The 288,358-nt window shown below is 39.0% G+C and overlaps 1 pseudogene; it reads left to right on the top strand.

Moving 5' to 3' along the window:
- The first annotated feature begins 110,113 nt into the window (after nt 1–110,113).
- LOC116764023 lies at nt 110,114–255,295 on the top strand (annotated as a pseudogene).
- Nucleotides 255,296–288,358: the final 33,063 nt, after the last annotated feature.

Raw genomic sequence — 288,358 nt, 5'->3', positions numbered from 1 at the left:
GTGTGTGTGTGAAAGTACCCATTTTGCTGCATCTTAACAAGCATTATGTATTTTTGTTTTTTTCACTTTTTGCTAATGTATCAGAAGAAAAACATCTTGTTTGTACATTTTTACGATTTTATGAATGGAGCTTAATTTATTTGTGTAGTTCAGAAATTCTTTTAATTCTCTATTTCATGCCTTGCCAAAAATCATGTAACTAAAGAAAATTAAACCAGAATTTAAAAAACCCCTAGATTCTGGAATTTTAATCAACTAGGAAGGAATTCTTGACCCATAGATGCTATTTATACAGTATTATCATTTGGAGGCTACTTCCTTAATGTTATATTACTGTAATCAGGCGCCCGAATTTCTATCAACTGACTTAGCAGTCAGAGATCAAGCACCAGTATAGTTTTCTGTAATACAAAGAGAGTTTCTTTCTTCTGGGAAAGTGTGACTGATCCTGGTGAGGAGTGGTATGAAGGGGTGTTTGTTTGGGCTGCTGGTTTATGGCACTGAGAGCCATGGAGTTATTCAAGAGATATCATTCATCAGTGTGCTAAAGGAAATGTCTAGTTGCATTTCACCAGCCAATGCAATTGGGAGGGAGATGGTTTGTTCAAAGAGATCATAGTTTAAAAACTAAATGAAAAAGGGGAACAATCCACAGAATAATATCCTTAATTCTCTATTGATTATAAAAAAGAGAAATAAAGTAGCTCTTGATAGCAATTTTTAGTTTTATCTTCAATGAGTCACTGTTCCTTTCCTGAAGTTTGTGTAACTGTTTTGACTATTATCATTATCACAATTTAAAAAATTTTCTCCCTCCTCTATTTAACTCTGACCAGACTTACGAATCCATTCCTTTTTATATTTTTGTTTCTTACTTTATTTCTATCCCTTCCTCTGCCATGGTCCCTGACATTGAAATTGCTTTTCTTTTTCAAACTAGCTTTTTCTTTTTGCCCAATTCTTGGCTTATATTCTCTTTTACTAGGAATCTCTTAGGAACTTTTAGAATATTCTTTTGCAGAGATTATGTACATCTTTGAGTTAGTATGAAAGGGCAAAGGAAAGTAAAATATTGAGGAACAGTTTTGTTTGGTGAGGGCTTTGCCTTGCCCAGTTGTTTAGTGAGTGCTGGGCTGAAACCCCAGTTTGCGCCACGAGTAGGAAAACATCATGTGACCCACATCAGTCTTGAAGTCTAGTCTGTGTTGGGCTTAGCAGCTCCCAGCACCCCCAGACTTATGAGATCACCTGCAATCTCAGTCTATGCAGGACTAGGAACCACTTTGTCCCAGGGATTTCACCTGGACCCCTGGGACCAACTGATTGCTGCAAACCGCTCTTTTCAATTGGCCTTAGCTGTGCCCTAAATGCCGGCATCTTGGGTCATCTGCTATTTCTAGTCCTCTCCCTAGACTCTGCGTGTTCTCTCTGCCCATCCTTCTGTTATTGCTTCTTCCCAGCACGGTGCACTCTGCATACTCACTGAAGCCCCTGCTCCATAGTAAGCAAGCTCTCCCCTTAGTCTTCAACTCGCCATAGACTCCCTCACCTCTGAAATAAAATCAGATCTCCCCCAAATGTGCTGTTGCTTCCACTAGCACTCCTCACATGATCAGGGGAACAGCAGGGGGAAAGGTGGAATGAACCTAACTCCAATGCCTACTCAGTCTTACCTTACTGTAACAAATAGTCCTGTTTTAAGCCTTAGTCTCTTCAGATGCTAACCAATCTACCCTACTGGTCGTTGTCATTAACTGAATCTCTGGTCCATATATCCACCTTCACCAATAATACTGACCCCGGCTCAGTCATTTTTTCCCCCTAAGTCTCACAACTACTTTTGGTCTTTCAGGTCTACTTTGGAGTCCCTTTGAACCATCGGGAGATATAACCATGTTAGGCCAAAATGCACTGACTTTTTAAAAAGCAGTGAAATAAAATTTTCAACATACTAAAAATGGTAGTCTATATAATTTTTTTTTACAAATATTCAGGCCCTGCAGGAGAATGAACCACTCCACTCCTTTGAATTGAGAAGTGGCCAAGAAACTTTCTCTGGCCAATGAGACATGAATGGACCAATCGTGTTAATTCCATTCAAAAGCTTTAAAAACCAACGACTGGCTCACTGCGTTTTTCCTGCTTCTGTGGTTGCGGAGATATGATGAAAATGGGCAATAGACTATGGTTTTAAGCAGCTTATATTTTCTGGTTGTTGATTCTCTCAGCACAATTTAGCATGTACTGATGGATGTATTAAGAAACAGAGATTACCCTTCTCCCCAGCCCAGTGCCCCTCAAACAACACATTTTTTCTGTAAGGTCCTTTATTTTTTCCTCCAAGATGGTCTAAGCTGGTGAGTTTGTGTTTGTGTGTATGTTTCCCAATTTTTGAACATCCAAGCACATTTAAGTTCTTCAAGATAAAGGAGCATACAAAGAGAAGAGTTTTCCTTTTGTAGCTACGGTTTTCTATTACCTGCCTCAAATGGGAACCTTATTGAAACAAAAAAATTAACAATGATGCCATCCCATTATACCTTTTTTCAATTGGCCTTAGCTGTGCCCTAAATGCCAGCCTCTTGGGTCATCTGCTATTTCTAGTCCTCTCCCAAGAGGACTTGTTGTTATTTCAGGGACTGAGAAGGAGGTTTCCTCTAAAAAAATATTAAACCATTTCTGGAATGGTCAGAGTCTTCTCATACTTGGTTTGGAAATTAAAGTACCAGCTCCAAGCTTCAGAAACAATCCTGATAATACTGATCAACTCCATATCTTCCTAAGAAAATGAAGAAGTATCCACTATCCAAAAGAGCTCCTTGGCCTATAAATCATCATTTAAGAGTCTTTCTGAATAAGGGCTAATGTTTGGTATATAACATAGATTCTGACCTCTTCTTTAGTTTCCATTTCTTGTTTTTATGGTCCCAGAACTAGAAGGATATTCTTATTATTTTTTCTGTTTGGTTAACCCTCTTGAACATCACATCCTCTTTATTCTTGAGATATTATTCACTCTCTCTCTCAGGGGTGTATTGTTGGCTGCTCTCACTGCCTCCTGAGAAGAGATGATGTATTTCTTCCCAGCTTCAGTGACTTCAGCCATGGTGGCTGCTTTGCAGAGGGAATAAAGCACACTAGCTTATTATGTTTAAAATTTCATACCCATATATATAATCTTATGGATAATTTTCATCCAGAATTTTCACCTAAACCTCCTTAACCTCTCCAGTTCCAGCCATCTTCTTGCATGCCATTTCTGCCATTCACTCCCAACATCGTATTCTCTTTGACATAATTTGGAACCAATTTGTCTCTGAAATATTAGACCTAAATCCCCTACCCTGAGTTCAAACTACAATATTCTCAGCTCACTTCTCTCTTCCTCTCATCATACCAATATTTCAAAGCTCTAATACACTTATTCCGCCACTTCCTCAAATAAATATACCAGCTCTTTTCTGTCTGTGCTTCTTTTTCTGACCCCACAATCCAACACAACAATTAATTTTTCCTTGCCTCTTAAACCTTTAGCTCCCATGTGGGTTAATCAATCCCTGTAACTTGTGGGCTGCAGGCTGTTGAACACAGCTGGAGAAGTTCAAGTAACCACAGAGAAGCAGCACTGTATATTCCTATTTTCTGACCCATTTTCCTTAAAGGGTCATGGAGTAAATATTTTAGACTTACGGGGCCACACACCATTTTCTTTTATGTTATTGTTTTCTTTTTTGCATGATACTTTACAAATGTAAAATTCTTAGCTTGGGAGTTTATAAAAACAGGCCAATAACTGGAATTAGGAGCTAACCCCCACTCTTACCTCAGATTGACCCACGGCAGTGCTTAGCAGTTCTTGTCAAGAACCTCCATCTGCTCCCATTCTCCACAACAGCTTCTCTTAACTCTGCCTTGAAAGGTCCCTACACAGCCTTGCCTCTGTTTCAGCTCCCTAGCAGAAGTTACCATGCTGTTCGTGACCTGGCTTCTGCCTGTCTTTCTCATCACCTCCTCACACGCCTCTATGGCTACTGTCATATCAAAGTAATCCAGACCCTTCCCACTCCTGAAGTCCACCATGGACCCTCAGGTTTCAAATATCACTGTTACTGAACTCAGGTTCAGCTGCTCGTCACTCAAGAATCCAATTCTGAGAGACAAGTGTTGGGTAAAAGGAAAGATAGCTTTACTGAGGAAGCTGGCAATCCTGTGGAGAAGGTGGACTCATGTCCCAAAAAACAAACTCCCTTTTGCTGATCAGGGGGCAAGAGATTTTCAGGGGTGCACAGGCTGGGAAGGGTGCTGCATGCAGAACAGCTCAGTTAGCTCTGACAGTCATCCTGAAACCAGTCATTCAGTGATCTGAGTAGCATCATCTTGATTGTTTTCAGTACAGTTGATCTTCCAGGGCCAGTTTGTTCCCATTTCCTTAAGGCCAATTCTTGAAATTGTGGCAGCTTATGTCATGGCTACAGTCTGGTCATCATTGTAGCTAACTTCTACTGGTGGGGGGTTTCAGTATCTGCAAAACACCTCAAAGGATATCGCTCAGAATATTATCTATAGCCCTTAAGGAGAAACTAAAGGTCCTTGATTTTGCTTAATGGGTAAGCTATCATTTTTTCTTGTTTGATTGTTTTCCTTTGTTTCTGCATTTTCTCATTTTTCTGATTAAATTTATTCTTTGGCTAAAGTTTTTCTACAGACAAGAGGCAGGAGGAAGACATGGGGAGGTCTGTCCTGGGAAGGTCCCATAGAGTCCTGCTCCTTTACACCATGATAGCATAGAATGTTTCCCCACAGAAATATAGCAAAGTATAACCAGAAATATAAATAACTCCACAAATTCCTATTGAGGGATACTGCATGAGACACAACCATTGGCACACTCACTGGCAAAGAGAGGTTCTCAAGCCTCCCAGCCATTCAGATACAGTCACCTCTCAGCAACATTCCAGACTATTCCATGTCATGTTTGTGGCTGTTTGGAAGAGACCAAACTGTGAAGACTGGCTCCTGAGTGCCAGAGAATTTCTGTATTAACAGTTCTGGAAAAGATTTTTAGACTTTGCATATGAGGTTCTCCCTGCCTAAAGACTCTTCAGCTATCCTCACTACCTTTCTTTATATGGGTCGGCTTGACTTCTGGGATTAATGGATCAAAGCATACAAACATTAAAACATTTTGATATATATCCTTGAATTATTTGTCAGAAGTTTGTATTGACTTACATTCCCGTGTGCAAAAGTGTTCTTCCTGCCTAATGAAGGATACATTTTTAATATTGTATTTCAAAATAATGTTAACCACATTTTCAGAAGAAGCTTTAAACTATAAACTTGCATACACGTCAAGCTTTATTCTGTGAATGTTTGATATACTATAATTACAGTCCTAATCACTCCCATAATTCTTTACCCTGGTTTAGTCTATGGAGTTATTTCAGCTCTTTTGAAAAAATCTTCCTGGGGTGCTTGTAAAATTTGTTTTACTAGCCATGAGTGGCACCTGAATCTGTAGGTATTTATAAGTGATTGCTTCTTGCAGGTGTTCATCCCAGTGCAAATGAGTTTGGTTCTGAACAGATTTAAGCAGGCATTTGACAGCTTGGATGACTAGCACATTGTCATCTTCATAACACACCTAAAATGCAGAGTGCCAAAAATCACAAACAGGTTGGGTGTGGTTCAAGATCTGAGACCTTGTCCACCTTAGTTAATCTTGTAAATCATAGCAGCAGAAATATGCCAACTTTAATTAAAATTACAGCCCGTAAGGTAAAATACGATGATCTCATCTGCAGATATGTATTTTTATTTTAACCTTACACATTTGTGTGAAAATGCGTCTTTGTAAGACTCATGTGTAGTGTGGGATTGACAACTCATGGGACTGGAAACATCCCTGGGTGACAAAGAGTCTTCTTGGTATACCATTCAGAATTTCTTTCCCTGAACATTTTGAATTTTTGCTCTATGGCTGTAAAACTTGGGGAATTTTTATAGATGAAGAAGAAAATCCATTTTTGTTATATCATATATTGATGATAGACAGGAAAGGACAGTGAAGGGACAGAGTGCCAGTGATTCCTATCACATAGAACATTCTTTCCTGGAGGTGCTGGGGTTTAACAAAGAAGGACATTGGATCATAGTGTGTGTGCATATGTGTGTGTGTGTGCATATGTGTGTGTGTGTGTGTTTTAATATTCACAAGTTAGTAATATTAAAAAAAAAAGAACAAGGGCTTCAAAAGGTATGAGGCTCAATCTTTTTTTTAAATCTGGTTTTCAAAAATTTCTATAAAGTTGCAAAATATTTACTAGATCTTTTAATTCCCGGCACAGTAAGTCATCAACATATATGAGTACCTATTTTTAATTTCTTCTTAAATTTTTTCCACAAAGAGGGAGTGTAGGACTCCTGATCAGTTAAAGAACTGAGCAGGGAAACGACATACGCAAAATAAAAAGAGAAAAAGTTGGGGAAGGAGAATCAGAGAGTTTGCTTTTCTGGGACTCAAGGATGAAAAGTGTTGGCAAGATGGAGCAGAGAAGAATGGAGTGGAGAAGGGGATGCCTAATGCCACCATGTTACCTAATTGAACAATTGGACCTGGACTGGGATCCTAGCCTGGCCTGAGACTCCTTGTCTTGGCCAGGGAGGCTTTTTTTCCAGTCGGATTTGCACAATCAATAATGAAACTGATGCTGAGACTGGAACATCACAAGCTTTATTCAATGGCCAAAGAATGGAGAAGCGGGAACCTTTGTTTGCAAACCAGCTTCTCAACCCAATTTGGTCAGAGACATCAAATATATAGGAGGGTCTAGGCGAAAGGGAGGGATTTGGAAAGAGTGGGAGGAATGAATACTCATGAGTTATCTGAAAACAGGGGTGTGGTTTGTACCTGGAACTGACACAACTCTCCTTTTCAGTCTTTGTATAGGCTTTTCTGGTTGTTGTCATGACAATCATTCACTGTCATGGTGCTGATGGATGTGTCATTTAGAATGCTAATATATTACAATGAGCATATAATGAAGCTCAGTGTCTACTGGAAGTCAAATCTTCCACCATCTTGGGCCAAGTTGGTTCTAACCAGTTCTTGTTTTTTTCCCTTTACGGCTTCTTCCTGAAACTTAGGTAAGAGTAATTGATTTCTATTCTAGTGAGGGGCTGGGGTATGATTCTGGGGCAACAGCCTTGGTAACATTAATAAGTAAATTACTGATGGTCTGGCATTAGTATCTGGAGGAATGTACTTATTTTTAAACCATGAATATAAGAGCTGCAAGAGACCATGGTGGGTTTGTCATTCCCTCATTCATTTTTCTAGACAAGGAAATTGAAATCCACAGACTTGTCCAAGACCTCACAATGAGGCAGGGTTAAAGCAGAGTCCAGGAGGCAGATTTTTTTGTTTTTACTTCTGCAATCTCTCTTTGATGATTCAGAAAATATGTTCACTTGGTAGTTTGAATTCCAGAACATATGTGATTGCTGTTTAGAACATATGGAACATATGTGATTGATGTTTCTTTTAAACATATGTGATTGATGTTTTTTTAAAAAAGAGCTATAATTTACACATTCAGATGAGTTTTATCACTTCATAGAATCATGTTAAGAAATTTTACATTAATTCCAAAACTGATTTTTGAGCTGGGTAGCCTTGGACAAATTTCTCAGTCTTTCTAAACTTTCATTTTCTCATCTGTAAAATGAAGATAATATTGACCCTGCAAGGTTGTTATAAGGTTAGAGAGAATATATAAGCACTGCAGGTAATCAAGAAATAGTGACTAGTGATAAAAAACAAACAGAACACAGCTAATATTTATTGATATATACTACTGTTTATTACTTTACATGAAATACCTCATTTGATCACTTTTTGACTATTTTTATGAAGACTGCCATTTAAAAAATATGTAAGTATTGCTCAGTTTACCTTTTGGAATTTTTATATTTGAGTAATCTGAAGAGCCAGATCTCTAGACACCTCCCTTCTGCATGACCCTCATATAGGCAGAGCTGGGTCATCATAGGCCATGCCTCTAATCAGGATACTTTGTACTGTTTTATGTGGAGGTATATTAGATTCCCATTGCTCCCATAAATTACCAAAAATTAGTGGTTTAAAATAAATAAACAAATTTATTATCTTCCAGTTTGGGAGGTCAGAAGTCCTACACAGGTCTAACTGCTCTAAAATCAAAGGGTTTGCAGGGCTGTGTTCCCTCTGGAGGCTCTAGGGGAGAATCTGTTCCCATGCTTTTTCCAGCTTCTAGAGGCTGCCTGTGTTCCCTGGCTCATGGCCCCATTCCTCCATCTTCAAAGCCAACAACTTTAAGCCAAATCTGTCTCATGCTGCTGTACTGTATCTCTGGATCTCCCTCCTCTGCCTCCCTTTTCCAATTATAAGGACCCTTGAGATTACATTTAGCCTATCTATACAATCCAGAATGATTTTAGGTTCAGCAAACAACCTTAATTCAATCTGCAACCTTAATTTCCCTTTGCTATGTGACATAAAGTAGACACAGGTCCTGGGGACTGGGATGTGGACGTCTTTGTGGGAGCCATTATTCTACTTACCACAGGAGGCTGCATAAAGGGAAGTAGAAGCTGCTAGCTGGGAGTTGAATACTCTGACTTAACTGTATCTATGTTCTCCGTGGGGAAGAATTTGATAACACTGACATAACTTTCACCAGCCGTGTTTTGTCATCAGTGCTGCCTTGTAAAGATGAGATTTCTTTTTTGCCAGTAAAATAGTTTTTTGTTTTCTTTTTATTGTAGAATTCAAGGGCAGCAACTTCTTTAAAGTATGTTAGTATTACAATCCCCAGTATTTCTCAGCAACTTGCCCTTGATGAGAGAGTGTGGTAGGGAAAGGCATTCTTGGGAGGAAGGTATGGGGAATGAGCATGGACCATGCTTTTGCTGCATGCACCCCAATCCCAACTGCTGTGGCTAGAAGCACAGTGGGGGATGCAGACAAACTTGGGTTTGAATCCCAACTTCCCTTGTTAGCTAAGTGACCTTGGGCGAGGTGTTTAAATTTTATAAGCTGTGATGTGCTCATATGCAAAGTAAAGTAATACCAGTAAGCCTGTGCTCATACAGGCTTATTGATATTAGATGGAATAACGCACGCCAAGTGTTTAACATAGTAACTGACATATAATGCGGACTCCGTTAACATGAGTGGCTGTTGTTATTTTCACCTCTCTGAAGTTCAGTTCCCTTACCTGCAAGAAAGGGTTGGACCAGATGCTTTCTACAAGCCATCTAGTTCTAAACAGTCCATGATTCTAGATGGTTCTCTCTGTATGAAAGGACTGAAGAAATTAACTTTGTTTTGTTTTTGGAGAGTGAGGTGTGTACATTTTAACTAGGGGTTAATTATCTCTGATCTAAAGGTGATACATGTATTTAGGATTTTTATTTTTTTATTTTATTTTTGAGATGGACCTGATAAGGTATATATTTCAAAGATGTTATCCTTTTTATTTTAGGATTCAAACTTAATAGCATGTTTGGCCTTAGTATTCTGTTTGATTAAAAAAAATTCTACTATTTCTGTAGTTATATCGTTTTTCCCCACTTTATTATTTATTTACCTTCACTTTTTGTCTGCTTTATCATTTTGACTAGTGATTTGTCTAATTAGATTTTGTTTTCAAACCAGCTTTTGCTGATTCTCTCTGCATTTGTTGTTAAACATATTAATATCTGCTTTTATTTTTATTTTATTTCTTATAATTTGTATTTCTTCTTGTTACTCTCCTTCTAATTTCTTGAGTTGAATAGTTTAGTTATTGATTTTCACTCTTTTTCTAAAAAAAGTATATACAGTTAAGAGTATAAATTTTCTTCTGGGTATTGCTTTAGCTGTATCTCACAACTTTTGATATGTAAAATTTTCATTAATGTTTAATTGTAAATCTTATAAAATATATACATAAATAAAATTATTTATAAAATAAATTATAAAATATTATAAATATTTTGAAACCACCATTAGAATTAGAATCCATGAATTATTTAGCTTGTGTTTTTTTATTTCCAAAGATATAAGGTCATATTTTTGTCTTTGACTACTAGTCTTATTGCATTTATCCAGAGACTGTGGTATGAATGATAGAGATTCTCTGATATTTGTTGAGATCTGCTTTGTTTTCTAGCAAATGGTTAAATTTTGTAAATCTTCTATATGGGCTTGAGAAAAGTGTTTATTCTTTAATTGGTACATACAGTCTTATATGCAAAATCTGATACAACACATATAGATATTTTGTCTTTGATTTATCCATTAGTAAGGAAAGGTTATTAAAATCTCTCACTATTATTATGGCATTATCAATTTATTCTTGCCTTTCAATTGATTCTTACTTTATATATGTTGAGGCTATTCTGTTAGGTCCATACAAGGTTGTAATTTTTATATCTTCCTGGTAAATTGTTAATGTTTTCAATATATAATGACCTTCTGTATTTATTTCAAAACACATTTTGGACTTAGTTGCATTTTGCCTGCTATTAATATAATTACTAAAGTTTTGCTTTGTTTTTTTTGGGGAGGGTGGGGCAGGTATCTTTTTTCCCTTTACTTTCAACTCTGCTGTTTCTTTGTATTTTGAGTGTTTCTGTTTTAAACCTAGGTGAATTTCTTTGTTTATTCAGTCTTTGGTTTTATAATCAATTTGTTCTTACTGTCACTGAAAATCTTTTTCTTAATTGAGATATAATTTATGTATACTATTATATTAGTTTCAGGTGTACAAAATAGTGATTTACTATTTGTATATATTACAAAATGGTCACCACAATAAGTCTAGTTGACATCACCATTCACCATTTACCACACATTGTTACATATTTTGTTTTCCTGGGATGAGAACTTTTAAAGTTTATTCTCTTAGCAACTTTCAAATATACAATACAGTATTATTAACTGTAGTTATCATACTATACATTACAACTCAAGGATTGATTTATTTTGTAACTGAAGTTTGGACCCTTTGACTTCCTTTACCCAGTCCCCCCACCACCATTCCCCAGCAACCACTGATCTGTTGTCTATATCTATGAGTTTGTTTTGTTTTGTATTGTTTATTTAGATTCCACCACAAGATAGATCATGTGGTATTTGTCTTTCTCTGTCTGACTTATTTCACTTAGCATAATGCCCTCAGTGTCCATCCATGTTGTCATAAATGGCAAGATTTCCTTCTTTTTTATAGCTAAATAATATTCCATTGTAAATGAATAATTGAAGAATATACTTCTTTTATATTTGCTTTTATAAATGGCATTTGGGGATTTATTTCTTCCACATTATTTTATACTTCTCATGATTTTCTCTTTAGGGCTTTAAGGGTTAGATTAGAGCTTAGGTATGGAAATTATGGACATAGATGTGATCATAGAAGCCAGTGGAGTAGATTGACAGGAATCAGAGAAAAAAAGCTGAGAAATGAGAACAGTATTTAGAAGAAGGTTTAACAAGCACATGGAAAGAGCTTCACAAAGATACAGAGAAGTTCTGACCAGAGCAACAGGAAGAGGATCTGGAAAGGCAATGTCTCAGGGTTCAGTATCTGAAAAATTTTCCAGTAGGAATGCATGGTCAGTGATATCAGATGCTACAGGTTCTATGAAAGGCAATTAAATTTGGTGGTTAGAAGACTGTTGAAGACTTTAAAACACTTGTTTCAATGGAGTAGTAGGAACAGAAATTTTGTGGGCAAAGAAAAAGTGCGATATAGAATATAATTTTAGAGTAAAAGATTTATAAGGATAGGGACAAATTCGGCATGGGAGAAGATGCCCGTCAAGATGTAGGAGCAGTGATGCAATAGACCAGCGGTAACTGATGAATCAAAGTCTTCAAGAGAATAAAAATCTCTGCATTTTCTCTTGCTGTAGGTTTCTTTTCAAGAGTCCACTTAGAGACTGCACAGATTACATGCCTAATTATGAGTTGGAAGAAATGCAATATAAATGACGAGGGTGTCTCAATAGGCAGCACTGTTGAATCCATTAATTTGGGTACCATTGATCAAGCACTGTGAAGTTAATCCTGCAGTGTGGCTTAGGTCAGAGCATACATTAATAAACGCACTTGCGCTTGACCTATAAAATGAATGATCAACATGTCCCACTGGGCTGTGAAACCAGTGAGCTCTCTGAAGAATCATCACTATCGCTAAGCCATTTTAAAGGGCTGGTTTTAGATTATCATTAGGAGAAATATCTCTGAATGCCTTTCCTAATGAAAACCAAGTGCCTAATTTCTACTAAAACAGACTCAGGGCAATTATTAAAGTTTTTGATCTCAAAGTGAAAATAAAGTAATTTTACTTTACCTACACCTTTTGTTTCCTTTCCTTTGGGAAGTGACTGCAATTACCAATTTATTTAGCAAATATTTATTGAACAATGGTAAGAGTGCAACACTCATCCTAAATGACACGAGCTTATCAAATCATTTAGGCAGAGCTATTTACGTTTTATTGAGAAAAATAATACTTAACTAGGATGTACTTCCTCTAGGCTTCTTAAGTAAAGTACTGTTTTAAGGTAAGAATAGTTATCCACACTGCTGAGAGCTGTAACTGCTTAGGCAAAGCTCTATTCATCTCCTCCCCTCCTAGAACTCTAAAAATTGGATATTGAGTAAAACATCATGTTAAAAGGTGGCTGCCCTTTAAGGCAACTGATTTCAAACAAGAGGATTTCTTTTTGTAAAGAAAATCCTTTTTTAGGCTCTTTGGTTACGAAAAGTGAGTGACACCCCGAACTAACCTAGATTGGGGAAAGTGCTTTACATAATGAAGCAAAGAGAATTTGGCAATTGTCTCCTGGTTACTCAAGAAGTTGTTTTAGGGTTTGAGCAGTATTCAGAGATGAGGAGGGATGGAATTAAAGGGTCTTTTAGTAGGAAGATAACATGGCCCAAGTTTAGGACTGAAGGGGGAAAGAGGGTTGGTAAGAGGGTTGGCAGAATGGCTGAATATTTTTATGATATAAAAGATTCCACTTGAAGGTGGTTTTTGATCTGTGATGTAATCTAATTTCCTTTTATAATCCTCAACAAAAGCCAGTTTTACACAACAGCTCTTATTTAATGACGCTTTTGGTAAAGAAGGAAGAGGAGGTCTGTTGGTTTGCACCTCACAGGCCTACAAGGCCTTTGCTTGTCCAGCTTCAAGACCAGGAAAGAGTCCAGAGTCAGCAACAGAGACATCAGTGGTTTGGTTTAATGGATGGGGGATCTTACACGTCTGAAGCAAGGTCCTGGAGGGACACCCCACTACGTGTGGTGGATGGTAGAGCAGGACATCGTGGCAGTCTTGGCTGCTGCGGGCAGGGGGAGGTTACCAGTTATAGGGGAAATTGACATCAGGTTGGCTCATCGGTTACCAGGGAAACCAGCAGAGGGGCACGCCCCTCACCACTCCTTTGACAAGCATAGCAGAGATGTTCTAATCTAAAGCTAGACCAATCATTAGCTGGGACCTGGGGCAAGTATGTAGGCATGTCAGTCAAGTGAGTAGGGTATAGGTAAATCAGGCACTGGTTGAGCAGGGGATGTACAGAGTGCAAGAGAACAGCCATCTTGGATGGTCTGACCATACAAACTCTCCTGTGCTTGTGAGGAGTGGGGGTGGGGGAAGATTTCACCCGGAAGTGAGATGGCAAAGGGTGATTTCGATTTCAGAAGGACCTGAATAGAGGAAGCCCTCGGGGAACCTGTGGAAGTACTGTGGAGGAGCTAGTCTCCTCACAGAAAGCAAAATGGTGACAGAGTGATTTTATTTATAAAAACATGGTTTCTGATTGCTGAATGCCAGGGAACTTATACCTGAAACACTGATAGCAATGTCACCTAGTCATGAGAATCTATTCACTGCAGGAAGCCCAGGAAAAAAAAGACCTTGAAACTTCTAGGATTTGAGTTGGAAATAACAGACTTTCCAAAAAGGGAAATGAACACACTGTATTCCAACATAAATGTCATTCCAATATCAACATTTTCCTGTCTAATTGGCACTTCTTTTTCAAGCCGTATTCAGCTGTAGGAAAACTTATTAGGTCAAATCATATTCTATGCAGTAAGAATAGTTGCATTCTTTTGAGAACTTTAGTGGCTTGTGGCCAAAAGATCAGACTATATCTTAGCATTAGCTTTGCATTCTCAATAGCTTTCAACAAAGGGTTCTATGCAGAATGTAACCTCAGTTATTGGGGTTACCATTGGCTGAACATATTAATAATGGCTTCCAATGCAAATTATTTTTATTTTGTACTTTTCTTGTGTATGTCATGTTATAATAATCCATGTAACTCTACAAGTGAAAACTTGTAGATGTCATGGTGCGTCAGATAAAGCTTGAGGGGAGAATAGCAGAATAGCGAAGAGGTTAATAGCACAGACTCTGGAGTCAAACTGGGTGGCTTAATATCCTGGCTCTGTCTTTCACTTTCTGTGACTCAGGATAAATGAATCATCCTTCCTGCGCCTCAGTATCTTTACTATAAAATAAGAGGATTAAATAAGTTACCTATTTAGAAGAGTGCCTGACATATGACAAGTGCTTAATAAATGCTAGCTTCCATAGGAGGGGATTCTTGATGCCATACAAAGAAGTCATCTATCCACTTAACGTCTGTGGCATGGCTAGCATGTGCCAGGTTCTGTTAGTCTGTGGAGATATAAAAAGGAAACACTACCACTTTCCTCTAAGACTTCAAGAACCTAGGGCTGAGAATACTCACCCTTCTTTTCTGTGACTTTCTAAGCAATGAGAAATAGCCAGGAGAAGATGAACTGGGATCCATACTTTTTACTTGGAAGCCCATTCTTCCAAAGAGCAGGGACCCTGGTAGAGAAAGATGGGAATGGAGCATCTCAAAGTCCACCTATCAATCCCTTGTAGACTTTGCTGCAGAGGGAAGAAGCCTTCCTTCTCCTCAGGGAGGAAGACCCTGCCAAGGTGGGCTTGCTTCATGCAGATAGGAGTAGATAAGGAAATAGATTCCATGTCCCCTGGCGAACAAACAGGCCTGAGAGAGCATGGAATGGGCATCTTTCCCAGTTTGAATCAAAATAACTCCACCCAATTGTGAGTGGGACTTGGCTTAATTTCACCATCATATAAATGATTACTCTTCCAGTCTCACTAACGTGCATATGTGTGCAGTTTTAAATGTTCGAGAGAATGGATTTTGTATTAAAGCCATCTTCATTCATGTTTATTAATGGTGAGGCTGTAGAAATAGGACTGGTGTTTGTTTCATTTATTTAGCACTTGTGACAAGATGGCTCTGGGCCTGGCCAGTGTGAGGGCATTACTTTATTGATTAAATAATGTGATGAAAGGAAACGGTGCTTATGTGTTGAGAGATTATTGCCAGAGACACTTGGCCAACAAAGTGCTGAAAGGAGAGCTGTGTGACACTTTCACTCTGAGTATGTAATTAGCAGTGAGCTGGAACCGAAATGCAGTATCCTGGGGAAAGTTCCAGTCAATACTGCCATCCAAAGAAGTCATCTAGGTTTGCAGTTTGGAAGGCATAAAGAGTCATACATTTTTGTTTCCCAATTTAGCTCATTGCTTTTACTCTCAAATAGTAAAAATAAACATTTGATACCACAGTGATATAAAATAATATATTTGAAATGGTGAAAAACGCCTAATTTTATAGAAAAGGGCCATAATTCTAATCTCAGGAGTCATACATAAAAAAGTGAAAGAAAAATCAAGCAATGAATTTATTACATTACTTTATTGCAGCTCTAAAGAAAGTCTACAGTTCTCAGAAATGTTACAGGGTCTATGTGAAATGGAAGTGTTTGTTCATGCATTTATGGGAGAGCCTAACGTGACATTGTCCTTTGGCCTGTGGAATAATTTGAAGCATAGATATTTTGCCAAGAAAGATGGGGATTTTTAGAACCCAAGGCATCAGTAGATGTACTCTGAGTGATGGCATCAGGATTTACTCTCTGCCTCATGCACAGAGTCTAATGGAAGGGAGTGCATGGGGCACTTGTGGCTTCGTTTGACACCTTGAGCTCCTTTATTCCACCATGTTTAATCCACCAATACTTCAGAGTATTGCTTCTAGCTTTCTGTTCTTCATTCTTTATGTTGGTTTGCTTGTCTGCCTGAATTCTCTCTCTCTCACACACACTTTCTCTCCCTTAGTAAGAGTAAATAGTTAAGGTAAGGACTCTGGAGGCTGTCTTCCTGGCTTCAAGTCCTGATTCTGTGACTTACTAGCTAGATGACCTTGGGAAATTACTTGACATTTCTGTGCCTCAGTTTTCTCATTTGTAAAATAGTAATAATAGAGGTATTCATCACATAGGGTTGTTATAAGGATAAAATGTTTCAAATATTTAAAGTACTTAAATCATTTTTGACACATAATAAATGTTATCATACTTTGTATGTTTTTGTAATAAATACACTGGTTTGGTTCCCATGGGCTCAAAGATGTTCATTGGCTCCCTAAGACCTTAAAAATGATGTAAGGGATTAAAGGTGCTCTCTTATTCAGCTACAACCTATCTTTTAAAGCTTTATCACAATATGCTCCAACCAATCCATATTCTAACCATTTGGGTCTATTCACCACAATCTGAATTTGCCATATACTTTCCTACTTCTCCAAACTACTCACTAAGCCGGAAGTGGCCTCATTTCTTCTTGTTTTCTGCCACTCAAAAGCTAAACACCAGTGTTTTGATCACTTATCTTAAGAAACTGAACACTGTAAATACACTAAAAGTTTCCTTTGTAGACCACTCCCATTCCATATGGTTGTGGAAGCTGCATAATGGCTCCCCTCTCCAAAATGTCAACATCCTAATCCCTGGAATCAGTGAATATTACTTTATATGGCAAAGATTTTGCAGATAAGATTAATTTAAGGAACTTGAGATAGGGAGATTATTTCAGATTATTTATGTGGGCCCAAATGCAATCACAACTATACTTCAATAAAAATTAAATAAAACAAGTGTTACGATAAAGTGAAAGGGAGACTTCACACAGACAGAAGAGGAGAAGGCAGTGTGACCGTGGAGGTAGAGATTGGAGTGATGCAGCCACACGTCAAGGAAACAAGCAGTGCCAATAGTGGGAAGAGGCAAGGAACAGGTTCTCCTCTAATCTCCAGAGGGAGTGTGGTCCTGCCTATGCCTTGATTTTAGCCCTGTAAGACTGATTTTGGACTTTTGGCTTCCAGAACTATGAGAGAGTACACCTGTGTTGTTTTAAGTCACCAACTTTGTGCTAATTTGCTACAACAGCTATAGGAAATGAAGATGATGTTATTGTGGTCTGGTATTTTATTTCCAACATTTTTCTTCATTTATTTTTATATTTACATAGCGTAAAATTCACTGTTTTTGGTGTATAGTTCTGTGAATTTTGACAAGTGTATAGACTCATGTAATCACTACCACAATCAACATATAGAACTTTTGAGAAAGAAAACAAAGCTGAAGGCACCATACTTCTTGATTTCAAACTATATTGCAAAGCTGTAGTAGTCAAACCAGTATGGTATTGGCATAAAAACAGGCACATAGTTCAATGGAACAGAATAGAGAGCCCAGAAATAAACCCATGCATATTTAATTAAGTTATGGAAAAGGAGCAAAAAATATACACTGGGGAAAAGATACTCTCTTTAATAAACGGTGCTGGGAAAACAGTATATTCTCATGCAAAAGAATGAAACTGGGCCCCTATCATGCACCATACACAAAAATCAACTCAAAATGGATTAAAGATTTGAACATAAAACCTGAAATCATAAAACTCCTATAAGAAAACATGTGGGGTAAGCTGTGGGATAAAGAAAAAAATGTTATTTTGGCCAGATCAAATTCTGGTTTTTTCCCCAGATTCAATCTCTCTGCACTTTTTTGCCCTGTTCTGTGTCCTTGGGAGACTAACCCATATGATTGAATCATGTAGGCTCCCTGGCCCTCTGGCTTCCGTTGGGGTTAGGTTAATGGAAGGCACCAGTAGGATAATGAAAAACAAAAAAAGAAATAGGTTAGAGCAGAGCTTGTCAAACTTTAATATGCATACAAATTACCTGGGGATCTTTTTGAAACGCAAATTCTGATTCACTAGGTCTGACTGAGGTGGAGTCTATAATTCTGCATTCCTACCAAACTCCTGGGTGATTTCTACTGATGCTATGAAGACCACTCTCTCTGTAAGTGGCAGGGTCTAGGGTATTTTTTCTTTCTCTCTTTCCAGGTCCCTCCATTCTGGCACTGGCTGCATCCACCCCTCTTTGACAGTGGTTCTCTACTTTGGTTATACATTAGAATTACCTATGAGGTTTTTGAAAACCTAATGCCCTGGCTACATCCAGATACATTAAATCACAATCTCTGGGGATGGGACCCAGGTGTCAGTAATTCTTAAAACTCCAACGTGCATCCACAGTTGGGAACAATGGATGGATCTTTGCCTAGATCCTCTTCCATGGCTACAACTCTTCAAAGGTTATGATAACCTTATTTCCCCCACTACTTGCCCCTTCAGCTCTAGAAGCCCCTTCAGGCTTCTAGTTGTTGGTAGTTACTGAGTGTTTCAGCATCACTCAGAGTTCCCTAATTGCCCACACCTCCATAAATAGTCCCTTTAATGAATTATCTTTAAGTTCCCAGCTCTTTCCTGCTAAAACTCTAGTTGATATATCAAGATAAGAAATTTGATTTTTATTTTGTAGGTAATTGGGAAACCAATGTAATCTTAGGAATAGTGAGTGTCAAGTTCAGAACTACTCAATAGTTACTGCTTCCAAATGAAACTTTTCATTTTGTATACTTTAAATTTACAAGTACTGAATTTAGCATAAGGTGCCAAGCTCAAACATTTTTATACATAACAGTACTGCTAAAAGTATGACTGAAGCTAACATCAAATTTTTGAAATTAGATTAAAAGAGTAATAGAAAAGTTTGTTAGAAAACAAACTTATGGTTACCAAAGGGGAAAGGTGGGGGAGGGAGAGATAAATTAGGAGTTTGGGATTAACATATACACACTACTATACATAAAATAATCAACAAGGACTTACTGTATAGCACAGGGAACTCTACTCGATATTCTGTTATGACCTATATGGGAAGAGAATCTGAAAAAGAATAGATAAATGTATATGTATGACTGAATCACTTTGCTGTACACCTAAAACTAACACAACATTGTGAATCAACTCTGCTTCAATATGAAATAAAATTTTTTAAAAAATAAATGATTTTTTTCTGTGAAAAAAGAGTAACATAACATTAGTACAGTTTCTAATTACTATTGTTCTTTAGCTCTGATATAGCCATAACTTAATCTGTAGTTTAGATTGATTTTTTCCTCATTAGGATTTTCTTGAACATGTGCCTCTGCTTAAAAGCTGACCCCAGTAACCATACTCTTGGTGTCTTGTTTTTCCTCAGGAGGCATTGGCAGTTCCATCATTTTGTGACGCACTTATAGTATCATCACTTGAAAAAATGAGTCTGAGTTTATTCTTTTCTTCTTAAGTACTACCCATTTCCTTAGAATTCACATTTCACAAACTCCCTGGATATTCTTACTAAATTGCCATTTTAAGAGGCTCTCCATTTCATTTTCTCAACTCCCTGCCAATAATCCTGTCTTTAATCCTAGCAAAGGACTTTCCCTACAAAAGACCCCTAAAATATCATCATCCCTAGGAGAAAATTATTCTCTAATCTTCCCTTCAATTTCTTCTCGTAAACATTGAGCCTCTGACACTCTACCCAGAGAGTACTAAGTCTTTTGTCTCTTCTTCCATATGAATGGGCTTTTGCGATCAGACTTGAGTATAATCTTGAACTCAAGTGAACAAATGATCCCTCTCTGCTGTTGTATCACAACTCTGTAGTGGAAAAAAAAAGAAAAGGCTTATAATTTGTTTTCACTGCTGAGAAGAGGGTAAGAGTTTGTTGCTACTAATCCTACTTCAGGGGCACTGCCCTATTTTTAAGATAGATATAAAAAAATCAACTAGAGTAAGTGGTTTTTGAATGAAGCAAAGTGCTTTGTAGCCCCAGCTGGAGATTAAGATGCCCTCACCCAGCCTGTTTGGGAATATTCTCTTCCTCACTGCGACTTCGTCCTTCTTTTTCATAAGAAGGAAAGAAGAGGATCAGTTAGAAATTTGGCTAAAACATGATGGCAAATAGTCATGTTGGCAAGTAACTTCTCTTTCGTGTAATAGAATACTTTGGTTTGAAAAAGTTTCAGGAAATATTTCACTGGAGCCTTCCAGAAAAAAAGAAATATGTAAAAGACGCTCTTGCCCATGCTGTTTCGGAACCAATTATTCCTAAAGTATCTGCTTGCTGCTATATAGATACAGTCTCGGAGACTGAACATTTTAAACCATCGAAGTGCACTGTGTAAGAAAATGAGCTTCTTAGGCTTTAGTGGACTTTTAAATATATGAATTTTTTGTATGCTAATTCAAATGTTAAAAAGATAAGAGAACTGATCTGAATGTCTTTATTCTTATACTCATAAACCAAATTCTACACATTAGCTCAGAAATAATGAACTTTTAACCAATTATAAACACCTCTGTTGTAATTATTTAGACTGAAGAACTACGGATTGCACCCAGGCATGCAGTTATTGAATGTTTTTGTAAGGTTTTTTTTGTTTTTTTGTTTTTTTCCTATAGTGTCTTCCTTTTTTTTTTCTTTTTAAAAAATTAGGAAAGTTTTAGGTGTTTTGGGATACTCTTGTAGCTATTCTGGGGCAACAGGTGAATTGATTAGTTACAAGGTAATGGATCACGTGGTTCACTAGTTTGTCCTTTAGATTCTATGGTGCAGGTCCAGATTTCTAAGAGAACAGTGAAAATATACTCGCACTAACCACCCCTGCTAAAGGAAGGCTGCAAAGGCAGCACAGATCCCAAGCGACCATCCATACACATCCATTGGCTTCAGAATTATGTTTGCTCTCTTAATTATATTTTGCTAAAGACCAATAGTAAAGGCAGTTTGCCAAGGAAAGACTAAGGAGCTCTTTCAGAATAAAGGAGAAGACACCTGGATGCAGTGCATGATCTATGATTTTTTTGGTCATAAAAACATTATGGGGATACTTAGTAAAATCTGAATCAAATCTATAAATTAGATAATAGTATTGTATTAATGTTAATTTTCTGATTTTGATAATTGCATATAGTTTTGTGGGAAGATGTCCTTTATTATGTATACACATATGGTATTTAGGGCTCAAGGAGGATCACATATGTAACTTATTCTCAGATGATTCAGAAAACATTTGTGTGCATACACACACATCACATATATGTACACATAAGGCATATACATATGTGTGTGTACCTGGACATGTGTCTGTATGCACCCACAACAGAGATAAAGCAAATGTGGTAAAGCACTAACATTTGCGGAATGTGGATGAACGTTATGCAAGAATTCTTTGAGCCAATCTTGCAGTTCTTTTCTGTGAGTCTGAAATTATATCAAAATAAGAAATTAAAAGAATAAAAAAACAATTTGTTTTTGACAGGGGAACAGATTGCCCAGAAGCAAAAAGATAGCAAGAAAAACTCAACCTAAACATGCGAAACTGCAGGTCCTGTTAAAACTTAGTAAAACATTATTAGTCTATATATTTTCACATGAATGGTTTTTAAAACCACAACCAACTCTGTCTGACTTATTTCACTTAGCATAATACCCTCCAAGTCCATCCATGTTGCTGCAAATGGCAAAATTTCATTCTTTTCTATGGCTGAGTAGTATTCCATTGTGTGTGTGTGTGTGTGTGTGTGTGTGTGTATATATGTGCCACATCATCTTTAACCATTCTTCTGTTGATGGACACTTGGGTTGCTTCCATATCTTGGCTATTATAAATAGGGCTGCTATGAATATTGGAGTGCATGTATCTTTTCGAATTAGTGTTTTTGTTTTTTTCGGTTACATACCCAGGAGTGGAATTGCTGGATCATATGGTAGTTCTATTTTTAGTTTTTTGAGCAACCTCCATATTGTTTTCCATAGTGACTGCACCAATTTACATTCCCACCAACAGTATACAAGGGCACCCTTTTCTCCACATCTTTGCCAACGTTTGTTATTTGTGTTCTTTTTGATGAGAGCCATTCTGAATGGTGTGAGGTGACATCTCACTGTGGTTTTGATTTGCATTTACCTGATGGTTAGCAATGTTGAACATCTTTTCACGTGCTTGTTTGTCATCTGCATTTTTCCTTGGAAAAATGTCTATTCAGTTCTGCCCATGGTATCACTTATATGTGGAATCTAAAATATACAACAGACTAGTGAATATAACACAAAAAGAAGCAGACTCACAGATATAGAGAACAAACTAGTGGTTACCAGTGGGGAAAGGGAAGGGCGGGGAGGGGCAGTATGAAGGTGGGGGTAAAGAGGTACAAACTATTATGTATAAAATAATCTGCACGGATATATTGTACAACACAGGGAATATAGCCAATATTTTATAATACCTATAAATGAAGTATAACCTTTTAAAAAAAAAACAACTAAATTTTCACTTAGGAAATGATGTTAAATAATTAGAACAGATCCAGCCAGAAAGTAGTAACATTTTACCTTGTAGTTGTTGGCAAATGCCAACTTGCCCTCATTGTACTAAATAGGAGGGTATTCATTTATTTTCATGAGCACTAATATTTTTCAGATGTTTGTTTTATTAGCCTACCTAGTTTTCTTCTTCCTGGTAGTGAAAACATCAGGTTCTGTTAATTTAAGAGCAAACAGAAATATATACTGGATTCTTTATAAATATGTTTCCTTGTTCTTAAATTTGCTCATTTTTATGAAACATTAAATTTGTTAGATAATGGGGAATGGTTCTACTTTATATTTTGCCAAATCTTTCTTTCTAAACATTTTTTATCATTACATCAGAACTACTTACTCAGTATATATTTTTCACAAGATACCACCTTCCTTGTCCACAGACCCGTGTGGTTCAGGGCAGGCAACCTCACCTCTACTTCCAGAGAGTAGCGCTTTCCTAATCCCATCATGGTGGTCCCATTTCCCTTGCCAGTGACTGGTTTAGGAATCCACGTGAAGCTTATTTTTAGCTTTAGCGCTAAAGAAAAGTGCTGATTAGGATATAAAGAGCATTTAATTCACTCCTGAGAAAGAGACCTTTCATTTCATCACTGTGGAGTCTGGATATGACACCTGGAACTGTGCAGCTTTGTAAAGGCAAATCTGGTGAGGGATGGGAGGGTAGGAAGATGGGAAGACTCTGCATCCTCATTGGCAGTGATGAGCTACTGAACCAAGCAGCCCTATGGAATTGCCCTTGGACTTTCAGATATTGCAGACCCTTATGACAGAGACTCTGTGTTACTTAAAGGCAAATACATTCTAATCAATTATCATATAGTCTGGAAGTTTTCTGCAAATATTTTTTTAATTCCATGATTTATTATTAAAAAGCCAATTAAAAGAAGAAAAACAAACAAGCAAAAGGCCAATCATTCATCAAGCCAACCAGATGATATAGGCTTTTATATTTCATCTAAACAAACCATAGAAATGAAGATTCCTTGAGTCATAGTTACAATCTCATTCATCTTCTGAGATATATAATAACATTTTAGAAAGACAAATTTGTGATAAAGAAGATAAAGGAATTCTGGCTATAAAGTGGAAGTAATAGTATTTACTTCATAAAAGTGATAGGATTAAATGAGTTGCCATCCTTAAAGCTCATGAAGCAATGGTTGGCAGGTAGTGAATTTACATTGACTATTAACCACAGCAGTGATAATAGTAATAATTCCTTTTTATGGATTTTCTTGCCAAAAAAACTTACCATCTCAATTTTGAATTGTTTTCATACTAAGTAATAGACTCTTTGAGAAGCAAATGAACACTACCAACAAATTAAACTTCACAAGAGTTTCAGGGGATAAATATTATAACTCTCAGTTTTTAGATGAAAAACTTGAAAACTTGAATCATATTGATGGAACTTTCTATACATTACCTGCAAGTACATGCTTGGTCACCATACTCCTATCAATTCAAACATTTAAAAATTTTCGAAGGACAGCACAGTGTAGTGCAGCATTTATCACATAGTAGCTCATGCAACACTACTAGTTGGTGAGACCAGTCGAGTGGAGTTGCCACAGAATTTTCAAGAATTGAACTATAATAGAACAGGATGAATAAAATCAGAGTAAATTGCATGTATAAAGGTAAATATTGTTTCATGAAACTTTGCTTTAGTAATGTATGTGTGTGTCGGGTTATATTACAAAATGTATCTCTCACTGAGTTTTGGTCATTGGTACAATGGAGAAACATAGGCAAGACAAGCTTGACTTCAGATACCTAACTCATTGGCTTGTTGTATGGAAAAGAGCATGGAACTATGCCTACGACATAATAGGCACTCAAAACAATGTCCCTTCTTTCCTGCCTCTGTCCACAGGCTCCCTCCTCTCTTTCCCCAGTGGGCTTGAACTTAGGAAACTGACATGAGCAAACAAAAGTGTCTTCAGATGAACAGATATGACTGTTTTCTGTATTGTACATTTACCCAAGCTAGACACACTAGGAGCACATTGAGTGATCTGGGTCCTGAGGCAAGGAACATCAGTTTTATTTAAACTACCACAAATAGTGTCTCCTGTGTTCTTCACAGTTAAGAAATCACTCTGCTCTTATTCTTAAAATAACAGGTATTTGGTTAGAACTGTTTGACTGTTTCCAGTTTGGTTACCTCAGCACAATGATGTGCCATCCATTAGAAACGGGAGCGAGGACAGTGGGCCACCCTTGTGCGCTGAGCAGTCGGACTGACGCAGCGCTCAGATGCCACTGGGCCACGTGCGCCAAGGCCACTCTTAGGTCCACAGTCCCCTCCCATCAGAGGGGAGTGAGAGGATCACGTATTATCACACAGTGACCATCCCTTGTTCCACAGAGAGCCCACATCACTGCAGGAAGACATCCTTTGTCTTCCCTCATGGTTTTGTTTGCTATTACTCACCTTAACTCCTTATTTGCTGTGTGGGGTGTTCCCGTGAATCCCAGGGAGAAGGAAAAAAACACTATTATTTGGTTTCACTGACACAATATTGAGCAAAAACAGAGACTGATTCTCCTCCCTTCCCCTTCTTTTCTTTTTCTCTTCCTCCTACTTTTCTTTTCTTCTTCTTTAATAAAACATCAATTTTTGTGCCAGAACTTAGTGAAACTGCTGAGTTAGTCAAGTCAGTAAATCGAACTGGTCCCTTTTACCTCTTGGAAATATGAAAGGATCCTTCTGCCTCTGAGCTGGCACCCATGGCGGGATCAAGTGCTACTGTTAACGGGAAGGCAGGAAAGTACATTATCACTTCAGGGCTGTCATTACCAGAGGGTTTCACTGTGAACTATAGCATTCAGGGAAAGCAGGCAGGAGGGAAAAGTAGGCGGGGGGGGGGGGGGGGGGGGGGGGCTGGGACAGATGGTGAAGGAGGGAGGGAAAAAAAGCAAGTTTTTTTTTTAAGAGGCTGACAAGAATGGTGGTGATATTGGGTTGAAGAATTCATTTTGAATGTAGAACCTAGTACTGCTTTCATTTAAAAGGTGATTAAGACAGCCACTTCCTTCCATTATCCTGTGGGTACATATTTGGCAAAGCACAGGCTCAGACACACCCTATGGCTTAAGTTAATCAATTCATATGCATCTTAAACTTGTCAAGACAAGATCTCCTATTTAGTTATAAACCTAAGGATGTATATTTTGTGCCAGTGAAATCCTAAAGAGATCAGTTCATTTTATTTTTTCTTGCTGCTTGTAGAAGAAACCCATTTTAAGACTTTTTTCCCCCTCTTTAGTATACATTTTTAAATTTGTTTCAGTAAATAACATCTAATAACCTAAACTACAGCAACAAAATGGCTGAAGATATGAGTGTGCTTTAGACTTTTTAACTTAGTTCACAATACAGTTGTCAAGTGCTGGATCTAAGTAGTGCTATCAGCATCTTCTAAGGGGAGAATTTTGCTGCAGGCAAAGGAGAAAAGTTCAGTATCTTGGGGTTTGCATTCTTCACTTCTTTCTATCCAGGTTGCTTAGCACAGACACTGAGCTGTTAACTGAGAGGAGTTATAATCATTTTTATCTGTTTCTTTGAAGTCTGTTTTATGTCTGGATTCTGTTGGACAGCATATTGAATAAGCAGGTCCCTAATGAGTTCAAAGTCAGCTAGTTAGTTCCTGGATGTGTAGCAGGCCCTTGTTAATCTGGTTATGTGTCACAGGTTACTCATTTTCCCTGTTCCTACCCTCCACCCTACCTACACTTAGGTTTCTAATTTTATCAGAAAGGCAGAACATTCCACCTTTTAGCAACAGAGAAATCATTATTGTTATTTCTTAAAGCCAACAGTGGTAAGAGTAATTCTAAGTAAAGTATTATAGAAAAAGCAAACAGTATGGAATAGGTATTCTCCTGTTCCTTACAGGACCATCTGTTTTCCGAACAAAAAAAATCTAGTGTTTCTCTGAGTTATTTTTTAAAGGGCTTAAGCAATCATTCAGATAATCAGACTCCATTGCTGTGAAATTTCATCAAAGTGTACTCAATCCTTGAACTCATATCTGGGCCCATTTTGCCAATCAGATAAAACTTCCTAGGCTTTTTCCTAGAGGCATGAGGGTTCACTTGATCTTATTGCATTGCAAAAGATTTTGTGCTACAAACCATTTTTCATAAATGCTATTTGTTGTGTTAGGAGAACTCCAGACAGGCTCCTTCTTAGAATAGGTTTGGGGAGGGGGGAAACGGCTTGCTCTGCTTTGTCACTTGGGATGAAATGAAAATTCTTAGAAATTTTTACAAGTCAGTTGTGGACCAAATGAAGAGGCAAAAAATGATACAGGGACAATTAGCGTTAGCATCTTAGTAAGTAAAAGTGTTATTTCTCATGAACAGACCAACAGTTGTTTAAAAAAAAAAAAGGAAAAAGAAAATAACCCCAAAGAAATCCGTGATTTGGAAGCACTGAATTAATTTGTCTTAAGATTATTGCTTGCTTTTTTACTTTTCTCTTTTTCCTTTCTTTTACTTATTTGTTTTGGCCTAGAGGTTGACGCCAACCGACTCCTTTCTTTTGCATTTGTAAAGGTCAGCCACCCAACGCACACCACACCAGCACAAACAGCCTTTGCATCAAAAAAGCACTAGGTGGTGCCCATTTTCTTTGCCGGTGAAAGTGCTGGATTTCCCCAAGGGAGTCACTCCAGGAAAGTTCATCAGCCCCCATCCCCATCTAGTGCCTTCCCCTCCTCTAACAGATGACCAGGAGCATGTTGTCACATTCTGTCATTTTCCTAAAGCATCCTGGGGCTTGCCTGTTTTACGACACAGCTTTGGTTTGGGGAGACAGTGTTTTTAAGTGTGAAGGTAGGAGTGGAGGGTTGGTGGTAGCAAAAAGCTTGGAATATTCCCTTGGAAAATGAAACATAAGAGGAATGAATAAAGGCGGTAACCCTGCCATCTGTGTCTCTAAGGAGTCATGGTATAATATCTTTGCCAAGGTTTCCCTCCTGCCAGATCACCCGGGCAATGCAGTCTATGTGTTAGTTTAATTTTTTCCCATTTTTTGACCCATAATCAAGCTATAAAAATAATAAAAGGAAACAAAGGTGAGTCTTAAATTTCAATTTGCATTCTCATGAAAATAATTCTTAGTCAAGTGAAGTCTGGCCGAACTGGAGATTTTGCATGCCCGTGTTCATCCCCGTATCTACTGTTTGAAGAGGTAGCTTTAGACCCCTGGGTTTATTCCTTAAAAATAAAAATCTTATTAGGCACGCTTAACAGATTGTTGTTTAGTGTGCAAGAAAAGCAAATAACCGGCTAAGAAGATGTTTACTTCAGGATAATTTTATCCAGGCGATAGGGTCAGGAGATTTGTTTTAGAATTTAGAGGCATTTAGAAAGTTTTTGTTCTGCCAGCAGCCCTTGGGCATGATCATACTCTCGCCACAAAATGAAAAGAAGAAATCTACCGATTTTTTTCTGGCAGAAATAAGTAAAATTATTATCTATGACCAATTCTCTGAAATTTGGTCTAATGGGGTTTATTTATTCTTAAAGAAGGCAAGAAAATAGTTTTTGAATGTCAAAAAGGAGACTTGTAGGAAAATCTGAATTCTGTGTCCCATTTGGTGAACCATACTCCAAAATAAAGGGAAAATAAAGACTGTTAGTAGTTTTAAAAAGTTAAACTGAGAGAAAAGCTTTATTATGAAACTGCGAGAATGATTTCTGTGCTAGCTGCCCAGTCATATGTCATGACATGTGGCAGGTTGACTGCTCATTAATTCTATTTATATCAGTATGATAATCCACCCCACTGAGTACACATGTGTTAAAATATTCATAAATTATGTTTATTGTGAACAAATATACATTAAGTGCCAAAAGAAGACCATTATTTAAATACAAAACTAGTCAACAAGCATAGCCTTTTTACTATCTGTCCAGTACATTATGTTTCATCAAATTCACATTAATTGCCTCTCCTTCCAGTGTCTCATAGGGGATGTTTATCTTTTGTTTTAAAACCGTGCAAAAGAAATAGATTTCACTGAAAGGAACAGACTCGGAAAACAAAAGATGTTATGTTATCTCAGACCAATAATAACATCGACTGGAAAAAAACATCTAAAGAGAAATGCACTTCTGGCCTCCAAAATTGTTAAAAACATGTCATTTGAACCCTAATACAGACTTGAACCGAATTTGAGGGTGTTTCATGAAATCACAGACCAACATAAATAAATCAGATAATTTCTTGATAAAAGTTGCAAATAACAATTTTAAGATCATGCATATTTTGACAATAAATGTATAAAGAATGGTTAAGAAAATCTAGAACTTTGGGAATTGAAACCAATAATTAAAATATACTGCAGCACACTGTGTTTTAGGACTTATTTCTTCCAAATGAAACAATCCTGAACCACTCTATTTTGAGTGATTTCAGGAAGTTGAAAAAGTTGAAGTGATTATTCTTTTTACAAGCTGCCTGTGCAGTTACAGACCACAGTTGAAAAGTTTGAATTCCTTGTCAAATCCAAAGTGGTTTTAGTTAAAATATATTGCCTAACTTACCCAATTCATCATATTCTGAATTAATGCCATGAAAACATCTGGTTTATTAATTATTAGGACCACACTTCAGGGATAACTAAAATCACGGTCACTTTAGAAAGTGAACTGTGTGTAATACTGTCTAGGAAACTGTTACACATTTTTGAAACTTTAATTATACTTAAAGGGACACCTTTTTTTTTCCTTTTCTGGAGAGAAATGACAAATGATGAGTAAAATGAAGTAGGAAATTCTGATTTTATTTCATTGTTACGGTATGCTTCATTTAAAGAGAGCAGGGAAGGCCACAACAATGAAAACACAATACTTTTCTCATGTTGCCAGTACTTTACTAGAAGAGTGAAGCCATCACCCTTGGCTTATATGTTAAGTAACATATAATTCAGGTAAGAATTTCATTTCTTTTTTTTTTTAATTTCAGCTTTATTAAAGTATACTTGACAAATAAAATTGTAAGATATTTAAAGTGCACATCATGGAGATTTGATATATGTATATATGGTGAAAGGATTCCCCCATCCAGTTAATTAACATGTCTATCACCTCACATATTTGTTTTTGTGTGTGTGTGTGTGTGTGTGTCTGTGTATGTCTGTGTGTAAGAACATTTAAGTTCTACTTGCTTAGCAAATTTGAGTTAAACATGTAGTATTATCAACTATGGTCACCATGTTTTACATGAGACCCATGGACCGTATTCATCTTATAGCAGAAAGTTTGTAACCTTTTACCAATCTCTCCCTATTTCCTCCATCCCCCCACTGCCCCCAGACCCTGGCAACCACTTTTCAACTCTCTGTTTCTGTGCGTTTGACTTTTTAAAATATTGCACGTAGAGGTCAGTTTTTCTATGTAGGGATACCTCACAGAATGTTTTACTTTCCACTGGCCCTTGGAAGAAAAATTTCTGTACTTGTACACCATTTAAGGTAAAGGAGTCTATCTTAAGGAAAAAATTCAAAATGTGGAAAAAGCTATATGCATAAAAGTTGTCTTTATAATGTTATTTATGATAACAAACATTGGAAGGTGTTTTAATATCTAACAATGGAAGTGTGGTTAGACAAATGATAACATTCATTTGATAAAATATTATGCAATCAATAAAAGTTTGGGGCATATAGTAGTACGGGAAAAGTGTAATAAAAAAGTGAAAAATGTCAGGCTACGAGATTACGGTATAATACGATTATAATGATTTTCAGACGTGCAAATAATAAAACACTAAAAGAGGATGCACAGTAATGTTAATCATCGCGTTAAGGAACGAAACTGATTTTTCGCCCTCTTTTCAAAATTCTGCTATGCTCTCTTACTAAGGATAATTTAAAATGCATTTTAAAATTTCAAAGAAATTATTTTAAAGAAATCAGTAGTCAATTTACATTTTTTTTTTTTCTTGAGATGCCACAAATAATCACCACAGATTTTTGAGGAGAAAAAATTAGACAACTCCCACTTCCAAAAATGCAAACTTTGAAACTCGTATCCAGTGTGTGGTTTTTAGCAGTCAAACCTAATTTGCTTTTTACTGAATCAGAGCGCACATATATTTTGGTAGATAAGAATTCCCTCTTTTATTATTATTTTTTTATTTCCCTGCTCATTAAATTCAGCTCCAGACCACAGCATTTTCATCTATCAGTTCTCAAAAACCCTGAGCAGCCATTTCAGAAAAAAACAAAACAAAATAACACATATCCCAACACTACACAACTCTCTCATGAAGCTCTCTGCAGAGTTCAGGATGTACTTTCGTGTGAATCTTGGCCTTTGTACAGCACTGCTGCACAGTCATTTTCATCTGAGATTTGAACATATTGGAAGAACTAGAGCCTTCCTTTCTTTTATCCTGTCATTTCCCCCCCTGGAAGTGACGGGCATATGGCAGGCACCCTCCCTGGATTCTCAAACAACAGGAGGGACCTGATTTCAATTCCTACATCCTGTCATCAGTGACTCTCGGGATAGTTTGTTCTTGCAAGGCTAAAGATGTGATTCGAATTTGCCATACGGATAGAGCTTAATGCGATGCCATTTTTACCACTGGAGCCCTCAATCAGTTAATTAAACATGATCTAAATCACCGCGTGTATTTGTAAAGTAAGATTAATATGGCAAAGTCAAAATAAATGAGGAGTCCTCCCTGTCCTAGGAGTGTGAATCACCGATTCGAAGATTACACTTTTGGAAACTCGATACTTTGGAGCAGGCTTTGTTGGTTTAATCCCTCAGACTGCTTTGTGCAACTTGAAACCCAGAGCTGTCATCTTTAGCCAAAATTTCAGCCATAACTTCCTCAGCTTTCACCCCATTATTGAAATCAGCGTTCACAATACTTAACAAAGATCAAACCTTTCAGCGGACCACAGGGCAGCCTCTTACCACCTGGGACACCAGAAACATGTTTAATAAATATTTCATTTTGTTTGAACATGAAGGCTTTCCTCGGTTCCCCATTTTTTTCTTTCCTGGGGAGCTAAGGGCTACCCCCAAGCTGCACATTCCATCACTGTGGCCAGTTAGGTTTATAGCCTTAATAAAAGGATTTTCCCCTTTCACGTGCTAGGGAGCCTTGTTAAACCAGAGCAATTATAGAAACACAAGATAGGTGCTCTGCAAAGATCAAAGCTCACCTAAAGACAGCTCTGTAGGAATTTGGAGCTCTCTTTGAAAAGCGCTCAGTTTACAAAGTATAGAGGTATTAAACCCCAGGAATTAAAAAAAAAAAAAAAAGCCTAGTTTCAAATACTGTTAAAAGTCTGACAGTAGTTAATATGGGATCTCCTTCAACCACTCCTTGTGTATTATTCCTAATATCTCTTCACGGTGTATCTATAATAGCTCCAAAGGAACTGTTATGCTCAGAAGACATACGCATATGATGGATCCTTAATACCAAATATGTTACTAAACTCTGTAGGTACATTTTAATCTCAATATCCTAGCTCAGCGGGAAGGGTGAGAAAATGGCCTGTAAATTTCTTTAGGGGGAAAAAATGCAGTATGCCTGGCTTTTGCTCTTTGAGGCTCACTTTGTGGGATCCCTAGAAGCTGTACCAGGTGACAACAGCACCTGTGCTTTGAGGCAAGAGCACAACTCACCCAACTGCAAATGGGTATTGATGTATCCAGCCTTAGGCATTGTAATGTTTCCTCAACCTCTCTAGATTGTATCAGTCTCCCTGAAAAACACACACACACACACACAACGCACACATCATGCTAGTAGATTCCATTTCAGATTAACATCGATAAACCCTGAGTGGTTTAAACTCTACTCTGTGGCTATGGGGGCTTTCAGGTGACAAAGGGTTTGAGGATTCCCTTCTCCAGTCGGCTGTGTGTAAGCCAAATGACTTCTTTTGTGTGCAGAGACACACAAAACAGAGCAGCGTAAATGAGCTTAACCTGGGATTTTGAGTTCTGTGCTTCAGTTTCAGAAAGAGTTATTTAAAAGGCAGCAACTTGAGGACACGGGGGCGGGGGAGGGGTGGACCTGGGACGAAGTGAGAGTAGCATCGACATATATAGACTACCGAATGCAAAATAGCTAGTGGGAAGCAGCCGCATAGCACAGGGAGATCAGCTCGGTGCTTTGCGATGACCTAGAGACGTGGTATAGGGAGGGTGGGAGGGAGGCTCAAGAGGGAGGAGATATGGGGATATATGTATACATATAGCTGACTCACTTTGTTGTACAACAGAAACTAAAAAGTATTGTGAAGCAATTATACTCCAATAAAGATCTAAAAAAAAAAAAAGAAAAGCTAGTGAGTTGGGAATATTTGTTTTTTTTTAAAAAAAGGCAGCTTTTGCCAGGAACATTTTGTTATTGATTTAGAGGACACCATTTGGGGGGTTTGGTGTCCAGTAGTCTTAGCTTTGAAAAATGCATAGATCAATACATATCCCTTGTTTTATATCAGCATTTCCATTTTGAAGAAAACATTTTAATGATAAAAATAAGACTGCTTGTATGTGCTAGGCTCTAGGCTAAGCAGGTCACACTGAACATCTTATTTAGTCTTCATGACAACCCTATGAGGTGGGTTCTATTATATATTTATTTTATAGACGAGGAGACCAAGGCACAGAGCTGTTGTGTAATTTGCCAAAATCACACAGCTCGTAAGAGGCAAGGTTGTGATTCTGATCTGGGCTACATAACTCCAGAAGCCAAGCTTTTATAGCCTCTGCCTATCTGATTTGAAGTGTATTGTGTGTTGCGACCTAAAGTTTCTATTTTATAGTTGCTTTTTATTTAGCAGTAACTTTTAGGATTTGAAATTAAAGTTAAAACAGAAGTTTCTTTTTATTTTTCCCCTGATTAACTTTCTGCTTTTAATTTTGGTGTTAAGTGAATAACGTAGCTTTAAGCTTTTTGTTTCTCATACTTTGTTTTCAGAAATGCCAAACACCAAAAATAAGTTGAGAGAGTTTCATGATAGTAAACAACTTTTTTTGCCTTGGAATCACCATTTCATAATTCATCCAAGAAAATGTCATTATTGAAAGCAAAAACATTCAATAATCTTGTTTGCCTTCCCTTTAAATACAGCTTTTCCTTAGACTAGAGCAAGATTCTGGTATTTTATCTAATGGTGAAGAAGATTGTTTCAGATTTGGAAGTATTCTGTTGCAGTGTTAGTCAGATAGGTTTGAATTAGAATCTTAGATTCACCAATATATGCTTCTGTAATCTTGAGTAGCTAGTTAAGTACTCAGGGTCAGCAGATTATCACTGGTAAAATGAGAAAAAGTAATGCCAATCATATATTGCTGCTATGAGAACTAAAACGAATAACGTGTATATAACACTTAGCAGAGGGTGTGACCTAAAGAAATACTACCCTCTTGTCTCCTCCTTTTGATTGCATTTATAATAGACTCGATTGAAAATGTCCCCCATTCTCCCTTAGAAAGCCTTTGAAAGTCCTGCTTTCAGAATCTGGCACTTTATCAGCTAATAATTCTGAGGTCCTGATCAAGCTCGAGTGTTTGTAGCACAGGAAGCCCTTTAACCGCTCCCGCTGGGCCCCAAACTCTGAACAAGGAGAAACTTACCCTTGTCAGAGCTTTTCTTGATCATTGGATATCAAGGGGACTTGAAATAAGGTACAGTTTCAGTTTTTAGATTATGAATACTGTGGATTTTAAGAATTTTCTAGCTGTCTTCTGTGGATTGTCAGATCTCATTTGAACAAATATCTCAACCTGCTCCTTGGCAACCACATATGTCATCCTGCCCTTTGAGACCTTGTCACCCACTGCTCCAAGACAAGTCACTTCCTCCTGAGGCTACGGGGACCTGGCCTGCGTGTTCAAATAGCCTCTAGCTTCTTGCTGGTATGCAATAAATATTAATAATTATTCAATCAATCAATATGACACGTTTCATAAGCACTAAATTTTTCACAGTATAAAAACACAGCTGACATTTTATCGAAATTTAAGACTTTTCGAGGGGTCATATTTATCTTTGATCTGAGTATATGTCTATAGAAACATATATGCATGCCAGTATCCTCTTAAAAGGGACTGTTAATGTCAAAAAATGTTTATTCTGTCTCTCGATATATCCAGGGTCTTTGCTTTCTTCACTTTTCATAATCTTCCTTTGTCTGCGTGTAATATTCTCATTGTCTTTAGAGGCATTCAACATGCAGCTTGCCTGTAAGATCAAGCCTCTTTGAAGATGTCATTTTAGTGAACTCTGGAAAGTTGTCTGTCACTGAGTACTGCATCAAGATAATTCTGCTATGACCTCTTACCCAAAGGTTTGTCTGCTCTCCCAGAGTCTGCCTACATAGAAACACTCGCTATTTAGTCAGAACATTTGCTTTCCTTCTGAGGTTGCAAAGAGAAATACATGGCACCCAGTTAAATTGAGTTTCTTCAGATAAACCATGAATAATTTTTAGGATAAGATGTCTCGTGCAATATTTGGGACATACTTACACTACAAGATTATTCATGGTTTATCAAAATTCAATTTAATTGGACTTCCTGTATTTCATCTGACAACTCTATTTCTTCCACCTCATTAGTGAATAAAGTAAACTCAGCGCGCCTTCCATCAACTCTTATGGGACCCAATACTATGCCATTTGGTGGTGGTGGAAGGGGGGTTTGCTTTTGCATAAACACTGGGAGAGCTTTGAACCAGAGATGGAGAACTAAGTTAGAAGAGATGGTTTTGATAATCTGGAAGGGCTAAGTATATTAGGCTACGAAGCCACAGACTGTAATTAAATTTTCTGATTTGCTTTACTCATTTTGTGTAAAGGCAAAAGTGAAAATGACTTCATTAAAATAGTATAGGAAAGCAGACTACCTTTGCATATGTTATTCATTTATTCATTATTTATTCTTTCATTCATTTGACAAATATTTATTGAAGGCCTACTATGTGTCGGAAGCTGCGTGACAGTTATAAGAATATTTCTATATTTATATTATAGTTAAGTTCAGGTCCAAGGGTACTGTGTGTACCTGGAATTGAATAGCAATGGCTGTAGATGCCTAAATCATGCTTCTTTCCGTCTAATCAAACATCAATAATAGACATCAAGAGTACTCGTGATAACTAATGATGCATATTTTATTGGAAGTCTTTTCATTTCACCTTTAAAGATAGCTGTATACTTAGAAGATTATGTTATATCAATACCTATATTTTTATATCTATAGCTGCATCTTTGAAAAGAAACTGTTTTCCCATAGCACTGAGTTAAATTATGATTCATCCTATATTTTTAGAATCAGAAGGTCAAAATATTGTTCAGGTATATTGCTTCATCTTTCAGACATCAAAATGACTCTTATCAATTGTCCTTAATTTTTAAGTCATTTTTACCCATTTTGAGGTTATGGGGAATTTTACATGTATTTGATTAGATTCAGTCAAATAGGCTGTGCAGCTTTTACTATGCCTTGTAATTTTTTTCATTACAATAAAAAGCCTTTTAAATCACTGCTACTTAGAATTATATTGAAAATACTTGTGATACTTTTACATACAGTGAGTTTAATGCCAGGATGTGAAAGCAAATTGATTGTAGGCAATTCTGTGCTTGAGCACCCCAGAGTAAAAAGAATTACACTAGTAACCCTGGGGACCTCCTGCTCTCAGAAAGGCTCTGTGTACTCATACATCCACTGGCAGGTGAAAAAAAGAAGGGATTGCTTCATTCTGATCCGAAATTTTATAAACACATTTTAAATCAGGGAAATAATTTTTGAGGGGGAAAAAGCACCTCAAGAGACACATATGCTTAATGTTTTTAATTTAGTAAAATGAGCTGCAAGGAAAGTGTGACATCTTTGCAATAAGCATTCGAACATCTTTTAACGGTGACTTAAAGGCAGACAACTTGCCATCTGGAGGGTGTGTTGGGTGTGGAGGGACTTAGATGTATCAGCAGAGAAAACCCTCAAGGACTTTTTACGTTTGACACGCTGGTCGGAGTGAGAAGGACTTGGGGCATTTTTTTTTTTTTTTTTCTTTGCGGTACGCGGGCCTCTCACTGTTGTGGCCTCTCCCATTGCGGAGCACAGGCTCCGGACACACAGGCTCAGCGGCCATGGTTCACGGGCCCAGCCGTTCCGCGGCATGTGGGATCTTTCCGGACCGGGGCACGAACCTGTGTCCCCTGCATCGGCAGGCGGACTCTCAACCACTGAGCCACCAGGGAAGCCCAGAGAAGTACTTGGGGCTTTAACCAGAGTCTCTGAAGACGCAGACCTCAGTCAGCTTGAGCAGCAACTGACGTATTTTAGGAGTGAATTTAGACTGTCATGCAAGCATTAGAGAGAATGAGTTAATATTTGGTGGAGGGGCCCTTGGTTGAGATTATGATCCCTGATGAGTCATTCTTGATTCTCCTTTCTTGGATCTTCAAGGTGAAAGACACCAAGGAGTTCTTGGCTTTTCAGTGAAAGCAAAACCCAGATGTGTCAGGTTTGATTTTAGCAGGCAGCCTAGCTGCATATACTTATTCCCTTCTCTTCCCAAGCTGAGCTGGGGCAGATATTAAGGGAGGGGGTGAAGGGGGGAAATAAAGAGATAGATGCGTCTGTCGATATGGGCCATTTGTACCTGGAGGGGCCAAAAGGGAAAATATAAACAGACTAGTGGGCCTGGCGATGATATGGTTCTAAATGAAAATGAGGCCTTTTATAGAAAAACACATTTCTACATGGCCTTGAAAACTTCTAAAAGATACCTCATGGGACCAAAGCCTCTAACCACCAGTTCCCTTGAAGAGAGTGGCTCATCCAACACCTTCCCTCTGGGCTCTCATGCTTGTCCAGGCACAGCTCCACCATGTGTGCCATCCACATCAGGTGACAGTGATGGACTTCTCTTTGGAGAGGCCATCCATGCAGAGGGGTATAAGAGGGCAGACCGCAGAACCCACTGCCTACCTTCGAATCCCAGCTCTGTCATTAATTAGCTGTGCAACTTTAGGCAAATTATAGAACCTCTCTGTGCCTCTGCTTCTTCATCTGTAAGATGGGAAGGATAAAGTCCTTGGTTACGACCACCATATGCATCTTCTCTAGTAGGCTGTGAGACTTCATGCTGAGACTGCTTGTTATTTTTACAGTCTTAGGTAGTTAGAAAATGAAAGTGTGTGAATGTAGAGAGACAATGAGAGCATTTTTCACCTGTGTGTTTATCGGAATAATTGTCCCTGACCACAGTGAGGACCTGGCCAACAACAAACACACAAAATCATTTAAGTCCTTTTAGTAAAGTATCGTGTAGAAATAGTCTTCAAAGGTGGATTCTGAGGGATCACCTGGCTCAATGTTTTCCTTTTATAGACAACTGTAGCCCGGCAAAGTGAGTCCTGTAGCCAAGTATTGGTAGTGCCAGGACTAACTTTCACATCCCTTGTCATCCTGTGCCATGCGCATTCCGTGACACCATGCTAACTTTCAGTCTTTATTACAAAACAGATTCAATCCAGCCATTATTAGGAGGCCCTTCTTACGATTTTCCATCTGAAAAATATCCCTTCTTTTAAGTCTCCTGAACCATTCTCTAGATTATTCATCTGTGTATCCTGAAAACTGTCTGCCAAAATGGTAGGGTTCATTTGCCAGCACCAGTCCCCTCCAAGAGATAACGCCAATCATCATACCACTGGTTAGTTACAACAGGCCTTGCCGGCCTTTCTCAAAGAGGATTGTTCAAATGCGTTGCCCATGGGCCACACCTCACATGTCTATCATCCATCATTCTCAACATCAATTCTATTCTTCCACCTGTCAGGGATAGTCACTTGACCTCAAACACACCTTGTTCTTTCTACCATGATAGCTTTGGTCATGTTGTGTCTCTTACCTGGAATGGCCTTTCTCCTCCTACCCATCCATCTTACCAGGTCCTGCTCAGTTTTACCTCTCCCATAGAGCCTTTATTAAATATCCCAGCTCGCAGCTAGTTAGTCGAAGCAGGTAAGGGTTAATGTTACACTCTGTTTTGATAAATATCCATGGTATCTCAGCATCCTTTTATGAATATTGCTGAAGCTAGCCCTCTGGTCTTTTAGGCCAGAGCTGAGTATGTTTCTACATGCAGTCTGACCATCTGCACTGTGGACTAATGCAACATCTTGTTGTCTGGTCTTCCTGAGAATGCATTATATAGATTGCAGGTCATTTAGAATGCAGCTGCCGGGGTCGTGACTCACACAGAGATTAATCATTACGCCTGGGTTAGCTTCATTACTTTGACTACCCATTACATCTTACTGAGATTATAAAATGTTGCTTTTAACTTACACGGCCTATACCAGCATCCACTTATCTCTGAGACATGCATTTATACTGTTTTCTTTGGTATTATCAGGTCACTGAAAATTGCTAGTATTTCCCATAAGCTTTGACTTCAAAAATTAAGTCATGCTGAAGCTGGCTGCCACCAGATTGAGTAGCATGTCTAGAAAAGAAAGTATATCATGTGTTTTATTATAAATGATATAAAATTTTACCGTGCACATCTAAAGGGGTGGGATGAAAATTTTAATAAAGGAACCGAGATTTTTCTCAAATGTTCCTTTAAACTAGTAACATCTTCACAAGAAAATGAAAGATTGTCTTGTAACTGGAGAGGTACTAATTAAAATACTGCCAAACTGGTGCAAGCCATCTGTATTTTCTGTGGCATTATTACATTCCCTTCATCATGTGATTCAGCTCAATCCTGAAAAAAGAAAAAGATTCTAAAGAAAAATATTGCTACTGCTTCCAATACACAGTGAGCGTAAATGGAAAAATTAAGAAAGAAGATATTTACTAACAAAAATTGCTGTATAAATTCAGCTAACAGAAATGAAAAAGAATTGCAAATAGAGATGGACTCAGTTAATTTCCCCAAATCTGTATTCATGTAAGGTCTTCCCAGGAGCAAAAAGGAAAAAAGGCAAAAGTAAAAAAATTAGGGAAGGACGATTGTGGAAGCAACATAGCTCAGCACACTTCTCCAATTGTATTCCCTGATGATTGTATTTTAAGGAACTTAAAATTAAATCTTAAAATATATGTGACAGATGTGTGGACCTGAAGGGGAAATGGAAAATTATAGATATTGTGAATGCTTATATCTAAGAGCAAAAGTTGTATATTAGAATTTCAATCCTTGCATGAAATTTTGAATATGTTATTTTCTTAGTGAGAACTTAAACTTACTTGTGGTTCTTGGTACAGGTAGTGAGGATGAACTTGTTACTGATTCATCTCAAAAATTTGATGAGGTCTCATAAAACATGACTGGCAAGCAAATATAGAATTACCAATAATAATAAAAATATAGAACAAATTGATTCTATGCCATGTATTATTTTAAGCACTTTACATACAGTAACTTGTTTAATGCTCACCATACTTCTGTGAGGTTGGTATTATTGTTATCTTCATTTTACAGATGAAGAATCTGAGGCCAAGAGTTCAAGAAACTTGACCAGTCACATAGCTAGTAAGTGCTGGCACCAGGATTCAAACTCAGCTGGTCTGGCTCCTGAATTCATGTTTATAACTGTTAATGCCATACTACATCTTGGAGTTAATGAGCATCTTTTGGTTGCATCAAAAATTATCCAAGATGTATATTATCAAAGTAGCAATTTGAAGGAAAGCAGAACAGGAGACAATGGATTTGATGATTTATTATTATTGATTAGGATCCAGGGTTCAAATGTATTCTATGGAAAAACAAGGTCTATCTTTTAGTCTAGATGAATTTGTGATAGTAGGTAAATGTGAGGTGACTTAATTTGATGGAGAATGGAGGGCTTTCTGAGCAAGGAGTCTGGTACACCATCTAGAATATAGTCTGAAGACATTCCTGCAATCTCTCCCGTATACCCCCTACTCCTAGAATAGCGTCAAAGAATAGAATAATTATTTTGAACTAGAACACAGGCAACATTAGAGAGCATTTGTTCATGTGGATAAAGTTTAAGTCTTGACTATTTCAAATGAGCAGAACTTGCAGTTGTTAACCAAAGATCAGCCACCATAAAAGAAGTAATGACATAGAAAGAAAAAAAAGCATGCAAATTCTTATCCTAGTTTTGGAATTAATGTGTCCCAAGTATTCAATAATATCAGACCTTCTTTATTGTTTCTTGGAAACAGAGGCAAGAACTGTATGCACCAGTGCCTTAAAATCTACAGAAGAATCACTCACTGTTTCTTTTCTTCTAAAGTCTTTATTGAATTTGTTACAATATTGTTTCTGTTTTAGTTTTTTGGCCACGAGGCATGTGGGATCTTAGCTCCTGGACCAGGGATCAAACCCACATCCCTTGCATTGGAAGGTGAAGTCTTAACCACTGGACCGCCAGGAAAGTCCAGTCATTCACTGTTTTTGATTGTTATTAGGAAAACTAACACATTTATCTAGCAGTGAGAAGGGTTCTCCTGCGTTGTTCTTTTCTGTACCATTGGATTGTAATTTCCTTTGACTGGGGACATTTCCTTTTTAATTTTTTCACCTTGTCTTGAATAGAGCTTTTCATGCAGGAGAACTTTAATTTGTGTTAACATGCTAAATGTAAAAAACTGGGGTTTGGTCCAGTTTACCAAACAGATATGGGTGCTTCTTATGTAACAGGAGCTGTGCTAGTTGTGGGGACATGAATGACTTAGCTGTGGGCCCCACCCTTGAGGGATGTAATCTTGTTGAGTTTGCTGTGAAGCATTTACCTATAAGAATCATTGGTTTAGGGGCTGTCAATCATTTCACAGATTTCCTCTCCATTGTCCTATGCCTGCCGGAATCAGCTTGTTTTTCTCACCCTTAGCCACTAAATCTTGTGAACTGGTGAAAACTTATCTGCCATTCATCATTTGGGGACTTGGCAAGTGCCATTTTGAAAAACAAACAAACAAAAACCCCTGCAAATCAAAAAACCCCACACTCTTAAAAAACACAAAACAAAGCAATAAAACATCACAACACCTTAGAATAATTTTTGATATCAATTTATAAAAATTGATATGAAAACGAACTCTTGGCATTAATTTTTCTTTCCAAAGAAGGGGAAAGACCTTAGTAAAGCAAGCTACAACACTGCTGACATACTGGCTGAAGAATTTGTATTGTTTTGCCAAATGGAAACAGAGCTTAGAGCTCTCATTCTTCTTTCTATGTTCCTGGTTTATATCCCAAATGGAACACATTTGGTCTAATAAGCAATTTAAGCATTTTAGTTTGCTGTTCTGTGATGTCTCTGTCCTGTTTTTTTTTTTTTAATAAAAATTACTACATGAAATTTGACTTGAATATGTTTTCCATGGCAGGATTTATAATTATTCACATCACTCTACAGGAGGAAATAATGCATTAATAACACAGTTATATGAAAGTCATAATACAAGTCAGTAAATGTGCTGGGGCACAGTTCTTCATGGTCTAGCCCAGAGGTTGACAAACTAGTCCCAAATATGGCCTATTGCCTGCTTTTGTAAATAAAGTTTTGTTGAAACATAGCTACAAACATTCACTTACATACTGTTAGGTGTACTTTTGTACAACTATGACAGAGTTGAGTAGATACAAAAGCGATTGTATAGCCCACAAAGGCTAAAAGATTTACTATCTGGCCATTTATAGAAAAAATTTGCCAATCTCTGGTATAAACTATCCTCTACATAGACTTGTTCTGGGCAAAAAAAAAAAAAAAAACAAGTTTAAAATTAGCAGGCTTTCAATCTATTTTTTGAATAACTTGCATAAATTAAAATGAAAGTTAAGACTTTTCTTTGAACGGATTTACTGATTTCAGTGATGCAGACACTAAGATCATATTCAGATTTATGCAATAGACACAAGTTGAACACTTTTAACTTGTAAGTAATAGACTGAGATATATGGGACTCAAAAGATGACTAAAAACAGCCCTAAAATTTGCTCATAATCTGGGAGTAGCAATGGTAGACACACCCAAGTAACTATCACAGGTCTAGTGCAATTAGCTGTATTTGGAGAATGAAAAAAATATTGAGAGGGAGAAGAAATGTTGGAAGAATTTTATTAACTAGATGTTAGAAATCTGAAGGATTCTGCCAGCAGAGTTGAGGAGATAAGTTGTTTCAAATAGAAAAAAGAGTGTGCAAATACATGGAAACAGGGTATGAATAAGATGTTCAGGGTATGAGAAACCATATTTTAGAAAGAAGAGTTAATTTTGATGGAATATTTATTCTGAATTTTAAAAAAATCATTGTAGGAACTAATGTTTTCACAGTGGGTTTAGAAGGGATGTAAGACACGGTACTCTCCATGGTGAAGCTTAAATTTGAATTATAGGTTCAAAACTAAAGCCCATAGCAATTTAAAACCAAAAAGAAGTATAAGCCTTGTATATTGAAAACTATGAAACATTGTTGAAAGAAATTAAAGAGGACCTGAGTAAATGGGAAGGCATCCATGTATATGGATTATAAGACTTATTAATAACACAACAATACTCCCCAAACTGATCTACAGATTCAATTCCTATCAAAATTCCAGTTTGCTTTTTTGAAGAAATTGGTGGACTGATCTTAAAATTCATATGGAAATATAAGAAACCCATGATAGCCAAAAAAATCTTGAAAAATACAAAGTTGGAGGACTCACACTTGCAATTGAAAAACCTAGTGCAAAGCTTACAATAATAAAGACTGTGTGGTATAAGAATGAACATATAGATCAATCAAACATATAGATCCAAGGATGACAAGACAATTTAATGTGAGAAAAATAGTCTTTTTACTCCGCAGCGGGAGAGGCCACGGCAGTGAGAGGCCCGCGTACCGCAAAAAAAAAAAAAAAAAAAAAAAAGAATTTTTAACAAATGGTACTGGCACAACTGTATCCACAAGCAAAAAAATGAACCTGGACCCCGACCTCACACCATATATAATAATTAGTTCAAAATAAATCGAGACCTAAATGTAACAGCTAAAACTATAAAACTCTTAGAAAAATATAGGTATAAATATTTGTGACCCTGGATTAGGCCATTGTTTCTTAGACAAAACACTAAAAGCATAAGCAACCAAAGAAAAAATGGATAAATTGCACTTCTCAAATTAAAAACTTTTCAAAGTACACTATCAAGAAATTGAAAATACAACCCACAGAATGGGAGAAAATATTTGTAAATCATATACCTGATAAGGGTTTAGTATACTGAATACATAAAGAACCCTTACAGCTGAACAATAAAAAAATGTAAGCCAATTTAAAAATGGGCAAAGGATTTGAATAAACATTTCTCCAAGGTGTTATGCAAATGTCCAAATAAGCATATTGAAAGATGCTCAACAGGATTAGTCATTAAGGAAATGAAAATCAAAACCACAATGAAATACTACTTCATACCCACTAAAACAGCTTTAAGAAGAAAGACGTGAATATGTGTTGGCAGTATGTGAAGAAATTGGAACCTTCATACATTGCTGGTGGGAACGTAAAATGGTGCAGCCTCTTTGGAAAACAGTTTTGGTAGTTCCTGAGAAGCTTAAACATGGAGTTACCATATAATCCATCAATTCCACCCCTAGGTAAATGCCATAAGTAATTGAAATGTGTTCATACAAAATCTTGTATGTGAACGTTCATAGCAGCATTATTCATATTAGACAAAAAGTGGAAACAACCCACTGATGAATGGATAAACAAAGTATGTTATTTCTGTACAATGGACTATTATTCAGCCATAAAAAAGTAATGAAGTACTGATTCATATTATAACAAAGATGAACCTTGAAACCATTCTGCCAAGTAAAGGAAGGCAGACACAAGAGGGGACCATTCCTTTCATATGAAATGTCCCGAATAGGCAAATCCCTAGAAGCAGAAAGTAGTTTAGTGGTTTTTAGGGGCTAGAAGGAGCGAGGAATGGGGAGTGACTGCTAATAGGTCTGAAGTTTCTTTTTGGAATGATGGAAATGTTCTGGAATTAAATAGTGATGATGGTTGCACAACTTTGTGAATATAGTAAAAAGCATTAATAGCACACTTTAAGAGGATGAATTATTTGAATCTCAAAAAAAGCAAAACAAACAAGAAAATGAAAGCCTATGAAGCAATTAGCTAACTGTGTGAGTGTGAGTCAATGGGAAATGGGAGTTAAGACAAGAGAAAACTCCTATGTGCTAAAGGGGCTGGAAGGCTGAGAAGGATGGATAAGATAGCCTTGACTGTGGTATGCTGGAAACAATGGAAAATCGGTTTGGAAATGAAGTTGTGTTACGTCATTTGGAGACCTTAGGAGTCAATTAGAAAAGTGTTATGAAGGGCTGCAGATGGAGAGAGAGGGAATCATTGTAGGTTCAAGAGGTTGAAAGTAGAAGAAGAAAGAAAAGCTACAAAAGAGTCAGAGATAAAAATGTAGAATTAAAAGTGACAAAAATCCTTTAATTGGACAAGGCCAATTTAAATAATCAAATATATTCTACAATTATATATATATATATACACACACACACAAAACTTGTAATATATGTGATCTCATATAATAACGTTGGCTGCACTAAATTCAGACACATCCTGATAATTAATTCTTTTGTTCGAATTAGAAACATAAATTCTACTCTTCTAGCTATTCAAGAACTATTCGAAAATTTTAAAAAATTACAGATGTTGAAGCTCGCTGCAAAGAAGTGTATAGTTTTAAAAAGCTTAAAAGTTACGCATATTTGTAATTATAAATGTGTAGAGGTAATATTGGAACATTAGTCTAAATCCTTAATGAATGAGACAGGGGTGATCCTGGGAGATAGGAGACAACGGGTTTATGAGGAACTTTAACTTTCTTTGTTTTCAGTAATGGTTGTACTTTTACAGCCCAAATGCATCTATCTACTGCTTATATGGTTAAAAAATTAAAAATACAAATAAAATTTGTACTGGACTGTAACATAGGTCTTTAATTTACCAGGAAAAATGATCGTTCTTTTCTATAACCTAGATCTCCCATACTTCTAAAAACAATTAAGAGTCATATACATTTCTGATGTCAAATCATTAAGTGTATGTAGCCAAAGTCATCTTCATAAAGTAGTGCTTTGGCCAATAGGCATCTTTAGATGACTGTTTCTTTGTAGATCTTCAGTCTCTAATATGGTATCTAAATGTCCCCAATGGTCATGATGATGATGACAGTGATGATGATAGCTAACAATGACTAAACTCTGACTGTATCCCAGATGCTTGTTTAGGTGCTTTACAGGTAGTAACTCATTAAATTCTCACTACCACCCTATCAGGTATGCACTACTATTATTCCCATATGAGGAATGAGGAAACTGAAGCACTGAGAGATTAAGTAACTTACCAAGCCCACATGTCCATAAAGAGGTAGATCTGGGATTCATGTGGTCCCACAATTCCAGCGTACAAGTCTCACTATGATGCTCTCCTGGCTCAAACCTACCTTTCCAGCCTCATCTTTCACTCACCTCCAGTCTTTCTATCTCCCAGACACACACTGTGACTTAGCCACTTGGTGCTCTTTGCCAATATGCCCTGTATTTCTGAGGAATATGGGCTTTTGTACAATCCTGGGACACACAACTTGGAGATTCCCAGAACAGAGTGGATCTGCAGCTTGTGTCTCTGTCCATGTCATTTCCTTTAATTTCCATATTGTTTCAAGGCTCAGCTCAAATGCTGTTTCTTCCATCAGACAATTCATTTAAAAGCTCTCTGAGCAGAGTTTTATATGTATGTATATAGAACTTAGAAGTTCCGTTTTAGCTAATACGTGTAATCAAAAGTTAGCAAAATTGAGTTTCGTGTGTGTTACATGTTTGAATAATAATAGTAATAATAATAAAGCTCATAATAATAGTTGTAATAGGTGACATTTATGTGGCACTTATCATGTGCCAGTACTTTATTTTGTTTGATATTCAAACACATGTTTGAGGTTGGCACGATTAAATCTCCTTTTTATAGGAAAACCTCAAGCTTGCATAGGTTAGAATATGTTGTCCAGGCTCACAGAGGTAGTCAGAGTCCAAGTCAGGACCTGAAGTCCAGTCAGCCTGATTCCAGAGCCCCAGCTCCTTGTTACTAATGCTGATTTTCAATTCTATGCAATGAAGCATTAGGAAGGCAGTACTTTGTAGTGGGATTAATGTAGGGTTGGGTCTTGGATAACAAGGTTTTCAGTCCTGGAAGTCCTGTTGGATTGTCCTTCAACATCTTCAGGTTTCATTTGTCCAATGTGCTGAGGGTGGGAGTAGTGGATCAATAAATACTCAAGGTCTCCTCCAGTTTTAGTCAGTGATTCTCAGAAGAAGCAAAGCCTCTTTGACGTTCACCAAGCGTTACATATGGCATGTGTCAAGAGCTGTGAAAATTTTATTTAATCCACTGTGTTTATTTTCTTCAACATAAAGGTGAAATATTTTTACATTTTCCCAATGCATTTCTCAGTAATAACATAGCCAGTAAAAATATTTTTGTTCGTGTAGAGCAGTGCTATTCTATCTTAGCCAAAGAAAAAGCACACTATTATATACTGGTGGAAGGAAAAAAAGCCTCATTTGTTATCAAGAAGGAGCAGAAATATAGCAATTATTATACTGCCCTTTCCCTAATTTGACTTAAATTAGTGACTTTTAAGTTATCAGAGGTTATGAAATATACAGTATGTGCACATAGGAGACAAAAATATTGCTTGCTAGTACCTACGTTTATGACGTTAATCTATCTCTCAATGATCTAATATAAAATAAACCATTTGAAAGCAATTTCATTGAAATACTTTCAGAAATGTTGAAATGAAAATATTAATCTTTTGGAAGTGTCTTGTTGGATGGGTTTTCTTTATCCCAGGAAGATGGGTTAGGGAAGGCTGAGAATAAAGAAACAGACAAGAAGATACAAAACCAAGAGGTAAAAATATCAGCCACACACCAAGACTGCTGTTTCCTTCCTCCTTTCTTCCCTCCCTCTCTTTTTCCCTGTCTTCTTCCTTTCTTCCTTACGTCCCATCTTCTACAAATATCATGGCGATCCTATGCTAAACAAGATATTGTGCCAGGTACATACAGAAGGGAAACAAAGCAAGACCCAATCCCATGGAGTCTGGGCACCAGGGATTTTCCATAGAGGTGGGTCAGGTTCCTTGGAGGGGGTCCGAGTGTGATGATAGGCTGAAGGGTCATACTTAGTCCACTCATGGGTACTCACCTATTTGACAGGTCCTTTTTAATTTTTTCCCCCCTTTTGTGCAGTGCCATTCCTGCATATTACCATATTTTCTTACTCAGTGTACTTTCTACTTAACAATAAATAAATAAGCTAATTTTAGTCTTTTAAGATAATTGAAATACTATAAATGTATGTAATTAAAGCCACTCTAAAAAAATATAATTGGGGCCGGGAGTTGGATGCATTTTTCTCTTTCTGATATACAGGTGTATTTCACAGCTCCCTATGTAGTTCCTTCACAATAGGAGCAAAGGACAGTTCTACCTCAGATGTGATGAAAACTGTTCAATGACTTATCACTTCACTTAAAATAAAATCCCATTTGCTCTCTAAGTTCCAGGGTGATCTGGCTTTTCTCTACCTCTGCTTTATCTTGTCTCCTTTCTGTACCTTGAGTACACCATGGTCTTTTCCAATTCACCTTCTCAAACCTCAGTGTTGATTTTCTGTGCTGCCATTCTGTTACCATCTTTATCTTGTTTGTCTGCCTACTTATTTCTCGTCTGTCTTCTCCACAAAATGTGAGCTTCATGAGGAACTTTATCTCTCTTGTTTGCTACTACATCCACAGGGCCTGGCATAAGTGCCTGGGACATATTTACTGAATACGGGAGTGAATGAACAAATGAACGGGCATGCTCATTTGAAACACAGAAAAAACAGAATGCCTTGTCTTTCAGAAGATGGATAACATGTTAAGTATATGAATTTGAGAAGACACATCTTGGGTTCAAATCCCAGCTTTATCAGTTACAAATGTGTGACCTTGGGGAAAATTACTTAATCTCTCTGTGTCTCACTTTCTAGAGAATGGAGGTTATACTGGTACCTACCTCAAGGTTTGTTGTGATTATTAAACAAAGCAATACATGTAAAATACTTTGATCAGTAAACGCTAAAGGATGGTCAGGAAGTCTCAATATTCAAGAATTTGAGAAATGCTATCAACCACTAGGATTCTAATGCCAATGAAAGTTTGGAGGTAGGGTGTCCTGTTACTCTTTGCTTGATCTAGTGTGTGTATGAACCTGAGAGCTAGCAGTCACAGGTGGAGCTGGGAGAACCACATGGTGGCCCAGCACATACCAAATGCTCATGGCCCTCTTTTTTTTTTTTTTTTTTTTGCGGTACGCGGGCCTCTCACTGTTGTGGCCTCTCCTGTTACGGAGCACAGACTCCGGACGCGCAGGCTCAGCGGCCATGGCTCACGGGCCCAGCCACTCCACGGCATGTGAGATCTTCCCGGACTGGGGCACGAACCCGTGTCCCCCGCATCGGCAGGCGGACTCTCAACTACTGCGCCACCAGGGAAGCCCCTATGGCCCTCTTTTAGTTATACTGACAGAAATGATGGAAGGCCATTCACACATAGGTGCAGTGTGGAGCTGGCTGTCACTGACAGTATTTCACTAACAGTTCAGGGGAAAACAACAGTGAGATAAGTCAGCTAATATCTGCCCAACTGCCAGCCTCCACAGCATCAGGGCTTGCTAGGGAGAAATGACAAAACATTGACATTTTTTAGACTCAACACTGGAATTTGACTCTGAATCAAAGTTTGTAACAGACTGAGAGTGATTCACCAGTTCACCTTTACAGATAGATGAGCAGTCCCTTGTTTCCTTGGAAACTCGCACCTGAGCATATGTGGTTCTGAATGCACATGCTTATGTTTTACATCAAGCAGATACAGGATAAATTTCTCACGAGAGATTCAATATGTTGTCTTAAACAAAAAAACCAAGACTAGGAGAGAATTGCCATATTAAAATCAGATACTACACATGGGGTTGGCTCTCACAATAATTCCAAGTAAGAGAGAAAAGCACTCTTATAATCGGGCCCTTTTGGGGTTAGCAATTTCCTTCATTTGCATCATTTATTTTTTTGAATTGAAAAGTTGAATATACTTCTTCAAATATCCCTTTGAATACATTTAGAATGTCTGATGTTTACACCACTTACTCTTTGGAGATCTTCACGAGCTAAAATCAAGCACTAAGTCCCTATTTCTGCATAGTGGCATGTAAAGAACTAGACAGATTAATCCTTGTCCTGGCACATTGATGACATACATGAGGTAATGTTAGCCTTTTTGAAGGAAGTCATAAATACGTGATGATATTTCATTGCTGAGATGCTCCCAGTGCTGCCTCCAGCTTGGGATCTCAGAATGCTCTGGAACTTGACATTTGCCCATAGCACATTTAAATTAGCCAGACTCATCAAGAAAAAAAGGGAGAAGACTCAAACCAATAGAATTAGAAACGAAAAAGGAGAAGTAACAACTGACATTGCTGAAATACAAAGGATCATGAGAGATTACAACAAGAAACTATACGCCAATAAAATGGACAACCTGGAAGAAATGGACAAGTTCTTAGAAAAGCACAACCTTCCAAGACTGAGCCAGGAAGAAATAGAAAATATAAACAGACCAATCACAAGCACTGAAATTGAGACTGTGATTAAAAATCTTCCAACAAACAAAAGCCCAGGACCAGATGGCTTCACAGGTGAATTCTATCAAACATTTAGAGAAGAGCTAACACCCATCCTTCTCAAACTCTTCCAAAATATAGCAGAGGGAGGAACACTCCCAAACTCATTCTATGAGGCCACCATCACCCTGATACCAAAACCAGACAAAGATGTCACAAAGAAAGAAAACTACAGGCCAATATCACTGATGAACATAGATGCAAAAATCCTCAACAAAATACTAGCAAACAGAATCCAACAACACATTAAAAGGATCATGCAACATGATCAAGTGGGGTTTATTCCAGGAATGCAAGGAGTCTTCAATATACACAAATCAATCAATGTGATACACCATACTAACAAACTGAAGGAGAAAAACCATATGATTATCTCAATAGATGCAGAGAAAGCTTTCCACAAAATTCGAAACCCATTTATGATAAAAACCCTCCAGAAAGTAGGCATACAGGGAATTAACCTCAACATAATAAAGGCCATATATGACAAACCCACAGCCAACATCGTCCTCAGTGCTGAAAAATTGAAACCACTTCCACTAAGATCAGGAACAAGACAAGTTTGCCCACTCTCATCACTATTATTCAACATAGTTTTGGAAGTTTTAGTCACAGCAATCAGAGAAGGAAAAGAAATAAAAGGAATCCAAATTGGAAAAGAAGAAGTAAAGCTGTCACTATTTGCAGATGACTCGATACTATACATAGAGAATCCTAAAGATGCTACCAGAAAACTACTAGAGCTAATTAATGAATTTAGTAAAGTAGCAGGATACAAAATTAATGCACAGAAATCTCTTGCATTCCTATATACTAATGATGAAAAATCTGAAAGCGAAATTAAGGAAACACTCCCATTTACCATTTCAACAAAAAGAATAAAACACCTAGAATAAACCTACCTAGGGAGACAAAAGACCTGTATGCAGAGAACTATGAGACACTGATGAAAGAAATTAAAGATGATACCAACAGATGGAAAGATAAACCATGTTCTTGGATTGGAAGAATCAACATTGTGAAAATGACTCTACTACCCAAAGCAATCTACAGATTCGATGCAATTCCGATCAAACTACCACTGGCATTTTTCACAGAACTAGAACAAAAAATTTCACAATTTGTATGGAAACACAAAAGACCCAAATAGCCAAAGCAATCTTGAGAAAGAAATGGAGCTGGAGGAATCAGGCTCTTGGACTTCAGACTATACTACAAAGCAACAGTAATCAAGACAGTATGGTACTGACACAAAAACAGAAATATAGATCAATGGAACAAGATAGAAAGCTCAGAGATAAACCCACACACATATGGTCACCTTATCTTTGATAAAGGAGGCAAGAATATACAATGGAGAAAAGACAGTCTCTTCAATAAGTGGTGCTGGGAAAACTGGATAGCTACATGTAAAAGAATGAAATTAGAATACTCCCTAACACCATACACAAAAATAAACTCAAAATGGATTAAAGACCTAAATGTAAGGCCAGACACTATCAAACTCTTAGAGGAAAACATAGGCAGAACAATCTATGACATAAATCACAGCAAGATCCTTTTTGACCCACCTCCTAGAGAAATGGAAATAAAAACAAAAATAAACAAATGGGACCTAATGAAACTTAAAAGCTTTTGAACAGCAAAGGAAACCGTAAACAAGATGAAAAGACACCTCTCAGAATGAGAGAAAATATTTGCCAATGAAGCAGCTGACAAAGGATTAATCTCCAAAATTTACGAGCAGCTCAATATCAAAAAAACAAACAACCCAGTCCAAAAATGGGCAGAAGACCTAAATAGACATTTCTCCAAAGAAGACATACAGATTGCCAACAAACACACGAAAGGATGCTCAACATCACTAATCATTAGAGAAATGCAAATCAAAACTACAATGAGGTATCATCTCACACTGGTCAGAATGGCCATCATCAAAAAATTTACGAAGAATAAATGCTGCAGAGGCTGTGAAGAAAAGGGAACCCTCTTGCACTGTTGGTGGGAATGTAATTTGATACAGCCACTATGGAGAACAGTATGGAGGTTCCTGAAAAAACTACAAATAGAACTACCATATGACCCAGCAATCCCACTACTGAGCATATACCCTGAGAAAACCATAATTCAAAAAGAGTCATGTACCACAATGTTCATTGGAGCTCTATTTACAATAGCCAGGACATGGAAGCAATCTAAGTGTCCATCGACAGATGAATGGATAAAGAAGATGTGACACATATATACAATGGAATATTACTCAGCCGTAAAAAGAAACTAAATTGAGTTATTTGTAGTAGTTGGATGGACCTAGAGTCTGTCATACAGAGTGAAGTAAGTCAGAAAGAGAAAAACAAATACTGTATGCAAACACACATAAATGGAATCTAAAAAAAAAAAAAGGTTCTGAAGAACCTTGGGGCAGGACAGGAATAAAGATGCAAATGTAGAGAATGGACTTGAGGACACAGGGAGGGGGAAGGGTAAGCTGGGACGAAGTGAGGAAGTGGCATGGACATATACACACTACCAAATGTAAAATAGATAGCTCGTGGGAAGCAGCTGCATCTCACAGGGAGATCAGTTAGGTGCATTGTGACCATCTAGGGAGGAGAGACTCGAGAGGAGATATAGGGATATATGTATATGTATAGCTGATTCACTTTGTTATAAAGCAGAAAGTAACACACCATTGTAAAGCAATTATACTCCAATAAAGATGTTAAAATAAATAAATAAATAAGAATAAAATGCCTGCTACTTTCTACTACTACTAACAGCTCCTTTTGTGTCAGGCACCATGCTGGACTCTCTATATACTTCCTTTCAAATTCTCATGTTTTGTAAATGAGGAAATGGATGCTCTGAGAAGTTAATTTGCCTGCGGTCACCATTTTTAAGTGGTGAGATCAGAAGTAGAACACAGGTCTATCTGAATTCAAAACCTGGGCTTGTTACTGTAAACCTACTTTATCTACTATGATATAGCAGAGTAGAAGGATGTAGTGCTTGGTTTAATCAGTTTTCTGGTTAATAAAATGTTACAGATATATCATTCATAATTTATTCACAGTTCAAATATTAGAATAGGGCAAGTAAGTAGCAAGGTAATAGGGATCAACTCAGGGTGGGGGAAAAGAACTAATTTTACAAGAGTAAGAGTCAGAGCCACCACAAAATAGTATGGGTGTCATGTGAAGTCATACGCCCCCTTTCTTGTAATTAGAGACTAGAGACCATATGTAAAGCATAGAGCTGAAGAGCCTTCTGCTTTTTCATGAAAGATGATCTTGAAACTCCCTAACAGTTCTGAGACTATGAATCTGGACAACAGAGACCCACAGAGAGTAAGAGTTAATCTTTGCTGAATCAGAAGGTACTTCAAGGCTTTTCAGTGTTTCATGGACATCACTGTGACCATCTATCATGAGTCCTGAGATGAGAGGAAATATTGGATTTCTGGCTAAAAAAAGATCATGTCAAATAAGCCTTTTTATTTTTAATTTTTTTAAGCTTTTGCCAGGACCTAAAGTTCCTTCTAGATCAGAAGTCTGAAAACTTTCTTTTAAAGGGCCAGTTAGTACATATTTAATTATTTAAGCTTTATGGACCATATGGTCTCTGTCCCAACTACTTGACTCTGCCTTTATAGGGCGAAAGTGGTCATAGACGATATGTAATGAGCATGATGAGAAGTTTTATTTATAAAACCATTTGGTGACCTAGATTTGTAATTTTCCAGCCCCTGCCCTAGATTAAACACACCAAAATTGTTCTCCATATTTCCTTATCTAGTGGCTAGACAAAAGTCCAGATCCCAAAACCTAATCACAATGGTTTAAGATCACCTAAGCGTCTTTTTCTCTTGATTTACATCAGAGATAATGCAATCAAAGATAACACAATATGTCAGTTGGTTTCTTAGCAAACGACAGCCAACAGAATAAGTGTATTTGGAAATATTCCCAACATTAAAAAGAAATACTTGGTAAAAAGAAAAAAGGTCTCAGAACAGCCTTTGGGAAAATAACGAGGGCCGTCAATAATGCTAAGATAATCTCTAAGGATTTACTTGACACGTAGCCAATGTTCAATAGGATGACTGTGGCCAAAAATTATTTGTGAAAGTAACTATAAATGAATTTAGAGAAAATCGTAATTTTCCCCTTTAGTTATTTAAGTGGTAAGAAGCCCATCAAAATAATGACCAATGTTACAATCTGCTTTTGTTCCATGGAAATGATGTTCAAATAATACATTGCCTGAGCACCACTACATAATTACCTAGGCACTATAGTGACAGATAGTTTAGAAATATTGAAGCAGTTATTGATAAAGCACATGGAAAATGTGAATATTCTTCAAGTTTCTGACAGCAGAGGTAGACACTAGACTCCTTGGTTTAGATGGAGAGCTCGTAACTTTCTTTCAATCGCTCGACGCTTTCTCTGGATTCTGCTCATTTAGGGTCCACTGAGCACGCATTCGAAACAGTTGGGGTATTTCTGTGGGGCATCATTCTTCCCCTGGATCTAGAATATTGTCATCCACTCTCTTTTTTCTTTTTGAAGAAAGAAAGCCTACCATTGACTCACTTGTGATTTAAAAATACATAACATATGAAGAAGGCCTGTTCACAACTCCCAGGCAGTTCTACAGAGAGGAGGTTTTGGGGTAGGGACATCTCAACACTCTTCTCTAAAAAAAAAAAAAAAAAAAAAAAATCTGCTTTAATTGAGTCAAAATATTTAATGAAGTAGCCAGGTGTCAAGACAGCCACAATTTTCATATTAATAAGCATTCCTCTACATGGAATTTCTCTGACTGTGGTTCCATTTGGCAGTCTTAACAGAGAAATGGGTGATTACTTTCTGGACTGAGTGCATGGGGGCTTTGCCTCCTGACAACCTGTCCAGACAGATTTACTGGTTTAGTCTTGGACTGTTCCTTTCTGTGATTACTTTGAAAAATATTTACCCCCAAACAGTTAAGTTTGTGATCCTGCGTGTTCAAAATTCCTTGTGTCTGTCTCCTAATGAGAGAAAAGCCAAGCTGACAGACCCGGGTGGGTGAGGCTCTAAATAATCCCTTAATTTTTTTCTGTTAATCTTTCAAGTGCAACAAATCTGAAATTATTCAAATCACAGTGTTGTACCTGAAAGCTTGTTAGTTAACTAAGACTAACAAAGTTAGTCTTATTTAGTTAACAAAGTAGCAAAAACATATTACTATATGTATGAATAATATGTGATATGATATTATAATATATATACATATTACATAAGAATTAGGTGGCTTATCTTAGTCTGAGAGAAAAACTCCAAAATATTATTGCTTAACGAATTTCTCCATAAACTTTTTTCCTTTTACAGTCTATCTCTGGACTACCCACCTATCTCTGTTTCATCTTCCTACTTAGGTTCAGCTCTTCAGTAACTAAAAATCCACCAACCCTGCAGTTTATTCTGTAATAAACTATGATTCCTTCTGTTGTTAGTTTTACATTAGAAAGAGAGCTAATGCATGTGAGATACTGTGTAAAGTGTTTGCTTGAATTTTTTCATCTAACAACAGTCTTGAGAGTAGATATTATCATTGTTATTTTAAAGATGAGGAAACTAAATATTAGGGAGTAAAATTGATTAAGGATGTACACTTAATGAATGATATAACTGGTATTCAAACCTAAGGCAGTTTGATACGAAAACTCAAATTCTAATGTGTCTTTCACAAGCTATTATTGGAATTCATGAATTTAGAAATTACAGATGAGAATTATATCTTAATACTTGTATATGTTATATATAAATATTATATATATGTATCATATATTGTATTACATATATACTACGTATTATATTATAATATATATAATATGTTATATATCCATGTCCTATTGTATATATGTATAGGTCTATCTATAACATATGTATTATATGCATGTATTATATGCATACACACGTACATATATATTTCATTTGCATATAAATAAAATTTCCCAACTCATTGCAAATGTTATATAGAATTTACATGGTCACTTACATGTTTTCTGCATTTCTACAAAGGAATCTGCAACGAAAGCCATTAAATAGGATGCAATTTGTAAGCCTTTCATTAAATAATGATTCTCAGCTGGATTTCTGAAAAGGGAATATTAATGTCACCATATGTAACTAGCATTGCAAAAAATTAGTGTTTCTGATTTAGTCTTGAATCAATCATTTTAAGCTATGCATAAATGTATCTTTGCTGATACATTTCTGTCCCAGACAACTTAGCACAAATTGTAGGCTGAAAGCAGCCATGTCCAGAGTATAATTTTTTGTGAAATACCACTAATATTTCAAGTTTCTTGGGTTTGGAAGGAAATGATCAAATCCACATGTAGAAAGTCAAAATGCTGCCCCTCGAAGTCCAGTGGCTAAATACTATTCCCTAACGTGGATGATCTTGGCATGGTTAGGGAGCAAGTCAAGTTTCCAGTGCCAACCCCAAGCTAAGCTTCTGGACGTGGGAGCTGGAATGAGTTGGGATGTGGGTTCTGTGATTAAAATCTCTAAAGTCCTAATCTAGTTGCCAAGGTTTAAAAATGCTTTGAGGCATTTTGGGGTTTTCTTGGAAACTGTGTTATCAGGCAAGTTCTACAGCATTTTCTCCAAGTTTGAAGCATTGAAATATGCTATTGTCCATGCTTATTTTATTAGTCAAAAGAAGCTGTTTTAATAACAAAGATTAAGTCATCAGCCAATGACAATCAGAGTCTTAGCTAAGAGAAATCAAGAGAGGAGAACAAGCAGAAGAATTCTAAACAGAACTAGATAAGACATGTCTCCTGGTGAAGAAAATGTGCTAAGAAGCTTTGCTTGGGAAGGCATACAGATTTGTGGCCACTGCAATGTCTGAAATGTTCACTTTGGGTGGAACCTGCAGCACGATTGTATTTGATTGTTTATCTTAATTTTCTTTTATTCTATGATATCTCCCCTCCCCCACTTTTAACCTGAGTAACCAGTTATTTTTTATTCAGAGGAATGGATTTGGTTGATTGCTTCCTCATGGTGTCATTTAACTGGTTTCTCTATTACTTGTATTTCCTGTACACTAATGAGATCTAGACATTAGATTAGATTATGAATCAAATTTGTGGTCAGAAAGAATTCATAGGCATTGCTGTGTCATTCTTATTGCATCATATCCATAAGCATATAATATCTGGTTGATCAATCAGTGTCTACCAGGTAACATCAGCCCGACCCATCCATTATAATATTTCCCATTAACATTTTACCAGATGCTTTTGGCAGCAATGGATGAAGGCTACGTGTTGTTTTGTTTTTTTTTTAATTTTTATTGGAGTATAGTTGCTTTACAATGTTGGGTTAGCTTCTACTGCACAGCAAAATGAATCAGCCATGCATGTACAGATAATCCCCTCCCTTTTGGATTTCCCTCCCATTCAGGTCACCACAGTGCATTAAGTAGAGTTCCCTGTGCTATACAGTATGTTCCCATCAGTTGTCTATTTTATACATAGTATCAATAGTGTATATATGTTAATCCCAAACTCCCATTTCCTCCCACCCCACCCCTTTCCCCCTTGGTATCCACACATATTTCTCTACGTCTGTGTCTCTATTTCTGCTTGGCAAACCTTGATCCTTTATTTCCTTAGGGAGTACAAAAATCTTTTTGAATGAGACTTTTCCAGCTAAAAGGAGAAAGTAAGGTGGATCACCACCCCTGAGAAATAACCGAGGGCCCCAGACAGGGACAGTAGAACAGTACATAGCAACTGAATAAAATAATTCAAATGGACAAGCTTGTAAAATATTTTCAGCATCCTCAGGTATATTTTATAAACATGTTTACCAGTGCTAAACAATAAGAAAATCTCCGGTCTGGTGGATAAGCCAAAGCCTCAAAATAAAATAACTCAATCAAAATAAAGGCTGAAGTACAGGATGGCCTTCATCTTTACGCTTCTTCCTGTTTCTTCTATTGATATCCTGGTAGTTTCAGTCTCATTCAAACCTCAAGTAAACTCCGAGGAAAGTAACGAGGCGACTGCTGTATTTATTTTTATGAATGTTGCACACATAATGCTTTGAGGGTAAATGTTTAGTTGAAACCAAACAAACTGTAGAGGCCAAATTGTCTTGTCGTTTCTTCGCATATTTATCTCATAACAGCAGCCACCAATATAGGTGGTTTGAATGTCTTCAAAAGTAAACAGCTACCACCAAAAATAAAACAAAGCAAAATAGAGTGAGGATCTGTTTTCTATCCATCCTCCCTCTGCCTTTTCTCAACTGGGGTTCCTCATCTCTACCATAGAAAACAGAAAATGGTTTGAGTAACTATTTTCTCAATTATCCCAAGGATGGTTGATAGCTAATAACATTCTGGATGCATAGGGGAGAGGGGAATTTATTACTTAAAATGGATGCGTAAGGCATTAGGCCTTAATTCTCTTGTGGGATCTCGATGGTGAGAGGCTGCTTTGTTAGCCTGAAAGATCCTTGAAAACATTTCTCGCTCACCTTTGCCTGCACCATGTTTCCCAGCTCAGCACCTTGCCCATAGTGAGCGATCAAAAAACATTGGACATTCATTAACTAAGTGCTTGATTAGGCCTAGATACATGGCCTGGGTGGCCTTACTCCCCAAAACTTGCTCTTTTGCAAGAAACATAAAAATAGTGCCAAAATTTCCTATTGCTCTACTTTCCAAACATTTCCATTCCCCCTTCTTTTAAAATTTTCTTTATAGAACGCATTATTGTCCAGAAGACTATATTTTTACTATTTCTGTCTATCCCACTCCAGTAGAATATAATTATTTTTTTTATTTTGTTCACTACCTCCCCCCTTCCTCCCCCACTGTGTCTAGATCAGTACCTGGCATATAATATTCAAGGAACCAATGAATATTCAGGGTCTTCTATGAAATGTATGAACGACGTGCTTTCTACACATTTCTTTAACTCCATATTTGTGTATGTTGCCCAAATATTCCCAGGTTCTGTTTTTATCTTAAATAACTAAATAAAATAACTCAAACTTATTTTCCATGTAACTGTAGGAAACCCTGCCCCTGAATTACTTTGCTAATTCTTGGTAGGCGCTTAGAGGTCCCATTCATTGTCTGTCACTCCCCGTCTTGGGCTGCTACCCCAAAACTGCTCTGTTGTTGCTACTTGCTCCCCAGACAGCGCCAGTGGAGGCTCTGGCCTTTGTCCTTCCTCTCTCCTGCCTGAGTGTAGACACAGCCTCTATCTCTAGTCCCCACACGGCAGAAGAGTCACATTAGGTTGCCACGGTTAAGCAACTTTGCTGACGATTTGGAGATATCACAAGAGACACACAACACAGACAGCTCTGGAACAAACACTGCTAGGCCTGGTCACGATCCATCACAGATGATCTCCTGGTGGCCGTTTCTCTGCTTAGACCTAGGTCTTCCGTCCTGTGTCTGGGACTCGTGCTCTCACCATGCCAGAGTCTCCTTTCCCCTTTTCTCTTCTTGTCTATACACTTAGCTCCTCCCCACAGCCTGGACTACTTTCCCTTTACACTGTTTGCTGCGTCCCATTGCTGATGGCTTTACTTCTAGACTAGGCTTTAAACCTTGCCTTTGAAAACCAAAAGAGCCCATTAAAGAGTTTTCCCAGATAAAAGCAAATTATTCCCCTATTTGATGTATTTTGCTGGTACTTTTAGAGTGTGCCAAAATGTTCTTGTTTTGCCCTGGGTTTCCTTTGGAGAATAGAGCCTGAGACAGACTTTTGTTTTTGGAAGTGGTTCTAAGGAACAAGAAATAGGACTGTGAGGGTAAAATAATTCAAGGGTGCATTAAGCAAGCCACCAGCGTAGTTAACAAGTTTGATCCTGCTGGCACAATCTAAGGAGCTGTGCAGACATGTTCCAGAATTGTCCCAAAGAATGAAAGGGGAAAGGCTTTAGCCATTTCTGACACTTCCAAGGCCCATAGAGGATATTTGCATGTGTGTCAACCTAGTGTCACAGTGTCAGAGGACCTCTAGGGTATATGCCACATAGCTGAGGGAGACACTGCATTTTATCCCTGTGTAAGAGTGGCTGCCACCCCTGTGGCTGAGGTAAAGGATGTGCTGAAAGCATAGAGGGTGGTACCCCAAACTGTTAAGTATAAAATCCAACACCAGGCAGAGACTCAGAATTATTGGGTTTGTAATCCCTCTGTGCTCCATTACTGACTGTGTGAACTTGGACAAATTCCTTCTCTGAGCTTACGTTTCCTCAAAAACTGAGGATGATTGAAGTTTGGAGATAATTTAACTAAAACACAAAACAGTAGAATCAAGCAGATAATAGGCACCCCAAATGGAGTAACTATTATTATAATATATAAACTTAATTTTAAAGTATTGGCTATTGAGTGACTACCCAAATTGAACTCAGGAAATAATAAACGATTTCTGCAGTAGTAGACAATCACATTTCCGTGGGAGGAGGTGCTGTTCCTCACGGTGGGAGGTAGGTTCCTACATTGCCATTATTTTTTCAACCAGAGACTTAAGTGAAGTGTAGATGCTCTGTTGCCTTGAAAGCATGGGGGCAGATGCACTGCAAACATGGCCACGTCCTTAGGCATCCCTGATATGCAGTAACCTCCTGCAACGTTAGTGCCATAATGAACACGTACACTTTGGGCTATGAAGAAAGGAAGGTTGAGTAGCAATGTGGTAATGATCCTTCCTAAAGGTGAAAATCTACCCAGGAAAGCCAACCACCACCCAAGGCTGGAAGCTTTTTCACTTCAGAGCAACACGGTTGCCATACTCTCTCATGGATACGTGTGAACATTTTAGCGATGGAGACAAGGGATTTGGCTGAAGTCCTTCCAGAAAGCAACAAATGTAATGAAACCATCTCTGAAGTCTGTTTAGATGTGTCCAGAAACAAAGCTCATGAAGAGATACCCAGGCAAATTCAGATTTATTCTTCAAAATGTTATCATAGGGCTTCCCTGGTGGCTCAGTGGTTGAGAGTCCGCCTGCCGATGCAGGGGACGCGGGTTCGTGCCCCGGTCCGGGAAGATCCCACATGCCACGGAGCGGCTGGGCCTGTGAGCCACGGCCGCTGAGCCTGCGCGTCCAGAGCCTGTGCTCCGCAGTGGGAGAGGCCACAACAGTGAGAGGCCTGCATACGGCAAAAAAAAAAAAAAAAAAAATGTTATCATAAACAGAGCTGCCAAGTCAAGGTGAGGCACATCGCCAAATGTTGCAAACAGTTGTCTCTTGTCAGAAATTCCAGGAAAGTAGCAAAATGATAAAAAAAAAAAACAACCATTATAAAAGAAAAGAAAATAGTCTCTAAGAATCATTGTGTATTAAAAATACTGGAAATTAATTTTGCTGCAGTAACTAAAAACACCACTAATTCAGACTCCTATTGCCTATGAATGTAAAACAAAATTTAAAAAAAACCCCAAGAATCAGCATTTGTAAATGTGCTTAGGTTTGCCTGAAATTACACGCTTTACCAAACAGGACAGTTCATACTGTTGTCAATGATTGGTCACAGCAAGATGCCTGTGGCCATTTCTGTCATTAGGTAAAAACACTGTGTTAAAAGCTCTTTGGGTGATTCTGGAGCCAACTGAGTTATTTGGGATTCAGCTGGGCTAGTTTATGTCATTATGTAATTCTTTTTCCTGTGATGCTTTATTTCTTTATTTAAGGAGGTATGTGTCCAATGCATTGACACACATTAGCACCATATATTTGTTTATTTATTTATATATAAGTATATATATTATATATATATAATTTATATATTTGTTAGTATATTTATTAGTTTTAAAGTTCTTTCATATTTGTCAATCTCCTGTTGACATGTTTTGATATTACAATTTGAAGTGTGTTTGTGTGTGAGTGCATATGTGCATGTGTGTACGTCTCTGGTTGAACATATAAGTAGAAAAATACCAAGAGGTCATCTCATCTACAAGGTATTATTTCGGTGGAATCTGGCAGACTTCTTTTCTGCCTTTAATGGTCTTCTTCAACCGCTAATGCCCAGAATTCCATTTGTGGTGATTCATCTGGCTTGTGTTAGTCCTCTGGAATTCTTCTAAGAGAGGTGATATCTGAAGTCACATCAGACATTGAGTGTCTGTGAGCCAGTTTGTTAGAAATGTTTAGTTTGAAGGATGTGAGTAGCTTGTGAGGGCACTGGGCACCTAGAGGGCAGGGGTAGAATTACCATCGAAGGATGGTGGGTGGTAAAGGACACAAAAAGGAGAAACTGAAAGAGTGCAGGACCTGCCATCCCCCACGTGGGCCCTCTACCTGACGCTAATGGGATGCAAATTAGAAACTATGAAATTGATGAAGCTTTCATATTTCCTCACGTAAAGTATGTCCTACCCTCAACAGCTAGTCTGTTATCATAGCCATAGAGAAAAGGCGAAGGCAAATAGCACTCTTGGAAGGATGATGAGATAGAGCAGGAGGGAAGCCCCTCTGGTTCTCAGAGACTGTGGAGAGGAGGACAGAGGTTGGTAGGGGCTAGTCTGAGTTTCCGAAAGAAGGCTGGGGCAGAGTGCCAGGTAGGGCACCAGCTGGCTTGCCAGCACGAGAGGATGGGTATCCTTAGAACATTGAATATGAAATATGTTAGAATCAGCCAGCACCCACCAAGCACCGAACGAGACCCTGTAGCAGACAGCAGACCAAGGGCCAGATGGAGAGCCACCATGAGGCACCACACTCCCACACCAGTTAGGGAAGGGGATAGGCGTGGGAAGAAATAGCAGTCACAGGAGGTTGAACTGTTCACCTTAGAAGAACTGGGGTGGGGCAGTGGAGGAAGTTTAGGTCAGCTGTAGAAAATAAAGATGTTACAATTTTCCAGAACACCTGAATAATTTTATGACAGCTACAACAATTTTCAAAGAAAATATGTATTTTGAGGGAGCTTGTTCATGCCCTCGTCTAGGGGTTCTAACGGGGAGGATTTTTCCATATCTTTATTCTAGGAGAAAATTATTATGCTTTCCTATCTTTCTTTTTTTTTAAAAAGTAATTTAACATCCTTATTGGAGTATAATGGCTTTACAATGGTGTGTTAGCTTCTGCTTTATAACAAAGTGAATCAGCTATACATATCCATATATCCCCGTATCTCTTCCCTCTTGCATCTCCCTCCCACCCTCCCTATCCCACCCCTCTAGGTGGTCACAAAGCACCGAGCTGATCTCCCTGGGCTATGCGGCTGCTTCCCACTAGCTATCTAGTTTACGTTTGGTAGTGTATATATGTCCATGCCACTCTCTCACTTCATCCCAGCTTACCCTTCTTAATGGGCAGAAATAATAAATCAAACTAATGTGATCAGGTTCCGTCCTCCTCAGGAGTTGTAATTTTATAAGATCAGATGAGAAGCTCTTGTTCATGGTGAGTATAAAGTAGCTTTCGTGGCTATATCTGATTATCAGATCCAAATTGTTAAATTTTATTAAAATAATGAATACCTCTCAAGAAAATACTGCCAGAAACTCGAGAAACTTACGGTTCTTTGGGACTCCTAATTCTGATTACTAAGCAGTCCTCTAATGCAGTGTTTTTGGGTTGCTGCATAGTTTCTAGGTAAAAGCAAGATGGCTGAGATCTTCTGAATAGGCCCTTTGATGGAGGACTCAGGCTCCCTTTCTTTAATGGCTGTGACTTGGGTGTATGGTAGTGGGTGGCAGTAAAAGTTATTCGAGATGTCACATTATACAAAATAATAATGACTTTTTAAAAAGGTGTGAATTGAAATGAAAAGGCTGCAACTCTGAAGTTTCAAGGCAAACTATGCAATATAAATAATCAAAATATCATTTGGCTTCGGTGTGAGCCCTAATTCTAAACAGCTTACACATTTTCAAGTCAGAGTTACAGGAAAAACATTGATAGCTAAATAAACAGAGTGAGTACATGATTAATGTTTAAAATAGTAAACACTTCACATTTGTAGCATTCCTTTAACAGATTGGGTTGGGAGACCTTGTTTTCATTCCTGCTTTGCAATCTGTGTTTTATTTATTTATTCTTTTTATGTTGAATTCCTCTATTTTAATTTACCTTTCATCTTAATTTACTCTAGGGGGCAAAGTGAAAATGTCTAAAATAAGTTAAAAATCTAAAACAATTAGAAAATTTAAGACTGAGCAATAATCAACTCTAAGAACATAACTGCCTTTTTCAGCAGGATGAATTGTGGGCAATAAAAAGATAACATTAGAAGCTATTTTCTTTAGACTTTTAAAGACTCATAAAGCTACATTTTATATTTCTAACAAAGAAATAAAATTATCCGGGAAAGTTTGGAGGCTAAGAAGAGGTGGGGTCTTTTTTGCTTATTAAGAGTTATATATAAATGTAAGGATAGTGAGGGGCTCTGAGGAGGGACTTCACCTCACGGACCCCAACAGCCCTGGACAAGATGTGTGCATATGGTGTGATATCCAGTGTATGGATGGTCCAGGTGTACCCATTCTGCGCATCTCACTGGCTTCTTTTGTTCCGTGATATGCTTTCCTGGGACACAACCAAGATGTACTGTTGTATTGCACATCATCCTTTCTGGTCGAAGATTTACTTTGGGAGATCGTTTAGAAAATATCTGTTCACGATCAAGCATTTCATCATTTTCCTATGTGATGCCATTATTTCTGTATAAATAAAGTCAATTTTAATTATAATTATTAGAACTCAACAGCCTATTAAAAAAACAGGTCCGGGCTTCCCTGGTGACGCAGTGGTTGAGAGTCCGCCTGCCGATGCAGGGGACACGGGTTTGTGCCCCGGTTCGGGAAGAACCCACATGCCGCGGAGCGGCTGGGCCCGTGAGCCATGGCCGCCGAGCCTGCGCGTCCGGAGCCTGTGCTCCGCAGCGGGAGAGGCCACAATAGTGAGAGGCCCGCGTAGCGCAAACAAACAAACAAACAGACAAACAAAACAGGTCCACTTAGCCACAAACAGAGCTACTCTGAGTCTGTCATTTTCCACTAGTGCAGTATCCACAGAGGAGCGTCTGGGCTTGGGGCTAACTGTCCTTGGTGGGGAGTCCTTGGGGTGCCTCCAGAGGGTGCTTCAGAATTAATTTGCACAGGAAACTATCAAGAAGCTACATGGACTGGCTGCACTGTGTGTTTGGATCTAGTGTCACTGACTTCAGTCCTTTCAGGTTGTGGTTGTCCTTTCATGCTGCCATGTTCTAAAAACCCTAGCTATCTGCATGAAACAGAACGTGTAATGGAAATTTATGAATTTTTGCACTCATCATCCAAAGGATATTGTGTCTGATATTGTGTTTAGACAACTTGAAAAGCCACTTATGCACAGATTCTAAAATGCGGCACTCAAAGTGGGTATTTTACAGAATTGGTCTGAAAGGCACACCCACCCTCCCCTCCTCTCACCCTCTTATGAGCATTTGTTGAGCCCTTAATTTAGGCATGTGTTTGGGGGACTACAAGCATGAATAATTTGTTGGGGGGGAAATTTACAGTCCAGGGTGAGTCCAGACAAGTAAAGGCCAAGCTATAAAGAACAAGGCAGAATGGAATGAAATAAAAGTTATTGAATAAGGTATGGACATGTTGACATAGGACTAATCTAGGAAAAATTCTTCTAGAAAGATGCATTTCGAAGGATGTATATGTAGGATTTCAATATATATAAAAAGAGGGAAAGGTATGTAAGTTAAGTTGGGGGAATATGGCACATTTGAAATGTAGAGAGGGGAAGGGGTCATAGTGGAAAACCGACTTGAAATGTGATTAGGGAGCAGATTGTTGAAGAACACAAAATTCACTTAACAAACACTTTCCTCAGGCTGATGACGTGCCAGGCACTCATAACAACTTAATGAAGTCCGAGCTAATATGATCCTCATTTTACAGATGAGAAATCGGAGGCTCAGAGAGAGGTTAACTCACGATGTGAGGTCCACAGCCAGCACGTGCCAGAGCTGGGCTTCACACTCAGGCTTTCCAGCTCCAGTGTCTGTGCTCGCATTGCCAAGATATGAGTCTTGGGACTTTGTACCATGGTCTTTATTCGATGTAGAGTCTTTGGCAGCTTTTGAAGAGGTTAATGATCTCATATAGGTGGTAGGAAGATCATTCTAGCAACAGAATGACAGCTATATTAGAAATTACTAACACCAGCACAAGGATCTTAAGCAGAAGGGGGTTTATACTTGCTGAAGCCTATTGTGTTCAACGCAGTGTGCTGGGTGTTTTTTTGTACATACATTGCATTTCCCCACCTTTTGCCTTGGGTAAAAAGAAATCCTGTTAAGGAGAATAACTCCTATGTTGCCAACTCTTACGCCTAACCGCTGTTTCAGGACCTCATCCCTTCCCCTCCCCCACTGCTTCAGTCTTCAAGTACTTCGGAGATTTCTGGGAAATCTTTCACATGTGCTTTGGAAAAAAAACTGGTGATCTGCTAGTCAAGTGTTGTTCAACAGAATTGTCTACAATGAGGGATCTGTTACTGAGACTGAGGAACTCAATTTTAATTCATTTTGATTTAAATAGCCACGCATGGCTGTCGGTACCATATTGGACAGTGCAGCACACGTTGGTGTTTCCTGGGCACATTTGCTGGTTCCCGCTTCTCCCACTGGGTATTTTTGGGGGAATGCTCTTTCTCCGAGGATGGCCCCTACCTCCACTGGGGACATCCCATTCTCCTACACCACTGCTTCTTCCGGGGACCGCTGACAACTCTCACCATAAGCCACTGCTTCCACCAGGCAAGGCCACTGCTACTGACACTTCCCCACAGTGCCACTCTGGAATTGAGGAAAACAGATCTCCACAAAGTACAGATTGCGCCTCAGCATGTTGTAGAAATTTTAGAGAAACAGCCCTTTGATTTTTACTTTTAGTTATTTGTAGCTCTCACTTAAGATCATAGAATGACAAACACCAATATGTTAGCATTATTCCTCTCAATTAACTTCAAGGTTTGTTTTCAAGATTTTTCTTCTTGCCTGACCCCCTCTTCTTCTGGGATGACAGTTTCCTTTCAACAAGCTCTATGGTAGGTAAGACATCAGCAAGTTCAAATCTTTGGCAAATCAGAGTGCCAGTTTAGGTGCAAATTACACAGGCTACCTCATTTAACTTGTACAGGAAAAATACCAACCCTAGTAGACAGGAAAGAAAATTGAGACCCAGTGAGTTTAAATAATTTTCCCAAGGTCACCCAGCTTGTAGATGGTTGAAACAGGACTGAAATCTAGATCTAATTCAAATCAAGACTAGCGTCTGTCTATTTGTAACAAGCTGTTCCTCTGTGGTGAGCCCACCACAAAGGGGAGAAGAGAATTTATAATTACAGGAAAGATTCATGTGTATAACATACTGGTTTGAAATTTAAGTACAATGAAAAATTTTTTTTAATGTGTATTTAAGAATAACTAGCGGGCTTCCCTGGTGGCGCAGTGGTTGAGAGTCTGCCTGCTGATGCAGGGGACACGGGTTCGTGCCCCGGTCCAGGAAGATCCCACATGCTGCAGAGCGGCTGGGCCCGTGAGCCATGGCCGCTGAGCCTGCGCGTCTGGAGCTTGTGCTCTGCAACGGGAGAGGCCACAACAGTGAGAGGCCCGCGTACCGCAAAAAAAAAAAAAAAGAATAACTAGCAAATCTCGAACAGTAGGTGGGTGCATAATTACAAATCATTGTTTTCAAGTGTGCTGCTCTTTGAATTGAGATTTCATGTTTCAAACCAGTTTGGCATGTACATGTCATAAAGTGCTAAATCAGATATCAAAACCACACAGTGGGTGATATTTGGAATGACCACAACCAAGTCACTCCTTAGAACTAGCTAGGAGTCACCAAGGAATTTGTGCCTGGATTGCACACCTTGCTTCTACAATGTACACATATCTTAAGATGCTAAATTCTTTGGAACTGCTATGCTATTATTGTAGAGATTTGTATAGGGTCAGCATTGTGTCTACAACTAAATCAGGAACACAATTGTTTCTATAAAGCAATGACTAAGACTGGAAGATAATAGACAGTCAGCAAAACCAAAATACTACTCCCCCTTCCCACCAGGGGCCTGTGTTTTAAATATTTAAAACAACAGCACCTGATACTTTGCAGACTTAACTTTAAGTATTCTTTCTCCTTGGAGTTAAGAGCAGGGGAAATACCCCCGGGTATCAGAACTAGTGTTTTTGACATGAGGTTGAAATTCTTTTGCTGGAAAGGAAAAGAAATCTTTCTCTCTCTTTCTCATAAAAATCCTTCTTCCACTTCTATTCTCTATTAAGCAATTTTTAGTTATTTTACACAATAATAACCTTGTGAAGTTTGAAATTCAACTGGGAAGATGTAGCTCATAGAAGGCAAATCATTTGTTGTATCCGTTCCACCAAGATGTATTAAGACTGATCGTATCACCCATTATCTTGTTCTCTTTATGTTTTCATCACATATTCCAAACATACTATTTTTTGGTAAGTAACAACTTTCAGATGCTTTGAAAAATAATGTAACACCCCACACGTGATTTCTCACCATGCTATTTTGTGTATTTTTCTGTATGCATTTTAAGTTATAAGTCATGGAGCATCGCACCATTATCTAAGCTGGGTCCTGCAGTGCTAGGGGGTAGAAGCAAACACCTTCTGCCTAATCAAATCTTATTTAATAAATGATAGCACCTTAGGCCACCCCTTTGGTGGGAAGGCTTTTTATTTGACGTGAGGACGAAAGAACATCCTAGCGTCACCTCGGGCACATTTACTTCTCCCTTCCAAGCCTAGCGGGACTGGGTCTTCTGCCCTGGCGTGGGAGGTCTAAAACTGAATTTCCAGAAATCAAATTGAAGGTTCACTGTTCCTTGTCCTCCCAGGTGAGCTCCTGGGCTTCATGCTCGCACTTCTAAAGCAAGCAAACTTTAAGCTAATTACGTGCTAGTGGATTCTCCCTTGCTGAATTTTGGCAGGTCACATCTGTAAATTATGAAAAATAAATGTGAAATATGCAGATGTCTTTTGTTTGAAGCAGATGTTTGGTCCTTCCTGCCAGAATCCAATCAGCTGTTCCCCTGGGGGCCTTCCCTCCCAAACATTATCCCAAAGCAGCTTGGAAACATGAAGGGGTGATCAGAATAGCGCTTCACAGTCCTGTGGGGAAGCTTCTGGACTTAGAGGCCTTTGTTAAGGAGAATTAAAAATAGAAATGTCCCAATCCACAGGAATCAGATTGTTCTGGTATAAGGCACTGGATGCAGAACACTTTTCTCTGATGGTGCTTGATAGAACTGGGAAGCAGGTGGGCTCAGTGTTGCCATGACATTCTCTGGGGCCTGCTTTTCACTCCGCCACCTTGATGATTTCCAGCAATACCCTGGGCAGTTACAGTCACAGAATTGCTGCCAGTGCTACTCATACCATGGCCCAGTATCTCCTCACTCATAATTTCTACCTGAGACGATAGGTTTGATAATTCAAAAGTAAGCGGATGTTTGATGACTATGTACCTAATTGATTGAGTTTACACAACAGTCCAGAATAATTCCTTGAAAAGACCCTCTTTTGATGTATAGCTACATGACAGGAAAATCAAATTGTTTAGGGCCACAGATTCTGCTTTGAGAGTGAAATCTCTCTGTTTGCGGATTCAGTGATTCTATCCTACTGGGATCTAATTTTACTATGAAATCTGGGTAAGGAAGATTTAGTAAGAGTAAAATATTGGCATAGGTATTATATCTTTTTTAAACAAATAGCTCTGTAGCAGCATTAGTATAGGTTTTGCATGATCACAGCCATCAATCAGCTTTCACTCTCATGAGGTCTGTTAAGTAAACATGGAGGCCAGTTTTAGGATCCTCTAGGCTCCATGGAGGAAAACCCTGTAGAGCTGGTCAGTGTTGAGGTTGAATGTGGTGGGTGTCTCAAATGACCACTTCGATCCAAAAGGCCCAGATGTGCATTAATTCTAGGCTCTGCTGACAACTAGCATGTGACTTTGGACAAGTCATTTAGGTACTCCTAGACTCTATTTCCTCGTCTATGGTAACATTGACCACAGAGAACTTGTTTAATGAGACAATGTAAGTCCAATACTTAGATACACAGCATACGGTCCTGAAACATAGCAAAACTCAGCAATGGCGAGCTAATGCTGTAATTTTCCTATTCACTTTCTACCACTTCTCAATGAGGATTTATTTTATGTGTGTTCACATGTACGTATCTGCATATTTATTTACTTTTACTAACGCACATCTTTTGTACCACAGATGAACATATTTCCCCTGCTTCTGTTCACAGCAGAGGTTGGAAACCCCTTGCCAACATATTCTGTTCCATTATAGATACCTTATATGATGCTCAAAATCTCCCCTTTTCTTTCTTTTTGAGTAGTAAATTCTGTTTTTAATTGAAGCATAGTTGATTTACAATGTTGTGTTAGTTTCAGCTGTACAGCAAAGTGACTTAGTTATACATACATGTATTTTTCAGATTCTTTACCATTACAGATTATTACAAGTGTACATAGTTTCCCTGTGCTACGCAATAGGTTATCTATTCTGTATATAGTAGTGTGTACATGTTAATCCCAGACTCCTAATTTATCCCTCCTCCCACCACCTTTCCCCTTTGGTAACCACAAGTTTGTTTTCTATGTCTGTGAGTCTATTTCTGTTTTGTAAATATGTTCATTTGTATCATTTTTAAAGATTCTTTAACTTTCTTTTATGAGTCTCATCTCCAACAATGTTGCTCTTTTCTGAATCCGTTTCAAAATTCCAAGTTCTTTAACTGCAAAATGTCATAGTCTTCTCAAGGTCTGATTTGTAACGAGAGACTTTATGCATAGCTAATATTTATTGTGTACCCACTACAAACCAGGCACCCAAAATACTGAGTGCGAATAAGACAGACAAGGGCCTCTCTTGGATGGAGTCTGCCTTCTCGTAAGGTAAATTATGAAATACCTTGCAGTCTCTGTACGTGAGCTCCCGTTTATGCTCTCCAGAATCATGTACTGAGGGTTTTGTTTTAGCAGCAGCATTATAGAACAGAGTAAAAATATTGATCAAATGGTAGATGATTATTTTCTTCTTGACATCAAGTGAAATTAATCAGTTACTCTGGCAAGATACAGACACAACCTTACTAAGCATTTATTTTGCAAAGCACTTTGTTATCTGTACTGGAAAAATATATCTTCTGAATCTATTCATCAGGTCACTTAAACGAAATGAATATGAGGGAAGAATAAAATAAAAAAGAAATAAAAGATAGATATGGGCTGGATCCTAGGGCTGTTAATAGTAACTTGATGGTATAAAATCTACAGACTGAAAATAATAATAACTTATGGTGTTAAAAACAGTATTTTCTTGTAATTCACATAAAAGAGGATTGGTAATAGTGCTCATCTATACTGTTGTTTGGGGATTAAACAAGATACATATGCAAGCTTTTGTAAACATGAAGTAGGGTGCAATTATTAGGTGACATATTGCCAACTCCACCAAGTACATAGGTAGATTTTCCTATTCTTCTTTGACATCAAGGAAACTGAGTCTCGGAGAAATAGGCCAACCCACCTAAACCCACACAGACCATATACTGCAGAGCTTAAATGTGAGACTAGGTCTCCTGCCTCCAAATTGAACATTTTCCCACTGTATCTCTCTAACTCTCAAATGATTTATGAATAATTAAAAAGCTACGCAACAAGACTGTATTAATGAAATATAGACTTGATAATAAGCATCTGAGAAAAATAAAGAAAACAAGCATAATCAGAAAGGCTTCCTGAGAGAGGCAATGTGTTTTGAAGGAGATGGAACTGGGTTAAAGCATGTATTGTATATATTGTATGCGTTGTAGCCTTCCTAATCCCCCTTTGGCTTCTGGCTCCCTTTCTGATTTAGGTTTAATAATTCAAGATAATTTTTCCAACTTGGAAGATAATTTATACCTACGTTCTATCATTTTTTGTTCCACAAGGACCAGTTTTCATGCCTGAGGAGGTGTACCCCTGGCCACGGGGCAGCCTCACGTGAAACAGAGTTGGGTACACAACAGAGAACAGATGTCAACAGCTTTCCTCATCCACCATTCAGAAGGGCATTCCAAAGAATGACCCCGAGCTAAAACGTACTAGGAACCATGACCAACCCCTTGAGAAAGTCAAAGTTCAATTTCCTGGCCATTTTATATTGGAATTTTTCTTGGAAAAGTAGAAAGTTCTAAAAAAGACTGATAATAATAATAATAATATAATAATTCTTTGTAGATCTACATCCAGAGTTAAAGGGAATGTATTTTAAAGACATCACTAAAGCATTTATCTAACTTTAACAGCCTCATCAAAGAACATTATTTTTTAAAAAGAAGCCTCATAAAGATGTATGAATATATAGACTTATGATTATTCAAAAAAAATTGTACAAATCAAAATAAATTTGCCAGAGCAATTTAAAATAATTAACCTTTGACAAACCTCCCTCGCTGGTAATGGAATAGTAACTATATGAATAAAAGATAAGTCGTGACATTCAATGAATTACAATATTCATCCCATAAATTACTTGATATAATAGCTCTATAGTCTACATTTTTATAACACTAAAATGTCCCGAACACTAAAGAACCCATTCATTTCCCATGTGTGGTTTGCAGATAGCTTGGGTAATTTCTTTTGCCTTCTTCAGAATATCCTTTAATTAAGTCTTTGCTCTTATTTTCCTCCCCAGATATACCCTGCGTCAGCCTGTCAACCATTTCTGCAGTACAGACACACCTGCAAGAATTGAGGCTTGCGCTCACGGCTAGAGTGGCTCAGGAAGATGAGTGAGTGTGAACCTGATTTGTATTTATTTGCTGGGTGGGATGGTTGAGGGGCCGGCGTGGCCATCTGGCTGATCGCCACATTTAAGGCTCTGCTGGTCCAGTAACTCCTGAAAACTGTGGGCCCTTTGGACAAGCTGCTGCTTCTCTCCACGTTTCTGTCTCCACTTCCCTGAGATAAAAGACTGGCACTAATACCCACCAGGGGAATGGAGGCCATCTTTGACCACATATAGATGAGAAGAGACCACAGTGGGAAATATCAGTGCTTAATAATGATAACTAGGAGTGTTTGTTGACAAATACAAGCCTCAGGATGACAGAAGGGCTGCAAAATACAGAGATCTGTGGTCCAAAGTGTGTTGCAATTTTAAACAAAGAATGGAAATCTATGGCAAGAGGATGCCTCCTGAAAAATGGATGATTCTCTCCCTACCCATTTAACCCATTAAGTGTAAGATCTGCTAATCATCTAGGGGTGACCAGTTGGCTTTTTCCAACTCTTCCAAGCCATTTGCTAGAGAAGAATGAACATAGTGGGCCATGAAGGCAGCACAAGCTTCCAATTCAATGTGTGTCCATCCCCAGTGTCTTTCTCATGCATTTTACATGTGTAAATGTGTCTATGCTAATGTATCATTTAAAATTTCCTTATCCTTGATCTCTTAATCATGGTCTGAATTTAGTTATATCATAAAAATAGATACCATTTATTGAGCAGTTATTATACATCAGATATTGGGTCAAGTCCAATACCTGATAATATCTAAATATATCCAAATACATTTCTTACTTAATTCTTTCTGCAACGCATGAAGCAAGTTCCAGTTTTATTCCCATTTTGCATTAAGGAAATTGACACTTAGAGTTCCCAGTGATTTGTTAATTTAACTTTACACGTTTAACTGTTATGCTATACTTCTCCAGATAAACCACGCTCTCTGGCTACCCACACTCAGAATCCCTTTACAGAAAGGGCCAGCTTTGTTTTCCGACTTTGGTGTTATCAGGCCAGTGTTGCAGCTGTAGGTGATGGCAGGTACAACTCCAGAACTGGCCCTCATCTGGCTCCCTTTTTATCCCAAAGTCACAGACACAGGTGCGTAGGGCTTGTGCTAATTCCAGACCTCTAAGTAGATGCTGATGCTACAGAACCACTCCTGAGGGAAGGGTGCACAATGCCTGCTGCTGTGCTGTCTTTTGGTCAAGATACTGATTTGAACCAAAAAATGCCTTCTTTTTGTGAAAAGTCAGATGGACGAAAATAAAGGACGTATGGAGAATAAAAAGAGAGGTCACTAAATTCACAGCCCAATCTTTCGTTCCTTAGTTGGAGGGACGTAATGGAATCTATATAGTTGGCCATACATTTTTTTTCTATTAAGGAAATAAGGAGCGATATTTTATCTTCTTCGAAATTGTTTTCTCTTCTTCTTTAGAGTTTCAGAGCCAGGAAAGCAAGATTCATTGGATGATCATAGATACATAGATGAGGATGGAGGGCATAGAAATCTGGTAAAGGGACCACCCATTGACCTGTCAGTTATAGATGATTTTCATGGGCCAGCTATTAACATTCCATGGAAAGGGCACTGCAGATGTCCCCGAAGGAAACACTACACTTGCTCAGTTGTCTCTTTTTACTGTTGAGAAAGGTGAAGCTCAGAGAAGTTAAGACCTTTGTCTAGCTTTGCACAGCAAGTTAATAGCTGAATTAAAGCCTGCCCTTCTCTCTTCAGCATTCATTCAACACATATTATTAAACATTTACTCTGGACCAGGAACTGAGTAAATTAAATTTGTTATTTACTTCAAACTTTAATTTTAGGAAAGAAAAAAACTGTATCTTAAAACTGTAAAGGAAGTTCTCTTTCCTTATTCACCTGTAACGTATCTGTTCTTTTCCCTGGCTTCTTACGTTGAATTTTTCCACATTAGTAATCTATAGAACATGATTCTAAGCCTAGGCTAGAAAGAGCATTTTAGGTTGCAGTGATTTAAAAAAGTGAATATTTAATGAAAAGTTCCCCAAATTTTTATGAGAAGGTGCCCTTTTGTATTTCATGGTGTTGTTTTGTTTGTTTTAAAGAAGGTTGAGCGGGGCCCAAAGTGAAACTCCTACTGAAGTGAATTTCCATCTTTTCAGTATGACCCACAGTAAGAAATACATTATAGCCTAGCATCTGTGTGTGTATCTGTATATACATATATATATATATTTGAAACATGAAAAGTTTCTTGAAATAATACCCATGTATGACATAATAAAAACAACAAATGTGACTTTATTAATATTTAAATACTACAAGATGTGTCACACAGCCCATTCTCCCCTATTTCTTTTTCTTTCTTTTAAAAATTTTTTAAAGTGCTAAACAAAGCTCAATAAATTAACCAAAGCAATTTGGGCAAATGTTTCAATTCCCGATTTAATTTTGCTTGTAAAAATACAAAAAGGTCAGGTGGCTGGTGAATTTTGTCTGGCTCGGCCCTTGATCTCAGATGGAGTCATTTGCCATTCAAATGCTAAGGGTACAATGGGAAATCTGCCCCCAATTTCTCTTTAGCTTTTAGAGTTCCTGAAATCTAATCCTGTGAGCAACCTTGAGCCTTGCCTCAACCTCTCTGAACTTTCATCACATATGTTAAATAAGGGGGTAGGTCTACATGACTCTCCTGATCCCTTCCAACTTCAAAGGTCTGTAATTCCACGATATTTTTTATTTGAAACCTGGATACCAGTGAAAACAAAGTCACCTCAAATGTATTCTAGGCATAAAGTAAGAATTTCTAGAACCACAAATGCATTCCAGTTGAAGTTCCTCTAAAATGTTGACAGATGTGAAGAGAGCATTATCGAAGGCTTAGTTTTACATTTGCATTCAGATCTGTTGTTTCAATGGGGGCATTTGTATAAAATAAAAATGTGTTACTGCTGTTCTTGGAATTCGTCTGGTTCTACAGTGTATTTAATTAGCGAAAGCACTGGGTACTTATGTGCACTCTGGTTTTTGGGAGGCTTACACATTGCTGGCTTTAGGGCATCCCAGGGAGAGAGAGGTCCAGTTTTTTTACTGTCATAGTACGGCTACAGTGTCTCTAGTTGTGCGATGGAATGGCAGTGGCAGCTTTGCCATCTTCGATGCATATTATATGCATTCTTCAGAGGCATGGGATGGTATTTCAGCTAAGTTTAGTAAGAGTGATCTGGGTAATGGCCTGAAGTGAAGCTACCTTTATTCGTTATGTAGCTCAATTGCCAAAAAGGTGAACTCTTTTTATGGCTCTGTGAACATATGAGTGCTCAGATTAGTAAAATAAGGGAATCAACAGAGAGATAGCATTTACGGAGCTCATATGGATTTGGTATAGAGAGTTCAGCAGTCAGAGAGGGTTTAGGAAATCTTTATCCTCTCAGTCCAAAAGCAACTGAACTGAAGTTTTTCGTCAAATCGATTTTATAGAGAATAAAGCCAATGTATTCATTTACAGTGCCATATGGTCTGGAATATTTATGTGAACATGATCTGTGTGTACTCTCACCAGTAGCAGCCTGCAGGAGAACCCAAATGATAGCTAGCAGGTTGCTGGGTGATGCTGGAATTCCAACCAGGTTACATGAGCGGAGTATTTAATGCCATAGGTCCGAGGCAGTCTGTGTGTCCACCTCAGAAAGAGGAATTGAAATGCTCCTAGCCTGTTGGCTAAGCCTGCTTTCTTCTAAACAGCAATTGGATGCTGGGAAGAGTACCGTCTATCTTTCAATGTTGCTGTGAAGGACAGAGATTATACACACCTAGCACAGCATCTGGTGCATTATAAAAGCATTAATAAAATGATAGTTATTTTAACCTTTGTGCCAGGGCTTTTGCGTCTAAGTACTCTTCTTCCCTTTTGAATGATATTTTCTTTCTTTCTTCGATGACACAGGTGAGAATAATGACTGTGGAAATTGGCAGAAATTATAGAAATTTAGAAAATTCTGGAATGCAGCAAAAAAGCTAAAAGAATAAGTACAATCTACACAGACAAAAAACCTTTTGTTGATATTCTGGTATATCATCTTCCTTAAAATGTGGCTCCGTTTGAAATATAATTCTTTAAAATGGAAGGGCGGAACTTATTTGATGCCAGTAAAAATGACTCTATGTTCACCCTTTGTTTGGACCCTGACCTAGTTCGTCTGCCCCACAGAAAAGTTATTCATAATTCAATTGTGCCTTCTCCATCTCTGGCTAATGAAAAGAAATAATGGGAAATAAAATCTCTGGATCAGGTCTTCAAATAACAGATAAGTCACTAGCAGGCCAGAAGTGATCTGTGGGGAAAAAATGCTGGTATTGTTATTTGCGATGTGATTCTTGGTAGCTTGAATCTCAGATCCATAGAACGAGGTTGGAGGTGGGGAAGGAATCGGAGGAGAGTAGAAAGAGGTGGGGGAGGGTGGAAAGAGGTGGGGAAGGGAAAAGAGGACACGCGAGGTGTTTAGCTTTCATTTGCCAACGTGATACCTGCTGCTTTGTTTATGGATTTGATGCTATTCATACAGTCTTTGCAATATTAATTTTTAATTTACGATGCTCATTAGGAGACACTTAAAACAGAACGATTATCATTTATCTTGATATATTATTTACTAGGACTGACTGTCATGGTTAGGGGCCCGTGATTAGTGAGAGGGGGATCCAGAAGAACTTCTCAGACGTGCCGGGGGGTAAAAGGATAGGAGCTTAGGAAGCAGTCCTCAAAACCCAAGATCCAAAATTCTGATGTCAAAGTGAAAGCCACATCATCCTAATCAAGACTCAGGAGGCCCCCTCCTAGACAAGCCTGGAACGGTACTTAATGAACCTGCAGGATCGTATTAATGAGACTCTCTGTTAGGCCACCAGCTCATCAATTATTCATCCAGCTGCATTCCTGATACTTCGCTATCTTCCTCCTCTTTTTGCGTTGGTGAGATTACTTTTTTTAACCCTCCGTTTCCTTACCTGGAATGTACACAAAGCCTTCTGTTCTCTAGTTCCCTATGCTTCTGCTCGAACACCATCTCTTCTCAGGACTCAGCCAGGATCTCACACATGACGATGGAAATCTGCTAGAGGGGAGTCTAACTTCTGAATCTCAGGGAGTCAGGGCACGCCTGACTTTCTGCTTCCCTAATACTCAGAGCCTAGTTTTGACAGTGTGCTCATCACATTATGCTATAATTATCTATTTGTGTGTGACTTTTCCCCCACTGGACTGTGAATTCCTAGAGAACAAAGCTTAAGTTTTATTTATTTTTGTATTTTCATTCCCAACGTAATGCCTGACACAAAACAGACACTTATTAAATGAGTGAATGAACGGGTAAATGAATGAACGGATGGATGAATTAGGAGTTCTCACTCATGCCTAATGTTCAGCCCCGTCTATTTATAGTCAGGCAGACTGTTAGATGGAGGCCTGAGCACAGCCTGCATGTTTCACGGGAAAATAAACAAAACCAAACAAAACAGAATTGTGTATTTCCAATCTGAGTCCTGGAGGTGAAGATGTGTCTGCAGGCAAAGTGCCCAAGTTTGTCTGGTACTCGGTTTTACATATGCCTATTTATTTATTTTTTAAGAAATAGCTTATTAAATTTGGACGTGACTCTAGGAACAGATTGTGTTTCACTAGGATGGACTGTCAAGGTCTAGAAGACTAGACAATTGGGAGGAGGCTTTCAATAAGCTTTCAGGAGAAAGACCAATGAGATTGGGAGGGAGGTTTGGAGGCGGACAGAAGCCAAGCTCTGGGACTTATCCCCAGAGTCTGTTACTTGGTTCACTCACGCAAAGTCAACAGGAAAACCGAGGAAGCCAGTTTCCATTCCTCAGGAAGTGGTTGGCGGCTGTGATGCTGACCAAAGTCATTGCCTTATGTAGTGAGAACAATGGGAGAGGACTGTAAATTCTTCCCTTTTGTCCTAGACGTAGGATGATGGACAGAAGGGGTGGTACTACTCTAAAGGCAGATTGACAAAACAAGGAAAGGCGGAGATGGATGTGAGGAAATGTTGTGACATTCCATCCCCTAGCGATAGCCTCAACCAGTTATAACTGTTCAAAATACCCAGGCCAGCTTGTAGCTAAGACCCTGCCTCCCTACCTAAGCCACACTCTCTGCCATGTGTCTGCACTCTGCCACCAAAGGAACCTTCCCAAACACCACTTTCATCATGTCACAGCTCCCTGGAGAATCTGCAATGGCTTTCTGCTGCAAAACCAAACCAAAACACAAAAACACAAATACTAGATAAAAGAGAAAGGATCCAGATTCTCTGAAAGAGTAAAAATGAATGAGAAGACATTTCTTGCCTCAGCTTTGGCTGTAAAGCCAAAGGCAAGCAGTGACTTTGGTCAGATGGATTTTAATTTGTTACATATCAACTAGTCACAATACTACAGAGTCATATTTAGAGAAATAGTGTCTGGAAATTCTCTCCGTAGACCTCTAAGTTGGCTCTTCTTATCAGTGTGTCAGGCTGAGAATAAATTATAAATGTGCTCAAGCTTTGTTCTTCTTCTTCTTTGGGGGACCTGGTTGGGCTGGGGTTGCTGAGACCCTCAGACTTGTTGCCCTGGATAAGAGAAGGCTTATCCATTTATCCTTATTCCATAGATACAGTGATGGACATTTTCCATCTTCATTTAACATGGCTGAAATCTGAATGTGTTTCCACACCAATATTTCACAAATGCTTTTGGCCCGATGACTGTGATGAGGTAGTTGTCATGGTCTGACTAAACTTGGTAGCAGCTGTTCATATTGTCCTAATTTCCATTGAGCGATGTACATTTTTGTACCGCTTGCACTGGGTTGAGTTTCCCTTAAAGGGTCTTCAATAAAGTACATTGATTCAGCCTGGGAGTAAAAAAGCTATTGTGTGCACAGAAAGGCATGGAAATAGAAAAGTAGATGTAAATGTTGATGAAGCAAAATATGTCGTAGGAGAGATGAACCATCAATGCTTTCTGAGTCTGAGGAAAGGAAGATCCCTGATGCTCGTCAATAGACATAGCCCATCAGAAGCCAAGCTAGACAATTACAGGTGGGAGAGATTACTTTTTCATTTTTAGTGGTGTCTAAAATAATGGTGTCTCTTTCAGTGGCTAGACTTTAGCTTCTAACCATTTTCTGTGTGTGCCATGGTATGAACCAAATGGAAAGCATAGCTTTAAGCTCCTGGATTTTTCTTTCTTTCTCATTCAAGCTTTCTCATTAAAGAAATAATTTCAGTTCAACTGAAAAACTTTAAAATTATTAGAATGGAGGTGTTACTTGTATTTAAAAAGAGCAGACCCGGGATTAATTTACTCTTTGTTGTATATTAACTTCCATCTATACAATTTCAGCTTAGCTTTACATACTAAAGATAGGATTGAACTGTGGGTCCGTGAAGCACTTCAAGTTCAGGCATTTACATAAGCAATGGGTACTGGATCCAGCATTGTCGTTCCACTGGGGGCAGTGGGAAGCACTCGGGGGGAATGGGACCTTTCTGTGATATTTACAATATATTACACACTCCACACTGACTGCATGTGATTAAAAAGGATACAACCTTTCTTATTTGGGGAGGCAAAATTTGACACTGGCTTCCAACTACCCCGACCCCTTTCTGAAAACAAAGTGGGTCCTTCTGAAAATACAACTTTCCGATGCAAATCAGAAAATCAAATAATTATATGTAAAAAAGAACTTGAAGTTATGTAGCTCAATTCGTTCATTTTACAAGTGAGTCATCTAAAGCCCAAATGAAACGGGCACTTGGAATCTCACAGCTGGTTCGTGGCAGTGATTAGGCCTCCTGGCCCTGGCTGGGTGTACTGCCACTGTCGCATACATGTGTCTTGCAAGGAAAATGTTCACATAAACAACATGAGGAACTTTTTGTGTGTGTTGGTTACGTGTAAAACTTTATTCGATTCAATTCTTCTAAATCTTGGTCTTCTCTGAACTGATGAACATTTATTAAGATTTGTCACTGGTTAGGGACTCCATCATGGGTTTAAAAGAAGACTCTTCTGTCCCAGAAGTTTTTACTTCTAAGTGATTATAAACGTGGTGATTTTTACCCTTCACCCTCTAAGCCTGTTTCTGTTTTTCCAATGAAAAAAGTCAGCCTGGAAAAATGCTACAATCTCTCTTGGAATTAAAAATGCATCAACACGACTCTAACCAAGAAGACAGAGGTAGGAGGGGAGGTAAGCGAAAGTCATTTCCTCTCCTCCCTGCTCTATTCCCTCCAATGCAATTGACAATATATTTTACAGAGGCCTGTTAACCCGATAAATACATTCTGGATGGAATGATGCACCTTACTGATTTTAGGATATGACATTTAAGGGATTATGGAAAAGAGCAGAGAGGGCTTGTCAATATATCATAGACTACAACAAATAGAGGTCAACCTTGCCTTTTTCTTTTTTTAAATGTTTGACTTCAAATGAGGCTTCATAAGGAAAATTGAAAGGAATTTACTTACAGTGTTTGGTCTGTGCGTGTACATTTGTGTCTGTGGCATAACGTGCGTGTATACACACAAACATACACACCTATGAATTTAACATGGCATAGATTTTTATTCCCCCTTTAGGGATCTTAAAGTCTAAGAAGACCATTGTCTGGTAGCCCCACCAAAGCCTGGGTTAAGCATCTCTCTTCCCTAGATAGAACCTTACATCTTCTTGGATAGTTGTTCTAAAAAATACTTTCATCTTGGTCGTGTAGTTTATCCAGGGCAAGTGTCAAGTATTTTTTCAGATAAAAAGATGAAAGGAAAAAAGAACTTAAGAAGAAAAACACAAAGAAGATGAGAGAGAGCTGAAAAGAAGAAACTCTCTTCACTGGAATCAGATAGAGGGGGCATGATATAATGGTCTTTCCAAACCACATCTGAAAGCCTGGTGCCTGAACAGGTGACACATGATGGATATGGCACTGAAACCTATGGCCTGAATCACTATAATATAATCGCTATAATCAGCATCTATCTATCTATTTGTCTACCCATTTATCTATAACAAATCTTCCTCTAAACCATCTATCCAGAAAGGTTATTAGAACGAATAACCGATTCTGTAAAAACGATTACGTGCAAATTTCCATTCAAAATAGAAGTACCTTATTTTTCTCAACTCTATAACGTGAGAAGCTTTGTTATTTTTTTTCTTAAAAATATTTTGTTGTTTTAAAAATCTTCGAGAAAATACTTTAAAGCGTATGGGAAGCAGGGCTGAGCAGTGGGGTGAACAGGGGAGAAGGGGTGAGGGGGGGTGACTTTCAATCCCTAACAGGGATTTATAAGGTAACTTACAGAACCATCGCCGGGTGGGCAGTCCTGGGTCTGCGGGTTCTAAACTGTATGTGTGTGTTTGGAGGAGAGAGAGGGGCTAAGCTCATTGCTGTCATTTCCTCCAGCTTTAACATTCTGTGGTTCATTTGCTTATCTTGCATAATGGGACCTTTCTGGAATGTTTATCATGAATGAAGGTAGGAAAGAACCATTAGATCATAAGAACAAGTGTGAGTTAAAGAAAAAGAATGTGAAATTTATTTCCATTGAAAATCCTACTCTGGCCTCCATTACCAGCACATACACTTGCTAAGAAATCAAATTTGTCAACTCTGATTTCCAACTGCTAGCAGAGCATCATATATTTTCAAAATGCCATTTGTAATCTTTCTACCTCAATATGGTGAAGCATCAAGTTGAATGTCCGCCCAGGCTTTCTTCTCTTAGCCTTCACATCTTAGCCATTTAAAGAACACTGGTTTTGAGAAACAGAGTTACTCTTTCCTCTTGATTTTTTTTCTCACAAAATTCAGTTTCCTGGGAAGCTTCTAGAGGGAAAATTCAATCATGAGATGTACCATAGAAGAGGGCACCATGCTACTTTTAATATTAACCCCTTTTAATCGGAGGGAGGTCATTGAACTTTTCTGATTTTTGCCTAGGGAAAACTTTCCCCTTATTTTTTAACATATCCTTTGGTCTGGTTGGCCAGTAATTAACTTTGTCCCCTTTTTCATTTATTTTCCTGTCTCCTCGTTGTAGCATCTTCTCCCCGGAGTCCCAGGTTAGAAGTTTTCCCTTTTGTGAAAGCATGACAGGTGCCTAATTGAATGATGAATGTCCCTTTATTACTCTGTAATTGAACTGCCAGCTTTTTGATTGGTTTGTAGAGATGCTCACCCCCCTCCCACAATCAGGCACTGCGGGGGGCTTGGTTGTTGGCAGTCTGGTCCTACACTCCATCTGTCTAATCCCATCTAGCCCCCACTTGCTTTTGGGGAGGGGTGGTGATAGAGGTAGGGAGTGGGGGGGAGGGGAGTCATAATAAATTATGCTAATTCGATGTGGCTCTGACAATGAGAATATCGTATTGTTCCGTGCATCTTGGGGGTAAATGCTTCAAGACATTTTGTCGTCATGGGTGCCTAGCCTGACAGGCCCAGGATGAAGATTAATGGGCCTCACCTGAGTGACAGAACAGGGGATTGTAGGGAAGAGAGGGTCATTCATCATAATCTGACAGATGTCATTCAATCTGACAGCAGCTCCACCATCACTTGGCTAGCAGTTCCATTTTTCTGCCAGTTAAGCAAGGAGTTTAATAACATCTCCAGAATTAAAACTCATTCTTTGCAGTAGGTCTGACAGCTGAAAATAAGAAAATCAATTCTTCACATGTTGTAGCACAGTTAACTGACTGGGACTTTGACTCTAATTTAGTCTTTGGGCTGCATTTCAAGCAAAGAGCTTTTTGTAAGACATCATCTATTAAAATTTATCCATAGTGCTAACTTCGGTGGTGTTGTTATTGTGGGCTCATTAGAGATGCAGGCTTTCATACCAAGTGTCCTTTCGCTCACTGCATGCTGAAACACATCCCCGTGATAGCTGGGTCTCTCCTGCTTCAGCCTCATTAGCAATGTTTACTGCTTCTCTCTTCATTAATATTGATCCCCTCCCCAACTACCAGCAACGACGAGACAGACACTAATTTGAAACATTTGGTATCATTAAACTGTTTGGATTTCAGGTTTCAGGGATCTTGGAAGTCAGAGAAGATGGTGCAAACATAAGAAGGGGAGGTTAAACTTGGTGCTATAGGGTTACTCTGATGGACGATGACACTCTAGTTGGTGAGTGTGGCTGACCACAAAACACGGCTCTGGATTCCTTTCCTCCCTCTTCTCATCTGGAGGAGGAGTCTATTTCTCCACCTCCGTGAATCTGGGCTGTCCCAGCCTGTCACTGGTTTTGACCAATAGAATGTGGCAGAAGTGACACTGTGTAACTTCAGAGGCTGGGGCTAAAGAGATCTACATCTTCTACGTTCACTCCTTGTGGAAGCTAGCTACCATGTAAGATATCAGTCCACCATGCCCAAGCTAGTAGCTACGTGGAGAAGAGATTATTATACAGAAAATGCACTGAGACACCAGGCATATGAGTGAAGAGTTCTTAGGTTCTCCAGCCCATCTCAGCTACCAGCTGGATGCAGCCACTTGGTAGGCATCTTGGACATTCTAACCCCAGCTATATGGACACCATAGGGAACAGAACTGCCCTACTGACCCACAGAATTATGAGCAAATAAAATGATTGTACTTTAAAGTCATTAAATTTGGAGATAGTTTGTTATATAGCAATGGATAACTGAAACCGTGAAGGCAAGGCACCAAAATTGCAGCCCTTTAGATTTCTGAGTAATAATATTGGAAAGAACTGTGACAAAAATGTGATGTGAGGGGATAGCTATTTGTTTAAAGAGAAGTTCTAGAAAGGGACATGTTACAAACACACAGAGGGCATGCAGTAACCATTTGGGATTTTCGAAATCCACAAATCACGGGTATTTATTCCAGCGTCTGAAGCTTGAGAAGAAGAGTTTAATTATAAGGGGCAATCGCATTTTGAGTAGGAACTTGAGCCCATGGTTAATTCCAGGGAAAGAAACAAAAGTAAAGATCACTGTGGCATTTTTTTACTATAATAATTTATAGAAGAGAACTTTTCCTTTCCTTAAGAATAACCTTCAATTACAAACATTTAAAAGTTGATACTTTGGGCTGGTGATACAGTATCTTTGAAACCAGTAAGAATTACTTGCCTGAAGAGTCTTAAAAAAGAGGCTACTGTGGTGAATACTGTTGCTGTGACCTCAGGTGGGCTGTCTGGCTTGACCTTACCTTCTTAAGAATTCCTGCTGTCCTTAATTTCAAATTGCCCTGCAAACTCACATGCCTGTTCAGAGTCAGTATCTCCTGATCCCCATATTCTTGTACTCTAACCTGGTGATTTAAAGCCATCTCCTTAACATCTGCTATCTTTTTTTTTTTTTTTTGGTCTATTTCAGGTTTTGCTACTCCATTTCAACAGATACCATAAAGGAACCCTGCCCTGATACCCCACACTTCATAAAAATAGTGGCACCTCTAAGGTTCTTTATGTCCTCCCTCTGAGCCTGAGAAGAAATAATTACAAAAATAAACTTTGGCCGCTAGATGATCAGTTCATTCTAGAGCATCTAGGTGACGCTCCAATATAAAGTATGCTCTATTAATTAATAGCTCTTAAGCTAGCAGAGGGCCTGGCACTTAGCAAGTGCTCAAGAAATGATTGTGAATAGATATTAGCAAGCCAGTCCATAATTATCAGCTGCTGACTGCCTATTGCAGGTAGGAGTTTACATAATATGGAAAAGGCATAGTTACTAACTTCTAAAGACGTAGTTGAGATAAGAAAGGCAGTTTTGTATATGTATCGATCGTAATTGAGAAGTAGAAAGATTGGTTGATTTTAATCCGTGGCCCTGAATCTGTGGATTTCTTTGACTGCAACTCAGTACCAGACTCTACTATCCAAATGATGTTTTGGAGATGATAGAACTTTGGATGAAGAGTTAGAAGGCTTGGATGCTAGTCACTTAGACTCTGTCGCTTACGAGGTAACTTTGGGCAAGTCACTTCACACCTCTAAATATCAATTTTCTTACTTTTAGAACTGAATTAATCTCTAGCCCATCCGCCTAATGTTGGTTTATGAGGAGCAGTTTACATGATGTGTAACATATTAAAGCAGCCAAAGCTTAGGTTAACCCTATTCCCACCAAGCCCCCCAGCCCTGCTGTCCCCAAACCAGCTGAAACTTATTTAAATATTTTTATATTGTGATTGTAACTCCACACATTATATTTTTTAAAAACTTTAAAATAGTCATCTAGGGGCTTCTGAAGTGTGTAAGCAATTATATGAAATTTTGTTTTGTCTCTCGTCCCAACAAACCTTCTACATCGACACCTATTCTGTGGCATCTTTATATATGGCCCAAATGTTTCTCAGTGATAAGAAACAAAAATGTTTCCTTGGGTTTTGTAAATGATACAGCATAATGCTTGTGGAAGCAGAATCTGTACCAAGGGAGTCATCATTTCTTGGGAATAGAAGATGAAGAAGAAGGGAATTGAGGAAGCATGAAAAAAAGGAGAAAAGAAAAAGAACAGGCACCTCATCATCAAAGGTGGAGGTCCTAGAGGGTAGGATTCATGAAATCTGGCAGTTTTGAGCAAAACTCAAAACCTGGGTATGACAAATATGAATGCTAAAACCACAAGGGCTCTGATGGCCTTCTTTTTGCTGGGTGGAAGAAGGGTAGATAACTAACCCACCATAACGATCCAAAAAGGCCAACAGCACTGGCACGACAGCTCCTGCTTTGGAATATGACATGGAGTTTCCACTCAGGGAAGCTCCAGGCAGAGAAGCAACATTCCAGTGGGTAGGTCTGATGTCAGGGAGGTGGATTCCATCTGACTTACAGCTGCACCAAAGGCTGACTTTGGCAGCAATTCCTGGGCTATAATTTTATAAACAGTCTTTTCTTTCCAGACTTCCAATGTGAATTTGGACCTCAGCACAGATTCCATCTCACATCTTTATTTTGTGTCATCACATTCTAATCCGATGACAAAAAGTTGGTCTGAGATTTCAGTGTATTACTATATTAGTGCAATTTATGTCCTGTGTGGAAGCTGATGATGTGTAAAGACTATATTGTGGACTTGCCTGGATTCTAATCCAGCACCTAAAAGGATAGTGTTGCTTTGGTGGATCACAATGGCACTTTATTATGAAATCCAATGGTTAGTTTGTGGTGCTGGCTTGCCAGTAGACGCTGATAGCAATATTAATTACATTTCCCTAAAAGTGAGCCAGAGCTCTGCAATTCACCTTTGAACAATCATCATTGTAATTTAGCATCTAATTGTGCCATTTCTGCTAAATATTGTTTACAGAAATATTTAAAAATTTATACACTATCTTAAACAGGCAAGATATATAGAACAGAGTAGATCCAGCCCAGCCAAGTAGACAATGGCTTGATTCTCCCTGCTTAGTAAGAGATGTAGTACTGGATGGGAAACCAATCAGCCAAGCACATTCCCATTCCAAGTCTCCTTCAGTTGTTTTATTAAAAGACATTTCCACAACTTGAAAGCAGTGTGGTCTCCTAGCACATCCATCCCTAGCACATCTACTTCAGAAGAAGTAGACTGAAATAGATAAGCTCAGGAAGAATAGAAAGTAAATTAATTTCCATTTTCACAAGCCTGAGTCTGCTCATTTTCAGAGAAGACAAATCATGCAGAAAATAGTGCCAAATTACTCATGGTTTAATGACAATTTCACAGACAAGACAACTGGTCTCCCAAGTTGTTCTGCTCAGGACTAGGTCTGGATAGAGGTGCTTCGGACCTAGATCAGGGCATCAGGATGAGGGTATCATGCCTCAGGGACCAGTCTCACTCCTTTCCTCTTGGCTGGGTGTGTTGATCTAAATGAAATGCTCTTCCCTGGGCAACTGCTGGGTTCCTCTGCCACGCTCCATGGGTTTTGTCATGTCTCCTCGTGGCTGGCCTTTTTATCCTTGCTGAGATCAAAGAGATCAAATTATGTCGTGTGGTATTACATGAAGTAAATTCTTGGTGAACTTGACTATTTGCAAGGTAGTCTCTTGTTATTTTTGCTGGATCAACAGATATTTTTCGAGTCATGTGCCCTTTGGAGGTGTGAGTATATGGGGTCAGGGAAGAACTATTTACTAACTGTTGGACTATTTTAAGGCTGTTTTAAAAGGAAGAGGAGTGGATGTTTAGGCTTTTAGTCCTAATGTTTAATAGACAGATGCTGAGTTATTGGGCTATTCCTTTCCTTGGTATTTGGGATATGAAGTCAGTTGAATATCTGCAGAAGTATGGGATAATAGCATGCTTTCTACAAGTGTATATGAATTTTCTTACCTGATTGGGCTTGCTTTCGTAAATTGTTTTTTATTTCCTTCATTAGATGGAAATTGGCTTGTAAAGCTCCAGACCAGCATTGTCCAAGAGAAATGTAACATGAGCCATATAGATAATTTAAAATTTTCTAGTACCCATATTAAAAAAGTAAAGAGGGAGAGTGAAAATAATTTTAATAATACATTTTATTTAATCCAATACATCCATTATATAATTTCAACATTTAATCATACAAAAATTACCGAGATATTTTACATTTTTTTCCCTATTGTTTCTTTGAAATCCATTGTGTTCAGTACATCTCAATTCAGACTAGCTAGTGACTACTGTACTAGTCAGCCCAAATCTAGACCAAACATGATTGCCCCAACTGTTTTCACAGTATATTTGTAATACTAATATATGTCTCTAAGATTTTGTAGTATTCAGAAACAATATAGCCTGCAGACACTTTATATTTTATCTCAACACATTCAGTTTATCAAGACACAAAATAAGTGTGTATAAAGCTGGTTGCCAGCAGGATTTCTTTCTAGTCACCTTTTTCTCCTTTTTAAAACAAGGATGTCAGTAATCTACAGCGAAACTGTAAATCTTAGACCATTATTCCTCCCTTCAGTGACATGACAGAAATGTGTACCAAAGAAGAAGAAAAAATTACAATTGTGAAACATACTTTTTCTTATTTCAGTTAAAAGTATACCATTTTTTACTTTTTAAAAAATATTTTTGAAATATAGTTGATTTACAATGTTGTGTTAGTTTCAGGTGTACAGTAAAGTGATTTAGTTATACATATATATATATATAAATATGAATGTCCTCTTTTTTACTTTCTCTTCCATTATAGGTTATTGCAGGATATTTAGTATAGTTCCATATGCTATACAGTAGGTCCTTGTTGGTTATCTATTTTATATATAGTAGTGTTTATATTTTAATCCCAAATTCCTAATTTATTCCACTTCCCCCTCCCCTTTGGTAACCATAAGTTTGTTTTCTATGTCTGTGAGTCTATTTCTGTTTTGTAAATAAATTCATTTGTATCCTTTTTTTAGATTCCATATATAAGTGATATATGATATTTGTCTTTGTCTGACTTACTTCACTTAGTATGATAATCTCTAAGTCCATCCATGTTGCTGCAAATGACATTATTTCATTCCTTTTTATTGCTGAGTAATATTCCATTGTGTGTATGTGTATGTGTATATGTATATATATATATACATATATATATGTATGTATGCATATATATGCACATACCACATCTTTATCTACTCATCTGTTGATGGATGTTTAGGTTGCTTCCATGTCTTGGCTACTGTACATAGTGCTGCAATGAACATTGGGGTGCATGTATCTTTTCGAATTACGGTTTTCTCCTGATGTATGCAGGATCATATACAAGCCTACCATTTTGTAAATTAAACAAAGCAGCTTGATAAGTAAACTCTATGTCAAAATTCAGGTCGATAGAGATACCTTGGCTTAGAAAAAATTCTAGAGGCAGAAAAGTAAGAGGATGCTGATGGGGACTCAAGGCGGGGTACCGCTCATATGCATAGAGGTAAGTGCTCATCAGAGCTGCAGTTGAAACCAGAGATGAACTGACCCCACTCAGAGACAGTTCTACCCCATGATAAGTCCACTCTGCCCTCAACTCTTTAGAAGACTTAAGACTGTCCCCTCTGCTGTAGCTGATCCCAGCTCATGAGTGATACTCACTACCTCCCTCCTCCCCTACTCACTCTAGGTTTTCCCTGCTCTCAGCCAAGTGGTTAGCTGGCTTGCTGGAGGTGCCACGTCTTCCTCTCTGAAGGGTCTAGCCCTCGGTCACCTTACCTTTGTCAGGTTATTGTTGCTACAATTGCCCTTTCACTCTTCTCCCAGTCATGATGGCAGCTGTGAGTCTTCCAAGCTCCATACGCACTCCTTACTGCCCACATTATGAAGCAGCAACTCCAGCTCCTCATGAGGAATCTGGTCAATGACCTTTGCCATTAGGATAACACCTTTTTTTTTTTTTTGCTGTACACGGGCCTCGGCATGTGGAATCTTCCCGGACCGGGGCACGAACCCGTGTCCCCTGCATCGGCAGGCAGACTCTCGACCACTGCGCCACCAGGGAAGCCCAGGGCAATACCTTTTGTTGCCTGCTGGATCACTGGCCTGAGGAGCCCAATATGACCAGGCAGTAATCATAGCTTTAAGTTTGGACAGCTCCTTCCTGTGTCCCCATGTGAAAACAGTCCTCAAAGTCCCACCTCACCCCTGCTAGGACCCAGTGCCTCTAATTCAACAGAACCTCAAGTGGTGGCAATAGAACATACAAATTCAAGTAGGTGGGTCCCTGGGAGATCAAGGGCCTGTGTATTCTAGCTACTAGGGGCACAGCACTATTTGTCACGTGTAGGTTTTTGTATTTACTTCATCCTGGGAAAAGAGCACCCTGACCCTGTAGGTTGTGAACCCTGACCCAGCACCCTGGTGGAGACCTTAATAGGGCATTCCAATGTTGTATCAGTTTAGCAGTTTCCTCTGATGCCATATATGGCGGCTCCAGTGGACTCTGTGCTCCCATGTTCATGTGCCCATTGTCATATCTCCTTTACTAGATAATGACAGGAACTGATAAAATACTCACCCAATAAATGCAAAATCATGATTTTGGTTAGTGAATGAAGATGCATACTATTTGAAAAGGTTATAATATGAGACTTTGATCTTTTCAGGGTGATCAGGAAGTCTTCCCTGAGGAGGTGATAATTGAGCTACCACTTAGAGGATCTTTAGAAGTTAACTAGGTGGAGAAGAGTGGGAACAATGGTGAGCACTGTAGGCTCAAGAAAGTGGAATAAGGTCTCCTGACTTTGAGTAGAATTTGGGGGCATGTGGTGTGAGAAAAGAATGGAGAGAGGGGAGGCAGGCCATGAAAGGGCTCTGTGGGTCAAATGAAGGAGTTTTTTTTTTTCACCCTAAGTGCAATGGAAAACCATTGAAACACAGTGTACGTTAGGGCTTGCATGTGTGAAGTAGGGGGATGAGGATAGAGAGAGAATCAATTTTGTAAATCAACTTTACAAAGGCCACCCTGGATGCTATATGGGGAAGGCATCAAAGTGGACCAGAGGGAAAATACAAGTAGATCTGTTAGGAGGCCACTGAGTGGTCCAGGTGAGAGCTGTTGGCGGCCTGGCCCTTAGGAAGCTCTCAGTACATCACAGTTGCTGGAGCTGTCGTTATTGCTGTTCCATATGGTAGAGGACAGGCTTGTGAAATATCATCTGCATTTGGATGAAGTGCAGATACAGAGTCAACTGAGAGGAGAAAACTTGTTTGAGGAAAGGCAGCAAGGTTTGTCTTGGGCGCTGATGATGGGATAGTTATGTAGCTGTTTGTCACCTTGTCTGCCCCTTCACAGTATCTCTTTTTCTGCTGGGTCCACTCCACCTCAGCTTCTAACACCCTAGGCCACACTCATGACATTCTTTGGTCTGGTTCCAAAGTGGGCTAAGTTGAGTTAGAGTTGAAACACAAGATCTGGGGGGAGGAGAGGGAGAGAGACAAGGTCCCATACCCCCATTGCTGGGGCTGGCCTTGCTGATCGTGGGTAAGGATCATACTGGTGGTCTGCAAAGTTAAAACTAGTTGCATAACTCATTGTTAGCCAATTGTTTTAAAAATAACTTTAAAAAACTAAACTTATTTTCCTCCTCAAATTGGTGTGGATGGATAGAGTACTAGGTCAAAATGCAAAGAGAAGGCAGTGATAAAACATGGGGCTCCCAGCTCTGCTCCTTCCTACCTTAGGGGTCTCGAGCAAGCACTGAACTTCAGGGAACTTCAGTTTCTTTGCAACCGGAGATGATGTTAGTTCTTTCCTGATAGGGTTGTCACGGAGATGAAATGAGGTAATGCTCACTTCTCACCAGGCCCGGCACATGGTAAGCCTGGAAGGCTGTTAGCCAAAGCTACTACAATAGATAAATTTGCATTACACGCAAATTACAAAACATCACACGCATTACATATATGTTTTAAATAGTTCCAGTTGCTTAGGTGTTTAACCTGTGAATCTTTCCAGTACAAGAATCATTCACATGCTTAGATCTCTCAAATTATTTTACATGCCCACTATTGAAATTCAGCAGATATATATCAACTCGAGTATATCTTAGAATAGGATCTTCATTTTGCTCCAATTGATTTTATCTTTTTGATTCAGGAAAAAATATACATTTTTATTGTTTGAAATTAATCAAAACTGTGTTTGTTCAAATGTGTCCAACTCCCTGAGTGGTTCTCAGTAGGATTATCTCAACTGGGAGATATAAAATCAGTGTAACTCTACCTTCCTCCACTTTATCTAATATGCCTAAACCTAGCAACTCAGGGGAGTGTTGTTCCTGCTAGGTGGGTAGAACGACAACTGCTTTAGCTCCTGGCAAATACAGACATCTCTTTCAGGAAGAATGGAAATTGGGTAAAATAAATCACTTACCCATAATGACATTTACAGATATTATTAGCTTTTTTTGAAATGTAGTCCGTTTAGGGCTCAGACAAAAGATAGAGTATGTACTAGAGAAAGCACAAGTTTAGGAATCTGGAGTACCAGTTCCTGTCCTTACTAGCTGTGTGACCTTGTGCAAGTCTCCTTCTCACATTTTCTTCTATGAGATGAGGTTAAAATAATCCTCCATCTGTTGTGACGGCTGGTTTTATTATTACTGTCAGATATTATGTATATTACCCACTCCTCTCCCTGAAGGAAAGGTTTTCTCGACGTCCTAAGATTCTCATATGTGTATATATCAAAGGGCACAGAATTGGTGATATCAACAATGATAAGATCTATTTATCTCATACCTGCTGTAAAATCAATGGTGAGATTTACATATATGTATGCATATACATAAAATATTTCTATACTCTAACCAAGAATATATGAGAGAGAAAAAATGGAAAGAGTTTATCAAAGGACAAATACTTTGTAACATACTAAGTTCTTCAACACCAAAAATTTATTAAAACGAAGCAAGCTTTTCTTTCCATGCAGGCTATAAATAATTCCCCTTCAGAGTGCGTTTGCTGAGCATTAGGAATCTTTCCCTTTGCTTTGGGGAAAAAGAAATCTTTCATAATACGATAAGATCTTCACCTTTTTTAAGTTCTTCCAAAATAGTTCAAATTTTCATTTCACTTTGTGATTCTGAGAAGCAACGATCCTATTACTCAGAGGAGCTTCTCGTCAGTAACTTATCTCAAAGTCTCCCTCTCTCCTGGGAGACATGCCTCTGTTATTCTCAGAAGCTCTGTCGTTGAACTCTCTTCTCTTGGCCAAGGGTGTAAATCAAGGAGCCAGTTCAATTTGGAATTTAGGCCTTAGCCTTTGTTGCTGTAAGAAACAGCCTGGATTATTTACAACCATGGGTGTCCAGGTTTTCATCGCTACAGATGGCTGGGTGCTTGAGAGCATTCACCTTTCAGATATCCAGAATACAAGCTGTTGATCCTCTGTGGATTGTAAATTTCTGGAGTTGGGCTTCACGGCTCTTGTCGGTGAGGCAAGTTTTATGACCACCATTACATTACTCCTCTGAAATGCTGGGAAGCTGCGAGTCTCCTTCCTATTAGAAGCCTTGCCTCGACTTTCATACCAATAAAGTTGTTCTTAGACTAGAGTTCATTCTAATAAGCATCTTGAGAATTGCACCTGAAATAAGAAATATCTCCCCTTGTCTGCCCTAAGCCTTGGAATTTCAAGCAACCTACATTCTTTGAATGTAAGACAAGGCTTCCAGCCTAACAGCTTTTTTATCACTTTCCATCAAGTGGAAAAGCCTCCAGGTAGATTAGGCTGAGTGTGTAAGAAGCTTACAAGGTAGCAGATGTCAAGCCTCAGTAAAGGTCATTCTATTAGGACAATTCTCTCTCTGGGCACAGATTTCCTCCTGGACTAGTGGAGACTTGGGAAGGAGGACTTGGTATTCTGTCACAGACCATTGGAATGCTTAAGGGGAAGGGTTATGAGTGACAGATGTGCACATAGTTTAAGGATCTAAGCTTCAAAGGGGCAGCATGTAAAAGGACAATGGAATATAAATGGGCAAATGTTACTTGAGAAATCTTTTCAAGTCAGACACACCAAGCATTACTGGAATGTGACGGTGTCATGGTTTCTGGATAAAGAATCTTTCTCTTATACAGAAACACACATTTCTTCATCTGAAAATGGAAGTTAGAAGCCCACATGTGGTTCTGTCTGAGGAAGAAAAAGTTAGAAAAGTTCTCCACCATCTCACCAGGATTAAAGCATAAAGCGCTTACCTAGTTGAATGCACAGTAAGTTGCTGAAGGGATGCAAAGCAAATGTGCTTAAGTGGGGGGAAAATCGGCTTTAATAAACTCTTCCTAAGAGCCAGGCTCCACATTATGGAGAATTGTCTGAGGGATGTAAAAACTTCACATAGGATGTTCGCTTGATGCTTTGGCTCAGTTGAGTCGAGTGACTTTGGCCAAGTTGTGGCTGTGTCACTCACTCACTGGTGGGCTCTTGGAGTAACGTGATTAATCCTGCCACTTACCAGTGACTCTGCTTCACAAGCACAAGTGCCAACATCACACTGATGGATGGAGGTGAAGCAGGGTACATTTCTCAAGTTGCTTTCATCAATTGGCATCTGGTTGCATAGCACTCTGTTCTCCTGGTCCCAATTTTTCCAAGAAGTCTAGCCTTCCAGCAGACAACCCAATTACTCTCAAGTACAAATGGGTTCTTCATAAAAGCATCTGACTACTTTATTGCCTAGATCTTAACGTTTGTGACCAAATTTCCAGTCTTCCTATAGAATAACTTCTTGTTAAAAAGTATCCAAAAAAGGGGAGACATCATAGACTTCTGAGTCAAACTATTTCCTTCCACACACCTGAGTCATGGGTGAAGGTTTTACCAATTTCCTTTCTAAGATTTTCCCTAGGCTCCCATCTAAGAGTTTAGTGCCAGATGGATGGAAAGAAGGGATGTGATTCAGAACTCATTTGTATTTTTTTAATATTGGAGATAATCTTATTGTCAGGGATTTCCATTCACTATCCCTGAATAGAAATCTGGTAATTTCTTATGAAGTGGTGGTGGTGGGAGAATGTCTTCACGTGGCAGTACAAAACCTGCTGCAATCTTGCAAGCCCTGGGAGCGTCTTGCTTTAAAAGAGTTCTTGTCACTGGGAGTGCTCGCTGGAGCCGAGCCAGTTCCCGGGGGAAGGCTGGTGTCTTCTACTTGCAGAGCTGGCTGTCGGGTTGGTCCTGCATGTTTGTAATTAACTACGATGTCTGGATGTTGATGGAGTGAGTCTGGCCAATGGTTCCCCCTCTTTGGAGGGGTTTCTTGGCTAGCTCTCCTGTGTCAGAAATGCCAAGTTGGGAGTTGCCTGGAGACTCCAGAGATGCAGATTCATTTGGCTGAGCTCCAGTTGCGAAGCCAAGTGTCGAGAAAGCACATCAGACTTAACCTGAATTGTAATCAGTGGGCTTCTCCAGCCATTTGGCTCTTCTGCTTTCCAATGTTATGTTTAATGTTTTAAAGCATATTTAGTAAACACATCACTAGCAATTGTCAGGCCTTAGTCTCTCCCCGCTCTTTCCTTAATGATTTTCCCTTTTCCTTTGGGTTAGCGTGGTAGGCTGGTTTTCTGATTGTGCGTGTGTGTACGCGCACGCGCGTGTACCTTTATGCATGTATGTTTCAGGCTAGACAGATTGGGAGATTTGTTTTTACTAGTTCAGTAGCTTGTTTATAGCATCTACTCCTTATGGACCAGATACTCTGAATTCCTCACTTTTCTCACCATATTTGGCTCGCTCTCCTCTCTTGAGAAAATCAAGCTTAGGGCGCACATCAATTGCAACAAATTTCGAATTTATAGACTCATGCAAGGTCTACTCTTTTTTTCCTGAATTAAGTTCAAAAAACACGATTCCTCTGTATTTTAGTCCACGTAGAAAACAGCCACACTTTGCCAACTGGGAAGTGGTTCCTCAAGTCTTTCTCGTTAATACTTTGAATGTCCGTTTGGGATGAAGTTGGGGTCCTTGGTCTTCGCAGTCCTTGCCTCTCTCTTTCTCCTTATCTCTACCACTCCTCCCTACATATGTCATTTCCTGAAGTCATTTTCTAGCTTCTCATAGATCCCTAAATATATTATATTGCTTCATGCCTATTTGCCTTCACACATGTATTAATTTCTATAGATGCTGTAACAAATGAAAGGAAACTTGGTGGTTTAAACAGCAGAAATGTATTCTCTCACAATTCTGGAAGCCAGAAGTCTGAAATCAAGGCTCAGCATGTTCACGCTCCCTCTTGAGGCTCTTGGGGGAGAATCTGTTCCAGGCCTCCTCCAGTTTTTGGTGGCTGCCAGCATTCCTTGGCTTGTGACCACATCCCTCTAATCTCTGCCTCTATGATCCCATTGCCTTCTCCTCTTCCATCAGTGTCAGATCTTCCTCGGTCCCCCTTTTAAAAGGACATTTGTGATTTAGCACCTTTAGTACATTTAGCATTTAGCACTGACCCAGATAATCCAGGATAACCTTCCCATCTCAAGATCCTTAACTTAATCATATCTGCAAAAACCGTTTTTCTATATAACATTTACAGGTTCTAGGGATTAGGACCTGGGTCTCTTTGGGGGGCTATTATTCTACCATACCCACTCCTGGAACAATCTTCCACCCTTTGTCCCCTGGTCAGTTCTTCTTAGACTACCTCTGATAGAGGGTCTTCTTTTATTTTTTGAATAAATTCAAAATTTGAATTTGTTGTTGAGTACCAATATTTTTTCAAAATATTGTTGAATACCAATTTGTTGAATACCAATATTTTTTCAAAATCACATGCTTGGACTTCACAGCAATACCAAATTGCTATAACAACTCCCAAACTCTTATTCTTATCTCATTCCAGAGCAGTAACAAACAGTGTGAAGCTTGAAGACTGCCACTAGTCCAGAGACCATACTTTGAGTAGCACTGATGGAAAAGATTCTTGCTCATTCAAGTGCCCCTTTTCCCAGGAACATTTTCCAGCTCACCATTCAGGACTTGAGTTTAATAGCCTTGCCTTCTGCTCTTGTAGTTCCTAGGATACTTTATTCTGTTCTTCATCACCTAGTTCTTCACTATTTGCTTGATCCTCTAGCTTTAAGCCCCTTAAATGTAAGAACCATACTGTGGTGGATCTTGAGCCTAGCATAGATCTTGATGTATAGTAGATGCTCAATAAACATATTTTTTCAATTTATCAAATGAATGAGTGAGACACACATGGAGTCTGGAGGTTGTATCCAAGATAAACAGAAAAAGGACTTATTTTGGGAAAAAAACAAGGCTAAAGAAATGGAAACGAGTCTAGAATGGTTTAGTAGATTGCAAAAATGGTTATAAGTTCTTCCTATCAGGAAGAGAAATCTATTTCCTTACCCTTTAAATTCGGGCTGGCCTGATGACTTGATTTGACCAACAGAATGTGGAGAACTGATATATGAGCTCTAAACTAACATTCAGAGGCTTCACTGCTTCTGTTCCCCTCTGCCACCATATAAACAAGGCTGGCTTAGCCCCCTGGAGAATGAGAGACCTTGCAAAGAGAGACACCAGCCATCCATCTGAGTCCCCCAGATATGTGCACAAGCCCAGTCAAGCACAGGTGAGCCCAGATCAGTTCTGAAGAACCACCTGGCTAATCCGAGCACAAATTGATAATACACAGAACCATGAGCTAAATAAAATGATTGTTTTTTTAAGCTAGGAAGGATGGTGGTTTGTTATATAGCAAAAGCTAAGTGACTCAGAGAGGAATGAAGAATGGTGTGTGAAAGTTAGCGAACAGTTGTCTTCTAAATGCACCCAGAGCAGAATAGAGATGGGTTCAAACTGTGACAGGGAGGATTAAGATAGAAAGTACTTTTTCTTTGCAGATGGTGAGTCATTAGAAAACTAACATAGCCAGCAAAAGGGCCTACCAGTTATAATTTGGGTCTCTGGCCATAGAGCAGAAGGGCAATAACTGATCCACATGAAACTTAAGCCTGAGACCTGTCGTCTTCAGAAACAGAGTCAACAGGCAACAGTTGATAATAGTGCAGTTCAGCTCAACTGTATAAAAACTGACACTGAGTTTCATGGAAATTTGCAAATAGTACTAAAAAGGAAAGAGTTGACAAATATAGCTTTCAACTTGGATAATTCCAATTGAATTTGTGCTTCTCCCTCCTCAGGACTCATTTGGTCATCCTCTTATTCATCCCTTCCACAAATACGTGCTATACACCTCCCATCTGCTGGGCACAGGGATGGGTGCCAGAGAGTCAGTGGTGAATAGAGCAGACACAAACCTCACAGATCTTACAGTTTGTCAGGAAAGACAACCCAAGGGTCAGCTATTAAACTCTGACACTTAGACGTTTTCGCTTTTATCAGATTCATCAAGCATACCTTTTTGTCTCTGTGATGCCTGCAATCATGTATAACCAGCCTCCTCAAGTCCTTGGCATCTGTACCTTTCAGCACGATGCTTTACATTGCTTCATGACCAGTCTGAAATCAACCTGTTTGAAATTAGGCATCACTAAGTTATTGATGTGGATCATGACTGAATCAGGGAAAGTGGAGTCAGAAGGTGTGAGAAAAGAAGTAACACATTAGGTGGAGGCTTTTCCCGGCATACAGGTGAGCCTATTTTTTCCAGGCTACGGTACACATTTTTAGCTCCTGTTATAAAACATCTGAGGCCTGGAGATCACAAATCAGATATATTGCATCCAACGTTAAAAACATCTCATAATTTACCACAGTAAATCAATCAGTGTTTTCCTAGAAATATTGGAACTGAAACAAGAGTTGAGTGAAAACAGAAAAATCTCTAGAGGTTTAGTTGGCTTAAAGGTATTTCTTGAAATATTGAATCCCAGGGGCTAAAACACTGTATTAGAGAGATCCTTGAAAGATGTTTTTCCAAGTGATGGAAAAATGACTTCCAGAAAGTAGTTTATTGCTTGGTGGAAGGAACTCATTAGTCAGATCACAGGACAGCCAGCTCTCAATTACCTGGGGGCCAATTATTCCAGATCTGTGCCTCTTTGATCCTTGTGTCCATTTCACCACACCACGGTCCTTTTAGATGGGCTACCATCTAAAGGATTGCTGAGGAAGGCAGAAGACATGTAACTCAAATCAGCTAAAAATTAGCTACGCTGCTTCTTTAAACTGCTTTGTGAGAGACTGCCCTCATCTTTCTAACATGGTGGTCTTGTGTCCTTGTGGATTTTATTTATCCCACTATCTTTGCCCATATTTACAGTGGTAGATAATCAAGAATAGGTGACCAGAATAGAGTTTTTCATTTCTCCCATTAGTTTTGCTTATATCTTTTAATTTTTTTAACATCTTTATTGGAGTATAATTGCTTTACAATGGTGTGTTAGTTTCTGCTCTATAACAAAGTGAACCAGCTATACATATACATATACATATATCTTCATATCTCCTCCCTCTTGCATCTTCCTCCCACCCTCCCTCTCCCACCCCTCTAGGTGGTCACGAAGCACCGAGCTGATCTCCCTGTGCTATGCGGCTGCTTCCCACTAGCTATCTGTTTTACATTTGGTAGAGTATATATGTCCGTGCCACTCTCTCACTTTGTCCCAGCTTACCCTTCAATTTTTAACATAACACTCCCTTCCCATGAAAGAGTTCTCCCTCCAAAAAATTCTCAGCAAGGTAGAAAGTATAGAAAGACTATAGAACTGGTTTCCAGGAAACAGACTTCTACTCTTGGCCCAGAGATTATCTAACTTCTCAGTTCTCAGTTTCCTTATCTAAAACATAGACACAAGCAAGAGGGAGGAGATATGGGGATGTATGTATATGTATAGCTGATTCACTTTGTAATAAAACAGAAACAAACACACCAATGTAAAGCAATTACACTCCAATAAAGATGTTAAAGAAAAATCGACACAAAATAGTTTATTCTAGTCCTGTGGTGGGGAGGAGGGTGTTATGCTAATCAACCAGAGGACGGTAATTTAGAGAAGTTAAGCTCTGTGTAATGTAAGACATCATTTACTTTTGAAACTCTTGGTATTGTGCTCTTTTGGAAACTACTCCTGAAACAGCTCTCACTTCTGGCTGAGGGATGAGGTGAGGTTGTGGAGCGCTGGCTGTGGGCTCTTTTGGTCCACGTTGGAAGCTGCATCTCCCTTACCATTGAAGTCTTTCTTCTTCTTTGGCCTCACATCTTTCTTTTCCCAGGCTGGCAGTTACCTACTTGCTGTCTCCTCAGAAACTCCAGTTGGTCTAACTTCCTAATTTACAGGCATTGGCATTAAACTTGGGAATCATAAGATCATTTCTTCAAAGTCACAATATTCAGTGTGCCTGCAGCATACTTCAGGATTCGCAATCTCAAGAACATCTCATTAAATATCACTGCTGTATGAATCCCAGAACCTTGGAAGCCTTTTCTTTAACAAGAGCACACTGTTGAGAAATCGAATACTTGAATTCCTTTAAAATCACTCTCCTTTGATGAATAAAGACCCCTAGACAAGACCTCTTGCTCTGTTCTTTAAAAGGCGAAGGGAAGACACACACATACACACCCGCAAATCCATGCGTACACACACCGGAAACAGGAAATGCTCCGTTATTGACTAAAACTGATCAGGTCAAACTACTACATTAAATAAATAAATAAATAAGTAGATCACATATTTCTTAATGGCTCTACATGAAGTACACTCTACCTTTTAAAAACATAGAGGATGTTGACACAGAGGCCAGAAGGACTCCCCAGAGAGGCCACAAGGTATAAGGGACCAAAGTCCTGGGAACCTTTGTTACAGACTTGTGTGCGACTAGGGTAAACCAGTTAACCCTCTGAATCTCAGTAAATGAGGTCTGAGCTCGGTAATATTCATGACATTCCTTCCAACTTGAGCATTGGATGTTGATACCAAGAGCAATTCTAGTGTACTACACTGTTTGGGTTCCTCCATGTGGCTTAGGATATAGGGTAACTTCTTTCTTCCTCCCTTCCACCCCTCTTCCTTTCCCCCCTTCCTCCTGGTAACAATAACCCCCTGAGTGTCTATGATGAGCTTGCAAGTTGCTATGAGTGGTAGGTAATACGGCAGTGACAAAGACAGACAAGGTCCCTGCCCTCATGCAGCTTTCATCAGGGAACCTAGAGAATAAACGATGTGTCTAGTAGTCTTTGAAGACTTTGTGAGTCTCTGCCAGGATGTTGGCTGCTGTCTTGGAAAGCTGAAGGTGATAGACTGTCTTAGCAAAAGCAAAGATAGGTCCCTGCCTGGTAATTTAGGCAGGGTTTTAGCTTCTAATTTGTGTTGTCTAACAGGAGAAAGTTGATGTTTCTAAACTGGAGCCTGGAAGGCAAAGGGTAGGGCATGCTCTAACGGGTTACCTGTCACCCAACCCTCCGGTCCCACGATCTCTTTTCTAATCTCTGTTAGAGGGGCAGAGTGAGAGATCAGGTGTCCTTGTGACCGGGTCACATAGCAATTGGAGACACATTTCCTGTTTGTTAGGAGAGGGCACTGCACGCCCCGCCCCCCCCACACCCTTACTCCCCCTAACCACAGGGGTCTCCATGGTAACAGATGATGAGCCGGAGAGAAGACTTAAACAACTGCAGAGTTATGAAAAATTCCTCATGAAAAGAGCCTTTGTCTCCTTTGTTGATATTCAGAAGAGGGTGGGGATAAGATGGTTCTAGACACGGTTTGGAGAAATCTCCTGGAAAATCGATGTGAAACTCATGATAATCTTCTGCCAAATGAAACTGGCCCAGATTCTTTGATTCAGATGCCATGCAGCATGTCCAGGAGTCATTACAACTCTGCTGATCCTCGTGAGAAGAGTTGGCATTCTACAGCTTCGCTTGTCACGCAAAGAAAGGGATCGTCATAAATATCAAGTGGATATTTGGTAGGGATAGTCATGTCCCTCATTTCATAATTCAGGAGACATGCTAGTGAAGCAAGGCCTTCTGTGAGGATTAAGTGAGTTAGCAGTGTACAAGCTTAGCACAATACATGATCGTGAATCGTAGGAGTTGATAGATATGTCGATTGTAGATACATTCCTGTATCATCCGATACCACAAAAAAAATGCTCGAGTGATTTAATATGCTGGAAATAAATAGGCTTTATTTTATGTGTGTGTTTTAAATTGAAACTGCATATTTATTTCATTTTATGATATTAGCCAGGTACTCACATTTCAAAATACCATTGTTTCCTCCGCTTGTTACGAAGCCAGAAATTCATCACTGGAGATTTGATTGTTTGAGAATGGAAATTTTCCTGTTTTCAAATTTTGGTGCAGGGAATTCTTTGGAGAGGGAAAACCTCTCAACTTTCTTCAGACGAACACCTAATGAAATAGTTGGGAAGAACAAACCAAATGATTCCTGAAAACAGACTTTGAATACAACTGTGATCCAAGAAGGAAAATGGAAACTGTTTTCTCCTGGGAGACTGCCATATATAAGAACTATGTTAGGCATCCTCACCTGATCTTTCGTTTAAGTCATATAGCATCCCTGCAAATAAACGTGGTTATATTTTAATAAACATAATAAATAAAAGAATATTTCAATAAATGAGGGTATTATAACTCAGAGATCTCAAGTCCTAATCTTTAGTATTCTATGGTTAGGTGCTAGAATTTATTTATTTATTTACTTTAACATCTTTATTGGAGTATAATTGCTTTACAATGGTGTGTTAGTTTCTGCTTTATAACAAAGTGAATCAGTTATACATATACATATGTCCCCATATCTCTTCCCTCTTGCATCTCCCTCCCTCCCACCCTCCCTATCCCACCCCTCTAGGTGGTCACAAAGCACCGAGCTGATCTCCCTGTGCTATGTGGCTGCTTCCCACTAGCTATCTATTTTACATTTGGTAGTGTATATATATATATGTCCATGCCACTCTCTCACTTTGTCCCAGCTTGCCCTTTTCCCTCCCCATGTCCTCAAGTCCATCCTCTAGTAGGTCTGCGTCTTTATTCCCGTCTTACCCCTAGGTTCTTCGTGACCTTTTTTTTTTTTTTAAGAGTCCATATATATGTGTTAGCATACGGTATTTGTTTTTCTCTTTCTGACTTACTTCACTCTGTATGACAGACTCTAGGTCCATCCACCTCACTACAAATAACTCAATTTCGTTTCTTTTTATGGCTGAGTAATATTCCATTGTATATATGTGCCACATCTTCTTTATCCATTCATCTGTTGATGGAATTTACAATCAAGTTTGCCTAATTTCAAAGTTGAATCTCTTCTTAAACTGTTCCAGGTAGGGGGAAGGGTAGTGTAAGAAAAGGGGTTAGGTTGGAGTAGGAAAGCTCTAAAGGCAAAACTGGCATTTGCTTAGGACAAGTCTTGGCATAAAAACAGAAATAAATAAGCAAAAGAATATGCTTCTCTTAGTCTGCTTTGGCTGCCATAACAAAATACCATAGACTGGTTGCTTAAACAACAGACATTTATTTTCTCCCAGTTCTAGAGGCTAGAAGTTCAAGATCAGGGTGATGGCATGATCAGTTTCTGGTGTTGCTTCTCTTCTTGGCTTGTAGGTGGATGCCATCTGTCTGCGTGGTCATCTGAACTGTGTGCAATTGGAGAGAGGGAGAGAGAGAAAGAGACAAAGAGAGATAGAGCAAGCTCCCTGGTTTCTCTTCTTATAAGAACACTAATCCTATAGGATGAAGGCCCCATCCTTATAAACTCATTTAACCTTTATTACCTCCTTATAGGCCCTATCTCCAAACACAGTCACTTTGGGGCTTCAACATATGAATTTGGAGGGGGCACAATTCAGTCCATAGCAATACTTTTATCTGACTTAATGCTGTCTCTGTCCACCTTATTTTTATATTCCAAATGATTAATATGGTCCCCATAATAAAATGCAATTACTTATTTTGGATGAAATTTAAAAATGAATGAATGAATAAAAGCAATTGAAGGGCCTTTCTTTCCATGAGGCTATAAAAATTGATGCTAAGGTATAATAGGATTGTAAAAAAAAGAACTTTCAGCAGTTTAATTTTCTTTAAAAACTTCCCAAGAGTTCCCATTAAATAACTTACTAGATATTTGGTCTTTATCCAGAATAGGGTTTCTCCACAGAGACACTATTGACATCGTGGACCAGACCCTTCTTTATTGTGAGGGCTATACAGTGCATTGTCAGATGTTTAGCAGCATCCCTGGCCTCTACCCACGAGATGCCATTAGTGCCCCTTGCCCCAATCATGACAATAAAAATTGTCTCCAGACATTGCCAATTATCCCCAGGTGGGGTGGGGTGGGGGTGGCAAGTTCATTTGAGAACCATTGATCTAGAGTCTAGATTCTAGACTATAAAGTGTTATGGACCTTAGAAAGGCTTCCCAATTCTAAAACAAAGAATCTGCTTTAGCTTCTTTGGATGTATGACCCCTTGAGTCTTTTCTGCTTTCTCAAGCTATGGCCTTTTTCTTGACTTCCCTTGCCTCTTACCTTAGCCTGTGCATCATGTACACTCACACAGATTTCCTACCCCATCCCCATCTCCCTTCACTACTTGTCCTTCTGTTGTTTCTCTCTTGATAATTCCTAGTCATAGGAAGTGTCCACCCTCTGCTCCTGTTTTCAATTAGGTAAAGGTCAATTGAATAAGGTGCAAATTTGGCATCTTAGGTATACTTTTCCCTGCTTCTGCTATAAAGGTATACTCCCCGTTTCAGCAAAGCAGTAACTTGCAGCTTGTTTCTAAACTTTCGAATGAATTCTCCACTCTCAGATGACTTAGTCACATGAAGCTCACCTATAACTTTATTTAAAAGATCAAGACTCTCTGGTTTGACTGCTCTTGACATCTGTCTCCTCATTAGGGACCTTCTCTTTCTTTATTTGCTCTGAAGGAAAATCCATCCTCCACTTCAGGGCACTCTTGCTCTTCTTTCTTGTTAACTCCTTCATAGTTTGGCCTCCTCTCCAAGTTTTCTTGTCCTCGCTTGCATCTTCAGTGTTTCCCATTCTACTTGGCCTATTTTCTGTTCCTGAAAACTTGCTTAGATTTCTCCACCTTAAATTAAAAATCAGAAATCCCTCTCCCTATTCCAGTGGTTCTCAATCAGGAGAGATTTAACCCCCAGTGAACATTAACAATCTCCTGAGACACTTTTGGTTGTCACAGGTGAGGAGATGGGTGCCACTGGTATCTAGTGGGTAGAAACCAAGAATGATGCAAAACATTCTAAAAAAACACAGGATACTCTCCCCCCACCTCCAGCACCCCTTGTCCCCACAAACAAAGACTTATTTGGTTCCAGACGTCAACAGTTACTCAGGTTGATGGTGTTCAACCCTACAGTTCTCAGAGATGCTGCATCACTTCTGCTCTCTATTTTATTTTGTAGCTTTTTAGAAGATTCAGGCACATCTGCCGCTCTGCTTGCTCACTGCTCAATCACACGCACTTAGTCCTTAATCCACTGCAATCTAACTTCCTCCCATTAGTCATCAAATCATCAAATCAAATGACTTCAGTCCTCCGTTAGCTTCCTAAGCCTCTCCGCATGGAGTGATGCTACTGAAACTGAGCAGGACCCTGTGGGGCTCCTGGGCACGGAAGTCTTATGGTGTCCCTCATTTCTTGTTTGTAGGGAATAGACTCCAGCCTCCATGACCTTCCCTGAGTCCCAAAGGGCAGATTCAAACAGTTGCTAATCAGGGAAGGGAGGGGGATGCAGAGACAAGGGAGGAGCAGTCCAGAAACAAGAGTGCAGACTTGGGGCAGGGTCCTGGTCTGCCTCAAGGGAAACACATAACAATGTCTTTGAGTTCTTCTGTAGAACTAAAACCCCCAACAAATGGGAGATAAACTACTTGATGAAGTATTCTTCATTCCAGAGAGAAGATCACAGTTTGATCACCTCAAGAACCACAGCTCATCGGGAGAGCATCTGAGGCCAGATTAAAGGAATGTAGGCTCTGCACACATCTGATGCTTATCAGCAACCCCACCCTTGGACCATTGCTAGAAAACTCCGCACCAAATTCCCCCAGATTGGAACAAAACAGTTTTTGAGGGCATGAGCCCGCTGTGTCCCCCTTTGCCTGGCAAAGCAACAAAGCTATCCTTTTCTACTTCACCCAAAACTCTGTTGCCGAGGTTTGATTTGGTACTGGTGTACAGAGGCAGAGTTTTTGGCATCACTACCATCCCAGCCGTAGCTTGGGAAGTGAGGGAAGGATCAAGGGGTCAGGCATCGCAGTGAGGCTGAAGCAGATTCTCTGTTTGGAACTGAGAAGTTTTCTAAGATCTACGATACACTGTAGTCTAAAATCTGGATCAATGGCTGGCTGCAGTCTAGAATCTAGATCAGGGGCTCTCAAGGGAATTTGCTAACCTTAACTCCCACCTGGGGACACTTGGCAATGTCCAGAGACAATTTTTATTATGATTGGGACAGGGAGGTGCTGCTGGTATCTAATAGGTGGAAGCATCCTATAATCCTCTTTCTTTTCTCTCATTCTTTGGCCTCTTTCCTTGACTCTGCCTTGTCTTTATCTACCTCCAACCTGACTGATCTATTTCCATGAATTCTGCAGTCTCCTCTTCCTCCTTCTCTTTGTCTTATCTAGCCTGCTGGTTTGTAAACTCATCAAGAGCATTTTAATCATCCTAGACACCTGGAATACCTGGCAGTGTGTCTTGTTTAGAGGGTGGCTCACTAAATACTTGTTTGCTTAAATTAGGATTAAAGCATACATATGTCTATGTGTAAAACAAAGCAAAACAAACAGCCCTCAAGCCTCAGAAAAAAACCTTGAGCAAAATTTTCTATATCACGTGGCATATCCTATCTAAATTTTTCCATGATGGTAAAACAGACATGTGGGAAGCCTCATTGAGAGGGCATAGGGGCTTGAGTTTAAGGAGCTGTGTCCTCACTACATCCAGTATCATTCTTGGGCACATTTCCTCATCTGTAAAATCAAAGACCATAGAGCGAATGAGTATCAAGATTCTTTCTAACTCCAAATTTTTATGATCCTAAATATTAGGGGGTTCATAAAATTGAATCTCTAATAAAACTTTTTTTAATTTATCAGGTTTTTAAGTAAAATGACATTACTGAGTTGACCTAATTCATTAATATGCATCTATAGTTTTATGGATCAAACATGGTGTTTAAACATATGTATGTATATATTTACAAGAAATAGATGTGTGCGTGTGTGTGTGAGAGAGAGAGAGAGAGAGAGAAGGAGAAAGGGTATGTGTGTGTATTTTTAACTTTCCATTATGTAGAATTCAGTAAATCTAGGTTTTATTCCTAGATCAAATGTTCCAGGAGAGTTCTAAGTGAGTTAAAAGAAGTTAATCATAAAAACATAGGTTCAGCCTTAACAATGGTGTCATAAATAATGACAATGTCATAAGAGGGAATTTAAAAAGCAATCAGAAATTACCTGCTTTTTTTCCCCCCACAAAATGCATGTTAAATTAACCAGTAAGCTTTGTTACGGTACATACCTGATGATGATTTTACATTATCTAGTGTTTTAAAAAATGGTTCCAAAATCCTAGATTTATAACCCTGCAGAAGTCCCCACACTGTTGCAATGCTGTCTTCAATTCAACCACTTCATATTGAAATTTCACACACAATAATTGGCTGACCTTCACAGCTATGGCAGAAACTAATTAAAGCTGTAAGGCTGTGCTAGCAGTGCTTTTGTGTGAAATGTGAAGTTTGGTGATAATGAAATACGGGGTGCAGATGTTATTGTCTTAGATAGACTGTGCCCTTGGTTCACACTAATGAAGAGCAGCAATTATTAAACAAAAAGTATTTTTTACCCATTAATTATTTTGTGTTGTGATAGTAGAAATAAAAACACAGTGGCATCTTCCTACCAGCATCTCCCCAAAGTAATTTTATGGAACTTTATCTGCTGACCTCTATCATTAGCCATTCGGTTTCCACTTTCTTCTCCTACTGATCTTAAACCTTTGGGAGCCTCCAACAAGGACCTGGCTGAGTTCAGAAAGCAAAGGGTAAAGGGCGAGCTAAAAATGGTTACCCATAAAGATTGTTAGACAGCTGAAGGATTAAATAAATGAAGCTTTTTGGAAATAACTTTCTACTTCAAACAGAGATGTCAGTAGAAATATGATGCGCTCCACACTGTTGGTGTCTGATAGACAAAGGTCACTGCTGCTATTGAGGTACAAGTAGAGAAATAAAGCAGGCCTGAGCTCTGGTTTTTGGTTCTTAGGGGCTGAGTTTCTATTAATAGGTCGGTGTGACTTGCTGGACCTCCACTCGGTCAAGTATAACAAATCACAGATTTGCAACAATTGAAGAAAAACACTAGAAAAAGACAAGGCACATTGTATAGTGAAGTCTTACCTTTTCATGGGCTAATGATTGAGGCTGCTTCTCTTTATCCCTCTCCCCGTTGACTACAGGCCACTTAGTTCTCATTAACAGGGCAGAGATGGGAGGGACACGAGTTACCCACAAATTGGCCAATTTCCCTATTGGGGAAAGGAGATGGAACTTATTGGCCAAAATAAAATGTAATAATTACTTGTGTAATTTTCTCTGTCGTCCGTGTCCCATAGTATCCATATCCTACTACATGGGCATCTTAAGGCCTTATCTACGAGGTATTGGCCACTAAACCCCAGCAATGATGAGGGTAGGAAGTGGCAGAAGAAGCACAGGAGGAGGTGGACATCACTGGATCATGCCACCTCAGACTGGGCAGAGAAAAAAAGGTTAGTGCTTGGGAGGAAGAGGATTGATGGTCATGAAAATATTATATAGCTGAAGACGTAGTGGTGGGAGGGGATATCTTTACAACACATTAGGGCTCCATTTTCTTGATGGTTGCACCACTTGTCAATACATTTGGTCTTGATGTAACAGAATATTCTCAGGGACTATGAGTGGATTTGAGGAGTAATTAATATAGGTAGTGATGGGCAAAATGACTGTTGAGGCTACGTGTTGCTTCATTTGGGGGAAAGGTTAAGAATTTCATTTGAATAAAGGATACCCATATATGTTAGGTGGAAACATAGGCTTGTTCTGTTGTTGTAAAGAAGTTCAGTCGTGTGCAGAAGGGTACATCTAGAAGCTGAGTAGCCAAAGGGGAAGACTGTGTCAGTTATTAGACTGTTGGCTCTCAGCTTCCAATCCACCCTTCCTTTTCCTGCTTTTGATAATGGAACATTTCTCCTTTGCCAGCTTGCACAATGTTAAAATAGCAGAGGGCACTGCAGGGACACTAGAAAGTGTTTTTCTTCCTGGTACCAGTGTGTTCTCTGCTTGTTCCTGCATTGTTAAGATGGACAGGAGCTCACAGGGCATCAAAGGCGTTCTGCACCAGCAAGTTTCATCAGCATTACCCCTTTGTGCAGCTTCTCCCAGCACCCAAGAGGGCAGCTTTGCATTGAGTTCCAACACTGCAGCAAGTTTCTCCACCGGGCAGTGGTCGGTGATCACTCAATCTCCAAGGGGGACCAACTCTAAGCCTCTGAAGGAGGAGGGGCTTCACTGGGTCCCCTGCCTCAGCCCTAGAGGTAGCAGACTGCTCCTTATATTTGCTGTTTCTGTAAATCTTACCTTACTCCTTGTATGTTATCTCCTCTGCAGTTAATCATCTTTTTCATTAAGCTTTTCTTGCTCAAATGATTGTGTGATTTCTGTCTTCTGATTGGAACCTGGCTGATTCAGTGATCCTCCCATCTTCAACCCAACAATTTATACAAGAAGTAAACGAATTCCTTTATTATCATGACTGATTGAATTAACTGTAAAAAGGGTGCTGGACAAGGAGGGATTTGCAATAGTAGAAGTAGTAGAATATAGTAAAATATAATTGGAGCAATTATCAGCTTTCAAAAGATGCAATCATGAATTACAAAAGATTATAATCCCATGTAATTTTCAGTATAAAGAACAAAGCAAGAATGTACCCAAACCTTAACTTTACCCTGTACCAAATAAAGGAGTGATTAGAAAGACTGAAAATGCAAAAAGGTGATAATGTAGGCATGTTGTCCCATGTCAAAATAACAGAGTATCCATTTGGAGATTCCAAAAGTCCTCTCATGTTAAACACTTTGGACCAAAAAAAGCAACTGCTTTGGAGTGGTCCTGGCTTACAATGTAGACAGAAAGTTTAGATTGTCTTAACCTCAGGAACTTGTTTTGCTCCTATCATATTTATCCAGAATACATCTACAATTCATTTATGTCTGGCAGACTCCATTACATTGCTAAACTGTATAGACACAAGATCCCCTCCACTGCCCTCTCTTCATAGCATAAGCATCATTTTCCTGAGCAAATGTACCATTACACACAAGAGGATCAATACTAGAGTGGATGCAGTTAAATAGAGCAGTAAAGAGGCCTAGCTGGGCACATTAACGAGAGACAAGGCAGGGCAATGGAAGCCTGCCCTTCCCCAAGGAGAGAAATTGCCCCATAGGATATCAAACCGTGTTTCTCCTCAGGCTGCTTGGCACATGGACCTATTGATTTCAGGAGTGGAGCGTGTGATGGTAGAGGCTGCCCATGGGAATGGCCTCTGGGGACAGCAATTTGGGCAGAAAAAGAAGAGAGTAATAACTTGTTCAGTGAAAAATAAATGGGCTCCAGTGCTTCTGACCAGGTGTCTTGTCTGATACTTCTATGCTAGGAGTGCCCCTTTGACTTCAAAAAAAAAATAATAATAATAATGTCAAACTTTGTTTTGAGCCAGAGCCCTGGGGAGAGCTAAACCTGGGTTGCTGCAAAGAACAGCTTTTTAACCAGAGGCTGAGCAAAGTGCTGCTAATAAAACATCAGATGGTTTCTTTCCAATGAGTCTGGCTTCTGAATGATGAGTGTTTGACATCTGTCTGCTTTTAGCAAAGTTTCAACTGTGAGGTCCTGTTTGTATTGGAATCTTATTTGCCCCCATGAAGCAAATGTTGAGAATTAGTGACTGTGAAGTGGGTCCTTGTGAGTGTCTCTAGGTTACTCAAGGAAAGCAGCTTGTACTCCTATGTTCTACTGTTAGGAGCATGAGTAAATCGCTAACCTACTCAACTAGTGCTATAAAGTATATTGCTGGATGTCTCGTTAAAGCAGTAGTTCTTAACCAGGGTTGCTTTTTGTATGAGCACTGCCTCTGGATATGTGGGCTGAGTAGGTCCTGGGTGGGGGAATTAGGCATCTATATTTTGAAGTAATGTCCCAACTGGTTTTGATGCAGCTGCTTCAGGAACTGTTATTTAGTAATCACTACACTTAACGATACATATTTTTCAAAGACCAAGGTGACGTGATGAGATAAAAAGTTGAAAGTAGAAAAATTGGTGCTCTTGGGACCTTACGGCAAGTTAGAAGGAGACCTGGCCATTTGGAGAGGTCTGTAATTAAGCTAGAAAAATCAAGACGGAAGAGTTTAGACTGGATGTGGTATGGGCAGCAGAGTTTTGGGGTAACATCTGGCACAGAATGAGTTCAGTATTCCCAGCACTACATTCTGAATCTTCAGGGAATACACTCTCATTGTGTCCTCTATCAATGACACCCTTTGGAGTGCAGTCGGATACTCTGTTCAATAATCAACAAATCAGAAGCACCATCGATGTGGTTCAATTTGCATACTTCATCATCGTGGTCACCAGGCTAGGGTGAGGTGAACACTGTTGACCAAAAGGGATCTGTGACTAAAGGAATAGGCTGCAAAGGTGCTGAGGCTGATGAGGAACTGAGAGAACAGTCTGTCTATATCACTCTGTAGTTTGAAGCATAAGAGCTAATTTGCTATCCTTAGTTCCAAATCAGGAAGAATCTGCTTATGAAATGTTCTGGAAGAATATCTTTGATTTCTCCATATGGGGATTCATTTATACCAGTTTATCCATGCTCTTTTACTAAGAATCCATTAAAAATAATAGTGCAAAGTTGAGAGACAGGGGATGGATGTCAGTACAACCCATAGCCAAGCAACAGGACAGAGATTACTGGTCCACCTTGGAATCACACACGTGATGTTGATAACTTAGCACTGCCCCCTAAACAACCAACATATATTACAGTCATGTTCACACATGCAAAATATTTATTGGCTCACTCTAAGGATAATGTATGTTTTGTGCAGACTCGTGAAAATATGAAATATACCACAATACACATCAAGGATCTGAACAATGTTTTTGTAGTTACACATCCCACACCTCCTGCCAGGCAGTCTTTAGCAGTTAAAACATTTTACACCAAGTTGATTAGATTTATTTAGTCATGTTGATTGAAACCTAGGTCAAAACTTACCTCCTCAATTATCCAGTTGAACCATAGTGTATTACTGTTTGTTAACATGTGTATTCTCGGGTACATCTCAGGCCAAATATAGTTTCCAAGCAAAAACAACCCACATTAGTCAAAACCTGATATATTGTGATTCCTGGATTCAAAGTGATCCTTTGAAGTGACGATTCTCAATTTTTTGTTTTGTTTTATTTTGCTGTATTATTTTCATCCTCAGATCTTTTTAGGAGAAAAAGATAAACCTCCAAACAGTAAATGTACACATCGTTTGTAAGAAACATCCTGCTCTTAGGAATGTTAAAGTATTAAAAAGTATAAAAAAAGTATTAAAAAGTATAAAAAAGTATTAAAAAACAAACAAACAAAAACAAACAAACTCCCCCAAATCAGATATCTTAAAGCTGAAGAAAATACAAACTCATACCTAGGTGCTTCTTGCTATGCCTTGGCATTATATTATAAAGAGGCCTAGGATATTTTGAGGTATAAGTTGTTGTTGACTAAGTGCAAGAAATTCTAATAATTCAACATCAATATAATTCCATTTTTAAAAGAAGAAGGTCTAGAGAATTGTTTAGGATACACACGTCCAAAGGAGGTCTTACCTTGACCTCATACATGTTCACTGAAGATCTGAAACTTTCTTGGGCAAATTTGCGGGACATGTGGATGCACGTAGAGGAGTCTGTGCATTAGGAATGGAGGCATCTCTTAGGAAAAACTGAATGTTAAGGCATAGAAGTTTTATCCAATGGCACCAGGCTTGGGAGAGAAAAGATAGCCTCCAGACCAGCCCACGTGGATTTATACTTAAATTCTGGGCAGAAGGGACTGTGAGCAAATAAAAACAAAATAAAAATAAATTCAGAAGGATCTGCTTTTTGGCAAATCTAAGGAGCTACTGCTTATATAAGAGAGTATAGCACAAGAGGGCTAGAAGTTCTGACAAAGTTAAAGCACATTCAAGTGCAAATACCAGGGCCTAAGCAAGAGCAGAATAAACTGCAGCTCCCACAAAAATCTGCGGAAGCCCTCGTGCATCATCTGTGTCACAGGCAGCAACAAAGACGGAGACCTACTTGTGATACCAACCGGGGTCCTTGGACTCTTTAATCAGTAGAAATTATAAGAGGCCAGATGAGAAACTCAGGCAAGGCTTTATTGGGACTAGCGGTGCAGCATGAGTGGACAAAAACAAGTAACGGGTTCCCTTGCTCTCTCCCTGAGGTGGGGTGGGGGGAGCCGGTTCCTTAAATGGGGTGAGTGTAGGGGCAGATCAGTGGGGCTGGAGGTGTGGCTTAGGTACTCTGCCCACACCTTTGCGGTGCTGTGTGCAGGGATCATGCTTTTGCTCCTGGCACCTCAGAAGTAGCAGTTGAGTTTTGGCCTTTTTGCATCTTATTGTTCATAATTGCCCTGACTGCATGTGTGTAGTCATTTTTAGTCCCTTATAGTTTCTTAGCATTCTGTTCCAGGTGCAAGCGCTCCAGTAAAGGGTCCCAGGTCTCAGCCTGTCTCACTTGGAGGGCATCAGTGGCATTATACTGGCGTCGTAATAGGGAAGAACAAATCTGACTCCATATTAGATCTGTTTCTTTCATTTAACCTTTGTATTCTCCTGCTTTTGCTTTGAATTAAGAATGTTGCCTGTAGTCTGAAATATACAGGATAGCCCATTCTCCAGGCTCTGACCTTTAAGGGGTATAACACTTTTCCATTCATACAGAGATAAAAAGTTGCAGAACAGAGAATAACATGTGTCTTGCTGGAGGTTTACAGGAGCACTGGGACCCGACCTATGTGGACAGCTCCAAGAGCAAAGGATTCCAACACCAAAAAGTTTGCAGCATCCAACCACAACCCTCTGTCACCTTGCCTTTAAAAATGTTTTGCTGAAACCCTTTGGGGAGTTTGGGGTTTTTGGAGGATGAGCCACCGGTTCTCCTTGCGTGGCCCTGCAGTAAACCTTTCTCTGCTCCAAGCTCTGATGTTTTGGTATTGTTTGGTCTCACTGTGCGTCAGGCACATGAACTTGTTTTTGGCAACAGCATCATAAGACCTTCAGTGGGCACTGATGGTGGAGTCTTAACAGCAATGGCCTGCCACTTGAAGGCAACCAAAGGAGGCATTTTCAGAGAGGTCCAAAACAGAAGAGGAGGAGAATGTTGGCTGTCAGTTGATAACCGAGAGCTCGTAAGAGAGACCCTCAGGAGCCTTCCCAAAATTGCGTGTGTGGCAGAGAGGGGGTGGATGAGAAATGTGACTTCAACATACACCTGGATTTCTTTCACTGCTGAGTGGGGACAGAGTCCACAAAAAACATTTTGTTATGATTTTAAACTTAATTTTAACAGAGCGATCTCATAAGGGAAACCCAGGTTATACTTGTAAGAGTATAGGAAAGACATATTGCATGTTCTAAATGAACTTCCATTTTAATAGCTCACTTTAAATAATTCCATGTAATCAGTGCCCTATATTTTAAAATAATCATACAGAGTATAATAAGTTATTAGGCTGTTAAATATAGATGATTTAATCCTGAGTATTATAGAAATATATTATTTTCCTATTGTCTGTTCCTATTATTAATCAAGCAAATTAAGTTAGTGAAGTGGTTCCAGTAGAATGTGGTAATTTATTATGTACACCAGTGTTAAAAATTATAAAATTAAACTCTCTGTGGCAACTGTATTCCCCAAATCCAACATGTAGATGTTTATAAGTCTAAAAGACTAACTATCCAAATAAAGAATTTACTGCTTAGTAGGAGTTTTTAAATAGCTCTATTTGTTATGATTCAAAATATATTGCAATAAAATGGTTAAACGAAACTTAAAAAATTATGTACACTCACATGCATGTTCACACACTGTGCATTGTTTTTCTGTCCATGAGATGCAGTATTAACAATTCACCTCTTGATGTATTGTAAGATGCATCTTGTGTTTCAGACTGGGTTCCCTCTCCCTTTTCCTGTGCCATTCATAGTAATAGAAAAAACAGTTGACAATAAAAATCAAAGAAATGTAAACAAGTAATTATGTTTATTTCATAGATGCTGCTTTTTATTTAGAGTCTCAAAATTATATTTAAAGGAAGAAACATGCTAAAATCCCAACGGGGACAGCCCATAATTGTCCAGTAGTTTCATGAGGTTTTTGAGTTAATCTCTCCTGACTTTCTAGTCTGGAAAACTCCAACACTTGTGTGTTACTTGGAGTGTCAGGTCACTGCATGTTGCCATGAAAGACAAGAAAAAAGAGAAAGTCATGTTCACTCATTCTCAATGGTTTTAACTTTTTAGGGCTAATTTTTGTTAACCCACGTGTTACCCTGTGAAGTACTCTGGGCTCCAAATGAGTCAGTGAAGATGGAAGTGGTAGGTGTATGAATGTCACTCTGAAAAAAAAAAAAAGCACTTGTGTTCCCAACTGGCTAATGCAGACACACACAAAAAGGTTTCCTTTATGTGTTATTGTAATTAAATAAACACAATGCGACAAAACCTCCAATTTACATGAACTCCAAAGGTGCCAGAAGTTGTATTCAGTAAACCTATAGTGAAGTAACAAGGTAACATAAAATTGCTACTCAAAAACTGGAATGCTTTTATAATGGAATGAAATACAGGGGAGATATTTTTATGAAAATTATTTTGAAGGACTTTTCTTCACAGTCCTTGAATTGTAGTACCACAGTATCCAAAAAGGCCCTTTTAATTATAACTCTCAAATTCTGTCATCCTTTTTAAAAATTATTATTAGAATGCCAGTCTGCTGACCTTCAACTTCCACTGAATGTAATCTATACATTTTGGCCATGCCTAGGAGGCATCTGAAGCAAAAGCTTGAGGATTTAAGAAATGAAGCTTGAAAAAGTTTCTCCTTTCCTGTAAATTAGAAACTGGAAGTTGTGTCTTTCAAAGTATTTCAGTTTATTAAATAACTAAACCCACTCTTTGTTTCTACTCACGGTCCCTACTCAGACCAGAGTGACTTTGTCTGCGAGGGAGGTTTCAGCTCTGAGGTCAGTGGGGACTTGCATTGAAACAGAAGGTCTGATTAGATTGAGTAACTCCACCGAGACGTAGGCACAATGCAATCCAGGCTTAGAAATGTCCTCATTGAGCAGGACTTCCGAAGCTCGCAAATGTTGCCAAATTTAATTTAATTTTGAATATTTTAGGAATGTTGCAAAAACTTAGGGTTGGCAAAGTTACAACTAAAAATCCCAGAAGGAAAATGCAAGGTGTTGAGGCTGTGGATTTGCAGAAGGTATTTTTCTAAACATGACCACAGTCTTCCTATGAGTTTTGTGCGTCCGCTAAACACACACGTGAATGTCGATGTCCATGCCTTCACCCACGTGGAGGAGACTTTTTATCGATGTGACCGTGTTGGTATAAGGAACAGCTTGTAACCTTGCATGGGCCCTGCACTTGGGGTTCCAATTCTGCTGATTTACCTCCATAAACTTAACTACTTTCAAACACTTCATAGCTGAAATGCACAAACCCGTTTACTTCAAGCACATCGACAGTCTGAAAGTCAAGTCACAGGATGTTCAGAAAGCTCTACTGTGAAGCTGAATTTTGGTAATTGACACCAATAACACAACAGCATTAAAACAGCCATATTTTTAGCGTGGATAAGCGAGTCTTCTTGTAAATTTGCTGAAGGAAAGCATGGAGGTGGCAGAAGAATCATGCCACAACTGTAACAGCTAATAAATCTTTATTTAAGCAGAGACCTCTAAAATTTAATTAGGCATACGAAGGCAGAGATCATTCTGAGGGTAAAAATCTGCCAGTTCTCACAAGAAAAGACACCTTGCTTTATGGGAAAAAACTTCAAGTTCAAATTTACTCTCCTGGTACTTTGTCAATAGAAAGGCTTTCTGTAGAAGAAAAAATATCTGACTTAAAAAAAGAAAAAGACAGAGGCAGACAGGAGGCATTCCTGGCACACCCTAGAAGGGAGAGAGAATGGCCCGTTTGTGAACTCTGTGTGTGTGTGTGTGATTTAGCTAATTCATGTAGATGCCTCTCTTTTCTTTCTCTGTCTTCCTCTTCCTGGGTCATGTACGGATAGTCAGGATCTATGGCAGATTTGGTAGTACCCATGATGTAAAATTGGCGGTCACCTTGTAATTCAAGACTATTCATTGCCATGCTCCCTCACCGCTCCCAACCTAAAAATGTCTCCTGTGATCACATCACAAAGCACAGCTACAGTAAGGTAATACCCCTCCTTCCCAAATTAAAAACTTAAGTATCTAAATTACAATTTGCCTTTGAGCCCTTTATAGATTATAATGGCTCAGTATCTAACATGGCTCCTTGTTAAAATGTTGAGACCACTGGGGCTGGTTTCATTCTAATTCCAGATTCTTTGACTTGAAGTGTATATTTCCTTAGTTCCTTCTTGGGAGAAGGGCTTCGATTAGTACAGCACAGAAGGATTTCCTTGGAAAAGAAAACAACAAGCTTTAAACATTGATTATATTCTCTGAGCAAATTTTCTCCTTCTGTCAGTGTGGAATTTGGTAGACCTTGTGGAGGAAGATATTTAAGTTACAGCATCCACGTTCATGGAACAGGATCTAGTTCTGAAGATGAGACGTAAACATTTGAAGCAGGCAGCACCATTTCAATTGTACAAGGTATAGCCCAAGGCAGTACGTACATATGCATCACAGCACTCAGATAAATAACTCCAGTTTTTGTCCGTGGGCCAACCCCAGTCCTTGAACCAACAAAGCTGTTTTTGTTGTTGTTTGTATGTTTTTCATTTCTCAGGAGTCCTTCATCAAAGAACAGGATAATATATTTTAACAAAATTAGCTTTAGGAATGCAACCTTTGTTTTTAACTTTTGCTGCTTTGAGATGCACAAATGAAGCCAAACGGACATCATGAAAACAAAGCTAGTTTATGATAGGATGTCATATATATTTCTTCTGCTACCATGTGATCCATCCTGAAGATGTTCTGCTGCTTGCATGGTGTTCCTCCAAATCACTTATTTTATGCTAAGAAGATAATAGTGGTGACTCACTTCAAATGTCAACAAGCATCATACGTAATGAATTCAGATTCGAGCTCCTGTTGCCCAATTAAATAGTTCTTTCAGCAGATCAAATGCCATTCAGGCCTTTTTCTGCACTTTTCTTTATGCTACTTTAAAAGTCATCCTGCTGTTGTTTTTAAAAAATAAGTAAAGTAGGTGACATCTTTTGTGAAAGATGTTAGAGCTAGTCTTAAATGGCAACATAATGAAATTTAAGGAAAATAGGGCTATGATGTAAGGAGAAATGCAGTTAGTTGTCCTTCGTGAGATTCTCAAGTGGGTAACCCTACACTAGATGCCTATAACAAGAGCTCAGAGACCGTGGGGCTGCATCTGAAAGGCAGTGCTCAGTGGACTGGGAATTAGGTGCCTGGCTTGGCCCTGCTTCTTTGTGCTGACTGGTGGATATGAGCAAGTTCTTGGATCTTACCTTTTTAGTCAAAAATATTTGAGGGGTTGACCAGATGAACCCTGAGCTTCCTTTCAGCTCAAAAATTCTATGAGATAGTCCAACTCAATCAAGAGGCTACTGTATAATGCTTAATACAAAATTCGAGTCTAGTTTCCATTAACGTGAGAAATTGAAAATTTTGTCAGACTACAAAAATGTTTTGGTCTTCCCAGAACTTCCGTTAGGCTGGAGTCTGCAGTCTTCGAGACCTAGCAATAGGCTTGTAGGCTAATTGGGAAATGATAAGAGATTTATTGGGAATATTTGGGGGTTTCTGAATCATTGCAGGCAGTAGAACAATCCTTTCACAGAAAGCTTCTCTTCAGTGTACTCCTTCATGAGGAGGGAGAGTTGGATGGTTTTGTGGCCAGTTACGATTGCCTTGTCAGTTCAGGGCTTTGTGGAGTAGCCTTTACCTTCAGTATCTGTGTACTCTGATCCACAGTTTCCTTACATGTGAAATGGACAATGCCTACTTTAGAAGGTGGTTCTGAAGATTGACCATAGAGTGAAAATTATCTTGTATGTCAGTTATATACTGATATATAGCAAATCATGCCAAACCTTAGTAACTTAACACAACCACCATGTTATTTCTCATGATCACATGGGTCTGGAATTTGGGCATGGGGGTCTGCTCACCTCTGTTCTTCGTGATGTTGGCCAGTGGCTCAGTGCTCGTCCATGTGGCCTCTCCCTCCACGTGTTTTCTCATCCTCCACATGTCCTCTCTTCCTCTTCCACATGGTCTCTCTACCCAGTGGGATAGGCTGGACTTCTTAGCATGACAGTGGGATTCCAAGAGTGAAAGCTGATCTCGGCATGGAAGTCCCAGAAAGCCATCTCTTCTACTTTCTATTGGTCAAAGCAAGTCACCAGTGCAACTCAGCTTCAAGGAATGGGGAAATAGACTCTACCGCTTTATGGGAGTAACAGCAAAATGACTTTGCAATTGGCATGGACCAGGAAGGTTTGATTCACTGTAGGCCATTTTAAACCATCAACCACATCTCAAATAAAGCTCGGCACATAGTGGGTACTAGATGAATGTACTACATCTTACATGTGGCAACTTTCATCAACATTCAACCTTATTAGATAGGCAGCACAAATTAACTCTGCGAGTTGAGGAAACTAAGAAGAAATGGTGTGTTAGTTGCCCAAATTCATACAGTCAATAAGTGATCATTTAGGACTTGAACAGAGTTTTTCTGACTCCAATTTCTTTATTCTTTCTACTATAAATAAGTGCTGATAGATTGGAAAGAAAATGAAATATGGAAGGTGATCAGTGAAAATGCCAGGGCCAGGGAATCTTACTTGGCTTTGCTATTTTAGAAAACTGCACCTCTTTGTTTGTGAGCCAAAGGTTGGTTGAAAACAATGAAAGAAGAATATTTTCTTGACTGCGTTTTTTAGGTACCTTTCTCCAAAATTTAATTACATCTGGAGCAATTTTAAAACAGAGCTCTAGACATATATTTTTCAGTACATGATTTCTTGGAAATATATCCAAACTTTCACATAGTTTCAGCTTCAACTACAAAGCAGACTTAGTAGACAGAGGGAAAAATGTAAAGATATGATCTGAGTCAGGCATGATCTGATATCTGTGCCTATAATGGTCTCCTGAATTCAATTTGTGTTCATTCTTTTCCTCCTTCAAGTTTGGTATTAAAACTGTGACTATTTTCAGCAAGAATGTAAAATGAAAAACGAGGGAAAAGTATTGATATTTTTAGAGTGTTCATTATAGCACAAGCCATTATATCACGCTTATATAATACTTAACATCAATATATGAAACTCTTTGTGTAAAAGCTTCATGCAAAGATTTTTCTTCTTTGCATTATAGTTGTTATTATTGCCGTTATTGTGATTGAGTCCCTTGTTGAACTCTGAATTCTATTTGAACCTGAACGGTAAATCAAAACTGTGGGCTATTTGATAATCCCCATGAATATGACTGAGAAGTTTTCATGAAAGCCCTACAGACTGAACCCCATTTGAACTTAGAATAGTTCTCATTCCAGTAGAAAGAAGCAGATGTCCCAAACCAAACACACTTGGTTTAATATATTTTACATTGGTTTTAATGGACAGATGTTTTGACTATGACATGGCAAGACAAAGGATTTGAAATGGTGGATTGGAAAGATTTTGTTCATAAAAGTAATTGCTCTTACATTACAAAGTGAAGGATTTACATGTGGAAAATGTCAGCCTGTTGCAGCATCTCGTGATGGATCGTGTTACTGCAAGCCATGGAGTTCACTAGAAAGAACCAACTTACTTCTGAGGGGTCCTTTTAATAGGCATCACATACAGAATGGCAGGGAGGGGGAACCTCAAATCTAGAGTCATTCTAGTTATGTCACTGATCCTTGATTATACATTTTCAGGATTATCTGTGACTTTTATTTCCCATCAGAATTTGGCTTCTGTCTATATTGTTTTATGAGCTAAAAGCAATTCTTAAATGCTAGGCACTGTTCAAAGAGCTTTATGGGTATAAATTACCTATTTTATTCTCATAAGAACTCCTACGAACAGGTAAGAAAAATGATGTACAGAGAAGGTCAAGGTCACACTGCTAGTAAATGACATAGACAGAATATCTCAGTCTAGCTGCAGAGTCCATGCTCTCACCTCACACTCTGCTCTCTTTTCTGTTATTTAACGTGGTAGGAGCTATGTCTAATTATTTGTGTGGCTCAGAAATTTCTTAAGAGAGACTGATTCAGATAAGTGAATCTATTACCCCAGAACTTCAAATGCTACTTCCTAACTTATTTAGAAGACAGTTCACCAGCAAACTTATTTCAAAATTGGGAAGTCAAAAGAGTCTTCCAGCCCATAAAATAGTCACAAAGCCCTTACACTGATTCCATGTGCTTTACCCCTTGTACTCTCCTTCCTAATGCTTATTTTTGACATATAAGAGATGAGAAGGAAAGGGAGAGAAAATTTGGAAAGTATAAACCTATTTGTACTACTTCACGGCATAATCAAAAATTTCATGATGATGGCTCTGAATTGTTAACAAAAGCTTAATTGATGTTCATTACCTTTATTTAGAAGGAAGGGGGATTGATGATGTATGTTGAAAGGTCTTTCCTCAAAAATGTTCAGATTTTTAGACTTTGTTGGCTCTATGAGCTAAGCTTCTATAATGAGAGATCCTATTTGTGGGATACCACGTTCCCAGCAGTGCCAGCTAACTAAGTAAAAAACCCATCATTATGGAAAGAACACTGGGTGAGTCGGAGACACTCTCCCACTAGCTTGCTGATAAATGATCTGGGCAGGTCATTTATCCTGTGTCTCAAATTGCTTATATGCTTCCCTCAAAGAGTTACTGTAAGGATTAAATGAAATAATGTATATGAAAGTGCCTAGTACAGAGTGTGTTCTCAGTAAACATTTGTTAAAGAAAAAAGGAGCATTGCATTCCAGTGTCAAACGTAAATTATTTTTGAATTATGCCTTCGATATTGTTTGTGCAATAATACACATGTAGAAATATGGATAAAGGAACAGAAGTGATTGTCTTGGGATGCTTCAATAATTATATTACCTTCCCTTTGATTTATCCAATTTTTTTTTTTTTTTATCTTTCACCTACTTTGAAGAATATAACTCTTCAAAGCCAGAATGCTTCTTTTGATAAAACCCAGATGCGTAGGGCAAGATGCACTTCCATTTAAGAGATTCATTCAGGGACCAAAGGGTCCAGGAACTCTCTTCTCTTGTAATTCCACCACATGTCCAGTTTGGTTTCACTTGACAAGCAGGGACGGAGAGCAGACCTTTCTTCATGTGTATACGTGTGACAAGAGAATGACAGGGAAAGGATAAAGCAGGTCATCAGCCTCTTGCAAGCACAACCCCAGGCCCTAATCGTGACAATCAATGTAAATGACTGTATTTTGTTGTCTGAAACAATTTATAACATGATGGGGTTGGAGGCAGAAGGTAGGGAGGTTTTAGGCTACAGACCTCTTTTCTGATTTGTTTTGTTTTGTTTTTTAATCTACAAACGCATATGTCTCCTCCCTCTTTGGGCCCCTTCCGAATCCTCCCGGTTAGTTTTCCACTGCAGCACCATATTCCTTATCGGGACCTCCCCACCACTGTGCCACCAGGGAAGCCCGACCTGGGGTATTTTTAAGACTTTTAATATGTATATTGGCCTATGTGCAATACTGAACACTCTGGGATATGGAGCAGTCACAGTTTCTTTTGGTTAACAATGTTGGCAAATGTGACTCCAAAGCTGTAGGACAATGAAACCCACCGAGTTCAAAACAGAAGGCTGGGGCAGTGGTTGAGGGTCCGCCTGCCGATGCAGGGGACACGGGTTCTTGCCCCCGTCCGGGAGGATCCCACATGCCGCGGAGCGGCTGGGCCCGTGAGCCATGGCCGCTGAGCCTGCGCGTCCGGAGCCTGTGCTCCTCAACGGGAGAGACCCGCGTACGGCAAAAAAAAAAAAAAAAGAGAAGGCTGGCTTGCAATGTTCCTTGGCTGTTTCTTTTCTTTTTTTTTTTTAAACTCATTCTCTCATTCTATTACAGTAGCATAGTTTTACAAGTCCTGGGTTAGAGGTCAAATCTTAGCCCCACCACTTGCAAGCTGTGTGAGTCTAAGTTTTCCAAGCCTCAATTTTTTTCACCTCTAAGATGGAGATAATAATGTTTACCTCTTAGGGTTGTTAAGAGGATCAAAGGAGATAAAACACATAAAAGTATTTAGAATTATAATCTTTATCTGCCTGACACAGAATAATCACTCAAATAATGTTTTCTATTATTTGATTCATTCAGGTTATTTTAACAGCTTTATGAGGTAAAATTGATGCACAAAAAATTACGTGTATTTAATGTACATATTTTGATGAGTTTGGACATATGCCTACACCTATGATACCACCACCACAATCAAGGTGATAGCTCGTTACTCAGGTTTTATCTCTTTGTTGAAGCTGTATAAAAATTTTCTTGTCTCACTATTTTTCTCTTCTTTGAAGTACTTCATTTTTGACAATCTTTATCTTACTATTTAACTTTCGCTTATATTCCATTGTGTATTATTAGTTTAATGTGGTTTTTCTAATCACATAACATACTTTAGGTTAACGGCAGTCTCTTTCATTTATTTTGTATCCTCCACAGCTCAGTGTACAATACTGAACACAAGAAAGACCCATAAATCTCTCTTGGGTGTTTGATTAATTAATTGTAAAGAAGTATTTAAGAACAAATAGGGCTGATTTGACTTGAAGTTCAAGCAAAATGGAAAGAGGAAGTGGCTCAAATAAGAAAGGGGTTGGAATCACCAGAAAGCAAGGGTTGGAGAAGGGAAATCACTCAGTTTGCTGACCACTGAATGTCTTTTGGCAGAATTTCGTGGAAAGGCTGACATGCTTCTTCAGCTGTGTGAGGGGGGCAGGGTTACTTGAATTCACAGTGAGAGCCTCCTACATCTGGGATAGGCTTATCTCTTTGCTTGGTGTCTGCCCTCCGCCCCCCCCCACCTCCGCCTCCCCCACTCCCTCTCCTGTAATCCCTACCACCTCAGTAAACTCTGCATAGGACAATACTGAGACTGCATCCTGGGAGCAGTAATTGAAACATGGGTCATCAAGAAAAAAATAGACTCAGAGTGTGGGATTTGGGGAAACCAGTTGTTTGTGTACTTGTGTACTGCATTCTCACTCTCAGGCTATTCTGCTGACGAAAAGGAAAGTAAAATCTCAAGTCAGTCCTTACCTTCATGGTCAACCTCATCTCTCCTCTCATTTGCTTAAGGCATCGAGCAGGACTGACTTCAGCTGGAAATAGCATGAAGATGATTCTAGACCACAATATAGGACTCAAACAACTGGAGGATTTAGCCAAATCCTAATATGTTTACCCCCTTCTGACAGAGAGAATTATGTTTATGTCTGAGGCTGTGGTATGATGTGGACTTCAAGAGTTCTGACACTTTAACACACCATGCAAGGTTAGAAACCCATTCGTCCCTTATTCATTTGCTGGTGAAGATATCTGGGTTTTCACTTCACACCAGTAAATGCAGGAAGAGGTACCATTTTAACATTTTGTCTTTATCTGTGCGTTCCATGTAAACAGAAGTTGTCTCTCTGGCCGTCTAGTGGCTGTATATAAAGCCCCTGTTTACTTAATCCGAATGTCCGTTTCTTTTCTGCGTGGTCTGCAAACTAAATGCAGTGAAAGAGTGTGTCAGAATTAGAACTGTGTGAGCCTGAAAAAGACATTTGAGTCACTGAGTCACTAAAAGCACCCTCTGTTTACACGTTTCTGCCGTTTCTGTCTATAACCGTAGCTGTGTTACAGCTCAGAACACTAATCCCTTTTTATTTGTATTTTACTTTATTTTATTTTGTATTAAAGGCGTTTTTAAGCCATGTCTTCCAAATGTGTCTGAGGTTTCATAACTGTCTTAATAGTGTATACACATTATAGTGACGGCAGTGAATTTCCTCAATCTGGATTTTGTTAGCAGTGACTACAAGAATAGTTTGTAGGACAATTAAAATGTGTTAATCTGTGTATGAAAACTTGATCCAGTTAAAAATTGGTTTCCCGTCCACTTATATTTTGCCAAAGTTTCCTACGTCATGGAGCTGGGGTTTTCTTGAGAGGGGCATAAAGGGGGTTGTGAGGAGAGGGCTGGAGAGAGCTTGGAAATTAGGCTAGATTTTAGGCCTCTGGGCTGATGTCCTCTTAACATGGCCCACGTTCTGCTGCGGCAGAAAATGGTGCACTGAAGGGTTGGCAATGGGGCTTGAGCAAGCTCACTTTTCACGCTCAACAAAGCCTAACGTCATTTCCCTATACAATCTGAGTTATGTGTGTGCTTTTAATAAACCGATCTTCACAAAAAATAAATAGATTTGTTCTGCTTAAACTGGCATCCAGAGGGCTTGGGGGGAAAAAAATGTCTTTAACACCTCCTGGGGATTGGAAGGGAACTTCACACGCCAGCTTCACGTGGGGAACGTGGGATAACAATTTGACAGGAAAGGGGTGGATCCCTTCTAAGGCCCTGGAAGGAGACTTGACCCTGAGCAGAGTGGCTTGAGTCTCAAGGCCTGAGCTTCCCGCCCAGCAGGGGGTAGCCAAGCTCCGGCAACTGGGAAGGAATTCCACTCACAGGACCCTCTCGTCAGCCAGCAGCGCAGCCCCGGGACTCTAGAAGCTGGCGCTACTTGCCCGGGCTTCGGTTATTTACTCCAAAAGGGGCTGCTCACCCGGGGCCTTCGCCCCAGAGCTCGGACCCCAGCGACAGGTTCTGGCAAACAGGATCCCAGTAAAGGGGTGAGAGGGTGCCTTGAGCTGCCCGAGGCTTGGGATGAAAATTGGTGGATGGGGAGGCAGGTTTTTTTCCTTCTGACTCTTTCTCCTTCTCTCCCAGAGGGCAGAAGCCCAGAGCTCCCTGAGGAAGGATGGAGAGAGACCAAGCAGTCGGGTCAGAGTGTGTGTGTGTGTGTGTGTGTGTGTGTGTGAGAGAGTGTGTGAATACATGGGCTGGGGGTGGGGTGTGTGGGGTGTGTGTATGTGAGTGTGTGAATACATATGTTGGGTGTGTCTGTGTATGTGGTGTGGAGGGAGCCTATGGACAGAATCCCCGTAACCTCCCCTGAGAAAACCTGAGGTCCGGCAGGTGAGGCCAGGGATGGCTGGTGAAGACGCGTGGCCTGGGTGGAGGAGAATCAGTGATAAACTGCTGGGCAGCTGGGGAGAGAGACTCGCCAAGCTGAACTTGCCCGTAGGGAGGAGGAGGGAGGCGGGAGGGTGACAAGGTCACTACAGAAAAAATATTTTGAAGGAAGCCCGTGTTCCTCACTGTCTGCGTTAGAAGGAGCTGCAGCCTGCAGTACTGCTGGCTCCAGGCGAGAACATTCCAGCCCTGGGTCTCCCCAGCCTGCTTCACGTTGTTGCTTCCTGCTCAGGCCATTTTCAGTTGATGCTGCTTTTCTTTGTTCTGTTTTCTCCCAGTGCAATGAACCCTTACATTATGGGCTTCTGTTGTAGTTCTAACCTCTAATACACAACCATTACATCCTAGCTCGTCTTCTAAATTACTCTAAAATCCAATTATAAACGCCCCTCTCCTTCAAGAGCACACAACTTGCCACATTACTGAAATGCTGGGCTGCTCTTTTGTTTTCCTAAATTAATAATAACCACCATTTTCCGTCTGCTCTTAGCATGGGAGTCTTTTATATCACCACACAGCTTTCCAAAATGCATATTATGATTCTTTTTGCATCTTTGCTGGGTTACAAAAGAGCTAAGGATGATTTTCCATATATTCATAAAAGATCTGTCAGTTGGTTTTTAGTACCGAAGCATTTGAAACTCTGCAATCCTTAAAAGAGAAAGCATTTTCAAATTTATCAGTTAAAATTGCACTATTGCTCTGTTTTGTGACAGTGAAACGCAAGTCCACCACTTTAAAGGTTTTAAGAGGTTAGAATGGATTTTGTTTGTTAACATTTTTATGGACTGAAAACCCTTAGTCCTACTAAGGTTTCAAAAGCACAAGTGATTTTTTCAATCCAACACACATTGTGAGTTTCTAGAATCTACGGGAGGGAAGTGACTATCTTAAAGACAGATTCAACTTCTGTTTATTATAGAATGTTTCAGTAAAAGTGAGCATGCCAAGAACATTTTCAGGAAAACTTTACCTAGAGTATCCTCAATTACTTTTTCTCATGGAGGGGCAATTGTGATTTCTAATAGAAAATTGTTCTTAAGGAAAATATGGTAAATTCAGATCTGATATTACAAGAAGAAATCTGACTTATTTTCGTGTTTATAATCACAGGCATGTAATTGAACTGTAACTGCTTTTTTTTTACTTGCAAATTCTTACTTTTAGTCTTGGGAAGAAAGTACATTGGACATACCTAAGCCATCTGATTATATAACAACAAAATAGGCTTGATGTGCAATTATTAAAAATATGTGTGTGGCTAGTCAACCACTATACTTTTCACTTCACAAGCTTGAGCAACGTTCAATGGAGGTTTTCAATGTAAAGTCTGTACTTGTGAATCCTTTCTTATGCTCAGTCTTTAGCTGCTTAGGATAAAATATTATAAAGTCTTGGGGAGATTAGAAAAGTTCTAAAATGCATGTTAAATTTCAATCAAACATTTAAATAATAACATCTCTAGTTAGATAGTTGGTATATTTGTTGTGCCCTGAAGTTAAATCTTTATCCCCTTAAATAGTAAATACATGAAAGGCTGCTTACTCTTCTTTAATAAATTGACTCTAGTTAGGCGTTTTCAGAGGCCAAGGTGAAAGCCAAGGGAGAATTCAACAGGGTGCAACTGGTGGGGCACCACTTGGAATTTATAGGCTAAGTGAGATGAACCAGAAGGACATGCTAATCACTAAATAACATCATCAAATACAGAATATAGGAACCTGACTGCTGTCATGAGCAAAACGCGGGGAAAATGGAGATCAGGGAAAAGAAAATCATAAACTTATGTAAAAAACACAAACATTACAGTTTTTTTAGTCATATTAATTATATATTGTGTATACAATAATTATACATATGCAAATATTTATTATATATTGTATGTTTTTTTAATTGTCTTGAACAAATAAATGCCATAATCTTAATTTAATTATGATGGAAGCATCATACTGTCACTTAACATTTTAACAGTACTAGTAAAGTTTCTTTCCTTCCTTCCTTCCTTCCTTCCTTCCTTCCTGTTTTTCTATCTTTTAGAATTTTCCAGTAAAAATAAAACATAGACAAGTTTATTTTTCCCTTATACTTCTAAATTCTGAATATTATCTTCTAGTTTCAGTGTAGCCTAAACACCATCTACTCGTTTTGTTGGACAGAATCTAGTACAACTTACAATTTCTTTAACGTTCATATATTTTAAGCATTGACATTATCTATTTTTTGCTTAGAAATATATGTACTGAAGCATTCTACTAATATGTTCTTTAAGTCTCTCTGAACTTTTCTTGCATTCCTAATTTTTAATGAGTCTTAAACCATCTGGACAAAGCAGATTCAATTCAAACAATTCAGGTATCTGGGTAACCCTTGTAAAAATGATTTTTTAAATATCAAGAGTGCATTTCCTAGCATGTATGACTACTGAGTAGCAAACTTAAAAAGAAACATTTAAATTTATAATTTTATTATTTTGCATGCATCGTAGGTTTTCATTTTTTTAATTTTAAATGAAGATTGGGGGACTTGTTGTCAGGTTAATACATGACAGTCTCTAAGCTCTTTAAAATAATCTGTTATTTATACTTTAAACAAATCAAAAGTGACTGTAATTTGTGACATTTAAAAAATAGTATCTAGAAGATAAACCATATTTTCCTAATTTATAAGCCACCTCTAGCAGGTCTTTGAGGTTTTGTGTCGATTTGGAGATAGACCAGGCCTTGGGCTGCAGGAGCACCATTTGGGGTGATGTAGCAGTAAATTACTCTGCAGGACCCCAGGGGCCCAGAAGGGTTAATGCAGCTTCCAGCAAAACGGAACACCTGGCCAGTAACTCAGGCAGGAGGACGGCCTGATTGAATCTGTCACAAGCATGTCTCAATTGTGATTTTTTAAAGAGCGCGATGCAACAGTGCAGCCGAACTTTTCCCCTCTTCCTTCCCATCCTCTGTTTCTAGGGGACTGAGCATTGGTGTCCCTCCCTGCAGTGTTGCAGCACTGGGAGATTATGGTCTTAAAAGTGAAAGCCTATAATTTAAAGTAATAATTCCACCTTTAAAATGGAGATTGAAATACAGTAATATAAAATACATAAGGCATCAAGATGGAGCAAATGTCTTCTCCCATTAGATTTCTCTATTTACAAGGTGGACAGTAATATGAAGTGTATTTTCCATGAGATTGTGTAGCTTCTCCATGCAAAACTGAGCAAGTGTTTTCCGCTAGACCCAAATTTCTTTCAATGCCTACTAAATGAAATTTCCTGGCCCTAAAATAAGATCAAATACAATAAAATTTAAAAGCCCAGAAAAGGAGCCTCCAATTTTCTAAGATGTGAAATATTTCTTAGAAAACAGTATCTTGAAAAGTTGGAGGTAAATGAACATACAAATTTTATTTCCCTATGCCAATAGTTTACCAAAATATATAAAATGCTAAGTGTAGAAAGGATGCCCATTGATTTCGGAAACAAAGGAACTCAAGACATTCAGCAAACCCAAAATATCTTCTCCCCTGCCTTTTATAACCGTGTTTATGTCTTTATTTCTATAACACTTCAAAGCTTTTTCAGGTTGCTGTGTACTGATTTGAAAACACCAGTTTTGAATACTAAATAACAGTGAAATGAAAAATTTTCTATGAATCAATTTTTCAGCCACATGAGAAAAAAATACTATATAGAAAATGACTCTGCTTCATAGGGAAGGAAATGTCATGGGCCTCTGAATTGGGGGGGAAAAAAATCTCTGCAGTGGCACCTATTCGAAATTACACTCAGAATAAGCATCTTTTCTTTTTTCCCTTGAAATAAAGTTCAAGGTAACATTTAAATGAATAATTATTTACCATTTTGTTACATGCTGGCATGTATGGCAGGAATCATCTATTAGTACAAATGCTTTTTCTGCTTAGAATGGCTCATTAGTTTCTTTGTAGGCTGCACTGGTTTTAAGATTCAAATTCAAAATCTCCTCTGATTTTGCTGTTCCATTTCTGGCAGCTGGCCAGCGGCAAATATGCATAATATTTCACTGTTAGACCTTGCAAACATTATATCCTGCTGTGCTAAAGAAAACATTGTGTTTCTTACCACATGAAAATAATCCATCACTTTTCAATCAGCACACACACAAAAAGCTCTACCTGTTTTTTCCATCAGACTCAAGAAAAATTAATGGCCCCAATGTGAAAGGTGGACCCTCCATACATGATCCATTGAAGTACAAACTAATCAAAATATATCTAGCATCTGATTTGCTAAGCAAGATGGAACAAAAGAGGTGTGATGAAAAAATAGATCCTTATAAGACCCATACAAACTTGTTCTATCAGTACTAACCTTATTTATTTTAAATGTGGGAAGACAGAAATATAAGATCATGAAGTGGATCTGTTGAATTCAATCAATTCAAATAGATACTCTGTATTTATCTGGAAAAAATGGCTATAGACACCTACTGTGGAATGGAGGAAATTTTATAATAAAAAAGGGTTTTGAAAACTAAAGAATGACAAATTATAAGTACTCCCCAAGTTGGTAACTAGACCACATAATATATTAAAGTTTTCTTTGAGAGTAAAAATATCAGGGCTCATGCCTTTAAAAATAATTTCATGCCTTTAGCAATGCTGATGTTATAGCTAGTTTTGAGTGAGGCATGAGGACTTTTCTCTCTAAGGCCATATGACTTTTGCTACAATATTCTAATCAGCAAGAGAGCAGCCATCTCAAAGGAGTGTTAATTAAAAAACAATCCATTTTAAAACTTTTAAACAGTTCCACTGGAATTTCTTGGATTTCTTTGCTACCACTGGGTTTTTGTTAGATTTTTTTCAATCTTTCTCTCTTTCATTGTCACTCTCTTTTGGTATGACCTTATCTTATAGTTTAATATATTAATAAAAGTATATTAAGAAAAATGCAATATAATGCTAATACTAAGAAGGTATGCATACTGGTACATACTTTTACACATAAAGTATTTTTTCTTTCGTATTCTTCTTATAACTTTGCGTTTAAAATACCACTGATGGGGAGGAAGGAAGAAATTTTCCTCTACCCTTCTAGGTTCTTCTGGCTGGTCCAAGAATTAAATTGACATGAGACCAGTTAACAGGAGAAAATCAAACAAAAGTTTAATAACATGTATATATAGAAGATACACAGGAAAACTGAGGAACTTGCCAAAATGTCTGAAGCCCTCACCTTAAATGCCATCTTCAGCTCAAGACAAAAGAGGATGTTGGGGATAGTGGTTTGGGACTTCAAAGGAGAGGAAGGCAATTCACATGGAGACAGAAAAGCAAATGTTTGGTAAACAAATGTTTGCTTGGCTATACAGAGACAGCGGGACACAGAGTGGACTCTGCTCTCTAGACTCTGTCGAGTTTCCTCCACCACACTTAGCCCATATTCTCTGAAGGTATCTCTGGTGATAGCTCAATTCTGGGAACAGGCTCTTTATCAAATTGTATAGGCAGCTAAGGGAAAAGTAAAAAGAGAAAAAAAAAAAAAGACTTCCTGAGTCTTCCATTTCTTGAAAGTAATCAGCCTAAATTATTCCACATGCCAAGGAGATACATTTTGGGGTGACAAATTTTGCCAACGTATAATCCTGGCTTCTGCAATCCAGAAGCTGAGTTGGTAGATTGCTTTATGCCTCATTGAGTCTGTCTCTTACTCCTGACAAAAGATAGTTCAGTTAACTCTTTTCAGGAGGCAGTGATGCAGGTGGGATCACAAAGTTAGGCTTATAAGGTACAAGCAATCAGGTATTTGATAAGAGGTATTTCTATGGAGGCAAAGGAAAACAAAGGTTAATGGTTGGAGTAAACTAGAAACCCAGTGTCTGAGTCCTGAGAGCTCCCAGTCAAGAATATTTCTGGGTGTCAGGTTCAAAGCATCTTCAGATGGACTGAGGGCAAGTAGTGACAATCTGATGAATTTTCCTGGTCTGTAGTTTGAGTATCTCTGATGATGTCATCAAGTGATCAGGTAAACTTTCTGAGTGGCTCACACAGCAACGGGCATGAGGATTCTGTAAACATGGGCTATTGGAGTGATGTCTCAAGTTTGTAACAAGTTGTTCACCTTCCATTTGGAGGGCTTCAGGAAAAGAGCAGCGTTAGTTCCATATGATCCCAAGTCAAAAGTAGGAGAAAAACTGGAAATGTTAGTTTGGAGAGTCGTAGCCAAATATTTGAAGAAACCCATAAGAATTCAGGATCCAGTCCAGTTCACAGGTGGAAAAAAAAACCTTCAAAGACAATTAACAGAACTAGAATCTAATATCCACAACTGTGTATAATAGTTTCTATTGAAACATAATTTTTCTCTCAAAAATCATCCTCATTTTTATCAAAAATAGCCAAAATAAGGCTAACTTGTTCACAAAATAAGTCTAGTTTCCATAAAATTAGCTTGATTATTTACATAAGTCCAGCAAGAATAGCGATTGACAATATAGGCTCTTTTAAGTCTGCTTTGCTAGAACTTTTCATAAGGAATCTCCAGATTGAATTTTTAAATGCCTCTTGAGACCAAGAAGCCAAGCCAAAAAAGTACCATCAGACTTGCTTATAATATCTTTAGATTTGGGTGAACACCTCTCTTCTTGAGGGCCCCAAAATATCCTGAGGTTCCTGAACCTGCCAGGAAGTGGCCTTCCTTACTCACCTGGTAAGGCTGCTGGAAACCCTGTAAGCAAGGCACCAGTCTGTTTTTCCAAGGGGCTTCATGGCTCCATAAAGTCAGTCTTAGATCCTTACAGCTACCTGGTCATATCTGATTTGATACACCTTCTCAAATATGATATTCTAATCAAAGCCTTGGTAATATAACTGATATTTCCAATTGTGTCCGGTTACAAGGAGAACAGATTCTTAGCGAACTACTGTAAAACTATATTGCCATGAAAATAAGAAGACTCTCTAAGGGTTTCCAAATTCTGGAGTGATTAGGTAGGGAGAAAATGGTAAATTGTTCAATACTGATACAAAGATATAATTTAAGAAATTGCTATAAATCATAATTAGCTTAAGATAAAAGCTTTCCTTATACCTGGAAAGAAAAGATTAAAGAGCCAGTAATATTTCAGACACAAAATCATAAGAATTATAATTATGTTCATCAGTTCATTCATTTCAATGTAATTAATTCCTGTTGATCTTGATCTTTTGTTAGCAGCTTTATGAAGCCATCAGGTTTTCCATTAGAGTTCTGTAATTTCTTATTCAGTTCAGTGGTATGTTCTGAAAGTTAGCAGAAACCTGTATTTGTCAAAAAGTCTTTTCTATGAATGTTTTTGAAGATGAAGCATTTTTGTAAAAAATCTGATTTATTATAGTGAAATTGACAAAGAAATTGACAAAGATAACCTGAATTATGACTAGTAACATTTTATCAGGAAACGTCAGATTTTTAGGAATTTTATATAAATTTTAGAACACATAAACATAATATTTATTAATAATAATTTATAATAACAATTATATCCATGCAATATAACCTAAGGCTTATCACCACTTACTTCACAATGCTTCCCATATAAATTAACATACCAAATAAGCCTAATTAGTTTAATGTATCTCTTTGAGATGTTTTATGGGTCTCCTGAAAAATCTCAAAGTTAGCTAGAAGGACTTCGTTTAGAATTTCATTTGGGGAAGTCTGTCAGATATCAAATGGTATAAAAAATTCTTGATCAGGATGAGGCCTTCAAGATGGCAGAGGAGTAAGATGTGGAGATCACCTTCCTCCCCACAAATACATTAAAAATACATCTACATGTGGAACAACTCCTACAGAACTCCTACTGAACACTGGCAGAAGACCTCAGAATTCCCAAAAGGGTCTTGGTGCTCTGGCCAGGTGTCAGGCCTGAGCCTCTGAGGTGGGAGAGCCAAGTTCAGGACATTGGTCTACCAGAGACCTCCTGGCCCCAAGTAAAATCAAATGGCAAAAGCTTACCAGAGATCTCCATGTTAATGCTAAGACCCAGCTCCACTCAATGACCGGCAAGATAGAGTGCTGAACACCCTATGCCAAACAACTAGCAAGACAGGAACCCATTTAGCAGAGAGGCTGCCTAAAATCATAATAAGTTCACAGGCACCCCAAAACACACCACCAGACATGGTCCTGCCCACCAGAAAGACAAGATCCAGCCTCATCCACTAGAACATAGGCACCAGTCCCCTCCACCAGGAAGCCTACACAACCCACTGAACCAACCTTATCCACTGGGAGCAGACACCAAAAACGACAGGAATGACAAACCTGCAGCCTGAGAAAAGGAGACCCCAAACACAGTAAGTTAAGCAAAATGAGAAGGCAGAGAAATACACAGCAGATGAAGGAGCAATGTAAAAATCCACCAGACCTAACAAATGAAGAGGAAATAGGCAGTCTACCTGAAAAAGAATTCAGAGCTATGAGAGTAAAGATGATCCAAAATCTTGGAAATAGACTGGAGAAAATACAAGAAATGTTTAACAAAGACCTAGAAGAACTAAAGAGAAACAAACCATGATGAATGACACAATAAGTGAAATTAAAACTGCTCTAGAAGGAATCAATAGTGGAATAACTGAGGCAGAAGAATGGATAAGTGACCTAGAAGATAAAATAGTGGAAATAACTATTGCAGAGCAGAATAAAGAAAAAAATAATGAAAAGAATTAAGGACACAGACCTCTGGGACAGCATTAAACTCACCAACATTCTAATTATAGGGGTCCCAGAAGAAGGAGAGAAAAAGAAAGGGACTGAGAAAATATTTGAAGAGTTTACAGTTGAAAACTTCCCTAATATGGGTAAGGAAATCATCAATCAAGTCCAGGAAGAGCAGAGAGTCCATACAGGATAAGTCCAAGGAGAAACACGCCAATGTTTCTCCTTGGATTTATCAAATGACAATGAAAACACGATGACCCAAGACCTATGGGATGCAGCAAAAGCAGTTCTAAGAGGGAAGTTTATAGCAATACAATCCTACCTCAAGAAACAAGAAACATCTCAAATAAACAACCTAACCTTACACCTAAAGCAATTAGAGAAAGAAGAACAAAACCCCCCCAAAGTTAGCAGAAGGAAAGAAATCATAAAGATCAGATCAGAAATAAATGAAAAGAAATGAAGGAAATGATAGCAAAGATCAATAAAACTAAAAGCTGGTTCTTTGAGAAGTTAAACAAAATTAATAAACCATTAGCCAGATTCATCAAGAAAAAAAGGGAGAAGACTCAAGTCAATAGAATTAGAAATGTAAAAGGAGAAGTAATGACTGACACTTCAGAAATACAAAGGATCATGAGAGATTACTAAAAGCAACTATATGCCTATAAAGTGGACAACCTAGAAGAAATGAACAAATTCTTAGAAAAGCACAACCTTCCGAGATTGAACCAGGAAAATATAGAAAATATGAACAGACCAATCACAAGCACTGAAATTGAAACTGTGAGTAAAAATCTTCCAACAAACAAAAGCCCAGGACCAGATGGCTTCACAGCCAAATTTTATCAAACATTTTAGAGAAGAGTTAACACCTATCCGTCGCAAACTCTTCCAAAATGTAGCAGAGGGAGGAAAACTCCCAAATTCATTCTAGGAGGCCACCATCACCCTGATACCAAAACCAGACAAAGATGTCACAAAGAAAGAAAACTAGAGGCCAATATCACTGATGAACAGAGATGCAAATATTCCTTAAAAAAATACTAGCAAACAATTGTAAACTGTTATACCACTATTTTTGATTGGCAAACATATACATTTCATAATTTATACACGCGTATTTACTTATAGCATAATTTTTAAATGTGGTACAGGATTTGTTTATTAATAGGCCCAAACCTCTTTAGTTTTTGTATAATAAGAAAAATGCAGGTAAACTTAGACTTGTTTAGCAATTAATGTTCCAGTATTTTATCTTATTTGAAAATGATATAGATATTCAATGAATTTCCATCATTTAAATTAGGAAAACTCTAAAGTTTCAAGTTACCAAAAGATTTTGGAAGATATTTTTAAGTCTTATCCCACTCGCATCTATTTAAATCACTTGTTCCCAACAACTGTTTTGATTACCCATGAAAACTTCATGGGATATGAGACAAAGTCAGCCATCATCCCAAGCTATTTTTCTTGCTGATCAGTTTCGTAGCAGAGATAACATGAACTTTTCTGACTTTTGGTAAACCTAAGTAGAGTACAAATTTTATATTTCATGCTGATAACTCTAAAGACTCACCTATTTTAATGAAACCAACAGCTTTAAATTTACTAAAGATTAATCCTAGATCACATGAACTTGAAAATATTATGGTTAGGTTCTACTATATATTTGAGAATTTTTATATAAGTACTTGTTCATTTTAGCCAATTAAACATAGCTCTTCATATAAATTAATTTTTGCAATACCATATGAAGGTAGAAAAATACCATATCTATAGTATACACAGAGACATACAGACAGACACAATCAGAGATCTCATAGCTTTCTTTTTAAAATTTTAGTCGTGAATCAGGTATAACAATACAAATCTCACTGATTTATAAATAACAGTTAGTTTAAGTTAAGTTTATTTGCTTAGGTGGGTAAAGTCTTTTACTATTCATGGAGAAGACTTTTAAGATCTACATTGGGGGACCTTGAAGATGGCGGAAGAGTAAGACGCGGAGATCGCCTTCCTCCCCACGGATACACCAGAAATACATCCACACGTGGAACAACTCCTACAGAACTCCTACTGAAGGCTGGCAGAAGACCTCAGACCTCCCAAAAGGCAAGAAACTCCCCACGTAACTGGGTAGGGCAAAAGAAAAAACAGAGACAAAAGAATAAGGACGGCACCTGCACCAGTGGGAGGGAGCTGTGAAGGAGGAAAAGTTTCCACACACTAGGAAGCCCCTCCGCGGGCGGAGACTGCGGGAGGCAGAGGGGGTTGTTTCGGGACCGCGGAGTAGTGCACAGCGACGGGTGCGGAGGGCAAAGCGGGGAGATTCCTGCACAGACGATCGGTGCCGACCAGCACTCACCAACCCGAGAGGCTTGCTGCTCACCCACCGGGGCGGGCGGGGCTGCGAGCTGAGGCTCGGGTTTTGGTTTTGGACGGAGCTCAGGGAGAGGACTGGGGTTGGCGGCTTGAACATAGCCTGAAGGGGTTAGTGCACCACGACTAGCCGGGAGGGAGTTCGGGGAAAAGCCTGCACCGGCCGAAGAGGCAAGAGACTTTTTCTTCCCTCTTTGTCTCCTGGTGCGCGAGGAGAGGGGTTTAAGAGCGCTGCTTAAAGGAACTCCAGAGACGGGCGCGAGCCGCGGCTGAAAGCGCAAACCCCAGAGACGGGCGCGAGCCGCGGCTGAGGGCGCGAGCCCCCGAGACGGGCGCAAGCCGCGGCTGAAAGCGCAAACCCCAGAGACGGGCGCGAGCCGCGGCTAAAACCGCGGACCCCAGAGACGGGCGGGAGACGCTAAGGCTGCTGCTGCCGCCACCAAGGGGCCTGTGTGCGAGCACAGGTCACTCTCCACACCCCTCTTCCGCGGAGCCTGTGCAGCCCGCCACTGCCAGGTTCCCGGGATCCAGGGACAACTTCCCCGGGAGTACGCACGGCGGGTCTCAGGCTGGTGCAACGTCACGCCGGCCTCTGCCGCAACGTCACGCTGCCTCTGCAGCTGCAGGCCCGCCCCGCACGTAGTGCCCCTCCTACCCCCATCCCCCAACCCCCGGCCTGAGTGAGCCGGAGGCCCCGAATCAGCGGCTCCTTTAACCCCGTCCTGGCTGAGCGAAAAAACAGACGCCCTCCAGCGACCTACACGCAGAGGCAGGGCCAAATCCAAAGCTGAGCTCCTGTGAGCTGTGAAAACAAAGAAGAGAAAGGGAAATCTCTCCCAGCAGCCACAGAAGCAGCGGATTAAAGCTCCACAATCAACTTGATATACCCTGCATCTGTGGAATACCTGAATAGACAAGGAATGATCCCAAATTGAAGAGGTGGAATTTAGGAGCGAAATCTATGATTTTTTTCCCTTTTCCTCTTTTTGTGAAGGTGTACGTGTATGCTCCTGTGTGACATCTAGTCTGTATACTCTAGCTTCCACCATTTGTCCTAGGGCTCTATCCGTCCATGACTTTTTTAAAAAAATTCTTTTTCTTAATAATTAAGTTTAATTGTAATAACTTTATTATACTTTACCTTCGTTCTTTCTTTCTTTCCTTCCTTCCCTCCCTCCTTTAGACAACGAATCACCCCAAATTGAGGAGGTGGTCTCAGGGAGCAGGATTTATGATTTTTCCCCCTTTACCTCTTTTTGTGAAGGTGTATGTGTATGCTTCTGTGTAAGATTTTCTCTGTATAGCTTTGCTTCCAACATTTGTCCTAAGGTTCTATCCGTCCCTTTTTTTTTTTCTAAATATTTTTTAATTCAATAACTATATTATACTTTATTTTATTTTTACTGTATCATCTTTCTTTCTGTCTTTTTTTCCTTCTTTCCCTCCTTCCTTCCTTCCTCCCTCCCTCCCTCCCTCCCTTTCTTTCCTTCTTTGCTTCTTTCTTCCTTCCTTCCTTTCCTCCTTTCCTTCTTTCTTTCCTCATACTTCTACTAATTCTCTCTACTTTTTCTCCCTTTTATTCTGAGCCGTGTGGATGAAAGGCTCTTGGTGCTCCAGCCAGGAGTCAGGGCTCTGCCTCTGAGGTAGGAGAGCCAACTTCAGGTCACTGGTCAACAAGAGACCTCCCAGCTCCACATAATATTAAACAGCGGAAATCTCCCAGAGACCTCCATCTTAACACCAGCACCCAGCTTCACTCAACGACCAGCAAGCCACAGTGCTGGACAACCTATGCCAAACAACTAGCAAAACAGGAACACAACCCCACCCATTAGCAGAGAGGCTGCCTAAAATCATAATAAGGCCACAGACACCCCAAAACACACCACCAGACGTGAACCTGCCCACTAGAGAGACAAGATCCAGCCTCATCCAGCACAACACAGGCACTAGTCCCCTCCACCAGGAAGCCTACACAACCCACTGAAACAACCTTAGCCACTGGAGACAGACATCAAAAACAACGGGAACTACGAAAGTGCAGCCTGCAAAAAGGAGACCCCAAACACAGTAAGATAAGCAAAATGAGAAGACAGAAAAACACACAGCAGATGAAGGAGCAAGATAAAAACCCACCAGACCTAACAAATGAAGAGGAAATAGGCAATCTACCTGAAAAAGAATTCAGAATAATGATAGTAAGGATGATCCGAAATCTTGGAAGTAGAATGGACAAAATGCAAGAAACAGTTAACAAGGACCTACAAGAACTAAAGATGAAACAAGCAACGATGAACAATGCAATAAATGAAATTAAAATCACTCTAGATAGGATCAATAGCAGAATAACTGAGGCAGAAGAACGGATAAGTGACCTGGAAGATAAAGTAGTGGAAATAACTACTGCAGAGCAGAATAAAGAAAAAAGAATGAAAAGAACTGAGGACAGTCTCAGAGACCTCTGGGACAACATGAAACGCACCAACATTCGAATTATAGGGGTTCCAGAAGAAGAAGAAAGAAAGAAAGGGACTGAGAAAATATTTGAAGAGATTATAGTTGAAAACTTCCCTAATATGGGAAAGGAAATAGTTAATCAAGTCCAGGAAGCACAGAGGGTCCCATACAGGATAAATACAAGGAGAAACACGCCAAGACACATATTAATCAAACTGTCAAAAATTAAATACAAAGAAAGCATATTAAAAGCAGCAAGGGAAAAACAACAAATAACACACAAGGGAATCCCCATAAGGTTAACAGCGGACCTCTCAGCAGAAACCCTACAAGCCAGAAGGGAGTGGCAGGACATACTGAAAGTGATGAAGGAGAATAGCCTGAAACCAAGACTACTCTACCCAGCAAGGATCTCATTCACATTTGATGGAGAAATTAAAACCTTTACAGACAAGCAAAAGCTGAGAGAGTTCAGCACCACCAAACCAGCTTTACAACAAATGCTAAAGGAACTTCTCTAGACACGAAACACAAGAGAAGGAAATGACCTATAGTAGCGAACCCAAAACAATATATAAAATGGAAATAGGAACATACATATCGATAATTACCTTAAATGTAAATGGACTAAATGCTCCCACCAAAAGACACAGATTGGCTGAATGGATACAAAAACAAGACCCTTATATATGCTGTCTACAAGAGACCCACTTCAGAACTAGAGACACATACAGACTGAAAGTAAGGGGATGGAAAAAGATATTCCATGCAAATGGAAACCAAAAGAAAGCTGGAGTAGCAATTCTCATATCAGACAAAATAGACTTTAAAATAAGGACTATTAAAAGGGACAAAGAAGGACACTACATAATGATCAAGGGATCGATCCAAGAAGAAGATATAACAATTGTAAATATTTATGCACCCAACATAGGAGCACCTCAATACATAAGGCAAATACTAACAACCATAAAAGGGGAGATCAACAGTAACACATTCATAGTAGGGGACTTTAACACCCCACTTTCACCCATGGACAGATCATCCAAAATGAAAATAAATAAGGAAACACAAGCTTTAAATGATACATTAAACAAGATGGACTTAATTGATATTTATAGGACACTCCATCCAAAAACAACAGAATACACATTTTTCTCAAGTGCTCATGGAACATTCTCCAGGATAGATCATATCTTGGGTCACAAATCAAGCCTTGGTAAATTTAAGAAAACTGAAATTGTATCAAGTATCTTTTCCGACCACAACGCCATGAGACTAGATATCAATTACAGGAAAAGATCTGTAAAAAATACAAACACATGGAGGCTAAACAATACACTACTTAATAATGAAGTGATCACTGAAGAAATCAAAGAGGAAATAAAAAAATACCTAGAAACAAATGACAATGGAGACACAACGACCCAAAACCTATGGGATGCAGCAAAAGCAGTTCTAAGGGGGAAGTTTATAGCAATACAAGCCCACCTTAAGAAGCAGGAAACATCTCGAATAAACAACCTAACCTTGCACCTCAAGCAATTAGAGAAAGAAGAACAAAAAAACCCCAAAGCTAGCAGAAGGAAAGAAATCATAAAAATCAGATCAGAAATAAATGAAAAAGAAATGAAGGAAACAATAGCAAAGATCAATAAAACTAAAAGCTGGTTCTTTGAGAAGATAAACAAAATAGATAAACCACTAGCCAGACTCATCAAGAAAAAAAGGGAGAAGACTCAAATCAATAGAATTAGAAATGAAAAAGGAGAAGTAACAACTGACACTGCAGAAATAAAAAAAATCATGAGAGATTACTACAAGCAACTCTATGCCAATAAAATGGACAATCTGGAAGAAATGGACAAATTTTTAGAAATGCACAACCTGCCAAGACTGAATCAGGAAGAAATAGAAAATATTAACAGACCAATCACAAGCACTGAAATTGAAACTGTGATTAAAAACCTTCCAACAAACAAAAGCCCAGGACCAGATGGCTTCACAGGTGAATTCTATCAAACGTTTAGAGAAGAGCTAACACCTATCCTTCTCAAACTCTTCCAAAATATAGCAGAGGGAGGAACACTCCCAAATTCCTTCTACGAAGCCACCATCACCTTGATACCAAAACCAGACAAGGATGTCACAAAGAAAGAAAACTACAGGCCAATATCACTGATGAACATAGATGCAAAAATCCTCAACAAAATACTAGCAAACAGAATCCAACAGCACATTAAAAGGGTCATACACCATGATCAAGTGGGGTTTATTCCAGGAATGCAAGGATTCTTCAATATACGCAAATCTATCAATGTGATAAACTATATTAACAAATTGAAGGAGAAAAACCATATGATCATCTCAATAGATGCAGAGAAAGCTTTCGACAAAATTCAACACCCATTTATGATAAAAACCCTCCAGAAAGTAGGCATAGAGGGAACTTTCCTAAACATAATAAAAGCCATATATGACAAGCCCACAGCAAACATCATCCTCAATGGTGAAAAACTGAAAGCATTTCCACTAAAATCAGGAACAAGACAAGGTTGCCCACTCTCACCACTCTTATTCAACATAGTTTTGGAAGTTTTAGCCACAGCAATCAGAGAAGAAAAGGAAATAAAAGGAATCCAAATTGGAAAAGAAGAAGTAAAGCTGTCACTGTTTGCAGATGACATGATACTATACATAGAGAATCCTAAAGATGCTACCAGAAAACTACTAGAGCTAATCAATGAATTTGGTAAAGTAGCAGGATACAAAATTAATGCACAGAAATCTCTGGCATTCCTATATACTAATGATGAAAAATCTGAAAGTGAAATCAAGAAAACACTCCCATTTACCATTGCAACAAAAAGAATAAAATATCTAGGAATAAACCTACCTAAGGATACGAAAGACCTGTATGCAGAAAATTATAAGACACTGATGAAAGAAATTAAAGATGATACAAATAGATGGAGAGATATACCATGTTCTTGGATGGGAAGAATCAACATTGTGAAAATGACTCTACTACCCAAAGCAATCTACAGATTCAATGCAATCCCTATCAAACTACCACTGGCATTTTTCACAGAACTAGAACAAAAAATTTTGCAATTTGTATGGAAACACAAAAGACCCCGAATAGCCAAAGCAATCTTTAGAACGAAAAAAGGAGCTGGAGGAATAAGGCTCCCTGACTTCAGACTATATTACAAAGCAACAGTAATCAAGACAGTATGGTACTGGCACAAAAACAGAAAGATAGATCAGTGGAACAGGATAGAAAGCCCAGAGATAAACCCACGCACATATGGACACCTTATCTTTGATAAAGGAGGCAGGAATGTACAGTGGAGAAAGGACAGCCTCTTCAATAAATGGTGCTGGGAAAACTGGACAGGTACATGTAAAAGTATGAGATTAGATCACTCCCTAACACCATACACAAAAATAAGCTCAAAATGGATTAAAGACCTAAATGTAAGGCCAGAAACTATCAAACTCTTAGAAGAAAACATAGGAAGAACACTCTATGACATAAATCACAGCAAGATCCTTTCTGACCCACCTCCTAGAGTAATGGAAATAAAAACAAAAATAAACAAATGGGACCTAATGAAACTTCAAAGCTTTTGCACAGCAAAGGAAACCATAACCAAGACCAAAAGACAACCCTCAGAATGGGAGAAAACATTTGCAAATGAAGCAACTGACAAAGGATTAATCTCCAAAATTTACAAGCAGCTCATGCAGCTCAATAACAAAAATACAAACAACCCCATCCAAAAATGGGCAGAAGACCTAAATAGACATTTCTCCAAAGAAGATATACAGAATGCCAACAAACACATGAAAGAATGCTCAACATCATTAATCATTAGAGAAATGCAAATCAAAACTACAATGAGATATCATCTCACACCAGTCAGAATGGCCATCATCAAAAAATCAAGAAACAATAAATGCTGGAGAGGGTGTGGAGAAAAGGGGACACTCTTGCACTGCTGGTGGGAATGTGAATTGGTTCAGCCACTGTGGAGAACAGTATGGAGGTTCCTTAAAAAACTACAAATAGAATTACCATATGACCCAGCAATCCCACTACTTGGCATATACCCTGAGAAAACCAAAATTCAAAGAGAGTCATGTACCAAAATGTTCATTGCAGCTCTATTTACAATAGCCAGGACATGGAAACAGCCTAAGCGCCCATCATCGGATGAATGGATAAAGAAGATGTGGCACATATACACAATGGAATATTACTCAGCCTTAAAAAGAAATGAAATTGAGCTATTTGTAATGAGATGGATAGACCTAGAATCTGTCATACAGAGTGAAGTAAGTCAGAAAGAAAAAGACAAATACCGTATGCTAACACATATATATGGAATTTAAGGGAAAAAAATGTCATGAAGAACCTAGGGGTAAGATAGGAATAAAGACGCAGACCTACTGGAGAACGGACTTAAGGATATGGGGAGGGGGAAGGGTGAGTTTTGACAGGGCGAGAGAGAGTCATGGACATATACACACTAACAAACGTAGTAAGGTAGATAGCTGGGGGGAAGCAGCCGCAAGGCACAGGGATATTAGCTCGGTGCTTTGTGACAGCCTGGAAGGGTGGGAAGGGGAGAGTGGGAGGGAGGGAGACGCAAGAGGGAAGACATATGGGAACATATGTATATGTATAGCTGATTCACTTTGTTGTGAATCAGAAACTAACACACCATTGTAAAGCAATTATACCCCAAAAAACATTTTTAAAAAAAAAAAAAAAAAAAAAAAAAAAAAAAAAAGATCTACATTTGCCTTAGACAAGTAATATTTAAGGAGGCTGTTAATTAGATTTTGGGTGAGGAAGCCTTTCCAGCAGTTTATATTTTTAAAAGGCCACTTGCCCTCTTTTTTTTTTTCTTTCCTTTGGTTTCAGGCTTTAACAGTTGAATTAAATGGGCTCAGTTTCAGATGACTGTGGGCTGTGTTTACATCTCTGATTTTGTAGAGATTTGCAAGCCAAAGACAATTGCTTCTGTTAGCCCTTGAATATTGGCTTCCAGCTTTTACCTTACACTGTGTGGTCTCAGGCAACCATATTTGCTCCCTTTAGCATGTTCAATTAACATTGCCTGCAGGGTGGATTTACATGCCCTGTTTTACAGTACCAGGTAAGGGGAAAGGTCCCCAGTGAGATACAGTGTCCATCCCTACAGTGCATTCAGTAAAAGAGATGTAACCACTTTACATAAAACCTGTTCACCAATGTTTCTACAAACTTTCACCTCAGTTCCATCAACTCTTAAACCTCTAACCATAGTCTCCACTAGGATCCCATCAACAAGACTTGGTCTTAGTATTTCTCCAAAGAAGACATATAGATGGCCAACAGGCACAGGAAAAGATGCTCAACATCGCTAATCATTAGAGAAATGTGAATCAAAACTACAATGAGGTATCACCTCACACCAGTCAGAATGGCCATCATAAAAAGTCTACAAATAATAAGTACTGAAGAGGGTCTGGAGAAAAGGGAGCCTCCTACACAGTTGGAGTGAGGCTCGTTTATCTAATAAGCTCCAGAGTATGGCACATGACATGATCCATGTGCCAGACCTTTACAGTATGATAGAAGTTGGAAAATTGAGTTGGGAGATAAGTGACACATGATTTACATGGTTGTCCATAAAAGATGATTTTATGGAAAAATTAATCAGATTCCTTGCTTTGCCCAGTGCATCTCCTCACTGGCCTGACCCAATTTCTCAAATTTTTTTCCCATTACAGAGTTATTTAAGCTGTAATTAATAAGGTTCAATACATGATTCAATAAGTCCTTCTCTTTCTTGGTTTAGAATATAATATTTGGGCACCATCTATGATAAGGATTGGAAAACTACTATAGGCATGCCAAATTTGTCTGGTACCCTTTTTAAAAATTTATTTAATTTATTTATTTTTGGCTGTGTTGGGTCTTCGTTGCTGCGCTAGGGCTTTCTTTAGTTGCAGTGAGCAGGGGCTACTCTTCGTTGCGGTGCACGGGCTTCTCATTGTGGTGGCTTCTCTTGCTGCGGACCGTGGGCTCTAGGTGCGCAGCCTTCAGTAGTTGTGGCTTATGGGCTCCAGAGCACAGGCTCAGTAGTTGTGGGGCACGGTCTTATTTGCTCCGCAGCACGTGGCATCTTCTCGGACTGGGGCTTGAACCCGTGTCCCCTACATTGGCAGACGGATTCTTAACGACTGTGCCACCAGGGAAGCCCTCTGGTGCCTTTTTTTTTTAAATAAATAAAGTATCATTGAACACTACCATGTCCGTTTATTTGTATGTGGTCAATGCCTGCTTTCCTGCTACAATGGCAGAATTGAGTAGTTGTCATAGAGACCACAAAGCCTAAAATACTTAATATTTGGAACTTCAAGAAAAAATTTGATGACTCTTGACCCATGACAATCCACAACCTTCCAGTCTTTGTCTTCTGCAATGGGCCTAGACATATTGTCATAATTAGATGTAGTAAAAGAAAAGGATGAAAATCTTTTATTAATTTTGAGATTTTCCACAGAAATTTGTTTCTCCTTCCTTCTGTAACTTAACGTACCTCATTCTCTCTGCTGCTATGTTGTTTACTCATACATTTGTTTTGTTCTTCTGTCCAATAAAGTTTTTATATAGACTTAATTAGCTCCCAAGGAGTTATAGAGACGATCAGAGGAAAGAACAATCATTTTATATTTGACCACAAGGAAGTCTGCATGGAGAAGTCGAGATTTAAGTTTGTTATTATAAAAAAAAAAAAGTAGACATTTAATTGCAAGAAGCAGAGAGAGGTAGAGGGAATGACTAAAGAGATTGAAGTTTAAACACTCAAAAGGTATTCAGTAAGTATAAACTAGATTGGAGGGTTCATATAGACTAAGGGAAAATAGGACTAGACTTCAGAGGACCTTGAGGGCTGGTCTAAGAATTTGACAAAGTTCTTCAGTCCTTGCTGCTCCAGTGCAATCTCCAAACCAGCATCAGGATGCCCTGGAACCTTGTTAGAAATGCAGATTTTCTGCCCAATTGACAAAAGGGCCTGGGTGCCTTGGCTCAGCCCCTCACCGGAGACCCAAGAAATCTTACACAGGAATGGGTAAAAGGGCTAGGGGATGGAGAGAAGTTTCTGGGACTCCTTGATGTGAGAATTCCATGAGCTGTGGTACCAAAACCCATTGGTGGAACCCTGACATGGGTTACAATCAGATTGAGAAAACATAAAAGTACCAGGGTTAACAGGACTATAACTTTTGGAAAGTTTGAGAGGATGTTATGTGAAGAGGTTACGTCAATGTTGCCTCTGTGTTTTATGGGAATGGATGTTACGTCCGGCCAGGAATGCTTCCCCTACCCAGTATTGTAAGACCAAGTCTTTTTTTTTTAAAGTTATTTTAAAAATATATTCTATTTATTTAATTTTTTAACTGAAGTATAATTGATTTACAATGTTGTGTTAGTTTCAGGAGTACAGCAAAGTGATCAAGTTATACATATGTCAATAAAATGGTATGATGACTATTTTATAATCTTAGCAGTTGGTGGGAAGGTTCCTCTTGTGGGTATCATTGAGCATGTTTGGGAGAAGCTTTTGATAAGTCACTTGAGTGCAGAAGATTGCAAAGGCAAGCTCAAATAACAACGTGGGGATTAAAATGTTTTCTAAGGGTGGAGAGACATATTAACTGCGTGGCCTTTTGTTTTTGTCTGTGAGTATACAGGTTTGGGGTTGAAGTGAGTTGCTCTGTAAAACAAAGGTGACAGGAGCCAGCATTGTTTGAAAGAAAAGTAGAAACAAAAAACCCTCAGTTGCAGTAGGGGACACAGTGCCTTGAAGGAAGGCAAGTGTCACCTGATCTGGGGGGGGTGATATAAAGTACTTTGTCTGACTCCCTGAAATATCATCAGCTATCTCCCCTGCTTACTCTGATTTCTTTTTCTTATTGCATTTTATTTAGGAGTAGGGAGTGGAGTGGGAAAAGAACCAGAGGGATGCCAAAGGTGACTCTGTGTTGATGTGGTAGAAAAAATGGCAAGGGAATGAGAGGTCACCTGACTTCAAGGTTATATCAATATCTGAAGAGAAGATTAGGGCTTCCCCAACACTTCTGTTATCAATTTTTCACATTTAATTTTCTAGTCCTGTCCTTTTAAGACAGGGTTTTCAAATTCCTCTCTGCACTGAAATCACTAGTCTCTGGCACTACTCTCAGAAATTCTTATTTAGTTGGTCTGGAGGGAGACCCAGACATTAAAAAGTTTTTCAAGATCCCATGTGAACCTGAAATACGCAACGAAGATTGAGAACTAAAGTAGAGAATATAAACGTATCCAAATAGTGCATGTAGTGTGAAAAAGCATATACAGGTAAGATTTCTTTTTCTTCTCTCTCTTAACATTCCCTTCCTTCCTTCCTTCCTTCCTGCCTGCCTGCCTGCCTTTCTTCCTTCCTTCCTTCCCTCCCTCCCTCCTTCCTTCTTTCTCTTTCTTTCTTTTTTCTTTCTTTCTTTCTTTTTCTTTCTTTCTATCTTTATCTCTCTTTCCCTCTTTATTTCATCACTGAGATAATTTTAAACTATTGTTCTGATAGTTTTTATTATGTAAGCACTCAATACCTGTGTTGAATTCCTAACAAAGAGAATAACATTAAACTAATCAATCAGTACAGACAGATGCATCTACATTATTATAATCTACATAGTTCCTGATTATTAAAGAGCATCCATGGATAATATAAATTTAGTAGTAATATATTATAAATATATGTACATCTGATTTGACAGTTATATGAATATATATCAGTGAAAGTAAGCTACGTGAAGAAGGGATCCATTGGTAATAAAGGATTCATTAATGGATTGGCTCACTGAAATCAGTCTACGATTAATTGACTTTGTTCTGCTAAGGCATTGGTCAGGGGATGATAGGTAAGGCATTAAAGTTGGATTCTCCAGAAAAATCTCTCTTCATAGGCTCTTCTCAAATTGGAGGAAAAAATTAGAAAAATAATCTAAGTCCTTAATTTAGCATGAAATTACTGGCTAGTTATTCAAAAGAACCAAAACAGTTAAGAGTTTACCACAAGCATATTTATACAGCTATATTTCTATTACTATGGTTGTTTATTAAAGACAGGTCTTCTCAGTATACTTAATCATGTCTATATGTACATAAGGGCATTGGTTTTTTTGAGCCCGTCTCTTTACATAAGATTAAGCCTTTAATAGAAAAAAGTTTGAATCTCATCTGAGATTAATACATTATGCTGGGACTATTTCAGAGACAAATCCATTCCAATCAGTAGTCCCATTAGCACAGATATTATGCTCAAAAATTTTCAGCTGATTTGTTTATTTATTTAATTTCTTTATTAAAGCTTTATTAAGGTATAATCTATATTCAACAATCTGTATATATTTAAAGTCTGCGATTTGATAAGTTTCCATATGTATACACCCCTGAAGCCATCACCTCATTCAAGATAATGAATACCTGCATCACCTCTGAAAGTTTCCTCATGCCCCTTTGTTATCTCTTTTGCCCTCCTACTCCTCTGCAGCAACGACTGTATGTCATAGTTTTGTCTGGCTTCTTTCACTGAGCATAATTATTTTGAGATTCATCTCTGTTGCTGCATGTATCCATAGTACATTCTCCCCTCTTGCTGAGAAGTATTCCACTGTAGGAGGAATGCACAACAATTTGTTTATTTGTTTTCCTCTTGAGGGACATTTTGGTTTCCAAGTTTTGGCTATCGCAAAGAACCTTCTACGAATATTTTTTATATGTCTTTGTATGGACATATGCTTCCATTTGTCAGGTTATGCCTCTGAGTAGAACGCTGGATGTGTAGTAGTTGCATGTTTAACTTTTGAAGAACGCACAGACTGTTTTCCAGAGAGGTACCATTTTACACCTTTAAAATGTAATATACATTACAGTACATTGCGTGAGAATTTCAGTTCCTCCACATCTTCAACCACACTTCATATGGTCAGTATTTCTCATGTTCTCCATTCTAATGAGTGTGTAGTTATATGTCAGTGGAACTTCAGGTAAATTATCTTAAAGATTTCCTTGCTAGGGAAATGGGAAGGTAACCACATACATTTAGTTTTCTTTTGCTTTCTGCCCCGTGCTAGATATTTCAAATGGAGCATCTATTTCAAAATCTTTCTCTCTGCCCTACCATGGTCAAAAAAGTTCATTTGCCTTTCCCCTTTGACTCTTGGAGACAACTGTGTGCCCTTAAAGAGTTAAAACAAGAATTAGAACTGCCCTGGAGGCAAAGTACAATTTGGCCTATGTAATCAATCATATCTGCTTCACTGAACTGTAATGACTCTGTGTACGAGAAACATCTTCAGAGTCACAGACTTGTTTCCATGAAGTCCTTAACATTTGGGGGGATAGAAAGCATCTTCTACATTTAGCTCCTACCTGGCTCAGTCATATCTGCTCTTCTCTTCTTGGGCATGTAGTGAATTGTACTGGTGTGCAGTTATGGCAGCATATCAAAATATAAGGATAAGTAGATCAGAAGATCACCTAACCTGTTTCTGTAAATACTATCATTAATAATTCAAGCTAAGGAAAGGGATCACTTGCGTAATATCCAATGTCACAACAGCCATTTACAAATAGTGAATAGTGGCAGCTGCCCTGGGTTGCATCAAGATTCATTCCCCCCAAATCAAGTAAATAAATGACTTGGATATAGAGACATGACCTTGAGGAACAATTTCCAAGAGACACAAAGGAAAACAATTTACTAGTGTCAGCATTAGGAAAAGTAGCTGTAATGTTGTAAAGACTCACCCAATAATAATAGTGGCCAGTAAAGCTATTACTAATCCCAAGCACATACAGCTTTATAGGGGAAGTCACTTTATAATCCAGTTTTCTGGTTTCTGTTTTCATTGAAGTTCAGATACCAACCTAGGATTTTACTTAGCTACTGAGGAGCTGCGATTAAGCCTTTTAAGATACGTGAGTTTCTTTGTGCACATTTCCCATAAGTCATTCCAGACTAGTCTCATACTACATGAAGGAGGAATGGGGAAAATCTCTGGCCAACCTTCACACTTCAGAACATTATTCCTGAATTAGATGTGATATAGCGCACATCATGCCCGCTAAGAGACTAATCTGCTTCTAATCTAAGTGTCTAATTTTGACCAAGATGATGGTTGTGGTGCGAGTGATGATGACGTTGATGATGAGGATGAAGTTAATGATGATGACGGTAACGATAATCCTAATAGTAACGGCGGCTAGCACTTTCAGAGAACTTACTCCGGACCAGCACTCAGCTAAGTGCATTGCACGCACTGTCTCATTGAATCTTTGCAAAACCCTGCCAAGTCGGTACTATTATTACCACCCTTTTACAGAGAAGTTAGTGAAATAAATTACATGGACTGTATACCACTCTGTAAGCTCTCTCCATTCTAGTCTTGTCTTCCTGTTACTACCAAAAAATGGGACTTTGCTCTTATAGCTGTTATTAGCAGAAAAATTGGGGGACAGACAATGTACAGTTTGGTTGGAGGAAGAGCTTGATAATGTTCAACCTGGGTAACAATCAGTTAATGGATATAGATATCAGGAATGAGGGAGAGGGCTCCCCAAGCAGCAGATCAGTATGCAGCAGCCCAGCGTGTTTATTAATCATCGGGCACAATTAAAATGCCATTTCATCCCTCTAATTAAAACAAGTAGTTCCCTGAGGCTAGCACCTGAACTAATGAAGCCTGGTTGCCTCAGGATCTCACTCAGAGAAGGGAATTAAACAATGGAGGAGCAGTATGTTTACCAAGTTGCCCAGACAACGTCAAACTGTATATGACATCATGAGGTAATGGACCAGTTGAGACGGGGATTTTAAAGAGCTAGAGATGCTTCTGTTTCTGAGCAAGGGCTGGGTTTAAATTTTGAAATGATTCCAGCTTTTGAATTCATCAGATCCCATCTTTTGTCATCTTGTATATGTGACAATTAAGTCTGAATTACCTTCCTTCTTGGTATGTGGAATGGGAGTCTTGATGATCAGAGGAAAGAGTGCCAGGGGTTGTATGTTGCCATCTAGGTATTTGGGGGACTGCAGGGATTTCTGGAATTGGTTGATTCTGCAAATCAAAGGGAATATAGACAGATCATGGAATCATAATCTAAAACCCTGGAAAGATGAATGGGCCAGAAGAAGGAAAACCTAAGATTCAATCCAAGCATTGTCACCTCAACTCAACGACCCTGAACAAGGCACTAATTTCTTTACTGTAAAATGAGAGGACTGGGACAGGTGATTATCAAAGATTCTTCTAGCTCTAAAATTATATGGCTTTGGAAGAATTTGTGATAAACAAAGAATCTCAAAGGGTTTTCATCGTGTCTAATGCCCTTACAAATTTGGCTGAATCAAAGCTTGCTTATTCTTCTCTTCTAGTTTCTGTTTAATTTACTATGCATCTTTTGTGTCTGGTATTAGATCTTGCATAGAGCAATTGTTCAATTAAATATCTGTAGAAGACACAAATCAGGGTAAATCCACAGATCACAGGAACTTAGTGGTTTCAGTGCTCTGCTCCTAAATATTCGGTACCACAAAGAGCCGCCTTACATAGGGTTCTGTATGACTCATCTGGGGAATGGCAACTCTGAGGATTATGAGAGTTGCTTCCATTCCAGCCAACCTGCCAATTCAGTTTCCTACAATTCTGTTCTTGAAGGTTATGGTCCATGTTGCCTTTATTTGCAGTAGGCAAAAAGTCAGGGTTCATGCTTCTTCTGCTTTATCTGTTACCCTTTTGGTCCTTACAGTTTCCTGGTGTCCCAGAAAAATATCCATGCCTAGAAGTTTGAAGAACGTAAACGTATTTGTTCTTTTACTTTTTTATGGGCCACGGAGCTCTGTGAGACTCTGATAGATCTTACGGAACCTCTCACCAGAAAAATGCAAAAACAATTTTGCAAACAATTATAGTATAAGTCCACTGACTTCCTAAAATTTATCTATGGAACTTATATTAAAAATCCTATTGTAAACAATCACATAGGAATTTTCAATAGTTCAATAGGAGGCCTGTGTCTAACTAACCGCCTCTCTTGATTCCCTCCAGAAACTGAATTAAGGTAGCCATCTAACATATGAGTTGGTATTTTTTTGGTAGAGAGAGAACCAGTAATGCCAATGCTTGCCAATGATGAGTTGTCTTTTACAGTGTGACTAGCAGGCCCCAGAATAAGATATCGTGATTTCAGTTATTACCTCTTCTACTTTCTTTACTTGTAACCAGGCAGCTGGCATCCGTGTCTTTATTTTAAACAAAATAAAAAGACAACAACGAGGGGGTAGGAGCCATACTAGTAGAAAACAAGTCAATTATCGAAAAATGTTAGGGCCTTAATTTTCTCATACTATCTATCCTGTTCTTAGGGCCTGGAGGAAATTGGTAGCTGGAAATTATAAACTCTGATGTTATGATCTAAGAATCTAAGAGTTTAATCTTTCTGATTTGGGGCAATTATTCATATGTTGACCCTAAATTTTTCTTTCAAAACAAACTTAGTCTCTCTTGTACGTCATAGTAGGAAATATAATTTTGGTCAATAAGATATCCAGAAACTAGCAGAAATCAGCCAATAAGTCAAATTAAGTGGCATGATAATTGGGTTTCCTAAGCATTTTTGAGTATTCAAACAAGTTAATCAACCATAAAACACAAACTCATCAGAATCCAAGGTCTTATTCAATTAACTTCTGGCCTCAGATACTTAAGTGTTTTTTTTTTTTTCCTCTTTCTCTCAAACCATTATGTCATATTTCGCCAAGACAGAAAGGATTTCTGGGGTGGGAAATTCCAAAGATGGAATGAGAGCCAATTCTTTTAAAGTATATCATTTTACCCATATTATTATTTTTAGTAAAAATGAAAACGAAAGTTTTCTTCTTGCCCAGAAGGGAGATAAAATCTTGAACTTACAAGTCCAAGCAGAGAGACTTGTATAGATTTTTGTTTGAAGTGACCCTCCTATTCTTATATGATATTTACTCAAAACATTGGATAAACCAGAAAACTTGGGAGGCAAAATAACCTATTAATATAATACCACCAACACATGGTTTTTTTGCCTAGATGCTTTGTTTTAAATTGATTTACAACTTTTTAACATCTATTCTTGAGAGTAAGGTCACAGATTCATAGTCAAACTAGGCAAGTGTAAACCTTTTACTGGGTCCCAAATCATAGCTGTAGCTTTAGCTTTCTGAACCTGAGGCTTTTGAAAGGAAGCTTGAGCCCGTATGCTTGCCAAACTACTGTGGTAGAGTTAAAAGAGCAGAGCAGCTTCCTTTTCTGGTCAGACAAAACAGGTTAATATCCCATATGTCACATATTTATCTATGTGATGCTAAGTTGTTTAATCTATGTGATTTATAGTTTCTAACTGTATTTGAGAGGAAAACATTTCTTTCATAAGTTCTATGGTAGGCACACCCACAAAAAATCAGTCCTTCCACCATTCCCTGGATCATCACCACGTTTGGGTAGTGTCACTATAACTTCAAGGGTAGTAGGAAAGACGCAGATGGAGTAGGAAATAATCAGAGATCAGGAAACACAGTGCCTCAAAATTTTGGTCGGTTACCTGAGGGTAAAGATGTAAGTAACTGGCTTTCAGATGTGAGAATGGACCACTGGTCAAGAACACAAGTAGTTCGGTCTATAGTCAGGATTGGCAAAGGGTAATCCAGGGGGCTGAATACAGTGAGTGAAGTATCAGAGCATCATCTGGCCAACCAGGGAAGGGACAAAGGAATCAAATTTTCATCATTTCTTTGCTCAAAACTACATACTGAGAGCTTGCGGTTTCTGGTACTGGAGTAGCTCATTGTCTAGTTGGGGAGACAGACAACATACACACAATAATTATAATACAGTATAATAAGTGCTAAGTGATTATTAACACAGTCCTTTGGGAATAAAGAAGTAGAGCAATTAACATTGGACGAGTCGAGAAATCTTGGTTCACTAAATGTTTGTGGAATGAGGAAGGAATATTTGATGTGGGTACTAAAAGATGAGTAGAAGTTCGTCAAGGTGAAGATGCAGGATAAGAACATTCTGGTTTGAGGGAAATAGAATGGATCTATCCTGAAATCATGAAGGTCTGATATACAAAGAGGATAATCAAAATTCAGTGGAGTCAAGGAGGTTGCATAGGGAGGGAAATGTGCTCAGTTTGGGGCGTCTTCAGATGCCGATTCTACTTTTACTGTGTAAGCAAATGGAGAGCCATCAGAGATTTACTAAAGTGGTGAATGACATGACAGTTTTGTTTTTTAAGGGAAATAATTCTAACAGCAGTTTGAGGATGGACTTAGACTGAGAGTAGTCAAGTCACAAAAATATCAGGAAGTTCATTGATTTAACAAATACTTTAATAATTGTTAAGGGATGGAGACTAGTCATATTAAGCATGTACATCTCTAAATACCTTGAATTTTATAGCACTTCCAGTTTACAGAATATTCTTATGTCCAGTATTTCATTTATTCTCTAAAGAGCTCTTGTGAGGTAGGTATTATTCGTAGGATTATTCACATTTCATAGAAGAAGAAAGTGAAACTTTGAGAAGATGAAAGATTTACCCATCTTCCAGTTACTAAGTGAATGTTAGGTTTAAATCAGGTATTCGCTCTTCAAGGTTAATGTTTTTTGCCTACCATGCAGATGCTCAGTAGTCAACTACATTTTCAGCTGAGCGTGGACATCATATTGTTGCAAAAATAGGGGCAATAATTAACCTTCCTGAATCAACACACCTTGGGTAGTTCCTCCCACCTTAACTCGGGACTTAGCTGTTTGACTTCCTTTGGCCAATGGGGCAATACAAACATTACCGAACTGGAGACTTGAAAAAATATGTGTGCAATGGGGCTTTCCATCTCTTGCTGCTCTTTGGAACCCTGACCCTGCCACGTGGAGAAGCCTTGGCTTCCCTTCTGTGTAAGAAACATGTGTCCCAATCATCCCTGCTGCCCTAGCTGACTTCAAGGCAACCACAACACGTAAGAGTAAGGCCACTGTAGGTTATCCAGCCTCAGCCGAGCCAACCCAGCCCAGAAGACCCACCAGGTGACTCACAGTTTATTGTTATAAGGAGTTAACTTTTGGAGCTTTTATGCAGCAAGTGCTAATCAGTAGTCTAGTATAGGGTATTTCTGTAAATACTCTTTGATACTTATAGATATCTTGGCAAAGCAACAAAACAGTAGAGCTTTTTGTATCAATTACAGCAATGATTTTCATACTTTATCATATAAGAGTTACCTGGACAACTTGTTAAAAAACTCAGACTTGGGATCACTGCAGATCTATTAAGTTAGTATTTCTGTTGCAAAAGCATAGAAGGTTGCATTTTTAACAAGCTACCCTGTGATTCTTACGTTCACTAAAATTTAAAATAAACTAGCATATTATTTCCCTTATGTTCTCAAATACTGTCACATAAGTATCTTTTAATTGTTTGACAAGTTACAAGAAATTAACTTTTAAACTGCTATAAAGTAACAGGAATCTCTGAAAGTTCTTTTTTTTTTACTTTTTTATTTTTACATAGTGTCATTCTCTGTAGAGTGTCTACGGATTTATTGTATAAGAAGAAACCAAGCACTTAAATAATATAGATAGTGACTGAACATCAAATGTTACTAAAAACTGGCAACATGTGTAAGTTCAATATTTACTTTCATACTAAGGTTAAGTTACCAGTAGAAAAGAGGAAAGAAAAGGGAAAAAAATGAAGAGGGAAATGGTAGGTATGAATGCTCCGCAAGAGAAGGGGAAAGTTAATCGTTGAGGTGTATATAGTTTCCCAAAGTAGAGGGCAGACAGAGAGAAATAGAGGGGAGAAGTGTCGACAAGAAAAATGGGATAGATGTGTTAAGACTTGACCCCCATATAATGTAAGATGAACACCCACTGTAGCCATCTCAGGTTTCTCCTGTGAGTTTATACAGTATCATAGAGACAGCAAGATTCATGAAACATAAAAAACAATGCCTGCTAAAGTACCGGTGTCTCCTAACCAACGGAAAGGGGAGCTAAGGGCCAACTCCCAGTAAATGAGGGGATCCAGTTACACCATGAGCTCAATTAAGAGAAAATCAACCAGCTCGTTATTATGCACAAGGACATTCATTCTTCTGAGCGAGGAGGATGATTCCAACTTGAATAGGAAAGCCACAGACCACCAATCAGGGTATCTCAGGTTTGACCTATTCAAGTATATTCCAAATTATCCAATTAGCTGGATGGCCAATAAGTTCCTTGTAGCAGTTATATTGGCTCTGATGATACCACAATCAGTTGTCTTAATCAAGCCTTTGAAAATAAAAATGATGGGCTGAATATACTCATAACTAGGACTGAGAAATCAAAGCCACCAGGTCACTGCTGTTGGGTCACTCAGCATTCTGTTCTGGCAACTGCTCTCAGAAGACTGTGTGAATTTTACTTGGTTTGGATTAGCACCCACCCACCCATCCTCAGGCTATACACCTATTTCATAATCTTCCAGCCTCCCTTGAAGGGGCACCATTGCTACTTGGGTGACCCTTATAGCCCTTTTCCTGGTCCTGAATCCACTGGACTTCTTGAGCCATATCTTAGTAGCCTGGATTCGTATCCTACCTGTTTGCTACCCGCCAGCCTATGACTAAACTGCAGAGGTTGGAAAATGAGGGCCCCTCCTCACCCCAGGCTTTTCTGATGACGACAGAGTACCTCATATTTGTTGGACGCAATACTTGTTTGAGGGCAGGGACAGTTCATCGCTGTAGCTCCAGAATACGTCCCTGACACATAGTATATATTTACAAATGCGTGATGAATAAGTCAGTAAATAAACGGGAAAAAATTAAATTAGTCATAACACTGCTCCAACAGAGGTAGGGCATAGCATTTAAAATAAGTCTGACCGGGCTTCCCTGGTGATGCAGTGGTTGAGCGTCCGCCTGCCGATGCATGGGACACGGGTTCGTGCCCCGGTCCGGGAAGATCCCACATGCCGTGGAGCGGCTGGGCCCGTGGGCCATGGCCGCTGAGCCTGCGCGTCTGGAGCCTGTGCTCCACAATGGGAGAGGCCACAGCAGTGAGGGGCCTGCGTACCGCAAAAAAAAAAAGTCTGACCACAGGAACCTGTCAGTCTTACTCATTTTCTGCAGAACCTCTTATGATGTCTCAAACAGCATTTATCTTCAAGAATAATAATTTTGAATGAATGAATATCAGTGGTGCTTTTTTTCCCTTTCTGGTGGAAATCATGTAAATGGTCTGAGTTCCAGATATGGGTTAAGGCCAGGGTAGAGATAAAGGAACAGCCACAAACAATTCAGCCTTCACTGGAACTTGGAGTCAGAGATTGTAAAATTATAAACCCCCTGGAAATCAAGGTAGCCTTGGGGAAATCAATGGCCTTTCTACTGCATAAGGAATGGGGGATGGAATCAGTCCTGTCAAGAGGTTAACAAACAGGGGCACTACAGTGGCCAACTGGGTTACCCAATTAAGATAACAGTAATTGCCACAACAAAGTGCAACACTGTAGAAACAAATGGTTGAACAATTAACTGTGGGGATGTTGAGGAAAGATCCAAAGAGTTTACATTTAGGCTGTTCTTTTTAAACATTACTGGTGAATATGGATGCAAAAGTTCAAGAAATGCTTCCTGTGCTGGTTTGGGTTCCTCTGAGATAAGCATTCAAGTATGAGTGGTTTCTTTGGGAGGTGGTCCTAGGAAACCTGGTTAGGACAGTGGGGAAGTGAGCCGGAGAAGGGAAGGAAGCTAGTAAAAGTGATGTATCAAGTCAGTTACCCAACAACAACTGGAGGTCAGACTCCTGAAAAACTGGTGGACAATATAGTACATTCCTCAGAGTCATTCCAACTGAAGTGTCGAGAAGCTGGGACATTTTTCACCAACTCCGTGCCATTGGTTAAAGGCCTGCTTTTAGGGACATTAACTCTTCCCCCGTCCTGCAGGTAGGTCGAGCGTGCTTCTGGGCAGAAAAGATCCCTGAACAGATGATCATGTCGTCCGCTATGGCCTCTGATTACAATGCGATCAAACTGAAGTCAGTTCAGCATCAGCGTAACTTGATTCTGTTTTTGCCTTTGTAACTGCTTCCCTTTCCCTGTCCTCTAACCAGGGCTCTATAATAGCAAAGCACAGTTTAAAAGAAGGCATTGTCCCTGTTTGTTCTTGCACAACTAAGACCTGAAGCAGAGTTGGACGACTTCCACAGAGTGGGGTGGTTGGATTTCACACACCAGGCCAACTGGCAAAGTTTCCTTGAGGCAACACCTTCACTGATGCCCCCTGCATCTTCCTTCTTCCCACCACCTGTACAGAAGAACAGACACCAGAGAGTTCAATTCTCTAGACCCTTGGGTCCTTGGTTTATTCTCTTTGGAGTCTTCTGCCATTTCTGAAACTTCTTCTATATCCTGGACTCTAATTTCTCTGCCCAATTTGCTGGAAGCAATGTCATTACATTGTGAACTACTTAAGTTCAAAGTCTGATTTCTTAGTATCACTTTGCATTCTTTCTTGCCTCTAGCATTGCACCTGGGACATAAAATGTGCATACAAATATTGTTGGGTGGTTAGACAGATAAATGATGAATGAGTGAAGAAGTAAGTGAATGATTGATCCTTGTCTCCTGTAATATTCTGTTGACTAGCATTGGGTGTCGGTTTGCATCACCATCCTGATCCTCGCTCAATTTTTCAAGTAATTCAACTTTTCCCCAAATAAGGTGCCTTCTCTTTCCAAAGACGTTCGAAGGTGTTACTGTTCAGGAAACTGGCGTTGGCAGAACTGTGTCTTGAACCCCAACTTCCACCCTTCTCCTTTCCACATCTCACCCTCCCAGCTCTTCATTTGTTCATTTGCTTTCCCTTCCCCTTTGGTACACAGGTCCTTTCAGGGAGGCAGGGCACTCATTCACAATAAGCTTTAGTAAACTATTATGATAACCACTTTAGGAATATTTTCATTTAAAAAGATGATGCTAGGATTTACTTAAAATATGCTATTGCCAAGTTCTCAAATAAGCAGGACATCTACTTTAGAGCTAGACCCCTGACTATGCCCTAATTCTGCTGTATCATCACCTCCCTCCCTCTTCCACTGGCAAAGATGGGACACAGCGATATTGCTTTCCTGCCCTATCAACTGAGAGTAAATTATATTTTTCAATGACTGTTACCTATCTTATTCCCACATTTCCTAACAAGAAAACCTAACAAGGACCTAGTTTGGTGATTTCAACACTCAAGCTAAAATCTTGAGTAAAAAATAATGTATTAATGAAATCTGCACATTTAAATTGAAAAGCAAATTCCAGTGAAAGCTGAGAAATGATGCAGAGGAATATTAAGAAGTAAGATATTGGATCAGGAAAAAGAATAAAAGTTAGATGGAAATAAAATAAAAGTTAGAAGATATATGTACATATATATGTGTGTGTGTATATATATGTATATATAGAGAGAGAGTTTATCTTCTAAAACCACCATAAACAAAACAAATATATTCTTTTAGAAGAAAATCTAGAAGGCAGTATATGGAGCAATATTGGAAAAGATTTTACAAGAGCATGGAGCAGGAATTGCCTTTAAAGGGCGCATGGCCTAGGATGGTCACATAGAGCAATAAAACATCCATTTGGTAGGGAACTTGGGAAATCTATTTTTTCCCTGTCCCAACCCTTCCAGTCTCATCTCTTTGTCCTTCACACACACACACACACACACACACACACACGTGCATTTCCTGCAGGGAAAGAATTTTTTTAAGGGTTGGGCATTTTTTGATCAACTTGTATTTTTACCAGTTACTGCTACTGTTGGAAAAAAAAATGTTTTCTACGTTTACACTAGCTATAGTCTTTAGAAGTAAAGTCTAGGGAATTTGATTCAATATAGAACAAGTCAAAATTAAATTTCTCAAATGAACTAAGAATGCTACCAAACATACTACATTTTCTTGAATCTTCCCCTTTCTATATAAGCCAGTCTTTCTCAAACTTTTTCATCTCAAGACCCCTTACACTCTTAAAATTACAGAGAACCCTGAGGATCTTTGATTTATGTGGGCTATAGCTGTCAATATTTACCATATTAGAAATAAAAACTGAGAAAATTTTAAAATTTATGTTATTTTACTTAAAATAGCAATAAACAGTATATCACATAACATATTTTATGAAAAATAATTACATTTCCCAAATGAAATAATTAATGGCATTGTTTCACACTTTTACAAATCTCTTCAATATTTGGCTTAATAGAAGACCACTGAATTCTCATATCAGCTTCAATAGTCAGTCTGATGAATATGTTGTCTTTGTTGAAATATACGAAGAAAATCCAGCCTTGCACAGATATGTAGCTGGAAGAGAAAGGATGATGCAGAGCCTCTGAAAGAGTCTTAAGGAACCCAGGACCGGGGTCTTGATTTCAAACTTTGAGAGTCCTACTCTAGGTCAAAGATTAACTATAACACTCAGAGTCTATATGTGCTGAGATGAACACTCTTAGTTAATAAATAAATCACATTTTTTTATCTCCAATTTGCATGGAATAAACCTTTGATAGCATGGAAAGATTTGAGTGCTTGGGATATGCAGTGAGGTACTAAGAACACTAGCAGATAGATGTAACATAAACAATTTAACAAAGACACAATTGCATGAGGTCAGACCAGAGAGAATTTTCAAAAATCAGCTACAACTAGAAAAAGCTCTTGGTTTTACCAGCTTACCAGCTTGTTTGCATATATTTTACAAAGTCACTTGCATCATTACCAATAGAAGTGCAAGCATACCATTTCCAATGTTGAGTGCTTCATTTTAGTTAACGCCAATATGGAGGCTACAAAATCTGAAGGTCACCCAAGTATAATCTCTGGAACGTAAACCACCAAAACTTGAAGACTGAGTTGTGTCACTGAAGGAAGTCCAAAAGCACACAATAACACTATTCTGTAGAATTATAAGCTCAAAGAAACACTTTAAAATTGTTCCAAGTCAGACCGTTGGGTCACCTTTCAGACTGAATTGGCCAATAAGTTTGGCAAATATTTTTACTGCTCTGATAAGTAGTTTTAATGACTTGACCAAATAGTTGTTTTGGCATTCACTATAATATTACCAAAGTATTCAACATGAAATTCTGATTATGTAACTACTTTGTTTGCTCAGATTTCTTCTAAAGATTTCACTTCTGCTGTGGTCCAAAAATCACATAGAGGGATTTTTTTTTTTTAATGCAGAATCCCAGTGCCCACCTCAGGCTACTGAACTAGAATTTGGGGGGAAGTCGGTTCTGGAAATACATATTTTAATTTTCTCCCCAAGTGAGTCTTCTGGTGTTCAACTTACAGATGAAACTCTAGTCTTTGTAGGATTAAGTACAACATTCTTTATGATCAGTCTCTAAACTTCCTAGCTTAATTTAATATCGCTCAACTCATAGACTATCCACACCAACTACTTATAATTCCCCACATGTGCCCCATTTTCTTTTATCTCTTTGCCTTTGGCCCAGCTGCTTCCTTGGCAATGTCTTCACCTGCAGTCTTGTGTCTATTTGGCCAACTCGTATTCCTCTTTCAAAAATCACGTCAGTATCACTGTGAAGTCTTCCCTGACTTACCCAAGGAGTGAGGCTTCCTCTTTTTGTGCACTGCACCTCAACTCAGCCTTATATAATTTATCCCATTGTAGAATAAGTGTCCATTTTCTTAACTACATCTCTGTTGAAATGTTAGCTCTTCAGCAGCATAAGCTATAATTTTTTCACCCACAGATCCCAAACACTTGGCCTAGTGGCTAGAACTCTGTTCATGCTAAGTAAAAATGTTTGATAATGAACACAGTACTTCCTAGAAAATATAATGATAAGGTGAAAATTCTGAGAGCATGCTTTCAATTTTTTTTTTTTAATTTTCTTTAGTTGTAGAGGCAGAAAGTTAAAAACACAAGGAGAGAGAGAGAGAAGTCATTGTATACAAAATCGGCTAATATAAACCAGCTTTATACAACTAACACTGGAAAAATAGGGGAGTGCCACACAACTTTGAGGCAGAAAGCCTCATTAGTATGCAATGGAATAAACAACGGATTCCAAATTTAACTCAAAACAGTAACAAATCAAAGCAGTAAGGTGAAAAGTGATGGTATCAGCAACAGCAGTGGCTATTAGCATGTGTACCTGCTGTGAGACAAAGCGACACAGGGAGATGCTTGGGGGAAAATTCCGATGTTAGACCAAAAGCAAAGATGTAATTTTGAAATGGGTGAGAGATGAAGCATAGGTTCCGGATATTTTAACGTTTTTGCAAGGTCAGGATGGAAAACTGAACTGCCCAGGAAGACAAATGAACTCCAGGTAGTATTTTTAAAGGCAAGTTGGTCAGTATCTTCTGAGGATTTCTAATGGAGTGGGCTACTGTTTGACTGCTCCTCTTGGTTTTGTTGCTATCTGGTGATTCAGGAGAGCTAAGGTAATAGAATTACCCCTGGAGATTCTTTTGACAAAAGAGTTAATAAAATGTAGATTGTGGTTCTAATAAATATTGGGACATTAAATTATTGGCTATTTGTTACCAGTAAGGTTTGGCTTTAAATAACATGGTGAAATATTTGTAAAATATTCAATTTTCCAGTACCCCCCACACACTAAAATCAGTTCAAACTCATGTTCCAGCAAAACAAACAAACAAACAAACAAAAAAATGAACAAGCTTAATAATGGCAAAGCCTCTTAAATAACCCAGGTAGACATATTTGCAGCTCACATTGGGTTGGTGGAAGCTCTTTCTGAATTCTGGCAAAAAAAAAAAAAAATGTTTAGCATATAGCCAGGAATAACAATAGCTAACATTTATTAAGGATTTACTGTGTGCCAAGTTCAGTAGTATTCTTATGATCCCCAGATGAATAACTGAAAGAAAGTGAAAGCATTGAAAAGGCAGCAGCATGTCCCACATCCAAGAGTCATGAGAAAATAAAGCATGTTCATTTGAGAAATGAGTCTGATCTACTTTCATATAACTTGGAAACATGATTTCCCCATAAATGCCATTTCTTTGGCTGTTACTTCCATATAAGAGTCGGGCTGGGCACTGAGGAAAACAGTATGGAGGTTCCTCAAAAAACTAAAAATAGAGTTTCATATGATCCAGCAGTCCCACTCCTGGGTATATATCTGGAGAAAACTATAATTTAAAAAGATACTTGCATCCCTATGTTCACAGCAACACTATTTATAATAGCCAAGACATGGAAACAACCTAAATGTCCATTGACAGATGAATGGATAAAGAAGATGTTGTACATACATACATACAATGGAATATTGCTCAGCCATAAAAAAAAGAATGAAATAATGCCATTTGCAGAAACATGGATGGACCTAGAGACCATCATACTAAGTGAAGTCAGACTGAGAAAGACAAATACCGTATGATATCACTTATATGTGGAATCTAATAAAATGAACTTATCTATGAAACAGAAACAGATTCACAGACATAGAGAACAGACTAGTGGTTGCCAAGGAGGGGGGGTGGGTGGGAGTGGGAAGGATTGGTAGCTTGAGATTAGCAGATCCAAATTATTATATAAAGGATAAACAACAAGGTCCTGCTGTATAGCACAGGGAACTGTATTCAGTACCCTGTGACAAACCATAATAGAAAAGAATATGAAAAAGAATGTATATATTATGTATAGCTGAATCACTCGGCTGTACAGCAGAAATTAACACAACCTTGTAAATCAACTATACTTCAATAAGATAATTTTTTTTTAAATGTCAGGCTGGGGCTTATGTCTGATATCTACAGCATCGCTTCCTTTCACCAGCTGTTCACTAGTCCCTAGTGATGCCTTTTGTCCATCCTGAACAGATAGGTTCAAAACCTACTGAGATAGATTACTTTCTTTCAGTTCTTCACTCCTCCCGTCTGGCTGCTAATCTGATCTTCACCTCACCTCCTTGCCCCTCGCTGCCGCTGCTTTGATCCTGGAGCCCTTTCACCCTGGCCACTTCGCAACAACCACAGTAACAACAATAACACAACAGATTGGCTAGAATGCGTGGTTCGGTTCCAGGCAGTTTTCAAAGAACAAAACATAAACAAATAGGTAATGAACTGAGTCTCTTCGTGCTGATTAAACTTAGCCGTCAGGGATTTCCTACATGCGAACCACAGTGCTAGAAAATAAAGTACAGGAGCAGAACATAAATATCCAAAAAATTACTTAATGAATACTGTGAAGAAGCTGAGACATCAGCTGAACTAGGAGAAAGCATTGCTGATTGCAAATCATTAGACTGCTACTCAGCCGAGCAAATTATTATATAAGCCATAACTCACAGCGGGGAGTACCTGCAGTGCCCAGCTCCTGCAGTTACACCCCGAAGGGGCCGAGGTTTCAGAGGTGAGATGTATTGCCTGACGAAGGTCCACCTGTGGTTAAGCAATGCACGTACACGTGTGTGTGTGTGTGTGCATGTATGTGTATATTTCTGTGTATACTTATAAATATTATACTTATCCCTTAGTAAAAGAACATTTACATGGCTCATTGAAAGCAAAGTTGAATATTGTTACTTAAACAGCACTATTCAAATTGCTAATAGCAGATTTCTGCTTTCATTGATGATATTTAATTTTAGAAGTAAGAGCTCAGAGCCTTGGGTATACACTTAGGGAATCTAACACTCAATAAGAAAATTGCTAACCTAAATAAATCAATGAGAGGAGAAGAATCTCCCTTTTATTTAAAATGTGAAAGTTCTGTTTCTATTTGAGATTCACCGCATGTTATGACTCCTATCAGGGGTTCAACTCTTTGCAGGGAATGGGTGTGTTCTCTGCTACAACCAAATAGTGAGTAGATGTGAAAGGGACCCAGGGATTCAGGAATGCACATCTCTTGTCTGGATCTGCAACTCACAAGTATGTATGATGTGGGGCGTAGAGCTTGTGTTGCCCTTGGACCTCATTCCCCAGGCATATATGATGGTGATGTTAGGACCAAAGGGAGATGTGTGTAAGATGAGAGAGGAGTTACCAGTGGACTGAATATATCAAGGCATACAGGATGGCATTTAATTAAAACAAAACAAAAAAATCTCAAAAAGCAATTCTACATTCCTCTTCGGAAAGAGGGTTCCACAAAGCCAACTGCCATGTATATTAGATCCTACCAAGGAGAGGGAAGACAGGCTCCCCATACCTTTTGGGACTGAACATAGGAGAGGTTTAAACAGGGACTTGGAAGAAGCTGACGAGACATATTTGGATGTCTGACAGAGCCCGTCTTTTTACACATTTTTTGCCAGATGAAGGACATCAGAGCAGATGCTTCAGTGTCAGTCACTTACAGGACATGTGCTTGGCAGAAAATCGTGGCTGGCAGATGCTGGCTGGAGCTATTAATTGACAACAGCCTACACTGATCGAGTGTTCACTATATGCTGGGCGCTGTGATTGATGATTTATAAGGAACATCTCATTTAACCTATTTACTTTTTAATTGAAGTATAGTTGATTTACAATGTTGTGTTAATTTCTGCTGTACAGCAAAGTGATTCAGTTATACATATATATATACATTCCTTTTTATATTCTTTTCCATTATGGTTTATCACAGGATATTGAATATAGTTCCCTGTGCTATAGTGTAGGACTTTGTTGTTTTTCCATTCTTCATTTAATCTATATAACAACACTATGAAGTAGTTTCCATTATTATTTTTATTTTTAGGAAGGAAAATTAATCCAGCAAACTGCTAGAGCTGGGGTTCTCAGTTTGGTAGTACAGCTGACCCCCATAAGCAAAAAACTGCCCTGCCTCCTGGATTAGTGTGTGGCTATGATCTTTTGGGGGGTAGAATGATACTATCCCTTGTTAGTCTATGGCACGATCTTTCAGGCTTCCCCTACTATCTACTTTATGCTTATAGTCACAGTATTATTATCTCCTACATATGCCCTGGTGTCTCCCACCCATTGTTATTATTTTTACTGATTTCACAGCTCTAGCTGCACAACGGGGTAATATGTGGGCACTCAGTTGCCTCTGGCCAAGGGACTTAGTATATGGGGGCATAGTGACAAAATGCTCTGGGAAGATCATTCAGAAGAGAAAAAGCTATGGAATTGTGTAAAAAGATTTGCTGCCTAGGAAACAAGAGACAAGGGGATGGACAAAAGCCAGGGATTTGTTCTCAGATAAGCAAAGCAGATAGGCAGCCTGTTGAAAGGGGGGAGGTGTAAGTTCCCATTATAGTTTCAAAAAGTGTTAGATCTGTCTGATAAGCCTTGTGCTACATATTACTTTAACCATCATCACATCATCTATTATTGAAATCCAGTAAGTACTAGTCTCTCCTCTTCCCTTAAGATAGGGTAATACACTCTTTTAAGCCAATTTGAATCAAATACACACACACACACACACACACACACACACACACACTCTACATCTCCACTGAAGGAAAGACAGTAATACAACATATTCAAGTCACTCCGTATATCAATGTAACTTACATTCAGACAGGAAAAAAAAACACTTGTGAAAGCAACATTCTTTAAGGGGTCTGGGGACTTTACAGAGTTGGACCTGCTTGTCCCCAGCTCCTCTACACTGTGTCCCAGAGTTTCCCAATGGATCGAATTCCACTAGCTCACAGAGGAAGCTGGCTGATAACCCAGCTTGGATTGGCTCCCTTCGTTTTCTCAATTCCCCACTCCTTGATTGGGTTTCCTGTGATCATTTCCAAAATAAACTACTTACATTCAAATTCTTGTTCTGGGGTCTGCCTCTGGGATACCAATTTGAAAGAACATCAGAGACACGTACTTGAAATATGTCGATATGTAAGTGGATAATGAAAGCATGGATATCAAGGAGATCACCTACAGATAGAATATGAAGGAAGAAGAGAAGAAAGTAAAGAATCTTTCTTGAAGAGCACCAACATTTAAGGGTCAGGAAGTAGATACATCAGCAGAAGGAGAGTCAGAGGGAGTTGCAGAGAGAAAGGAGGAAAAACCAGGGGAAGGGTTTCAAGGGAAGATTTTTTTAAGACCAAAAGAGACTTTTGAAATTGCTTAAATGTTGATAGAAAGAATGTGGTAGAAAAGAAGAGTTTGAAATGCAGGTAAGTGAAAGGATGAATATAGTCAGTCACTGCGGTCAGATTCCCAAGGGAGTAAGATAAAATTGGATCCAGATCTCAAGTAGAGTGAATAAGTCTGTAATGGACTTGGTGGGTTTGGTCATGGAAAACAGAGGAAATTTCTATCCGATGTTTTGGATAATTGGGTATTTGGGAACAAGAAGATAATAAATTGACTTTCCCTCCTAGCTTTATCTGAACATTTTACAAAATAAAGATCATTGGCTTGACCAAAACTCAGAACAAAATGAATTTCGTTTTTTTCCTGCTAGACTACTCTGTCATTTAAAAGAACAAATTAGATGGACATGGAATTTGAGGAGAAGGTTTGTTTTATTTAATATTAAATTAAACTCCCTTTCTCTGTTCATCAAATTGAATTGGAATAAGGGTCTCTAATTACGGATTCCCAAATAGGGAAATTGTTTAGTCATTCTAACAGGTTTCATGTCCAATGTGGGTATAGAAAATTTCAGATGAATCTTACTGAATTATATTATTTTAAAATATTTACCTGAAGCCTAAAATATTTTGATTGGAACTTTTTTTTTTGGTCCAACTAAAAATGACATCTGATCTATATGATTGTAATGGATGTTCTTGCAGCCCTAATAGAACTCTTGATCTCTGGTCACTACTGAAACTAAAATTACTGTGAATACACAATGATTATTTACCTCTTAGTTCCAGATTTTTCTTAAATATCCAAATCTTTCTGTTAACGTTACATTCCTTTCTATTACACAGACTCAATCTATGTTGAGCAGGATAACTGTAGGGCTACTTAAACTCTGGTCCATTAGCCATGGTCCATTAGCATCCACATCATGGTGCTAGGGGTTAATACGATCCTGGCTGGGGGATTAGATTAAAAATTAAATTTTTAAATGTAGTATGAAGCACTAAAAATTGTTAGAAGCATTAAAAATATAAGTTCCTCTATATGGGTTAGAAGACGATGGCCTTTACTTTGATCCTTGGGCCTGCTAGGCAGTAGCAAAATATATGCAAGGAGAAGAAAGTGTGATCATGGTCTCTGTCTCTAAGATACTTGTAATTAACTCCAAATAGCCTCTCCATAATAAAAAGATGGGCCTTAATTATTCTAGTATAAGCACTGCAATATTATAAAGATTGAAGATCTATCAATACAATCAAATGTATAAAAGGAAACTATTTGAAGTGGCCTGAAATTTCACATAGAAATCTATTTCTTTATTATTTCATCAACGGAGTTTAGTAAAATCAGATGGCAGAACATTGTAATAATTCATTTATTGAAACAAATGGATTTTGGAAACGTTTCTTCTCTCATGTGTCATGTGTATGTGAGAGAGAGAGAGAGAGAGAGAGAGAGAGAGAGAGATTGAGATTGAGAGATTGAGAAGATTATAAAAGCAAAAGGGAGGAGGTAGGTGGGGAGGAAATCTGAATTGTTTAAACTGTATAAAAATGCTAGAATAAAATGAACATTCAAAACTCCGGTTGAATTTAATCTTTTGTTCAACTCATTTGCCAAGAAAGTCTGTCTTCAAATGGTTCATATTGCAGAATATGATGACACCAATCACCTATCCTAGAGTCTACATTTGTTATAAAGACTATTGCAGCTTGATGATAGATGAGGAAATTTACTTCTATCGTCTGCATGGGAGTGAAGTGCCAATAATTTAAGACTTTCAGTGATACAGTACTAACTTTATATTCTAAGCAATCACAACCTGTATTTATCCACCTGCTGTTTTTATGGCTTAGAAATCACACTATCAGTTTGCGATGGTAATTTATTATATTTATATTATAGAAGAAGATTTTCAAATTATAGACTTGCATTGAATTAGGGAAGGAATTAAAATACTTTGCCCCACTCCTGTTGATTAATAAAAATAGTCCATTCGATAGATGGAGTGTTCTCAAGGAAATGGGACTCCTGGTCATCTTTAGAGTTTTCATTTGGGAACAAAATCTGTGGGAACATATTTAAGTTTTAGACAAGAGAAGCATGGAAATCAGTTTTTAGTAAGTAGAGAAGGGTAGTACCTACAACTCTTTGAAGGATTTTATCATGTGTAATATCTTCTCATTGGATTTTTCAAAATAATGTTTGCTAACTACCGTTAAAACAATATTTCTCTTACTTTAGGCATTTGACAGCTATCTGTATAATTTCAGCCAGGCCGTGTTACATATATACTATTATTTGCCTGATTTTTCTTCGTATACACCCACTTTATAATTATTTATTGTAGAAGCCAATGCTACTAGTGATATACCTCCTACACTTGGGAAAACACCGCATTAAAACATAATTTGCAGCTAAACTCATTGGCACTGTTCTGTCCCCATTTTGCCAGAATTTGATAAGACCTAAAAATGTTTTGCTTCTTTTTTTCTCAATATCTCAGTGATGGCTGATTTCAACTGAATACTATTTGAAATTGTATTTGAATCATTCTACCATCAGTAATATGGATCCATCCATAGCTAAACTATATGTTGCTAATAAATTTCTCTCCATCTTCCTTTAATTTAAATAGTTTTTTATAATTTTGTTGAACTCTATGTCCAATTGCCAGATATACTTAAATGTCTGTGAACATACATCTTTCTCTTTCAGTGATATTACTTACATAAAAAAAAATAGACGGCACACTTCACAGTTTTTTTTTTAAATACCCCCATGTAAGTGGATATAAGGGTGTTCACTGTAAAATTATTTCAACTTTTCTGTATTTTTGAAAATTTTAATAAAAAAAAAACATTGGGGAAAAAACCCAACTTCTACTCCATGAGAACCGAAAACATGCACCTTTGAATTTGTTTTTAGTGGTTAAAAGCGAGTGAAATATGCAGTAGCTAAATGAGAATATTACCAAATTTTCTTCATATAGGTTGTGGGTCCTTAAAGTCTTGGTTTAAGGAAGGTCAGAAACACCTACGGATGGTTATGAATTCCTTGAGGTACTGACAGTTATCCATAAGTGAATATATTTGCTTCGTTTCCTCTATCAATAGCTGAAGGTAAGGAACTTCAAATATTAAACTCCCTTTTTTCCTTTTTTCTTTTGATATTTGTGCAGGATATTTATTATAGTGTTAGTCACATTGAACAAAAATGGAAGACAAATTTATTTATTTTATTTTTTGGTATTTTTTAAATTGTTATGTATTTCACAGTTGATAACATCACCATTTTATTTTATTTTATTTGAATTATACTTGATTTATGATATTATATTAGTTTCAGGTATACAGCATAGTGATTCAGTATTTTTACAGATTATATTCCATTAAAGGTTATTATAAAATAAAGGCTATAATTCCCTGCATTGTACCATGTATTCTTGTTGGTTATCTATTTTATACATAGTAGATCATATCTCTTAATCCCATACTCCTCTCTTGCTCCTCCCCAGCTCCCTCTCCCACTGGAAACCACTAGTTTGTTTTCTACATATGTGAGTCTGTTTCTGTTTCACTATATACATTTGTCTGTTTTATCTTTTAGATTCCACATATAAGTGATATCATACAGCATTTGTCTTATTTTAACATTTCACTAAGCATTTCACTAAGCTAGGTCCATCCACATTGCTGCAAATGGCAGAATTTCATTGTTTATGGCTGAGTAATATTCCATTGTTATATGTGTGTGTGTGTATATATATGTGTGTGTGTGTGTGTGTGTGTGTGTGTGTGTGTGTGTCTATATATATATATATATCACCATTATATATGTATGTATATATATACCACATATATGTATTGGGTTGGCCAAGAGGTTTGTTCAGTTCTTTCTGTAAGATGGCTCTAGTAGCACTTAGTTGTCTTTAACTTCATTGGAAACAATTTTGATAGATTGTATGTGATAGCTGTCATATCAGTGTGCATTTTTAAAAAAGACATAAAAATTGGTGAATTTTTGTGTAGCCATTTTAATATCGAAGATGGAAGGAAAAAGCAACGTCTTCGGCATATTATGCTTTGTTATTTCAAGGAAGGTAAAAACGCGACTGAAACGCAAGAAAATGATTTGTGCAGTGTATGGAGAAGGTGCTGTGACTGATCGAACATGTCAAAAGTGGTTTGCGAAGTTTTGTGCTGGAGATTTCTCGCTGGGCAATGATCCATGGTCGGGTAGACCAGTTGAAGTTGATACCGATCAAATTGAGACATTAATTGAGAACAATCAACGTTATACCACATGGGAGACAGCCGACATACTCAGAATATCCAAATCAAGTGTTGAAAATCATTTGCACCAGCTTGGTTATGTTCATCACTTTGATGTTTGGGTTCCACATAAGTTAAGTGAAAAAAACCTTTTTGACTGTATTTCCACATGCTATTCTCAACTTAAACGTAATGAAAACATTCCGTTTTTAAAACAAATTGTGACAGGCGATGAAAAGTGCATACTGTACAATAATGTGGAACAGAAGAGATCGTGGGGCAAGAGAAATGAACCACCACCAACCACACCAAAGGCCAGTCTTCATCCAAAGAAGGTGATGTTTTGTATACGGTGGGATTGGTAGGGAGTCCTCTATTATGAGCTCCTTCCGGAAAACCAAACAATTAATTCCAACAAGTACTGCTCCCAATTAGACCTGATTGCAGCACATGATGAAAAGCGTCCAGAATTAGTGAACAGAAAACACATAAGCTTCCATCAGGATAACGCAAGACCTCATGTTTCTTTGCTGACCAGGCAAACTGTTACAGCTTGTCTGGGAAGTTCTGATTCATCCGCTGTATTCACCAGACATGGCACCTTTGGATTTCCATTTATTTAGGTCTTTACAAAATTCTCTTAATGGAAAAAAATTTCAATTCCCTGGAAGACTGTAAAAGGCACCTGGACCAGTTCTTTGCTCAAAAAGATAAAAAGTTTTGCGAAGGTGGAATTATGAAGTTGCCTGAAAAAAGGCAGAAGGTAGTGGAACAAAAGGGTGAATACGTTGTTCAATAAAGTTCTTGGTGAAAATGAAAGATGTGTCTTTATTTTTACTTAAAAACCGAAGGCACTTTTTGGCCAACCCAATATCTATATGTATATATACATACCACATCTTCTTTATCCATTTCTCTGTTGATGGATACTTGGGTTGATTACACATCTTGGCTATTGTAAAGAGTGCTGCTATGAATGCTGAGGTACATGTATCTTTTCAAATTAATGTTTTGTTTTGTTTCAGATATATACTCAGGACTTGAATTGCTGGATCATATGGTAGTTGTATTTTTAGTTTTATGAGGAACCTCCACACTGTTTTTCCATAGTGGCTATATCAATTTACATTCCCACCAACAGTGTACTAGGGCTCCCTTTTTCTCCATTTGTCATCTGTGGTCTTTTTGATAATGGCCATTCTGATAGGTTTGAGGTGATATCTTATTGCGGTTTTGGTTTGAGTTTCTTTGATGACTAGCTATGTTGAACATCTTTTCATGTGCCTGATGACCGTCTGTGTATGCTCTTTGGAAAAATATCTATTCAGTTCTTCTGCACATTTTTAAAAATCAGGTTGTTTTTTATTTGTATATTTTTTATATTGAGATGTATGAGTTGTTTATATATTTTTGGATATTAACACCTTTTCAGTCATATCATTTGCAAATATTTTCCCAGATTCAGTAGGTTGTCTTTTCATTTTGTCGATGGTTTCCTTTGCTGTGAAAAAGCTTTTAAGTTTAATTAGGTCCCATTTGTTTATTTTTGCTTTTGTTTTCTTTGCCTCAGCAGATTGATCCAAAAAACCATAAATTGGTACAATTTATGTCAAAGAGGGTACTGCCTGTTTTATCCAAGGAGTTTTATGGGTTTTGATCTTACATTTAGGTCTTTTGAGTTTATTTTGTATATGGTGTGAGGAAATGTCCTAATGTCATTTTTTTACATGTGGCTGTCCAGTTTTCCCAGCACCACTTATTGAAGAGATTGTCTTTCCTTCATTGTATATTTGTGCCTTCTTTGTCATAGATCAATTGGCCATAGGTGTGTGGGTTTATTTCTGGGCTGTGCATTCTGTTCTATTGATCTGTGTGTCTGATTTTGTGCCAGTACCGTGCTGTTTTGATTACTGTAGCTTTGTAATACAGTCTGAAGACAGGAAGTGTGATACCTTCAGGTTTGTTCTTTTTTTCTCAAGATTGCTTTGGGAATTTGGGGGGTTTTGTAGTTCCATATAAATTTTAGGAATTTTTCTTCTAGTTCTGTGAAAAACATCACGGGTATTTTGCTAGGGATCGCATTAAATCTGTAGATTGCTTTGCGTAGTATGGTCATTTTAACGATACTAATTCCTCCAATCCAAGAGCTTGAAAGGTATCTTTGGAAAGGGATATCCTTCCATTTCTTTGTATCATCTTCAATTTCATTCATCAGTGTTTTACAGTTTTCAGAGTATAGATCTTTTACCTCCTCAGTTAATTTTATTCCTAGATATTTTATTCTTTCTGAAGCAATTTTTAAATGGGATAGTTTTCTTGATTTCTCTTTCTGATAGTTCATTATTAGTGTATAGAAAAGCAACATATTTCTGTATATTCTGTATATATAATTTTGAATCCTGCAACTTTACTGAATTCATTTATTAGTTTGAATCGTTTTCTGGTGGAGACTTTAGGGTTTTCTATATATAGTATCATGTCATCTGCAAATAGTGACAGCTTTACTTCTGCTGTTCTAATTTGCATGCCTTTTTTTTTTTTTCTTGACTGATTGATGTGGCTAGGACTTCCAATACTGTGTTATTTAGAAGTGGCAAGAGTGGGCATCCTTGTCTTGTTCCTGATTTTAGAAGAATAGCTTTCCACCATTAAGTATGATGTTAGATGTGGACTTGTCATAAATGACTTTTATTATGTTGAGATATGTTCTCTCTATACCCAACTTTGATGAGAGTTTTTATCATGAATGGATGTTGAGTTTTCTCAAATTCTTTTTCTGCATCAATTGAGATGATCACGTAATTTTTATCCTTCCTTTTGTTAATGTGGTATATCACATTGATTAATGTGTGAATATTGAAATATCCTTGCATCTCCTGGAATAAATCCTGCTTGATCATGGTGTATAATACTTTTTATATATTGATGGATTTAGTTTGCTAATGCTCTGTTAAGGACTTTATTCCCTATATATTCAACAAAGTATTGGCCTGTGATTTTCTTTTTCTTTTTCTTTCTTTCTTCTATTTTTGGTATTATCTTTCTCTGGTTTTGGTATCAGGATAATGTTGGCCTCATAGAATGAATTTAGGAGTGTTTCATCCTCTTAGATTTTTTGGAATAGTTTCAGAAGAAAAGTTATTAGTTCTCCATTTATGTTTGGTAAATTCCTCTGTGAAGCCTATCAGGGGCTGTGTCTGATCCCAAGTTGCTGGAGCAGAAGCCCCCAGAGTCAGGCCAGAATCTGTTCCCTCGAAGTGTGTGTTTCACCCTCTCCCAGCGCTGGGACCTTTTCCCCAGAGTAGGGGAGTGGTGAAGCAAGGTGGGCCTATCTATACAGGCTTTCAGCTCATGTTGGCTACAGACAGAGGTCCAAACTGTCTCCAATGTGCTGTCTATGCAGGTGCCCACAGTTGTTTCCCTTGCTCTGCTCAGAAGCAGTCTTAGGTGCAAATCACCTTTCTCCCTCAGAGCCAATCAGTGCCCCAACCCTCCACTGCCCCTGCCTTGCTGTGGAGCTACACCACAGGGCAGGTAACGCCCACATGGCCTCTTGGAGTATATCAGACAGCTGTGATGGACCAGCTGCCGTCAGAGTTCTGGGCTCCTTCTGATGCACTGCTTGAGTGAGCACCAACAATGGCCAGGTCTGCCCCACTCAGAGGCTGTCCTGGGACCTAGTCACCTCTGCATCCCCTGGCTGAGCTTTCTCCCCAGTTGTGGCAGCCCTAAATCCAGTTCCACACTGTGATGTGGAGTGAGTGGGGCAGTAGTGTTCACTTGGCTCGGGCTGGGGCACACATCAAGGCAGTCATGGGAAACCTAGCAGCCGCCAGAGCAGACTTCCCTCTGCCCTCTCCACACTGCCTGGGGGAAAGCCAGCATGTGTTCCTCTTGAGCAGGCTTCCCATAGCCCTCCTGTTTGTCCCAGTGGTCCTCCAACCAGCCAAGGGGATTCATCTCCCCTTTGTAGGACCCCTGGACTAGGGCACCCAGTCTCGAACTGCTCACTCCCTAGGGTAGGTCTCCACCTGTATTTTCCCTTTTCCTCTAAGTCGTCTCCCAGGGGCACAGGTCCAGACCTGATTGCTTCACTTCCCTTCCTACCTGATTACATGTGTATCTTTCTCACAGCCTGGTTGTACAGGTGTCTTTCTGCCAGTTTCCTGTTAGTTTTCAATGAGATTGCTCCACGTGTAAATGTATTTTTGATGTGTTCATTGGGGGAGCTGAGCTCTGCATCCTCCTACTCTGTCATCTTGATCAATTCCTTGCTATCAAGGAATCAGATTTGAGCTAGCCTGCTGTATCCTGCTCAGCCACCTTGCAATCATCTTTTTTTTCTTTTTAAAATCTATGGTCCATATTTTTGTTATAACAAAATTTTCCCGATTTTATTATTGGAAAGATACAAAAGGTAATATTCAGATATAGGAGAATATGGACTTTAACTAGTATATAAGCGTTAGCAGTTCATCCCTCTCTGTTCCTTCTGTCTCAATTTACTTGACATATCCTCACAAGGAAATATTTTAGTCAGTTTATTACCTGATAAATTTTTACCGTAATTTCTAGTGGTAAAGGTTCACCCAAACTCATATACAACTGTATATGGGGAACATTTAAAAATCTTTGTGGTGATTTTTTGGAGACATTTTTAGTATGATATGGAATATTCTAATACATAGCAAGCAGTTTCCTGAATACAGAATAATACATATGACAGTTCTGTGGTGTGAAGAGTCCTCATTATCTTTCAACAAATAATAGTGAGTCATCAAATAAAAATTAATGACTTTAGTGAAGAATCATTGGAATTCACTGTTGTTAAAGAAAGACAGATGAATTGATTGATGCACGTGGTAGCATGCCCTGAAATATGACTACACTAGGGCTTTAGTCTTCTCGACTGATATGCAAGCTGTAATAAAGCTTTACTGTTATTCAATACCAGCAATGGCATTAACAATACAATTTGAGTTGCTTGGTGGAGAACAAACCAAAACAAAGATAACTGAATATTGTTTAATTTCAAGTTTTAAGACCTTAACTTCATTCAACTCGGTCACGTCAAATTCCTAGAGTGAGAAAAGCAACTGAACGAAGGGAAAGAAGCAGAATGTGTGAAATATATTCACAGGCATTTTTATACTCACAACAGCTTTTCAGAAACTGAGATCTCACTTAATTATTTGCAACAGGGCAAGCACAGAACATTCTCTGACAAGTATTTTAAGTCTAGTACTAAAAAAGCCTATTTAGACAGGCAGGTCATGCAGCATCCTTTAAAATTTATTTCATGTTTTTTTCATTATAATGATTAATCACAAGTGCTATGGTTAAAACAAACAAACAAAAAAAAACAACACCTGCTCTTTGTAATACCCAGTACCTTAAACCAGCATTGTGTAGTATATATAAGTAAAGATTGCAGATGTTTGCTGGGACAGCACATCCTTCCTCACCCCTGAAACTTCTAATCCTTGACTCCTGGTGTAAAATGATCCACTGTCCACCTGGCACACGGATTGCACCATATCTTGAATTTTAAAGTTTCATGGAATTAGCTTAACCCACAAAGGTTCTCAAATGTTTGAACTTCAGCTGACATCCTTGAGGATGGATGGTTTTAAGGAAGTATGGTCATGGTCAACCCCAGAACACACTGAATTTGTCTGTACCTAAGCCATTTGTCTCCAGATTTTTGTTTTTAATTGAGAAAGTCCAAACCATAAAATCTACAACCTGAAGGTGTTGTATTTGTTTACCACAGTTATTTTTACTCCCAAACAGTATAGTTCAACATGCACAAATAACTTTGTTTAATGTATACCTTCTTTTTTAAAATATTCTGTCCCATTATGGCTTATCACAGGATACTGAATATAGTTCCTTGGGCTATACAGTAAGACCTCGTTGTTTACCATTCGCTATATAATAGTTTGCATCTGCTAATCTCAAACTCCCAATCCACCCCTCCCCCAACATGCACAAATAACTTGGTACTCATTAAGTCAAATGAATTTTGAAGGAAATAAAAAGCAATATGGCTTATGATGTGCACTGATAAATGCCATTGATAACCCTTAAAATCCTTATGCCCACTTGAGGACAACATTACAACATATTCCAGAATTGTTTACAGCTTTTACAAATAACCAGGGAAGGTGGTTATTAACCAACTGCATTATAAAAGTATAGATGGAAAATGAGGAAGTTTTGCAAGACTGAGAATAGTTACCATAGAATTCTAGACTCATAGAACTAACAGGAATATAATAGAAATAATAATAATGCCTGGCTCTTCATCTCTTTGTCCAATCCACAAACATTTATTAAGCATCTACTGTATGCCAGATGTTGATGATAAAAAGATATGCTTAAGAGCACAGGGTTGAGGAGGAGAGATACGTACACAAAGACACAATAAAACAGGGAAATTGACAGGAGCTTTGCAGACACAGACAAGAATACAAATCTGTTTGAGGGCTCCTTCCTCCAAGGTCTATTTATTTCTTTCTCTTCGTCACATCTAAAGAGTACGTGTCATCTACTTAATTTTTATATGATTATAATTCGTTGACAAAGGCATTGGATAGGAGCTTGCTATTTATGGTAAAGAAAGACAAAAACTTCTCATCGTGTGGTAATTCACATTAAAACATATGCATTTGGGCTTCCTGGGTGGCGCAGTGGTTGAGAGTCCGCCTGCCGATGCAGGGGACGTGGGTTCGTGCCCCGGTCTGGGAGGATCCCACATGCCGCGGAGCGGCTGCCCCCGTGAGCCATGGCCGCTGAGCCTGTGCGTCCGGAGCCTGTTGCTCCGCGGCGGGGAGGCCACAACAGTGAGAGGCCCGCATACCGCAAAAAAAAAAAAAAAAAAAAAAAAACATATGCATTTGACAATTTTTAGTAGGAAATTCTTGACCAGGAATGTATTAAGGATAAAAGCATATGTACTCTCTCTAATTAACTAGATGATTGTTTTGAGTTAGACTGTTGTCCTCAATCATGGCTGCACATTAGATTCATCTGCAGAACTTAAGAAAAAAGAAAAAACAGTGGTTCTCATCCCAGAGAGTCTGATTTAATTGGTTTGAGATGGACTGAGAGAATCATTATTTTTACATAGTTCTGCAGTTGATTTTGTTCTGCCAAGAGCTGAGAGACTTTGGTTTAGAGTAATAGTTTTTCTCAACCCATTCTCAACTTGATTTGAGTAAATCCTTACACTTTCCAGTACCACATTAGTGGGACACACTGCTTATTTACTAAGATACTCAAGATACACAGCCTGAATTAACCACCTCTGCTGTTTCTGGCACCTCAGAAGAGCTGGTATTCTCCCTGTTCTACTGTCTTTTCCTTGAACAGCCTGTCATAATTCTTCCAGTTTCTAGTGTACTTGCCTTATTCTTAGCAAGTTGCCTCATCTAGTTTTTAGATGCCTTTTGATTGGGAACTGCCTGCAATTTTCTCCTCTTTTTTTTGGAAAATAATGTGATTTTTATTATAAATTATGTGTTTTTATAGAAAATTTATAAACTATAAGCCACAAAATTAAGAACAAAGATTTTCCCCAGTACTACAAGAATAGGCAACACTACAGTGGCACATATTTTCTTTTTTCTGTGTTAATAGACATAGTAACACTTTATTTATAAATTAAGAATCCTACTGTATCAAAATATCTTTTGTAATCAATGCTTCACCTAAAAAATCTTATCTTGAAGTATTTCAATATTTCTAAATTATCTGGTAGATTGTAATTTTTAATAGTTGCTTGGCATTCCATTGACTATATAATAACATATTTTTAAACAGTCTCCTATTTGGGGCATTGAATTGGTGTCATTTTTTCTTTTTACTTGAAAGAGTCTACAGTTGGATTTTGGGTTTTGATGCCAGGTTCGAATCTTTGGAGATTTTAATCCGTTCATGCCAATTTTAGTATTTTGCAATTTTAGTCTGCTTTTATGTCATTTCCTCTTTTCTCCCTCTTTTTAAGAAGCTATCTTCCCTGATTTCCTTTTCCGTCTCCCTCATTAATTAGATAACTGGATGCTTTCTTAAGAACCAATTTTGTCTATTTTCCAAAGTTTTAGGAAATATAACCAGATCATCTTGGATGAATTCTTATCTATAAGTTTTAAAAGAACTTCATAAACAGTGATTCTACAGCCATCCATAAATTTTCGTTTCATGTCTGTACTTGAATTATGGGAGGAACTGGGAAACATTACATTGCTAGAGTCTTAAAAATGTTAGAAAAAGAAATCCATATAGGAGGTGTCTGCCCCCTAGTTTTTTCCTTTTTTTCCTCTACATATGTGAATATAGCATTTAAAAATGTTTTTATTTTATATTGGACTATAGTTGATTTACAGTGTTGTGTTAGTTTCAGATGTACAGCAAATTGTACACCTGAACTGTGTGTATAGGTATACATATACACATATGTATTCTTTTTCAGATTCTTTTCCCATATAGGTTATTACAGATTATTGAGTAGGTTTCCCTGTGCTACACAGTAGATTCTTGTTGATTATCTATTTTTATATATAGTAGTGTGTATATGTTAATTCCAACCTTCTAATTTATCTCCCCCCCACACCATAGTTCTTCTATTCAGGAGATCTCATTCCCTGAGTATGGTATATAGTATTTTATGTTTTCTTCCTCCTGTCTCCCAATTGCAAGATAATTATTCTTAATTTGTTTTATTGCATGACAACATGTCTGAGTAAAAATTAATATCCCAGTTTTAACTGTTTCTTATCAATAACATACATCCTTCCCCATCAATTTTACTCTTACTACTGGAGGCTCTGCAGTTGGGTATGTACTTCTATCTTATCAAAATGTAACATACTGGCCCACTTCTTTATCATATTTGAAGCTTACTGTGTTCTGGGGTGTTCTCACTGCCATGTTCACTAGATGCCTTTCCTTTAGTGTAAATTAAGTCACTGAATTCAGTTATATTCATTTCCTGGCAGAGAGAGGCAATTAAACTGTGTGGGTCCAAAGCTGGTAATGACTTCACAATTTTAAAGCAACCACAGACCATGGTTTCCATATAAATGATCACAGTAGACCAACATGGCTTCTCATGTAAAAGCCTGTACCCAAAAATGTACAGCAAAACTCTTGTAGCTGACTGCATCTTTTTAGCTTATGTCTCTTGACATTGGAATCCTCTTTGTTAAATTTACGAGCAAGGTTCCTCTTCATTGGAGCACTACAGAGTATTTTAATGCTAACCGCATATTGATTCATCTAATTTCATACTTGAATAGTCATAATTTATCAAAGTTATAGAGTTTTAGATATTCAGTTTGTGTTGTTTACTTGTTTTTGTGGTTGGATTCGTTTCCTCTTTTTGAATGGAATTTCTAACTAAAATCTCAGTTCATATGTCCTGACACTGCCACAGGACACTCTGTGTGCAACAGCTTTGGGTGGTTTTGATTTAATCAAGAGGAAGATGAGAGTGGGTGTCCATTTCCTTCAACTCCTCAGTTCTTTCGCCATCCATTAAGATGTGTGGTTACTCAGGACACTGCATTAATGATAGCTGTCAAAATAATATTCTGTGGGTTACAGGTCAAGAAAAATATGTAAAAGACTTCAGGGTGAACTGATGATAAAGTAATTAATTCATTTAGTCATTTAAATGCTAGACTAGCCTGGCCTTGGTGGGATCAGGAGTTAGTGGGAGCAAGGAGAATAAATGCGGACATCTCCAACTAGTTTACTCTTGTTAAAAGGAAGAAAAAAAGATGATAATAGCATTACCCAACAAGCACGCTAGAGGCAATTTTCTTAATTACAGTGGTGACCCAGCAGCGTACACAGAGTGGTCTTGGCATGAAAGCTTTCACTTTCAAATATTAACCCTTCTTGGTACTGTATGTCTAATTAAGATAATTCCTGGAAGTGCTGCCAGCGTCAGCAGTTTTCTGTTTCTGTCGGTGTTTATAAGCCATTTGTGAAAGAACTGAACTGGGCTCCTGGCACAGAGTCCAAAGTGAGTTACTCTAAGTAACTTTTTTGAATGAATCTAAGAGAAAAGTTCACAACATTCTGTTTTATTAGATTAGTTAGTTAATAGCACAGTACACAAATTCCTGAGAGAGAGATGAATTGTTGTCTTGGTCCTGTAAAATCTTCTGGAACAGCCAAAACCATGCCACATGATCCATACAAAAAATACATCATTTGATTTTAAATATAAAATTGGCATTTATAGTCTTGCAGTTCAATTGTTGGGTATAATGAATTATAATATTCTTATTTATAGTGTATAAAAGTACTAGAGGGCTTCCCTGGTGGCGTAGTGGTTGAGAGTCCACCTGCCGATGCAGGGGACACAGGTTCGTGCCCCGGTCCGGGAAGATCCCACAAGCCTTGGAGCGGCTGGGCCCGTGAGCCATGGCCGCTGAGCCTGCGCGTCCGGAGCCTGTGCTCCGCAATAGGAGAGGCCACAACAGTGAGAGGCCCGCGTACCGCAAAAAAAAAAAAAAAAAAAAAGTACTAGAGCAATTGTAGTAAATTATACAAGGAAGAATCATTGAAATCTCATTCTAACATCGGAGAAACACTGGGTTGATGTAAGTTTTAACAGATGTATTCTTTAAATACATTTCTGTATCACTGCAGGGCTCCAGGAAGGAACCTTTGACATTCCTCATAGAAGCACTGTAGTTGATTCATGGGTACTTGAAGAATTGCTTTTGAAAAGAGAACTGTGATGTGTAATGTCTCTCCAAAGTATGTTTTTCTGATTTCTCTACATGGAAATGTGAAATTTGGCCTCTGAGAGAACTCGTGGTTCATGTAAATAGTAGGCACATCAAGAATCAAACAAAAGAGAAACTGAATACTGTTTGACAAATCTGAGTTCCTGAGTGTTCTAGAGTGGGGAGGTATGCATTAACTACTCTATGGACCATAGCCAAGTCCTCACGTTACTTGACTTTGGTTAGAAAGAGGGATAAAATTTTCCCACGGGTTGATTTAGAGAGACTAGACCTATTCTGTTTTATAAATTTTTCTTTTATAAATTTATTTATTTTTTATTTACTTATTTTTGGCCGCGTTGGGTCTTCACTGCTGTGCGCGGGCTTTCTCTAGTTGCTGGGAGCAGGGGCTACTCTTGATTGTGGTGTGCGGGCTTCTCACTGTGGTGGCTTCTCTTGTTGCGGAGCACAGGCTGTAGGCTTGCGGGCTTCAGTAGTTGTGGCTCTAGAGCACAGGCTCAGTAGTTGTAGCACACGGGCTTAGTTGCTCGCGGCATGTGGGATCTTCCTGGAGCAGGGATTGAACCCGTGTTCCCTGCGTTGGCAGGCAGATTCTTAACCACTGAGCCACCAGGGAAGTCCCTATAAATTTTTACTATGGTTTCTTTAGATCTCTATTATCTTATAGTGATGATATTACACTACATTGAGTGCAAGCCTATTTTCAAACTCTTGTTCAGTTTATCAGTTTTTTCAAACTTACTTAACATGCCAAATATATCAGCAAATTTTTTTTTTACAGTCTATGTTATGAGAATATGAGATAATGCAAAAATACATCAATTATTCTGTTGAAATGAATTTCTAGGCCAAATTGGAGCTACTTCTGCTTATGGGTGCCAAGTTGGCAAACTGAGCCTTAGATAACTTATATGTCCCTGTAAATGCTCCTCTGGACCAGAAATGCAACATATCCAGTCAGCCAATCTCCAAATGTCAAGCCAACTCTGGGCTCTGTACTTATTTCTTTGTCCCTTCTCACCCCAAACAAGGTTGACTAGGTGGCCCCAGCCAATGAGATATTTTGTTTCTCTACCTTATTCTTTGTTCTTATCCTAGAAAAGCTTCCTGACTTCTGTCCTTTTTTTCAATTCTCAGGCGAGTCTCCACTTCATGAAGTGTTAAGTAAAGTTTGTTTGTATCACCTAAGTTGTCTTCCTTAATAATTTGAAATGATTCTTTGTTGTTTTATGTACAGAAAATGCCTACTGTAAAACAATGTTTTCAGCTTCATAAAAATGATTTTCCTTTGGTAATTTTTTCCATGCGGCACTAAGACTCAAGTATTGTCCTATGAGTCTCTCTTTGAGAATTCCTTCTTTCAAGAGATTACTTGATGCCTCTGGCTCTCTAGTAACTTTTGCAAATGACATTAGAGCCATGGGAGACCTGCATTGGCTCTTAATTGTATAAGGTTCCCAGAAGCCAGGAATGGCTACAGATTTTGGTAATTGAAAATAATGAGAACTTTCCCCTTAGTGTAAATATTCTCACTTACAAAAATCCCCAAATAAATAAATTATAACTAATAAAAGAATAAGTTCTTTATAGTTTTTAAGACTATGATTTTTGTCCATATTCTAGAAAAATCTTGGTAGTGTAGACAGTTTACATTACACAGGTGGGAAAAAATCAATAGTACATTTATTTTTTTTGAAATCCAAATAAAATAAATAGCACGGTTGTTAACGACACTTAGCCATAACTTTTAAAAACCAGTCAGTAGTAAGACGTGCTTCTACCTTCCTTTTTTTTCCCATTTCTTATTGATGTGGGAAGTATTACAGTATCTTATAGCATCAGAATTCCAAAGGGAAAAAAAATCTACATTTCTCTTAGTAGAGGTGAGAAGGAGAAGGCTAAGCAGATGTGATTATAATTATCATTTTAAAAATGAATACTATAATAATGGGTTAAGTACAAAAACAAGGTCAAATGTCTCCAAAGATGATAATCCAAATTAATTTAGGGCCTCTGTGGACTATTTGAACAGTAGCAAAAATAAAATCTTATTTCCATTTCATAAGATATAGGGTGATTTAAATCACATGGACAGAGTGTTTCAGTGAAATGTAACGATCTCAGGGGGATGAAATTTTAGTGGAATGGGATGGAATGTGAGAAAGGGTCAAATGTAAGAATGAGGGAATAGGAAATGACTTAGAAACATTAAAAAATGTAGCTAGTAACGAATTTGTAGTTAGTAGCAAAAGTCATTTCTCTTCTTCAATTATTTATTCTTCTATTCATTTCTTCAGTTAGAATTTACAGAGCGGGGGACCTTGAAGATGGCGGAAGAGTAAGACGCGGAGATCGCCTACCTCCCCACGGATACACCAGAAATACATCTACACGTGGAACAACTCCTACAGAACACCTACTGAAGGCTGGCAGAAGACCTCAGACCTCCCAAAAGGCAAGAAACTCCCCACGTACTTGGGCAGGGCAAAAGAAAAAAAGAAAAAACAGAGACAAAAGAATAAGGACAGCACCTGCACCAGTGGGAGGGAGCTGTGAAGGAGGAAAAGTTTCCACACGCTAGGAAGCCCCTCCGCGGGCGGAGACTGCGGGAGGCGGAGGGGGGAGCTTCGGGACCGCGGAGTAGTGCACAGCGACGGGTGCGGAGGACAAAGTGGGGAGATTTCCGCACACAGGATCGGTGCCGACCGGCACTCACCAACCCGAGAGGCTTGTCTGCTCACCCGCCGGGGCGGGGGGGGGGGGGGCTCGGGTTTTGGTTTTGGACAGAGCGCAGGGAGAGGACTGGGGTTGGCGGCTTGAACATAACCTGAAGGGGTTAGTGCACCACGACTAGCCGGGAGGGAGTTCGGGGAAAAGCCTGCACCTGCCGAAGAGGCAAGAGACTTTTTCTTCCCTCTTTGTTTCCTGGTGCGCGAGGAGAGGGGTTTAAGAGCGCTGCTTAAAGGAGCTCCAGAGACGGGCGCGAGCTGCGGCTAAAAGCGCGAACCCCAGAGACGGGCGCGAGCCATGGCTAAAACCGCGGACCCCAGAGACGGGCGGGAGACACTAAGGCTGCTGCTGCCGCCACCAAGGGGCCTGTGTGCGAGCACAGGTCACTCTCCACACCCCTCTTCCACGGAGCCTGTGCAGCCCGCCACTGCCAGGTTCCCTGGGAGTACGCACGGCGGGCCTCAGGCTGGTGCAACGTCACGCCGGGCTCTGCCGCCGCAGGCCCGCCCCGCACGCAGTGCCCCTCCTTCCCGCCCCCCAACCCCCGGCCTGAGTGAGCCGGAGCCCCCGAATCAGCGGCTCCTTTAACCCCGTCCTGTCAGAGCAAAAAACAGACGCCCTCCAGCGACCTACACGCAGAGGCAGGGCCAAATCCAAAGCTGAGCTCCTCTGAGCTGTGAGAAGAGGAGAAAGGGAAATCTCTCCCAGCAGCCTCAGAAGCAACGGATTAAAGCTCCCACAATCGGGCTTCCCTGGTGGCGCAGTGGTTAGGAGTCCGCCTGCCGATGCAGGGGACACGGGTTCGTGCCCCGGTCCGGGAAGATCCCACGTGCCGCTGAGCGGCTGGGCCCGTGAGCCGTGGCCGCTGAGCCTGTGCGTCCAGAGCCTGTGCTCCGCAACGGGAGAGGCCACAGCAGTGAGAGGCCCGCGTACCGCAAAAAAAAAAAAAACAAAGCTCCACAATCAACTTGATATACCCTGCATCTGTGGAATACCTGAATAGACAAGGAATGCTCCCAAATTGAAGAGGTGGACTTCAGGAGCGAGATCTATGATTTTTTTCCCTTTTCCTCTTTTTGTGAATGTGTACGTGTATGCTTCTGTGTGAGATCTTATCTGTATACTCTTGCTTCCACCATTTGTCCTAGGGCTCTATCCGTCCATGGTTCTTTTAAAAATTTTTTTTTCTTAATAATTAATTTTAATTGTAATAACTTTATTATACTTTACCTTCGTTCTTTCTTTCTTTCCTTCCTTCCTTCCCTCCTTTAGACAACGAATCACCCCAAATTGAGGAGGTGGTCTCTGAGAGCAAGATTTATGATTTTTCCCCCTTTACCTCTTTTTGTGAACATGTATGTGTATGCTTCTGTGTAAGATTTTCTCTGTATAGCTTTGCTTCCAACATTTGTCCTAAGGTTCTATCCGTCCCTTTTTTTTTTTTTCCTAAATATTTTCTAATTCAATAACTATATTATACTTTATTTTATTTTTACTGTATCTTCTTTCTTTCTGTCTTTTTTCCTTCTTTCCCTCCTTCCTTCCTTCCTCCCTCCCTTTCTTTCCTTCTTTGCTTCTTTCTTCCTTCCTTCCTTTCCTCCTTTCCCTCTTTCTTTCTTCATACTTCTACTAATTCTCTCTACTTTTTCTCCCTTTTATTCTGAGCCGTGTGGATGAAAGGCTCTTGGTGCTCCAGCCCAGGAGTCACGGCTCTGCCTCTGAGGTAGGAGAGCCAACTTCAGGACACTGGTCAACAAGAGACCTCCCAGCTCCACATAATATTAAACGGTGGAAATCTCCCAGAGACCTCCATCTTAACACCAGCACCCAGCTTCACTCAACGACCAGCAAGCCACAGTGCTGGACAACCTATGCCAAACAACTAGCAAAACAGGAACACAACCCCACCCATTAGCAGAGAGGCTGCCTAAAATCATAATAAGGCCACAGACACCCCAAAACACACCACCAGACGTGAACCTACCCACTAGAGAGACAAGATCCAGCCTCATCCAGCACAACACAGGCACTAGTCCCCTCCACCAGGAAGCCTACACAACCCACTGAAACAACCTTAGCCACTGGAGACAGACATTAAAAACAACGGGAACTACGAAAGTGCAGCCTGCAAAAAGGAGACCCCAAACACAGTAAGATAAGCAAAATGAGAAGACAGAAAAACACACAGCAGATGAAGGAGCAAGATAAAAACCCACCAGACCTAACAAATGAAGAGGAAATAGGCAATCTACCTGAAAAACAATTCAGAATCATGGTAGTAAGGATGATCCAAAATCTTGGAAGTAGAATGGACAAAATGCAAGAAACAGTTAACAAGGACCTAGAAGAAATAAAGATGAAACAAGCAACGATGAACAATGCAATAAATGAAATTAAAAGTACCCTAGATGGGATCAATAGCAGAATAACTGAGGCAGAAGAACGGATAAGTGACCTGGAAGATAAAATAGTGGAAATAACTACTGCAGAGCAGAATAAAGAAAAAAGAATGAAAAGAACTGAGGACAGTCTCAGAGACCTCTGGGACAACATTAAACGCACCAACATTCGAATTATAGGGGTTCCAGAAGAAGAAGAGAAAAAGAAAGGGACTGAGAAAATATTTGAAGAGATTATAGTTGAAAACTTCCCTAATATGGGAAAGGAAATAGTTAATCAAGTCCAGGAAGCACAGAGAGTCCCATACAGGATAAATCCAAGGAGAAATACGCCAAGACACATATTAATCAAACTGTCAAAAATTAAATACAAAGAAAGCATATTAAAAGCAGCAAGGGAAAAACAACAAATAACACACAAGGGAATCCCCATAAGGTTAACAGCTGATCTCTCAGCAGAAACCCTACAAGCCAGAAGGGAGTGGCAGGACATACTGAAAGTGATGAAGGAGAAAAACCTGCAACCAAGACTACTCTACCCAGCAAGGATCTCATTCAGATTTGATGGAGAAATTAAAACCTTTACAGACAAGCAAAAGCTGAGAGAGTTCAGCACCACCAAACCAGCTTTACAACAAATGTTAAAGGAACTTCCCTAGACAAGAAACACAAGAGAAGGAAAAGACCTATAGTAACGAACCCAAAACAATATAGAAAATGGGAATAGGAACATACATATCGATAATTACCTTAAATGTAAATGGACTAAATGCTCCCACCAAAAGACACAGATTGGCTGAATGGATACAAAAACAAGACCCGTATATATGCTGTCTACAAGAGACCCACTTCAGACCTAGAGACACATACAGACTGAAAGTAAGGGGATGGAAAAAGATATTCCATGCAAATGGAAACCAAAAGAAAGCTGGAGTAGCAATTCTCATATCAGACAAAATAGACTTTAAAATAAGGACTATTAAAAGAGACAAAGAAGGACACTACATAATGATCAAGGGATCGATCCAAGAAGAAGATATAACAATTGTAAATATTTATGCACCCAACATAGGAGCACCTCAATACATAAGGCAAATACTAACAGCCATAAAAGGGGATATCGACAGTAACACATTCATAGTAGGGGACTTTAACACCCCACTTTCACCCATGGACAGATCATCCAAAATGAAAATAAATAAGGAAACACAAGCTTTAAATGATACATTAAACAAGATGGACTTAATTGATATTTATAGGACACTCCATCCAAAAACAACAGAATACACATTTTTCTCAAGTGCTCATGGAACATTCTCCAGGATAGATCATATCTTGGGTCACAAATCAAGCCTTGGTAAATTTAAGAAAACTGAAATTGTATCAAGTATCTTTTCCGACCACAACGCCATGAGACTAGATATCAATTACAGGAAAAGATCGGTAAAAAATACAAACACATGGAGGCTAAACAATACACTACTTAATAATGAAGTGATCACTGAAGAAATCAAAGAGGAAATAAAAAAATACCTAGAAACAAATGACAATGGAGACACAACGACCCAAAACCTATGGGATGCAGCAAAAGCAGTTCTAAGGGGGAAGTTTATAGCAATACAAGCCCACCTTAAGAAGCAGGAAACATCTCGAATAAACAACCTAACCTTGCACCTCAAGCAATTAGAGAAAGAAGAACAAAAAAACCCCAAAGCTAGCAGAAGGAAAGAAATCATAAAAATCAGATCAGAAATAAATGAAAAAGAAATGAAGGAAACGATAGCAAAGATCAATAAAACTAAAAGCTGGTTCTTTGAGAAGATAAACAAAATAGATAAACCACTAGCCAGACTCATCATGAAATAAAGGGAGAAGACTCAAATCAATAGAATTAGAAATGAAAAAGAAGTAACAACTGACACTGCAGAAATAAAAAAAAATCATGAGAGATTACTACAAGCAACTCTATGCCAATAAAATGGACAATCTGGAAGAAATGGACAAATTCTTAGAAATGCACAACCTGCCAAGACTGAATCAGGAAGAAATAGAAAATATGAACAGACCAATCACAAGCACTGAAATGGAAACTGTGATTAAAAATCTTCCAACAAACAAAAGCCCAGGACCAGATGGCTTCACAGGTGAATTCTATCAAACGTTTAGAGAAGAGCTAACACCTATCCTTCTCGAACTCTTCCAAAATATAGCAGAGGGAGGAACACTCCCTAATTCCTTCTACGAGGCCACCATCACCTTGATACCAAAACCAGACAAGGATGTCACAAAGAAAGAAAACTACAGGCCAATATCACTGATGAACATAGATGCAAAAATCCTCAACAAAATACTAGCAAACAGAATCCAACAGCACATTAAAAGGATCATACACCATGATCAAGTGGGGTTTATTCCAGGAATGCAAGGATTCTTCAATATACGCAAATCTATCAATGTGATAAACCATATTAACAAATTGAAGGAGAAAAACCATATGATCATCTCAATAGATGCAGAGAAAGCTTTCGACAAAATTCAACACCCATTTATGATAAAAACCCTCCAGAAAGTAGGCATAGAGGGAACTTTCCTCAACATAATAAAGGCCATATATGACAAGCCCACAGCAAACATCATCCTCAATGGTGAAAAACTGAAAGCATTTCCACTAAGATCAGGAACAAGACAAGGTTGCCCACTCTCACCACTCTTTTTTTTTTTTTTTTTCTCACCACTCTTATTCAACATAGTTTTGGAAGTTTTAGCCACAGCAATCAGAGAAGAAAAGGAAATAAAAGGAATCCAAATCGGAAAAGAAGAAGTAAAACTGTCACTGTTTGCAGATGACATGATACTATACATAGAGAATCCTAAAGATGCTCCCAGAAAACTACTAGAGCTAATCAATGAATTTGGTAGAGTAGCAGGATACAAAATTAATGCACAGAAATCGCTGGCATTCCTATATACTAATGATGAAAAATCTGAAAGTGAAATCAAGAAAACACTCCCATTTACGATTGCAACAAAAAGAATAAAATATCTAGGAATAAACCTACCTAAGGAGACGAAAGACCTGTATGCAGAAAATTATAAGACACTGATGAAAGAAATTAAAGATGATACAAATAGATGGAGAGATATACCATGTTCTTGGATGGGAAGAATCAACATTGTGAAAATGACTCTACTACCCAAAGCAATCTACAGATTCAGTGCAATCCCTATCAAACTACCACTGGCAGTTTTCACAGAACTAGAACAAAAAATTTCACAATTTGTATGGAAACACAAAAGACCCCGAATAGCCAAAGCAATCTTGAGAACGAAAAAAGGAGCTGGAGGAATCAGGCTCCCTGACTTCAGACTATACTACAAAGCTACAGTAATCAAGACAGTATGGTACTGGCACAAAAACAGATAGATCAATGGAACAGGATAGAAAGCCCAGAGATAAACCCACACACATATGGACACCTTATCTTTGATAAAGGAGGCGGGAATGTACAGTGGAGAAAGGACAGCCTCTTCAATAAATGGTGCTGGGAAAACTGGACAGGTACATGTAAAAGTATGAGATTAGATCACTCCCTAACACCATACACAAAAATAAGCTCAAAATGGATTAAAGACCTAAATGTAAGGCCAGAAACTATCAAACTCTTAGAGGAAAACATAGGAAGAACACTCTATGACATAAATCACAGCAAGATCCTTTCTGACCCACCTCCTAGAGTAATGGAAATAAAAACAAAAATAAACAAATGCGACTTAATGAAACTTCAAAGCTTTTGCACAGCAAAGGAGACCATAATCAAGACCAAAAGACAACCCTCAGAATGGGAGAGAATATTTGCAAATGAAGCAACTGACAAAGGATTAATCTCCAAAATTTACAAGCAGCTCATGCAGCTCAATAACAAAAAAACAAACAACCCAATCCAAAAATGGGCAGAAGACCTAAATAGACATTTCTCCACAGAAGATATACAGAATGCCAACAAACACATGAAAGAATGCTCAACATCATTAATCATTAGAGAAATGCAAATCAAAACTACAATGAGATATCATTTCACACCAGTCAGAATGGCCATCATCAAAAAATCTAGAAACAATAAATGCTGGAGAGGGTGTGGAGAAAAGGGAACACTCTTGCACTGCTGGTGGGAATGTGAATTGGTTCAGCCACTGTGGAGAACAGTATGGAGGTTCCTTAAAAAACTACAAATAGAATTACCATATGACCCAGCAATCCCACTACTGGGCATATACCCTGAGAAAACCAAAATTCAAAAAGGGTCATGTACCAAAATGTTCATTGCAGCTCTATTTACAATAGCCCGGAGATGGAAACAACCTAAGTGCCCATCATCGGATGAATGGATAAAGAAGATGTGGCACATATACACAATGGAATATTACTCAGCCTTAAAAAGAAATGAAATTGAGCTATTTGTAATGAGATGGATAGACCTAGAGTCTGTCATACAGAGTGAAGTAAGTCAGAAAGAAAAAGACAAATACTGTATGCTAACACATATATATGGAATTTAAGGGGAAAAAAATGTCATGAAGAACCTAGGGGTAAGACAGGAATAAAGACGCAGACCTACTGGAGAACGGACTTGAGGATATGGGGAGGGGGAAGGGCGAGCTTTGACACGGCGAGAGAGAGTCATAGACATATACACACTAACAAACGTAGTAAGGTAGATAGCTAGGGGGAAGCAGCCGCAAGGCACAGGGATATTAGCTCGGTGCTTTGTGACAGCCTGGAGGGGTGGGATAGGGAGAATGGGAGGGAGGGAGATGCAAGAGGGAAGACATATGGGAACATATGTATATGTATAACGGATTCACTTTGTTATAAAGCAGAAACTAACACACCATTGTAAAGCAATTATACCCCAATAAAGATGTTTAAAAAAAAAAAAAAAGGATTTACAGAAATTCTATTCTAAGTTTCGTATTTTGGGAAAAAATGCTTCACGTTTATAATTAACAGAACCTCAAATGTTTCTAAAATGTTTATTTAGATAGAAAAGAAGAAAGATTTTAGCAATAAAAAATATGGAGAAACAGTTAATAGTTAATCAATGTATTAAATATATGTTCTTGAGCAAGTAATAACCTCTCTGGATCTAAGTTTCTTCCTCTGTAAAAATGAAGTAGAAGTAGATGAAATTTACTATCCATTTAAGCTGCATTTGTCAATTATGAGAGGAGCCGGACTTGCTGGTAGGCTGGCCCCCTTTCTGAAAGTCGCAAATTCTCCATTTTTCTGGCCAAATTACATCTCAACATGTCTACTGCTCTGTGAAGCTGTTAGAATAGCCATAGTCTTAAACCTTAGAACAACCTCCAGAAATCTTAATAGAAACTACACCTTGAGCGAAGTCTTCCTCTTCCAAATGGTAGCTTGCCAAATTGATGAACTTGACTCATTCTGACTCAGCTAAGGGACCCAAGATCTCAAGCCTGTTTTCTCTTCCATCCAGAGAGTGACTGGGAAACACTGGGAGTCTCTGTCTACATGTGTGGTGGGGGAGGACAGCAGACACCTCCTCTTCTGGCTTCAGGTTGAAGGACAGAGAATCATGAATAAATGACCCTGGGGACAAATACACACTCTGATTTGGGGATGCTGGAAAAGGTTGCAAAATAGCTGGACCGTGACTGTGCTATAAATGACCTGGTTAAGGATAGCTTAAATGTGAGAAACACCAGACCTGTCGAGGGACCCTGGATTTTCTGAATGAAAATATGAGTTACTATGAAATGTTACTGTTTTCTACCAGAACATTGGGTCCAATAGACAAAATCATAAAGCCTTTTGGAGCCCCAAACAGACAAAATTCTCTTTAAAGAATTAAATTTGGGGCTATGAATAAAAAGTAGTGAAAATCTCTTCTCTGTGATTACATGTCCAGATTCCTGTAGTCCTTCCCTGTGATTATGCTTTTATCTTCATCTTTTAGTCGCTAAGTTCCTTTACATCCTCCCCCTCATACTTCCATTCTGCCCCCTTGACATGGAGCTAAGGACTTGACCTGGTTTCCCCCACTCCCAGACTTTCTTGCCTGTCCCCAAATGTGATCTATTGCAGTTTGGGACTCATAGAGCCAAAACAGGACTAGAAGCGTTGACAGAAATGGTATTTTCCAGAAACTGGAAAAGGAAACTAATTTGGCAAGGGTCTCAAAGCTAGTTTATTGGCAAAATGATAACTAGAACTCAGATCTCATTTCTAGTTCAGTCATAGCTACTCTTACTCTGCCTCTCTGACATCTGGCAACTTCCAGAAAATTGCATGACTCCCTATATCCTGGGTTAGCTTTGTAGGGTTACTATAACAAAGTACTGCAGACCTTGTAGTTAAAACAACGGAAAAGTCTTCTCTTATCTCACAGTTCTGGAGGCTGGAAATCCAAAATCAAGTTGTTAGCAATCCCTGCTCCTTCTGAAGCCCACAGGAAGAATCCTTCCTTGCCTCTTCCTAGCTTTTGGTGGCAGTTGGCCATTCTTGTGGTTCCTTGTCTTGTAGCTACATCACTCCAGTCTCTGCCTCTGCTGTCATATGACCTTCTTCCCTGTGTATCGGTCTTCACATCACCTTTCCTCTTCTCATAAAGGCAACAATCAGATCAAAAGCCCATCCTACTCCAGTATCTCCTTATCTTAACTACTTACATCTGCAATGACCTTATTTCCAAATAAATTCACATTTGGAGGTACTGGGGGTTAGGGATTCATCATCTTTTCCTTGGGGGGTGGGTACACAACTCAACTCATACCATACCCCATAGCATGTAGGTTGAGACCTACAGAGGTCCAGAAAGGCAATGGAGAGGCAAGGAAAGCGAGTTCTTCTGAGTGTCTCTCATTTGCTTTCCTTGGTTCCATTTGACATTCAACTTGTGTTCTGTTAACAAGCACTGGCAGGAAATCTGTAACCAAGGAAATGGATGGATGCTCATCTGTTTCTCTCTTATTCTCTCATTGCAAAGCAATTTATAGTCTCTGTTTGGAGAAACCAAGGCAGTCTTTGCCCACTGCTTCCTATCTTCCCATCACAAAAGGCAAGCCTCACCTCCTCAGCCTGGTTCACAGTCATTACCCGCCAACCAGGCAGAGAGCATCACAATGGCTAATGGAAACTTTCTCCTCAGCATAAACTGTGCAGTTCTCTAATTTGTTTAGCTAAACTGCATTAGTCATACTGAAAGTTTTATTATCAGAGTCAAATACAGGAAGCTGGAGTGGACATGCTGTATTTAAAAAACGTTAAAGCATTTTTAAAAATAAGCTTGGCATATTGATTAGTTAATTTTCTAAACCAGAGGCTCATTCCTTTTAATCCTCAGCATTACTGTAAATTCTATTTCCGCCTTTTAGATCATACTGTTCAAAATGGGATTTAAAAAAAAAAAAAACCTCCAACAACAACACACACGTATTTCATGTTAGGTTTGCTCTAAAGTATTATTGAATTGGGTGGAAGAGGTATGGCTCTGGGTTTCTACCATTGTAAATTTAGGAGAACAAACTGTGATTCTTTGCCTGAGTTGAAACTAACACTTTATGTCCATAAATGTGATGTTTTCCCAGTGGTCTAAGGCAAGCAATTTTGGGCAATTATTCTGTCATTTCTATAGCGGTCACTTCATTTGACCTGGTTTTTAAAAAATTTCTCCCAGCCTTTTGTAGGAGTGGGCCCTTAAGTACATCTTTTCTTCCCCTTACTAATTGTCCTTGTTGTTTGTTTATAACAGATAAAGTCCTTTGTTAAGGACTCAATCAATGCTACTGGATAAGTCCTAGTATTACCATGTCAGATATATTACTAGATATATTACTAAATATATTACTAGATATATTACTAAATATATTACTAGATATATTACTCACCTAACAGGACTAGATCCTGTTAGGTGAGTGAGCTTTTCATCACAGCACACACTTTTCATCACAGCACACAATGTTTTATAGGGACTATTATTCAGATCTTGTGGATACACATCATAAAAAGCCCTTCCAGTATGATATCATATTGTGAGCCCACTTGAAATCTTTCCTTCCAAATGAGCCTGACTGATGGCAGTCTTCATTTCATCAGATTCACTATGACTGTTTTCAATGCCTAACATGGAGCTCATGTCGTAGTTAAGTCTAAATAATCTGTTCATAACAGTGAAGACAACTGTTCATAACAGTGAAGACAACTGTCTCTTAGTCTACATTAAAAAAAAAACAGAATTTCTTACTCTTGGTCTTGAATTAAGTCGCTCCTACAATAAAGGTTTTCCTAGACCCCCATGTTGATTCAAACTGCTTATATAAAGAGAGCAGAGGAAAAGTCCATGATTTGAAAATTCTCAGATAAATCATCTTACAGGTAAATGTTTTAGGTTCAGTGGACTTAGTAGATGCCAAACAGAGAGAAATTCACTTGAAAGAAAATGGTGAAAAGGTTTATGTATTTTCTTCCAAAAGTTTCACTAAAGTAATTAGATTAGGAAACCAATAACTTTATGTCTGCTTCTGGAGTTTATTTGGGATAAGCAATTTATTTAGTAGATTCTGCATTGCCAAGTTAATTTTTTTATGACATTTGCAAATGGATCAGACAGTGTAACATTTCCTCTTTTTCCTTGCAAAAAGAGAAAAAAGCAGCACCAAAAATAGGTGTCCTAGGCATATCTCTCACATAATTCAAGTTACCCAATGCAGTGTCTGAAGCCAATCTAAATGGCGTTACCCATCCCTACCACTGCCCTCCCACACTGGAAATATGCCCCCCTGTAAGATGTCTTCATGATGAATGAGCTAATGTTTATAAAGTACTTTAGAGATCCGTGGGCAAGACACTATCTAATTACAAAGTATAGTTCTCTTTATTAAATGGAAGCTATTTTCCCCCTGTGTTTTTCATTATCCATACCATTTCCATGCCTTACCTTCCTGATGGTTTCCATTGCAAAGTGGAATCAGTTTCTTAAAAAAAATGGGGGGGGGGGAGCTCAATAATTTTAAGTCACAGTGCATTGCACATACCCAGAAAAACCTAGATCACTTCCAAATTCAAGGACTAATAAAAATTGGAAGCACTCCAGTAATTTTAAATTGATTTGCACATTGAAGAGTGATTTAAAATCACTGGAGTGATTCAATTTTTTTTTATATATGCGCTTCAATTTAGAAGTGAGTCAGACAGACAGCATCATAGTGTAGAAGAGAAGTCCAAGACACCGAGTTAATGTTTAAAAAGTTAGGAATTAGACTAAAACATAACTGGAGGAGCCAAGATCAAACCATCACTAGAGTCAATTGAGCCATTAAGCTGAAGGACCATGGTGAATGTCTGGACGCATTTTCCAAGGCCTGTCTTCACCTGGTCCATGGCCATCTCTTCTTCTTAACTGATGATATTTACAGTCTTTGTTGCTAATTTATAAATGTACTACATATGCCTTTTAACATTTCTCAGAGGTGTTTTTCAGTATTGTTTATTATTTTTGTTTTGTCATTTAATTTTCATGTGAGTGACGATTTAAGTAGAAATATAACGTGAGAAATATAACTGTACAGATGCAATCAATGTATATAATTTAAATTTTCTACAGTCACATTAAAAAAGAAAACTAAAATTAATTTTAATAATATATTTCATTTAAGCTAATAGCTCCAAAATACTGTCATTTCAATATGTAATTAATATACAAAATTATTGAGATATTTTACTTTTTTTTTTTTTTTGGGTCTTTGAAGTCTGGTGTGTATTTTACACTCACAGTATGTCTCAAATTGGAGTGGCTGCCCTTCACATGTTCAATGGCCTCACGTTGCTAGTGGCCACCATATTGGACAGTGGAGCTATAGTCTTGAAGGTCTGAACTGTGTTTTCTACTTTGAAACTTCAGTTACGCTTCCAGTTTGCATTTTTCATTGCATTTACCATCTCACTTTACTTTGTGGCTATTGAAGTCAACAGTGCAGGTTTATCAGCATAACAAGAAAACCAAATAAAGCAAGACCAAACAATCCAGTGATTCTTCTTCAGGCCACATGCAATTTGACAGCACGTATTCTACCTGAGCTGCATATAGCATTGAAACAGAAAGCTGACATATGGAGTTTGCTGAAGGCCTAGGGCTAAATTTCAGCATCTATGCATTTATGCATAAAATTCAAATATGGCCAAGGAAAAGGCTCTCTCTTAACCATGACAGAAAGAAGAAAAAGAAAACACAAAAATAACTTTCAGTGGTGAAATTGAACAAGAGTTTATTAACAGCTACCAAAGAAGGAGCATCATTTTCCCAGTAAAGGCTCTGGCCAGTAATTGTCTACTGTCTCTAGTCTCTGCTGGAAAAGGCATTCCATGCTCAAGGGACAGATTTTTCAGAGCCTCCAGGGCAGCACATGAGGATATGAGTATAGGTAAAAAAAGATGGCCCCACACAGTGGATGCATTGTCGGGAAAGCAAATGATTTTACATGACTCAGAGCAAAGAAAGGATGTAAAAGGCCACAAATGACAGTTTGATGGATAGAGATGGATGGCCAAAGAGAAACCTCACTTAAAATTCTTCCTTTGAACATTCCTCCACTGAGGAATTTCATAGAACTACGGTGTAGTTTTACTCCTTTTAATTTTTTATTTGCCTGATTCTGAAAGTTATGTATGTTCTTTATAACAATGTTGAAAGTATGAAAAAGAAAAAAGAACAATAAAAGATGACCTCTCTTCCCACCAGCCAGAGGAAATCATTATTAACATTTTGACTTATTTCCTTCTAGTCTTTCTTTTTATAGATTTTATATAATTGAGATATTATTGTGCTTTCTTCATTTTACATTTTAATGTGAACATTTTCTTTTAGAATTAAAATTTTCTTAGACCACAACTGACTTTGTCACTCTGATAACACTTTTTCCATTATGCATGATGCTGTGATGAGCATCTTTTCACCTAAATCTTTTTCTGCATTTCAAACTTTTTGTTTAAAGTAGATGGCAAAGAAAAATTACTGGGTCAAAAATATAAACTTTTGTAAGGGTTTTGAAATTATATTGCTATGTTCTCTTCAAAAAAGGTTAAATTTTCCTTCTGAGAGCTATTTCCTACCATGTTTGGCACACAATATAAAACCAGATCACTTGACACCTTTATTTCTAGTTTTGTTCCAAAATCATTGTTTTAATACTCCTTTTGTAGTTTTGTTGATAATATTCCATAAGTTGTTGTCAGTAAATAACTTGGTGAAATATCCTCACCCAGCAGCAACTTGTCTTTAGCACCTACTCAAGCTATTTGTGAACAGACGGTATAGAGAGGAGAAGCTTTGGAGATATTTGCTTCCATTAAAAGTATTACTGCTTTAATTTTAGCAGATGGATTAGTAGCAAAAGATTTTGGGGAAAGATTTCCTTTCCATGTATTCTAAGAGAGCACCATTTGGTAAATCTCACTCTTGTTGCCTGGTGAACTAATACCTTTTAAAATTTGTAATAGCCTACATTTATTGAGAATTTACTATACTCCAAATATTTTATATTTTGGATTTTGTCATTTCATCCTCAAAATAACTCTATAAGGAAGACACCATTATCAGTCCCTTTTTACCCATAAAGGGTCCTTATCCTTAGATTGTCCCTAACTTAAATTACAATGCTACTAAATAGCAGAGTCAAGATTCAAACCCAGAATCTAGAGAGTCTATTTTGAGAAGCGTTGCCTGTTCTTAAATACTACCACTATCCAGCCTCAAATTTTTGGAGAAATTTCCCAGTTTGTCCTATAACTTCTGTTTTATTTGCACCTGCAACTCTTCACTGCACATATCTGTTTACTAGTTGACTGTAAGCTCCCTGAGGGCAGGTTGGTGCCCTGTTCATTGTCATAAGCCTACCGTTTAACACAGTGCCAGGCACTTCATAGGCACTCAGGAAACATTTATTGGATACGTAGTGTGAGTCAAAACGCTTAGAAGTGAGACATAACATGATAATTTGTGACGTTATTCTTTTTTTTAATTTTTAAAATTGAAGTATAGTCAATTTACAATATTGTGTTAGTTTCAAGTGTATAGCAAAGTGATTCATTTATACATATGTATATTCTTTTTCAGATTATTTTCCATTATACGTTATTACAAGATACTGAGTATAGTCCCCTGTGCTATACAGTAGGTCCTTGTTTTTTACCTATTTTATATATAGTAGTATGTATGTGTTAATCCCCAAATCCTAATTTATGTCTCCCCCACCTCCTGCTATCCCCTCTGGTAACCATAAGTTTGTTTTCTACTCTTTTAAACGTTTTCCAGAGTAGATGGTCTTGTTCATATGAGTGCAATTTAAAATAATCACCCAAAAAGAGGAACTGAATTGTTCAGTAATGTGAGAACTTTTAGCTACTAAAATGACATTTAGGGTACTCTGGGTTATATTTGGCCTGTAACACAGAGCAAAAATTTATCCAATACTCTTTCAAAGATTCCCTAACTGTTGTAAACTGAAAGCCTATTTTTTTAAACAAGTCTAAATTGATGTGTAATAACTTAGTTAGAAGTCATGTGAAGTTTCACGGTTTCAATTGTTTTACTTTGATTTTCCTGCAAAGTGCAGCTCAGTGGGTGTGAACCCACACAAACCAAAACAGAAAGAAGGGGGTTTGCACAGAATCTTCAGAAACGGAGATGCATGGTACTCACAGCTTTATTCAGCAACTTAAGGGGGACAGCATGTCCAGCATTGCAATCTATCACATTAACAAAAATGATGACTCCTCAGGGAGTTGGAATAAAATGTTTAATAACGAAATGGTGAGGAAACCATTTAACGACTCTTGTGTGTGTTTATGACTTCTGTGTTTACAACTTCTGTGTGGTTTTTTAACAAGGATGGATGTGTTCTTTGTAAAGAAAAGAAGTTGTGTAAAACCCCAAATGCTCAGGTTAAGACCCAAGGATGAGAAAAATGTCTTCCTCACAGAGCATTCTTACATTTAAAAAAATGATTTTGAGTACAATGACTGAGAAACAAGTTTCCACTTGTCTAGATAATGCAGTTTTGGATGGAATGATACATCTTTAGCAGAGTGTCTATTTCACTCTTGTTATTTGTTTAATATTTTTAAAAGGGCCACTTTGGAGGTTTTGTATACATTGTGTTTGATTTTATGTCTGTTTCAGGGACAATAAAATTTGCCCTATTATTTGCACTTAGTACGTTTCATTTATACATGCAACCTGGCTACACCCAAGTAAAGAAACATTTATTGAATTAGGGGTATGGTTAGGGTTAGGAACTTTGTATGTGTGTATTATAGAAGCACATTTTATATACATATATGTATATTCTTTATATATGTTTATGCATATATGTGTTATGTATATGTATGCCTGTATCTCTATCTCTATATCTTTAGTGTACTTAAAAGCATACTTATGAAAATTTTCTGAATCATCTCCATGTAGAACTTCCCCCATCTTCTGTCATAACTCCACTGCATCCTATACCTCCTGTTTTCAGAAGTATACCGATACTATCTTCATAGTATACTTAGACAAAGAATAATTTTTTTTCTCATGCCATTTTTCATGGACTGTTGATATGTTGGCAATAAGAGAAATCAGCTTTTGTAGAAATATGAAGTATTTTTCTAATCGTTCATCATAGGAATGCTCCACAATGACGTAATTTGAATGCTTGGGGTAGTTTAATGAGGTGTCTGTGCAGAGATGGGGAATGTATGGGGTCAGTCCTAGATAAAAGGTGAATGGCCAGCAGATACAATTTGTGCCTAAGTAGCAACATTCAGAAAAAAAAAAGTGACAACTGATATCGCAAGTTCACGAAACGGTACCAAGAAGATGTTCTAAAAATTGTAGTTCAATGACAAATTGAAACTGAAAGACAAAATCTTGGTTGAATATTAGGGAACTGGCTTCAGACACCCCATGAAATTTTTTCTTAAAGACTTTCTGTTGTTATTGCACTGTTTTTATCCAGATTTCACTACTTTGATTGGTCTGAATGTACACACATGTTACAATTGGGTCTCAGGGTAAAATCTCTCCAAATATACTGTGAATTTAAGGTCTAGCTTGGCACCGTGAGAAGTCTAGTTTAATTCACCTCAGAGTAGTGTGGGGTCAGGAGCCTGGTTTTTAATGGAGAGCAGGATCCCACCCTGGTGCAGGGTGTGTGCTGTAGGTGAGGTGGGGATAGGACACTAGGAGAGCAAAATCCAAGATGGAAAACCATGGATGGTAACAACCGTGGAGCAAATGGTTTCTAGGTATCTTTGTTCTTCTGGGATAGACAGATGAACCAGAGATAATTCCATCAGACTTGGTATTCCCCCTGAGGAGGTATTGCTTATAGACAGTAAATATTTCACCAGAATTCATCTGCTGAAGTAGAGTCAGGAAGGTCAACTGGAGCTTCAAGCAATGCTAGACCAGACCTAAAGTTTCTTGAAGTGCCCCCAGGGTATCTCTAGCAAGGGGTGCATTGGGGCAGGAGGATAAGAAGCCAGAGGAAGTGCTCTGCATCCTGCATCCCTTCTCCAACTAGAGGAACTCCACATAATATCGCACTTGAATAAAAGGCTTTACCATTAAAAGTGCTCTAAGGACTTCTGCTTTAGATACCTATTTATGTGGACATGGAAGCAGTGCCACATCCCTTACTGATAATAAAACCCGTCATTGCTGATTACCGCTTTGAGATTTCACAGGTCTATTGTATGCTGGTTATTAAGAATGATCAGCATCTCCTGTGGTTGTCGGCAGAACTGTCCCTGTGCAACACAAATCTTGTTGGACCCTGATAGCATCTTTGTGAGCAACTGGGACTCAGTCAAGGTTAAAATGAAATGCCAGTGCAGGTTGTTAAAAGAGGCGGTAGTGGGCTTCCCTGGTGGCGCAGTGGTTGCGAGTCCGCCTGCCGGTGCGGGGGGCGTGGGTTCGCGCCCCGGTCCGGGAGGATCCCACGTGCCGCGGAGCGGCTGCGCCCGTGAGCCGTGGCCGCTGAGCCTGCGCGTCCGGAGCCTGTGCTCCGCAACGGGAGAGGCCACAGCGGTGAGCAGCCCGCGTACCACAAAAAAAAAAAAAAAGAGGCGGTAGTCACTGAGGATTGCAGTTGTTAAGGGGGTACAGGTATTGAAAAGCATGCAGTGAAGCCGAACTATAATCCAAGCAAGTTGGGTGGTGCTGCACTTTCGTATTCCAGGGAGCTTTAACCATTTTATAACATTGAACTCGGTAGGAGATAGCTGGATTTCTATAGCACAGTGATGCGCTCTGATTCAGCCCAAACTCAAATTCCTCACGCTGCTTACATTTGAAAGTTTTGGTACTGCTTCCCTGAATGAATTGGTAGTTTGAGGCTGGGTTAAAAAAAATAGGCCCAGGAATATTTTCTCCAGTCAGAAAGAAAACTCTATTCTAGTACTTCTGGAAGAGAATGGGATAGTGGCATCACAGGACACTAGGATTACGTCTGTTAGATCAACTTATACTCACGTAGTAAGTTTGTGGGTCTTGAGTCATTCAGGGGATACCTAGTCCTTGAGTGCTGGATCATCAACTTAATGTGAAACTGTGCTTCTAAGAGGCTAATCAGACTAACTGGGTCCGTTTTTTGTTGCCATGCCCCAGCAGCGTAAGTTCGCCTTGAATAGGGTGATGGGTGCCGTGGTAGAGTGGTCAAAAAAAGCCCAAATCACTGGACCAAATCTTGGTTTAGATTTCAGAAGGCTGATCATTTTATACATTACTGCTAAGTATATAGTGAAAAGCATGGAAAAGTATTCTATATTGCTGATGGGTAATTTTAGTGTTCATAATTCTATTTTCCAAAATGTTTCGCAGTGACTTTGGATTGCCTCTGTGATCAGAAGCATAATAAAACCATAAAAGTGTTAAGCTCTCCTCTTGGTTCAGGTTTTAAACAGAACCTGGGTCTCTTCTAAGTGATACAAGAATACAAGGACGCTCCACTGGCAACTTACTGAATGAGAAAACTGAATGAGAAGTTTTGGACAATTCTCATAAAACTTCTCTGGTTACCCCAGGAAAACCAGCAAAGACGCGGATCGGTTGTTACGATGAACTTATCCTCCTGAGTCAGGAGCTGTATCTATTTGCTCTAGTCTAGATTATTGGCCAAAAGGAGCAATTTTTTTTGTAAGCAGATCAAAAACAGAGCGAGCTAGCTGCGAAGGGGAAGGTTCTGGTAGTCAGAAATACGGTGGCATGCTTAGTCAGCACCACATAATTCAGCAATAATGTTAGGGACACTGTCAATAATCTCTCACCAGCAGTAAACAGATACATTTTGCGATCTGAAAAAACAGAGCTAGACAGAAAATGGGAAGTGAGTACTGAACCTACTGAAATCTAATGCAAAGAAAGCATTGAGGTCAATGAAAGGACTGTGTGTTCATGATCATGATCAAAAAATCTACAAACCGGGGCTTCCCTGGTGGCGCAGTGGTTGAGGGTCCGCCTGCCGATGCAGGGGACGCGGGTTCGTGCCCCGGTCCGGGGGGATCCCGCGTGCCGCGGGGCGGCTGGGCCCGTGGGCCATGGCCGCTGGGCCTGCGCGTCCGGAGCCTGTGCTCCGCAACGGGAGAGGCCGCGACGGTGAGAGGCCCGCGTACCGCAAAAAAAAAAAAAAAAAAAAAAAAAAAAAAAAATCTACAAACCGTAAAAGCTGGAGAGGGTGTGGAGAAAAGGGAACCCTCTTGCACTGTTGGTGGGAATGGAAATTGATACAGCCACTATGGAGGTTCCTTAAAAAACTAAAAATAGAACTACCATATGACCTAGCAATCCCACTCCTGGGCATATACCCTGAGAAAACCATCATTCAAAAAGACACATGCACCCCAAAGTTCATTGCAGCACTATTTACAATAGCCAGGACGTGGAAGCAACCTAAGTGTCCACTGACAGATGAATGGATAAAGAAGATGTGGTACATATATACAATGGAATATTACTCAGCCATAAAAAGGAACGAGATTGGGTCATTTGTAGAGATGTGGATGGACCTAGAGTCCGTCATACAGAGTGAAGTAGGTCAGAAAGAGAAAAACAAATATGTATATTAACTCCTATATGTAGAATTTAGAAAAATGGTACAGATCAACCCATTTGCAGGGCAGGAACAGAGATGCAGGCATAGAGAATGGATGGGTAGACACAGAGGGGAAAGGGAAGGGTGGGATGAATTGGGAGATTAGGATTGACATAAATACACTATCATGTGTAAAAGAGTTAGCTAGTGGGAACCTGCTGTATAGCACAGGGAGCTCAGCTCAGTGCTCTGTGATGACCTAGACGGGTGGGAGGGAGGTCAAAGACAGAGGGGATATACGTATACATATAGCTGATTCACTTTGTTGTACAGCAGAAACGAACATAACATTGTAAAGGAATTATATTCCAATTAAAAAAAAAAGACGGAAGCATGAGTTCTTTACAGAAACATCTCAGCAAATTCTGCCACGTTACTTTCTGCTTCCATGGGATTATCATTATTCGATTTCTCTCATGCACAGAAAACTTTTGTCCCATGGCATTGCTTTTGTCCCCAAACACTCCTTAACCTCAGACACCTATAATCATACATGTCCCAGGATCACCAAATTAAGGGATTTTGATGCAGTCACAGTGAATACAGCCATGTTCAAATATGTCCTATCATGTACGTTTATAAATACTGTTGTATATTTCCTGTCACTCTCAAAGTCCCAAAGGCTTTTATGATACCTTTTCTTCCTTTATATCATATTACAAAAGAATTGCCTCTCAAATACTATCATAATTATTGACTTCCCTAATGGCCACTTTAATTGAAATCATTTGGGATTTCCCAGTGGTATTCATTCAAGTGCCATATAAAAAAATGACCTATTAGCAGGTTTAGAATGCTACCCATTATTAACAAGGGGAATTCCCCTTTCATCCATCTTCCATCCTAAGGATTATATCATTTCAACAAGAACAAATCTGTTTCCCATCAGGATTCCATCAATTAACACCTACTACACACTGTATTAATACACACCTCATGCCAGGGTTCTTATTAATTCAGAGAGTTTGTTTGTGAGCTTGGTTATTATTCACAATAAGAAGATTAATTATTCTTAGAACAGGAGATTGTTAATGAGCCCTAAAATTCTTATCTAAATCCCTTACTTCACAGATAACCCGATGAATTGGCAAGCACTGTGATCCTAAGTGTGATGTTATAAAAACATTCTTTCTTTGGTACGGAGGATTTAGAGCTAATTACCTTAAAATACCATTAGCTAGAAGTTTACTAACAAGGATAATAATTAACTGCTTTTGTATTCAATTTATATGGAGAAGCAATACTTAATAATTCATTCGTTCTCTCAACGTATTTATCAAAAAGTTTTTTTTATGTAAAGTACTGTTCTAGATCCTAAGATCAGTTCAATTTTTATAAAGAAATAATTTCAGTATATGTCCTAGTATTTGGTACACATCTATTTATATTCTCTCTCTCACTAAGTGAAGATATTAAGCTGATTTATATTTAGAAAGAACTTCAGTGACAATATTGAAACAGAAAGTGATTACTCTGAATTAAAAACAGCAACAACAAAAATAACCAGAATTCCTGATGAACAAAGTGTTCCACCTTGGATTGTGATTTTACTTTATTTGGTACCGAAAGACCTAAAGTTATCTGTGGACTAATTGCAAGACTTACAGTAGCTAAGTAAAATGAAAGAGATGACACTGGAGTTGATAGATACTGAAGTAAGCCTACTCAAACCTCCAGAGATATCGGAATTGTTATAATATAAAATACATTACTCATTATTCAATTCAGGGATCTTCTACTTCATCAAGTTCTTCAGTGCTAGAATGTCTTCATATGCACAATTCTTACTGCTCAATATATTGCTAAAATAAGCCTTTCTAGAGCTTAGGTGAGGTTTTAAACTGCATAACATGAATGAACAAAGTGTCTTTTAGACATTTACTGTGTGATATATTATTTAGGATCCTATTTAACAATTCAGAAATTTATTTTATTTTTGAGTATGTGTTCAGCTGAATTGGCCACTCAATCACAAGGGGCTTATACACAATGTATATTTGTCACCACCACTCTCTATACAATAAATAATTTGCAAAGTCGAACCAAGTTGACCAATGTCTTCAAAATAGTGCATACGTGCTCCTAAATATTTACGTCTACTAAATCATCTATTACTCAAAGACCTTGAAGTTTCAGACATGTTTACCAGACAGAAAATCATAAAAAACTTGAACTCTAAATTTTCCAAGATTTATCAGCATAAACTCACTTTGTGACACTATTTCAATTTAATTTTCTGAATGTACTATGTATTAGTTTTACCCACTTGAGACTGGCACTATATTCCTTGATCCATTGTGAGTATATTTTTTAAAACAGTAATAGATAAAAACTCTCACCAAATAAGAAAGAGAAGCTTCAAACCTATGTTAGTTTATTGTACTGTTATTTTGTGTTTACCTCTCATTAGCTCTTGCTATTCCTGTGGTTGTTGATTATTCTTATCAAGAAGCATAGACTTATGCTTAAGTTTCTGGCAGTGTTAACAATGAGGGAAGGAATTACCTCCAAATGATCATTTGTAGCGGGTTGCGCAAAACATTACATTCATGTTAACAATATATATGCCCAAGCTTTACACATTTCCTGTAGCTCTAATATTGATTCTAACTTTATGCAGGGGACGGGGAGAATGATAGAATAATTTTTTAAAATATAAAATATGAGTCTTCCTAAAGACCTTCTTAGAAGAAATAAGCAAACATTACACAAGCCCGTATATAATCTCCCTTTGCAAACTGGGTCAGGAAATGTGTGTTTCAGTTCAAAAAGGAACACTTAAATTTGGAGAGAAGGATGAATATGCAAAAATTAACACAAAGCTTCTTTCAAAATGTGCCAGAAGAGAACAGTATTAGAAGTTTCAATTGAACACAAGGGAGTAAAATGTACTTTTTACATCAAATGCCAAATTTAAAAGCACATTCTAGGCAAAGCATCCAATTCAAATCAAAAGAGTTTGCTTAGAAAAAACGGTGGCAGCCTGAATCTGTGGCTCTCTACACATCCTCCCTCCAAAATGAGTAAGATCAACAGGAGTACAAATCAGACAACACAGGACCCATACTTTCAGCATTATTACTAGGAAACTGAGAATATTATGAACTTTGCGTAGTATAGAGAAAGTGTGTGACCCTTAGAAATATGGAAGTGAAGAGAAAGAATAAAGTAGGAGAAAAATTAAAGACCCTGATGACAAGACAGAGAACCTTAAGATATGACAAACTTTCCCTTTCTCCCTAACCAACAAAAACATCCATTTAAAAATTGCATTTTTTCATACTGACAGAAGAGGGAGCTTTTGAATGAGGGCCCCTGTCCAACTGCCTAGAAATAGGAACCAACGTTATACAAAACTATGTTAAGATGAAAAACAAAAACTAAGAATTGGGATATTTCAGAAGATGAAAATTTCACCTTCTGAAATCATGGAGCGAGAGAGACCTACTGTAACACAATACCCCCAACCTAATTAAATATTCTCAAACATGCAGTCGGAGATATATATGTAAATAATATATGGGAAAGAAATTAAATAAAATAATCTTAGCATCATAAACATGAAGAATGAATTACAAGGTAATCAAGGGAGAAGAGATTCAAATAAAAATCATGTAATAGACATTGAAGAATAGCAGAAAAGTTATGAAGAGAATGAAAATAACATAAAGAAGTAAAAAAGGTCACAGAAGAAGTGCTTGAAATGGAAGACATAAAAAGAAAAAATAACATCTGTATAATTGAATCCTGGAGAAAGAAAAACAAAACAATGGCACACAAATAATTAAACTATAATCTCCCCAATATTTCCAGAAATAAGAAAGCAGACGTGCATATTAAAAGGACCCACCACGCATGTGGGAAAACCTATCTGATGTGATCAACTCTAAGACATATGCTGGTAAAAGTGCTAGAATTTAAAGACAGAAAAAAATATCCTCAGGGTCTTCAGGACAAAGAAAAAATTATTTAAAACTTTAAACAGTTAGGCTGATTTCAGATTTCTCAAGAGTAGCATACAAACATCACAGCAATGGAGCAGCAATGTAAGACATTCAAATAAAGAAATTCATATCAAGGATTTTATATACTGCTAAGCTGTCTTTCAAGTACCAATATTATAGAAAAAAGAAGTTTTAAACATGTAAGAATTGAGGTAATAATTTACCCATAAACTCTTCCTAAAGAATCTGCTGGAGTTAGATCTTTATCTGACCAAGAAATGACTGGGCAAGCTTAGGTAAAAGGACAAATGGTGATTATTTAATATACACAATTATAGATGCAACCATAAAATAAGAGTGGGAACATCTGTGGAATAATAGCATGTAAATGTTATATGCTCTAAAAAATAGAAAGAATGCAAATTTAAAGTGTGAAGAAAAGGGAGAAAGAAAGAGGAAAGTAGAATAAGGTCATTAATTCTCCTTTATGGAAAATAAGTGGAGTCAGAGGAAACAATTTAAAACTGAGAAGCTGTTTAGAAAAGGGTTAAGATGGGGGGTTAAAGGCACTGTAAAAGGTACAAATACAAAAGTAACCAATAGAAGAAAATTAAATCCTTTCTTAATGACAAAAGAAATAAAAAGGAAAAGAAGAAGAGAAAAAATTAATACCACATAGAGAAAAAAACCCACAATAAATATAACAATATGCACAGTAATTATGACACAAAATAGTATGACAAAGTTTAAATAAAACATAAAAGTCATATAAAGAAACAGAATGGGCTGTATTAGCCCACTAAAAGGAAAAGACATACAAATTGGTTCATAAGGCAAAACCTAACTCTATGCCGACACAAACCTAAATAGAATGATTCAAAAAGGAGGGGAAAAAAAGCAAAAAAGTGTAACTGGCAAAGGAAACAAGGAGAAAGCAGGGGTTGTAATCCTGACATCAGATAAAGAGAAATCATATAAAGAGAATCAGGCCAAAAAACATGAAGCATGACATCTTTGTAGTCCAAAAAGCTGTAATTCATAATGTAGATTTAACACTTACGAGTATCTCTGAATCAAACAAAAATAGAAACATTGATAATAGAATATCCTGACACACCATCCTTATTGTAAAACAGGTCAACTGGATTAAAAAATAAGTAAGAATATAACATAAGTAAGCAAAGTAATCAATAATAAGATCTTAACGGATTTGTATCAAACACTACACCCTGATAATGGAGAATGTACCCTGTTGTCAGCTGCACACAAAAATCGATCATAAAGCATAGGGAAGTGTCTTTATATAATTTATAATTTAGGTTTAGGGGAAAGCTTTAGAACTATGATTCAAAAATCCAGCAATAAAAGATTAAAAATAATTAAAACATCTGTATGCATTTGTCTAAAGACAAGTGACACATTCAGAAACAATACTGCAAGACACATTTTAGCTAAAGGGCTAATGTTTTACTATACGAAGAACGTTTTAATTTTCTTTTTGGCTGCACCTTGTGGCTTGTGGGATCTTACTCCCCCAACCAGGGATTGAACCTGGGGCCACGACAGTGAAAGCGCCGAGTCCTACCCACTGGACCACCAGGGAATTCCCCAAGAATATTTTAAGAATGAAACGTCCATTGACGATGGATAAAGAAGATGTGGTACATATATACAATGAAATAATAGTCATAAAAAAAGAAATAATGTCATTTGCAGCAACATGGATGGACCTAGAGTTTATCATTCTAAGTGCAGTAAGTCAGAAAGAGAAAGACAAGTATCATATGATATTGCTTATATGGGGAATCTAAAAAAAAATGATAGAAACAAACTTATTTACAAAACAAAAACAGACTCACAGACATAGAAAACAAATGTATGGTTACCAAAGCAGAAAGGAGTGGGGAAGGATAAATTAGGAGTTTGGGATTAACAGATAAATACCACTATATATAAAACAGATAACCAACAAGGACCTACTGTACAACACAGGGAAACAATACTTAGTATTTTGTAATAACCTATAGGGAAAAGAATCTCAAAAAGAATATATATATATTCAGTTATGCATATAACTGAATCACTTTGCAGTATACCTGAACTAACCAAAACATTGTAAATCAACTACATTTCAATAAAAAGAAAGAATGAGGGAAGAAATTCAAGATGAGCAAAGCACCTAAACAAATTTTTTTTTATAAAAGACATTAAAATGGCCCTCAAATCTATTAAAAGATGCTTAACTTCTTTCATAAAAGGAAAAATACAAATTTAAAACTACACGGAATACTATTTTACCTGGTTAGATAGGCACCAATTTAAAAGGTTGACAATATACTGTTGGAAAACAGCCTTTCTCATTCATCACTGGTGGCAATGCAAAATGGGACAACCCTTTGAAAGGGGAATCTGACAGTATCTAACAAATTTACAAATGTCTTAGACCCTCAAATCCCAGTTTTAGGAATTTAGCCTGAAGATACACTTCTAACAAGCACCAATCGTAATTATAAACTACTGACAATTCTAAATTGCCTAAGTAAAGAAGACTGATTGAATAAACTATGGTACATCCACACAGCAGAGTACAATACAACTCTAAAAAAGGATGAAGACGATCTCTATGAACTGATAGAGACTTATTTGAATATATATTGTTAAGGGGAGAAAAGCAAAGTGCAAAAAAGTTTCTATAGCATGCTACTCTTCATGTAAGAAAGGAGAAATAAGAAAACATACTTATTTTTGTTAAAAGAAACATAGGAAAGGATAAACCAGAAATTTATGGGACTGATTTGTTATGGGAGAAAGTAATTTTCTCTGAGTAGATTTTTTGTATAATTTTGACTTTTGGAATCAAGTAAATATTCTGCATATTCAAAAGAAATAAAATAACATGAAACTAAGAGTAGGGGATAAATCCCTAAAAACTGAATGCAAGGAGAAATTTTAAAATTCAACTTCTGTTTTAAAAACGCTACACCTGGGGGCTTACCTGGTGGTGCAGCGGTTTGAGAGTCTGCCTGCCGATGCAGGGGACGTGGGTTCATGCCTCGGTCTGGGATCCCACATGCCGCGGAGCGGCTGGGCCTGTGGGCCATGGCCGCTGAGCCTGCACGTCCGGAGCTTGTGCTCTGCAACGGGAGAGGCCACAACAGTGAGAGGCCCGTGTACCACAAAAAAAAAAAAAACAAACAAAAAACAGCTACACTTAAGGGGGAAAGAACTAATGTAGGTAACTTTTGAATGTAGTACTTTGACTATACCCCTTAGTCTCAATAAAAAAGAAAAAAATTAAAAAAAAAAACAACCCTGCAGACAAATCTTGAATTCTTGTAATACGGTAAGTTTGCTGCAGAGGTACCTTAGCCAAGGAATCAAATTAACATCATTGATAAAGGGCACACAGCCATCATATCCCTCCTGATAGAATAATCTGGATGGAAACATTGCTTATGTAGTATTCCAGCTAAAACTCACAAGAAGGAAACATCAGGAAAACCCAAATAATGAGATTTTCTGGAAACAGCCTGTATTTTAAAAATATTTTTAATGTCAAAGGCATAAAAGACAGAAAAAAGTCTGATGGACTATTCTAGATTAAAAGATACTAAAGAGAGGGCTTCCCTGGTGGCCTCAGTGGTTGAGAGTCCGCCTGCTGATGCAGGGGACACGGGTTCGTGCCCCGGTCCGGGAGGATCCCACATGCCGCGGAGCAGGCTGGGCCCGTGAGCCATGGCCGCTGAGCCTGCGTGTCCAGAGCCTGTTGCTCTGCAACGGGAGAGGCCGCAGCAGTAAAGAGGCCGCAAAAAAAAAAAAAAAAAGATACTAAAGAGATCCTGGATTGCATCCTGTACTGGGAAAGATTGATATAAAGGACATTACTGGGACAATTCAAGAAATTGAAAATATAGACTGTATATTAGATAACAGCATTATATCAGTATGAAAATTTCTGGCTTCAAAAACTTGTTTGAGGAACAAACACTAACAGATTAGGGGTTAAAGGGCATGATGTATGCAGCTACTCCCATATAGTTCATAAAACAATAGGATATATTACAGAGAGAATGATAAAGCAATGTGGCAAAGTGTTAAACCTTGGAAAATGTGGATGAGAACATTCAGAAGTTCTTTATACTATTCTTAGAATTTTTCCGTGAGTTTGAAATTAATTTGAAGAAAAAGTTAAAAAAAAACAGAGAAAATAAACTGTGTGTGCATCCTTCACTCAGGCAATATTTTCTGTAGTATTGTTACTGATAGTAAAGATTAATATTTGGATGGAGAGAACTATAACGTTTTCAAAGTCATCCTAAAAATTGTTGCTTCTACTGTGATTTGGGTGTTTCAAAACAGTTGACCTAAACATGATCCTTTACCGTCCTCCCACCTTAATGTGAATAGTTCACTCATGACTAATATTGAGGATTTCTTTTATAAATTTCCACATGCATAGCATTAAATTGTGAAACAATTTGAAAGGTATTTTAAAAGATTATACATGTAGGTATCCCTCCAATTTTAGAAGTAAAATATACTTCTTAGAAAACTTGGAAACACAGGGTTGTGGCTCAGTGGTTAAGGTAATGGACCTAAAAACCTGAAAAATGTAGAAAAGTATATACAATAGAAAGGAAAAAAAATCACTGAGTGATGATTTCATGAAGAAGAGAGTTTAAAAAAATGTTTTGCATATTGTTTTAAAAAGGGTCACAGGCCTTTGCAAAAAAGACATATAGGAAAGATCAGAGTAGATGAAACGTTTGGTTTCTTAATGAAAATAAATCCACTGCATTCCAAAAATAGGAGATTTGCACTTGAATTCACTAAATTTTCCTTCCAGAAAGTTGATCTCCTTATAAAAATGAAAAAGAAATTGATGATATTCAGTTTCGTTAGGTAGAGAAATCAATAACTGCATAAAGCCTGAGTAGCTTGTTGGCACAAACTTGCGTGACCTTATTTTCACTTAAATGTATCAAGATTTGTTCTGGCATTTAAAAAGAAACACTTTTAAGTTGACAACAACAAAAAATCTATACAAACAAGTGAATAATTGAATTATTCACTTTCTTATGCATATAATGATAAAGGGGGGGGCATAAAAGAGAGAAAGAAACAGATGAGAATTTTCCAGGGAGCTGGTCAAAGCTGAAGAAGGACGGCAACTGGGAAACAACACAGCACTGTGTCAAGATCTAAAAACGTGCCTCATCTTAAATCAGGCCTACGGCCAACTGCGGATTAAGTATAGAGGACAACCAGGTCACTTTCCCTTGAGCTCCTTTCCTGTCAGACCCTTTCCCTGGTGTTCACCGCTTTTACTGCCGTGGGGTGAATTGGAAAAGGGGCCAGGACTTCCCTGCCCAGGGCCCTCCTAAGAAGTACATCTGTCATGGATCATGTTATAGAACAGAAATGTTTGGTTTTGATCCTATTCATTTCAACTGGCAGGCGGTTATTATTAGAATGAAAAATTAAGCCATTATGCTGTCGAAGCCTTGCTGGCTCTAAAAAAATTTATGGAGTTAATACAACAAATTATCTTTTATAGCTGATAAAACAGCTGTATGTAGACGGCTGGGCTTTTCTTAAATAGGAAGAAACACAAAATGGCAGTCTTGTTGGGATGGACCACACCAAGACGGATGGTGTCAGTGATATTTGCTGGTTTGGCAACACATGAAAAAGGCACACCATGAATGATGGCAGTCTATCCCAAGAGAGGGTTTTATTTTTATTAGTCTTCCTGTAGGAAGGAACCAAAAACATACCTTCGTGTTTTCTAAAAATAAGCCCCTGCAGTCCTTAAAGTAGCATTGTTATTTAAAGGCTTGCTATTTTTCTGTTATTTAGTGAATGTTTCAATTAATATTTCTGCTACGCAAATATTCATGTAGCAATTACAATTTTTCCGAAACAATGAATTGCAAGTATAGCTACTTCCTATTTATAAACCACTCTTCTAATATCTTTAGAAGCTGCTCATCTCTGGTAAAGATTTGAGTCATAAAAAAATGCAAAGCACAGTAAGTACTGATGGGGTGCTTTTCATTCCAAGAGCTTTATAGTGATGACTTATTCAGGCCACCTCTGTAAAGGTCACATTGATGATGGTACACACTAGACCAGAACAGTATTGCATCCTTTGGGGGAGGCGGGGCAGGTCTCTGGGGCACGCTTGACTGAACCAGCACGTTAACACCTGGGTATTTTTCAAACCAAATTCTTGAATCTTTTCTTACCACATGTAATAATACCCAAATGCCAACAAAAGCAATATTTTAACCTTATCCTAAAGACTTAGGTTAAATGTGTCATAGAGTCTCTTAATATCTGTGTGTGTGTATTATATATGAATGTCTATTGTTTTATTATTTGTTGAATTTTTTGAGTTGTTTCTTTTCCAGTTTCCATTAAATGATTTTATTGAAACACAGCTTTCCTGGTTGTCAGAAATTTGCTTAGCTTTTTGGAGAGAGGACCCTAAGTTCTGTTTTGTCCAGATTGTGTATATGAATGGCCATTTTTGGCCTTTCCACTGAGGTTGGAATTAAAAGGTAAGTACATTGACGCAATTACTAAGTTCTGATGAAAATCTAACTGGCCTACCCTTTCTTTCTTCTTAAAGATGTAATAGATTTGGCTAATTGAGAATAACAGTCTTAAAGTACAGGGCCATGAAGTAGGAGGGAGGATCTTTTGCGTGTATGCTTTTTTTTCCCTTCAAAGATGAACTTACCACCAGAAAAGGAGCAAAGGTGCTAGTCCTAGAGGCAGTGGAAAGGCTTTTTTAATAACAAAAATAGGTAGCGGTTTTAGACTTGTCTTCTGTGCTATACTTCATTCTTCATATTCCATACACATCACTTCATTTCAGTGTTCATGCCCATGCACAGGTAAGGAAACTGAGGCACTCATTAAAAGTACTTGCAGGGCTTCCCTGGTGGCGCAGTGGTTGACAGTCCGCCTGCCGATGCAGGGGACACGGGTTCGTGCCCCGGTCTGGGAAGATCCCACATGCCGTGGAGCGGCTGGGCCCATGAGCCATGGCCGCTGAGCCTGCGCGTCCGGAGCCTGTGCTCCGCAACGGGAGAGGCCGCAACAGTGAGAGGCCCGCGTACCGCAAAAAAAAAAAAAAAAAAGTACTTGCGAAGGTCATGCAGATAATAAGTGAGGGATTGAAATTCAGATCCAAGCAGCCTGGCTCCAGACACCTCATCCCTAAACACTATGAAACTGCGTCCCCAGGACCAGGGAACCTGTTGAAAGGAGCCCTCACTTCGAGGTGGCCAGTTGGCAGGCCAAGGTCTTAGCCAGGGCGATGTGCTGGTCTCTCATAAGAGGACTGGCTCCATAAGCTCCACCTTTATTCCTTCCCTTGCCCCTCTGCTTCTTCCGTCAATCTTGGGCCTGTGTTGCCCTGTGGCACTACGGGAACATTTCTGCAGTGGCTCTTGTTCCAGTTGGAGCATGTCACTGTAGCAGCTTCTCTGCCTGGAGGTCCCCCCTGATCCAACACTTTATTGATTAATTTCACCGATGCATCATTTCACTCCCCATGGGCTTACAAACCTAGTAAATGTAAAAGTGCTAAAAGGTCAGTAAATGAATAAAGAAGTGATCATATCAAAAGCGTTCTTCTGATCAGAAATTGTTTATCTTATGATTACTCGATATGGTAAAGAGATCTGTGGAAGCCATTTTATATGTATGGTGTTTAAAAGATTTTAAGGCTGATTGATGTTTTAATCTTAATTAGAGATTTGAATTCTGGTTATGCCACTTTCTAGTTGCATCACTTTAGGAAACTTATTTTAACTTTTCTAAGCCTCGATTGTATCATCTGTGAAAAGGGGATGATAAGAATTGCATGGAGTTGTTAAATCTGTTCTGATGTTAGGTAAAGATTAATTCTCTCCCCTCAGATAATCCTCAAATGAATACAGATGTTTAGGTAGAACACAGACAAGAGAAGGAAAATATTAAAAAATACTAAATTAAATTAAAAATATTAAATCTAGACTTAAATTCTTGGTGATTGTGTATTTTTAAAAAGTTTTGTTGACATATAGTTGATTTATGATGCTGTGTTAGTCTCAGGTATAAAGTGATTCAATTATATATATACATACATATATTGTGTATTATTTTTACATACAGGGTAAACATTAGGACTGCTGACAAGAGTAATGTTTAACATTTGAGCTGAGCGTTCCATCCAACAATTGATTTGTCTTATGAATTAAAAAGGATTTCCCCATTCAGTCTTGGAAGACATTATGGAAGAGGCAGGAATTGGGGAGTCATTTAAATGACTCTCTGGAACTTTTATTCAGGCTAGAAAATTCCAATTGAGTCTCAATCCCGGTTTTAAAAATATGAGTTTTAAAAAGCTGATAGAACATCACCTATTAAAGGTAATTATTTTTACTTCCAATGAGGCACGGTATGATTAAACTTAACATTTTTTTTCCCAATGAGTGTTGATTGGGTATAAATGAGAACATGATGTCCCAGCAAATGATAACTTTACATTTAAAATGGGTACAGCATCTTCACACTGTATATAATGGATCATGGTAACCAAGAGTGGTGATCGATTACTCTATTTTTTAATAAAATATAGAAGCAGTTGAAATGTAAAGTGGCGTTACTATACTTAACTAACGTTCTCTGTGTTCCTAAAAGATACACTAAATCTATGGAAATAATACATAATCTAGAAAAAACATGGTTTCTGTTTTCAGGCAATTAATACATATACACACAGACACAGAGACTGCATATCTCCATGAACTGGAAATTAGGTCAGTCCCCACAGCAACAAAAAAATTCAAGAACTTAGGTGTATATAAAAATAGGTTGGAAAAACTCAGAATTTAAACACTAAAGGACATATTGTACAAAATGGTTCTGTTTTCAAAGACAAAATCAACTCTGCATTCAATATGAGAATTTCATTTAAAAAGCCACACTTTGATTATTTATATCCTGCCAAGAGCTGGTACGAACAAACTTTGTACTTGTCAACCTTATTTTGTATTTGTTAGGTACAAATATGTGTATATTCATAATATATATGTCCACGTATGTGTGTATATATGTATATCTGACTATACACATACACACATGGGCATGTGTAAGCAGAGCCACTGTTTTAGTCTATACGTCCATACCATCCAGGGTAAACAATAATCCTTGCTAATACCAAGTGTCAACAGAAAGTGATTTAAGAAGGGGGCTAACATGAGAAAAGCTTGCTTTCACAGTAAAATTTTAACAACACAACTCTTTGGTCGCACCGTGGAAATATGTGGCTTTGTTTCCACGCACACTGTACTGAGAGATTCCATCTGGTCAGCAACGCTCATGTGTATACTTTGGAAGTTTTGTTCAAGTTTCATAAATCTTGTCATATATCAGGTTATCCTCAGTACCAGCCAAAGTAAATAATCTACAGCCAGAAGAGTGAAAGATCATTTATGCCCTAATTACGGATCAACGTTCTTCCTCAGCCAATGCCACGGCTCTCCTTTCATTAATCAGGCTTTTGGTGACTAACATCAATTGATGTTAGAAGGAGTATTCTGCGAACAAGTTTCAGAACATAAACTCTTCTGGAATTACAATATTTAATTGTTTGAGTGACAGTCAAAATAACCCTTGTGCGGCTGTTTCTTTTTAATAATTGCAATATTGAGAAATGAGGGAAACCTAAGAAACTTCTGAAAGAAATGTCAATCTCGGGATCTTGGGAATGCTTGTAAATCCTCTTGCCCCCGTTACCCCTGGCTAAACACGATCCAGCTTCATGCTCGAGTTTGATGGGCCCCCCACCTGCCATTTTCAACTATTAATCTCATTGTGCTTCTCTGTCTTGACACTAAACCACTCAAAACTTAACATTACTCAGACTCTAGAAACACAGATTCTTTGTGTTTTTGTGTGAAAGCTGCTTTAATCTAGACATTTCCTTTACAAGCCTGTAAAACTGAGATGGAATTATGACCTCCTATAGGATGGCTTTAGGGCTCTGATGTGTTCAGTGACTCCCGTAGGGTCCATCTACACACTGGTTTGGCATTTCAACTGCATCTACTTCTTGTACCTGGGATGTGTTTAGTGGTACTCACATCCCAGGTTTTGTTTCTATGGCCGTTTCTTTCTCATTACCCTCATCCAGGAAATGTGTCTGAGGCTAGCACGTGTGTCCCTCTTTGGCTAGTTCCTGTTTCTTGAATTCCCGAGGAGAAGAGCTTGCTTGTTCCTCATGGCCTGTATCACCTTGTTTGAACAACATTCACTTTTTTTTTTTTTTTTTTTCCTTGCGGTACGAGGGCCTCTCACTGTTGTGGCCTCTCCTGTTGCGGAGCACAGGCTCCGGACGCGCAGGCTCAGCGGCCACGGCTCACGGGCCCAGCCGCTTCGCGGCATGTGGGATCCTCCCGGACCGGGGCACGAACCCGTGTCCCCTGCATCGGCAGGCGGACTCTCAACCACTGTGCCACCAGGGAAGCCCCAGAACAAAATTCACTTTAAGCGATACGATAATGAGAGTAAACAAGCCTGATGTAAACAGACTTGAGGTTTTATACAAATTCATTCATTCATTCAGTAAATATATATTGGGTCCCTACCACCTGCCAGCATTAATGGAGTGGTGACTGAGACAGTGTGCTTGTTCTCCTGGAAATTATATTCCAGTGGGGAATGATAGGTAATAGACACATCTATACATAACATAGTTTCTGATATTGGTGAGTACCACGGAGAGAAAAAACAGAGTGTGTTTATTGAGAGAAAGGGTTTGGGGAGCGACAGTTTAATATGAGGTAGAATGATTGGGGAAGACCACTCTGAGAATATGACATTTGAATTGAGTGATAAGAAAGATCTAGGTGTGTGAGGGTGTGGGGACGTTGTAACCACAGGGAACAGCAAGTACAAAGGCCTGGCATCAGGAAATTGGGGTATTAAAGAAAACTCTATAAAAGCCAGTGTGGATTTTGTACTGTAAACATAAACCCGCTGGATAGCAGCTTTGGCATTTCCACTAGTGGAGACCTTTGATGAGGAGCGTGTGGGCACACCAGTGTTTTGAAGGCAACATCTAGACCCTGTGACATCTAATTCTGATTCTCAGAGTGGCCAGGGTCCAGCGAGCCAGGTACTTAGCTATTGGCTTTCTCTGATTACTTCCCCTGCATCTCACCCAGGACCTGATCATCAAGAAAGCTAAAATCAAAACTGAGCTTCTCCCAGATACAATCTATGAGTCAGAAGTCAATGGCTCATTTATCTCCTATAGCAAAAGACCGATGTACGGTGGAAAGAAAGGAGCTGGTTTCCTGGTAGCAGTTTTTCTTCCAATCCTTTCCATCCCAACCCTTCCCCCAGCTCCCTGCCTTCTAATAATTTGTCTTTTTGTCATAATTTGGTACTTTCTTTCCGTTTCGGTGCTGTTCTTTGTGCTTTTAAAAAATATCGTCTACTGGTATAAAATGATTGAATTAATACAATAATAGAGTTATTTTCCATTGATGTCTCTAACACTCCTAGTTTGTGTCTCTAATTTGGGAACACAAGGACTACTCCTGTTGACCCAATCTTTGACTAAAATTGACAGAGAATTGTGCCTTTAAAAAAAATTAACATTGCATTACTCATCCTTTCATTGGGGCTGCCAAAGTTTCAGTTCCTGGGCTACATGAAGAGGGATGAACCCACTGTGGTCCTTACCATCATGGCTCTCATGACATACAGGGGACAGACACACAGAAAGTGACTGCATGGTAGTGTAAAGAGGTATGTGTGAAATCTTAGGACAGCTAAAAGTCAAGTCATTAACCCTGGAGAAATGGCAAGGCAAGTTAGAGAGTAGAATTAGAGAGCAGCTAGAGTAGCTGACTAGCTTCCAGCCCCTCAGACACTTCTGGTTCTGGCTCACTACCAGGAGTTCATTATTAGATCCAACCTAACCTTGCAAGCTTATGGGAAGATGCCACATTCTTTGGTATTTACATTAATTCCTTATCAGTCACATAATTGATGCCCTTGCTTTCTTGAACCACTGAATGATCTATGGCTGCAGTTACTCAATTATTATTTTCAACACAACTGATAACACTACTTTATAATTTCGTAGTCCTTCAACATGAAGCCTGGCTCCGGGTTATGACACAAATTGATGTCACAAGTTTTATTATCTTTGCTTTCTGACTAAGCCGTCAAGGACAGGTGAGGAAAGACTCCTAAAGGTTTAGTTGATGTTTATGATGGGCAGCTGAAACGTGAATGCTGGAAAACGAAAAGGCAATTACAGGCAAGGTTTCTACAGGTCCCATGTGGAAAAGAAGCCAGAAATTTATTTAAATCCTTCTCACTCAATACCTGTTTTCACCTAAGGGGTTCATTTGAAGAATGAGAGAAGGTTTCATCTGGTTAGTACAGACTTTGTTCGTAGTCTCTAAATATCACAGTGTTAATAATTTTGAACCAAGAAAATAAAAAGATGATATCAACACATTTAGGGCCTGTAATTTTGCCAACCCATGACAACAACAGAAAAAGCAGCTAAAAAAAGTCATTTGTAAAGCTTTTTTCAAAACATTTTATTGCATTCAGCATGTTAGTAGCTAGTGTAAGTAGTGAATAACAAAATCCACTTCTGTGCGTAGATGCAGCCATGGGAAGTAAACAACATCACAGAACATTTGTAGAAAAATAGTAAGCTAAAAGGTATGTATTTGTAGTGCATATCCTTTCATCTAAGCATTCCACTTATGAAAACATATCCCTCGGCAGGGGAAGGTGGAAGTGTGTGGGACAGATTTAGCTATAAGAAGGTTTATGGAAGCAGTATTAGTAACAGGAAAAAAATGAAAATCTAAATGTCCAATAAGACAGGATCAGTTAATAAATTCCACATAATGGAAAATTATGCAGATATTATAGCAATTTATTATGGAAATATATGCATGATATATTTTTAAAAGGAAAAGAAACAGACTGAAATACAGGATGTATGGATTGCACCCTACGAAATTCTTGTTTTTGTAGTTTAAGGTGGCTGAATATAAGTAATCTGTTATCAAACTAAAATATGATCCCATTTTCGTAAATAATAAAAATAAAACTATTGAATATATGTGTGTGCATACACGTAATTCTGAAAATATATTTGCCAAGGTTTACAATAGTTATCTTCAAGATAATAGGCTTAATAGGTTTATTATAATTATTAATTTTTATTATAATTATTATAATCTTTACTCTTTCATTTTTTTTCAGACCTTTCTTTAAAAGGAATTAGTCTTTTATAATAAGAAAAAAACAACGAAATACACTCCAATTTGAAAAAATTTACAAAGGAAGAATTTGCTGCCACAAATTTGTATCCTTTTCATTCAGTGATAACTCCTTCTGCTATTATCTTTCATTCAGCCTTGATTCCTCTTCATTTTACGATAGTAAAAGGACACATCCTTCATCCTAGTGAAGGTATTCTAAAAAACAGCCAGCCAGCAAAATGTGAACAAAGAAGAAAGAATGCATGGTCTGAGGCCAGTTAGCTGACTTGTACCTTCAGTGAACCAAAATATTCTCTTCCCAAGCAGTATCAAGAATTTGGTTAACACACACACACAGCACCCACACATTGGTCAAGTGCATGTTTTGAGGTATTTTTAGATAATTGCTAGTTGGTATAGTGTATAGAAGTGCTGGGTGTCTTCTAGGAACAACAAACTAAGGGCAAAAAATAATCTATTTATATTCCAAATTAGTGGGAAACTGGGTTCAGCTCCCAAGTGCCATGGCATCCTTGCTCTCACCTTTTCTTCCACCTAGTTCTATGACTTGACTGCTTTGGGGCTTGGATATCTTGGCAGAAGCTCTGTGTAGCCCCATCCACATACTCTATGGTTGTGGAAATTCAGACTGCAACTCAATCAACTCTTTTGATACCTACTATTACCTCCCTGAAGCCATTTGCTCTCTAAGAATACTACAGACTTCAATTTACATTTAGCCCAATTCCTAGTGTACTTACACCTACTATTACGACCGCTGACAAATGTAAAATGATGATCACAATTATGGCCTCGAGAAAGTACAAGCTCTTCAATCAGCGAGGAAAAATTAGATGATCTTCACTTGACTGTTCGTCCTACCAAAATAGTACGTTCATATTAGAGAAAATTTGTTTAAAACATGAACCAAAATATTTTTTGTAATTCTGATGACAATTTCCTTTTGACCACATGGGCTGATTGTTTGGGTACCATAAAAATTAGTCAGCAGAACTCAATTATTTCACTGATTTCCACAAGAAACCCTTGCCCATCTAGCGTTTCATAATTTGAGTCAACTTTATTGAAGATACTGATATAGTCACATTGTTCCAGTGTACCTGTTTCTTTTCTCAAATTCCCACCTGACCTCTCTGTTTTTCTGATTCTAGTAGTTATCAAACCTTTTTTTAAAGTATAGTAATCACCTGTGAAGTTTGTCGAAAATGGAAATTGTAAGATTCATGTCTTGAGATGTTGGTCCAATAGGTCTGGGGTAAGTCGAATAACTTGCATTTTGATCAGGCACCCCAGAAATTTTGATGCCTTGTCAAACTGGGAAAAGAATGCTTACAGTCCTTCCTCGACCAAATGGCCCAACGACGTTTTCTGCCCTCTTTCACCCTGCCTCCAAGTGACCAACCTTTCTGGACCCTTTAGGACACTAGATATCCCTCCATATCCCCCAATATTAATTCTTATTCCTTTTATTATGAAGGGCAAGTTCACAATCACCTTGGTTTTCTGAGAGTTTTCTTAGCCACTATCCCAAGAACTTTAAGGGGCAAACCCTTTCCAAGAGAGTGTTTCGGTTCCTTACATGAAGTTACAAGCTCCCTTAATCAGATAATTAACAGACATTCTAATTCAATGAGTAATGGATGTATTGGGATTTTTAACCTCAAAGGCTAATTTCAGTGAGGTTCACTAATATCTGTGACTGTATCCTTAGAAACCAAGAATTCGTTTCATCAGTTTTGTATTCAGTGCATTTTTTGTCAGTATTTACCCCAAGACATAAACAGGTAATATCAGAAACCTAAACTCTCTGCTTAAGATTTTTTATGCACTTAGAAAATAATAGCTGTGGCAATTCCCTCCACCCCCTACTGCTTAATGAAGAATTTGGCTCTATGAGTAAAACAATGCAGAACATGGAGTCCACCTGCTTCTACCTCTCAGCCAGAGAACTTTCCCTCTATTAAAGTTGAACTACAGAGTTCTCTGTTTCCCAGAATTCAGAGATCACTGGCCCAGCTGTGATATGCAGTCTCAAAACACAAAACATCTGGAGAGAAGATATGACTAGTTCATCTTTACTTATTTATGTTTGAAAGCTGAGGCAATGTTTATGGAATAAAGAATTTGTTTAAATGAATGTCCGAACATTATGAATTCCTTGTCACACTTTATCTGGCTTCACAACTGATGTAGTGAACCAGAACCTCTCTATACATATACTCATAGATATATGCATATACATAGGCATATAGCCATAGAGCTATATAGCCATGTATGCATGTATATATCAAGAGAGAGATTGATTTTCCTCTGTTATGTACTTAGGGAAATCTCTGAACACATTAAGGTCAGTGTATTCATTTTTCTCAACTCTAAGGGTAGACTGGAAGAATGGGATATGAGTACAACATGAAAGTAGTATTTTTACAACATCATGGCTATTAAGAACCTCACATTCTTTGAGTGGAATGTACAATTTGAAATTAAAGTCTTAGAACTGAATAATCTTCTTACAAGAAAAAATGTTCTCATAACTTTGTTACCCAAAATGCTTTTGACATTCTGTGTAAATAAATTTGGTGCCTTTAATTTAAAAAATTCTTTGGAGGAAAATTATTGTTCTCTAAACAAATTTCAAGCTTAACTTTTAAACTTATTCTGTATTCACATCTTCTTAAGTATCTAGAATATTTTAATTTTAATTATGGTTGAGTAAATACATAAATTTTAGACCAATAATTAGAATGTAACTATAAATAACTAGGCCATCTGTTTAGACTTATATTAATTTATTGTCTAATTAGCTTAAGTAACAACCAGTAACCTTTCAATAAATATTTATTAGACACAAAAAAATGCTTTTGAAAGACAATTCACCATTTTTTGTTCAACTTAAAATCATAATTGTGAGGGAAGCTCTGTGCAGAGCAGTTTGGGATACATATTGATGAAAATATAGAGAACTGTGTTATGTTCCTGGAAAACTGTGGGCAAACAGCTTTGACCAAATTATTGTCTTGACCTCTCTCAATCTGGTTTATCAAAATAACTGAACATTCTTTGTAAACTGTATTCCTAGCCTCTGAATTAATCATGACTTGTTCAGAGAAATAATCTGCAATCCTGACTGTCCTGACTGAAATTTGGACCATCAGAAGGCTCAGAGCTTCAGTGCATTTGGTTCCTGGTAGTCTTTGATGTACCTTCCCTCCATGCAACGTTTGGGTGCTGGGGAGGTTCACTTATTGACCAGCCATTGACTGACTTTGGGCCAGTGAAGTACACAGATGCAAGGGTGGTCTGCAGAGGACCAAATCCTCAGCTCTCAAAGCCATTCATTCATCAGTGTCAATAGATTATTTCTTGAGAGTCGTATCAAATTTATTTGTATTTCTTTTCATCCAATTAAAAAAATAATTGAAATAGTCTTAAGATATGTGTCTTAAAACTTTGATTTAAAAAATGCTAAACTCTATTCCTAAGTTTCATAGATATTTACTTCAGTATCTCACGTGACATCAAGAGATCCAGTAACCAGTTCCTTTTGTGACTCCTATTTGTGTATCTTTGTTCTCCTGTTTAACTCTAAATTAACATATTTATGAGTATCTGTGTATATGCATGTGTGCACATGTTTGTGTGAGTTCACAGTGATTACTTTGATGAATGTTAATTTATATCAATTGAGGTGAAATAAAATGAGAAAAATCACATTTTGTTTTCCCATTGAAAGTTTTATTTTTGGTACTAACTACTGCATATGTTTGTGCATTAATTTATTCTAGGTTTCTGTGTTTTATTTGTCTGAGTGATCTTTGCTACCTTAGGGTTTAGAACAACATTGCAGGCATTAAACATTTTCATGTTATATAAAGAAATTAATTAGTCAAACAAATGAAAGCTATACCTTATAAGATTATTTGCATCTTACAAGTCTAATTTTGCTCAAGGACATTCAAGTTAGGGCAACAATTTGATTTGATTTGATTTATGAATGGCTCTGTATCTACAAATAACAAAAGTTTGCCTTGACAACTAAAGTGCAAGGACTATTACAAATATTTTAACCTTATATATTCTTTGGCATTTAAGTGCCTTTAACATTATTAAGATACACAGTGTTTTTATATACATATCTCTACCCCAATTAATTATAACTTTTTAGAATTAGCCCTTAAAAATCTACATGAATAGGAACAAAGTCTTCTATCATTTTATAACTCTCACATTGCTTTAGATAATGCCTTACACACAGTTTTTATTAAACGAGTGTGTGTCGAACTTCTCCAGCCATGGTTGGAAAGATCAGTCAATGATTTAGAGATTATAGCAAGAGTTCGGTAGATGGTAAAATGCATAATGAAGATAAAAAGTCATTGCACAATAACAATTTCTGCTTCCAGCAATGGTGGACTAGTTCATCTTAGTCCAAAACTGCTTATGGCAATAAAAATGCTGGAAAAAAATACTAAAAAAATCTAGCTGAAGACATCAGAGAGATACCAAGGCAGGATAGACTTGCTAACATGCAGGAAAGAGTGAATCTCTGAGTTTTTTATGGCTGGGAAGGAACCCTGATTTAAGACTCAAATTTCTGACTATGATAGAGTAACAGAGACTAGATTTATCTATCCACCTAAAGCAATCAAAAACTATGAAAATATATAGTACAGTGATTTTCAAGACACTGGATACAGGCAAAAATATCAGTAATCCCTGAGTGATGAGAAACAGACAAGGTGAACTCTACAAGTGCCCAACTTCCTGCCTTGAGAGAATTTCCAGTCTGTGGGACAGGAAGGAGAAACAGGCAAATCCTGGTGGACTCCCTGAGTTGGGGAAATAGAGCTGAGAGTGTAGGGAGACCAAGGCAGCTAGATTTCAGAGAATAATGGAGAGAAGAAACATGCATAAAGAGAGAGCCATAAATAAATAAAAATGCATCCCATGTTCTTGAATTGGAAGATGTAATATTGTTAAGATGTCAATAGTACCCCAAATGATCTACAGACTCAGTGCAATCTCTATCAAAATCCCAACGATGCTTTATGCAGAAATAGAAAATCCATCCTAAAATTCATATGGAGTCTCAAGGAATAGCCAAAATAATCTTGAAAAAGAACATAAAACTGGAACTCACACTTTCTCATTTCAAAACTTACTACAAAGCTACAGCAATCAAAACAATGTGGTACTGACATAAAGATAGACATATAGACACACAGAATAGAATAGAGAGCCCAGAATTAAGTCCTCACAAATAAAAAACCACAGTGAGATAACACTACACACCTAGTATAACTGCAAAAAAGAAAAGAAAAACATGCAATACCAAGTGCTGATGAAGTTGTAAAGCCAGGGGGAATTTCATACATAGCTGGTGGAAATATAATATGTATAGGAAAAATGTTCACTATGTACAAAAGTACAGTATAAAGTGTACTATGGACAAATGTGGCAACTTTTGAAATGAAGTTAGACGTGCATTTATAATTTTACCCAGAATTTTCACTCATAGTTGATTACCTTGGAGAAAAAAGTAACTTAGGTTCACAAAAGTACCTGAATGTGAATGCTTAGCTGTAATTGCCAAGAAACTACTCAGATGTCTTTCAACTGGTGAATGGATAAAAGCACTGTGGTGCATCCAAACAACTGAATCCTAACTACTTAGCAATAAAATGGAACAAAATGTTGATTCACACAACAGTGGATGAACCTCAAATTCACTTTGTTCAGTGAAAGAATTGAGGGCCGAAAGGTTACATATTATGTAATTTGATTTGTTTGGCATTCTGGGAAAGGCAAAACTATAGTGAAATTACAAAGCAGTGGTTGCTAGGAGTTAGATGTTGCATAAAGTTGATTACAAAGGAGTAGCTGGAAAAAAGTTAGGGAATAATAAAACTGTTCTATATCATTATGGTGGTGGATAAAACTTTATGCAATTATCAAACCCATAGAACTATCACACTGTTTTCCAAATGACTGCACCATTTTATGTTCCTACGAGCAGTCTATGAAGTTTCTGATTTCTCCATATCCTGATCAACACTGGTTATTATCTGACTTCTTTATTATAGCCATCCTAATGAATATAAAGTTGTATCTCACTGCGGCTTTGATTTGTATTTTCTTGATAACTAACGATGTTGGAAATTTTTTATGTGCTTATTGCCAATTGTACATACATACGAGAGATATGTGTATCTGAGTGACTAATAATAAAACTTACTCTCTTTCCCATAAATATACTGTACCAGCTTCCTATCATGATATTAAAGATCTAGTAAGAAAGAACTAAATATTTATTCTGATTATCACACTCTTCCAAAGCATTGTTGGAAGACATTTCAAGATTAAAGGATATATAGTGGGAAAACTATACATAAAAGCTTCTAATCACACTAAAGTCTTTACGTGAAGGCATAGGGAATGGAGAAAACAATATTGTCAATATTCAGAACTTGTTACATTAAGACGCAAACTGGAAGATATAAACAAATTCAACAATATGGAAAGTATTTATATTACTGAAGACACTTTATTCAAATGTTGATCAGTCCCCCTTGAAACAGTATTTATTTACTTAGTTTATCAGTGTATGTGAAGTGGTTGGGATCTCGATTTTTGTTGAAGTTTGAATAGAACTATTACGCAGACAAAGGTTCACAGAAGTGTGCTTTATGTTGGCTAAAACTTATTTGCATATTATGCATTTTCTAGTAATGTCTCCTATTGAAAATAGATTCTTGTTTCCTCAAGGCAATATTTAGAAGTCATATCTTCAGCTTTTAATACAAAATCATTAAGCCACTCAAATAATTTAATATTTTAAGTCCTCCCATTTCAGACCAAAGGATGGGAGGAGAAACAAATAACACTGAGAAGGGTTATGATCAAATTCTTTTTTCCCCTCAATGTAAATAAAAAGTCCAAGTCACACAGAGGGAAGTTCTGGTAGAGACATTCTAATATGTGCAGGTCACTCTTTTGACTGACAAAAGGAACAACTAATTCTTCTGAAAAATGAAGGACGGCTTTAAAAAGATCATTTATAACTAAATAAAGATTTAAAACATATACTAAGTGTCTCATGGGATCAATTTTTTTTTTTTTTTTTTTGCCATATCCAGGCCTCTCACTGTTGTGGCCTCTCCCGTTGCGGAGCACAGACTCCGGACGCGCAGGCTCAGCGGCCATGGCTCATGGGCCCAGCCGCTCCGCGGCATGTGGGATCTTCCCGGACCGGGGCACGAACCCGTGTCCCCTGCATCGGCAGGGGGACTCTCAACTACTGCACCACCAGGGAAGCCCCGGGATCAATTTCTTTTTTAAAGGAAAAGCAGGTAGAAGATTTTTTTGAAGGTTACAAGTAAAGCAGTAGGATGTTTCCAAGAACTGCCATAACAAACGCTTAAAATCACTATTTGGAGTTAGAAGAAGCATACCCTAAAAAGTTACACAATGCCTTATGGCTATCTTTGGGTTGGAAACTTTTATGTTTCTGAGTGTATATTGCAGGCAAAGAGTTAAGTCCAAGGTCCCTTTCAGCTTCCTCCAAAGTTCAAACAGGCTTACCTTGTGCTAGTATTAGCCTTCCATTATTCACAAATATCTCAATGGAAATTATTAGACAGAGACTTCCTGGTGGTCCAGGGGTTCGGACTCCATGCTTTCACTGCCAAGGGCTCGGGTTCAATCCCTGGCCAGGGAACTGAGATCCCACAAGCTGCGTGGCACAGCCAAAAAAAAAAAATCGATAAACGTCCAACAAAATGAGGATAATGGTGAGATGTTTACTGCCGAATGATCTTTGGATAGCAAATAGCCAAGATTTCTCTAATTTGTTTTAAAACCTATCTGTTCTATATAACTTTTGGTAAATGATCTAACGTACATCTAAAGTATAAACCAGCTGAAATAGTTCTCTTAAGGACAAATATAGAATTTCTTTCAAGAAGGAAAACAAACAAAACCTCGTTCAGTAAATAAATAAAAACATTTCTCTCAAAGTAATAAATACTTTTTGTAGAAATACAGTAATTGAAACAGCATGGTACTGGCATAAAGACAGTCAAATAGATCAGTGGAACAGAATAGAGAGCCTAGAAATAAATGCACCTATGGTCAATTAATTTACAACAAAGGAGGCAAGAATACACAGTGAAGAAAAGACAGTCCCTTCAATAAGTGGCGCTGGGAAATCTGGATGGCTACATGTAAAAACAAATGAGATTAGAACATTTCCTCACACCATATACAAAAATAAACTCAATATGGTTTAAAGGCCTAAATGTAAGACCTGAAACCATAAAACTCCTAGATGAGAACAAAGGCAGAAATCCCCCTGACATCAATCATAGCTATAATTTTTTTGGACCTGTCTCTTAACGCAACAGAAGTAAAAGCAAAAATAAACAATGGGACCTAATTAAACTTAAAATGTTTTGCACAGCAAAGGAAACGATTGACAAAAGGAAAAGACAACCTACTGAATGGGAGTAACTATTTGCAAATGATAAGTGGTCAATATCCAAAATATATAACTAGCTCATACAACTCAATATCAAAAAACCAAACAACCCAATTAAAAAAGTGGGCAGAAGACCTGAATAAACATTTTTCCAAAGAAGACATACAGATGGCCAACAGGCAAATGAAAAGATGCTCAACATCACTAATCATTAGAGAAATGCAAATCAAAACTACAATCAGGTATCACTTCACACCTGCTAGAATGGCTAACATCAAAAAGGCCACAAATAACAAATGTTGACAAGGATGTGGAGAAAAGGGAACCTTAGTGTACCAATGTAAATTGGTATAGGCACTATGGGAAACAACATGGAGGTTCCTCAAAAAACTAAAAATAGAAATACCATATGATGCAGCAATTTCACTCCTGGGTATATATCAGGAAAAAATAAAAACACTAATTTGAAAAGATACATGCACCTCAATGTTCATAGCAGCATTATTTCCAAAAACTAAGATAGGGAAGCAACCTAAGTGTCCCTCAACAGATGAATGGATAAATAAGATGTGGTCATATATACACAATAGAATATTACTCACTCATAAAAAAAGAATGAAATTCTGGCATTTGCAGCAATGTAGATGGACCTAGAAAGTATCATACTTAGTGAAATAAGTCAGAGAAAGACAAATACTGTATGCTGTCATTTATATGTGGAATCTAAAAAGTAAAACAAATGAAAGTATATAACAAAACAGAAACAGACTCAGATATAGAGAACAAACTCATGGCTACCAGTGGGGAGAGGGAACAAGGGAGGGGCATGATGTGGGTACAGAATTAAGATGTATAAATTACTGTGTATAAAATAGATAAGCGAAAGGATATATTGTACAGCATAGGGAAAATAGCCATTGTTTTGCAACAACTTTAAATGGAGTATAATCTATAGAATTGTCAAATTCCTATGTTGCAAACTTGAAATTAATACAATCTTGTAAATCAACTATACTTCAATAAAGAAATAATAATTCTGAAGTTTTGGTAGAGATCAACATGATTTCTAAGTATATCTTGGAAGGGAGAGTGAAAGAAAATAAAGGAGAGTGAAAGAAAATAGATTGAACAGTGAAAGAGGGTGATTTGAATTAGTATGATAGTCTCTCAATGTAAATGCAATATGTTCTTCTCCAGAGACCAACTCAAAAGTCCTCTTATGGCTCCACAGTTCAAAGGTTCTATTCAGGTTTTCCTTCAGCAATTTCTGCTTTTGATACTCACACTTCTAGTAAGGCTGTGGCTAAAAGTGTTGGCCCTGGGTAGCTTCTTCTATTTCACTTTATGTCTCTTTTTTTTTCTCTGTGTCTGTCTCTTTCTCTCTCTCTTTTATATTATTGCTCACTTTTTTTCTTTACTTCATTGAGAGGTAAAAAGTCTTGCCCATTTTATACTAATAAGAACTAAACCATTACTGTCTACCATTCCTCCCAGCTCAGATGTTTGTGATGGCATACAGAATCCTATTTAGAAATATTTCCTTCCTTCTTTCTTCCTACTCTTTCTTCCCTCCCACCATCACTTCCTTCCTTCTTTCCTTCCTTCCTTTCTTCCTTCCTTTTTAATCAAAAACTTACAGACCCAAGAGAGATGGGAAGGTAGCATTATGGCACTCAAGCAAGGAAGCACTCAACAGATTCAGATGTTTGCTACATGCAGGGACTTGTACATATAAATAATTATGTTGAGGATACCAGGAATCAGTGTTCTCACTGTCAGAGATAAGAGATACAAATACAGAAAGGGGGAAGTTAAAATAAACCCTGTGGTTTTGTATTGGTAATGAAGAGATTAGTATAAACTGTACATACTATGTATAATTTCCTAGTGCTGTCCACTAAGGGAGACTAAGGTAGTGGCAACCCAGTAGCAATAGCAACACTTATCACCCAACTATTGGTTTCTATTTACCATTCTCCACTAGAGGAATTAGGACTCCTTGGAAAAATGGCTGTCTCCAGGGAAAAACAAGATGGACTGAAATAACTTTGGGGGCCAGAAAGTAAGGAAGGGCCTAAAAAAATGATAGAATCATGTCAAAAGAATGCAGATATTTTCTTGAAGGAATTCTCATTGCCTAAATCTGGGACAATTTTAGCATTACAATAAACTCTGATAGTAGTGGACAATAATAATTGTAAGAAAATAGGGTTCTGCCGGTTTACACTGATATAAATGATAAATAGCTTCACCTTACAATAAAATGTCAACTAATAAATGAGATCAATATTATTATTTCAATTTTACAGCTAAGGAAACTGAAGCAAACTGCACCTTGGAGAGGTTAATCAACTTTCTCTTTGTCATACAACTAGTAAGTGTTACAGTCAGGCCTAAACTCAAATCTGCCTGACTCTAGACTCCAAGTTCTTAACCAGTACATTTAGTTTTCTATTTCTAATCTTATGACTTTCAGAGCAAGTCTAGACCTCTTGGCATGATTGCTGGCTTTCTCTGAAGGTCTGGCAACAATCTCAGTAGTTGTAAGCATGTAATGGAGCTGTGGGTCCAGTAGCCATCATTATAAACTAAACCCACCTTTCATGTTTCCCCAAACACTCCTTCGTGTCCTACTCTTTACACAACCTTCCCCAACTTGTGACCCAAATGCTGTGACTGAACATTCATACCCATAACATTTTCCAGGTTTGGATTTTGCTTTTAGGAGTTGGAATTACTGTTGATATAATTTCTTTTTTAAGAGCTCAACAAAACCCTTTTTTTGAGAGAACTCAGTTAGCAGAGACCAAATTCATTCCCTACTCTCCCTCGGCTCCAAAAGAGTAGAACCAGCCAGCAACTCAGACGAGAGAACATATTTTGTAACAGACCCTCAGCAAGCTTTGTATAAGACACCAGATGCCAGCCAAAGACAACCTCTCCTCATGTCTCCCATGCTAGAACTTTCCTTTCTAATTACAGTAAAAGGTTTGCAGGCATACAGATGTTCAAAATAAAATTAGACTTGTTCGAAACAGGTTCACTCTTGAAATAGGGCAAATTAGATGTAGTCTGGGTTTTTACCATTTAACTGGTTGGCTAGCTAAGACTTGGTGCCTACACAGCACAATAGTGCTGACATTTAAGAAAAGGTCTTTTAGTTTGATCACATGATCCTTAAACCCACTAATTGACACACAGCCATATGCCATTCTCCATAACACAACTTGGCAATAGCCCGTATTTCCTGCTCTGAAATATTGAGATTCTAAGCCAAATACGTGAGAGAATTAGTCATGGACTTTGCTCCTCTTTGACTTCATAAGTTAAAGGTAAGTCTATGAATGTTAATAATCACAGTTACAGGTCTTGGTGCATAACGTTAATGATACAGTATCGTATAGCCTAGCTTTATAACATTACAAGGCGGAGTTCTCAGCCAAAACCCACCACCACTGGATTAAGAACCTGTGGGGTGCTGAGCACTTAGGAATTTGCCAGTTTCCCCTTCCTCTATTCCTCTTTTCAACTACATAATAGGTTCATTTTTTGTTTTTTAATTTTTATGGGGGTGTAGTTGATTTACAATGTTGTGTTAGTTTCAGGTGTACAGCAAAGTGAATCTATTATACATATACATAATATCCACTCTTTTTTAGATTCTCTTCCCATATAGGTCATTACGAAGTATTGAGTAAGGTTCCCTGTACAATACAGTAGGTCCTTATTAGTTATTTTATATATAGTAGTGTGTCTGTGTCAATCCTAATCTTCAAATTTATCCCTCCCCCGCCCTTATCCCCAGTAACCATAAGCTTATTTTCTACGTCTGTAACTCTATTTGTTTTGTAGATAAGTTCATTTGTAGTCACTTTTTAGATTCTACATATATGATATCATATGATATTTGTCTTTCTCTGTCTGACTTACTTCACTCCCATAATAGATAATTCTTAAAAGAAAAAAAAAAATTTAACCATTCGCAGTGTAAAACCAAAATAAATACAATGCAAGTAAAGTGTAAATCACAAATCAGAGTGAAGTAGGTCAGAAAGAGAAAAACAAATACCGTATGCTAACACATATATATGGAATCTAAAAAAAAAAAGGTCATGAAGAACCTAGGGGCAGGACGGGAATAAAGACGCAGACCTACTACAGAATGGACTTGAGGACACGGGGAGGGGGAAGGGTAAGCTGGGACAAAGTGAGAGCGTGTCATGGACATATATACGCTACCAAATGTAAAATAGATAGCTAGTGGGAAGCAGCCACACTGCACAGGGAGATCAGCTCGGTGCTTTGTGGCCACCCAGAGGGGTGGGATAGGGAGGGTGGGAGGGAGAGAGACGCAAAAGGGAAGAGATATGAGGATACATGTATATGTAGAGCTGATTCACTTTGTTATAAAGCAGAAACTAACACACCATTGTAAAGCAATTATACTCCAATAAAGATGTTATAAATAAATAAAGCCCTATTCAGGTTTAAAAAAAAAAAGAAAGATGTATTTCATTTTAAGCTCTACTGATTCTTATCTTTAAGGTTTTTCAAAAATGCATTTCAAAAGGCATTTCTTAAACTGTAATAAAAAAAATCAAATATAATTCTTCCACAGAAGATCTAAAATGAACATAAGTGATGCATACCTTAGAATGTAAAGTCTATCTTTACATTCTATCTCAAATAAGTGTGACTTGTAAGTTAAGGTGATATTCTTTTGTCACACCTGATGGGAAGGTGACCTAGATGATGATTTCTATCTCTTTTGTGTATTGTGACACGCGGGACCTAGAGCACGTGAGCTTCGGTAGTTGCGGAGTGAGGGCTCAATAGTTGTGGCTCACGGGCTTAGTTGCTCCATGGCATGTGGGATCTTCCTGGACCAGGGATATAACCCATGTCCCCTGCATTGGCAGGCAGATTCTTAACCACTGTGCCACCAGGGAAGTCCATGTCTCTTAGATTTAACATTTATAAAATGAGAAGGCATCAAGATTTCAACTGCCATATCATTTATTTGTTATATTAGTAAATACACTAGCAATTACTCTTTTGGGAATTGATCCTTAAATATACTTGCACACATGGTGTATGTATAAAGTTATTTACTGCAGTGTTATTTTTTAAGACATAAAGATGGGAGAAAACATGAGAGCCCATTAAAAAGGGACAGTCGAATAATGTACATTTATACACTGGAATTGTGTGCAGGCATCATAAAACAACTCAGGAAAAAACTGATGTTGAACTGATAAGATTTCCAAGGTATTCTATTAAGTGAGAAATCAAGGCACAGAAGAGTTTACATAGTCTGCCATCATTTGTAAAATATATATATCAATTTTTTCTTTTATGTACACAAAATAGCTCTCTGGAAAAGTAAGCAAGAAATTAATAACAATGGTTTAGAGATTAAAGTTTGTTGGACCTTTATGGGGTGGATCAGATCCATATATATTAAATTTTATGCCCTAAAAACAGAGAAAACACATTTTAGTTTCCTCTAGTACCTATGAAAAAAGTGACTATGGGATAGCATTTAAGAATAGTAAAAATTAATGCATATAAACTATTTTTATGAAGCAAATATATCACAGCAAAGCCTTAAAATGCATAAAAAGAACAGAGCAGATCAATATGCCTATGAATATAAAAGTAAACCCTAAGTAATACACTATTAGAGGGAATCTAACAGTACGTGAAAAGAATATATATACCTGACCAAGTGGGGTTTATTGCAGGGGTGAAACAATACTGCTCTGTATTAATACATTAAAAGGGAAAAATGATAAGCATGTCTACAGGTGCTGACAAGGCATTTGAAAAAGTTTTATATGAACTTTTGACTGAAAAAATGAACCTGGAATAAGAAAAGAAATACACAGATATTTTAAATAAAATAGGGAAAAGTAATACTTCCTAACAAATGAGAATGACACATATAAAATTTCAACTCTAAAGTCAATATATGCCTAATGGAAAAATACTAGATTCATTACCAGTAATATCCAGAACACCACCAAGTGGTCAATACCACCATTATTATCTGTCACTGTTTTTGAGGCACTAGCCATTGTAATGAGGAAGGAAAAACAGAGGTAAAATTGTTCAAGTTGGAAAATAGAAGGTAAAATTATTATTTTTGATGTTGTGATCGTACACATGGAAAATCCCAAAGACTTAACGATATATTGCAAACAGTAAGATAATGTATAAATGTGGATGAGTACAAAACTAATATCCCGGGACTTCCCTAATGGTCCAGTGGTAAAGAATCCACTTTCAATGCGGGGCATGTGGTTCGATCCCTGGTCGGGGAACTAAGATCCCACCTGCCACGGGGCAACTAAGCCCGTGCACTACAACTACTGAGCCCAGGCGCCTCAACTAGAGAAAGAAAACCTGCACGCCACAACTAGAGAGAAGCTCACGTGCCGCAACTAAGATCCCGCATGCCTCAACTAAGAGCCGACGCAGCCAAAAATAAAAATAAATAAATAAAATAAATATTTTAAAAATCTGATATCCCAAATCCAGGACCTTCCTATACAGGAAGAGCAACAAATTACAAGATATCATGGAAGAAAAGATCCCAATTACAATAGCAAAATAGTAACAATAGAAGATATAAGGAAAAAACTAGATAAGCAGAATCTGTGATATTACAATGTATAAAAGGAAAATATTAAAAATAACACTGAAAAGCAAAACGAAGGCTTTAATAATTAGAAAAGCTATATTTATTCAATAATTTATGTCAAGGCTACTGAAAAGCTATTTTAAAAAATTGGATCCCTAACTTATACCATATGCCAAAATAAATGCCAAGTGGATCAAATATTTTATCATAAAAGATTAACAAAGAGGTAATAAAAAGAAAACATGGAAGGTTTAAAAACCTGATAAAAATATCTAAAATACATATCATAGGCAATGTGATAAGTTCTTATCTATATAAAGAGCTCCTATTATCAAATAAGGCAAAAACAAGCCAATAGAAAACTAGGCAAGCAGCATGATCAGATAATCGTTAACAAAGAAGAACCACATGTCTTTTAAAACATGTAAAGTTAACCCCACTCAATATAAGAGGAACATAAAACTTACAAACATAAGATGTCATTTTTTTCACCTAAAAGTTTGACAAAATCTGAATGATTGATTGCCAATGAGTTTGGCAAAAGTGCCAATGAGTTTGGCAAAAGTGGCATCCTCATACAAGGCTGGTGGAAATATACATTTGCACAACCTCTATAGAATACAATCTGTCAAAATCTATAGAAATTTAAAATGCTTATTTGCTCTGACCCTGTAATTTGACGTCTAGGAACTTATCTTGCAGATACGTTGACATATATGCATATATTTGTATGAACGATTGATGCTGCACTGTCATTAACAAAAATACAAAAATTAAAATAAAAGAACCAAAATCTCCATTGATAAAGAGTTATCAGTTAAGTAAATTATGGCAAATTCAAATGATATAAAACTATCCAAGTGTAAACAAGAATGAGTTAATTATATGCACTGAAATGGAAGGATTTCCTAGATAGAGTATTAGGTGAAAAAAATAAGGTATAAAAATATTTATCGGGCTACCCTGGTGGCGCAGTGGTTAAGAATCTGCCTGCCAATGCAGGGGACACGGGTTCGAGCCCTGGTCCGGAAAGATCCCACATGCCACGGAGCAACTAAGCCCGTGCACCACAACTACTGAGCCTGTGAGCCACAACTACTGAGCCCACGCGCCACAACTACTGAGCCTGCGCTCTAGAACCCACGAGGCACAACTATGGAAGCCACGCGCCTAGAGCCCATGCTCCGCAACAAGAGAAGCCACTGCAATGAGAAGCCCGTGCACTGCAACGAAGAGTAGCCCCCGCTCCCTGCAACTAGAGAAAGCCCACGTGCAGCAACGAACACCCAACGCAGCCAAAAATAAATAAATTAAATTAAATAAATAACTACCAGGAATCGCTTGCAATGAATAAAAATATTTTTTAAAAAATTTATCATTTGGGTAAACAAATACATAATGTTATATGAAAGTGTATGAATGTATGTTGGCAGATAATGTATGAAAGATACATAAGAAACTGATATGAGTGCTAGCCACTAGGAAGAGGAACCAGGAAACTTACTTTTCATTATTTTGAGTTTTTAGAATTATGTACCATTTACATGTTTACCACTCCATAAATATAATTCTTTTAAAAATTTATCAGTCAAGAGACAGAACAGTGAGTCAGTTGTGGCATGGTTGTCATGGAAGCAATCTGTTCATACCATTCTTACTTCAGCTGAGCTATTCTGTATTGGGGACATTAATGTTTACTTCAAGTATATTCAAAATATTACACTGTAATCCAATATTGAAAGCAAGATGATTGTAATAGCAAACAAAAACAGGCATAAGGACAGTTAAGACAATTAAAACTAGTAGAAATTGCTGAATCCTTTGAAATAGAACCTAGGATTTCCCAAGGTGAAGAGTTTGATGTGACTGATATAAATTTCACAAGGGCCATCACTTAAGTACTCAACAACAGTCTGCCAAAAGCTTCTGATTGATATTCAAGAAAAGCTATTTAACTTTTGCATAAACCAGAGTAGTTTTCCATGTACATTGAAATCACACTGCCTGAAAGGTGCTAAGGAGGTCAAGACTTCCAGCAATGAGGTATGAGGAGCAGACTGCCACCCAGACATAACAAAACACTGGTGATAGAAAGTGATAGTGAAGATTAGGAGGAAGGTTTATACACCAACTTAAACCATGCTACTGAAGAATTAGTATGTAAATTTGGGGGGGAAAAAGTGCATGTTTTGTGAGCTTCTTTGGCCAGCTGGATCCAGATCTTTGGACTCCTGCACACTGTCTGGTCTCCTGCACCTTTGGGGAAGAAACCGTGGTCTCTAATTCTCTCTTTAAGCATTTGCCTTGTGCACTTATTACATCATCTCTTGAATTCTTCTCTTCCTTCTTGCATTTTCTTATCAGTCCTTTGACCCAACCCATCCTCTGACCCATACCCACTGCTCCCATATCACCTCAGAGGTAGAGAATAGGCTTCCAAACCTTATTAAGTCAAGTTTCTAGAAAACCAGAGCACCTTATTCCACACTATGAATAAAATGAAAATGTTTATCAGTGATCACTGTGTTACAGATACAGTCAGACCAATACTGGGACAACAAAGAGCAAAAAATAGACTTGGAGAGGAAAAAACTGTGAAATACATACACACACACACACACACAACACTCGGAGAAGGACTTCCTCTCAATCATGCCTCCTTAAACGATAATTATTCACCACCAAAAATAATTTACTATTGGTTACTAGTTTTTGTTTTAACTCTTTCAGAGGTCCTTAAACCCATTCTCACTTCCTAGCAAAAGCCCCTAGGAAAAAGATGTAAACTCAAATCAGATTTCCTTTATCCAATCACCGTCTGAATTTCTTCATTGTTTTATTACATCAAATAAGTCCAAGCGTTTCCAACAAGGTTGTTTCTGCACCCTTTGGCCGTACAGGCTTCAAATTCCCTATAAAGATGGCTTCCTATTTAATTCTGCTTTAGTTTCCTAACATGGCAAACCCTCATTTAGGTAAGTAGCTTAATATAGAGGTGTCTCCTGTTATTAAAATTAAGAATCCTTCTCATATTATGTAACATTTATCTCCACTAAGACCTAATGAGCATTTATTTCCTATTTGCAATGTCATACATTTGAGAAAAAAACCTTTAAAAAATATTCCTAAGCCTGGGAATTTCCATATCTCAATATTTGATATGATACTTAAAAACCTAAAACATTTGTCTGCTGCTGCTTTTATTTGAATTTGGGATCCCATCTTTTTATGGAGATGCTTCAAATGGTCCTTTGAAGGTAAACAGATGATATTATTAACTATTTCCATTATGGAGTGGTTAAAGGCAGGGGAAGTGAGAACTAGAATCTCTCTCCAGAACTCCAGACCTGAATGTACACCGTCTACAAGGTATTTTCACCTGGCTGCCCCCAAGGGTTGTGACTTCAGAGGAATTCCTCAAAACCCAGTTCCTTCTCCTGACAGATTCCATTCAAGGACTGGCATCCATCTTGTAACTCCTCTGGTCTTTTTTAGCTCTTTCCTCTCTTCCCTAATAAATCCAGTAAATCATCAGTCTTGTTTGGAAAAATGGTGCAATGCACACATCCACCCCTCACACACTTCCACCCTACACATACACATCCCTCTGTCTCTTTCCAATGAGATATTCACAGTCAGCCCAACAGCTCTCAGCTTAATTAATGATTTAATTTCCCTCTCAGACTCCAGGTTGCCCCCTCCAAGTTATTCTCTACATTACAACAGTCATCTTTCTGTCTGAATACATGCTTGTAATAAAAATAAAGCAGTACATTCTCTACATTTGAAATCTGATCACGTAATTCCCCCACTTAAAATCTCTAATACAATGCATTGTCTTCAAGAGCTGAGTGAAAATTCCAGCAGCTCTAAGGCTGTTCCTGAACAAGCCCCTGCTTACATCTCCAGCCTCATGTTTTATCCCTCTGAGTCCCAGACACATCCAGCTACATTAAGTCCCTCTCAATAATAGTCCAGACACTCTCTCCTGCCTCTAACCCTTTGCACATGCAGATACTCCTGTTTAACTGTCTGTTACTCAACATTCAGGTCTCAACTTGGATTTCATGTCTTCCAATGGCTTTTCCCAGACCCTCCCAGCCTGACATCTCTTTCAAGACTGGGTCAATGGGTCAAGGTCCCACCTATATGCTTCTGTAATAACCTATGTTTACCTGCGTCATATGAGGTATTACCTGTATTACAAATTTCTTCTTTCTTACTCTGATTCACTCAGTAAATAACGAACAACTTGAACACAAAAAATAGCCACAAACCCAGCGGAATTCTTAGCTTACAGTAGAACAACAGTCTCCTCCTCACTGATGACCACAGTCTTGACAGGCACCTTACAAAGGAAAATATCTCTTCACTGATGCCAAAGGGGTTGGTAGGCAGTAAAATTCAATGACTCCTAAGCCTTGTACTAGGATCTTCGCTCAGTATCTCTGGAAATGCAATGCCACAGGTCTGCGTGTAATGAACAGAAGGCAATCAGTGGGTGTTCCCTGTCAAAGGACTATTTCCAGTAAAGACAAGAAATGACGAGGGGGCATTTCTCTCTTTCCTTCTTGCCTATTTGCATGCCTTCCTTTCCTCATAGAGTTAGGGTTCAGGCACGCGTGTGTGCGCGCACACACACATGCTTACGGATTACCGCTTGCACGTTTGCAGCCTCTGGTCACAGAGGAGTGAGGCAAGTACCCAAACAGGCCATGTTTCACGATACCTAAGGTGGGCTCTCAGTTGCATTAAATATCAGCTAGTGTCTGCCCACTGAGTACTTAGGTGTGTTTAATTTTTTTAGTGTTATTTTCTGTCTGGAATTCAAATAGTGGCTTTAGCCAAAGATAACAAAAGGACTTATACCATAAATGTATATAGCAGAGCATCCTGGAATCACCTATTCTCAACTCACCCCGTTGACGCAAGGTTAGGAAGGTGCTCCAAGGCTCAGAAACATTCTGAGCATCTGTCTGCTTCATTTTGCATCAGGAAAACGAAAAAGATAAGAAAGGAAGAGTTGTAACTGTGGTATGAATCATTTGGTCTTAAAGGCTGATTCACCCCCTAAAAAGAAAAGGAATTCAGCCTCAGGCCAATCTGACAGGGTGGTGGGGGGAGGACATCAAGTTTATTGACACTGTTCATTGGCGGAAGGACTGGGACGGACTTAAGAGGGTGTCTAGCTCCTCATTTTCCTAGGGCAGCTGAGGCCCCTAAAATGGCACCAGTAATAAGATGATGTACTTTCAGTCAATGATGTGGGTGGTTTCCCTCTCCTCCCCCCAGCTATTAAAGCTGTATTCAGTGGGAGACACATAGTAATTTGCTGAAAATCACGATTTGCTAAGAAAGTCTCACAAAACCCCAAGAGCCCATTATATTAACAGAAGTGACAAGAAAATAAATATTTTTGACAAGGGAGTGCTCCTATCTGGGGAAGATGGCTGCAATGTCGGTGATTATTCAGCAAATCAAACTTCTTTAAACACACTGTCTCTAATACTTAATAAATGTTATAGTGTGGCTTGTTGTGGCTAATAAAACTTGGTTTACATTCCACCCCGTGCCTTCTATGATTCGCCTCCCTGGGCTCACTTAAAGTGCATTAAGAGGCAGCAAGTAAGATGAGGGCAATTTGCTGCAAAACTTAAATAATTCATTTATGCACCACTGCTTTCAGACTGTGTTTTTACAAATGCTGTAATGAGACAAGCTGTGAAATGTTCTACATGGGGTAAAAGGCAGGAAAGTCCCTGGAAGAAAACCCCCTTTCCATGACTTATTCCTTTGAGGTGCAGGACAGAAACAAGGGAATCATCCTTACAGAAACGTCTGTGCTATTTACCTACTTCTCATAAATAGGGCATCAACTAGCTATCACTTATACTTTTCCATTAACAAGAATTAAAGTCATACCATATTGGAGAGTCTTAATTCCTGAGTTAATCTGTAAAATTGATATGTCTAATTAAACTCCCAAAAGGATATTTGGGGAGAAAGTCTTGACAAAAATTTTTTAAGTTTCTCTGAATAAATAACTGGGCAAAAATATCCAATAAACATTGTAACAAAAAAAAAAATGATATACACTTGAACCGTTAGATAATAAAGCATATGATAAAGCAATGATATTTAAAAGAGTATGGCCCTAATGACAGAATAAGTAGGCAACCAATGAAACAATCTAAAAAGAAATAGGTGAAAGAGATAAAATCACAATTCAATTTACAATAAATGTAGCACTGCACTCAGTGAGAAAAGAATATATATATACATAAAATTCAACATTTCCTAGTTTCTTACTTGAAAAAGAAATTGTATTCAAAGAATTTACCAACCGACATTCCAAATAGAGTGATGACATTCATTACAAGTGCTATTGAAAAGATCTATAAAGTCCTTATAAAAGATCTAGAAAAAATATAAATGAACATTTATATAATTTTGGAGGAGGAAAGATCATTCCAAGGTACAACAAAGAGATAAACTGCAAATAAAGAGGCTACTATATTTTGTTACTGAGAAATATAAAAATGGACAACTGTACATAAGAACACTATTAACAAAATTAAAAGACAAATAACAAATTTCTGAAATATCTAAAATGTATTGGAAAAGGGGTTAATATCACTATTACATAGGTTTCTTATATATCAAAAAGAACTATTTTTTTGAAAATGAGCAGAGAATATGGTTAGAGAAGACAGAATATGAGATACATAAAATAACAAAACACCTCTCGTTTGCTTTTGCTTGTCACAATAGCAGAGATAAAACGTTCTGCTAATGGTGAGGGAATGGGAAAAATGTCATTCTCCTAAACCGCTGATGAAAGTGTTAGTTGGTTCAAATTTTTTCTACTGGAAATATTCTCCAGTGACTACGTATCACAAAATGTTTTTAAAATACATCTTTTGAACCACAAATTTTTCTTCTAGGAATTTATACCAGAAATCAACCAAAGAAACTTACAAAGATGTATGTATAAAGAAGCTCATTACAAGGTTCTTTCATAATGGTAAAACTCTGAGGAAAACAAAACTCTTTTCAAAGCAGGATGCTTACGTGTTTTGGGATACTATGTAGCTAGTAATAATATTCATGTCAGGCAAACTAGTCTCTAAGGGAAAAGCATCACTAGAGATTAAAAAACAAAATAAAGAAACAGACTCACTACATCTAGATAATGTTGAAGTCATCATGAAGTGTCAACAATGGAGATGGGCAGAAATAATAAGAAGGTAGGGAACGAACCAGGAAAATAGAGTCTAAGACCTGGGAGTAGAGACTTTAATGAAAAGGGTAGTTGACAGCATCATATCCTAAAGAGGGGTCAAGATAATGAGGATGGGAAAGAATCCATTAGATTTTATATCTGAGGCATAATTGACAACTTTGATAAAATAATCTTAGGCGAGGGCTCAGGATAGAAGCCTGTGGGGACTTGAGATGTAAGTCTGAAGCAGCGAAACACTAGCTCTAGTTGCACTGGAGCTGGGAAACGAACCAGGAGACTGTGGGAAAATACAGGCAATAAACTAAGAAAATCTGCACTAAGGCTGCAGCAGTGACAGTGGGAGAGCATGGATTGTCAAGTATTGAGGCGCATATCTGAGGTGGGAACAAAGGGATTCATTAAGTGACTAGATTGTAGGGCTTAAGGCTGAGGGAGCCAAGGAGAGAGGCAAGCTGAACGTGTCTTTGAGGTGTCTATCTAGTTGAGAAATGGGGATAGATGATGCATTAAACAGAGTCTTGAATACATGAGGGAGAATGGTTTGGGGGGAAATACAGTGAATTCCATTTTGGATATGGGATGTAAGAGATGACTGATGTGTAATATTCTATTAGAAATATCTAGAAGGCACTTGGATTTACGGATCTTGAACTCATGAAAAAGATAGAGATGAAAATATAGATTTGTGATTTACCTACACACAGAAAGATAAATTCATATGACTAAAATAGTGTAGTAGCAGTATATAAGAAAATCCTTAGAGCTAAAACAGAGGAGGATACAGCAGAAAGGCTGAAAAACCCAAGCATGGAACATGATGGTAAAGGAGCCAGGGAAGAAGATACAATGCAGAAAATAAAGAATCCAATTCCTTATGAAAGGGATGCTTCTGTTCTTATAAACATAGAAGCCTGAAAATCTTCTGTCTTCTTTCAAACCCGGTGGAAATAGTTGCAAGGAAAGTGGGAAAATTCTGGCTGGAAAGTCCTCCTACAGATCCAAAGTCCATAGCTATAAATGAACCACAAGATAGGGCCAGACGTGCATTTTGTAAACAAGAAGAAACAGTTCTCAGACAAAAAAAAAAAAAAAAAAACACTTGCATTTGGCTCTAAAATTAACATTCATGAGTTTGATAAATTAACTTTTTTTCTAGTCCAGTCTATCTGGCTTTCTCTGCTTTTGTATGTTGCCTCTGAGTAGAGCATTCCATTAAGTGTCTTCTATATCCCACTTCACCTACGCTACCTCTCTTGAGCCCTCAGGCCCTCTCTCCTCTGCTCTTCATAAAAGCAGACTGGAACGTGATTTTTTGGTTCTGCTCCTCTAATGGAAGAAACTGGCTTGGCTGAACTAGATACCAGATCCATTTTGATAGGCTTACATTCTTTTGCTTGGGCTGCCATAACAAAATACCATAGACTGGATGGCTTAATATCAGAAATTTATTTTCTCACTGTTCTGGGGGCTAGAAGTCATGATCAAGGTCCAGCCAAGTTGGTTTCTGATGAGAACTCTCTTCCTGGCTTAAAGACAGCTGACTTCTAGCCGTGTCCTCACGTGGCTTTCCCTCTGTGGCACATGAAAGGAAGAGTGGGGATGGGGTGAAGAGCTCTTTGGTGTCTCTTCATAGAAGGACATTAATCCCATTAGATCAGGGCTCCGCCCTTATGACCTCATCTAATTTACTTACCTCCTAAAAATCCTATCTCCAAATATTACATTGGGGGTTAGGGCTTCAATATATAAATTGGACGGGGTGGGGTGGGGGTGGGCACGATTCCATCCATACCAGGGCTTATTTTGCTGAGATAATTCAAAAGGCAGAATATTCCAGAGCCAAATGGCTGTGGGTTTTGAGTACCTGTTTAAGCTGTTAAAAGAGTTCTAGAGAATCTCATGAGAACTGAAGGTTGCTGGTTGAGTTTTCTTTTCTTGATATTCAAGAGAGTTGGTCTCTGTAAACACTCTAAAATTGTAATACCTAATTTTTTTTTTAGTTACTGTAAGTAAATATTTATGATTTACTGATATAAGTAATTAACTTGTAAATTTATGTAAGGCTGACCATCTCTCCATCATGGTGAGCTCTGAATAATAATATGGAACCATGATAAGGAATATTTACATGGAATGGATGCAAGAGTAACAGCTTAAGCTATAAAATCATTTGAAAATTGGGCATATCAGAGTGTGGAGGATTATTTCGGCAGGCTCTTGGAGTTTGTGGCTCATCTCCAGAGAAGATCCCAGAGAATCATATGATAACTCTCTGGACACCCTGTCACTGGGAAGGTGGAGGCCATTGGATTGTGGTGGGAGGTTCAATAGGAGAGTTGATATCGGCCACAGCCATAGCCCTGGCCTTGCTGCTTGAATTTTGTCCCAATCGCACCATCTGGCATTAGTGATTAAACCCCAAGAAGAAGGGAAAGGACACTGAAAGCTGAAAGGAGGAAACAATAAAAGGTACTTGCCTCAAGACTACTAAAGAGGCTGAAAGCACACAGCTTCCCTGTTTGCACTTCAACAGTAAAGATGAAACACCAGTGGGAAGAGGGTTTTTCTCTTGCCTCCACGCAGCAGCTATAGGAGAACGTCCAGTGAGATTATACCAGTGTTGCTGAAGTCATGAGAAAAATAGGGATGTACCCATAGCCAGCAATGTCAGGCAGTGGCAGAGGCCAGGAACAATGAGGGGCGGCAACTAAGGGAGGCCCACAGAGTCCCCAGGAAGACTCAAGCGAGATCTCAGGGGTGCTTGCAGCCAAACAGAAGAATTAATATAGCTGAGCTCTTCATTGTTTCCCCAGTGGGCTGTATGCCTACAACTACTGCTAACATGGCCTAGAGTGTTCAATTTCCTTAAGGTGGCAAGGGCAAGGATGTAAGGAATGCAGTTGCCTTGTGTCTGCGTAGCTGACTACAATGTTGGTGCTATGGAGGGGCATAAGTCTCGAGAAGGCAGGCTACACCAGTTTAATTGTCCATCCACAGTGCCTAAAAAGTACACCACCCAGCACAGCAGGAAGATTAGGGAGCAACTCTTTGATGGCCTGAGCTAATCGATAGTGGCAAGGCTGTGACTCTTGAAGGCCGTAGAAAGAGAGAAGGCTGTGATCAGCCCCTGAGGCAATGAAAAGGTCTTGCTACTCATATGAATGCAATCATCTAACACAAGTCACTCCCCCTACATACACACACACACACACACACACACACGCAAAGTCGTGCCCTTCTTCTTTTAACTGCATCTTTCACCTACCCACTCACCCCCTGCCAATACGTACACAAACTGTGGTTGTAAACCATCTTTGTTCCTTTAAGGTTGATTTTCACTTCAGCCTTACTTCACTTGGAAGTTGATATTAGGGTGAGGAGAAATCCTCACACATATGGAGAAGGGTCAAGGAAGGAGGAAGTTGGGTCACACGATGATGCACCCCAGTCCTAACACCTCATCCCCACCCTCTCTCACCACCAACAGAAGAATATACTTTTTGCAGATGAAACCTCGATGAAAACTCCCAAGTCAGGATTCAATTTGGTTTCCAGTGTGGGAAAATGAGTGAACTCCTGTGGGTTCTTCCTGAGCATGAGGGGAAAAATACAATAGAAAATAAACATGTAGACGCTCTCAGGGCACCCGTCTAAAAATGTCATGATTGGAGCCCAGCCTGAAAGCTGCATCAGCTGCTTTACCTCAACTTTTTGCCCTTTTCCCAACATGCACATATTTATAACCTGGGTTTCCCAAACAGATTACTCTGTATTTCCGCCATCTGGTTTATGGATTTTTTTCTAAACATGCTACAGGCTGCCAAACGGTAAAGCTAGTAAGATTCTTGTTGGAGAGAAAGCAGCTCTGGCAGAATGTTGTAAAATAACATCACATTAGCTACTTGGAAGCAGTAGCAGAGCTCCAGAGATTCGAGAACTCTGGAAGACTTTGTGAGGCTTTAATGAGGATGCTACCAGACCACTTATGTTTTTTGGCAGAATATTAAAATATTCTCTTCTATACGGATACGGAGAATCTTACCAAAGAGTAAAAGGTGAAATGTTGTTTTAATTTTCCCATCATTTTATGACTGTGTCTCCACTGTAGAAAAATGGTGTGGTGGATGGACCTAGAGATGATCATACTAAATGAAGTAAGTCAGACAGAGCAAAGACAAATATCATATGATATCACTTACATGGGAATCTAAAAGAAGGTACAAATGAACTTATTTACAAAACAGAAACAGACTCATAGACATAAAAAACAAACTTATGGCTACCAAAGGGGAAAGGTGGTAGGGGGAGGGATACATTAGGAATATGGAATTAACAGATACACACCACTATATATAAAATAAATAATCAACAAGGGCCTACTGTAGAGCACAGGGAACTCTACTTGGTATTCTGTAATAACCTATATGGGAAAAGAATCTGAAAAAGAACATATATGTATATATTTATGTTTATAAATACATCTGAATCACTTTGCTGTACACTTGAAACTAACACAACGTGGTAAATCAACTATACTTCAATTAAAAAAATAAATTATTTTAAAAAAGAGAAGAAAAAGAAAAATGGTGTGGCTTCATTTATGCAGAGACCCAGCTATTGCGTTTTTTGCTTCCATTTTTGCCATGAAATAGCAACCAGACAATGTTAAAACAGGCCTCCCTTGTTCAATAGAAGGTCCCATAAAGTTCATGTCACAGCAGCATTTTTGTTAAGTGAATCCTATTACACTGTTCAATTCCATTATAAATGTCAGAGCTTCAGTCTACGGGAAAGCAGCTGGCCCTGAGTACAATGAAATCACACGTCAGAATGTGAAAAATATCCTCAAAACACTTATTTAAAGGAACAAATCATAACGGTTGGAAGATATTATCATTCAAGATATGTTTAAAAGTATTCCGCACTCAAATAATAACGTAAGAGGGGCTTCCCGGGTGGCGCAGTGGTTGAGAGTCCGCCTGCCGATGCAGGGCACCAGGGTCGTGCCCCGGTCCGGGAAGATCCCACATGCCGCGGAGCGGCTGGGCCCGTGAGCCATGGCCGCTGAGCCTGCGCGTCCGGAGCCTGTGCTCCGCAACGGGAGAGGCCACAACAGTAAGAGGCCCGCGTACCGCAAATAATAATAATAATAATAACAATAATAACAAAAGAAATAAAAATACAAGGGTGAGAAATTCTGGCAGCCTTCTCATCTTCTTCAACCTGACGTCTACATTTCAACTAGTGTTAAGAAAGCAATTCCTAATGATCAGAACATTTGGCTAAGGATGTTTTATTTTGTTTTAATCCACTTTAATTACCTGAAAATTTCTGAATTGATATTCTAGGTCTTTTTTGTTGTTGTTGTTGCGGTACGCGGGCCTCTCACTGTTGTGGCCTCTCCCGTTGCAGAGCACAGGCTCCGGACGCGCAGGCTCAGCGGCCATGGCTCACGGGCCCAGCCGCTCCGCGGCATGTGGGATCTTCCCGGACCGGGGCACGAACCCGTGTCCCCTGCATCGGCAGGCAGACTCTCAACCACTGCACTACCAGGGAAACCCTCTAGGTCTTTTTTTGTTTTTTTACAGGGGGTGGTGATGAGGTGGAGTACACTTTTTCCAGACTTTTATGTTAATCTCTCTGAATATCTTTATCCTTATACTAGGGCAACAAAGAGGACAGCGTAAAATACAATACCCAAAGTGTGCATTTCTTGTTTCCCTGGGGAGTTTTGCTCTAGTGTGTGCAGAAACAGGTGTTATTTAGCAAATGGCTTTGTGGCTTTGACAAGGCAATGGTTGTTTGTAGATTTTGTGATTGTTTGGGACTTAACGTCAGAGTTGTTTCATTTAGTGGATAAAGTTTTTCTCATTTGGTGCTGTTAGCATATCAAGTGCTATTTTTTGAGTTTAGAAAAATTTTGAATACTGACTAGATAGATGTATTCATTCACTCATCCATTCAATCACTTATTTTTTTAATATATATTTATTGGAGTATAATTGCTTAGACTGTGTTAGTTTCTGTTGTACAACAAAGAGAATCAGCCATATGCATACATATGTCCCCATATCCCCTCCCTCTTGAGCCTCCCTCCCACCCTCCCTATCCCACCTCTCTAGGTCATCGCAAAACACCGAGCTGATCTCCCTGTGCTATGCTGCTGCTTCCCACTAGCTAACTATTTTACATTCAGTAGTGTATATATGTCGATGCTACTCTCACTTCGCCCCAGCTTCCCCTTCCCACCTCGTGTCCTCAAGTCCATTCTCTATGTCTACAATCCCACTACTGGGCATATACCCTGAGAAAACCATAATTCAAAAAGAGACATGTACCACAATGTTCACTGCAGCACTATTTACAATAGCCAGGACATGGAACCAACCTAAATGCCCATCGACAGGTGAATGGATAAAGAAGATGTGACACATATATACAATGGAATATCACTTGTTTCTTAATACAAGATCAGATACAAGGTGACTTCCCTAAAGATGCCCATGGTGCCAGAAAAGATTGTCTCTAAAATGTCGAGCACAGTATGGGCAACCTGTCATTTAATCACCACTCTTAAAAATATAGGAATTATTCTCCCCATTGTAGAAACGTGTAAACTGAGATTCAGAAGGGGCATGTAATTTGCCCAAGGTTATACTAGTATTAAGTGACAGAGTCCAGATTTCAACCTGGGGTTCCTTGATGTAAAACCCCAGTGCAACTTCCACTACAACACTCTGCTGTTTAAGAATGTTTAGCAGTTTAAGAATGAGATCATCAAATTATAATGATGAAACGGGACTCCTAAGTTTTGCAACCATAACCGTATGCTGCTCCCAGAATGAAGATGTTTCCATTCAAGAATTCCTTCAGTTTAGAGGTCTAGGAGGCAACTGTTCTATAAAGGAGAGGAATACCAGTACTATTTAAAATAAATTTCCAGCCCTTCGCAGCCTTTTGATAACATATTTACTGACAGTTGGAGATCCTCCTGACATTCGTTTTTTTTTTTTTTTTTTTTTTTTTTTGCGGTACACAGGCCTCTCACTGCTGTGGCCTCTCCTGTCGCGGAGCACAGGCTCTGGACGTGCAGGCTTAGCGGCCATGGCTCATGGGCCCAGCCGCTCTGCGGCATGTGGGATCTTCCCGGACCGGGGCACGAACCCATGTCCCCTGCATCGGCAGGTGGACTCTCAACCACTGCGCCACCAGGGAAGCCCCCTGACATTAGTTTTATGGGATAAAATCTACCATCCCCCCAGCTGCAGGAGCTGCAGGTCAAGCTCACCGAGAGAGAGCGGAGCTAGCCGACAAGGTCTCCAAGCTGCAGGTCGAGCTGGACAATGTGACGGGTCTTCTCACGCAGTCAGACAGCAAGTCCAGCAAGCTCACCAAGGACTTCTCCGCTCCGGAGTCACAGCTGCATGACACGCAGGAGCTCCTGCAGGAGGAGAACCGGCAGAAGCTGAGTCTGAGCCCCAAGCTGAAGCAGGTGGAGGATGAGAAAACTCCTTAAAAGAGCAGCTGGTGGAGGAGAAAGAGGCCAAGCGGAACCTCGAGAGGCAGATCGCCACCCTGCACGCCCAGGTCACCGACACGAGGAAGAAGATGGAGGACGGCGTGGGGTGCCTGCAGACAGCCAAGGAGGCCAAGAGGAAGCTCCAGAAGGACCTGGAGGGGCTGAGGCAGCGCTATGCGGAGAAGGTGGCCGCCTACGACCAGCTGGAGAAGACCAAGACGCGGCTGCAGCAGGAGATGGACGACCTGCTCGTGGACCTGGACCACCAGTGGCAGAGCGTCTCCAACCTGGAGAAGAAGCAGAAGAAGTTCGACCAGCTCCTGGCCGAGGAGAAGACCATCTCCGACAAGGACGCGGAGGAGCGCGAGCGGGCGGAGGCAGAGGCCCGGGAGAAGGAGACCAAGGCGCCATCTCAGGCCCGGGCTCTGGAGGAGGCCATGGGGCAGAAGGCGGAGCCGGAGAGGCTCAAGCGGATCTGCACGGAGATGGAGGACCTCATGAGCTCCCAGGACGACGTCGGCAAGAGCGTCCAAGTGCTGGAGAAGTCCAGGCGGGCCCTGGAGCGGCAGGGGGAGGAGATGAAGACCCAGCTCAAGGAGCTGGGGGACGAGCTGCAGGCCGGCGAGGATGCCAAGCTGCGGCTGGAGGTGAACCTGTAGGCCATGAAGGCCCAGTTGGAGCGGGACCTGCAGGGCCGCGACGAAAAGAGCGAGGAGCTGGTCAGACAGGTGCGGGAGATGGAAGCCTAGCTGGACGATGAGAGGAAGCAGCGCTCTATGGCCGTGGCCACTCGGAAGAAGCTGGAGATGCACCTGAAGGACCTGGAGGCCCACATCGACTCGGCCAACAAGAACCGGGACAAAGCCATCCAACGGACCGGACGAAGCTGCAGGCCCAGATGAAGGACTAGCCTGCGGGAGCTGAAGGACATTGGCGCCTCCCGCGAGGAGATCCTGGCGCAGGCCAAGGAGAATGAGAAGAAACGGTAGAGCATGGAGACCGAGATGATCCAGCTGCAGGGGAAGCTGGCAGCTGCCGAGCGTGCCAAGCGCCAGGCCCAGCAGGAGCGGGGCCAGCTGGCTGACCAGGGGGCCAACGCCCTGGCGTTGGAGGGGAAGCGGCGCCCGGAGGCCTGCATCGCGCAGCTGGCGGAGGAGCAGGGCAGCGCGGAGCTGGTGAGCGACAGGCTGAAGAAGGCGAACCTGCACAGCGACCAGATCAGCCCCCGTCTGAACGAGAACGCGCGGCGGCGGCTGCAGCGCCAGAACACGGAGCTCAAGGTCAAGCTGCAGGACATGGAGGGCACTGGCAAGTCCAAGGCCTCCATCGCCGCCCTCGAGGCCAAGATCGCACAGCTGGAGCAGCAGCTGGACAACGAGACCAAGGAGCGCCAGGCGGCCTGCAAGCAGGTGCATCGGGCCGAGAAGAAGCTGCAGGATGCGTTGCTGCAGGTGGATGATGAGCGGAGGAACGCCGAGCAGCGCAAGCACCGGGCGGACAAGGCGTCCCCCCGTCTGAAGCGGCTCAAGCGGCAGCTGGAGGAGGCCCAGCGGGCTAATGCCTCGCGCCGGAAACTGCAGCGCGAGCTGGAGGATGCCACGGAGACCTTGGACGCCATGAACCGCGAGGTCAGCTCGCTCAAGAACGAGCTCAGGCGTGGGGACCTGCCGTTTGTCGTGCCCCGCTGAATGGCCCGGAAAGGGGCCGGCGACCGCTCGGACGAGGAGGTGCACGGCAGAGCCGACGGGGCCGAGGCCAAAGCTGCCGAATAAACACCTCTTCTCCTGCTGCCCGAGCCGGATGACAACGACGACTCCACCTCCCCTCCCCTTCCCAGCCTCCGCAGCGTCCCTTCCTCCCTGCCGGGCGGCGCCACTATCACCTTCCTGATTCTGAAATGTCTCAAGTGCAGTGATGACCCCTTTCCGTCCTTTGCCGAGGGCAGCCCGCCCCTGCCGCAACGGGACTGTCTTCTCAGCCTGTTGGACTGAGAAGACAGGGCCCAGGGGCCAAGCTGGAAAGGCCAACACCTCTCCCAACACCCTCGGGGACCAAATATATGTAATGGTTAAGGGACTTGTCCCCAGTCTGACAGCCAGAGCAGTGGAAAGGGCCAGGTGATCTCGAACCTACTCCAGGACTGGGGCCCGAGGGTTGCTGATCCGCACTGTTGACAGATCAGTATGATTCAAGACTCTGCCATCTGCACAGATATTTTTAAAAGAAAAAAAAAGTTGTCTTTTCTCCCTCTAACTGTAATAAATGGTAAAATTCCAAGTCTTTATCACTGCCTTTCCTTTGTAACCACGTCTAGAAGAGAGTAGCTTGTCCTACACTGGTCTACACGGGTGCCTGAATTTCCCTGTATTCCTGTTTTGTTTATGCTGCATTTAGACTTACTTATGGCAAAGAAGGTTTATTTTTAAGGAAACAAACTCTCAAGAAATCATGAAGATATATAAAAGCTACATATGCCTAAAACGCTCTGAATTCAGGTCCCAGTTGCTGTCACAAAGGAGTGAACAGAACTCCCACCACGCCCGTTTTTTATATAATGAATGTGCCTTAGCATGGTTGCAGCTGTCAACACTACAGTGAACTGGTTTACAGATGTTTTCCACTGAGCATCACAATAAAGAGAACCTTGTGCTATGAAAAAAAAAAAAAATCTACCATTCTGGGATCTAACATGTTGCTGTCATCTGCACAAATCTGGAGAGCAAGGGGAAGATGGGAGGGAGGTGACCAGGCTAAAATCTCCTTGGGGACAGTCTCAGAATGCAGGAGAGGTAGGGGGTGGGAATGAAACATTTCAAGGAGTCCTCTTGCTTCTCCTTTTTTTCTCGCTTGGGACCAATTTTAGCCCACAGGTTTTAGAGGAGAGAGAGGAGAGAAATTAAGCAGGGAGAGGGAAAGAGAAGAAAGGAGTATAGGTGAAAAACAGGGTAGGGAAACTCACAAGAAAGGTTATCTATGCACTTAGAAATACCAAAATGAAATAAAGCCCTCAAAAATGTCAGGAATATGATTTCGTATTTTTTCAATGAATTTCAAAGCCCTGGCTGGGGGAAATTTCCTCCTTAATATGAGTACATAAAGAACGGAGGCTCTCCAGTGGGTCAGCATGCTACACTTGAAGTGGCCTCTGTGGTCACTGAAATCAACACAGCATTCAAATACAGTTTTATGGTGTACTGACATCAACACTTTAAAAATATATATTTTTAAAAACCTTGTATTGAAATATCAATATATTTGACATATAACATTGAATAAATTTAAGATGTACAACATGTTAATTTGATTCATTTATATATTATAATATGATTGTCATTGTAGGGATAACTAGCTTCTCCATTAGGTAATTATCCTTCATTTTTAGTGGTTGGAATAATGAAGTTCTAGTCTCTTAGCAAGTTTGATGTTTGTAATACAATATTGTTGTCTACGTTCACAATACTGTGCGTTAGATCTCTAGGGCTTATTTACCACTGGTTGTAAGTTTCTACCCTTAAACAACATCTTTATTATTCCCCACCCTCCATCCCCTGGTGGCCACCATTTTATCCTCTGTTTTCACAAGTTTGGCCTTTTTAAGTTCTACATATACATGATATCATGCAGTTCTTGTCTATCTCTGTCTGACTGACATCAACTCTTCTAGCTTAGAAAACTCTGGTTGAATCCTCAGGGGGCTCCCTTAGAGGGTACCTCAAGTCTCTGATTCGGTCTGTGGTCTCTAACGTACTTAAAGGGACCCAGGTAAGTTGATTTATTTTGGAAATCCATCTCACCTTCTCACTCATTCTCAGACATGGAACCTAATGTGAACTCTGTGCTACTGCAGAAAGGCCAAGTGAGCTAAGCAGAGGATTTGTGAGATCTTTCATAAGCAGACTTAGTAAACATTCAGCAAACCAAGATATAGTTGACATACTGCACTGTACAAGTTCCAGGTGTACAGCATAATGATTCGACTTACATGTATTGTGACATGACTGCCACAATAACCCTAGTTAACATGCATCCTCTTGCATAGGTACAAAAACAAAAAGAAGAAAAAAAAAATTCCCATGCTGAGTGACAAGTACTCTTAGGATTTATTCTCTTAACGACTGTTGTATATATCATACTGTAGTGTTAACTATCGTCATCAGGTTCTACATTACATCCCAGTACCTAATTATCTTATAACTGGAATTTTGTACCATTTGACTACCTTCTTATGAGTCTTCACTTTGTGCCAAAATGAATACTGAATTCAGAGAAGCCCTAGGAGGGAACCGGTAGGCACTGAGAAGCAAGATGTAGGATGACTCTGGGGAAAGTTTCTGTAGAGCTATGACATTTATCACTGAGACAGGGAGAGCCACCATTCACCAAAATGCACATTCTTCTCTTCTTTCTAAGCACATAGCCACAGCCATGTTCTCCGTCCTCCCTCGCATCTAGGTTCACCATGGGACAGAGTCCTAGGCAATGCCGTGCAAGGGGAAGTGATAGAAACCACTTTCAGGCAGAGTTTGTTGAAATCTTCTGCACATGCTTCTCCAAGCCCTTCTGGATGACTAGGATGAAATAGACCACAGACGCTTCAGAGAACTTGTGTTGACAATGTTAGAACCTCATTCAGCCTTGCTTGTTGAACCACCAAGTGGTTCCACGGTTGGAGGAACATCACCGTCATGAACAAAGAACATCTGCCTTGTCTGTTATGTGAGCAAGAAAGAATCTTCTAGTGTATCTCAGTTGTTCTACACTTCAGATTCTGTTTGTTTCAGCAGCTGTTTCCCTGATAGTCACTAAACACAATTTCATAGGAGAATATATGTGTAATTTAATTTTATAATTTAAAAAAGAACAAACTGTTAAAAACCACTCTGCAGGTGTCTAACATTTTTTTCCCTGTGTCTGGACTTGTTGACAGGAGGCCTTGCAAAGGGGAGCGGGATGGGTGCTTACAGTTTTCCGGGTTCCCATAACACCACAATTCCAAGATCCCGTGACAGTTGGGGGCCAGAGCATGAATTGTTTAGATTTCTAAAATGGATCTGGAAATTTTATGTTTTTCCTGTTGGGGAAATTCTCTTGATTTATGATCACCATGTTTATATGTACTAAATCATACTGAAGTGTATTAAATATTTTGTTTTTTAATTTTGGTTGAGCAGGGTACTGGTCATCCAAATGAATGACTATTCACGAGTGGCATAAATTCCGAGAGGCATTTACAGTGGGTGTGCATTATTTGAATGGCAGAGGCAGACTGATGGTCTCTGGATCCCACGTGAGCACCAGGCAGTGCAGCAACAGCTCAGCAGGATCGCTCTCCAACCATAAACTTGAGTTGTTATGATTGTTGGTAACAGTTGTACTTTAAAGCATGAAGAAGGGTTGTTTTAAAACTATGATCCATATTGTTCCCTGATCACAATTTTGAAAGGCCTTGATGCTTCTATGTCATGGTTAGAGCCAATGCATGCCCATATAACTGATGGAAACGCTTCAGTGCCACATTAATATCTACCTGCATGACCATCAGAGTAAATTCATTTATTATTTGAATATCTTAGCTGTCACCTCGTTAAAAATAACCGTTTACTATTCTCTTTGAAAAATGTTATTCCAAGGTTGCTGTTATATTGTCTTCACACAAACGAGAAGCCCTCTACCCTCAATCATTTATCGATTTTACTCTACTCTCAGGACAGTGTTATGTACCAGAAATGTGGGGAAGAAAGAAGAGATGTGTAACATGGGTTCTACAGTCTTAGGATGGACACACTTAACATAAGAAACATTTTTGAACAGAGGTAGAATTTCATATTAGATTTGCTCAAGAGGACCTTGAGTGTGGATTTGAATCATGTCCCTGGTATCTTCTAGCTGTATAACACTGAACAGATTATTTAATCCGTAGGGGCTCAGTTTTTCCATCTGCAAGACAGTTATGCTACTATCTTCAAACACTGTAGGTCAGATGAAGGAGTAGAGCATCTCTTATGATCCTAACACCAGTCCTGGGAGAACAAGAAAATGGCTCACAGTTATCAGCCAATTCATCCAGCAGTAGATGAGGGGTCTTCACAGCAAAGGGAAGGCTTAAAAAGCAGAAAATTATTAAGGAAGACTCAAAAGAGGCAAGAAATAAGGACTCTAAACCTACAAGTGTAGGTGAGGGCCAACCAGGTCTAAGTAAGTAGGATTAAGAAAACAGAAGTGTGGCGGTTTGAACATGATTCTGTACTATGTTCTGTGTCTGCTGGAGCATCTTATATGTGTGTTATGTCTCACCTCTGGTTTAGGAGGACACTCATAGATCGGCCACTGATTGCCAGTTCTTGTGAATTGAGTTACACTTTTAAGATCACTAGATTTCACAAAACACTTCCTGTCACTCAACTGACTTATTTGTTTGTTGTATACCATCTCCCCCGCCCCGGGACTGTAAGCTCCAAGAGAACAGGAACATATTGTTTTACCACTGATAATTTTTTTCACTTATAAATCCTTAGTCCTGAGATCTGGAAAAGAATAGGCACTTGATATACATGTTAAATACATGACTGAATTAAATAAATAACTGGGTATCCATTATGGACAAATCACAGTGTTTTGGTCTGAGGCACCTACAAAAGATGCTTAAGGCAGGTCCCTGCCATCAAGAGATGGGCTCTGTTGGGTCAAAGTCAATTATGCAGTGTTTTTGCTTGCAACTGACTTAGGGATGGGCTGAATTAAGGCAATATTGGCCAGTAAAACAAATGAATTTGGCTTCCAGAAGTTCTGAGGGAAAAAATTCTGGACTCTTGAGAGAAATCCAAGTCCCTCTCTCTCTCTCTCTCTCTCTCTCTCTCTCATCTGTCTCTCTCTCTGTCTCTCCCTCTCTTCCCCCCTCCACTCCTTTCCCTACCTTAGCCCTTGATGACCACAGTCATCTTGAGACCACAAGACAAGACGAGCAGCATAGGAAGCAGAGTAGAGCTGAAAGAGTGGAGAGAAATGAAGGTGGGAGGCCCGTCACTTGATACTCCACCCAATTTTCAACTCTCAGTTCTGTGAGTCCTTGAGCATCCTTATTGCATAAGCCACCGGGAGCTGGCTTTTGTTACTTCAGCCAAAGCATCACAACTGACACCACCTGTTACAATTTCTCCCAGAGAATTGAGTAAAAAATATATGTGGTCAACAAGAACCTGCCAAGTAGTCTCACAAATAATCTTTCAAAATACTCCATGCCAAGAAGCATCATCTAAGGCTTCCTCAGATACAGGAAGACAGTAAGAAAGCCCCGTTTGATGGAATTAAGACTAGAACCTAAATCTTGCTGCTTTCGCTAAGAGAAAAAGAAAAAGAAGAACTATTGTACAGAAAAGGGAGTAGGAGTGCCTTGTATCCTTTGAGACTCTTAGTAACTGATGTGCACGTGGTAGTACAATATTTTCATCTGTACCCACTTATCGGTTTTGTTTTTAAGAGGTGCTGGGTAATGGGTAGTGAAATAGGCTGCCCTGGTCACTCAACATCATCTTGGTTATCCTGGACTGTTGGCCATTCTGCAGCTCTGTCCCCTCGCAGGTAGAAAAGAGCGCAGCAAAGAGATGAGATACAAATGGATCACTTCCAGTTCTAGTTGTTATCATGGCTAAAAGGTGTGAGAGAGAAATTTAAAACTATTGACCACTGGGAAATATTTCAAATTTAAATAATTTATAAACTCCTCCCACCCCCCATACTCAGTCCAGCACTCTCTAGACCCTTCCCTGCTTATTTTCTCCATAGCATTTATTGTCTCTACATATTGTAGTTACTTAGTTGTTATAGTTCAGATCCTCCTACTAAATTGTAGGCTCCACGAAGGAAGGGATTGCTGTTATCTAGTTCACTGCTAATTGCCAGCATCTATGAGAGTACCTGCTACATAATAACTAACTAATCAATTTTCGATGAAAGAATGAATGGATTTTTCATTTGCACAAGTATAAAACAATTGACATATTTTATAAATAGATTACAAATGCAAGGTTAAAACGACCTTCTCTGGTGTCTTCTTTTAGCTAACAAACAATTTTTAAACATGAAGTGACTTCTTTTAAAACTCAGATCCACTCAAAACATATTTAACTCAGGGAAGGGTATGTTCAGGAAAATGCAGATTCACTCCATCAGGGAGCAAGGAGAGAATGTGAAGACTTCTGGAGTACTGACTTGCTTTACATATCTGAAAATTACAAAGATATATTGTTTTCCTATGCACTTTTAACTAGAGATGACCCATCCTCTATTGAGACTAGGATTACATACATATTAATTTTGAAAGTGCTGCAGTAAAAAAAGTCAGTGTTTTCAAACTTTTCCCTGGAAGAAATATGAGACAGAAATATACCACCTCTTAGGGTAATGCATGGTAATTTTTGCTTCTCTTCACCAGGTGGTTCTTTCTTTGCCTGGCAAGGTTGCGCTGCCTTCCCTGGGCTGCAGCAACTTCCTTGGTTTCTCACCTCTCTGTTCCCCTTGCTTCTGCCTCCTCCCTCCCCTATTCTTTGAGAAGACATTGTGGTCCGGTGATCTGCAAAACGTTAACAAGTGCTGAACAAGTGTGGAATCCATATGATCCCTCGGGTCCATTTGTTCCCCTAGAGTTAAATATACAGTTTCTTTCAACAAGTGCCATCCACTTCTTGTTCTAGGAGGAGATGCTTGTGAGTAAAACTCACTTCTGCACGGCTCACCATCAAAGATGGGCTTGTTAAACAGGTCATCAGAGGGCTTCCAGCTCTTGGTTGCTGGGGTACCATATTTCCTAAACAGAAGCAGGTAGTCAACCAGGGCGTTTATTTACTGAAGGTCAGGCTTTTGTATTATAAAGCTTCTAGCACATGTGATACGCAGTAAATTGCAGATCTATCACTTTTTTTTTCACCCCAGAACGTGCGGGTGTATGAAATCAGCAAAATCCTGCCTCTCTGTGATTTATAACCCACCTTTGACCACATCTTATCAGGTTCCCACAAGCCCCTTTCTGAGGCAGCTTGTGTCTGAATGACAATAGACAAACCAGCACCATTATGCACCCAAATCTCTCTCTGCATTCTAGACACCAAGATTACATCTGGAGTATTGATTTATTGCTGCTTTCCCCCCACCCCACCCCAGGGACCAGTTTGTTCAGCCTGAACAAGATCTACTATTATTAAACAGAGTCAACAACTCTATGTGAACTTGGGAAAGAAATTATCATTGGCTCTCACCTTTCTAGCAACCCGGGCATATAAGGAAAAGCTTGCATTTATTTATTTATTTTTCTTATAAATGTATTTATTTTGTTTATTTTTATTTTTGGCTGCGTTGGGTTTTCTTTGCTGCGTGCGGACTTTCTCTAGTTGCGCTGATCAGGGGCTACTCTCAGATCCACCACTGCGTTGCGGTGCGCAGGCTTCTCGTTGCGGTAGCTTCTCTTGTTGCAGAGCACTGGCTCTAGATGCTCAGGCTTCATTAGTTGTGGCTCAAGGGCTCTAGAGCGCAGGCTCAGTAGTTGTGGCGCACGGGCTTAGTTGCTCCACGGCATGTGGGATCCTCAGGGCTCGAACCCATGTCCCCTGCATTGGCAGACGGATTCTTAACCACTGTGTCACCAGGGAAGCCCAAAAGCTTTCACTTAAATATTTAGACTGTTTGCTTGCCTCTGCTTTTCTCTTTTTTAAGTATGTAAAATAAGATAAAACAGGCCTTGGGAAGAAGGGAATATTTGTCCTTTCTCAGATGTTAAAACACAATGTGCTTTCTTTTACGAACCACCCTGAAATGATTACAAATCCCTGCTTTGGTGTGTACTTCCGAAGCACCTATTGTATCTGTAGCAATGAGGTTTTATGACAGCTTTAACATTTTCTGCAAAATATATATGTTCTACCAGTAGATCATTTGGGGGAGCGATATAAATTTTACAGCACATCACAGTTTTATATCACTTACAAACGCCTGATGTAGGATTCAGATTAAGCGAGCCCCACATCCACGCACAGCTTTCTATTCTTCAGGGTATTTATGTTTGCCAGGCAAAAGGGCCTTTCAACGCTTTTCTCTTTACAAATGATCATTCCTACTCCCTGGTCACCTCTCAGTTTAACATCATTGGATCTGACTATTTGTCTATGGGAGATTCACCCCCATTCTCATCAATTTACATAGCAGACAATCTCTGCATTACGTCTGCTCTCTAACTCCCACAGATGGGGGTGGGTGGCCCCTCTGGGCTTGCTAGAATCTCTGAAGACCTGAGTAAGCTAAATGAAAACCAAAGAAGAAAATCTTTTTTACAGGGCTCTTACTTTCTTAACCCCCAGTTGGTTCCTATGGTCTGACATATGCTAGAGAACTTAAAAGTGGCCGCGGAACAGAATATTTTCAACCATAACTGCCTTAAGAGGTCTGGGCCCATTATTGCTAAATCTGCGGGAGAATTCTGGGGCCACGATCCCAAGGATTTAGACACATTGAAATTAGGAAAGAAGGGAATCAAATTCAGGTTCAAAGTGGTAGCCAGTCCTTTTGTTGCAGTTCTTACTAGAATGCCATTTTTGGAAAATTTTCTGCCACCTTTGTTCATTGGGTCAGGAACTGGCTGTCTTTAATATTTCTCATTTATATGAGGCCCATTCTTGGTGCTTGAATACCTGGAAGTTTCTCATGGAGGTATTTATCATAATGGATGAAGAAAAGTATTTGTGTTTAGAGGCATAGTGGACATACAGAGTTTGTCTGTCTCACTGGGAAATTATATTCCCCCCTCCCAACTTCCGCACCCACGCCAAAAAAAAAAAAAAAAAAAAAAAAAAAAAATTCCTGCTCAGTCCACTTGGTTTAAGTAGAAATGGACTTAGAACTTCAACTCAAGGTGGTAGATTTGCGACCCAGGCCCAGCCAATTAGAAAGATTCTCTTTGTGTCTATGGGATCATGAGCTACATAAATGATACAGGCTCAGGGCTACCAGAGGTCATCATGGAGCCACACGGAGAAAACCTGTCTGAGACTGAAACGAAGCAGATGCAAACAGAGCTCAGAGTTGGAGACAAAGTTCTAAGACCTCAACTGCTCTGCCTACAGTCTCCTTCACCTCTTGGACTATTCATTTAGGTCAGTCAGTAAATCCTCCCTTTCAACTTAAGCCAATGCAAAGGGAAGGGTAAACAACAACACATAAGGAGTCCGTTCAGATAAACCACATTATACATTGGGTACTTCATGGTCTATGTTTTTCACACAACAAACAAGGTCATCTGTCTTTTCATATCCTGTACTATGGTCATTCATAATTTACGACATTGTTTGGAACAAGAAGTTGACAAGTATAGGGTTCTATTAAAGCAAAGGGTTGCTCCATCCCGGTGCCAATTTCTATTATAATTGGCCCAAGGGACCAGTCCGGACAAGGAGGACAGACCAGAGGTAACTGGACTTAATCCCCAAGCAATAGGGAGCCAAAATAAGTGTTTGAGCAAAGGAGTGACAATTACAGATTTGCTTTCCAAGAAGCTAAAACTGGCAGCTGTGTAAAAAGGGAAGACAGTGGGGAGAGATTTGTAGAAGGCATAGCTTTTAGGCCAAGTAGAGAGTAGCTGAGGCAGTGCAAGCAAAAGGGGAAAAGAGAGAGTGAGTTTGGGGAAAGTTTCTGAGGCTGATGGGCAGGACTCAGTGATTGAATACATGGGTGTAGGAATGGAGGTGTCAGAATTCTAGTAAAGATACAGGTAGACAGTGATGATGTTACTGATCTTGAGGAGGAAAAGAAGCATTATTGAACAGGTAGAAGGAAGAAGAGGTGTTAGTTTTCCACGGTAATTTCAGCTTTGGTTGTAGTTTTACTGTTCCAAGCACATTATACAATTATTATACATATTAATTATTATATTATTGATTATTATATTTTAATTATATAATATATAATAATTATATGCTTATTAATTGACTTAATCAACCCCAAAAGTCTGTGACATAGATACTATTATAGTATTTGAGAGCGCTGAGATACTGAGATGTTAAATAACTTTTCCAAGCTCATACAACTAGAAAGTGCGAGAGCCGGGATTTGAACGTGGGCTATATGGCTTTATTATACATGGGTCACATATCTGTGCTCTGTTTTGTGGATGTGCATATGTGTATGTCTTTGTGTTTTGTTGTTGTTTGGTTGTGTTATTTAGTGACTTTCCAAATAGCTTGCAAACCTTTTGATGGCAGTGCCAAGACCTTATGCTTATTTGAATTTTTCTTGGAAGTTAGTAATAATAGCTCATGCTTACTAAGCACTGACTAGGTTCCCAGCTCTTGCTAAGTACGTGTACTGTTGGTTCTTGAACAACGAGGGGGTTGGGGGGGCCGACACTTTGCATTGTTGAAAATACTCATATAACTTATACTGGGCCCTCTGTGTATACCTGGTTCCTTGGCATCCAAGGTTCTGCCACATCCGTGGAATCAACCAACCACAGGTCATGTAGGACTGTAGTATTTACTATTGAAAAAAAAAAATCCACAAATAACTGGACCCTTGCAGTTAACCTGTGTTGTTCAAGCATCCACTGTATTTCATTTATTCAGTCAACTCAATGACATGGATGAGGTTATTATTATTTTTTAATTTACAGATGGGGAATTTGAAGCTTGAGGAGATTAAATAACTTGCTTAAGGTCACACAGTAGGTGCAGCAGCTAGGGTTTCAACGCACACGGACACTAACCTCTAGACGATATTCGTTCACATACACTTGCTTCTATGAGTAAGTTCAATAAATAGAGGACTTACTGATTGTCCGTAATCATGCATGAGACTGCAGGGGTGGAAATTCACTGTCTTCATGCAGTCCTGCTTGCTGGTCATGTCCTATTTCCTGTCTATTTTCCACCTGATGGAGAACCTCTAAGCAGGGCTATCGTCAGGTGTTAGATTCAAAATTATATGGGGATCTCAATTATCCAAACGAGTCAGAGCTCAGAAGTGTTCAGTTTGACTAATAAAGGTTGAAGATTTATAAAAAAAAAAAAAAAAAAGAGAACAATGAGTGAAATTTTCAATTTCAGCATTTCAGAGCATACAAGGTAAAGGAAATTGGCTTCAGGGAGTCGTTTGAATAATGGGACAGTTCAAATAAAGGTTGTTCAGATTACTGAGTTTGCACCGTACTTAATCTACCATACAGAGTGCAGCCCTCCAGAGCATCTGCTTCGGCACTAGGCAACTCTCTCAAGATTCAGCTCAGCCATGCTCCCCTCTCCAGCTCGTCATCAGCCCTTGGAAAGTCTTGGATTTTTTAAAACTCACTTTTCAGTGAGGAAATTCCTTGAGCTGTTATTATTATTTTTGTAACATGTTAAATTGTACAATAGCCAAAAATAAATTCCTTCCAGCTGATCTCCTTCTCTAGGTTGGGACCATATTGTCACCTTCTTTCAACAGCAGTCCTAGGAACGGTAACAGCAAGACGAATGGAAAGTTTGGCTTCCAAGTCCTCTCTCAAAGCCTTAGTATCCCATTGGGTATTTTGCCTGGAGCACAGTCCAGACATTTGACCTGACCCAGGTCTATCAAGGGAGATTCATCAGGAGGAGAGAGGCGAAAGAAGTGCTCTGGCTTTCCTGCTGAGGAAATCTAGGATTTGATTTATTCCTGTCCTGTGAATGCCCCACCTCCAGGGAATGTCATATACCACACTCAGGGCAGCAGAAGAGGGAGTTTGATCAGTCCTCACTTGAAGAACCATGTTGATTATTCAGACACTCTTCTAGTAGAAGATCATTTGTCAGGATGACATGTCTGATTGTCCTGTGAATGCTCCAACTGCAGGATCTGAATAGTCCCCCCATCAACCATCACCCAAATAAAATGGAATGGCTGAAAGCTAGGAGAAGAAGAACAAACCCTGAAAAAAAGGGAAGGGAGAAAGGAAAACAACTCAAGGAGGAGACAGAGGATGGCAGGTGAGCAGGGAAGGTCCAAAGAAAAGGGAATTGTTCTTTGTTCATCCCAGCAATATTGGCTACTTGGGGCTTCTTAGGTCACAGGACCAACCCACATACACTGAGGAGCAGAAGGGGCCAGTTGAAGTGGACCCATTTTCATTCCTTCATCTCTACCCTGCTTATTGTAGATTCTATGGCTTAGAAGACATGAAGAAAGGAAGGGAAGGGAAGGGAAGGGAAGGGAAGAGAAGGAAGGGAGAGAAGGGAAGGGAAGGGGAGGGGAGGGGAGGGGAGGGGAGGGAAGGGGAGGGAAGGGGAGGGAAGGGGAGGGAAGGGGAAGGAAGGGGAGGGAAGGGGAGGGAAGGGGAGGGAAAGGAAAGAAAAGAAAAGAAAAGGAAAGAATGATTTGACCCTGGAGTTTGCTCTGCACACAGATAAAATGCATTTTTCTTTCCCCTTTCATTTAGAGAGATTATTCAACATTGTTCTAAGATATTCAAAGCCTTTAAAGAAAAAATGTAATTCAAAATCTTCTCCTGATTGTTTACGTTACTAGAGGTGGGATTTTGAGCAGAGACTGCTCTCGAATTCAGGAAACATGTCGATAGCCCTTTTCGTTGGGAAGGACCGTGCAGGAGTAGAAACTGGAGAATAGTCTCTGAAGAGCACAGGAGAAAGAGGGCGGGGCACTTGGGCCTTGAAGAAGTGTGAAAAGATGGATAGAAGGTTGAGCAGCCTCACCTGGGCAGTGTGTCAGCCAGCCGGTTCCTAAGAGAAACGGCCAGCCATGGAAAAAGAGTTGATTAACTTCAGGAATAGTGATGTTTATTGTTGCCCCACGTGCCACAAAACAAGCTCCCTTTGTTATCCTCATCCCCTTATTGACAATGTGTTTCTTACAATGGACCGTGTTAGTGACAGTGAGAGGAGTTAGTGGGTATGACGTGCTCACTGCTGGGATGGGACAAGAAAGAGAATTGTGGCTTCCACAGAGCACACCTGCTTTGAGGTTAGCAAGGTGCCAGCAGCGTCACTTTGAGGGAAAGCAGTAGTCCTGCATTTCCAGGGGGTACCCAGCAGTCAGATTCACTGAAACCCAAGGTAACCTGGCTGGGACCATTGGGAGGCAGTGAGAACGGAGTGGCAGGACCTGTGTGAACTGACTCTATGAGGAGGGGCAAGATAAACTCCCCTTTCCCTAAACACAAAGGCAGATGGAAGGATGGAATAGGGGAGCAGTAGGCTAGATCCTGCTAATATGTGGCTTTGGACAAAGCAGATGGCAGATAATTGAGTTATAATTCATCCAATAAGTGTTTATTGAGCACCTGTTACATGACGGGCACTGTGCCAGGTGCTGGGATATAAAATCTAATTACACCGACAGTATCCTCAAGAAGTGTACATCTAGAAAAAAGACATGCACATGGGTTGACAGTTACCCAACAGTGAGATGAATAGGATGATAACTGGAACACTGATAACAGCCATCACTTCTCTGCTGTTTACTCTGCACCTGGCATTGAGCCAAGTGCTTTTCACATTCTACAACATTTACCCTTCCCAAGGACTCAATGTGGAAAATCTTAGTCGACCCATCTTACTGATGAGGACATTGAGACTTAGATAATCTTTTTTCCATCCAAGTCCATAATGCTTATATATTTCCTAATTGGGGTGTGAAACCTCAGGTCTAATCCCAGAGCTTGTCCTCTTCCTAGGGTACTGTCTGGGGGATGGGCAGAGACACCAGTCAGTCCTTAAGGCTTTACAGCAAGAGATGAGATAATATTGGATTTGATATTAGAATATAAGTAATAGCTTCATAAAAGATGTTGGGGGTGGGAGTGGTGGAAGTGTGAGTATGCAAGCTGCAAGAAGGAGAGACACGTGTTGCTTCATGGAGATGTGGAGCACCGTACTATGCTGACAGCACTTAGGTTTGGTTACAGTACAAGGATGAAGGTGGGTGTGGGGTGGGAGAGGAAGAGGGGAACCATGGTACGTGGACCTAGACAGGTCGGTGGGTTCTAATCATGGAGGGCATGGTACGCCAAGTCAAGGAGTGTGAATACAAAGGTTTGAAATCCATGGACATGTCTTAAGGAGTAGGATGATCTCATCCGACTTTGAAGGCAGGGGTCACATGGGGATGGGAGTGTGTGGGGAGGAAGAGTGAGGGAGTCTAGTTGGGAAAGTGGTGCTCCTATTGGTTTGACCCACTTCGTCACACCCAAGAAATGAGATAGAAGGCAATTTAAGAGAAAGTAAGAAAATAGACCAAGAGGACATTTACAGGAAGTGATTCACAGAGAGCCCCACAATCTGTATGTGCCTCCATGCCTTCCTTTACCACTTCCAAGACCAGACAACCAAGGTCCTAGGAAATGATAAAGTTGCGTATCATCCTTGAAGCACACCCTGTGATCTGGCTTACTTCCTAGCATACCTCCTAGCTGTTCCAACAAACCCAATCTGGATGCCAGGGAGGGAAAATGGACCCAGGCAGCTGCAGTGCAGATGCTCTGGAGTCAAAATTCCTGCCTTTACAAAAACTGAAGTACAGTTGCTGTACAATATTATATAAGTTACAGGTATATAATAGAGTGATTCACAATTTTTAAAGGTTATCCTCCATTTATAGTTATTATAAAATATCTGCTATATTCCTTGTGCTATACAATATATCCCTGTAGCTTAATTTACACTTGATAGTTTATACCTCTTAATCCCTTATGCCTATAACGCTCCTTCTTCCCTCCCCACTGGTAACTACTAGTTTTCCCTTTATATCGTCTGCTTCTTTTTTGTTATAATCACTACCTTGTTGTATTTTTTAGATTACACATAAACGTCTTGCATTTAAATCCTATCTCTAGTTCTCACTATCTGTGTGCTCCTGGACAGTTTTTTTTAATCCCCTCTACTTCAGTTTTCTTACCTATAAAATGGAGTTTAAATAATAATAAAAATAGCACCCACTTCATAAGATGGGTGAGAATTTTATGAAACAGTACATACAAAACACATAGACTACTGCCTGGTGGACGGAAAATGTTAGCAATTATTTTCCAGATAACCACAGGCCTGATTTCTGGGGGGTTCTCCTTTTCTTGCCAAGCAGGAAAGTGGCTGTCTGAGTCCAAAGCCAAGGCCTTTTGGCTTGAGGAAACATTTTCCAAGAGTTCTTTAGGCCCTCCAGCTCTATTGCGGGGGCCTCTGCATCCTTCCTGTAGAACAGGAAGCTGTCCCTCGGCCCCAGTAGGCCCCAGTGCACTCACTATTCAGGATGGCTTCTCGCTCCCGATGAATCCCAGGCTCCTGGACAAATTTCACAGAGCCTCCTTTTTCCATGAAGCTTAACAGTCAGGCTAAACACAAGCTCATTCTGATTTTTTTTAAAGGGAAGGCAGATGGAAGCCTGTATTCTAGATGTGTCTTGGGCCATGAGAAGTTGTTTTATGGGCCAGGAAATTCCTGTTGGCTTTCTATGCTACTAAACATAGTTCAAGAGGACCTCTGATCTGAAGCATCCTAGTTTGTGATCTAACTTACTCAACAGCTCAGGGTTTGCCCTCATCCACCATTCAGAAAGTCCTGAATGGAATGGGTCAAACAAAAAGATGGGTTTGAAACCTTGGATGGGGGACTTTGTACAGCCATAGAGTCTCCAGGCTAAGGCAAGGAATGTAGAGATTTGGAATTGGAATCCCCGAGTATGATTAAAGGGATGCTTGGAGTCCATCAGGCCTACTGTGTCTTTGCACCAAGTACCAGTCTTCTCAGGGATGTGTCCAATCTGAAGCCATTGCAAGGACATCCTCATCCTTGAGGGTCTAGGTCTACCCCAAACCTCCTCCAACTCAATTTTACATCCCTGAGATCTCCAACACCACTATGAGCTCTTATTTCACTAGAAGATTTTGACACAGGCAACTCAGCTCTCTACCTATTTCCCTAAGACTTAGGCTTCTATCCAAAATCATTGACATGATTTGTCATTTACAAATAGTTAATGATGCTTGAATTAACAAAAGTCACTGATCCACAGAAGCTAACTCAGCTGAGAAGATAAGCTTCACTCTACAGCCAGGAGTAGCTGAGTCAAAATTAGAAGCTAAGCCCACACGCACTTGAGCATGCACTTGAAATGCTATCACTTCCATTATCTCTGCTTCTACCTTATATATACTTCAGGCAGCAGAACCAGAGGGGAGAAGCTCTGAAACACGTTGGCAGAGGCCACGCGAACAGAGACACCTCTGCCCAAATTGTTAGCGCCAACACACGACAGCCGGAGCTAAACCGAACTTGGATAGGCAGCAGACAGATGCCTGTTCTCATCAATGTCTGACTAAGTTCCAGAACTCCCAGGGGATATTCATTGTTCCAAAGTGACTCTATTTCCCAGTAGGAGGGACCAGCACCCCACTGTAATACCCCAGCTGCCCAGCGCAGTCCATTCAAGTCTGAGTGTTCATCAGATTCATGTGCCCTGAATTTCACCAGTCACTTTTAACATCTGCTTCCAGAACATGAATTAGCCTAGAAGCCCTAAAGATCACTGCTTATAACTATCTCTAACTTCAGTGACACCGTCACCTCCCATAGTCACAGCCCCATTCATGTGGGAAGGACACCTTATTAGTGGTTCTTCTTATGCTTGGTGTTGCTGTTCCATCTCGTCAACTGCCAACATTCTGCTTATTAACAAGTTTATCTCTAAGGCTCCCCAGCACTAGACCTCTAACTATAGTTCTGTGTCACATTCCAGCTCTGAAAAATACTTTCAAATTCTGCATGGCCATATCTACCCCTGTACTGCCTGCCACGCCCAGGAAAAGTGCTATAGGAATGAGCACATCAATAAGCCTTAGACAAGAACTTCCATTTCTGAATACCCGAGAGTCAGAACCTGTCCATCCATACAGACGCGGCAGACTCCCTATACAGATTGCTATAATCTATTCAAAGCACTCTGCTTCACAGCTCTTCCTCTATTTTCACTGTTTCTCTGAAATCCCAAGTCCACTGCCATTTCAGCATGTGGACCATAATTAGTAAAACCATAAGCCTCTCAAGAGGACCTACTGGATAGTATTCTTTATGCAAGAGAAGAGCCTAAGCATATGACAGCTAACCTGAGACACTTTGAAATGACATCCAGGGGAGTACATTTCTATACATCACCAAACTCTACTGAGAACCAAAATATGGACCCCCAAATAAGCAAACAACCCAAAAAACCAGAATTCATCTGTAGCTGCCAGTCTGTAGCCCCTAATTTAACCAAACTGCTTCATTTTACAAATTAGCATAAAAAGTTATGGAACTTCCCTAAAGTATTCTAAATGATAATTAACATGGACTTTTTTCTCCAGCTCTATTGAGGTATAATTGACAAATAAAAACTGTACATATTTAAGGTATATAATGTAATGTTTGATATACATAAACATTGTGAAATGCTTACCACAACCAAGCTAACTGACATATCTACAACCTCACAGCCATCATTCTTTTTAGTGAGAACAGTTAAGACCTACTCTCTTAGCAAATTTCAAGAGTACCTACGGTACTAACTACAGTCACCAGGCTGTACATTAGATCTCCAGAACTTATTCATCCTGCATACCTAAAACTTTGTACCCTTTGACCAACATTTGTCCCGCCCCTAAGGCCCTGGTAGCCAACATTCCACTCTCTGCTTCTATGAGTTTGATTTTTTTTTAGATTCTACACAGAAGTGAGATCATGCAGTATTTGTCTTTCTGTGTCTGGCTCATTTCACTTAGCTTAATGTGTTCCAGATTCATTCGTGTTATTGCAAATGACAGGACTTCCTTCTTTTTTAAGGCTAAAGAATATTCCTCTGTGTGTGTGTGTGTGTGTGTGTGTGTGTGTGTGTGTGTGTCTCACAATTCTTTATACATCTATCTGCTGATGGATACCTAGATTGTTTCCATATCTTTGCTATTGTGACTAATGCTGAAACAAACATGGAAATGCAGATATCTCTTCAAGATACTTATTTTATTTCCTTTGTACCTATACCCAGAAGTGGGAAGGACATTGATTTTTTTTTTTTTTTTGCGGTACGCGGGCCTCTCACTGTTGTGGCCTCTCCCGTTGCAGAGCACAGACTCCGGACACGCAGGCTCAGCGGCCATGGCTCACGGGCCTAGCCGCTCCGCGGCATGTGGGATCTTCCCGGACCGGGGCACGAACCCGCATCCCCTGCATCGGCAGGTGGACTCTCAACCACTGCGCCACCAGGGAAGCCCCACATTGACTTTTAAACTTATTTAAAAACAGCCTATGAAATCTATGAAGTGTACAACTTAAAAATGACTGCAGCAACTTATCATCATCATTACTGTTATTTGCTATTGTTTTTATTATTGCTATAGTAGTTATTCTTTCAACCAATATGCTTTGAGGACCCAGGTTCTAGAAGGGCATCTCCCTTCATCTTGAGAAACTTAATGGCCTAACTGGAAAGACATGACACAGCAAACTCTCCGGAATCCACTGTGATAGGAATTTAATAAGAAACTACGAAAAATTCTGCATTCATATAGGGGAGTCAGAGGGAGGATTATATGATCTGTCCCTAGATGGTCACTAGATAGTTAAGGACATTCCAGGAAGAGACAATAATGGAAACAAAGATGCACAGACTGGAAAGAGGAAGGTATATGTTAGTTAGGGCATCGAGCTAAGTTGTCGTAATAAAGAGACAGAAATATAGTGACTCAAACAAGATAGCAGTGTATTTATTTCTCTGTCCAGATGTAGGTGGGCAGTCTGGAGCCAGCAGACAGCTCTGCTCCATGAGGTCAGCTGGGTTTCAGGTTCCTTCCTTCTTTGTTTGCCATTTGCCAACAGTCGCCAGCACAAGGGTCATGTCCCAGCCCACAGGAAAGGAGGAAGAGAGATGGAACATAGTCATTTCCTCTTTGCAGGACATGACCTACAAGTTGTACACATTGCTTCCACTCGCATCCCGCTGGCTGAACTTAAGAGCATGGAATTACAAGGAAATCTGGGAAATGTAGTTTCTAAGAGGGCCATGACAGCCAGCTGAAACTCAAGGGATTTTATTATGAAAAGGAGGGAGGGAAGCGTGGATAATGAGGGAAAATTCCTAGCATCTACTGCAGTGTTTGAGAAACCTTATGTAACTCTTGCCTGAATAGGGAGGATTAGCAGGAAATGAAGTTTTCCATGATATCTGGTTTCATGAAAACACAGTAGATAATCAAAGCAGAGGGAGCAGAATATGCAAAAAAATAGAGATGTGCCCTTAAAAACGGATACAACCTATTAGTATTATTGTTAGGTCAGTACTGTATGAACTTTTGATACAATGGCTTCATTGGCATAGAGAGATTGCCAACTCTCTGCTCTTGTTTTATGTCCTATCAAAGTAATTCCTCATAAAAGAGATCAGATCGGAAGATTTATATAAATTTCTGTGAAGTAAAGGGAAACACCATCTCAGTCAAGAAGAAACAAGGGATGCGTTTTTGAATGTGCTTCATAATGTGTATTGGTCATTCATAGGAAACAAGACATCTTGTTAATTACGGTATGCAAATTCTGTGTTTTATTTCAATCACTGATTGACCCAGTTTGGATGGGATAACTGCATCATGAAGTTTTAGGAGAGAAATCCTTAAGCAGGAGAGGTGGTAAGGAGGATGAGATGTGAAACGCGTAACGGGTGTGCTATGTAATTTTGTTTTCCTGCAGCACACATAGATCTTACACCACATTACACTGAGATTTAAGCTAATTCTTTAAACCTAGAAAATCCAACTTCTTTCAAAGAACCACAATTACCTCTACAAAGGCAAATCATCACTTTGGAGGTCTCCAGATTTCTCATATTTGACAAGAGCGTAACCTCTGGAGTTTCTTTAGCAATTGGATGGTACATCCTTGTAAAAGAGGCCACAGCTAAGAAAATCAGATTGATGTTGATGGTGGGATCACTGCAGGGACATCACAGTGAGAGTAACAGCCCTCTTGGTGGCTGAAGACTTTTTCTGGACATCGAGGTGCTCAGGAATAATGTGTGAACTTTCCTACCTTGCTCCCTCCTGTTAAGTTAGGACCTACTGGAACATTAGTTAGCAGGTGACAGTCGGGAAGTGCTAGTGACAGATTTTTAGCTTCCTATCCACAAGACCAGCTGCTCCATGGTGACCCCACTTTGGCAAGCTCCACTGGCAGCTGGTGAAATGTATTGCTCTTGGCAAGCACCTACCAGCTGTTCCCACCTGTGGTCATAGGCAGGATCTGTCAATTATGCTTATTAGATCTGTAAATCCGAGGGATAATCCAACCTGTTACAAAGAGCCTCATTCAGAGTATATGGGTATCAAATTTAGTGAATCCCCTTTTAGTGTGTGATTATTTCACACATGGCTTTTGAATCTCATTCTCTTATACCCTCACAACTACACAGTCTTTGATTGAGAAACGAATTAATTGGGAAGTCATTCTGCTGTAGGATAACAAATTCTTAAGACATCAGAGCTCAATCTACCACTGAGAATATACCTTTGCTCCTACCATTAATTTAAGAACCCCTTACTTTTATTCCCTCACTTCTTACCTTCTCCTTCTGCATGGCAGTTTAAGCCATATAATTTGCCATCTGAAAGAGTTATGTAAGCACAGAGCGTGAAATACTCTGAGAAGTCACCGTATTAATTAGACCCTCACATCATAGAATCATAAAAATTAGAAGTGTAGAGGGTCTGCAGCAGGAGGTCATTTTTGCCCGTCTTCCTCCTCTGTGCCTTCTGCCCAAATAGGATGATTTTGTCCATTTAAGCAGGAAAGAGATTAAATATGGCACATTCTCAGCGGTTTCCAGCGTTATCACAAAAGATCCCAAAGTAATTGACACTACCTCCCTTAAACCTGTGTGCTGAATCCTCACTCAGTGGCTTTTCCTCTATAAACACAAGGACCCGTCCCAGCTGACATGCTCGTATCATTGGACAGACTCTAATCTCAGCATTATACAGGCCCACATTCTTCCTCCGCCAAACACTATTTGCAGTTCTGTCCCAGATGTAACAACCTAATCAAAACAGAATTTCATAGAGCACCACACAGACGATTGGTTTCTAGGGGACTGTGCAACAGGTACCTGTATGTCTACTGCCTTCTTTTATGAAACTTGATACAATGCAATTGGCAGATTACACATTGATTACTGGGACTTGACTCATAAGAAATGAATTGTAAATAATAAGGTTTAGTAGTAGCCAAAAACATTTTCAAGTCCTCATAATGCTAGCTTTCTCAACTATAACATCATGGACATCAAATTAATACTGTATATTTCTACCTTTTCTACATGGTCCTTCTCACGGACCCCTATTGTCAACTGAATTGCATCCATGACAACGAATGCTGCCATGTTCAATGACCTATAGGAACAAGAATCCCTTTCAGAGCGCTCTGCCACAGACATGGTCAAAAGCCAAAGGAATCCATTAGAAATAGAGAAGTTTGGAGCTGAAAGAGCTTTTGGAAACCACCTACTTAGAAAACGTGCATTCGAAACATGCTCTCTAATTAGAAAAACAATGTTGCCTGAAGGTAAAAAAAAAAAAACAAATAAACCGCCCAAAATGGAATGCCTAAATTTCAATCCTTGGTCTGTGACCCATTAGTGCTATGAATGCACATAAGTATCTTGATTCTTCTGAGCCTCATGACCCTCAAAAATTGTCAGATTGGCGTTTGCAAGACTTACCTCCACTCCCTACCTTTTAGATGGATTTTTAAATAAGTTAAATATTGTCATCAAAATCACTTTTTAAATAATAAAAATCTATATAATGTAAGGTATTATTAACATCCCTACCAGGATAAGCACCCAATTCAACTTCTTCATTTTACAATTGCAGAAACTGAGGCTCAAAGACACTAGAAAATTCCTCCAAGGCACTAGATGGTATGCACCAAGGCTAAGAAGCCAATAACCAAAGTCTGTCCTCGCCTACTGCGTACACTTCCTTTTATGTAACACAGAAGATTCACAAAATTCCAATTTGCGGGCTTCCCTGGTGGCGCAGTGGTTGCGAGTCCACCTGCCGATGCAGGGGACGCGCGGGTCCGTGCCCCGGTCCGGGAAGATCCCACATGCCGCGGAGCGGCTGGGCCCGTGAGCCATGGCCGCTGAGCCTGCGCGTCCGGAGCCTGTGCTCCGCAATGGGAGAGGCCACAACAGTGAGAGGCCCGCGTACCGCAAAAAAACAAACAAAAAAAAATTCCAATTTGCTTGAAGGTAAGTGCAAGGCAAAAGTGTGATAGACTCTTTCAAGAAAAAAATCCAACCTTGCTCACACACCCAGCTGCCCCTTCCATGTTAGCACTTCTATAATATATTATACTTGTAAACTGAGATATGACAATTAGTTAATTGAATCTTTGTGGCAGATGGTGGAAGTTTATGAATTGCATCAATTAATGAATAAATAAAAATAAACTGTTGCCCTCATTAGTGTCCCTAAAAAAATATGTAAATAGCATACATTCATTTTCCTAGTTCACAGATGGAGGTTTTGAAGCCCATCGAGGTTGCATTTGCTCCTGGGCAGGTGGATAATAGATACTCAGTCTAAAAAAAAAAATTCAGACAGGCTATCATTAACTTATTTTTCCTTTCTTATCCAGATCAAAACTTAGTAGAGGCTGTTTACAGTCTTTTCTTCCTGTCTCCTTATCACCATTTTGTAATCCAACCTGGCCTTGGCCTAGGACAGCTAGTTACACAAGCTGTGAGCAGCCTGGATATCAGTCAAACCTTGTCCTTTTCCTTCTGAAAGGTCTCACACCCAGAGGGCCAGAGAAAAGAGAGAATGGAGGCCTTGGAACAAGTGCCCGAGAGGGAACAATGTAATCTTCCATCGCGTAAAGCTTTAGTAATGTTTGAGATGCTCCTGTTTCTAGGAGACAGTCTATGTAGCAGGAAAGGAGGGAAACCATTGAGTTGGTCAATGGCTTGGTGTTTCCAACAATCCTAACATCTGGGGGTCTTTGCTTCTATCCAGGAGTAGCCTCTGCAATCCTCCCACGGCCACTCCAGTCCCATAGGCCACCTCGGTGGTACTGACGCAGTGTCAGAACTTCCAAAACATTTTGTGAGGCAGCATTTCACTGTTGGTTAGGACCACACTAAAATGTCATTGCAGGCAATTAATATTTTATTTATAAACACTCATAAATATTTATTATAAAGGACTAATAGCAGCTCATGAGACAACAAACCTATTTCATTTGTATTAAAACATCATCAGATGCTTAATTATAGGAATATTTAGACAAACCATTAAAAATTTATGCTGACTTTCCTGAGAAGTCTGGGACAATCTCCCTTAGACTCCCCCATTTAACTGAGGGGGCAAATTTGATAGGATGCCACAAAAGCAAGGGAAAGAAATCCATCTTCAGTTCCCCTTTCTAGTAGCAGGCACAGATTCTGCCTTCATGCGCAAGAAGTCAAAAGACATCTTTCCTTTTAAGAAAAATATTTTCTAAAAAATTTTCAGAAAAGACGGACTCATTATGGACAAATGTCCCAGGCATACTTGGAAGCAAAACGTGCCACACCTTTAAACGTATCTGATTAAGCATCTTGCTGCTATTTTAATCAGTTCCCAAACATGCAATCGGCAGTCCTATTTTTCAGCCAGAAAGAAAAATGGTTATTGTCAACATTGATCTGTTGTAGAACACATCACCTTACCCTACTAAGTTCTGAAAATATAATTAAAACATTCTATTTTGAAACCGGTGACTCACCAAAGTATATAAGGATCTAGGTGTACATCTTGCTTTTTTATGGCTCTTAAGTTTAGGCTGAAAAGAGAGTAAATGAGACTGAATCTCCTTAATTGTCTGTAACCGATTTATTTCTGTTGAAATGCATTGCCATTTCCATGTAGCACATATTTCTGCCTCAGTTACTACACTATTTGACTGGACCTTAACTTTCTTCTTGTATTTGCATTATAGCTATCGTGCAAACACCCTATAAGACTTGCATACTTTGGGAGATTGAAAAGTACAATGACCGATTTGATAGGAAAGTTGCAGTTTCTCCATGTTATTTCCAAAAAGTGCTCTTTGGAACACTGTGCTATTGTCACAACATGCCTCTCAGTTATGCTTACTTTAGCTGCTCTTGGATTTTGGTACGAGACAGGTTTACTCCAATACATTACCAAGTGGTTTGAAATAGCATCATAATTCATAAAGGTCATCTTGTGAATTTTAAGACCATCCAACCCCTTTATCTACTTTTAATGACTGGAAATATATTTTTGAAAACTGACATTATCATTTGTAGTGGAGAATATCATATAACATAAAAAATATGGACTGGAGATTTTGCATAATCAAATCAAGATCGAGATGGGCAAGCACTGTAGAGAAGAAATGAGAAATCTGGAAAAACATGCTGGATGGCCATATCTGATGGGCACAGCTTTGAAATAAAATCCTAATAACATAAGGAAATCATTTTAAAGACTTTCAGAAAAACCCAGACATAGTACAACAGCTAGTTCTTTGCTTGGCATTTTTCCCCCAAAGCCACAGTAAACAATCTTGAGTGCACTTAAAATGTTGACAACATTGTTTTGAAATATTTGCCATAAGGTCGTATGCCATAGTGAATTGTCCACTGGAAGTGCACGATATGATGTTATTAAAAAGCACAACTTCTACATGCCTAATTCCAATTAACCACTTGTAACCTGGTTACGAATACGAATTTGAGTCACTTGTCCAGTTTTCTCTCTTTCTTCTGCAAGCAAAATCATGATCCAGGGTTACTGTGTTTTACCCCAGTAACAGAAAATGCTATAATTCTCAAAGCAATGAGACCTATCAACCTATTCCAAAAACATCTAGCTGTCATTCTGTGAAGGGTGCGATGTTTTGTTTATTTGTTTGGGGTCTGCTCTTTTATTCCAGAAGCAGTGGCTGTTTTTGGAATTCAACTTTTGATTCTCCCTTTAATCACACCCAGAATGCAATGCTTGTAAACTGTCCCATCGTGTCACCACTCCTCTATTTATTACATCTTATGCTTTAAATATCACCTCTGACAAACAAAAGAAAAGCAAATGTCCCTAAATTTCCTGAAGGGCTGAAATATCAAGCCCGGATTATTATTGTTTATGTCTCAGCTTTAGCAGCTCCAGTGTCTCCATGGTCTGCTGTGTGCCGAGCTGGCAATGATGGATGGCCATTACGGCAGCTTATTGGAAATGGCTTGATTTATAACCTGTTCTCCTGCCTCAGTCTAATGGCTTCATTTCTTTCCTCCAGTGCGTGATGCCACAGCCAAGGTCATTGCGCCAATGGCCTTTTGTTGTTCGCCTGCTGATGACCAGTGTGCCTAGCAGTCAGCATGGGAAAGGGTGAAGGGGGGGAGGCAACAGGAAGGGGGGCAACCATGGGGGTGGGGAAGCTCCAACCTTTACATTTTAATTTTTTTTTTCATCTCAGTCCCTGATAACTGCGGTAGAACAGTAGATTAAATGCTGTCTTCTATTTGCTTCCCGTACTTGCCAGACAAGGAGCTGCTTTATGATCCTCAGTGGGGAAGTCTATTACTCACCTCTACTTTAAATGACCAACATCAAATATATACAGCTCCCATTAAAGCTGAGATCAATAAAAATGCCATTAAGATAGTAAAAGTTGCTGATATTAGTGAAGCCCCCAAACAAAATATTTGATTTTCTTTCAGGTTGTTAGTGAGATGGCATAGGAACATATAAGTGAAAGGAGAACTAGCCATGCCTGTGGTCAATAATTTATCTCAGAGATTCATTCAGCCTCTCACCCAATATTTCCCTGCTGTCTATTGATTCCTCATCATTATTTGTCATAAGCTGTCCTAACTCAAGGAGAAAATATGCCCTGCTGGTCCAAGGGGAGTCATACCTGGAGAAATAGAAAGGGATTTCATTAAAAGCAAGAAAGACGGCTGCGGCTTTGAGAAACTCCAACAGCAAGTTGCCTAGACTTTTGTTAGAGTCTTAAAGCAAGTCGTACAAAAGCTCAGCAACATTGCACAAGATACTGCGAACCCTGGGCTGGAGTTGTTCTGACTGGGGTTCAAGGAAGCTCACAGGCCTTCCCTGTGTATGAGTCCAGCTTCCAAAAATTGTGTGTGCCTGTGAGTGTGTGTGTACTTTTCCTTTCATATTTTCCCTTTCCCTAGAATCTTCCAAGTTGATTTTCCCAACCGGGCTCTCATGGATACCAGAGACAAGTCAATGGTTAAAGAGACACATTCGTAAAGAGTATACAGGGTTATGTCTATGTCATTAAGTCAAACTAAAACCCAAAGGTAAAGGCATGACTTTGGAAATAGGATTAATTTTTTAAAGTATGATTATTTGCTTAAGGGCAGTTTTTAATAAGTGGTCTATATTTTATTTTCATGAGATACGTGTTTGTGACGTGGCATTCAATGGTAATCTTTGAAACTGGTTTTGAACAATGGCTTGAAATTTGCTTTATGCATATCCAAAAATCAATGTCAGAGAATTTTTTTTAAGTTCAGTCTACTTGGAGTAGGCTAATTCCCCTCAAAAAACGATCTTATTTAAATTTTCTCAAATCTTAAGTCAGTTTAGTCTGGAACATAAATCCATAGCATTTTAACACTGAAAGGGACCTACAGGAATACCTACTCTCATTCCTTTGTTTAATAATAAGAAGAATGTCACTGTTATTACTGATAATTAATATTAATCTAAAGCTTACTCTGTTCCAGGCATTGCACTAAGCCACTTACATCCTCACCACATCTTTATGAAGTAAGCGATATTCCCATTGCATAGAAGGAGACAGAGATCAGATAGCTTGCCCAAGATCACATATCTCACAGTGGTGGAGTCCAGATACACACCCAACTCTATTAGATTTTGCAACTAACAATAAATGGAATATTTAAAATCGACTAGAAGCAACTGACTAACTCACCTAACTCAATAATAGAATGCCCTAAATTGAAGAATACCAAAAAGACACTTTGGAGGTAATTTTGAGCATATTTTTATTGAGAGATTCAGTAAAGAGGATTTTGCTCTGGTTTATTCTTAAAAATGAAAAACAGAGAGTCACATGGTGGCAGTTCTAGAATTATCTTTCTTCTTTTTCTTGTAAATTAAAGAAGAATATCGGTAACCATAACCCCAAATATCAGAGCCTATAGTATGCCGAGGGGCATGAAGTGCTATTATAGAGATGAAAATTATAATTTACTTGGATACTTGCTAATGTCCACATTTGATTTTGTTACATTAGTTAGTAAATGAGAAATTATAAATGATGTCTAGTCCTTTCAATTATTTGACTTGCAACCCATAATGCTATATCCTATTAATTTTATGGCTTCAAACATAAGGTCTGAATAAACCTCTGCAATCTCCCTTTAAGTTCTTGAGCAAACCTTACTTCTGAAGAAAAAGTAAACATGGGCTTGTTTGAATTCATATCATCAAGAAATGGGGTTATCTTGGGGGAAAGATGGGGGAAGGCTCAGGTAATATATACATTCTAAGTGTAACAACTAATGAGTTGTTATTTTTTGACTAACCAGTTATTAGAGGGGATATTTACCTAAATTTAGCGAGTAACAGACATTAGTGATCTCTCAATTTAGTCATATTGTTCGTGTGACTCTACTGAGTAGTTAACAAACAACTATCAAGCCACCACTCTGGGCCAAAGGGACTGACGGTCCATGTGAGGAAAGGTACACGTCTAGACCTCATTTAATAAGACATTGAATTCCAGGCACAAGTCTATGTCCACCATGGTAGTGTATAGGTAGGAAGATACGTTGGGAGATGCATGTCATTTAGTTTCTAAACAAAGATTATAGAAGAAAGGGAAGATCAAAGGAGGGAGAAAGGACAAGAAGGAAGTGATGAAGGGAAAAAACAAACAAAAGCAAAGAAGGGAAGGAAGGGAGGGATAGAGGGAAGGAAAGAGAGAGGAAGGAGGGAAGGAGGGACAAGGAAGGGAGAGAGAGAGGGAGGGAGGAAGGAAGGAAATGCTGATGCGTGGCACCTCCAACTGGCCTTTATATTAGTCCTGTGGTGCCTCTTCCTCCACTGTTGTAAGAGCACCCTTTGTACCTACAACTCCTCTCCCTTGGTCTCAGCTATAATCACCAAACACTTGGTCTGGGCAGTGGCTATTGTTCCTACCATGATTTCTGGTTGGTGCATCACTGAAGGAGTTATTTCCCCTACTGTTGGGGAAGGTCATCCACTGACTGCTCTCCACCCGCCACTCTCTTCCAACACTGCCTCTGTTGAATGTGGGAGCCAACGGGTTGAGGCACATTCCTTTCCCAGGGAAGCCCTCATTCAATGGCTATGGAGGAATGGGGCAGGCAGTACAATAAAAGGCAGTCTATGGATCCCAAGTTCATCCTGACCCACGCTAAACTTCCCGTACCATCTTCGTTATCACAGAGTCCACTTCCAAGGAACAACTCCCCATTCCCTCCTTTCCCCAGCCCCTGGCAACCACCATTATACTTTCTGTCTCTGTGAATTGGACTATGCTAAGTACCTCATGTAAGTGGAATCATACAGTATGTATCTTTATGTAGCTGACTTATCTCACTTAGCATGATGTCCTCAAAGTGCATTATGCCATAGCATAGACAATATTCCTTCATTTTTAAGGCTGAATAATATTCTATTTTGTGTATATACCACATTTTGATTATACATTCATCAATCAATGAACATTTAGGCTATTTCTACCTCTTGGCTATTGTAGATAATGCTGCTCTGAACATGGCTATGCAAATATCTCTTCCAGACCCGGCTTCCAAGACTTTTGTATATATACCCAGAGGTGGGATTACTGGATCACATGGTTGTTCTTTTTTTAGGGTTTAAGGAACAGCCATACTGTTTTCCGTAGCAGTTACACTATTGTACAATTCCATCAACAGTGCACAAGGGTTCTAATTTCCCCACATCCTCATCAACTCTTGTTATTTTCTGTTTTTTTTGTTTGTTTGTTTGTTTGTTGTTTTTAATAGTAGCCATCCCAGTAAGTGTAAGGTGGCATCTCGCTGTAGTTTCAATTTGCATTTCTATAATAATTAGTGATACTGAGCATCTTTTCATATGCTTGCTGGCTATCTATATATCTATATATCTCTATCTCTATCATCTATCTATCTATCCATCTTCTTTGGAGAATGTCTCTTCTAATCCTTTGCTCAACCTGGACAAGATGAGGGCAGGATCTTCTCCATCTTGTACTCCTGATACAAATGGCTCCCCATTTCCCCTGTGTAATAGCTACAAGCAGTCCAGGCTTGGTAAAAAAACAAAGATCGGGGGCTTCCCTGGAGGCGCAGTGGTTGAGAGTCCGCCTGCCGATGCAGGGGACACGGGTTCGTGCCCCGGTTCGGGAAGATCCCACATGCCGCGGAGCGGCTGGGCCCGTGAGCCATGGCCGCTGAGCCTGCGCGTCCGGAGCCTGTGCTCCGCAACGGGAGAGGCCGCAGCGGTGGGAGGCCCGCGTATCACCAAAAAAAAAAAAAAAAAAAAAAAAAAAAAATCGGAAGGGAGTTTTCTTAAAGCAGCTTCTGCTCTCTGCCACCAACACAAATCCCACCCCCCTCTCCCAGGCCCCTGTCAGTGGAGCAGAAAGACCTGCTACCTACTTGGAATAGGAGCTGAGAAGAATATCCAGGGCCAGGACTCAAACTAACAGCCCCGTGCATTTTCCAGCCAGCTTATTATAAATCCTTTCCACCAAAAGCCTTTGCTGACATCCCGCAGGACCGGGGACTGGTCTCTTCTGTTTGTTTATTCATAAAAGGCAACATATATTTCTCCACCGTCAGAGACGTCTCCTTGAAGAATTACACTGAAGGGATGGCACTGGAGTTTTCCCACGACTGGTAAATCACAAACAGGAGGGACAGCCCTGGCTGGACCAGGTGAGAGTGGAGATCCCAGTCCGACGGTGGGGGGACTGGACCCTGCCACGTGCCACCAGGACACTGGTCATCAGAGTACAGTTCTGCATCTGCTCAGCCTACCTCGTGCTTTTGTGAAATACAGGGACATGTGGACCCAAGGCAGGCTGCAGGGAGACCCCAAACACCATCCTGGAGTCGAGAGATGAATGTCTGGACGGTTGAACAACAGGGCTGTCAAGGCCAAAACAAACATGGTCTCTGTTTTCCTTGTTTCCTTCCCTACATCCCATCTCCACTCCTCACCACACATTCATCAGACTGGTTAAAAACACAACCAGAAAAACTGAAACCAAATTCTTAACCTGAAAGAGTTAACATGTATTAAATAAGCATAAATATGTTTCAAACAAAAGTCACTGGTCAGGGTTAGTTGACCGTGGGTAATTCAACAAAATTATTTAGTCTTTCCATTGAGACTATCTCTTTATACCCTGGATAAGAAGAATTTTGAAAACAAATGCCAGGCATGGATATGGGATCTGGAGGGTTTCAGTAAGCCTCCCCTTGACAGTTTATCAGTGACAATGACATATCTCACCAGTTTATGGTAAAGACAAACTTCATGAGGTAACGCACACATTTAATGAATGAGCCTATAATGAAAAAAACATTGGCAATGGTAGGCTGGTGGGAAAATGGGTTTGAAATAACATGTACAAACCACTCACTGAGCTGGGATTATGAGAATTAGATAGAGCATGTTTTTGGAGCAAAAATGCAATACCACTGATGCGATTACCCAGAAAAATAAAGCTAAACGAAAGTCTGTTATGAGAGGCACAGAATACCGGAGAGCCAGAAATCCATCCAGTCAAGTTCACCAAGTCCTGAGCAAAGAGCCTGTAGGTGACTGCTGTCATTATGGACTCAGTACCTGGGTGTACTTTTCCCCTTTACCTAGAGTTCCACACAGTTGAGAAGTCAAGATGGTACTTGATACACTTTCTAAAGCCAGAACTCCTTGCCTTTTTACTGGTTGTGATTAGTGAGTTTCAGCTATTAGTTGTATGTACTTTCTGGATGGCAAATGAAAGAAAAGCCCTGTGCAAGAATCATGTGTTCAGGATCTCCAGGCACTTGGCAAATGTCAGTTCCTCGATCCTTACAGCACCTGTAGCATAAAAAAGCACTTGAGACCTTAGGAAGTGAGCCATCAAGCATTAAACAGGGCCTGCAAATAGGTGGTTAAAAATGTTCTCTGGGGGCTTCCCTGGTGGCGCAGTGGTTGAGAGTCTGCCTGCCGATGCAGGGGACATGGGTTCGTGCCCCGGTCCGGGAAGATCCCACATGCCGCGGAGCGGCTGGGCCCGTGAGCCATGGCCGCTGAGCCTGCGCGTCGGGAGCCTGTGCTCCGCGACGGGAGAGGCCACAACAGTGAGAGGCCCGCGTACCACAAAAAAAAAAAAAAAAAAAAAAAAAATGTTCTCTGGGTGTGACAAAGTTAAGCTCCCCCCAAATCCCAGGGAGAAACAACTTTAAAGAGTTTTTCACAATCCCTAGCCTCTCTGAAGGAGACATTGATGCGTGTGAACTGATGTTAAGTCTTCCAGTGATCTTGGCTCCAGAAATGCAAAATCTTCTACCGGCCAATGGGCAGCCGAAGACTGTGAAACTGCCAGAAGTATCTTGGGCAACTTGACAGGACTACAGATGTTAAAAGAGATGATCGCTCTGTGACGTACAGAGGGGCGGTTGAGAGCTCAGACTCTACAGACAAGATTTAAACCCCAAGTTTTATCCTTGATAGCTGTCTGAACTTGGGCAAATACTCAATCCCTTTAAGTCTCAGTTTCCTCATATACAAAAAAAAGGTTAGCAAGTGTGCCTCCCTCCTAGGGCAGTGGTTCTCAGCTGAGGCCATTTTGTCCTCCAAGGGACATTAGGCAAGGTCTGGAGACAATTTTGGTTGTCACAGCTGGGGTGGGTGTTGGGAGATGTTACTGGAATCTTGGGGGTAGAGACCAGAAATGCTGCTAAACATCCTACAGTGCACAGGACAGCCTCACAACGAAAGACTATTAGGACAAAAGTAGTCAATAGTGCTAAAGCTGAAAAGGTCTGCCCCTGAGTTACTTTGAAAATTCAATACTCCATGTAGAGGGTGTGGAGAAAAGGGAACCTTCCTACATTGTTGGTGGGAATGTAAATTGGTGCAGCCACTATGGAAAACACTATGGAGGTTCCTCAAAAAACTAAAAGTAGAGTTTCCATATGATACAGCAATCCGACTCCTGGGCACATATCCAGACAAAACTCTAATTCGAAAAGATACAGGCACCCCTATGTTCGTAGCAGCACTAGTCACATTAGCCAAGACATGGAAACGACCTAAAATGTCCATCGACAGATGAATGCATAAAGAAGATGTGGTACATATACACAATGGAATACTACTCAGCCATAAAAAAGAATAAAATAATGCCATTTGCAGCAACATGGATGGACCTAGAGATGATCACACTAAATGAAGTAAGTCAGACAGAGAAAAACAAATACCTTATGATATCACTTATATGTGGAATCTAAACTATGACACAGATGAACTTATCTGTGAAAATAACTCACAGACATAGAGAACAGACTTGTGGTTGCCAAGGGGAAGAGATGGATTGGGAGTTTGGGATTAGCAGTTGCAAACTACTATACATAGAATGGACGGACAACAAGGTCCTACTGTATAGCACAGGGAACTATATTCAATATCCTGTGATAAACCATAATGGAAAAGAATATGAAAAAGAACGTGTATGTGTGTGTATATATATAAATATATAATATATCTCTGAATCACTGCTGTACAGCAGAAA

The sequence above is a fragment of the Phocoena sinus genome, chromosome 13, assembly GCF_008692025.1.
Source record: "Phocoena sinus isolate mPhoSin1 chromosome 13, mPhoSin1.pri, whole genome shotgun sequence".
Classification (NCBI taxonomy): Eukaryota; Metazoa; Chordata; class Mammalia; order Artiodactyla; family Phocoenidae; genus Phocoena; species Phocoena sinus.
This window is presented reverse-complemented; position numbering and strand designations above follow the sequence as displayed.